Consider the following 232915-nt stretch of genomic DNA (forward strand, 5'->3'; position numbering starts at 1 on the left):
TCTAAACATAAGTAGTTTAACAGATTTTATTTATTTATTTGTTTATTTATTTGTAGAAATCTGAATTGGAAAAGAGAGCTTCTCTCAATTTCATTTTGGCCAGCACTCTACTGATTGTGTGCAAGCTATTTTACCTAAAATGTGACTCATTTTTCATCAGGACAGGAAAATATATTGATAAGACAGCAGAAGTAACAATAAAGATTGTGAACTTTCCTAAATTAAAGGTGAACATATAAATATTCAGATATTAAAGGAAGATGAAGTTCCAAACTTTTGGCACTAAGCTTCTTTATGTAATTTACCACATTAGATAGCTTAATGCCTGACTTGGAAATGGAATGTTTTTCTTGGAGACTTAGAAGTAGGAAGTACAGTAAAATCTTAAACCACGCAAACTCAGCAGAACTTGAAGTCCTCATTCTCCATTCTCACCAGTTCCCAGTCAGGGTACCATATTTTCTAGTAATTCAGAATCTGGCTGCTTAAAAGTATATAGTATCATACTTGGTTCTTTCTAAGTTTTCTAGGAATTGGGTGTGTTCCTAGCACTTGTGTTTCAAGAAGGAGGCAGGGAGGCACCTGAACCAAAGGTCTTTACCTTCTGAGTGGGTGAGCAGAGTCAGGAGCAAGGTGGTTCTTCCTGAGTGCCTCTCCTCATTCCCAGCCTCACATGAAATGTTCTGTTTAAAGGAGTCTTAGCTTAAGACAAACATTAGGTAGAAGGAAGGAGTACCAGTATCTGGGTCCTGGGCTGCTGTTTGACCTCCTTGAGAACACACTATCCTATAGCATTTGGCAGCTGGAAAACTGAACTGTATGGAGTAGCTTACATGTGTAATTCTGATTTGGACCTCACTGCATTTATCCATTTGAACACCCAAGAGGGTGTTGCTACCATTTATTTATGAAAATACCACACAATGTGATAAATGCTTCATTAGCAGTATTATGGAAAAGCAAAGACTGGTCAGAAAGTGGGGGATCTGGAAAGAAGACTAATAAATAAATACATACATAAAAAATAAAGAAATAAAAGCAAAAAAACAAATATTTAATCATATAATCATAGACTCTGGATGAATAGGCAGCAATAACAATCTCCATATTGAGATAAGCATTCTAGCAGAAAGATTCCTTGCACACTATTTTAGGAGCAAAATCTTTTTCTAAAAAGCATCTTACTGAAGGAGGGAAGATGATGGGGGAATATAAAAAAGATCAAATATGTTATATGCATGTACGAATATGCCAGGAAGAAACCCATTATTGTGAATAATTAATTAATTTACTAATATAAAAAATCCTGTCAAATATTGATATTTGTAACAACTTTCCGTTTCTTAAGAACTTAATTCTAATATCTATATAGGAGATACTTAAGCAATACAGATAGATGCAAGTAAAATTCATATTTATGTATAGATACGGCATTATATGAAATAAGAAATTAAAAGGGTGTCCCGCAGGGACTCAGACCCTGAGAAACAGATTCAGGATCCAGGAAGGTGAAAGAAGATGCAGGGCACAGTTGGAATAGTAGATATACTTTAATTCAGCGGTGAGAGCAGCCGTAACCCCCACCCCACCCAAATCTTTCCATGGGCCTTTTTTTATATGCAGGTCAGACAAAGAAGTTGCAGTACCAACACTTTACATAAATATGTACATGTTCGCAAACAGACGTTTATGACCTGGAGTCATAAACAATTAACTTGAATAAGAGTGTTTATGACCTTGACTATATACTAAAACATAAATGTTAGGAAGTCTCAGTGAGGGAGCCTAATTATAGCCATCTTGGGCCTGCCCTACAAAGGCCAATGAAATTTTGGGGGATATTAGGATGAAAGGAAGAAAAATGCTTGAATACTAAATTGATCTTTCAGCTTAAGAAACATAAAAACAAGCTATGACCCCATGCCAATGATAAGGGGGTTTTCTCATCTCATTAAATAATAAAATCTCAAATAACTTAAAGTATTTTCTATCATGATAAAATAAAAAGTATATAAAGTGGAAATGCAATTTACTTTCATAAACTTCAAAGTTACTTAAAAATAACAAGGGGGAAAAAATGGAAAAGATGTGCTGGGGATGTAGTTTGTTGGTAGAGCGCTTGCCTAGCATGCATGAGGTCCTGGGTTCAATCCCTACCACCTCAAAACAAACAAAAAAGGGAAAGATTTCAAATTGGGAGACATGGGTCAACATTCCTGATGTAGCATTTACTAGCCAAATGAACTGGAGTATGTTGCCCAAATAGCTAGAGAAGAGCTGGTTGATTTCCTCATCTGTAAAATGGCGAGCTGAAACTCATGTTCCAGAGGGATGAGGATAAATTGAGGCAATACATATCAAGTTACTCAGTTTTATTCCAAGCTGAGTCACATGCAAATGCCATCCCATAAGGAATTTCAATTTGGACATCAATTTCACTAAAAAGAGGCTGGGGATGTAGCTCAGTTGGTAGAGTGCGTGCCTCCTAAGCATAAGGCCCTGGGTTCAATCCCCAGCAAATTTTTCTAGTAACTTGCCCATTATTATATGTCCTGGATCTTTGGCAGTGGCTCCTGTACACCATCACAATAAATCCACATGTGCCAAGGTGCTTTTTTTTTTTACTAATTTGTCAAACAATTAACTTGAAGCCTAAAAAGAAACTATTATCTAGGTATTAACTCCAATTATAGTTTTGTTCTTTCAGTGAAATTCATGACCAGATATGGATAGATAAATGATCTCTGCATCATTTCCAGGCCATTGCCTTTTTGTCCAATTCCATTGCCACTTGCTAATCTATTTTTCTACATTACACTGGTCTAAATTTTATGTCACCCTGTAAGACAGGGTCATTTCCTTGCATGGAAGCAAAGATGGTAGTTTCAATGATTCATTAATTTTGTTTTGTCTGAAATGACTGAATTCACAAACACATTAAGTGCAACTCTGTCAGTGGTATTAACCATAGACATGTTTAATTGGCTAATATGAAGATCAGTGCAATTGATAACATTTAGTTTTTTTCTCCTCCAAGGAATTGTCTTTAACAGTTGATAGTGTATGTTCTGGGCAGGATAATACTTTTTATGCAGCAAAAAAGGAATTAGATTACTCTGTTTGTTATTGGAGGGTGGGGGGCAGCAGAAGACAGCAATACTGAGGTTTAAAATCACTGGGTGAAAACCCTTCTGTCTTAGCATAGAATTATTTTTTCTTTGTAACTTACATCATAACAAATGTGTCTTTACCTCTGCTTCCCTTTCTCCCTTTCTACAATAAGGGGTTTTGCAATTTGCCTGTTTCACATCTACTGTGTCAGAGCTACATTTCTAACTGGACCAATATCTGTGGTACACTATTATATATGGGAATTTCACATTCAAAACCTTTTGCTAATTTCTGGACAATCCTTTTTTGGGTGTAGTAGAAACTTATAAAATAAATAGATCATTTCAGTTTTATGTATCTTTGTGTTTGAGCAAAGCTGGGAGTATCTGACATTCAATAAACTGTGTGTTTAGCAAAAAGGATTTTATTTCAAAAGATAAATGTAAACTTTAGCCACCCACAATAGAAAGCCTTCATGAATATATATTTAGTTCAAGAGTAAACACAAGTGGTAGTAATATGTGATGATACCATAAGTGAATTATTGGATTAAACTTTTAAATCTATGTAATCACATTTTCACTAACTGCTCTTAATTATTTTATATATTTTGATGTTCCATAAAGATAACTAGTATGTGTCAATTATAGATAAATAAACTGTCCTTTATCCATTGAATGCTAACATTTTACTTTTTTCCTCTTCCTTTGGGGTTATTGATTTTTCACTAAAGAAACTGGCTTTCTAGGTGCTACTTATTTTCTAAATGTCATCATATAAATTGGGCTACAAATTATTTAATTGTTCTTTCAGAAAACTTTTATTCTTTTGAGATAACTTAAATAGGAGGAAAGAAAGGTGACATGATTTGAAACATCGAAGGGAAAATGAAAGTAATATTCAATCTAAATCTCTAATTACTAGCTAGAATCCTATATGTCAAAAACCAGTAGGAAAATCTACCTTGTGTGTCTACATGGACAGAAGAATTAATATATATTTTTCCTTTATATGTGTGTCAGAACAAGGAATCTGGGAGTGGGGCTCTGGGCTCCTGGTCTGCCCCCATCTCCTCATTATTCCCTGTGGTTTGATCTTTCTTTGAATCCATGCCCTCTCAGATATAAAGGGATAGCACTACTACCATGCAGTTGTTGTGAGGAACACATTCTTCTCAGATGCTCCTTATTCCCAACCCTAGAATAGCTTTTAGGTGATTTACATGTGTAGGTAAGAGGAAGGAGAGTTTTGAAGTTTGACGCTCATAGGCAAAACCAATGTTTTGCTCATTATCATTCTGCTGAGTTAACTAAGAGACTAAGGTTTCTGGGTTATAGATTCATGGTTTTTTGTGAGCAGAAAGCTATTAGCTCAGCAGCCCACCAAACCAGTACTTTAAATACTTGCTTACATTGACTTGAAGTTGGAGGAAATGACTTTGTATTAATAAAAATAATATGGAGTGAGATTGGTTTAGGTTTCATTTCTATTAACATGGTAAGATTTAGAGAAGTCTAACTGCTAAATACTAGGAAGTTAGAAAAAAGGAAGGAAAAAGACTACAGCAGACATCTAAAATTGTTAAAGATCTGATAAGATGTTAAAGAATTATGAGGTCAAAATCAAAGCAAGGGTGGTTTTATGGTTTGGATCTTAAATGTGCCCCCAAAATTCATGCATTAAAGACTCAGTCCCCAGCTGATAACACTAATTGGGAGGTGGGGTCTAGGTGGAGGAAGTAGATCCCAGGGGTGTTCCTGTGAAGAGTATATTGAGATCCTGTTTCTGTTCTGTCTCACTGCTTGGTTTCTTTGAGTTGAGTGACATGCATCATGGTGTCTGACCCTATAACAAGGCTCAATGACCATGGACTGAAACCTCTGAAACTGTGTGCCAAAATAAACATTTCCTCCTTTTAACTTATTTATCTCAAGTATTTTGTCACAGAGGCAGAAAGCTGAGTAACATTTGGGAACAAAGATGTAAGCAAAACACCAAAGCCATTGCTTTCCTGCAAGCATTTGCTGAACTTTGGGAATTTGAGCTTCAGTTTTCCCAACCTTGAAATAATCGAAGATGGAAGACAAATCCCAGCAGCTTGCAAACTCAAAGATGTAGATCTTCCGAGTAGCCTGGCGCACTAAAGCAATATAACTCAGTGTAAGATCTAGAAGTAAACCTGCCTACCTTCTACCAGGAACAGCAAAACCCTGAGAAAGTCATCTGTCTGGAATTGTAGCCCAAATTCATATCTATGTTATACATATATATTTTTTTTAAATCAAACTATTTTAAAAATTTTAACATATAAATTGTGCACATTAAGAGTTCAATGTGGTATTTCCATACATGCATATCTGATCAAATCTGACCTCCCTTTCCCCACTCCACCCCATTTTGCTACAAATGACAGGATTTCATTCTTTGTGGCTGAATTATACTCTATTATGTATATATACCACATTTCCTTTCTGTACTCATCTGTTGATGGACACCACCTGGGCTAGTTTCATATCTCAGCTAATGTGAATAGTGCTACACAGTTGGGCAGATTTGGTATGCTAATTTCATCTTCTTTGGATATATACACAGAAGCGGGATAACTAGCTCATGTATGGTGCACATAAACTTTTGCTTTTTGAGGAAACTGCATGCTGCTCTCCATAATTGCCTGTACTAATTTACATTCCCACCAACAGCATGTGAGAGATCATTTTCTCCACATCCTAGCATTTCTTTTTTTTTAAATTTTTTTGATAAAAGTCATAGCTGGGGTGAGATTTTATCTTGTAATTTTGATTTGCATTTCTGTGGTGATGAATGATAATAAACATTTTCATTTTTTCATCAATTTGTTGGACATTTGTATTTTTTTCTTTTGAGAGGAATCTATTCAGATCATTTGCTCATCTTTTCATTGGATTACCCGTCCTATTAAGCTTTCTGAATTCCTTATACATTCTGGGTATTAGATTTCTGTGAGATGAGTAGTTAGTAAATGTACTGTGCCATTCTCTATGTTGTCTTTGACTCTTATTTCCTTTGCTTGTTGAAATTTTTAGTTTCATATAATCCCATTTGCTATTTTTTTTCTTTGATCCAGAGAATCATTGCCCGTTCCAATGTCTTGAAGTCTTTCACCTATACTTTCTTGCAGTGGTTTCAGAATTTCAAATCTTATGCTTAGATCTTTGATCCACTCAAGTTGTTTTTTGTATAGAGCGAGAGACAAGTTTCACTCTTCTATGTGTGAATATCTTTATCACAGCACAATTTATTGAAGAGGCCATCTTTCTTCAATGTATATTTTTGGCACCTTTGTCAAGAATAAGTTAGTTGTAGAAGGGTAGTTTTATTTCTGTGATCTCTATTTTATTACTTTGGTCTCTGTGTCTGTTTTTAGGCAGTATTAGTTACCAGTGTTCTGCAATGTGTCTTAAAATCAGGAATCATGATGCTTCTAGTTTAGCTCTTTTTGCTCAAGACTACTTTGGCTATTTGGGATCTTTTGTGCTTTCATATAAATTTTAGAATTTTTTTTCCTAGTTCTGTGAAGAATGTCATTGGTATTTTTTTTAAATTTTTTATTTTTATAGACTGTTTTCCCTGATAAGTGGATGATGATATATAATGGGAGTGGGGGTGGGGGGCGAGAGAAGAATGGAGAACTTTAGATTATGTAGCGGGAAATGAGAGGGAGGGGGGGTTTGAAAAATGGTGGAATGAGACAGACATCATGACCCTATGTACATGTATGATTACACGAATGATATGACTCTACATCATGCACAACCATGGAAATGAAATGATGTACCCTATTTGTGTACAATGGATAAAAATGCAGTCTGTCATTGGTATTTTGATAGGTATTACAATAAACTATGGATTGCACTGGGTAATATACACAGTTTACCATTTTTTAAAAAAAATTAGAGCTTAATGGTTATACATAGTAGTTGAGTTCATCCTGAGAAATTCATTCATGCATGGAAATTGATTTCAGTTCATGATCCCCATTTTTCCCTTCCCCTTTTCCCTTCTGTCCTCTCCTTTCCTTCTCCTTCCTCTTCTAGACTTCCTTTTACTCATCTATTAATTTGTGTTTGATTGGTTCTCTATGTAACCTTCTCTCTCCCTTTCCTTTATTTTACTCTCGTTTCTGAATATGAGAGAAAACATTCGACATTTGAGTTTCCAAGTTTGGCTCATTTTACTTGGCATGACATTCTCCATTTCCATCCACTTACCAGCAAATGCCATAATTTGATTCTTCTTAATAACTGAGTAGAAATTGAATGTGTGTGTGTGTGTGTGTGTGTGTGTGTGTGTGTATCATAACTTTAATCCATCTATTGAAGGACATCTGGGTTGATTCCATAATTGAGCTACTGTGAATCATGCTGCTATAAACATTGATGTGGCTGTGTTGCTGTAGTATGCTGATTTTAGATCTTTTGGGAAAATACCCAAGAGTGGGACAGCTGGTTCATATGGTGGTTCCATCCCTAGCTTTCTGAGGAATCTCCAAACTGCTTTTCAGAGTGGTTGTACTAGTCTGCAATCCCACCAACAATGCACAAGTGTACCTTTTCCTTCACAACCTCACCAGTGTTTATTGTTGTTCATATTTTTGATCATTGCCATTCTGACTGAAGGGAGAGGGAATCAGTATAGTTTTGATTTGCATTTTCCTGATTGCTAGAGATGTTGAAAATGTTTTCATGTGTTTATTGACTTCTTGTGTTTCTTCTATTGAGAAGTTTCTGTTTAGTTCATTAGTTCATTTTGCCCATTTATTGACTGGGTTATTTGTATTTTATCTTACCCCATTGCTTTGGTTAAAACTTCCAGTACTGTGTCAAATAAAAGCTGTGAGACCAGACATTCTCATCTTGCTCCTAATTTTATGGAAATATTTTTAGCTTTTCCCCCTTCAGTATGATGTTAGCTGTGGGTTTGTCATAGACAGCCTTTATTGTGTTGACATCTTATCCTTCTATACCTAATTTGTTCACAGCTTTTATGATGAAGAGTTGTTGAATTTTATCAAATGCTTTTTCTGCATCTATTAAGATGATTATTTGTATATGTTGGACCAGATTTGCATTAGGATGAAACCAACTTGATCATGGTGAATGATCATTTAGGTTTGATATTGAATTTGATGCTAGTATTTCACTGAGAATTTTTGCATCTGTGTCCATTAAGAATATTGGCCCATAGTATTTTGTTAATGTATCCTTGGTCCTAGGGTAATGCGGGTTCCACAGGCTGAATTTGGAAGGGTTCCTTCAATTCAATTCTTCAGACAAGTTTGTAAATAATTAGAATTAGTTCTTTAAAAGTTTGGCTGAGGCAGGAAGCTTGCAAGTTCAAAGTCAACCTCAACAATTTAATGAGGTCCTAAGAAACTTAATGAGACCCTGCCTCAAAATAAAAAAAAATTAAAGGGCTGGGGGTGTGTCTCAGTGGTTAAGTGCCACTAGGCTCAATCCCTGGTCCACCCCCCACCAAAAAATTGTTAAAATTCAGCAATGAAACCATCTGGTCCTATTTTTCTTTATTGAAATAATTTATTACTGATTCAATTTCATTAATTGTTATTGGTCTATTCATGTTTTTAATGCACTCATAGTTCAATTTTGTTAGCTCATGTGTATTAAAAAATTTGTCCATTTCTTCTAGGTTTTCATATTTGTTATAATTTTTCATAATAATACCTAATGAATATTTGTATGGTTGTGATATCCATTGTAATGTCTCCTCTATCATGTCTGATTTTACTTGTCTTTTTTTTTTTTTTTTTTTTTTTTGGTTAGTATGGTTACGAAGGCTGGTCAATTTTGTTTATCTTCTCAAAAACCCAGCTCTTTGCCTCATTGATCTTTTGTATATATATTTTTTAGGTTTTGTTTTATTTCTGCTCTGTTCTTTGTTATTTCTGCTACTAGTTTTGGATTTGGTTTATTATAGCTTTTCTAAATTCTTCAGATGTGCCATTAGGTTGTTTATTTGAAAACTTTCTGTTTTTTTAATACAGGCATTTATTGCTAGAACCTTCCCTTAGATACTGCTTTGACTGTTTCCTATAAGTTTTGTATGTTGTGTTTAATTTTCACTTTTTTAAGAGCTTGTTTAATTTTCATTTTGATGGCTCATTGTTCATTCAAAACTGTGTTCATTCTCCATGCATTTGCATAATTTCCATTAATGTTAAATTCAACTTTTATTCCATTGTGATTATGAAAGGTACAGGATATAATTTCACTTCCAAAAAATTTGTTAAGACTTGTTTTATGCCCTAGTATAGGGTCTATTTTGGAGAAAGTTCCTTGGGCTGATGAAAAGAGTATATATCCTGTGGTTGTTGGGTGGAACAGTTTATAAGTATCTATGAAGTTCATTGGGTCAATAGTATAGTTTAACTATTGTTCATTCTTGAATTTTTTTTTTTTTTTTTTTTTTTTTTTGGTCTGGATGCTTTGTCCTTTGATAGAAGTAGGATGTTGAAATTCTCCACTATTATTGTATTAGATTCTATGTTTCCCTTTATAGAGTCTAATAATATTAAATCTAATAATGTTTGTTTTATAAAATTGGGTGTTCTGATATTAGGTGCACATAGATTTAAATGTTATGGTTGAATTCTGTAATCATTATGTAGTGACTTTATCTCCTGCAGTTTTAAAGTCCATTTTTTCCAGATGTAAGTGTTTGGTGCAGGTGATTATGTGATGTTTGATGTGTTCATTTAAGTGTCACATAAAACTTATTATAGATGGAAATGTTCCAAAGACTGTTTTCAAAATTGATCCCAAAACTCTTGCTCACTTCAGGATTCCATTTGCTTGAAATATCATTTTCCATCCTTTCACTTTCAGTCTGTGTATATTTTAACTACTGAGGTGAGTTTTTTGCAGATATCATATGGTTGGATTTTGTTTTTATGTCCATTCAGCCAGTCTGTATTTATTTTTTATTTTATTTTTATAGACTGCATTTTGATTCATTGTACATAAATGGGGTACAAATTTTCCTTTCTATAGTTGTGCACGATGTAGATTCACACCATGTATGTAATCGTACATGTACATAGGGTATAGATGTAGGTCTCATTCCGCTATATTTCCTTCTCCCTCCCCGTCCCCCCCTTATTTCCCTCTACACAATCCAAAATTTCTCCATTCTTCTCTTACCCCCCTACCCACCCTGTTATGTATCATCATCCACTTATCAGAGACAACATTTGGCCTTTGGTTTTGGGGGATTGGCTTATTTCACTTAGCATAATATTTTCCACTCCATCCATTTACCTGCAAATGCCATAATTTTATTTTTCTTTATGGCTGAATAATATTCTATTGCGTATATATACTACAGTTTCTTTATCCATTCATCTATTCAGAGCATCTAGGTCGTTTCCACAATCTAGTTATTGTGAATTGAGCTGCTATAAATATTGATGTGACTGCATTACTGTACTATGCTGATTTTAAGTACTTTGGGTATAAACTGAGGCATTGGATAACTGGGTCAAATTGTGGGTCCATTCCAAGTTTTCTGAGGAATCTCTATACTGCTTTCCAGAGTGGCTGCACCAATTTACAACTTCACAAGCAATGTACGAGTGTGACTTTTTCCCCACATCCTCGACAACACCTATTATTGCTTGTGTTCTTGATAATAACCATTGTAATTGGGGTGAGATGAAATCTTAGGGTAGTTTTGATTTATTTGCATTTCTCTAATTATTAGAGATTTTGGATTTTTTAATTGAAGAATTTAGTCCATTTTCTTTCATGGTTATTATTGCTAGTTACAATATTTGTTGATTTTATTTTAGTGTTCAATATTCCTTGTTATTTTTCTTTTGTTCATCTTTGTGGTTTGATGTGGTTTGTTGTAATGATGAAATTTTATTTTTATTTCTAATTTCCATATCTCCTCTTCTTGTGGAATTAATACTCTCATATGCTTTCAAGATGATAGTTATCTTTCATTTCTGAATATAGGACTGAATTAAGAAAATTTTGTAAGGCTGGTTTGATGGTCATGAATTCCCTCAGTTTTTGCTAGTTTTGGAAACACAAGCATTGTAGACACTGGTGCGGGAAAAATTAATGAACTAGAAGAAAAGTAAAAATAAAATTTTCTAGAATGCAGTATGAATAGAAAAAAATAAAAAAATAGAAACCAAGTAATCAAAAGTCATTTAGAATGAATTTAAGAAGGCTAACATGTCTGAGTGAAGTTCCAGAAGAAGAGGAAAGATAGCAAAGTATATTTGAAGAGATAATGGCGAAGATAAAGCTTCAACCTTTGAAAGATACTGATCTATATTCACAAAAGAAATCCTGAGACTCCAAATCTGGATAAATTAAAAGACATCTCCACATTAACACACCAAAGTAAAAATGCAGAACATCAAAGAGAAATAGACAAATGCCTCTCTCAAGCATAATATTGGATGAAAAATACAAGTGCCAAGAATTTACATAGTACAATTTCATTCACATAACATTGAAAATCAAAACAACTTGTTTACCAAGGTATATAGAGTAGGTAAGACTATAAAACAAATAAGGCAATAAGGATTTTAACCATCAAAATGGTGGTTCTCTATTCAAAAAGGATAAAGAAGCAAGCAAGTGGGGGATTTTGGCTTTCTGGAAAATGTTTGATGTCTTGACCTAGCTTGTGGTTACATGAATATTTGCAACATAAGAATTCCTCAAATTATGCATTTGTATTTTACATATTTATGTATATCTTGATTGAAAATTAAACGCACTAATTTTACTGAAATAAAATTGTCCTGAAAGCATTTAGTAAAACATTTCTAAGTTTTTATAGTTCTTTTCAGTTTTTGGTCTTTGATTTTCCTCAGCCTGCCAAGTAAGACGTATAGTTTAATATATATAAATGTTCATAGGTAAGAAAATAAGGCCCTTATTTCCAGTTAACATCACTACATCATGACTTAATAATCTTAATATCCCAATTAAGAATATCCATGCAAGATAATTCTAATTTTTTGAGCTTAAATTGTTGAGTATTGAGTATGAGAGGCAAAAACAGGGTAGTAGATTTGGTGCAGATAATTATTTCATGTTTGACATGTTAATTTAAGCTTATTGTAAAACACACAGATGGAAATGTTCCATAGGCAGTCTTGGATGATAATTCAAAACTAAAAAGAGATTGTAGGATCAGAGGTCAACTTGTAAGTTATGTTTTGAGAAGCCATCAGTATTGGTCTACTAGGACTGCCATAACCACAGATTGGATGACTTAAGCCAACAGAGATTTAGTTTCTCATGTTTCTGTAGTTGGAAGTCTGAGCTCAAGGTGTTTGGCACCATTAGTCCCTCTGAGGGCTATGAAGAAATGTTCTGTTCCCAGCCTGTTGCCCTGGCTTGTAGATGGCTTTCTTCTCCCTGTATCCATCCTCTTTTTATAATACACCAGTATTTTGAATGAGGACCCACCCTAATGGCCTTATCTTAATTCAATTACCTTTCAAACAATATTATCTCCAAAAAGGATTACATTCTGGGACATAGGGTTTGTAACTTTAACCTATGAATTTTGTTTTGTGGTCTGTGTCATTCTTAAAAAGAGGACAGTAAAACATCATGTCCTTAAAATGCACTTTTCTACTTCCAAGAACCTAGGTAAGAGAATAATGAAAATGTGCCTAGACAAAATGCCCGGATAAATACTACCTCAAAGGATACTTTTCTTTCTCACATGTATTGCAAAGAGGTCAACTAGTGTTATCTGCATGAACTGCTTTCTTGCGTGGAGGCCAGGATAGCTGCTCCTGAGTATACTGGTCATAGAAAGAACAAAACAAACTAAGAAAACTAGTGAATGTCCCTGCTCCTGTAGCCTAACTTATAAACCCTTTCCCCCTCTGATAACTGGCATAGAATTGGGGGCGCTGTGAAGAGAGTTAAGTGCCACCTGTCCAACTAGCTACCATGGGACAAAATGCCTGGAGAGATGGCAAGGCTGTTTGGTGAAGCACTATGAGGGATGGGGGTGCTATCTGTTCAGACAATTGTCAATGTCCCTTCTAATTTTTTTTCCAGTAAACCTTATATCTTTCACGCCATTTCTGGGTGTTTTCTTTGGTGTCTTGGTAACCTATTCCATTGCTCTAGGACAATTGGGCTGTAGTGCTGATGATACTGGTCTTGGAAATCCAGATAGGATCCTCACTGCAGAGAGAGAGAGAGAGAGAGAGAGAGAGAGAGAGAGAGAGAGAGAGAGAGAGAGAGAGAGAGGGAGAGGGAGAGAGAGAGAGAGAAGGCGAGGGAGAGAGAGAGAGGTAGATAGATAGTAATAGAAGATTCCTCTGGAGAGGAGCTAGGACCCAGATCTGGTGCCCATGGGAGTGTGGGTGTCTTCTTTTTTTATAGACCCCCACCTTCTTTCTTTCCTGCAGAAGTGCCTAAAGGCAGGAAAGAGTAGTCCTAGGGGATAATTGCTTGTATTGGAATCTGTGGTCCTTCCTCAGGTGTTCCTCAGGTGTTCCTCAGGTGTTAGCAACAGGTTCAGTGATGGGGAGGGAAGAATTGCTATCTGGGAGGTTAGCTCTTAGCAACCCTTTTCTTTGATACTTAGCCCTCATCTTTCTGACCCCATAATTTATTATCTATGCTGACTCCCTGTCCTTTGCCTCTGTCTCATTGACATGGGGGTACAATTCAGCTTATACCACTATAGTTTGACTCCTGATCAATGTATAAGACACAATGAGAAAAAAAAAAATCTCTGGAAAACATTCATATTCAGAAGAGGTAGAAGGGGACAGAAGGGGAAAAGAAGGTCTTTAAAGAAGGTGATCAGTGGGTTAAAAAAACGGTACAATATTCAATGAGAATCTTTCTGGATTAAGTGAAGCAAATGAATTTGATGATGAAATTATATATGAAGACCACTGATAGATTTTATAAAGTGGAGAGGATTGAAAGTGTGACTGCAACAGGTAAAGGAGTAAGTCTGATGAAGACACATAAAAATGGAAAGACAGCAATGAATATTAAGAAGTAGAAGGGGAGAGTTGTAAGAAGGAGTTGCTATAATAAATATGGGGGTAATTGTGTGAGATAAATGACAGAGTGACATTCTAAATGTGCCATAAGAGGGGGAATTAAAGAGGGCAGATTAGAGGAAGACTGCATTTTCAGTTGCTCTATGGCCTAGAATTTAAACAGCAGGAGTACTGCTTCTCAGCAAGATGGATGAAAGAGGAAATTCACTGAAATTCAATATTGGACAGTCTTTTAGAGACTCAGAAATCAGGGTGCATTGAACAAGAACAAAAAGAATACAATGGAGCCAAGCCAGTTGAGACAGTGGTAGAAGCGCTGGTTTGTCACAGGAAGGAGGGACACACAGAGGGAAATATAAAAGATGAATTTGGCATTGAAAAACCTGTAGAACACAAAAGTTAGCCTGAACTGAGCTGATCCAGAGGCTGTACAGTCAACTGGTGTTTGAAAAGTGCTGTTTCTTAACTGCTAAATAGAGAGCTAAGGCAGGGAGCCATCTTGAGGAAGCCATGTTGCAGCTTGCTGATTTGAGAGCCCAAGAGATCATAACAAATATTGACCATATTGTCCTGGAAAGTGCCTACTCTGTGGCCTTGCAAGTACCTAATAGAACATTAGTAAAACAGGCACAGAGAAGATTGTATCTGGGGGGATTTCAAGTCAGAAATGTGGAGGGGAGTGCAACTCACTTTCCCTTTGAGTCTGATGGCTTAAATGGATAGCTGAAGATGGTCAGGAAACTAAACAGTTGGTGTGAATACACTCAGACTAAGCCTGGTAAGACTGTTCATAGGCAGTGGAGTGTAGAATTCCTGGGAGGTTTTTGATATCTAGATTCCAAGAAGAAATCAGAAATCAGCATCTACTCAACACTAGGGGTGTGTTGATTTAGTATCTTCAGAGCACATATCACCCAACAGAGTCCCTAAAGTCTGTTTAGACCTAAGCCTCGGCTGCTAGAACACCCTACGAACTCTGTAACAGTTTCATCCTGGGAGCACATTAACCTGGTCTGTGGAGAAGAACTCCTATAGGCAGTACTTCCCATTTCATCCTATCTTATACTGGTAAGAAAGGAAGTTGAGAGATACTTCAACCAACTTCAATTTTAGGCCTCTCCAACTAGAAGACAACACAGAAAAGGGGAAGAGTTTAACAACCCCCAGTCCTTGTGTGCACTCTTTCTGTCCTTCCCCTACCTTTCTCTCAGTACATAGCCCAAGAAGAAAGGGAAAGAAGTACATTTCGGTATAGGCAGTGATCATTCATCTTTGTCGACATTTATGAATACCTCAATGTAGACAATTCTTTCATTTTTCATTATGAATTCTTTTATCTTTTTTTTTTTTGGTGTACTTGCTGCATCAATTGGTTCATGAGTATACACACCCATATACATGTATACATATATACATGTGTTTTCCTTTTTTCCTAATTTTAGCATTTTTTAAATAATTGTCATTTTTCCTTATCTTCTGAAGGTTAGGGTTTTATTTGTTTATTTTCACTTTTTTGTTTCTTTTATTTCTTTTTCTCTTTTTTCTCCCCCAGCCAAATTCTCTTATTCTCTATCTTATCACTTACTTTATTTATTTAAATTTATTTTTCTCCTCTTTCATTATAGCCATCACTTGCTAAATCCCTTCTGCTTTCTCTGTTCACATTTTGAACACTCTAAACTTTTCTCATAATAAATTGTATTTTTATGATCTTTTAGAACTATTTGATTTATATAACTCATGCCCCCACCATTCATTTTGTTGCAGATATTAGTATGGTGGATGGCATTGTTGATACCTGCTTTTTACTCTGATGCCAGATCTAGTTTACAGCTGTTTATTGTTTTGTCTTTGGGTAATGACTGACCACACCATTCCTGTTTTTGTGGTAATTAGTGTTGCAAATGTCATAGAAGGCAATGAGTATTAATTTCAATAGTGTATATTGTTTTCTTTTGTTGTTGTTGTTATTTGATTTCCCCTTTTCTGTGAAGTGCTGGGACTCTACTGGGACACTACCAGTTCACAGGGTAGAGACTCTACCACTGAGCTAAACACACTCACTTAAGCTTCAACAATATTTTAATATAAAGAATAGAAAAGGCAAAACTCCCAAACTAATCAGCTAGGCACCAAATAGGAATTGGCTGTAGTGCCCTCAGTTCCCACTAATGGACATCCACTTTTATGGCTAAAACAGAAAAAATTAACACAAAGGCTATGGACACCATACCTGTAAGGCATCTCTATCTGACTCACTAGAACACTTTGACAAGAAAAGGCCCACACATAAGAGTGGAAGAGAAATCAATCCCAACAGATGCATAAAACTCAACACAGAAATATAAGAAATTTGAAAAAATAAGGTAGCATACAGCTTCCTAAGTTGAAGTAATAAAATAGTAGACAATAAATTCAAAAGAATGATTATAGAGACAATCAATAAGTTCCAAGAGAACACAGATAAATAATAGAATGAATTAAGGAAATCAATACAGCAAATTAATGAGAAATTCAATAAGGAGATAGAAATATTAGAAAAGAACCAAACAAAATATATTGGAAATGAATGATACAATAAATCAAATAAAATGTTCAGTTGAAAACCTCTCGAATAGAGTAGACCGTACTGAAGACAGAATCTTAGCTGGAAGACAAAGTGGCTAGTCGTGAATATTTAGACATTGTTTAAGAGAGGAAAATAAATATCCATGACCAAAAAAAAAAAGTAAGAATTATGGAACAACATTAAGAGAACAAATTTAAGAATACTTGGAATCAAAGAGGGTTGTGAGATGCACACTAATATGGAAATAACAACATACAAATGTCCAAACCTTGAGAATGAGATGAATATCCAGATATATAAGACATTCAGAATCCCAGAAAGATAAGATCAAGAAAGAACCTCTCCATGACACATTATAGTTAAAATGCCTAAACATACAGAACAAGGATAGGATTTTAAAAAGCTCAAGATAAAAACATCAAGTCACATTTAGAGACAAGTCAATCAGAATTACCTTTGATTTTTCAGCACAAACTCTAAAAACTAGGAGGGCCCTTAAAGAAAATAAATGCCAACCAAGATTGTTGTATCCAGCAAATATATCCTTCAGAATTAAATAAGAAATTAAAATTTCCAAAATAAACAGAAATCAAAAGAACTTGTGACTAAGTTTGCCCTACAGAAAAGTACTTAAATATCAAACACAGAAGAAATAAAAAACAAACCCCAGTTTTACAAATGAACAAATCTCATTTGAAGAGTAGCTAAGCAAATGAGAAACAGGACCAAATTAAGCATTAGAAATAAATCAAAATGGCAGGAATTAATAAACATCTCTTTATAATAACATTTGAATGTAAATGTTCTCAATTCACTGATTAAAAGACACAGACTGGCAGAACGTATTAGAAAACATGGCTCACCTATGTGTTGTTTTCAAGAGACTCATCTTAAAGGCAAAGACAGCCACAGGCTGAAAGTAAAAGAATAAAAATTGATATACCATGCAAATGCAGCCCCCAAACAAGAAGGAGTAGCTACTCTAATACCTGACAAAGCATACTTCAAGCCAAAATTAGACAGAAAAGTCACACACATACAAAAGTCACTTTATGCTGGTAAGGAAAAAATTCAATAAAGTGATATAATGATAACATTTATGTTCCAAATGTTGATGCACCTGATTACATAAAACCAACACTACTTTAAAGACTCAGAACCCAGTACAATAATACTGGGTGATTTCAATACACCTGTCTCACCAGTAAATAGGTCGTCCATGAACTCAGTAAAGACTCTACATCTAAAACATATTTTAAATCAAATGGACATAACAAACATTTATATAATACCTCATCAACAAGAACTGAATATACTTTCTTCATAGTTGCTTATAAAACCTTTTCCAATATAGACCATATTTTAGGTCATAAAGCAACTCTTAGCTAATCAAAAATATGTATTTCCTTGCATCTTATCAGATCATAATAAAATGAAACTATAAACATAGGGATATTGAACAATACACTTTTGAATGAAAAATGGGTGATAGAAGAAATCAGGAGAAAATTTAAAAAATTTTTTACAATCAAATGAGAACAATGACACAACATACTAGAACTTTTGGGATATGAGGAGGGTGGCTCTAAGAGGACATTTATAGTTATGAATGCCTACATAACAAAATCAAAAAGATCCCAATTAAACAAAGTAGTGATAATTCCTTTGTAAGGCCCTTGAAAAACAGCAGCAAACCAATCCCAAAGAAAATAGAAGAAAGGAAGTAATTAAGTTTAGAGCATATGTCAATAAAATAGAGAATTAAAAAATAAAAAAAATCAATGAAACAGAGTTGGTTCTTTGAAAAGATAAATGAGATGGGTAAACCATTAGCAAAACTAATTACAAGAAAAAGAAGACCCAAATCAATAAAATTAGAGATGAAAAAAATGAGAAATCACCACAGACAGCACAGAAATCCAGAGAATCATTAGGGACTATTTTGAAGACATGTATTTCTATACACTGGAAAACCTAGAAGAAATGTATATATTTCTAGATACACATTACCTGACAAAATTGAATTGAGAGGACAGAAAATCTAATCAAACCAATAGCTATTAATGAGATAGAAGAAGAAATAAAAAACCTTCCAAAGAAAAGCCCAGGACCAAATGGATTATCAGGTGAATTCTACCAGACCTTTAAAGAAGAACTAATTTCAATGCTTCTCAAATTATTCCATGAAATACAAAGAGATGGAACATTTTCAAATTCATTCTATGAAGCCATTATCACCTTCATATCACAACCAGATAAGAACACATTAAGGATAGAAAACTATAGACCAATACCTCTGACAAACTTAGTGGTAAAAATCCTTAATAAAATGTCAGCAAATTGTATTCAACAACATATTAAGAAGATTGTATATCATGACAGAGTTGGTTTTATCCAAGTATTGCAAAGATGGTTTAACATGTGCAAATTAATAAATGTAATTCACCATATAAATAAAATTAGGACAAAAATCATAGTCATCTCAATAGAAAACATTTGTACAAAATCTGGCACCCATTCATGTTAAAAATACTGAAGAAACTAGAGATAGAACCTACCTCAACATCATAAAGGTTATGTGTGACAAACCCAAAGTTAACATTGTATTGAAGAGGGAAAAAAATCTATAAATATTTTCTTTAATGTATGGAAAAGACAAAGGTATCCACTCTCTCCATGCCTATTCAACATAATCCCTGAAACTCTAGCCAGGGCAATCAGACAAGAGAAGAAATTAAAGGGATACAAATAGGAAAAGAAGTCACTGAACTATTTGTTTGTGAATGACATGATCTTATAACTGGAAAACTCAAAACTCTCCCAGAAGAATTTTAGAGCTGATACATTCAGCAAAGTAGCTAGTTACAAAATCAGCATACAAAAACAATAGCTTTCCTATGCATCAACAATGGCTCTATGAAGAAAGAAACCACTCCTATTCATAATTGCCTCAAAACAAAATGAAACAAAACCAAACCCTGGTAATAACTCTAACCAAGGAGGTGAAAGAGCTTTACAATGAACACTATAGAATGCTGAAGAAAGAAATTGAAGAAGATATAAGAAGACAGAAAGACTTCCCATGTTCATGGATAGGCAGAATCAATATTGTTAAAATGGCCATATGACCATAAGCAATATACAGATTCAATGCAATCCCCATCAAAGACCAATTCTTCACAGAAATAGAAAAAAACAGTCCTAAAATCCATTTGGAAGAATAAAAGACCCAGAATAGTCAAAGCAAAATTCTAAGCCAAAAAAAGCAATGATGGAGGCATCATAATACCTGACTTCAAATTATACTACAAAGCTATGGTAACAAAAACTGCATGGTTCTGGCATAAAAAAAGACACAGACCGATGGTTCAATGGAATAGAAGACACAGAGACAAACCCAAACAAATAGGGTCATCTGATCCTTGATGAAGATGCCAAAAACACAGAGGAAAGACAGCCTTTTTAACAAATGGTGCTGGGAAAACTGGTTATCCCCATGTAGAATAACAGGACTAGATCCATATCTCTCACCCTGCACAAAAGTTAACTCAAAATGAATAAAAAACCTAGGAATTAGAACAGAAACTATGTATCTTCTTGATAAAATATAGCATCAACACTACAGCATAAGATCCCAAAAGCTCAGGAAATAATACCAAGAATTAATATATATGATGATCACATTATAAAGCTTATTCATAACAAAGGAAACAATTAAGAATGTGGAGAGACAACCTACAAAGTGGAATAAAAATCTTCACTAGCTACTCTTCTGACAGGGTGAGTGTGCAGAAAATAGACAGAACTCAAATAACATTTAATAAATGGGAAAAAGAACTAAACACACTTCTCAAACTAAACACACTTTTATTCTCAAAAGAAGAAATACAAATGGCAAGGAAGCATATGAAAAAATGTTGGAAAATAGAAATCAAAACTCCAATCAGAATGATAGTCATCAAGAACACAATAATAAATGCTGGAGAGGATGTGGAGAAAAAGGAACATGCATGGCATGATGGGATTATAAATTAGTTCAATCACTATGGAAATCATGGAGGTTCCTCAAAAGGCTAGGGATGGAACCCACTATATCACTTCTTGGTATTAATCCGAAATAATTAAAGTCAGCATACTATAGGGCTACATTTATACACGTTTGTAGCAGCACAATTCACAATAGCCAAACTATGGAATCAGACTAGGAGTCCATTGATGGATGAATGGATAAAGAAAATGTGGGGTACACACACACACACACACACACACACACACACACACACCATCGTGTCTTATTCAGCCATAAAGAATAATGAAATTATATAATTTGCAGGAAAATAGATGAAATTTATGGAAATTGAGAACGTTATGTTAAGTGAAATGAGAGACTCAGAAATGTGAGGGTCATATATTTTCCTCTCCTATGGATGTTAGAGAAGAAAAAGGAAAAGAAAGTTGGTGGTGGGGATCTCATAGAAATGGAAGAGAGATCAGTAGAGTACTGGAAAGGGACCAGGAGGAGGGAGGAGGGAAGGAAAAGGGGAAATACTGGGGAATGATAATAACCAATATTGTTACATTGGGTGCATGTATAGGTTTGTAACAATGAATCCCACCATGATGTACAATCATAATGCACTAGTAAAAAATGTGAAAAAAGCACAAGAAACCATTTCAATGAAACAAATGCAGAAAGAAGACAGATATGGAGATTTCATCAGGGATATGGCTTACTATGAACCTATTTATCAAGAGAAGGACAACATTCAAATTCCTCTCATAATTGTATTCAGGGAAGTTGATGACAGTTTTAAGTACAAATACCACTATATCCTGCTCAGAAACCTGACAAACTCTCACTTATTCTTTTATAAAATCACTACCTGGAAATCCATTCCAACTTCATCATTTTCCTCTGCTTATTAAACACTACTCAAAGAAAATTTTGAGAAGTTAAATTGGAAGTAGTACATTAATGTACAAAATTGCATAATCTCTATCTAATGTTAAATATTGTTTCAAATAATTTAATATTTCTTCAAAAATTTAACCATACTTTTGTTTCTTCTATAATGAAACTTATAACAAAAATTTTCTAATTTTCAGACACTCAATTTTCAAATTTTAGATCATAATATGTGTGAAAAATTAGAACTTCTTATTCCAATAATCCAAACAGATTCTGTTTAATATTTTCTTTATTTACTTCTGGTATGAATGTTATTACAAAAATAAACTCTTCTGCCCATACTGATGCTATTGTTCTTTCACTATTGACCTTTCCTCTGACAGTGTGTCATTAAGTGTACAGGCACTTAAGCCACATCCTTTTAAAGCAAGAAAGAGACATTGGACTATTGTTCTTTTTGATGGATATGCTTTTAACCTATGTGCAGCAACTGTGCAGTATGTTTTAATTATCCAATGGTTTTATCCAATTGACACACTATAACAAAAGAGCTAAAGGAAAATCCTTGTAAAGTAGGCTACCCAATGAGAAATTCCAGAAGAAAATGAGTCTACTTCCTAGGGAAAAAAAAAATGTTCTTTTCAGGAATTCTATTTATTTATTTTTTTTATTGTAAACAAATGGGATGCATGTTTCTCTATTTGTACATGGAGTAAAGGCATACCATTTGTGTAATTATAAATTTACATCAGGTATTGTTGATTCATTCTGTTATTTTTTCCCTTCCCTCCCACCCCTCCCACCCCTCTTTTCCCTCTATACAGTCCTTCATTCCTCCATTCTTGCCCCCCTCCCTAACCCTAACCCTAACCCCAACACTAACCCCTCCCACCCCCCATTATGTGTCATCATCCACTTATGCTTAATGCAGCAGGGTTAGTTTTGAGTTTTACTTTATTGTGTGTTTTCCTGTACCAATGATCATATGCAGTGAAATACAAATATCTTTTTTTTTTTTTTTTTTTTTTTTTGCGATACTGGGGATCGAACTCAGGGCCTTGTGCTTGCAAGGCAAGCACTCTACCAACTGAGCTATCTCCCCAGCCCACAGGAATTCAATTTAATATTTGCTAATTGATAATATTAACTTATACTCACACACCCACACACATACTTTTTCTCTAATAATGATATCAATCATAGATACTTTGAAATCTGAGAAGGCAAAACACTTTCATACATAATTATTTGTTCTTTATGAAAATGAGAAAAATTCCTAGAAAGGCAACAAATATAACGCATTAACATTTTATTAGACTTTTGACTTTTAGCTCCACTGTAAACCAGATTTTGTCTAGGATAATTAATATTACCATGAAAAAGTTCTAGGAAACATTATTAAAGCTTTGTTATTATTTTGTAGTACTAGTCAAGTTTGACCTGATAAAATAAAATATTGTTAACATGGCTAGAACGTTTTCCCTTTGCAATAATTCATTGAGGATTAAGTCAGTTTCAAATGGTGGGAACCAGTCCTTATCCAAGTGTTTCCCAGTTTTAGAAGTGTGTCTGTCAATGCATGTTTTGATATATTGAATTACTTCTCAATATAAATAGCTGCAGCAGTAAAACCTATTTATGGCTACTATTACTGACATCATGATTTAGTGCAATATATTTTTGAACTCAACAAAATTATTTACTAAATCATTCAATATTTATCGAACTTTTAGTACATGCCAAGTTCTTTTCTAGACACTGAGATTCAGTTGTGAAGCAAATATACAAATGTCTCTGCCTAATCAAACTTACATTCTAGTACTAAAGACAGAGAATAATTAAATGTATTAAGTAGATTAAATTAAAATGTATACATTATGAAGTGGCAAATACCACAGGGAAAAATAAAGCATAAAATGAGTATAGAGAAGGAGGGATGTGGGTTGAGGTTTATAATTTAAGGTAAGTTATTTAAGAAAAATCTCACTGAGAAGGCAGTATTTAAGCAAAAGAGGAGGGGGACTCATACCTAGGGGAGTTAGCAATTACATGAAAGCATATAATTTATTTGGAAGAAATATAAAGTACTTTCAAATTATTTTGAAGTTTGGCAGAAGATATTAATATTGCCAAAGATTGTCCATCTTTTTGGACATCTATTAAAAACGTATATAAATTATCCAGCGTTTAAACCCCTTTCATATAGGGAGGATTTGAGTCATTAAAGGAAAAAAACAGTAACTCTGAAAAAGTTATTTTGAAGGAAAAACTAATTATAGCATGTAGGAGTGCATAGTACCTTTTTGCAAAATATGTCACCAAATCTTGTATTGTAATGATGTTAGGGGGCACATGCTATGGATGTCTTAGCAGAGAGTATTCCAGGGAGCAGAAACAGCACAGCAAAGGAGGACTGTGGGTGGGATCCTGTGTGGAAATTGTGTCTGCACAGTCCCACAACCATAAGGAGGCTCCTGTGGTTAGAGAGGAGAAAGCTGATGCAAGTAGATAGATGAGCTTGAAGTTAGGGGCTGGTGGAGCAAGGCCTTTAGGCATGTTGAGGTTATCGGTTTATTTGAAGTGAAATGGAAATTTCTGTAGAGTTTTGAGTAGAAGGATGCATGATATGAGTCAGTTTACATAGAAACACTTGGACCAGGGCTTTGAGGTTAGTCTGTAGTGTTTATGTAGAGAGAGACCAACTGGAAGTCCACGGTGGTGATTTAGGTGAGAGTGATAGTGACATTGTTGAGGGGGATCGGGGTTGAAGGGTGGTTGTGGAGACACTGAGAAGAGGTAGAACTATATTGACTTATTTGAAGGGAGAGTTAATAGAATTCTCTAGTGGAATGAGAAGGGAGTGGATGAGAGAAAGAGTAGTGAAACAGGGCTTCAGTCTTTGGAGTGAGATAACTGCAAGGTCAGGGTTGTTAACTGACATGGGAATGACACAGGGAGAAGCGCATTGTGAAATGAGTTGGATGTATTGACTTTGAACTTTTCAGTGGGCATACAAGTGAAGATGTTTAGAATAAGCCTAGAGGTTGGGGAAAGCCCAGGCTGTACACACACTTGCAAGTCTGGAGTGCATAAATGATATTTAAATTAGTAGAATTTGAATATAATCCCACTGGAGTGAAGGAGTGAACATGTACAGAAAAAAAAGATCAAAATTTGAACCTCAGGGCTCTTGTTATTAAGTTATGGGTGTAACAGAGGTCCGCTTCACCTTTTGAATATAGTTCTGAGGTTTATTTTTAAGAGGGACATGTTTTCCTTTTCCTCTTCTCCCTCTCCAACACCCTAACCTGGAGGTGGGGAACAAGATTACCCTGAGCTATCTGAGCCCCACAGGAAGGAGATATCTATCAGAGGATCTAGGAAGGGAATATCTCTCAAATTAACAAGTGAATGTTAACACTCCATTAGGGGCCCTGGGACCCTGTCAGGGTACACCTGGAAGGTAGCCTTTGTAGAGCTCCTTTAAAATCCTGTTCCTCCTAATGGGCAGAATCACAGTCTCGGGACAGGAGTCCCCCGTGCTTCTCCTTTGCTAGCAAAACAATAAAACTTCTTTTTCCTTTTTCTCAAAACTGTGTCCCTGTTATTAAATTGACATCAGGGACAAGGACCAAGCTTTTGGTTCCATGGATCGAGAAGGAATCAAAGAATAAAAAGGAGCTGCAGATGAAATAGGGGAAAAAATAAACAGGAATTGCCTAAAACAAATAAAGTGTACAAAGAAGGAGGAATTAATCAACTGTCTTCGGTGCTTTTGAGATGTTTATGAACTGAAAACTGACCCTTGAATTCACAAAAGGAAATCCAGTGTCTTGGACATTTCTTTTTGGAGTGATGGAGTGAAAACTTGATGGAGTAGATTAAGTTCACAAGAGAATTAGAAATCAGGAGTTGGAGTCTGTGGTCACAAGTAAATGTTTCATTAAGTTTAACCATTGAAGGGAACAAAAAAAATGGGAAGAGAGTTGGAAGAAGGTTCAAAATTTTATTTTTTTTAAATAACAGCTTTATTGAGGTGTAATTCATACAGCATAACATTATTTCATTTATTTATTTTTAGATAGAAAAAGTAATAGCATGCATCTATACAGTTGAGAATAATGCAAAAGAGGAGGAAAATTCTGGAATAGGTATAGAGATGAATGAATTGCTAGTGTATCATCCTGGGGTGAAATATATTATATAGATGAAAGGGTCAATTTCATATGGTGACCCAGAGTTCATCTGTATTAATTAGAAGGTAAGGTAGAATTTGTGTACAAATATTAGTAGTGGGGCATATGTAGGGGAGGGAGCTCATAATTTTTCTTTTGACAATATTTATTTTCTCAGTAAAACTGGAAGAAATGTCACTAATAGGAAGGATGGGAAAGATGTGTTAGATATCAAAGAAGAGAGGGAATATGAAATAGAAGGGCATGAAGCAAAGGAAATACATTGCCTGCCTGTTTTATGAGTCATTACTTGAAGTAATGAATTTAAAAGAGATGAGTTCAAAAGACTATAAATTTTATCCAGTCATGTTCATCTGCATGGTATAGGCACGAAATAGGAAAATCAATTTAAACCATGGTTGGGGTTTTACCAACTCAGCATAGAAAAGGTCAAGGAAATTGAGGGTTCATGAAAGGGAATATGACAATGATTGACCACAGAAGTTAAGCCAGGCAAGAATGTAATTGAGTTGCTGAGAGATGCAAGAAAAATGAAAGTATGTAGATTATAGAAATAAAACTATTAGAAGTGACCTAGAATGTACAAAGTCATTGCAAGACTTAGTATTTAAAAGTGCATTTGATTTTGTCCCCAGTGTATTTTCTTCCTGGAATCCTTCCCTGATTCTGCATATCCAAATTTTATCTACTTTTCTTGGTCCAGTCAAAAAATCCTTCCCATGAAACTTTCCCTAATTCTCCCAAGCTAGAAGAAATCACACCTTGCTTGGAGCTTCCATAGCATTTTGCCTAAACCCTGCTTATTGAAATCCCCTATCTTGTACACATCCTTAATTCCTCTAACAGCCTCTAAGTACTTTATGGCTCATCCTGTTCTCCTATATATTTAAACTTACCGTGAATCACATAGCAGAATAATTATGTCATAATGAAAATCTGAAACAATGAACTCTCTGGGATCAAATCTCCTTCACAATGAAGTCAGTAATCCCAGACAGTCCCTGTAATCCCAGTGACTCCTGAGGCTGAGGAAGGAGGATAGCCAGTTCAAGGTCAGCCTCAGCAATTTAGCGAGGCCCTAAGCAACTTAGTGAGATCCTGCCTCAAAATAAAAACAAACAAGACTGGGGATGTGACTCAGTGGTTAAATGCTTCAGGGTTCAATTTCCTGAACCAAAAGAAAGACATAAATGGCAGTGTGAATGTGAGTCATATGTCTCAATGGTCAATGTGCACTCTTAAATGTACTTTTTTTCTGTGTTGGAGAAAAATTCTTAATGTACAGTCTTTATTCATTTTTGAATTATTGAAACAATCAGAGCAAAATTTCAGAAGGCAATAAAGCCAGTGTTTTACCACCCTTTCTTTTACTCTGATCTGAGAGTGAGCCTTCTGCTCTACACTGATGTGTCTGTGTTTGCCCATCCTCCAAATCCCTGCCCAGTAGGAAAATCTGATACTTACACTGGTGTCAGGTATAAATTTTCATGGCCTTCAGTAAGAGTACCTCCCTAAACAGCCAAATGTATTTAACATACTTAAATCTGTTAGACTCTGTTCTCTTTCAACATATTTGGTGGGGCAAGAGCATGTGTACAAAAGATTTCCATACATATTGGTTAAACCCTCTGTGAAGGCAGACACCATTTATTTCTTTTAGATTCATTGAGAAATTTGAGTACATAAAGGGAGAGAAAAGAGGTCCATATATTTTCCACCTTTCTCAGGATTTTTCTGCTTCTCTGGAAAGAATATACTAAGGCCTATTTTCCCTTGAACTACTGGTGTTTTCTTGGTAGCAGGTAGGAGCAGTTGAGAAGCAGATGGCCTCATCAAAACTATGGATTTGGCTTCTATTTATCATGCCTGTCTGATCAGTACCAGAGACACCTTTAATTCACTCTCTCAACCCTGCTCTGCACAAATCAGGTCTTCTCTTCTTACATCCTAAGTTGAACCTTCATTCTTCTTACACCCTAACTTTCTATGGATATATGACTTATGAATGACCTTTTCTAATTATATTTTTTGTCCTAAGACATTTTTTTTCAATATTCTCCTTTTCATGTATTTTCTGCTTATTTGTATGTTTGGGAAGTTTGTGGTAAAAAAAAAAAAATGTGTATCATTAAAATCTTTTGAATTCTTGTGAATAATAAAGCTGTTACCTAACTGTGGTACATTTACCTAAATATGATAGTTAAATATTTCTCTAAGAAGATGACTATCAACATAAAAAAGAGTTCTTTGTTTCAAGGTACATTAATGTTCAAAATACATTTTGTTGTTAAAGGAAAGACAATTACAATATTTAATCACAGTATTTGAGTTTCTTGAGGTATTAAGTCTTCTGCAATGATTAATAGAGCACATTGGCGTATATTTGGTTTTCAATCCTGAGCTGTTTAGTTCCTGCCTTTGCTGTTTGCACAGGGCGGCAAGATGGCATGGTCCGGATTTGGTATAAGCTGGACTTTGTCCAAGAGAGAAGATGTCACAGAAATAAGACACTAAAGTGACTTGAAGGAGAATTCATCTCTGGTGTGCTGTGATATTTACCTTTGTTCTTTCATCACCAAGATTGACACACCTAGCAATGAGGAGAGACAGTGGTATGAGGGGTATAAAATCTGTCGTGAGAGGTGCTCCAGTGGACCTGCCGCTCCACCATGACTAGCTTCTCTTTCTAGGTTCCAAATCACCATCATGAAGTTGATCTTTTTGTACTTGGTGGTAGCGCTTTGCATCTTCTGCAAGGGTAAGGAACTCAATTTAAAGAATCTTTTCAGTTTGATGGATCCATATTTATTTGCTTTAAAGTTGTGTTCTCTACTTCAAACACTTTTTTTTTTCTCCTTAGGATATCATTTTTTACACTTCAGAGTAGGATAATATGTAAGAAAATCTGTAGTTTCATGTTACTGTTACTTGTTTTAATAAGCTTGTCTGAAAGGTATGCATGCGTGCGTGCGTGCGTGCGTGCGTGTGTGACATACAAACCTTTTCCTCCCCGTTTGTTTTCATGGCTCTAACACATATTCCAGGTTAAGACTAAAAGCCCACACTGATTATGGCAGTTTTCATAAAGCATCAAAGCATGACTAATTAAATAGATCGGCCCATTACTAAGACAAAATTACATAGGAGAAAACGTTTTGTAAGCTTATACATTTAATGGATGTTTCAGACAGTCATTTAATTTGTGAAACTAACTGAAAGGCAAGACATCATTAATTTTGGCAAAATTAATAACTGAGCAAAATGAAAAAGTCTTCAGAAACAAATGCATTTCTTACCTTTTAGTTCTGTTTCTGAGAAGAGTAGAAACAGCATTATCCAAACCTCCCAGAAAAGTTTGTAAAAGGAAGGAGATGTATTTTCTATCTTAATGTCATTGTTTTCTCAATTTTGGGATGAGATACAGATACCCATTTTACTTTTCTCTGTGAAACCAGAATATAGAAGACTACAATTAAATGTTGTGAATAAGAGAAAACATTTCTATTCTTAATGTTACTAACTGGGAAATTGTCTGATGGACCATTAGAAAATGATTACTTCTAGTAATGGTGACTTTCATAATCATTGTAACTTTGCTATAGATTTTGCTTCTACTTTGCATAAAATATATTCTTTGTACTTTGTATAAATGTGTCATATTAAGTAACAAAGCACTTAATATTTTCAAAGCCTTTATTAGAAGATATTATAACAAAATAGACTTTAAAAGTATTTGTTAAAGTATATTAAATTTGCAGTACAATTGACTAATATTTTTAAAAGAAAATTCCCAGATATCCATGATAGTTCTGGGAAATTGTTGAGTTCTTTGATAGACTTTCCACAGATTTATCAAAAAATCCAAAAAATTTATTTATAAGACTTTGGTAGGAATTAAGGAACATATCTGGGAAAAAAACTCTTTGAAGAAATTCCAGATACTCAAAACAGACTGAATTTTTGTTGACCTTAGTCAGTGAGTGAATGTTTCAAACACAGTGGCTTTCATTTTTGGTAGGTAATAGATTTGTACAATCCTGGGGACTGGAATTTAGTGAGGCAGATATTTAAGCAGCATATTTATAATCAACCAGAAGAAAAGTCTGTATTGTTTAACTAACCATACTGTATAAGAAAAAAGGAAAAATTTAAAAACCAGTTTTCCTGGCTAAGTGGAAAAACTTCAGGTATAAAAAATATGGATCTGACAACACCCACATGCGCACATACACAATAAATGGTCATCTTTTTCTCAGGTCATTCTTTATTCTCATTGTGTAAAATTCATATAATTGACAGGTCAGAGATTATACTTCAGATCAATAGATGTAATTGTGAAAAAAAATATATATATACACTATTAACTAGCATTAATTGTTGAGTTTAATTTGTTTGGCCATGTATATTTCCAACACTGAATTGTCATTTTATAACGTGATTTTAAGTGTGTTGATAGAGAAATGCATTACCTGAATCATATAGATGACTTTTGTTAAATAAGAAAATTCCAAAATAATAAATTTATATTGAAATATGTTATCAGATATAAAAAGCAGATTATTTATACTGAATTTTAAGGGGTAATGGCAATAAGAATATCATTCTCATAGTCTTAAAAATGTAATATAGAGAATTATAAAATGATCTATTATTGTTCTTTTTAATTTTTTTTATAGATGGGGAAGCCCTATTTAGTAAACCAAAATCAGGTCAGTATCTTTTAGAAATTGGCTTTTACTTGGAGATATCATGGCATATTCTGAACCTACTTCTGGAACCAGAAAATGAATGCATTTTGTACCCACTGATTTTGTGACTAAGCTACTTTGTTTCCTCATTTATCCCACGTTTGCAAACTCTTCTAGGGAAGGGTTTTAATCCATGCTGTTTGCTCTGTATTCGTAAAGCTGGGATATTGGCTGCCACAAAGCATGTACTCAGCACGTATTTTTTAAAAAAATACATAATAAAATAACTTGAGATCATAGACACATGATTTCTTTTGCATACAAACATTTTCTGCATGAAAGTATCCAAATACTTCTCAAGGCAAACTTTCTGAAATAATTCACAGAATCTTTTTACCCAAGAAGGTAAACAGACTTCTGAACACAGCTTAATTTTTTTAAAGACATCAAAAAGAATGCCAGTTTTCATATTATATAATCATACAATGATGCTCTTTGTTTTTTTTTTTTAATAATTTATTTATTTTGATTGATTATACACAAATGGGGTAAAACTTATTTCTCTGGTTGTACATGAAGTGGAGGCATACCATTTGGGTATTCATACATGTATGTGGGGAAATGATGTTTGTCTCAATCTGTTATTTTTCCTTCCCCCACCCCTCCCACACCTCTTTCCTCTATACAATCCATCCTTCCTCTATTCTTGCCTCCCTCCCACCCTGAATTATGTATCATCATTCACTTATCAGAGAGATCATTCGTCCTTTGGTTTTTTGGGATTGGTTTATCTCACTTAGCATGATATTCTCCAACTTCATCCATTTGCCTACAAATGCCATAATTTTCTTCTTCTTTATGGCTGAGTAATATTCCACTGTGTATGTACACCACAGTTTCTTTATCCATTCATCAATTGAAGGACATCTAGTTTGGTTCCACAGTCTGTCTATTGTGAATTGAGCAGCTATAAACACTGATGTGGCTGTATCACTGTAGTATGCTGATTTTAAGACCTTAGGGTATAAGCCAAGGAGTGGGATAGCTGGATCAAATGGTGGTTCCATTCCAAATTTTCTAGGGAATCTCCACACTGCTTTCCAGAGTGACTGCACTAATTTGCAACCCCACCAGTAATGTATGAGTGCATCTTTTTCCCCACATCCTCACCAACACCTATTGTTGTTTGTATTCTTGAAAATTGCCATTCTAATTGGGGTGAGATAGAATCTTAGGGTAGTTTTGATTTGCATTTCTCTTATTACTAGAGATGTTGAACATTTTTTCATGTATCTGTTGATTGCTTGTAGATCTTCTTCTGTGAAGTCTGCTCATTTTCTTAGCCTATTTGGTGATTGGGTTATTGTATTCTTGGTGTAAAGTTTTTTGAGTTCTTTATAGATTCTGGAAATTAGTGCTCTATCAGAAGTATTTGTGGCAAAGATTTTCTGCCACTCTGTAGGCACTCTCTTCACATTGCTGATAGACAATGATGCTCTTTGTATCACTGACTTTAAGAAAGTTTGCCCCTTCTGTAGAGCTGGTTTCCAAGTTTCTGTGTCTGCTTTTGAGCAACCTTTCTGTTTCCTCACTACATTTAGGATTCTAGCACTACTTCTAGGATCATTGTGTCTGCTTTTTGTTCCCAGTTCTGAATGAGGCGCTGAGGTATTTTCTTGATGGGTAAAGTGAATAAGACAGTTCCAGTTTCCAAAATCATATCTTAGCATTGGATCATATGCCTGGAATTTTTATTTGAATAATGTGGTCAGTTAGGTTTTAGGAAATTTGTGAAATTAGAGAGAAGTATTAAAAACAGATTCAAACTAAATATGTTATCTAAGATGTTTTTGAGGTTTCTTGAATACAAAATCAACACACAACATGCTAAATTCTGTTGCTGTTTGTAAATATTTTATTTCACTTTGTTACTTAGTTATTTTGGAAATCAATGTTTTGATGCATTGGTTAAAAATATTTTTATCTCTTTGAATGTAATTTAAGTGTTTTTATGTGTAAATTATGCCTTTTTTGTAAAGGAGTTATTCTATAAAGTTTTTAATTTAACTATATTTCTAATAGCTTCATAAACTTGTAAATTTAAGTGCCATTTACTTAAATATAGAGAAAATTCACCTTGACTCTTAATAATGTTTAAATTGCTAGTAAGTTGTATATTTGTAAAATTGGTATTCAGTTATAAAATAGAAATTTTAGCCCTTTAAATCAGATTAAATAAATTCAGTTTACTTAGTATTTTTGTCATAGGAAAATGTCTGAACTAACCTTCTGTGTTTCACCAATATAATAATAATTAATGCTCTGAAGCATCTTCTAAGCCATTCAAGTATTTCTGTACTGTATTTTGCTGCATTCTAATTTGTGTACCTGGACTGTGTGTTAGATAGTCTGGAGAACTGGAGGAACCTTTCTCCTTTATCTGACTTCCTTCCAAGGTTAATGGCCAATTATATTACCTACCTCTAGATAATACTACATATTCTTGTCTGAATATTGACTTCAATGAGCATCTCTCTGTGGGAATACCTTCCAAGGGCAAGAAATGGTTCTAATCAATATGCACTTTCTATTGGCAAATCTGATTTTTAGGGGTACTGCTAATAACTGTAATTCTCTCTCTCTCTCTCTCTCTCTCTCTCTCTCTCTCTCTCTCTCTCTCTCTCTTTTTCCTCCAGTAAAAAGTAGATCAGGTAAGTTCTTTGTTATATTTTCTTACACTGTTTACATTAAAAATCAGTAGGGTGGCCATGCTTTTCTTCGGAGAGAAGGCGTATCTCTTCAGGAAAAATCCTTAAAACATTTAAAGCCTAATATTCCTCATTATACCAAACAAACATAATTTAGTGTGTTTCTGTATAATTGGGCCAAATCTTTTATCATTTAATCAGTACTTCAAAAAGGGTGAAACTGAAAATGGAAAACTACTCTGGTTATTTGCTTTTCCAAAATTTCTTAAATTTGTAAGAGACATGAGCATGTAGATATGAGGTTTCACTTGCCTCTATTTTTGTTGGCAGAACAGGCTTTTGTTTGTTTTTTTCCAAGATTAAGTCATAAATGATCCATTTTGATTAAAACTGATGCTATCCCAGTAGTTTTTCTGGAGCCCTTGGAATGATTGAACATTAGCACCAACTATTATCTGTGGCTGTTGATGTTATTATTTCCTTACCAATCACCTCAAAAAGTAAGCCTCGAGAAATCAATAGGAGCCGTATTCAGTGGCACATGCCTATAATCCCAACAACTTGGGAGACTGAGTCAGGAGGATGGGGAGTTCAAAGCCAGCCTCAGTAAAATAGAGTCTCTAAGCAATTCAGTGAGACCCTGCCTCTAAATAAAATACAAAATAGGGCTGGGGATATGACTCAGTAGTCGAGTGCCCCTGAGTTCAATCCCTGGTAAACACCCCCCGTCCCCCCAAAAAAAGAAATCAACAAGAGTGCTTTATAGAATTTTTCTTAAACCCATCAATAAGATTTTTGCTAATATCACCATAGATTCAGTTTCATTCTGGACTAATGTATACAGCAATCAAAATAGCTCAAGATGACTTTGGTATGATTTTCTTATAAGCCATTTTAGTTCCCTACGTCTCTTTTCAACTTAAGTGCAACAAAATGTAATTGGAAAACGTTTCCTTGGGGTTAAATATAAGCTGAAATTGAGCAGCAGAACGGTTGCCTCATGAAGACAGCTAAATTACCTTGTCACACTTATGGAGGGGACTCATGAAGTCCTATCCTGATGACGCAGCAGGATTTCTCTACCTCCAAGTATAAAAAGTTTAGTTTTGACTTTGAAAAGATGGACGCATATGGGTCTTCAATATTCTTCTAGAAGCTACATTCAGGAAATTGTAATTAGACAAAGGAACATTTGGAAATCTATTCTCTGAAAATCCTCTGAAATTCTGATGAAATAATTTATCCCTTAGTAGGAAGTAAATGGGAAAGTTTCCACCAGGTCAGAAGAACACAAGTTTCTAGTACATAGAGATTATTAAATCTTCACAGCTATTCTCTTCTTTCAGAGGTCTTGGAACCATTGCGAGAATACATGGATATAGTGATTCAGTCAGTCAGTGGTATATATTGTTCCAAGTGTGGCCAGAGTAACAGAACTTACACAAAAAATAAATGTGGCTTTTCATAAAGTCATAGAGTCCGTTCATATTCTGAGCTAGCAGTACTGTTTTTACCCAAAATCTGCTGTTCCCATTAGGTGATGGTTTACTTGGTAGCTCATCCTCTGGTGACTCAGGCAGCAAAAAGAAATCTGTTATTGACTCACTCCTTAACATTGAACTTAAAGTTCCTGGAAGAGTTGAATCCACACCTCGGAAGCTTCAGGAAACTGAGAATTCAGAGTCAGAACAGAACCCAAAAGGTACTGTTAGGGAAATAAAAGCTTTCATAGGAAACAAATGCCTGTTCTTTTCTTTCTTTCTTTTTCTTTTTCTTTTTTATTTCCAATTGCGATAACATTTATTTGCAGCATCTGGTCTTACTAGTAGTAGCAACTCTAAAGACACTAATCCCAGTATCAATGAGAGTCATGAATTCTGACATTGGAGAGTTTTGGCAACAATATTGACATAATATTTTTTTATTTAAAAAATTTTCTCAAGCTTTCTGCATGGTGTTATTATCATAAAGAGCCATTATTTTATGACATTTTTTTCACTGTATAAATTAATTATTTAAAATGTTTCCTGAACCCAAATTTAATATAAGATCTCTTCACTGAGGTTTCTGTATCCAGTCCCAACTCATTTTCTCTATCTGGTTCTCCTTTTAAATTGCATGCTCAATCTGCTGGATAATATTCTAAAGTAGGATCTCTAAATAGTTTATGGCCTTTGTTGCTTTTGGTCTTGAAAATCGTTACACTCTTTTAGGTGAGACATACTGTCTCTTGTTCAATCTGTTTCTCTCTATTCAACCTATCCACTTTCTCACTTACTGAGGGTTTCTCTTTTGTGATTCATACCTCTACAAAAATGGGACAGGAGTCTTCTGAGGATACCCACTTGATATTTTATATTAAAATTCAATATTTGAGTTCTGATGGTCATAAAAGGAGAAACAGCATCGATTATAGGGTTATGGTTGAAATATCTTCAGGAAGGACACAAAAATTTCTTCTCTCTAGTTACCTATTTTAGATTGATAAAGACAGTATGACCAATTACATAGAGGACCTTTATTTGCCCTCATTTTGTAATTCTCAGATATTTGTAATACTGAAATAATTGTTTTTTCATGTTCTAACACAGTGAAATTTTATCTTAAATGATCCCATTACTTCTTCATTCTTCTTATGGAAAGCCTCTCTTATGGTTGCCTTGTATACCTTTGATACTACTGTGTAGAATTATATGTTGAAAGATATATGAGGATAGGGAAAGAAATACACCAAAAACTGTAAGGTAGTTTATTTAATTGACTAATATTAATAGATGATTTTTTTCAGATGAATGAATGCAATCTGATAATGCCTGTATTTTTGTGTGGTAGATAAACCCAGTTCAGCAGGTGGTATTGTCAACAGTGACCCTGGTGGTAAAGAATTTCGTGGTACTGCTTCAAATAAAAATGAAATTGGTAGGGGTCCATCTGGCCAAAGTGGATTTGATGTGAACGCTGGTTATGGTTCTTCTGCCAGAGAAACAGGTATTCTAAGTTGTTTGTTTCTTGGTTTTGCTTTCTACAGGAGAGAGAGGGAAAAAAAAAAAGGTTTTGTGGTATTTGTGTTTGTTTTGACTATTTCAGATTTAGTGCTAATGGAATTCATGGGAAAGAGTTGTAAACTGTGTTTGGTTCTTAAAGGATCTATGTTATCTTTGGCAGAAATCAGCAATATTTAATTATTTAATTTAGTGAAGAAGCAAGAGGATTTAAGACTTTCATTGAAAGAACTTGGATCAGGGAAAAGAGACCTAATTTCTGTCCCCACTCGTTCCTACTAACCCACTGTGGGCTTTATGGAAGCTATTGAAACTTGTTCCCAAGTTTTCTGTAATGGAAGAATTTTCAATTCATGTTTCTGTGTATCATTTATTATAATGCTACTTTTTTGAGCTTTATTAGTCATATCAAACCACTCTTCTTGAAAACACAATGCCAGAATAAATTTGTAAAAGTATGCACACATAGCTTTTTATATTCAGAAATTAAAGCTAGTGAAGGAAACGAGGGTTAATAAAGTACTGTTACTCTATATGTTTTTGAGTCAGAGCAATTTATCTTGAAAGATTTAGACATTGGTAGAAAGGAGTTCATCCATGAGCCGTGGCTGTCATGGCAACAGCTCACGAATTCTGATCCATATTCATAATATAATAAATATAAAGAACTCTTACTTTTTGATTACTGCTCTTGAGGACATTTTAATTTTCCATTAGGTGGAGAGCATTTTGCATTTTGATTTTTGCCGTTGGTGGAGAAAAGAAAGGTGAATTGAGATTTGGTTCTGATAATTGTGGCTCATGTGGAGTTAACATTGATGGTCCTGAACTAAAAGACATTGGTGAAAATGAAATAGGAAATACAACTGTAAAATCAAATACCAGTTATCTAGATATTGCTACTTAGTTTTTGTGCATTAAAAGTAAAGAATTACAAGATGTTTAATTATTCCCTTGTGACAATGTTTTATTTCAACAGATAGCACCAGCACAAGAAGTGGGGCTAGACTTAGTAGTAGTGGCTGAAGAGATTTGGCAGTTGTTCTGGGGACATCTGTACAAAAGGGATTGGAAATTAGCTGCAGTAGATTTATCAGCACTAAAACTAATCTTTGAATCTGTGGCCAGTTGGTCAGGTAGTTCAATTAATACTCATTTTTGAAAACTTTAAATTAATTGGTTAAAATATTTTTCTTCTAATACCATTTAATAAATAATAATTAATTAAGATTAATTTTAATAACATTTTGATTTTTCTATGATTTGGAACCAGGTTTTCTAGTTTGGATCTTGGAACAGGGAAGGGTGATGCTGCACTTGGTTTTGGAGTTTCTGGTTTGAATTTATTTGGTGATAGTGGTATTATTAGCAAAACAGTTAAAGGAGATCAAATGGGTAGTTCTGGAGAATGTATTTCCAATAATGTAGGTATTGATTTCTAATATTTATGCATAAAAATTTCAGAATCTTAAAATGCTTTTAGTATCTATATGACAGTCCTCTTATGTTCTGCAGGTGATACCAGTTTGAGAAGTGAGAATCAATTTGGTGGTGGTAGCTCTGGAAATCTGCTATCCAATTTACTGACTTCTGTTGAGCAGGGATTTGGAATCAATAAAATTGGTTGGAGTGGACTGAGTGGCAGTGCGTCTGCTGGGGCCAAAGTCAAAGGCCTTGGACTTGATGCTAGTAGTGCAGGTATTCCTCCCAGCCTCTGTTACTAAGATACTCAACTGAATTTCAAATATCTATTGTTGTATGTAATAACATTTTGATTTTCCTGTTAGTAGGAAAGCAAAGCTCTCTTGATTTAAAACTTGGAGGAAATAAGGTTGGAGCTAAAATTGGTCTTGGATTATCTATTTCAAATAAATTTGGTGACGATGCCCTTAGTGATCATGGAATAAAAGGTACTGGAGAATATAGCCAGTGGTTTAGTTGTTGATATAAAATTTCTGTATGTAAAAGAAGGTTTAATCATGGACTTATTGAAATATGTTTTGATGACAATAATTTTACATTCTGCAGGTGTTACCAGTGCAAGAAATGGGAATAATATTTTTGGAATATTAGGAAACTTGGGCCTTGGTTCTAAGAAATCTGATCAAAAGGGATTTGGAAGCAGTGGATCTGATGCTAGTGGCTCAGGTAGTCTAATTTTAGATTGGGCTTCATAAAAATCTAAGTTGATTGCAACCTTTAATCCATCATTTTAGTAACATTTTATTTCTCTGCCCAGTGGAAAAGTCCTGGTTACTTGATTTTGGACCTGGAGGAAGGAAGGGTAGAGATGTTGGTCTTGGAGTTTCTGGTTCAAACACAGTTGCTGACAATGGCCTTAGTGAAAATGGAATAAAAGGTATTAGAGAATCTAGTTCTAGTGGTGTGGTTGCTGATAGCTAATGTCTATGTTTGAAAATTTCTAAATCATAAAACTTATTAAATATGTTCTGATAATAAGCTTAATATTCTGATAATAATATCAGTGTAAGAAGTGGGGTGAACATATTGGAAAATTTGAATTTGGTATTGGGACATTTGGCAAAAAGGAATTTGGAGGCAGGGGATTGATGGAATGGGGCACAGCATGTGTCAGTGGGAATTGGATCCACAAGTAACAGTTCAGATGCCCATTGGTGCAGGTATTTTACTAATCTGGATTCTTTCAGAGAAACTGAAATGGATTTCAATCTTTCATAATTAAAAAAAATAACATTCTATTTTTCCATCAGAGGAAAAGACCTCGTTTTCTGGCATTGCAAATGAAGATGAAAAGGATAGAGTTGGTTTGAGTGATTCTAGTTCAAATCAACTCCGTGACAATGGCCCTAGCAGTGTAGACCTTGATGGAGCTAAAGTAGATGGTTCGGAAGGCTCTAGATATTCCGGTATCTCCAGCACTCTAGGTACTTAAACTAATTTCTGTGCACAGAACAATTCTGAGTCATAGTATGCATTGAGAAAGTAATTCTTGCGACCATCATTTTGTGTTCAGCAGGTGGCTCAAGTGGAAAAAGTGGGGTTGAATATTCTGGTGTTGTCTCTGAAGATTCAGGAGTCAATCTGGGGTCATCTGATCAACAGGGATTTGGAATCAGTGGAATTGGTGGGAATGAAAAGAGTAGCGGTGCACCTTCCGGGGTTGGATACTTGAGTCCTGGATCTGATATCAGTGGCTCAGGTATCTTAACTTAGGCTGTATTCTCAAAAAATAACAACTAATTTCTTCCTTCCTTATCTTTTTAAATCACACTTTCATTTTCCATTAGGAGGCAACTCTTGGTCATCTGGTTCTGGAAGTGGTGGTGGAAGGAAGGGTGCAGCTGAATTTGGTGCTTCTGGAGTGAACGAATTTGGTGAAACTGGCCTTAGTGGTGCAGGTACTTGTGATACTGAAAAGGATGTTGCTGGATCTGGTTCCTTGGCTTAGGCATTAGGTTTTATTTCTGATGATTACAAAGTTGGGATTGTAAAACACATTTGAAAATAGCAATAAAAATTTTAAACATTATTAATAATACTTTAAAAAGCAAGCCAGAATCCAGAAATGTTAAAGTATATTTAGATATGAGGAGGCAAAAAACATGTGTTAGCATGGAAGTTAAATTGGTTTTGTGATTGTGAGCTTGTCAATTTTGAATTCCTTTTGTTGCATCCATGCAGAAGTGATTTGGAGTCAGCTGAAGAGGTGGGTAGAGTAGCAGCAGTTGTTTTGGGTTCAAAGTTAATATCCTGGATCTGGACTTGATGGTTTAAGTTTTCTTTGCAGTTTCATTTCTGAGATGTATAAACAAGCTTGATCCCTTTTGAAAATCTCATAAAGTTTAATTTTTAAGCTTAAGGGAAACATTAGGTTGACTTTTCTTGTTAAAATAATGTTTCTTACTGATAAGAGGTTTATTTTGATGCTGTTAGCATATGGGAATGTCTTAATGTGGTCACTAGAGGTGATGACCACATAACTGTGGATAATAGACCTTTCCTAATGAAATGAGTATTATGAAAAACATTCAGGATTAATCTTTAGAGGATTGATATCTGTTTTATGAAGTGAAATGTAATTGGCAAGAGTAGTTTAGTAATGATTGACCTAACTCAGGATTGACTATCAATGAGTCTTTTCAAAAAAAGTTTGCTCAGCTGGGCCCAGTGGCTCATATCTATAATCCCAAATGGCCTGGGAGACTGAGGCAGGAGGATTGCAAGTTTGAGATCAGATGCAGCAAATAAAGAGAGTCCTTATGCAACTTCGTGAGATCTTGTCTTAAAATAAAAAATGAAAAGGGTTGGGGATGAATCTCAGTGGTAAGTCACCTGGATTCAATCCCCAGTGCCTCCCTCACCAAAAGGAAATTTTGCTCATACAGGAATAATTATTTTATTTTTTGGTTGTTCTTAATCTTTGAAGTTAACTCTTCAGGAGAACTAATAAAATTAAAATCATTTATTATTTATGAATAAGTGATTTTGTTTAATTACAGTCAGTACAGGTGGTTAAAATGACACATTTTGAATCCCAGATTTACTGGTATTAACTCAGGTAGTCAAATTTATATTTGTTCCTGAGAAATGTATTTAGAATTAATTCTCTATTTTCTTTCTATTTTGAAGTGCTTACCAATTTGAGGTTTTTCTGCTACTTGGATGTCAAAATATGATTGCTTTGATTTTCCATATCAGGTCTATTTTTAATAAGTGGTGCTTTTTCTGGTAGTGTTTCCAATGGCAGTAAATCCAGTGGCTTAGCAATTGGAGTTCTGTATCTCTTGACATTCATGAAGGTGACAGTTCATGTAGATTAGTGATTTCATATTTCCAGTCTCTATGAATGAGAATCCTCTGTTCAAATGACATCTTGAAATGGAACCTAGATATCCCAAATGAAAACAATTCAAAATGGGAGCAAGTTGACTTGAAACTTGGATAGAATACCTTGAGTCCCATCTGCTCAATACTTTTCCTGGACAAGTTTTAAGACAACTGATTTGGAATAAATTAATCTGGTGTCACTTAATTTAGTGGTAAGTCATTTAATTTTGTTACTCCAGCAGGTGTTTGACAACAAATTTTTTTCTTATACAGCTTTATGTGGTCTAAGTCAGCTAGCATTAACATTGGTTAATGTGGATCCACGATTTATCCATTAGTTTGTTTACCAAGAAAAATTATATGAAGACAGTAGCCTAATCATTTTGTATTAAAATAGGTGTCACAAGCTCATCTGAATACAGCACATCTGGATCACTCAGTACTCCAGGTAATTTGACTTATGACTTTGGATGTTTAAACACACACGCAAATACACACACTCATACACCCATACACACACACATAATCATGAAATATTCTGTTGATTTTTGTTTTATTAGGACTTGATACTATTACATCTCTAATATTGAACTTCTGGGTACTGCTTCTCTTTGAGTACAAATATGGGTGACCAATGAGATATTTAAGGCAATTTCATGAATGAGAGGGAATAAATTATATTTTAAGGAAATTTTAATAAAACAAAACAAATTTTCCTTTGTCACTTCAGATATATTTTCTTAACAATGCCATTATAAATAAAATTTGAGGAAGTCTATTTCTATATTATCTGAGTGAAGATAACCTATGGTAAAGAGAAGTGCCTTAAAAATAGACAATAAATAGCATGTGTGAAAAATATTTTAAAATGCTATGGAAATATCTGCTTTTGTTATTGCTGTCCTCCTGTCTTAAGGTTTCAGATAAATTTACTTAGTTACAAAGAAGGGTCATTAGAAATGAAAGATTATGAGAAGCTTAATATTTCAAGGTATAGATTTGCCCTTTTGATACAGAAAAATGAAAGTTTCCACATATACACATAATTGAAATATTATTAGAAAATAGATTGAATAAAAACGTATCTTGAACTTGAGTTATTGCTTCTGATGAAAATGGGCTTGTAATTTTTGTTTTGAAGTAAAAAAAAAAAGTTCTGTAAGAAATGTAATATAATGTTAGTAACTGTACATGGTCCCAATTAAGTACGTTCTTAATTTTGAACATACTCTGGCTGATTGTTCCCAGAGAAAATATGAACAGCAGAGACAACCATGTGTGTGAATTCAGTAAATCCTAGCTCTTAAAGTCAAATTACTTATTTAGGATAAAGAAATTCATTGATGGCCTTCTATTTAAAATTCTAATTTCCCATGCAGAAGTCCTAGTATCCTGTGTATTTTGAATCCATATATGTCTTAAAGTGTAAATAATATATGCATTGTGTTGAATAGAAAAAGGATCCCATATTCCAGAAGCAACTCCGAAATACTCAGAAACAAATGCAGTTATTGGTAAGTAGGCATGGCTCTGATATCCATCTACATTTTTATAACCAAGCCAGTACCTAAATGAGGTCACAAAAAAACCAAACTTTGAAGCTAATTTTAGCATTTCCCCATCACCTTTCTGATCATTGCATCTTTGAATAAATATGACTTCATATTTATGCTGTTTATCTTAATACACACAAACATAAATACTTAGATATATAACATTCATATATATATATATTAATATGTATAAATACAAATAAAATATAAATAATATAATTCTTTACACTCATTCAATATAAATGAACTTCACCCATAAAAGCAAAACAAGCAAGGAAATAAATCACAACTTCCCTGCATATATCTCTCTCCATATTAGAAACAACTTCTCTTTTTCCATGGAAAATAAGATGTTTTTATTCTTATTTTGTTTTAACCTGAATAACCAACTTTGGTAGTCCAAGAAGTATTCAGTATGTTTTGCATTTTTGCAGTAGTGAGAGAAAGGAACAGAACCTTTCTGTGATTTTTTAAAATTAGTACATAAATGTGATAAGAAACAACTAGAAGATACTTCAATTGTCCTAAATAATTATGGATATTCCCCTTTGAATATTTTGTAGGTGAAGCTTCTACCTGGGGATTAGGAGCATATAAAGCTTTCAATGGCCGCATCTTTTCCTTGGTGTCTTCATGCACATTCACTTTCTGCCGTCACTGTGTTGAATCTGGAGGAGATTTCAATATTGAGATCAAAAGAAATAATGAGAGTGAGATTGAGAAGATAAAAGTTTTGATTGACAGTAATGACATCTCTATTTCGGGTGATACTATTTTAATTAATGAAGAAAGGTAAATAACAGAATTGTTGGATAAGTGTTATAGAATTATTCTGAATAACAGGAGGCAAAAAGAAAGAAAAGTCAAAGGCTGAATAGGGAAGAGATGGTACTTTTCCTATTTTGATACTTGTATATATATATGTGTGTGTGTGTGTGTGTGTGTGTGTGTGTGTGTACATATATATATATATATATATATATATATACACAATAAATTATTAGATGGAAGATGGGTATATTTGGGATTGTGAGATAATATATTAATTCCTATAACAGTTCCTCTGCTGCTTGGTTATTCTTGAGCATTCAGATTTCAGGGTAGCATGTATATTCAACAAAACTTTTAACAGAATATTTCAATTTTCATTAATGTGCTTAACATTAAATACAAAATTGCAGCTTCACCAATTAGAGATTGAAGAGATTGAAACTCTTAGACTACTATTTTAGAAAGTCATATTTGGAAGGGATAGTATCTATAAATACTTCCAGGATAAGAAAAGAAGACATGCTACCCTGCTTAGAATATTGCAAATATTGCAAAAAAATACTGAACCAAAAGTTTTACTTATTCATCTTTCAAAGCACCGGAACTTGTGCCTTGAAATTTCTCCTATCAGAAGATGCCATTGTGTGTCTTTTTATGAAATGTAGAAGAAAGAAAATTAAAATGTACTAGCCTGGATATTATGCTTATGACACTAAATATAGAAATATGAATTTTCAGAAAAATATCATACTGCCATTTTCACCTTTTATATACACCTGGATTTTACACTTTTCAGGGTAAATATACCATATGACAATAAGTTGATTCACATTAAAAAACATGGAGAGTATAATGTTCTGAATAGTCGGAGAGGAATCCTGTCTTTAATGTGGAATGGTAACGCATTCTCAGTAAGTTCACCCAGGATTTTATTATAACCTGATGCTTTTTGTTCTTTTGTTTCAGTTATAAAAATAACACTTTGTAATAATAAAAAAAAAAGAGCTAAGGATTGTTGAGAAGACTGTTTCAGTTCACTATTCTAAGCATTATCTTACTTAGTAATCAAAATGGCTTGAAATACACGTACTGTTATTAATCTAATTTAGCAGATGATGGAACTCAGAAAATGCAAGCTAAGAAAAGTTAAAGGATCTGCCAACAGACACATAGCAAGTGGTGGAGTCAGAACTCACTCCAAATTCCAGAGGCAGTTTCTTTAAAAAGGTCCAGTAGTGCATCTCTAAGTAACCAGCTTACGTAGAATTGAGGAGACCCTCTTCTTTGGGTAAATTTTGGCTTGAGATATTTTCACTATTTTATAAAAATATAAATGTAATTTTCTTTTAAAGCTTACTCTTCATAAGCAATATCCAACTTGTGGTCTTTGTGGCAACTTCAACAGTACTCCAGGTAAGATTTCAACTGGTAAAGTAATGCCTAAAGTAATTGCTTTCCAAAAGAAAATTATAAGGCAATTTTTTCATACTTGGATATATCCAGTAACAGTTTGCATTTACCTAAAGAAAGATTAATTGTTAAAATTAAATTTTATTTTTCTGTTGTTAAATTTGTATACATATTAAAATAAAATACATATACAGTAAATACCTTGAACTAAACAATGCTTTCATTTTAAGGTCAAGATATTAGTGAACACATTGCCAATAGTAAAATTCCTGGTGATTGTCCCAGCGCAGTTAGTAAAAGCTATGAAATTTGTGAAGATGGAGTACAGGTAAGAGATTGGTGTTTCATATTGTAACATATTTTAGCATTATTTCCCCTTGATTTCTTTTCTAAAAATGAATTGTAATGTGTTTTTAAGGTGTACCACATTGTTATGCAATACATGGAGAGAGTAAAAAGGTTACCATACTAAGATAAATTAACATGTCCAGTGTATCACATAGTTACCATTTTTTAATAATTTTGTGGCAAGAGCAACTAAAATCTATTAGTTTAGCATGAATTACATATGTAATACAACTTTACTACCTGTAGTTCTCATGATGTATATTGTTTTTCTAGACTTCTTTATCCTATGCATGTGCTACATTGTGCCTTCTGATTTAATATCACCTTATTTCCTTTTTGCCACTGCATAACCTCTGTTTCCATCCCTCTATATATTTGATTGAATTTTTAATTGCTCATGAGTGAGGTCATGTAGTATATTTTTATTATTTCATATAATGTAATGTCCTATAGGTTCATCCATGTGGTGGCAAAAGGCAAGATTTTGTTCTTTTTTAGAACTGAATGGGGCTCCATTTGTTTATGTGCACCATTTTCTCTATTCATTTTCTGTCATGGATGCTTACTTAGATTGTTTCCATATCTTGACTATTGTTAATAATGCTGTAATGGACATGGGAGTGCAGATATCTTTATTTGGTGGTGATTCATTTTTTTTGGATCATTGGGTCATAATCTAATCCTATGTTTATTTCTTCAGAAACTTCCTTAGTGTTTTCCATATGGTTTTACCAGTCTACATTCCTGCCAATGATGTATAAGTTTTTCTCCACACCTTTGCCCATATTTGTTATTTTTTGTTTTTTTAATAATAATCATCCTAATGTCTATGAGATTGTATCTCATAGTGAAAATAAGTCCCTTGGTGATTAATTATGTTAAGTGCTCTTTTATATACCTATTGGCTATTTTTGTGCCTTCTTTTGGAGAAATGTCTATTTAAGTTTTTTTTTTTGTAACCAGGGAATGAACTCAGGGGCACTCAACCACTGAGTCACATCCCCAGTCCTATTTTTTATTTTATTTAAAGACAGGGTCTCACTGAGTTGATTAGTGCCTCACTTTTGCTGAGGCTGGCTTTGAACTCAGGATCCTTCTGCCTTAGCCTCCCAAGCCTCTCGGACTATAGGCGTGCATCCCTGCACCTGGCCTATTCAAATTTTTGACAACTTTTTAATGGGATTGTTTTACTGTTATTGTCATATGAATTCTTTATAAATGTTGCCTATTAACTCATTATCATGTTATGATTTGCAAATATATTTTCTCAGTCTGTAAGCTGCCATTTCAATTTTTTGAATCTTTCCTTTGTCATACAGATACTTTTTAACTTGACATAGTCCCATTTATTTTTACTTTTGGGGCCTGAGCTTTTGGTGTGATACCTAAAATATTGCTGCCAAGACCAATGTCCAGGAATTTTTCCCTTATATTCTGCTCTAGAAGTTTTAATCTTTCAGGTCTTATATATGGATCTTTTATCCACTTTGAGTTGATTTTTGTGTAAAGTGCAAAATAAAGGTTCAATTTCATTCTTTGGCATGTGGAAATCCTGTTTTCCAAGCACTATTTTTTGAGATGACCATATTTTCCCTATTGTGTTTTCCTCATGCTCTTGTCAAAAATTAGCTATATATGTTTGGGTTTAATTCTGGGATATCTATGTTGTTCTACTGGTATGTACCCCAGGTTTGATTATTATCATTTGCCAATTTAGATGACTACCATCCTTTTATAAGCACTTGTATCGTAGTCTTATAATTTTGCAATTGCTTCGTCTTCAATGTCCCTGCAGTCTATTTTCCAGTTTTAGGCTTGCTGCAGATGATAAGATTTTTTTCAAAATATTATGATTTTTTTTTCATAAACTACTCCATTATTATCTCTTGATGGATGTTGGCTTGATACTCTTCTTACAGTTTGGAAATCCATGAACTCTGTCCTACTCCTTTACTTTTTGATCCTGACATCCAGTCTGAATCTTCCTTCTCCATATCCTTCACCTTTTTTTAAAAAAAAGTTATGCATAATGTTTTTGTCTACAACACTTAAAAATGCTTATAATTTGTTCTGTGAATTTTCTATACTGACATAATTCTGTTATGCTTAACTTCATAGACTGCAGACATTTCATGATTGAATAAATGTTCATATATTCCTATTTAAATCTAGAACAAAATTCTCAAGACTAAGAGATGTGTGGATGATATGGCAAGAAGATACTTTTGATTTACTGATAATGGGTGCTACACTGATAGTCATCTTGTTATCTTCTAGCAAAGAAAATTAAACCATGACACTATATGAGACCATCTGCTATCTTCCTTGTGAAGCCCTCCTTGATATTTGCAAACATAATTGCTTTCTCTTTCCTCTGTTACCCTATGCCACACATTGGTTCTTATAATCAGATTCTATGATTTTCTCACATGTTGTTTTATGTGTTGTGGTGGTTGTATTAAATAAGTGAGACATTAACTCCTAATAGCTTAATAATGGTAGCTTAATAATGATGAGTATATAAATTTATGATCAAAACAGAACATTTTCTAAGAACAACATATGAAAAAATTTTTGGTAATTCCAGGGCATATAAAGTTATATTTCTCACTCTAACAAACCTATGCTCCTTATTTTATACCTTACTTGGAGAATATTACCAGCCTTCCTCAGGCCTGTTTAGTGCAAATTACACATTTGTTGATAGGAACTTTTGTGTGTCTCTGAAAACATTGTTCCAATATAGCACAGTTATGTGGTAGGGAACATATGTTGAAATTTGAACTATTTTTTTTAGTACAATATTATATGTCTTCATTTCCTTTACTGACATAGAAACAAATGTTATTTTCAGAGAACTCCCATGGCTCCCATCAAGAAAGTCAGTATATTTTATAGTCTTCTATTTGCTCTTAAAATATAAGCAGATTAACAGTTAAAGGGACAATATCCTTTCTGAATATGGTGGTATTCTATCAGTTAACAGCCCACACTCTCTGGCACTCATCAATCTCTTTTCTATTGTTCCATTTACTCAAGTTCTAAGATTCATGTCCCTGTCAAAGACATTTAAATACATTTAAGTACAAATGAATTTAAAGTCATTATATAGTCATACAAAATGCCAGAGGTGAAGTCTTCTTTTAGGAGTCCTCTTACCTACTAAAATAAGTAAATATTTTATTTTAATCAATGTTCAACAACCTCCTGCCCCCATCAAAGCCATGGTATATTATTTAAAACAAGAATAGTAAACTTTCATATGTATATTTTCCTAAAAATTAATTTTATCTCCTGTTTTTCTTATGTTTTAACAAAACACCTTACTTTGTTTTGTAGTATTGTAACAAAATTATTGGAGCCTACTTTGAGAAATGTGAAAAGGTTGCCACTTTGTCCTATGGCTACAAGACAGTCTGCATTGATGATTACTGCCAAAATGGCGACAAAAATTCTACGTGTGACACTTACTCAGAATTGTCCCGCCTCTGTGCCTCAGATGGTCCTGGCATCTTTGAATATTGGAGAAATGATTCTGATGTGGTTTGTGGTAGGTTTTTCTAAAATTTATTGTAGATCATTAATAAATAAAGTTCCCACAGCACTTTAAAGTTAAGCTGTATTTCCAAGTATATTCTCAAGTGACTCTAAGCCCTAAAAGGGATCAGAGATACAGAAGTCCTGTCTCTAACATGTGTTCAATAGGAAACTCATTTTTGTGATGTGACCTGCCTCAAGACACAGTGCTTTGTGTTAAGAGCTTAATTTGGAACTTCATAGGTATTGGTGAAAAGTCGAGGGGAAATTGAGCAAATACACAGATAAGTGCTATAATTTTATTTCAAAAGACTAATAAAACATATTAATTTTATAAAATAAAGGTATACCTTACACTTTTGTTTAGATCAATCCTTATAATATAAGTAGACTATAAATTTCAACTTAAGATGAAATAAAATTATACACAATGTATATTACCTCTCAGTTAAATATCATATCAAAATAATGTATAAGAAATTGGTATATTTTAGTTGTATTATCTTAAAAGATTAATTTTTATCTTGAAAATTAGACTCAATCCCATTTAAAAATCTGCCCGTTAATATATAATTCATTTCCTTTAATTTACATGTACACTTTTTTCTACATATCTGCAGAAAATCAAATATGCCCAGAAAATCATATCTACAAAGAATGTGGACCTTCAAATCCTGCAACTTGTTCTAATGTGGCTCCTTTTCAAGACAGTGAATGTGTGAGCGGCTGCACCTGCCCAGAAGGTAATACACCCTTGAGAGTGTGTTCACCAAAACTGCTGAAAACAAAGTGACTCAGGATAGTGTTTTCTTGTTTGCAACGAGATACCCCCAAATTCAGCTTCTCCTAATATATCCTCCTAGCAAAGTACAGAGGATTAAAGAGACTTTTAAATTGAATGTATTTTCATTTTTATAGTACCCTAGGGCTCCCATATTTCACACAATATTCTCTAGTCCTATGTTGGACTCAATAGAACTGTGGTCTCTGAAGTAGTAATGCAAGCTCAGAAATTTGTGTCTATCTTCTTGCCAGCTGAGATAAGGAGTAATTGCTTAAACGAGAAATTACCATTTTCATTGCATGTTTACACTTGAAAGAATTAGTTCAGGAGTAGCTTTACAACACACTGCTGAACACTTTGCTGATGTTTATATAACTTTTAATTAACCTTATATAATGTATTCTAGGTTATCTATTGGATGATATTGGAGAGAAAGGAAAATGTGTACTGAAGGATAGTTGTCCCTGTGAATCTAATGGAAAAGTGTATCAACCAGGAGAAGTCCGAGAAGGTCCCTGTGGTTCTCAGTGGTATGTATGTGCTTTTTGTCTACATTTTTATTGATGGTAAAGTAATACCAATATTTTATCTAATTTGAAAAATATTCCAAAATGATCCTTAAAATAAACTTCAGAAAAAAACAGAAATCTCATGGCATTTTTTTTTGTATGTGTGTGTGTTTAGAAAGGCTTAGTATTTTTCTGTTATAAAATATAAAGCTGGCATGGTAGCACATGCCTGTGTTCCCAAGGCTCAAGAGACTGAGGCAGGATGATCACCAGTTGGCAGCCAGTCTCGTAAATTAGTAAGGCCCTGTCTCAAAATAAAAAATGAAAGAGGGCTATGGATGTGGCTCAATGGTTAACGGTAAAACATCCCTGAATTCAATCCCCAGTACCCCCTCTCTCTATATATACGTATATGTACACACACATACATATGCTTTCTGTGTATCTTTAAAATAATGTTATTCACTAACTGAAATAGTGTTTTGAATAGTAAATCACTTGATAGTCACAAATATAAAGCAAAGCATAAGAGTTCAATTATAATAAGGAAATAATACTAATTTTGTCAAGAATTTTTAATAAATTGTAAAACCATAAACAACTCAATGCTTTTCAAATAATTTTTATATAGACTACCTTGGTGAAGATAAATGGTATATTTAATCCAGTATGAATTTTAATTTGCCAAAAGTTAGTATAGATTATTTGTCTGTTAAATAAATAGTTTGAACCTTCTTTTTTCAGCCCAGCAGTAATACAATGACTGGTGAGGTTTTCCAATACCTCATTATGGTTTTTCTCTGCAAGACTGCAAAGGACTTTTCTAGAAATAAATTGTGTCCTTGCAGGGAAATAATCTGAGTTAATAAAAAATCAATTATTTAATACTATGATACTTTCTCTATACATAGGAAGTACTGTGTTACCATGGTAATATTAATAATTATGAATTGTGATAGCTTTGACTTATTGAGATACTAAAATAGTGCTCAGAAATCTATGTGAACCACAGACGTAGTCCACATATATAATTTAATATATTTTAATTGATACATTTTGAAAGTAAAAACAAGTTAGAATTAATTTTAATAATGTTTTATATAACCAAATATATCTAAAATGTTATTATTTAAATATGAAATTTAAATAAAATATAATAGTTTACAATTGTTTTTCACACTGAGTCCAAAATCTGTGTGCAATTTATATTAACAGTGGATCTCAATTTGGATTTGCTGCATTTAAAAAGTTCGATAGCTCTGTGTCTTTATTGGACTGTAGAGTTTTATACAGCTTGTAGACAGTGTTTTGATATTAACAATGAAATGTATTCCATGTGGACAAACCCCTGAAATCCAGTATACAAGTTTTTATATGTTTAATCCATGCGTAAGTTATTATTTTAGTCAAAAGATTAGAAGTAAATAAGTTTAACTTCTATTTAATTTATATTTATTTAATAAATAAAATTTCAGTATCCCTCCATAGATGAGACATTTTATGACAGCTGAGAGTTGGGTGGGAAATGATGATCTAATAAACCTTAATCAAATGTCTTAGCTTAAGAGGTGATATTTTAATGTTGTGATACTTCTCCATAGAGAATACACAATTGACGACCTTTAACATAACCCTTGCATTTTTAATAGCACATGCCAAGATGCAAAGTGGTCTTGCACTGAGTCCTTGTGTCCTGGAAGATGTAAGGTGGAAGGAAGTTTATTTACCACTTTTGATGGAAATATATACAACCATCCAGGAAACTGTCACTTCTTGGCCATCCACGTATGTAACAGTCTAGAACACTTGAAAGAACTGATGTAGACACCAAACTGTTTCTCAGTCAATTTAAAACACAATCTTCACATTGAATTACTGTATAAAGAAACAAGAAATAAACATTCCTCTAGTTACTGTTTACATATTTCAATATCTATTTTCTGTCACATATTGAAATTGGTAGTTTTACTTGTCATTATTGAATGATTATTCCCTGTGCTTCCTGAAAATTCCTTGCTAGGGAAAAAAAAAATGTAAAAACCTCTTCATTCAATTAAAATCTTCTAAGCACACTGGAGAATAACTTCACTTTTTTATTTTTCTTGGTGTATGTTCTCCAGTGTTTCAAATGAAACAACCTTTACATGTCATGAAGCATTCTTCCTCTCTCATCAATATTCCTTTAAATTTATTTTTATTTTTGATAATACAGTAGTACCAGTATGATAGAGGACTTTCCTTATGAAAAGTTTAAATAATCTCAATTCCAACAAATCGTTGATTCCATTTTTGCAGGTTATGCCTTTAGTTGATATGAGACTAGGTAATGGTATGTAATATTTCTGGTAAGAAATGAAGATCCTGAAGTGAAAGAAGTGCATGGATACCCAGTAATTTGAAAAATGTAGTTGCTGTTTAATCATAGTCTGTTTTTTAAAATAAAGCTCCCTGATTGTCTATCAGCATAATTTATTTTTCCTTCTTTTTATACCCTTCTTCTTTATATCCCTGAGGACTGGGGATGGGGAAAGTACAAGAGAAATATGCCAAAGCATATGAAGTATGTGCTTCTTTATATTAGAGGTGCCTAGACTTTGAAATGAGAACTGGAAGTCAATGTTCAAAACGACTTACATTTGGGTTTTAATAGTAAAATACTTCTCACTTGGATTCAGATATTGTGGACCATCAAAAGAATAAAAAGCTATGTTAATTCTAATTTCTAATAATTCCTATAAGGCACCACAATTCCCTTTGAAGAGAAGACAGAGTAAATTTGAAAGAAATAAACGCTGACTATGAAAACCCATCAGTTGTAGACTGTACAGACAAAGCTTATACAAGATACTTGGGCTATCTACAAAGCTCTTGGTCATTCCTGAGATAGTAGTGAAACTGAATTTCTATTTCCAGGGTAGACTGATTGTATGTAGAAACTGTGTATAGTGAAACCTCAAACTTGCATTAGGAATCAGTTGCATGGTATTAGCATACAATAAATAACATTTTAATAACTACTTTAATGAAAAAATTTTTTAACAGGATAAAGATTGGTCTGTTAGTGTTGAGCTTCGTCCATGTAAAAATGGTCAGACAGGAACATGCTTAACTGGAGTTACACTTGCCTTGAATTCTGTAAGTAATTGGTTTCCTAAGACTTAGAGTAAAATCAGATAAATTATTTCACAAATTAATATTTTTTAGTTTGAATAAGAAAGGCTTTACCATGTAAATTAAAATCATATATAAGATTTCATAGAAAACCAATTAAGTCTGTGAAAGAGCTGGATAGTTCCAAGGTTCTGAACTATATTAAAATTACCACAAACACACAATTATGTGCTAATTAAGGTGTCATTAGGTGTCTCTGGATTATTAGAATCTGTGGATCATTTAAGAAAAAAGACAATGGCATTTGTTTAGAACTTTGTATATCTAGAACCAATATTATGAGTGGAAAAAGACCTAAACTGGAAGGGAGGAAAATTAGCTCTTATTTGGCACTTACAAACTGTTGGACTTTGGACGTCCAAGTCACCTTCTTGGGGCTCAGTTTCCTCATCTACACATGGGGGAATGAAGATTCCTTTATAATCTCTATACAGAGTTGGTATGAGAAGTAATGAAGGAAAGTATGAGAAACTTTAAATAATTCTGTATTTTAGGTATATGTAATTTAATCCCATAAAGCTAAACATATTTTATAGCACAAAATGTCAAGTTTACATATTTAATTAAAATTAATATAATAAATTAATGTAAACTAACAAATTGTTTTAAACATTAGTCTGTTTCAGTTGACAAATTCACAATCAATAGTGATGGTACAGTGACAAATGACATGATTAGAAATCAAGGTTATTATTATTCAGGTAAGTTTCATAATAGCAGTTTAAAATAAGTGCAAGTTTCATTTATTTATTTAGTTTTTAAGATATTAAATAGTTCTGTTTTTTAAGAAGTCTTAAAGAATTCCAAGATATTTAAAACTATTTAATATGTTTATTATTATCAACAATTCTTTTAACAGATAAAGTACAGATCTTCAAAGAATCTACTTCATATATTCAAGTAGAAACACACTCTCATATAAAAATGCAAGTGCAAATTGTTCCGGTAATGCAATTATATATTTCCATGCCACCTAACCAGTTCACAGATACTGTAGGTAAGTCCTCTGAATATATTTGTATTTCCAGGGCTCTAATATGACCATTGTTTATTAATTTGAGGTTTTCTCTCAATGATTTTAAACCTAAAGCATTCCAACTGGCTTTTCATAGTAAAGACAACTTTATCACAAAATATATTCCTCAGAGTTTTTTTCAATAATTTAAACATTTTAAAGATTTCAAATTAAGGCTTATATTTAGGTGAGATTTGATAATGTTACATGCTACTTTACTAGTACTATGTATTACTAAGATTTTGACCTATATTTGAATAAACGAAAATATTATTGATATATATTTTTTGAAAATTTATTTTAAACACAAGTGACATTATTTGTCTTTCTGATAGATTATATGGTTATTACATTAGTCATCTTTTTTATCTCTGGTACAAAATACCTCAGAAAAGCAAGAAGAGATTTATTTTGAGAGATTTATTTTGATTCATGGGTTCAGTTCATGGTCCACTGGCTCCATTGTTTTGGGGCCTGAGAGGAGAGAGAACATCATGGCGGAAGGGCATGGTGGAAGAAAGTTGCTTAATTCATGGTAGCAAGAAAGCACAGAAAGGGAAAGAGAGACCATGAGGAAGGGGCTAGGGACAAGAAATACCCTCTGAGGGCATGCCCCCAGTGATGTACTTCCTCCAACTTGGCCTTACCGCCTACAGTTTCCATCACCTCCTACTAATGCCATCCAGTTGTGAATCTTAATCGATTAAATAAACTGTTCGTGCAGTCAGAGCCTCACTTCCCAAAATCCTCACCTCTAAACATTTCTGCATTGAGGACCAAGTCCTCAACATATGAGCCTTTGGGGCTCACTATAGATTCAAAACATAATAATCATTTATTTCACTGAGGTTTTCTATAATAAAAATCAGGTACTATATACAGCCATAAATATTTAACAGAACAAACAGAACCATGATGACAAGCCCCACAAAGAGCTATTAATTTATAAGTGGTAAAAATTTCTGAGATACACCATTACATGAGACACTAACTTATATACCTGTAGAAAAAAATGTAACAAATGGGTCAGAAGGATCTTGGTAAGACAGGCACATAGCCCTTGATGTGGATTATCTCTCTACACCAAAACCATGAAAATGTGCAGTCATAAGCTTTCCACTTGTAAGCATGCTTCCAACTATTTGTCAAAGGTGATAAAGCTTCAGTGACAAACAGGAAAAACACAGTTTACAAGGCAAATGGTATTTCAGTGCTTCAGAATTTGAAAGGGAATTTGAATGAAATCTAAGGTGTCATAATATTTTACTCATATTTATAAAGACTAAACAAACAAGTTTTCAGGTAGCTTGCATAGGTTTTGATATGTGCAAAGAAATGGAATGAGGATAGGCATCCAAAAACTTGAGTAGGGGAGATGTCGAACTTTGTTTCTGCTATGATTATAACAGGACTCTGTGGTTCCTACAACAACAAAGTTGAGGATGATTTCATGTCAAGTCAAAATATACTGGAGAAGACCTCTCAGGCATTTGCTAGTTCTTGGGAAATGATGCCCTGTCCTAAAGGAAACCCTACTTCATGTATCAGCATAGAAAAAGGTAATATTAAAACATCAAATCTGCAATTAAATATTTGGTTCTGGGATTATGTGTTTCCTGATGATAATAAATTTATCAGATAATTCTGGCTTTAGCTGCTGTTATGTTAGTTGATTTTTGGAGGAAAGAGCAGAACAGCAGTCTGACTGACTGAAATGCTCCTAGAAACTCATGTTTCTTTGGGGGTTCATCTCTCTTTTTCTTATATGTTTTTTATCATAGTTATAGAATAATAGGGTTAGAAGAGATTTTGAGGTAATTTAATTTTACTTTTCCTTCCTTTAATTTAATGATGGAAATGTCATTGGGTAAATGAATTAAAGCACCAAAAATGCTTTAGCCACTTGACAAAGCTGTGTCCTATCCCCTTCTGTCACTGGTGTCAGTAATACCAAACCCCAAATATGTCTTAATAAAACTTATCTTGTGTTTCAGTTTACCAAAATATTTTCATTTATATTAACTCAATTTATTCCAATAAAAACTTTATTATCCTCTATAATGTAGGTGTTAATAAGGGAGCTCAGACAGTATAATGATAAGGATTATAGATGAAGTTACAATGCAAATATTTTAAATTCGAGTCATGTTTTCTTTGATCCTGTAGTATTATTGGTACACATGAATGCTTTATGTTGCTCCTTTCATAAAAAAGAAATACAGTGGAAGCTGTTAAAATATATTGACATCTTAATTAGTGGTTTCTAAATCAATCTATGTATTTGAAACAAAGTTTAATCAGCTTATAATAATATTTTAAAATTACTAAAGCAACCTTTTGAAAATTTTATCTTCTAATTTTTATTTTAAAAATGAGTTGTTAGAAGCATTAATGTAAAGATGGTAATGCATATTCCAGGTTTTTGCCATGTTGTTTTGTTTTTTGAGGTATAACAATGAAACTAATTATAAAGAGAATAGACAAAGTGCATGTCTCATAATTTATGTTAAGCACACTGTCACCACTTTGAAGAGATGTGTAAGTTAATTTATATTTTAGTATTTTGTATTTGAATTAATAACATAAAACAGAAAATTAAACTGAACTTTAATAAACTGTTAGTAATATTTGAATAAAATCATGGTTACCAGTTTTTTAAAATTTGAGCAATTATTGGTTCCAATGTTTAATAGGTTCAATTTTATTTATTGCTGAAAATTCATTAAGTAAAGCATTTGTCACTGAGTTGCTATTTTTGTGATTTTTCTTTCTGTTAATTTAGCATTAGGCTTATTATTTATAAATCAATAAATATCAATTATGCATTTTTCAAAAAAATTCAATAGTGTATTTGAATTATTGATATTGGTTGCCTAAAAGTGTGATCTTCAGAAAAACTGATAAGGCATTCTGGGGTGACAGCTTAGGAGAAGGGGGTGTTGTGGTTCTTTCATTTTTTAACTTTCATAATTCAGTCATTTATATATATATATATTTTAATTAAAAGTCATCTAAACATAAAATCTAGTCTCCTTCTTACCATGTAGAATGGTAATTTAATGTAGAATTTTTGCATTTCAGAGAAATGTTAAATAAAACGATAAATAAAAATATCCAAAGTTAACAAAGATTTTGTCTTTTAGTGTGAGATGTTTCTAAACATATATCATGGTATTTTTGTATATAGTGACAACAAATTAAGTTTAGCATAGCAAAACACTTTAAAAACATAATTGTTTTAATAAAGGTAAAACTCTTAAAATTTATGTTTTTTCTTTCAGTTAAGGAAATTATGATGTTATTGATGATAATTTTGTGTGCATTAATTTCTTTTCAGAAAAGTTTGCTGAAAGTAACTGTGCAATTCTTCTTGATTCAAGTGGGCCTTTTGCTTCCTGCCATTCTATCGTGAACCCTAAATTCTATCATGAGGTACGAGGGTTAACATTAACAACCCTTCTTGAGAAATACTTTGTTGATACTAAGAAAAACACGTAGATCTTAAACTTTCTCTAATAATAGCTATTATCAATAGATTAAGTATATACTCAAATTCAAGTTATAGATTCCATTAATTTATTCAAGTTTTAGATATATCAACTTAGAAAAAAGTAGTACTGGAAAATAACCACAAATGAAAAAAATCTTGAATAATTTTTTCTTTTTGTCTTTTCTAAGTTCTTTGATAAGTGGGTTACTAATTAATTTGCTTTCTAGAATATTTTTTAAAATTCCAAATATTTCAAACTCAGTTGTTTTAGGGCAAAGAAATGGTTATGAAATGAATTTTTATGCCCAGTTTGCCTGTTCTTTTGAATAATTTTAAAATGCAATATAACTTCTTTTTTTAATTTTAAAGGAATGCAAAAAATACACTTGCTCTTGTGAAAAGAGTCAGGATTGTCTGTGTACAATTTTAGGCAACTATGTGAAAGCTTGTGCTGAGAAGGAAACATACTTAGTAGGCTGGAGAACGGGACTATGTGGTAAGTGGGATGGTGGCTTCAAATAATGATTTCCTTCTTAGTGTCACTGCAGTCTGTGTGGATGAGTGTGTAGGAGAGAGAGAGAGAGAGAGAGAGAGAGAGAGAGAGAGAGAGAGAGAGGGAGAGAGAGATGGGGGAATGGTTTAGGCACATGCAGTTTCTTTCTTTTTTTTTTCTTCTCTAAAAGGTGTTTATTATACAATGCATCATACATATCAATGATCTAAGGAGTGCATAGGGTTTACATGGTAATAATAAGGCATGCATTATGAGCTCAGCACCTGCTATTAAGAAATAGGATGTGCATTCTGTGTCCCTCCCTGGTTACCTCCCCCTTGGCTATTCCAGGGAGGTAAACTCCATACTGAATTCTGTGTAAATCACCCCAGGCTTTACTACTAATATGTATCTGAAATCAATATTCTGATCCTTTTGCCTTTCTTTGATGTTTACACTAATATAATGATATTTAATTGTTTAAAATTTTTTTTTCTGGATAATTTAGGATCATTTTTTTAATTGTAAACAAATGGGATACATGTTGTTTCTCTGTTTGTACATGGAGTCAAGGCATACCATTTGTGTAATCATAAATTTACATAGGGTAATGTTGTTTGACTTTCAAACCGTACCTGGTTCTTTCAAAAATGGATCCCTCTGTTTTAAATATCATTGAGCAATCCTTGAATTTTGATATCTTGATTTATCTTTATTTAATATATTTGTGCATAAACAAAATATAGATGCACTTTGTTCACCAGTATGCTAAAATTTAAGTCATGTGTTATTATTTTGAAATATTATAATATTAATAATTTATTTTGAAAAAAATTTGTAAGCCAGGGGTTCAGCTATCATATTTATAAAAATATACTTTGTTTTAAAATATTTTTTGTATCTATGATAATGACTTCACTATAATACTTGATTTACCAAAAGAATAAAACAAAAACAACAAACTACATAGAAACCTCTGTCTTATAGATTATACTTAACACTTCATATTCCATAGTCAGTTAATCAATAGGATTAGTTACCTACAAAATCTCATCACATCTTTTCATCTCTATTGCCACTGATTTAGTTCAAGAAACCACCATTTTTTCTTTTGGCTTATTGCAATGACCTCCTTTAGTATCTACCCTTGGCTTCTTCTAATTCATTTTCTATCTAGAAACCAGGGTAATCTTGAAAGTAAAACCAAATAAAACTAAATTATCATGGAACACCCAGTGAAAATCAAATCAATGACTTATCATAGCTCTAAGGCTAACCCTTTAAGAGGACCCTATGAGTTCTAAACATTGATTCTGTCCCTGGATTTAACATAGCTCTGTCTTTCTTTGTGCTCTTTGAAAGAATTATCCTCTTTTCCCACATAGGCTGTTCCCCATACATTCAGTTACCTTTCTCTGGGCTGCCTTCCTGCTATTCAGCTATCTGCTCTGTTCCCTGAGTGTAAATTCCCAGCTCTAAACACTTAGTGCTGCTCATCTCAATTCTTCATTGCACAAACATATTGTCTTTCCAGCAGGAATGTAAGCCACAGGACAGTAGTGTGTTTTCTATCCTGTTGGAGGGCTTTATCCCCAGCAGAGTTTAAATACAGTAGGAACTCAATATTGACTGAAAAAAAAGTGAGAAAAACCAACAAACAGGCACTTTTTTTATAACTCATAAACTCAATTATGCCTCATTCACTATACTGTCTATAAACATCAATTGAGGTAAAATCACTTTTTTTCTGGACATATGCATATTTATTATTTTTTTCTTTACCTACAGAACAATCTTGTCCAAGTGGTCTAGTTTTCAAATACAATGTAAAAGCCTGCAATATTTCTTGCCGATCATTGTCAGAGAGAGATAGAAGCTGTGATGTTGAAGATATTCCAGTTGATGGATGCACTTGCCCTGATGGAACATACCAGAATAATGAAGGAAACTGTGTTCAGAAATCTCAATGTGACTGCTACATAAACGATGAGGTTGTGCAACCAGACAAAGTCATCCACATTGATGACAATACATGGTATGGAGAGTGCATATATTCTCATGACATTGAGATCAAGGAACTGAGTTCTTTTCAGAGAGTCACTTGCTAGTATGAGGTCTTTAGGCTTGCCTCATTTTTCATTTCTTATCAAAGTTAGCCATTACCTGTTTTGTTCTGGAGGATTTACTGCATCATAGTGACCATACATAGTTTACCCTACTCTGGTTTGGTTTTAAACAGCAGTAGAAACATATCCTGGCAGTTCCTATAAATAAACAATGCAAAATGATTTCATATTCAGACAATGCTTTCTAGGGGTTTTTTAGCAGATGTCATCTATCAAACACTTAGTAAGTGATAACCTTATGCTGAGTGCTGGAATTACAAAAAATGAGTGGACACTGTCTTGGACTCACAAAGTCAGTAGGATGTTAAATGAAGTTTATGTACTGTAAACAGAAGTAGAAAGGACCAGCAACTACCTGAGGAGTTATAGGACAACCTCTCACAAAAAAACTGGCATTTGAGTTCTTGCAAAGGCTAAATCATTTTCCAGACAAAACCGAGATGTTGAGAATTATTTCCTGTGGAGTTAACAGAACACACTCATGTAAGAAGTATTTTACATGTGGGTTGTTGCATAGGATAGGGCTAGAAACATGGCCAGACCATACTCAGGAATATAGACTGAGTTCCTGAAGAACTCAGTTTTGACTATTTTGTAATGGTTGAGGAGACTGATTTCTGCTGTTTGAAACAAAGTAATTTAACCTTATTTCTTATTCCATATGATGAAGTAGGAATTCTTTTCACCATAACTTGCAAAAAATAAGTAGCCATTTCAAGCAACTTTGGACATGGCTTCTCTCTCTCTCTCTCTCTCTCTCTCTCTCTCTCTCTCTTAGTTTCACAAAGCTATCATTTAGCAACAAAAGATTTTTCTTGGCCATTCCAAAGGAAAGAATAGGAAAGAATAGGTATTCTTTCCATCAAAGTCCATAAACCTTTGGTTGGAGTTTTGTAATACTATTTTTTTCTTTCTATAGTTGTTAGGGGACTTGAGAGATTAACTATTTAAAAAAATTTAGAATAGCACCCCAAAACTATGGTTCCCGTCACCACTACCCTATTCAAGACCCCCATTGTGCACCTTATTTTTTAATCCAAACATGACTCATGATATTTATCTTGTTCTTTCTGTGTCACAGTTTTGCTTTTTGTCAGTAGTATCTGTTGACTTTTGTCCATCCAGCCAGCCTTTCCTCTGATGTCCATAGGAGTTTGCACATTCCTCTAGTACTTATAAGGGACTGTATTTCATTCATATAATCATCCTTGGAATTTAATGTTTAAATGTATAATTTTCTTTTATTTCCAGTGTCTGTCAGGAAGGAGTTCTTCTCTGCCAAACTCCCATTGATTTAACCCTACGTAAGTGTTGAAGCCATGGTACAAGCCTAAAATATCTACTGTGGCTAAAATAAACAGATCAGTGGGCCCTTGATTAATGATGACTTTCTTTATCTTGCAGAAAATTGTTCTGGAGGGGCTGAGTATGTAGACTGCAGTGATCCCAAGGCACAGGGAAGAAGTGATAAAACATGTACCACTTGGAACATACCTGCTTTTGATGTAAGTAATATGGCATTGCACATTAGCCTTTTAGAACTCTCAGTTGTTTTAGGGCAGAAGAAAACAAAATTTTTAAGAAAAAATAATTAAAAAGTTCAAGTTTTGTGTTTGTGTGTGTTGTGTGTGTGTGTGTGTGTGTGTATGTGTGTTATTTTGAATGGTAAAATGTTGACCTCAAATGTATATTTGGTATATTTATATATTTAAACTGATACTGATAATTTGATCTGATCATAGCACTGTCTCATAGTGTATTTATTTATTTCTGTAGGAGATCTTGCCTTGCAAACGTGGGTGCTACTGTCCCGTTGGAATGGTTAGAAATTCTAAAGGGAAATGTGTCTTTCCTGATGATTGCCCGTGCTCATTTGGTGAACAAGAATATGACCAAGGAAGTGTCACTTCGGTTGGCTGCAATGAATGGTGCATAATAAAGGATTACTATTTTATTTTAGATGATAGAATACATACAATGTGTTCTTAGTTTTCATGGGAGAGAAGTAGAAAAACCTTGGGCTATTTAAAAAAGCAATGTCCAAAGGAAGTTAGAAAAAGATGTTACTTTTTCTTAAAAAATAGAAACTTTACATAACACTACCTGTAATGAGTTTCAGATGATATAATAATAACTTTAAAACTTAAGTAAAAATGAAACATTAGTTGGTGCTTCTTTACAAAAACACTATAAGTCAATGAATCCTGGCATATTGTAATTACCACATTCATTTTTCTCCTCTTAGTACTTGTATAAAAGGGTCTTGGAACTGCACACAAAATGAATGTCAAACCACCTGCCACATCTATGGGGAAGGTCATATTAGAACTTTTGATGGGCAAAGTTATAGCTTCGATGGTCTCTGCCAGTATTCATTCCTTGAGGTAATCATGAGTGTGTTTTGTCACAATTTTTCTATACTTAACTATTATTATTTAGTAGATGAGTTCTGGAAGATTTTATTTTCAAAATGAGAAAAATGGAAAAAGGCCCCTCATATACTACTAGAAGCTAGTAAAATGTGACACAATGTAATGCTGATTCTGGAGGCTGGCCTAAGATTTCAGTACACTCTGCTATTATTCAAATGTGTAACGTTGGGCACATTCTTAACCTCAAATGTCTATAGTTTCATATCTGTAAAGTGTGCACAGAAATATCCTCTACTTGAAACCAAACCAGAGCACACATGTGAACGCTCAGAAAATTTTAGGCATTTTTATAAAGACAGTAGTAGAAGCAGTGACAACTACTATTTTATAAGTGCTTCTTTGCCAAGTGCATTTACATATTTTATTGCATAATAGTTATAATACTTAAGACTATTCCTATTCTTACGATGCAGATGAAAAAATCAAGTTTAAAGAGATTAAGTAACTTAAAGTACCAAGTAGAAAAAATCTGATTCCAGAGTTCATGCTTTTTACAATTAAACTGCTTCTTAAGTAACATCTAATGGGTGAAATTTGGATGATTTTATATTTATATATTAGTTTTGATTGAATACCAAGTTTTATGTAAGTCACTGAGGGGGAAAAAGTTACCTTTAGATATTTACAGAACCTAGAAATAAATCAATTATTATAAACACATGATTAAATACTTATATATCTATGATATAATTCTAATCCTTTGTGGAAGTAATGGAAAGCAGGCTGAGTCAGAGCAAGTTAACTGGACTGGACTTGGCCCAACCTGCGCACCCATAAATGCAGTTACATCATTGTGTTTTGGAAATTCCATAGTACGGTATATGGTGATTTATTGAGTTTAAGGAATTGCTCTTTAAGAAATATTTGTGTGACACTAATATTGCAGTTGAGTTCTTTGTCCCATAAAGTATTATGATAATTTCATTCTTACAGGATTACTGTGGTCAAGAAAATGGCACATTCCGTATTTTAACTGAGAGTGTCCCTTGCTGTGAAGATGGGCTTACCTGCTCAAGGAAAATCATAGTTGCCTTTAAGGTACAGAAAGATTTCTCTTCTTTTGCTTTTTCTCTTAGACTATGCATATCTAAATGAAATTGTTACTGTACATCTATATTTTCATTTACAGGATCAGAATATTGTCTTGCAAGATGGTAAAGTAACAACAGTCAAAACTACAGAAAATAAAGAATGTGAACTCAGTGAAAATGCCTACTCTGTACATACTGTGGGCTTGTATTTGATTCTGAAGCTTCAGAATGGAATGAGCCTGATTTGGGACAAAAACACAAGAATGTCTGTTATATTGGATCCACAGTGGCAAGTATGTATATTATTAACAAGTGATCAAGGGGGAATCAAGGTCATTTCTGTTACTAAAACTCACCAGAGGCAGGCATTCACAAGTGGGGAGTGGGAGAGGTAGGGTGTCTGTTATGTAGTAAGTCCTCCACACTTCTCAATCTTACATGAAATGAGAAACGCAATCAACGATGATGAAATCTGGTAACATAGTCAGTGCAATAAACCTGAAGCAATCCAGTTTAACCATATTTGGTTGCTTGAGAAAATCACATGATATGATTTTGAGGTAGGTGTGTATTTTGAGTGAAATGCATTCCTTGGAGCAAATATTCTAAGAACCTAAGAGTAGATGGATGAATAACTTGAAACTCACCAATATAATTGCTTTTATTCTTAATGCATTTATTCTACTTGATAATAGATCATTTTATAGTTTGATATACCTTAGATTAAATGGTAGCAAAATCTTATCCATAAATCCTGATGGTCTTCCAAAATTTGGAATTTAACATGGGTTTATGATACAGTGCATATCTCTACATCTTTATGTACCTAGTACAACTCATTTAAAAAAATTCCCTTTCTGCTTAACACAGGGCAAAGTATGTGGTCTTTGTGGAAACAACAATGGGGACCTCAAGGATGATTTCACAACAAGGTACTCATCAGTTGCCACTGGAGCACTGGAATTTGGAAATAGTTGGAAAACAAGTCAGGAATGTTCTGACACAGTAACTCAAAGTTTCCCATGTGACTCAAACCCATACTGCAAAGCCTGGGCTGTACGGAAATGTGAGATCATCAGGGACAGCACCTTCACAGACTGCCACAGCAAGGTAGCCCTGCTCTGAAAGCCATAACTTACACCGGTTTTCTTCTAGACACTCATGCTCTGTGCTCTGCCTAGGTTGACCCCAATGCTTACTATGATGCATGCATTGAAGAAGCCTGTACATGTGACATGGAGGGAAAGTACCAGGGCTTTTGCACTGCAGTGGCGATGTATGCAGAGGCGTGCAGTGCAGCTGGAGTCTGCATCTCCTGGAGAAAGCCTAACCTCTGTCGTAAGTGAAGTCCACGTGGTGGTTCTTTGAAAACGTAGCTAGATAAAACCATTTTGTTGAACAATCTATCTGCTTCTCATATTTTCTATGTTGAACCCAGAAATGCTTAAAAACATGTTAATACATTCATTTATGGTGGAAAAAATACCTAATGTTAAAAATACAGCAACTGACATAGAACTTCAATCCAATATTAGTTTCAAAAATTCTTGTGTTCACAGAGGAAAAAGTTGAATACTAATGGAAAATTCTTCATATTCATACTGAGATGAGCAATACACTGTTTACTTATCTTGTATACTTCTACAACCCTAAAAATTTCCCTCATATGCTAATTTTGGTTGAAATCCTCACACGTTTTGTTTCCTTGAAAACTTTCATAGAGCTAAGATGAACTATAAGTTGAATATAGACTGAATCTTGATATCTATGGAACTCAATAGTAGAAATTAGTCAACTCTTTTCACTCTAAGCAAGGCATTATGAGAGAAAACATGATAAAAGAGAAGCATCAAAAAAATCCTCATTTTATTCAGTTTACAATGTGCAGCATTATAGTATGTTGATGTCTTTAGTTACCTCACTTAGGAATTTTTACTCGCATATTTTAAAACCTTGATTTTCCCACAGATTTATTTTTTCAAACTTAAGCTTGAATATTAAAACCATAAATTTAAACTTATACCTAAAATATTTCCAAATGAGAAAATGAACAATTATGTTTGCTTTTCAAACCAATCTTGGTGTGATGCCAAAGGAAAGAAGTAGTTTGAGTCTATTAGCTCCTTTCTTTTCTTAATGAGCTGTTTGGGTTTATGTGGCAATTTAGGTAAAGCCAAAGGAACTTGGTTAGGCAGAGTAACACACCTAAGGTCTGTTTATTGTTAATATCATCTAAAAATCCCTTTAAAAATGCTTGGAAACTGAAATTGTCAGATGATGCAGAAAAGTAATTTGATATAATTAAATTATAGCTGTCTACTGTGACTACTACAATGCACCTGGGGAATGCAGCTGGCATTATGAACCTTGTGGTACAGTGACAGCAAAGACTTGCAAGGATCGGGTCATTGGCCAGAAGTTTTCTGCAGTTCTAGAAGGTAAGACAAAATTCCAATAATATCCACAAAGGAATAAAAGCTATATTGTTCTTCTGTAACTGAAAAATCTTATTAGTTTCTCTCAATTCAGTGTCTTACATTTTGTAATTTAATGCATAGTGATTGTTCTTTATTATGACCATGTTTCTCCATTAGAAACATTTTCTCAAGACACAAATTTTCTGTTTAGTGATGGGGATAAAGAGAAAGGGAGAGAGAACAGGGGTATGATCCTATAGTCAATCTTCATACTTTTCACTAGACAATATAATATGATGAGAATGCAGTTTCAGAATGTGATATATAATACAAACTTGCTTCAATAGAAGCCAGTTACCTGTATCTTACACTTAAGCAACATTTTATTCTTTCTTTTATTTTTAAATTTTATTTTTACAGACTGCATTTCAATTCATTGTACACAGATGGGGTACATCTTTTCATTTCTATGGTTGTACACAATGTAGATTCACACCATTTATGTAATCATACATGTACATAGTGGACTGAGACAGACATCATTACCCAATTTTTCTTTCTCTTGCCCCACTCCCACCTCATTTCCCTCTACACAATTCAAAGTTCCTCCATTCTTATATTTTTATATTCAAAAATTTCTTGTAATTTGCATTCTATTAACAGCATTTTAATCTTAACATTATACATCTTAGAAAGAAAGAGGCAAGAAAACAAGATAATACAAAAACTTTCCAAAGTAAGACCTGTGTTAAAAATTAGACTTTGATACATCTGCAGCTCATTGTAACTTCTGTATCTTCACCTACTCTTGTAAAAGTAGATATTTGGGGCATTTCCATTTCAAGATATGTATTTACCAAAGCCTGTTGTATGTTCAACACCATGTCTATCATTAAAGCAGCAAATCATTTAAAAATATTTTAGACAGCATTTTAGGAAAAAATTTGACCTGAATTTGTAAGTTTATAGGTTGATATTTCACTGCAAAAGGATCTAAATCCTATTTATTTATATTTTTTTATTATGCATGTGATGTTTTGCTATCATCTCCTTGAGCTCATGCAGTCATTCAATTAACATTACAAGTACATAATGCAGTCTGATGACTATCAGTAAATAAAGATGAACTTTGGGTCATTTTTACATGTAGGTTGTTATGCCAAATGCCCAGAAAACGCTCCCTATCTGGATGAGAACACCATGAAATGTGTCAGTTTATCCGAGTGCAGCTGCTTCTATAATGACATCATTCCAGCAGGGGGAGTCATTGAAGATAATTGTGGACGAACATGGTAAACTACTATGCTTATTTCAACAAGCTATTCTGTTTTTGTTTTTTTTTTTTTTTCCATTTAGGAAAGCAAGCAAACTAACAAATTTATGTGAGTGTGTGTGTGTGTGTGTGTGTGTGTGTGTGTGTGTGTGTGGGTTTGTTTGCATGCACACATGTAAATTTTAATTTTGTCATTTATAAACAAGAAGATTTTAGGCACAGTTTTATACCAGTTATGTTAGTTATTTTGTATTTTTTAGAAAATTAACAAATCAACAAGTGGTTTGTTAAATCTTATGCTTAACAATGCAAAAAGGATGGAAAATGCCACTTTGCAATTATAGGGAAAAGAAGTTGTACTTCTATAAATGTAAGCATGCTTATAGGCTTTCAGACATGGAAACATAAGGATGAGGTCATATGAGGGTAGCATGCCAATCAAATAATATGTGTTGGAAACATCACAGCTCGACTGTAAACCATTCCTTCAGGTCCTAAGAACTCTTCAGCAAAATCATTAGGGATAGCACTACATGAAAAGACAATCCATTTGAATTAATAATATGCCATTAGGGGGAAATAATTACTCTTCCCTTACTTGATTCTGTTTGATTTTCACCGGTAGACAATTTGTTGTCCTAAATTTGTGATCTGTATGTCATTAGGAATCAAAATTTCAAACTCATTCTTTTTTTTTTTTAATTTATATTTCAGTTACTGTATTGCTGGGGAGTTGGAATGCAGTGGTGAGTCATTACATTTTACTCAAATTGATTTAGGAAAGATGAGATAAGGGATTTGGGATTATTTTATACCATCAATATCAGAGAAGCAAGTACTTAATGCTTTTGACTGCTCCTCAGGGCATTGGCACAGTTCCATTTCCATGTGATAGTTCCTGGTGAGTCACTTTTCAAAACCAATGCTGCAAAGACATTTTGAATAGCTGTCAGATGGGACCTGACTGACACACATGAGTGGTTTTTACTGATGTGTGCCCCTGTCTCTCTGTAGTCCTAGAATCAAGGGAGTGAGGCATCAGTCAAAAGAGTCTAATGGAGGGACAGAGTGGAAAGAATTTTGTATTGAAGAAAAGGTTCTATATTGGAGAACCAGTATAGAAAGGATTGAATATAGAAATAATTGAAGATTGTTCATGAGCAAAGACTATCTTAAAAATCTCAATAAGCTTCAAAAGAATATTGGAGCTACACCTTTTTTGTATTAAGGATCAGAAAAAAGTAAATAACAAAAAAAGACAAATGACTTGTAGATAACTTGAGAGGTGTTTTTTCCCAAATTTTTCTATTTCTGTCAATAACAGTGAATTATGATTATTTCAGAAACTACTCCTACAAATTCAACATTCACAGGTAAAATCATCATTATATTTATAATGTGTATTTCTGATTTTTTGTGAATAATCCTATAGAGTTTCACATGAATCTGGCAATACAAATATTCAAGGTAAATCAGGTGATATGAAAACTTTAAACTAAAATTAACAGTAGAAAATGTCAATATTATTTTATTCTATTCCTATAAATTAAGTTAGAAAAAATGATTAGAACTTACAATAAGTATTCTATGCTAATTAGTTGAATATCATCATTCAAAGACTAACATTTTTAGATAATAAATAAATGATAAAATAGAAGTAATGTGATTTTATGTGAAGCAAATATTTTAAAATCATCATTACATTGGGAGGCGATTTAACAATACAAAAATAAAAAGTTAATTTCTTTTTCTTTACTTATGCGTTTGCATTAAGCCATAGAGGCATTTCATTATGTCGATTCAAGGTAATTCTGGGCAAAATATAGTCCAACTTTAGTTTTGGGACTTTTAACTTACTGGCAGTATAAATACTCCTAGAGTTGCTGTGATACACTTACAGATTCCTGCCTTGTGTAATTTATGGAGGGATTTTATTTGCTGTTAATATTTGGAGGGGGCATGAATCCAGAGCTTGAGAGCCTTAAGTTTTGCTAATTTAAAGTTTGGTGACCTTCTGTAAAATGCTTTATAAATTTTAGTTACTATTGATTACTTACTGGAGACTAGGTTATCACACATCAGAGTTCTGAACTGTATTTCTAAAACCACAAATAGACCTTGTATAGTTCCTGTGAGATTTCAATTAAGTGGTAATAACAAAGAATAATTAGTTATTTTTAGTGACTTTAAACAGTGTTACTTGTATTTATTTAAATGAAAATTCATTTTGTCATTTAATCTCTATATGCAATTTCAGAAATTTTAATTGTGCTTTATGGCAACTAAATTTTTTAATTAAATTTCCTACCAAAAATTATTCAACTGATCTATTTTTATAAATATTGTCTTTACACAGTTTCCACTACAACAGCTACCTCCATTTTAAGCTCTGAAACAGGTAATTAAAAACAAAAACGCCTATTAAATTTTTAAAAAGTGAGTTTGCAATTTAGCATTTTGCCCTTTTATCAAATTGGTGAGTCTCCATTTCTTCATTTCTTAAATGCTTATGTCAAGGAACAGTTCCACATCCAAATGTAATACAGCGAAGAATATCTTCCCTAGTGAAACATTACCCATCCTGAAAAGAATAGTCTGCATACTATTAGGTGAAAATGGTTCTGCTAAAAATACCATGTTACCTTTTTGACAATAATTTACAAGTTCACTTAGTAACACAAAGGAATTTTTACTTTGGATGGTTTATAATTAAAGTAGTGGTCATCAAAGTACAAAGGTATATGAAGTATGTAAACATCTGATACAAGAACTTAACTCTTACATTTAATCATTTATTCTAGAGATCTCTAAACATGGCTAGATAAATACTACTTTTTAGTTTTTTGGGTACAAGGGATTGAACTCAGAGCCACATCCTCATCCCTATTTTGTATTTTGTTTAGAGACAGGGTCTCCCTGAATTGCTTAGTGCCTCACTGTTCTGAGGTTGGCTTTGAACTGGTGGTTCTCTTGACTTAGTCTCCTGAGCCACTGGGATTGCAGGCACGTGCAGGCTAGATACATACTTCTTAACCTTGTTTTTCTGTACTGTTTTAACATACATTTACAAATATTTGTCTCCTCTTTTACATAGCAATTACATTGGTTACCAGTAGCTCAAGCCCAGGTAAGCTATGACTCCAACTCCAACTTCATTAGGAAATTTTTTTAAATATCAAATTTCCCTTTGTTGTACTGTCTTTCTAATGATGTTTTCATAGGAAGTAGATAAGTTTTCTTTCATTGAAAGAATATTTTAGAGAAAGCTTTTGGGGAGAAATTATACAAAATGATGTTTTTTTGACTTTTTACCTGAAATATGTTTATTTTAAAACCTTAATTTCACATGTTGACGTCTCTTCACCTATGTGATCATGTTCTCTAAAACTTTAATTCCAAGTAGATCCATTTTGTTTGTAACCACAGATGTTCTTGGAAGCATAATTTTGCTTCCAAAAAATTTATTTTTTCCATTGTTTTCTCAAATTCAGCATCATCCATTCTAGGGATTACAACATCAAGCAGTGAAACAATAAGTAGGTAAAACTAAAGCTTTATAAATGGCCAATATAGTTTTTTTTAACATATATCAAAATTATTTTTTTCATATACAAATCTAATAATCTTAGTATTAGAGTCAACAACAGTTTCATTACACTTTTGAAATACTCACATCTGAATTTTCCTTCAAGTCAACCAAACAGTTCTCCCTGAGTTTACCATGATATTCTGTCTTCTGACTTAACCTTTAAATTTCGGTTTTTAATGCCTTAAAATGAATGAACAAATGAAAAAACAAAACAAAACAAAACAGAATTTGAGAAGAATGGCTAACCAACAATTGAGCACTGTGACTCTACATCTTATTTTTGTTTTTGATGTAGCCACCTAATCTTAATTTTACAATGAAAAAAAGTCAGTAATCTATACATATAAACAGCTATATTTATATCTATGTATATTTGAAATATATATATACAACTTGAAGAAATTAATCAGTGGACATTACCCTCCTAAATCCTAGAACTATTTCCAACATACCCCCTTACCTAAAATTAGCCTCCACCATAGCGCTATTTCTCTTTCTTCTGTTATATATTAATTTATCTAGTCTTAAATGAATAAATTCCTTGAAGTCACAGACCGTAGCTTACCATCCTTGTATTCTCAGTTGCATCTGGTGTCAAGTTACAGAACAGTATTCAATAAATATTTTTACAATGTTGAAAATTTATAACTCAGGTTTTGTATTTTGGTTCAGAATTCCTGGTGAATTCTGGATTATTGGCTAGATATTAGTTATAGTGATAAATCTTTTAACTCATACATTTTATTAGTTGAAAATAATTTTTTATAGAACACAAAGATGTGTTGTAAAACTAGAATTACTTTTGAATTACAAATTAATATCAGAATTATGACTACTTTGTCATTCATAGTAATGTCTTATTAATTTTTTTTCTATTCCAAGGGAAGATATGTATCTTGACATATCAGCCATCATAGTGTACAATATTATTTTATTAAAAGTACCCAAAACAAAATGCTTATTCTTCTTAAACTTTCTCTTATATAGGATATCACTAAGTCAAACATTGTTGTCTCTTTCAATGTAGATCTTAGAAAGGCTGACACATTTCAAAAATGTTCTTTTGCATTCTATAATTGTAAATTCATTTCCCAAGGCCAAAAAAAGTTATCCTAATAGTTTATTTGAATTGTTTCATATACATTGCAGAGAATTTTTCTCTACTACCTATTACATCAGCTACAAACAATAGACTGAATTTCTAATTCCAAGCTTGATTTTGTTCCTAAGATGTGTAAGTTGGTTCAGTTTAGTTCTCCTTTAAAACATTCATTCAACTCTTAAAGGTATTGAATCTTAAAGCAATTAAAGTAATGAAATTTTCCTTGGTTGTTATTTGGTGATTCCAGAGGCACACATGAATCATGAGCAGCATGGACAACTAATTAATGTATTGTTCTAGTATGATGATGATAGCTATATCCTATATTGCAGTAGGCTATTAGTTTAATTTTTTTCAGTTTATACATGCAGTTCCTTTTATTCACTTTGTTTTTCTAACACTTGGTTTTGAAAATAAAATTCAAACACTCGCCATTGTAAAACAAACTTTTCTTAGAAGGTCATAGATTACTGAACAGGGTTTTTGTGTGCCTCTGATGAAATTTCAGAAGTCAAACATCTCACTAACTGTAAAACCATAGACATCATATTGATTATCTTCATGATAGCATTTTACAAATTATAGATCTAATGTAGAATTGACTTATAGGAGACATTCCCAGAGAGATTTCCTCCACTGAAGTCATTTATGGCTTTTTGTGTGTTGTTTTACTGAATCCTAATGTTTTTTCTAATTTCACTGGAATTTCTGTGGCTATTTCATACTCTATAATTACAATATCAATAATTAAATGCTCTATTAGTATAGAAGTGAAAGATATAGCTAATAATAACTTGTTTACTTCATTCTAGTCATGATACTAACTACTTTTCACGTGGTACCTCACAAATCTGAATGATCCTCTGAATAAGGATTGTTATTCTCCAGTCACCCTCGATTCATTATTTCATAGGCGAGGTGATGTAAAGAGCTTAAATAATATTTCCAGGTCTAAAAGGAGCAGAATGAAAAGTTTTTGGCATAATGGAGAAATCCAGGAATGTTTTTCTTTTCTTTACTATTTGTGAAAGCCAGAAATTGAAGTCAACATTATCTTAAAACCAGGAGATAAAAGTAATATAAAATTTTCATTTTTAATTGTGTGTGTTTTAAATAAATTCAAATAATTTTAGTGTATAGAAAAAATTATTTTCAATCAAATAATAATTTCCCAGCATTTATTAATAATGGGTATGTAGTTTATCTTATTGCTGGAATAAATTATTTGCTAAATAAACTGAAACATAAAATTTTGGTTATTTATTAAATTTTAGTTTTAAAGTAATGATTAATGGTAAGACTTGATTTAATTCTTAGCTCCTTATCTATAGCTCTACCTCTTTTCTGAGGCTTTTCTCATCTATTACTCAATAGATGGGAATTTGAAAATCATTCAAATAATAATTAGTTCCACCCTAACTCTGTGACTTGAGGCTTGGATCATACCATTTGATCATCTTCGTTGATTCAATTAATGACTAATCATAAATTGTCTACTTCAATTTGTGCTGTGGACTCTTAGACTGAGTACAAAATATTTAGAATAATAGGTGACAATTCTGAATTTTAACATCTGTGAGCAATGACATGCCAGTTTCCATCTGACTGAGGAATCCTAATAAGAAAAAATGAGGATGGTAATTAGAAGAAGGTATGTGATGTGTGTAACTGGTACTTTTATTTTGAAACACTAAAAGAAAAAAGACCAAACCTACTGTTTTATTATCTTTAATTTTTCAAGTAAAAATAAAACATTTCCTTCTCAGGCACACCAACATATTTTTAAAACTTTTCTGTAAATTTACCTAATAAGTACCTTGCCAAAGTGAAAATAAAATAGTTCAGATTTCTTGCTTTTAGAACACTTTTAAAGAAATGAAGATCCTTTTGTGGAGCAATTGTCTTGACAAATTGTAGGCTTGAAAGTTACATCCTGTTTCTTTTATTGACATCAAAGTTTTAAAAGCTGAATAGCTTTGGATGGAATGTGATGAACCTGTAACTGTGTAATGATTTTTGTTTTTAAATCTTTTTGTAAACCTCACTTGATCAGTGATGAGAAAAATGGATTGCATTTTCTAAACAAACGAATGTAGTTATCATTGCTGGCAATTTGTTTTGTAAATGTAGCATGTATCAACTAAAAATATTTAGATTGAAAAGTGAAAGACTAATGTTTCCAGATATAATATAGCTAGGAAGACATTGCATTTTGATTGTATTGCCTATCTGTGAACTATGACAGATTTGTTTCTTAGACATAGGAAGTCATTTCCATCACACACACACACACACACACACACACACACACACACATTTGTCTCATAAATATTTCTCCTAGGGAAGCAATAAAATATATATATAATATACATCTGGGAATATCTATATCTAATATATGTATCTGAGAATATACACACACATCCAGACACCTGGAAATGTGTATATATGTGTATATACACATGCTCTTTTCTGTTTCCCTATATAAACACTATATATACACATATATATTTTTTTCTTTATACTAATTGCTTTCAAAGGGCTAAAATGTCCTGAGAAATACCTAATAACCATTCCAATAAGTATGTTTATTTCAGAAGAAAAATTATGCAGTTACAGGTTTTTTTCTTATTTAAATTGACTAATTGTGACACAAAGCTAATATTTACAGTATTGGACAAATATTATCTCAAATGATACAGAAAATTCTGTGAAGCAGATATAATTATCTCCCCCTATTTAAAAATGACTAAATGGAAGCACAAAGAAATTATGTATCCTAGTTGATATTAAGTGGCAGAGAATTAAAATCCAGTATATATTTTTCTCGGGTTGGGGATGTTGCTCAGTGGTAGAGGGCTTGCCTGGCATGCCCCAAGACCCTGGATTCAATTGCCAGTACCAGGAAAAAAAAAAAAAAGAGGAATGAGGCTGAATTATTTTAAATCAGTTACTGAAGTAGCAACATATAATTGTAGATTATGATTTCAAATTGAGAATTGTATTAAAACATTTCTAGTGAATTTCTATTAAAATAAAAAAATCGAAAGCATGGGATGGGACACCATATATTTTAAAATAGTGTGTTTTTTATATAATAATGTATGATAAAATGTATTTTTTCTATACTCAATAATTATAAATCTCAGAATATTACAACTATAGATTACATACAAATTTTGTTTATATAATGAGTTTATTCTAAAATATTAGCAATCACATACATAAAATAATTGTATCAGGCTTTTTTGGAGAGGCAACTGAGTATAGTGAATGTGGAATCAGTAAGAATTTGAAACCCCTTTCTTCTCCTTCCAAGTTTAAGTCCCTTGGACATATAGAGAATTAATTTTCTCATTTGGTAAGTAATAAAAATAATGATGTTTACATTGCAATATTTGAGAAAAGTGAAAATGATAATTCAGTTTAACATAACACATAGGAATACTTGGTAGAGTCAACTTTATTAAAACTATTCACTAGGTAAATAAATTTAGAGTTTAGTAGAAAAGTTTAGTATTTTTTGGTGATTAATCTGAAACATACTGCTTCCTGAATCAAAGCCAATTATGTTTATTTTCCAGAAATAAGATATTCTACAAAGGCTATATGTTTTGCAGTACTAAGTATATTGTTTATAAGGGGAAATGTTATGGCTCCTCCCAAACCTTGTTTCCCAGACATTTATTTTAAATAAAATGTAATATACTGAATGAAAATGGCAAAATAATTTAGGCTTATCAGAATTAAAATGATCCATAGAAGAAATCAAAAAACTTAGGTGACGTGAAAAATAAATGGGTACAGTCACTTTGAAAAGCTCTCATGGTGGTATATACTACTACCTTATAATTTGTAGAACTATTGATATTTTGTCAAAGACTGCTCTATTACCATTTATTTCTTGGTGACAAGTTGATGTGGAATAATTCCAATCTTAAGTACTTCCAAACATGTTCATTTGCAAGTAATGGAAAAATCAGCTAAAATTGTAATGGTAATGGATGTCATATTTAGTGAGAATGCTAATGCTCAATCAGTTTTGGTAATAAAACCATGAAGAAAAGTAGATTCTCATATATTCCTGTTAGTAAAGGCTTATTCCTACTTTTATTGCTGTATCAACAATTTCAGACTTACATCTTCTGAAGTTCATTCGTGGGAAAAGGGATTATCATAGTAGCCCAAATGGTATGTACTCCAATCTGTGACTAGTTTAGATAACTCTTATGACCCTGATAAAAGATGGGTCTTTGAGATTGGCTTTGGAGCATGTTGCCATATTAACCATTCAATTACAAGGAAAGGCTTATATATATGTTCTCTCTCACGCAAATAGCAAAAACATTTGTGATCAGTGTGCTGCCATCTATGGTGTGCTACCATGATCCTCTTAAATTCATGTTGATTGGAGCATATTCAGATGTGGAAATGTTGTAGATGTGATTTTATTCCATATGATAATGCTGCTTTTAATGAAATGTAATTGACTTCAATTTGAAAGTGCTTGAATTGGAATCATTGGAATTCCTTACAGGTTTAATCAACACTGGGAAATGGAATCTGCATCAAAATCTTTGTAGTATCAGTGTTTATCCTGCTTCATTTTAATCTTGGTAGTCTCTGTGGACTGTAAAAGAGTTTTTCTATGCTATCCTTGCACACAAATCAGCAAGAGATTCAAATTCAGATATCACAAATATTGTGTACATTAGTAAAAAATGATACCAAGATCTGAATTGGTCTGTTGGTGAATTTTGCCTGATACTGATTTTGAGATTTCTTCTCAACTAAGCCTTGACACTGATTTTTGAGAACTCTCACATAAACATCTTCTCAAACTACTTATTTAAACATTCATTTTATAAAGTAATCAGGGGAAACAGCACATTTTGTTGTTCGATATTATATTCTCCAATTTGTGGTCTGATATTTAATATTTCCATCAATATTGCAAATGAATAATTAAGAAAAAATTATAAGAGGTGATGTATGCTACATAGAAGCACAATTATGTAGAAAGCAGTACAGATGGTAGGAGGGGAACAGGTTTTAGTTGCAACTTTGTCACTAATCAACAGTGACCTTGAACAAGTCACTTAAATTTTCTGAATCCAATTCCTTACATGATTGTTTTTGACACTTTGAATCCATTCACTTATTCATTCTGTGAACAAATGTTTGTCAAGCATTTACCATATGCTAGGTACTCTGATAGGCAATGAAGATAGAAAATTGAATTAAAATACACTGGTTCCCAATTTCACAGAATCTATAGTGGGGAAGATTGGTTTCAATCAAGTAATTACAAAAACAAATGAAAACTTTTATTCATAACAAGAGCAATGGAAGGTTAATGAGGCATGTAATGTATCAAGTCAGAGAAATCAGGAGACAGTGGAGAAAAGATGACTGAGTTGAGAACTTGATCAATAAAGGTTTAACTAGAAGAAGAGGAAAAGGAACATGTTCTTGGCCCAGGAAACTGCAAGTAGCAAGTATGAAAGACTGAAAGGCCACTGTAATTGGACAAAGAACGAGGATCCCATAGATTGTATGAGCAGCTGCTCCTCTCTCTCTTTTAAAGCTACAAAACACTGTAAAATTGTAGAGTGACATTATTACATTAGGTAAACAATGGATTCCCAAGGATTTTCAGTGGGTGTAAAGGCTGAAATAAAGAAAATAACTGATTCTTCATTATTTATCAAAAGAAGTATTATATAATGGCTTATTTTAAAGCACACGGACTGCTTAACAAACCTAGAGTGAATTCCCATCACCTTCCTGGCACTGGAGAGGCAATCAGAGCACAAAGATCAAACATGACCTCTTCCTTCAGGAGTTTACTAATAATTTGCAAGTATGGTTTATTGGTAACTTCAAATTTATTTCCCTGAGAGGGTTATAGAATGAAAACAAATCTTAAAAAATATTTCTCCTTTCCTCACAAACCCTTAAAGACTAAGTGCTAAATAAAAAAAAAAAAATCCAAGCTGCAGACATCAGAAAAATGGAGGGATTTTGAAGAATCATGGCAAAATTAGCCTCTGCCTAAGAGAGAATTCATTTTGTCATCATTATTAAGCATTTATTACATTTACTCTGCATTTAGTAGGTTCAGTATATGTGTAAGTTTCTATACAAACCACACACATGCATTGGGAAGTACATCATAATGCATATCACTGTTTTAAAAATGAAATAAAATACTGAAGTCTAAAGACATCACAAACTGTATTGAGAACTATATTACAGGTATATAATCATTCTAGTATGTTTCCCTTGAAGCTAGAAAAATTTACATTGTGTCTGTTTTTCTTATCAGGAACAACTCTAGGTCAATTCACTGAACCTTTTGTTACAGGTCAGTATATTAATTCCTGTTTTTAATAAGAGCTTTAAAAAACTAGCAATGTACATTATTAGTAACTTTGGGTTAATAAGAAAGAATTTATAACAGTTTGGCTTTTGAGAAAAAGTATTTCAAACAAAGAGTTTTCAAGGCTTTTCCCACTGACATTAACTGAATTTAACTTGTTTCTGATCAGTTTATGTTGACTGCATGTAATATGGTTTCCAGTTTTTTTCTTCTTTATCATTAACTTTCAATAGAGAATCTATACCAGTACTAAATTAGTCACATTTTTTAAAAAAGAATATAGGTTGAAAGAAAATATCTATATAAATATTAACATATTAACTACGTTAAGTATTTAAAAGTGGCAATTAGCCATTTCATTATAACATTTCATCATGGCTATTATCAGCCTTGAATAGCAGTGGTTAGGCAATAAAGTTCTGCTTATTTTAAAGCAAAGTTATTGAGATGAATGTATTGAGAATTAACAGTACCCAATGTAGGTTGCAGGAAGATAAAATTAATAAAATTAATAAAAGGCATTAATTAAGCCAAAATCTCTGAGAAAATAATATTAGAATATTAGAACAGGGCTGGGGAGATAGCTCAGCTGGTAGAGTGCTTGCCTCACAAGTACAAGGCCCTGAGTTCGATCCCCAGTACCACAAAAAAAAAAAAAAAGAATATTAGAACAAAATCATAGGGAATTCTGGGCAGAAAGTCATTGAATTCATTTGTTCTATGTACTGAAATATGAGTTTATTGAACAATTCGATCACCCATTGGTAATAATGTCCAAAGTAGACTTTAGGTGAGAAGTTCCTTTGATTTGTCTCAGGCTCTACTGGAACTTCAGTTCCCATCACCTCCACAGCTAGAAGTGAAGGCACCACAGCAGGACTGAGCACCAGCTTCACCAGTCCTGGGGTCACAGCAGGTAAGCCCAGTTCAGAGCAAAGAATACTGGCCCCAGAGGAGGAAATGGCTTGAGGCAATGCTGCTGAGACAGTATTTTTCCTAATCAAATATCAGACTTAGATGATGATTCCTTATATGTAATATCTTAGTGTTTTCATATTGCTTTTTATTTTATTTATGATTACTTATTTTAAAATCTGTATCTTGTTATAATTGTATGTTCCCATGACCTTGGTAATTGGTAACACCTGTAATTTTTTTAAAACTGGGTTTATTTATTCATCAATTATTAGGGTCACCAGGTGTAACCACAGCAGCTGACAATGGAAGTACAAGTGATACAGCCTTCACAACAGGTGAGATAAAGAAATGGACCAAATGTTCTATTACACAGTGTTTTTCCACAACTAGTCCTCTGCTGCTACTGAGCAACAACTCTACCCTGAGCAGAATCTTAGAAAATGGGTGAATAATATCTGAGCTAAGTCTATTGGAATACTTAGGGATCGACTTTTGGTTCTTATAGTGAAATACTTGAGAAAGGAGAATTTATGAAGAACACAGGTATATTTAGGTCACAGTTTTTGGAGGTTCAAAGATTCCGTGCCCACACAGGCTCAGTGAGGTCCCTCTCAGTTATGTCACTTCATGGTAGATGGCAATGGTGGAGTCCATGCAGGAGCAAGTGAACCTGTCTCCACAACAGACAAAGAGTGTGGGTGGGACAGGGTTCAGGATTCTATAACAAACTCTCAGGAGAACCACTTAAATCTCTTCCTAACAGCATCATCCTTTGTTGATCTAAGGACCTACCCCCAGACTCTGCCACTAACAGGGTCCATACCATCTCCCAGTACTGCCACCCTGGGGATCAGCATCTAACATGTACACCATTGGGAACATCGAAACCATGTTCAAACCATACCAATGATATATTTCTCTGGTTCACTAAAGTTTTTGAATTAAGCTTAAACATATAATAGGCAAATTAGACAACATCAGCACCCTGGTATATATGTGCCATTGATTTCATGGGCTGAGAAACTAACAACAGTACCCAACCTGGCAAAGGCCCACCATGCAGTGTGTTAATAAGTCCTTTGGGCAGTTCTTGCTCATGAAAGAACAGAACCACTGCTTTGTCATGTCCACTCTTTCCCAAATTCATTTACACTCTGCTGTAAATACCACAATAGAATAAAATTTGCAAAACTCAGGTATCACATTACTTAAGATTCTTTAATTGTTCTGGCTGCTTTGAAGATAAATCTTTTAAAACTCTTATACACATCATTGAAAGTCTTTCTTTAGTGTGTGCTTAAGACTTCTCTTTATGCATTTATTAAATAATCCCTGGCCTTATTTAATTATTCCACATGCATTTTCTAGTAGGAATTATCTTGACTTCAATTTATGACAAATGCATTTAAAATAAGATATAGTTCATGTTAAAAATAGTTAAAAAATATAATCTACATAGAGCAGCATAAAATAAGAAACTCATCATTAAACTATTGAAATTTTAGGATAAAGATCATTTAGTTTTTAGCCCCTAAAATCTGAATCAGAAACTCTTGGGTAAAAATGAAAAGTCTATCAGCTATGTATTTTTGTTTTCAGTCACCATGTACAATGTTTTGGAATAGTGGTCATTATTTTGTGCTCAGTGGGTGGCATCCCCAGGGATGAGTTTGTGGTGCTTGATGTAATGTGAACTAAAATAGAGAATAAGCATTTAGGGAAATAGAAATTTCACAAAATGATCTTATTTCAACAGAATAAAAGTATGTGTTTTGTGTGACTTGTTTTAATTTTTATTTCTTTGGGTACCAGGGATTGAACTCAGGGGCACTTGACTACTGAGTCACATCCCTAGCCCTATTTTGTATTTTATTTAGAGACAGGGTCTCACTGAGTTCCTTAGCACCTCACTTTTACTGAGGCTGGCTTTGAACTCGTGATCCTCTTGCCTCAACCTCCTGAGTTGCTGGGGTTTCAGATGTGTGCCACCACATCCAGCAATGGCTTATTTTTAATAATTTCATTTCTCTATTCTAATGCTATTTTCAAAATATCAAGATAGGACAGACTGGGAACTTTATATTTGTTTTGAGTCACAGATTAAGAAATAAAGGACAGAGGATGCAGTCTGGAGCATGCCTTCTGGGTCTGATGTCAACCAATTGGGTGCCCAGGACCAACACACTTATACTCACTTCATAATTGGGAAGAATAATGTTAACTGCCTCAGAGAATTCGTACGATGCTAAATGAATTGATGGATGTCTAGGGCATTGTTAAATGGTATATATATATATATATTTTTTATACATATGTATTTTTTTTTAATAAGGAGGAACTGGAAGCCCAACTGAACCAACTCTTACTGGGAAGGCAGGCAGCACACCTGGGGAACGTAGCACTGGAGGTACAAGCCCAGGAAACTCAGGTAAGAAAGGATGTGCAATTAGTGCCTATTAAAAATTTAAAAATATCAAAATACATAGACTGTTGGATAAATGATGAAAATGTGCAAAAAAGATTGAAATTTTGACTTTATTCTCCCACTCTCCTCCTTCGGAGGAAGTAGCATATGTTGAAGCACTTCTGCTGTGTTTATCAGGTACCACCAGAGTGTCCCTGGGAGCGACCTCAGGAGCAGACAGGGGCAGCACAACTGGACCATCAGGCACTGGGGCTGCCAGCACTGGAAGCCCAGCAGGTAAGATAGATCCTCCTTAGAGGATGTGGTGGGGTCCAACTCAAACTTTAGCAAGATTCTAGAATGTGATAATCAGATTCAGGAAAGGTAACAATGGACAACATTGAAATACTGCCAAGAATAAAACTAAAAAAAAGTCCTAAAAACCATTTTCCTCATCCCTATCCATATACTAAGGTACCATTCTTCTTCCTATTAGCAACAAGTGGAAGAGCAGATATGTCCACCACTGTCTCTGCTGGTGACAACACATCTGGAAGAACAGGTACTGAAGGAGTATAAGCAGAGTGAAAAACAGACAGTAAACATGTGAGCTTTGTGCTCAAATTTAGTCAGAGACAGGAGGATTTCCTGGGAATCCAGAAGATCAGAAAACAAACATTAGATATTTATTGTATACCTACCATTATGCTAGAAGCTTTGTGAAAAGTACAAAACGATTGGGAAGCGTATATTTTCTCACTTCTGTTTGCATAAAGGGAGAAATTAATACATGCAGATATAGAAGACAAAGGGTAAGCAAGACAGGACTCAAGTGGGGAAAAGATATGAACGGGATCATAAGGAATTCAAGTAGGAACAGACAAAATCATTCAATGTTTAACACTGAAGTAACTACTTGATTTCTATGGTTTCTTCTTTCTCTCTCTCTCTCTCTCTCTCTCTCTCTCTCTCTCTCTCTCTCTCTCTCTGATACCAGGGATTGAACCTAGGGGCACTTAACCACCGAGCCACATCCAGCCTTTTTTATATTTAATTTAGAGACAGGGTCTTGGTGAGTTGCTTAGGGCCTTGCCAAGTTGCTGAGACTGGCTTTAAACTTGAAATCCTTCTGCCTCAGCCTTCCCAGCTGCTGAGACTATAGGTGTACACCACTACACCTGGTTTGATTTCTATAAATTTTTAATACAGAATGCTTTATTAGGGGTTGAGGTTTCAACTCAATGGTAGCACACTAGCCTAGCACTTCTGAGGTACTGGGTTTGATCCTCAGCACCACTTAAAGATAAATAAATAAAACAAAGTTTAAAAAAGAATGCTTTATTAAAGTCAATACAATATCAGCATTACATGATTCTCCTAATTTAGCTCTAACAGGAACTTAAGATACAAATGAACTTTGTGGAATAGACACATCCACTTTAGTTATGGAAAATGCAATCATAAGTAGGTCACATTCCTAACAGAATCAAACTTTAGCTTTATTTAAACTGACATTTTTTTACCTAATAAATAGCAGGCACACCTGGGGCATCATCTGGAGCAACCCCTGAAGCTCGAGGTGGCAGCACCCCTGGAGAACCAGGAGCCGCAGGTTCTGGTAAGATCCACCAGTGTGGACATGAAGCCTCAATACCTCCCACCCATGCCATCCTGCACTTGGTGCTGCTTTGTGATGCTAAGATCTAAGTGGGGTTAGAATAGGCCTGAGGAGAGGTGCAGGGATAGTGTTTTTCGCTTTCTTTTCTTGCCAATCCCAAGTGCTCATGGTAATGTCGGAAGTTACATTTGTACTTTCCTGCCTCCCAACCTGTTATTGGTTCCAGGGACCACAGGAGTGTCTGCAGGCTCCACCACTGCCAGCCCTGGGACCTCAGCTACACGAACTACAGTCTCTGCTACCAGCAAATCAGGTAAATTAGAGGGAGAAGTTCCTGAGTTTGCAGGGGTAAAATGGACAGTGTAAGTGCATCCCTGTTTCTTTTCTCTGGAATATGGCAAAGAATAGAAGGAACTAGTATGAGACTGGATATAGGGAACCCAGTTCCTTACCAAAAGTATTGATAGCAATGCAATGTAGTATAGGTAGCAATGCAATGTCTGAATTAAATGATATTTCTAATATCTTGAGTAATCATGGGATCCCTGAGTATACTTTTAGAATATAATGATACCAGGACTCCAATCATGGAAACACTAATGCTATGAGTCTTGAGTGCAGTCATTGTTTGAAATCCTGGCTACAAATTAGAATAAAATGGAGAAAATTTTGAAATATATACCAAGTTCTTCAGATTCATTAAATCTTGATTGTTTTTCTGGCAGAGAGGCCCAAGTGTAAGTATTCATGAGAACTTTATAGTTGGTTCCAATAAACATCCTGAGTTATAAAGTACCAGGCTCCAGTATCTAACTATTAAATAAGTAAATATAAGCAAGTTTTTTTGGCATTCAACAAATAATTGGGCATACATAGGAATTCTAATGATCATATAATATTTTATGATCAATTTTTAGAAAGAGTGAATCAGAAATAGAGAAGTATAAATGAATAAAAAAAGATATTTTCAAAGTAGAGAGCAGCATATTTTGCTGTTCTATTTTATTAAAGATCCTAATGTATGTGTGCCATTTACTTTGAAAGGCACTACTGGATCATTAGTTGAAACATCCAGAGCCTCAGGCAGTGAACTGACATCAACTGGAGACAAGTCAGGTGAGTGGGGGAAAATGACTTTGTCAAGTGGAAGAGTCATTCATGGGAACTCTGCTTATTTTAAAGCAGAGTAGTTGAGTAAATGTATATAGATGCAGAATTAATCAATCAAAATGGAGAAAGGTGTCTTTGTAAGAAAAATCCCTCCCCCAAAGCAGTAAGTAAATCAAAATATTGGAGAAAATAATACGTCACAATCTTAGATATGTTTGGGCAGAAATTAAGCAGAATCATTTATTCTATTAGAATAAAATTTTTTAAAAATAAATAAATTATTCTAATGGAAGAACAAGAGATAAACTATAAAGAAGGTGAGACCAAAAATGAGTCAAATACTTTATTCCAAGTGTATGTTCACACTCATCTGTTTGTACTCAGCAACAAATTACCCTCAGTACAGTTTTAGGTAAGAGGGATCAGGTACCATAGATACCTATGGATGACTTTGGGAAAAATCAGTAATTAATATTTAGAGATGAATAAAATGATAAGATGTATTATGTCTCACTAAAATTTCTGAATTTCACAATATGTAAATTAATCAACCTTTATACCATGCTGGTTACATGTCATTATTTCTATGGGGTAAGAAAATAATAAAAACCTCTAAACTGGCATTGCAGGGTTAGAACAGATTGCTAAGTCTCATGGCATTTGCTGGCTCCCCAGTTCTGTGACCTGTGTATAAGAGCTCATGTCTGTCAAAAGCTAAGATGAACGTGCTTGTCCTCATACATCATTGTCTAAATTTTAAGTATTTTTAGTTTCATCAATAAAATATTGGTATTCTTTAACCACAGATAATTTGATTTAAAACAAATAAGCTGGTGTTTCCCCCTGTACTTAAGCAACTAGTCTCTAAAGAACTTCAAAAGTGTCTTCTCATTTGCATCAAATTGGTCTTGACTCTGGTTCAGGGTAAAACATTTTCAGCTGGTCCTTGTGATCCTTTACCTAGTAAACCTTCCATTTCCAAGTGTGGTTTTCCTGTGCCAGCATTAGCATCGCAGGGCAACTTGTTACAAGAGCACATTTCAGGGCCCCCATGCCTAGAAGCTGTTGGAATGGACCCCAAAAGACAGTATACTACCAAGTTCTTTAGACAATTTATTCTGATCTCAGTAGGGAACCACTTCGCTACCATTTCTATTCTTTTCCAACTTCCCTCCCACTCTACACTTCAATGGGTACCATTTGAGAATGAAGTTCCCCATTTTCAACTATCATCATGTCACTCCACTACATAAAATCCAATTATCCTGATTGCTAATAGATAAATGAAAACTTTTTTATATACCATTAAAAGTCATTTTATTGGTGTACAAATGGGACTTTTTCTTACATAATTATTATTTAGTCCATGACCTTATGTTATTTTTCCTGTACTTATTTCCCCATAACAATTTTCTCAACTTAAAATGTCTGACTTAAATACTTTTTTGGATAAGACATCTTTTACATAATACTATAATGGGGTGAAAGATAATCTACATCAGCAAATATCAAGAGACTTGTTAATTCTAATGAGATTTAAACTGATAGAAACTTTAGAGTGATAGCAACTGAGCTTATATTTCCTAAATTCTGTACCAGAAGTATTTTGGGTAATGACAATCAGCTGTCTGTTGGTTAGCAGGCAGTGTGCACTGTGGTTGTAAGTGGGCTGCTCAAACCTTGGTTCATAGATGGGTGCCATCAGAAGTGTCTGTTACTGGTTCATGATGTAGTAAGAACTAGAACAGACAACGAACATTTAGAAACAATGACCTTATCTTTTAGATATAATGCCTTATATCTGTTGAATTAAAGACTTGTGTTTTGTGAATTTTTAAATTATTATTCTAGATTTGTGATATTTTTTCAAAGAATTCATCTAGCACATTTTAGAAATCTTACAAAGCAGTCTTTTGCACAGAACTTAGAGAAGCAAGGGTTACAGTGTAGATTTTGGGGTTAGATTATTTGTGTTTGGCTCCTGGATCATCCATCCATCCAGTGTGACCAGATAATAACAGTTAAGAATGTTTCCTGTATCATAGAACTTTTAGTCCTCAATTATATCTAGGATATTTTATAAATGACACTGTTCTTCAAGTCCCAAAACACAAAAATCTGGTGGGGAGGAATACAGTATACCAAAGGAACTGAGAAATACAACTTGTAAGCCCAGGAAACTCAGGTAGTTGGGGCATACACTATGAATGTCAAAGCAAGTAGGTGGTTTGAAAATGATGAAAATGTATGAGATAATTGAAATTTTGTATTGAATCTCCCAATCTCCTCCTTCAGAGGAACTAGCATGTGTTGCAAGCACTGCTACTGTGTTTATCAGGTACAGCAGGAGAGTCCCTGGGAGCAACCTCAGGAGCAGGCAGGGGTAGCACACCTGGACCATCAGGTACTGGGGCCACTAGTGATGGGAGCCCAGCAGGTAAAGCATTCCTTAGGGAATGTGGTGGAATCCAATTCAAACTTTAGCAAGATCCTACAATGTGATAATCAGATTAAGGAAGGTAACAATAGACAACATTGAAGGAAATAATGTCAAGAATAAAACTAAAAGAAGTCCTAAAAAAATATTTTCCTTATCCTTATCCATATACTAAGGCACCATTCTTCTTTCCATTAGCAACAAGTAGAAGAGCAGATATGTCCACCACTGTCTCTGCTGGTGACAACACATCTGGAAGAACAGGTACTGAAGGAGTATAAGCAGAGTGAAAAACAGACAGTAAACATGTGAGCTTTGTGCTCAAACTTAGTCAGAGGCAAGGTTTTCTGGGGAATCTTACTATTATTATTTAGGTGATGCAAAATCTCCAGAAGATCAGAAATATATCTGCAAGTATATTTATAGTATTTAGTATATTTTTAGAGGAAATGTGGAATATGGTGAAAGAACTAACTAATCTCACCCAATGCCAATTGGGAAAGGGTGAAATTAACAATCACACAGAGAAGGCAATAGTAAGATGGCGATCAAGATGGGAAAATGTGTCAAGTGGATCATAAGACAATTCTAGTAAACTGGGACAAGGACATTAATGTTTAACCTTGAATTATCTACATGATTATTATATTTTATTAATAAATAATACCTAAATGGAATCAGTACATTATCACAGTTACCTCATTTACTTTGAGAAAAAAACTTTAGATTTCTTTGAAATCCACAGGGTAGATAAATGCATTATTTTAAATGAAGAGAAAAGCATATTTGAGGTCATATTCATAAGAAGATTTCCTTTAGCTTTTCTTAAGCTCGCATTTTTTCCCAATAAACATCAGATACACCTGGAATATCATCTGGAGCAACCCCTGAGGCTCGAGATGGTAGCACTCCTGGAGAAGCAGGCACTGGAGCTACAAGTTCAGGTGAGGTTCACCAGGTTGGATATGATGCATCAGGAGTCTTGATGTATACCCTCCTGCAGCAGATGCTGGGATTAGATTGTTTGCCTAGGAAAGTTTAAGGGATCATATTCTTCATTTTCTTTTATTCTAGAGAAACAGATACTCATAGGGTGGCAGTAATAACATGCACCCCCACATCCACATTTTTTCTTTCCAGGGATGACAGGAGTGTCTATAGGCTCCACCACTGCCAGCCCTGGAGACTCCACTAGACCTTCCTCAGCCTCTGTTAGCAGCACATTAGGTAAGTATGAGGGAGAAGTCTATGAGTTTTCAGGTATAAAATGGAGAGTAGAAGCACATCCCAATATCTATTCTCTGAAGTGTAGTAGTGTGGTGAAGAATAGAAAGAAGTGTAAGAGACTGGAGATAGGGAGGTGCCCAATTCCCAGCCAACACTTTAATAGGTAGCAGTTGTCCCACTGGATTAGGTGGTCTTTCAACAATCTTACGCAATTTTGTGGACCTCTGAATATGTTGTTGCAGAGACATGTTTAAGTGGCCCTAAGATGGCAACTGGCATTGAGCCAAGAGGTGGCACATAATTAGTGTTAACATGGTGTGATCTACTTTTGCCTGATTAGTTGATGTCTCCTCTGCGCTAGTGGTCAACAGATGTTCCTCATTCTTTCTTGATTGGTACCGTGGTGCATGCTCCAACCGAGCTACTTAATCCTAAGCTGATTGGCTGCCTTCGGGTATATAAGACATTCTCTTTGCCTGGGAGCAGATTGCAGAACGCAGATTGTAGATCATAGAATGCGAGGGTCCCAGGTTGCAGGTCGCAGATCGCACCACTAAGAAGCACCTCTGATAGAAAGCACCTCTGATAGCAGGCACCTGTAGCACGCACCTTTAGGACGCAGGATGCAGGACGCACCTCTAAGAAGAAGCAGCAGACCTCTAAGAAGAAGCAGCAGAACTCTAAGAAGTAGCACCTCTAAAATTAAGCAAAGTCTCTCTTCCTCTAAGCAAAGTCTTTCTTCCTCTTAAAGCCTCTCTTCCTCTAAAACTAAAAGTAAGCAAAGCCTCTCTTCCTCTATAAACTAATGAACAAGCAAACAAGAAAGAAAGCAGCCCACTAGATAAAGATAATAGAAGTAGTTCAGTTCCAGTGCACCTCCAATAAATTACTGAGAGATTGTTGCTGCGGTCGGCAACATGTTAGGACATAATATCTCCAGGACTCCTGATCTGAACCTTCTGAAACTATGAGTCTGTAGTGGGGTCATGATATGCTATGACAACTACAAATTAGAATTGACTATAGAAAAATTAAAAATTTTTCCTACACATACCCATTGAATGTGGAACCTTGGGAAAATAACCCATGCTTGCTTGTATTTTAAAGACTCAGTTGGTTCTACTATGCATCCTAAGTCAGAACTACTAGGTTCAAATATGTGAATATTAAAGAAGTAGATAATAAGGGATCTCATTTTATAAGCAAAATAATGAACTTCACCAAATGATGCTAAGTTGTATAAGATTATGTGATCAATGTTTGGAACCATGGAAACAGAAATGGAGAAGCATATACAAATAAATGAAGGATCTTTTGAAAATAGGGAGCAATATGACTTGTACCACTTCATCAAAAATCATGGTATTGTTTGTTGTTGGTTTTCAAAGGCACTACTGGATCAACAGGTGGAGAAACAACCAGAGCCCCAAGCACTGAAGTGACATCACCTAAATGGCACTCAGGTGAGCAGAGGATCGTGTTCAGTCCTGGTTCTAGTCAGAGTGAAGAGTTATACATGGGAACCCTGCTTATTTTAAAACAAAGTAGTAGAGATGAAAGTTTAAAGACCTTGTTGACCCAATTCAAGATGCAGAAAGATGTCTTTTTTTAAAAAGTAAAAGCCAATGCAATGTCAATCAAAATCTTCAAGAAATTAATATTAGAAAAACATCATAGGCAACTCTGGGTTGTATGTCACAGGATGCATTTATTCAATTTGTACCTTTTAGAGGTGAATGGACAGTTAGATCACCCATGGTAATAAAGTTGAAGTAGACTTCAGGTGAAAACTTCCTATGTTGCTTTTAGCAGGCACTGCTGGAACTTCAGTTCCCATCACCTCCACAGCTGAAACTGCAGGCACCACAGTAGGACTGAGCACCAGCTTAACTAATCCTGGGGTCACAGCAGGTAAGCCCAGTTCAGAGCAAATTATACTGTTGTGTAGCAAATACATTTAAAATTAAATGCCAGAGTTATTACTTTTTATATGTAATTAAAAGGTAATAGCTTTGTCAACAAGTTGCTTTTGTAAAATTTTCATGTTGTAATTATATGTTCCCACTGTCTGACACATGGTAGACTCTGTGCACTAGTTATAGCCAAGTGTTTAAATGTTTTTGTCCTTCATCAGGAAGAACTAGAATGTCACTAGATACAACAGCAAAAGCCAACAATAGAATAACAAGTGACAGAGTTTCAAGCAGCTTTCAAGCAGGAGTATAGATGAGTACAGATGATGCAGATCTATACTCCATATAGGCAGTCCTGAGTCTCACATCAACAAAAACTGTCCTCAGAGTACAGCCTTTACTAAAGGGGCCAAGTATAAGAGAAGTAGAGTCCTCTGCCTAGCGTACCTTCCTCCTCTAAAAACATGGTGCTCATAATGTGGTTCCTGGACCAGCAGCATTGAAATCCCGTGGGATCCTGTTAGATGGCCATACTTCTGGGTCCACCTGACTAGACTCAGAAAGTGTGGGGTGGAGCCCTGCAACTGAGTTAACAAGTGTTATAGGGAATCAATACTCAAGTTGGAGAAGAACCTCTTCAAAATTCTCACTCTTTTCCAACCTTTCTCTGACCTTACACTCTATGAGTATCAGATCAGAATAAATTTCCCAGGGCTCAATCCATTCTCTGTCCATACATATAAAGTACTTAAATAGTTCTATTGTTTTTAAGATAAATCAAACCTTTACATAGAATTAATAGGTATTTTTTATGTATGTACAGGATTTCTCTTCATGCTATTATCAACAAATCCCTGGCCTCGTTGTGTTTTTTTCCTACACTTATTTTGCTTAGTTATTGTTTTAATTTAAAACTTATTAATAGTGTTTTGAATAAACTATTACTCACATTCAAATTACTGCATTAAATGATATGGTTTATACCTAATAGGAAAAAGCAGGTGATTCCAATTAGACCAGTGAACATGTTGAAATTTTAGAGTGATGACCATTTGATTTCCAATCACAAAAATCTGTATCAGAATTACTTGGGTAATAATGACATGTCAAATGTGATCTCTTCAGGTGGCCAGGCATCAAATATGGTGATTTTAATAGGGCTACCTAAAGTTGGATCCAGAAATGTGTGACTCCCAGACTGTTGAAAGTCCATGATGTGGTAAAAAGTAAAGCACACAACAAGTACTTGGAAAAGTAGTATTTTAATGCAATAAATTCTTGTGTAGTATATGTTCTTTTAATTTCATATCTGAATTAATGTATGCCATTGTTCTGAGTATTCATCTACCATACAGTGGTATGTAAACACAGATGAGTTGGGAGTGCTGTTGGAACTGAATAGGGGTAGAATTCTTGAGTTTGGCTCCTTCACCTGTGATCACACAGTGGGATTATTTAATCACATCTGATAAATGGGGAGTAATATATAGACTACCTCAAAGATGTTTATGAGGAAAAAATTTAATTAATTCCCAAACTAATTTGAAATGCTGCTTTTTTTTAATACAAGGAAAATCAGAAGGCCAGACACCTAATAGGGAGGAGGTCAGCACACCTGGGAACCCAGCACTGGAGCTACAAGCCCAGGAAAGTTAGGATGTGCTCTTAATGCCTAAGAAATGGGTACAAATATGAAAGCATCTAGGCTGTTGGATAAATGTTGGAACAATACAAGAAGATTAAAATTTTGCCTTTAATTTCCCAATCTTCTCCTTCTGAGGAACTAGCATATGTTACAAGCACTGCTACTGTGTTTATCAGGTACAGCAGAGGCATCCCTGGGAGTGACCTCAGGAGCAGGCAGGGGCAGCACACCTGAACCATCAGGCACTGGGGCCACCAGTGCAGGAAGCCCAGCAGGTAGGGCACAACATCTTTACGGGGTGGTGGTAGGGCATAGTGATGGTTTTGTCAGGATCCATGAGTGTGAGAATGAGAAGGAGGACAGGTCACCATGGAGAACATCGAAGAATTAATGAATAAAACAAAAAACTGTCCCTGAAATCATCTTTATTTCAGAGCTCTCTGTACATTAAATACTGTTTTTCCTCTAATTAGGAACAAGTGGGAGATCTGACACAGCCACCACTGTCTCTGTTGGTGAAAACACATCTGGAAGGACAGGTACTGAAGGAGCATAAGCAGCATGAAATCCAGGCAATAGACATGAGAGGTGTTTGCCCAAAACCTAGTCAGAGTAAGGGTTTCCTGGGATATGTGAACATTGTTATTTAGGTGACACTAACTATGGAGAAGATGAGAAGTATATCAACAAGAATGTATGTGGTACTTCTTGTTTTGGAGTGAGTACATAATAGAGTGAAACAATGGGGACATATGACTGATCTCACCCAATGACAGTTGGGAAAAAATGAAATTAAAAACCACATAGATAGAGAGATAAAGAATAAGACAGCAATCAGGAAGAGAAAACTGGAAAATTGGAATAGAAGAACAATTTGGGAACCAGAGACAGTAACATTGATGTTTAACTATAAATTTTCTATGTGATTTTTTTTTATTTTAGTAAAGGCAATTATCTTAATGAATCAGTACATCACCAGCTATCTGATTTACCTCAATTTACCTTCAGGAAGAATTTAAGATATCATCAAAGTTTCTAGCATAGATACATTCATCATTTTAGGAAAAAGACAAAATATTTCATGACATATACATAAGAAGATTTTCTTTAGGTTTTCTAAGGTGATTTTTTCCCCAATAAATAATAGGCACACCTGGAGCATCATCTGGAGCAACCCCTGAAGCTCGAGGTGGCAGTACCACTAGAGAAGCAGGCACTGGATCCCCAGGTTCAGGTGAAGTCCACCAGGTTGGATGTGATGCAGGAGGAGCTCCCATCCATGCCCTCCAGCAGAGGATTCAGGTCTATAAAATCAGGCCCTAACTAGAATTAGATTACTATCCTACAAAAATTGAAGAGATCATATCCTCCATTTTCTTTCATTCTGGAGACACTTAAATACTCATGGGGTGGTAGTAATAACATACACCCTTCAAATACTTCTTTCTTATTTCTAGAGACCACAGGAGTGTCTGCAGGCTCCACCACTGCCAGCCCTGGAGAATCAGCTAACCCTACCTCAACCTCTGTTAGCAGCAAATCAGGTAATTAGAGGGACAAGTCCCTAAGTTTGCAGGTATAAAACGGAGAGTGTGAGCATGTCCCAATTTCTGTTCTCTGGAGTGCAGTGAAAAATAGAATGTAGTAGTTAGAGGATTGAGATAGTGAGCCCATTTCCTGACCAACATTTCAGAAGGTAGCACTGGGGTGACTGGAATGGATTAGATGGTCTTTCTCTAATCCTATGGAATTGTGAGAATCCATGAATGTACCTATGTGCCTTCATGGTTGTAGGCAGTTTGCCCTGGAATGTCTCAAGTTGTGAATGTGAAGTGGGCCATGGTTTACTATGCTGGCTATGATTGCAATTAGCTTCAAGAAAATTTTGGAATTTTTCCTTATAGAACCATTAAATTTAAAACCTTTGGAAAAGGCCTATGTTGGAATATAGTTTAAAGCCTCTGTTGGTTGCAATACGCAGCCTAAGTCAGAATCACCAGGTTCAAATATGAGAACACTAACAAAGTAGATGAGAAGCAATATTATTTGCAAGCAAAATTAATTAACTTCACTGAAGGATATTAAATTGTACAATATTTTATGTAAGATTTTGGCATAATTTAAAGAAATAGAGAAGTATAAAAAATAAATGAAAGATATATTGAAAGCACAGAGAGGCACTGCATCATTTGCCCAACTTCTTCAAGGTTCATGATATTATTTGATGTTTGTTTTGAAAGGCACTATTGGACCATCCGTTGGCACAACAACCAGAGCCCGAAGCAATGCAGTGACATCAAGTGAAGGGAACTCAGGTGAGTAGAGGATGGCCTTCAGTGTCCTGGCTTTGGTCAAAATGAAGAGTTATTCATGGGAACCCTGCTTATTTTAAAGCAAAGTAGTTGAGATAAATGTATGAATACCTAGTAGATCCAATCCAAAGAAAGATGTCCTGTTAAAGAGAAATGGAATAAGTAAATCAGAATCTTTAAGAAATTAATATTAGAACCAATATCATAGGTACTTTTGGGTAATAAAACACTGGATTCATTTCTTTTATTCTGTATATTAGAAGTGATTGAACAGTTAGGTCACCTGTTGGTAATAATGTCCACAGTAGACTTTAGGTGTGGAGTTCCTCTGATGTTCTTCTCAGGCTCTTCTGCAACTTTAGTTCCCATCACCTCCACAGCTGGAAGTGCAGGTACCACAGCAGGACTGAGCCCCAGCTCCACCAGGTCTGGAGACACATCAAGTGAGCCCAGTTCTGCAAATTATACTAGTGGCAGCCAACTAACTGGTTCACATGATGCTAGTTACACAATTAATTTTCAAACCAAATATGAGGCTTAGGTGATTATACATATATGTAATTAAAATGTAATATTTGCACCTTTTTCAGCATGTTGCCTCTTAAAGTATATCATGTAAATTTTATGCTATCACTACCTAATAGTTTGGAGGGCCCCATGAAATTCTTTATGCAGGCTTTTATATTTTTAATATACTTAATTTGGGATAATTAGAAAGTCACCAGGTATAACTTAAGGAACCAATAAGGGAATTACAAATGACACATCTTCCAATCAGGTGAAACTAAGTAATGAGGAATATCTGCTATTCTCTATAGTCAGTCCTATATTTCCCCACATTAATAACCTTAATAGGTAGAGCCTTAGGTAAAGAGGTCAACTGATGAATTACACAGATCAGTTGGATGATTGCACAATCAATATTGTGGTTACAAAAAAACATGAGTGATGTATTTTATGGCAATTTAAAATGTCTGATTTACTCTCAGATATTTTCACTGTAAGACATTGACTCTTACCACCACTGTGTTTGTGTGTCATTACTTCCCATGAGATAAGAAGTTCTCCAAGCTAGCAAGGCAGGGAGAGAGCAGAGTGGTGAGCCTGGTGGGCAATAGCAGGTGAACCTTGGTTTGTGACCTGTGTCTAGAGCTCACATCCAACAAAAGGGAAGGAGAATATACTTGACGTTATTCATCATTTACTCAATTAGATCAGTGTTAGATCCAGGAATAAAATAATATTGACAACATTTAAGCAGAGATAATGAGATTGAAATTGAGGAAGATGAAATTCATAACCACCCTCCTTGCCATCAGTTACAAATCATAAGGATCTCTGAAGCATCTTCTGCTTGCATTCCACTTCCCTGTGTTTTATTCTGGTATTAAACCCTTTTCCCCAGTCCCTGCAGCCCTCTGCCTAGCTTGTCTCCTTCCTTAACGCAGTGGTGCTCAGAGTGTGATTCCTGGGCCAGAGGCATTGGAAAACTGTGGGAACTTGTTACAATTGGTGACTTGGGGGTCCAGTTGTCTAGAATCAGAGGGTGTTGGAATGGAACCCAGCAGACTGTGTTAACAAGTGGGTTAGTGAATTGATGCTCAGTTAGAGAACAACTTCTTGACAATTCCCAGTCTTTTCCAACTACCCTCCCTGTTCACACTTGAGGCAATGCCATGTCATTGAGACATTCCCAAAGCTCAGCTATCATCCTGACTCTGCCCTACTTAAATTACTTTAACACTTTGGATTGTTTTGAACATACTTAAAATCTTTGTTCCCATTAAGAGGAACTTTGCTCATGAATTCACTGGATTTGTGTTTATGGATATATTAATGAATCTATTGTCTGATTTTGTTTTTCCTACACTTATTTTGGTTTAGCTGTTGGTATGATTAACTTTGTATACAAATAATGTCATATATATGCTATTCTTTGCATTAGTAATACTGAATTAGCTGATAAAATTTACATATCCTGAAAAATAAGAAAAAATTAATTCCAAGTAGATCAATAACTTATTGAAAATTTAAATAATGACTAGTTAGTTTATCTTCACAAAAATCTGAAATAGAAATACTTGGATAATAATGAATCTCAAGGAGTATTCTCTTTTAATTATGAGACAAAGATATTTGAAGAGACGACTCAAAACATGATGCAGGAATATGAGTCCCTGTTAAGGGGGGTGATGTGATAAGAAGCGAAACAGAGAGCAAGCATTTGTAAATGTAGCATTTGAACATCAGAATCCACAAACTGCTTAATAAAGTTTTACATATTATGTGGTCTTATTTAGTTAAATTTCAAATCTACATTTATGTTATGGTATTTTTAAAAGAATGTCTCTAGCATAGATTGGAAACATTACAAATTGATCCTATTACCACAAGTCACTTGAGAAGCACTGGTTGCAGTTAAAATAAAGGGTAGCAGATAGAATTTTGTGCCTTCATTTTCTGTGTACAAATTTGGCACACATCATTTAAGCACATTTGATAAATGTGAAGAACAGTGTTATCTGTTAAAGAGAATGTTTATGAGTTAAAAGATTTGATTATTTTTAAGGTCATTTTTAAAATGAATTTTTGTTTTTCATCATTAGGAACAGGAAGCCCTAGTACAGAGACACCTAGTGTGGAGGAGGGCAGCACTGCTGGGAAACCCAGCACTGGACCTACAAGCACGGGAAACTCAGGTGTGTTAATATGTGAACTTAGTACTTATTAAGTGGGTACAAATTTGAAAGCATGTAGGCTGTTGGCTAAATCATGAAAATGTACAAAAAGATTGAAATTGTGTCTTAATCTCTCAATGTCCTCTTTCAGAGGATCTAGCATATGTTGCAAGCATTGCTACTGTGTTTATCAGGTACTGCAGTAGTGTCCTCAGGAGCAGTCAGGACAGAACATCTGGATCATCAGACACTGGGTCCACCAGCACTAGAACCCCAGCAGATAAAACAGACCCTCTTTAGGGAGGAGGGCAGGTTTCTAATCCATGATTTGTCAAGTTCCCTGAGTGTGGGAATGACATCAACAAAAGGAACCAATGGAGAATATTGAAGGAACTGATGACTAGAATGACTGGGCAATGTCCTGGGAAGAGGGTTTTCTTCATAGTTCTCTTTGCACTAAGCACCATTTTTCTTCCCATTAGCATCAAGAGGAGGAACTGACACAGCAACCACTGTCTCTACTGGTGAAAACACATCTGGAAGGACAGGTACTGAGGGAACATAAGCAGCATGAGATCCAGGCTGTAGAGATGAGAGCTAATTACTCAGAACTAATCATGACAGGGTTTCCTGAGGAATCTGACCATTATGATCTAGGTGTTTTCAAATCTTCAGAAGTTCAGAAATATACCAACAAGTATATGTTGGGTATTGAATATATTTTGGAATAAAGAATAGTGAAATACATTTCACTATAATGAGTGATAGTGAAAGAATAGGGCATGTAATTGATATCACCAGTGTCAACTGGGAAAGTGTAGGATGAACAGCCATGTGCATGGAGAAGCACAGAATTAGCATGACAACAATTAAGAGGGCAAATGTTTTAATTTGTATCATAAGACAATTCTAGTAAACAGACACAAGGACATTGATGTGGGACTTTGAATATCTCAATGGAATGAACACATTGTAAGAGTTCCCTGTTTTTTATCAATTTACCTTCAGCAAGATCCTAAGATATGAGTACAATTACATGGTAAATAAATCCTTTTCTTTAAAGGTGAAGAGAGTATATTTCAGTTCATATTCACAAAGACACTCATTTTGAGTTTCTTGAGCTGGCCTTTTCTCCCTATCAATCTAGGCACACAGGAAGCATCATCTGGAGCAACCACTGAAGCTCAAGGTGGCAGCACCCCTGGAGCAGTGGGCACTGGAGCCACAGGTTCAGGTGAGGTGCTCCTGGTGCATCAGGATCCCCTATCTGAGCCCTCCTGCAGCAGATGCATGGCTGCAAAGTCAAGCACTAACTGGGATTACATTGCTGGACTAAAGAAAGATGAAAGGATCATATCCTTCATTTTCCTTATTCTGGAGACACCCAAATCCTCCTACAGAGGCCAGGAATATATTTATCTTTTATACCCTATGTCCCGATTGTGTTTTCAGGAACCAGTGGAGTGTCTGCAGCTGCCTCTACCACTGCCAGCCCTGGAGACTCAGCTAGAACTTCCTCAGCTTCTGCTGGCAGCAAATCAGGTAAGTATGAGGGAGAAGTCCATGAGTCCAATATAAATGAATGGTGTAAGCATGTCCCAAATTCTACTCTCTGGAGTGTGGTTAAGAACAGAAAACTCTAGGTGACTTGTGGTAGTGAGCCCAATTCCTGACTGACAGTTTATCAGGTAGCAGTGTGCCCACTGGATTAGATGTTCTCTCTACAATGTTATGCAGTTTTGAGGATGCCTGCATGTGCTTATGGGCCTTGATATTTACAGAACCCTTGCTCTGGAGTTTCTGAGATTGTGAGTCTGGAGTGGGACCATGATTTTGTATTCTGACTAAAAATTAGAATTAACTACATAAAATTTTGCAATTTTTCCTTCCCAGTTCCTTTGAATCTGTAATCCTGAAAAAAGACCCATGCATATTTTAAAGCCACAGTTGATTTCAACTGCCAATCAAGTTTAGAACTACTGAGGTTCCACATTGCAAACATTAAAGAAATAGACATTAAGCAGCATTATTTGTAAGAATCAGTAAAGATTCTAAGTCATACAAGACTGATGAACAATTTTTCTGAGTGAAATAGAAATCAAAAAGTATGCATGAAAAATTGATATATTTTGAAAGGAGAGATTAGCATGATATGAACCACTTAGTCAAAGATTATTATTATTTGTTTTTTGGTGTGAAAGGCACTACTAGACCAATAAGCAGTGCCCAAAGCAATTTGGTGACATCATCTGAAGAGATCTCAGGTGAGTAGAAGATGGCATTTGGAGCCTGACTTTGGTCAAAATAAAGAGACATTTTATGGGAACCCTACTTATTTTAAAGCAAAGTAGTTGTGGTGAAAGTATGAAGACCCAGTTGACCCAGATTAACCTGCAGAAAGATGTCTTTGTTAAAAAAAAATGCAAGTACACCAGTAAGTTAAATAATTAGCATTAGAACAAATATCATAAGCGACTCTTGGCACTAAGTCACTAGATTCATTTATTCAATATATAATTATTAGATGTGGTTGGATGGTTATATCACCCATTGACTTCAAAGTTCAAGTAGGTGTTCGGTGAGAATTTCCTCTGATATTTTTCTCAGCTGCTACTGGAAGATCAGTTCCCATCACCCCCCCAGCTGGAACTGCAGGCAGCACAGCAGGCCCGAGCCCCAGCTTCACCAGTCCTGGGGACACATCAAGTAAGCCCAGATCAGAGTGAAGCTCACTGACTGCCATCAAGCAACCCTTTTCTCAATGCTGCTCACATAGCATTTTTCCAAATTGAATATAAGCCTTAGGAGATAATTCTTCATATGCAATTAACATTTAGTGTCTTTAGATTTTTATCAAGTTTCTTTCTGCAATTTTGTTACAATTACCCATTCCCACTGTTGAATAGTTGGTAACCCCCATCCAGTTGTGTAGTATAGTTTTAAAGTAGTTTTGAACTTCATCAGAACTCCTAGAATGTTGCCTGGTGAAACAGCAGGGAGAAAGAATGGAATTGTTAGAGTCAGGGCTTCCAAGCAGGGAAACAAAGATATAAGGCATATCCTATAGGATATCCATACAGGCATATCCATACAGGGAGTCCTGTAATTGACCTCAGCAATAACTCCACTCTTAGTAGAGCCTTAGACAAAGGGGCTGAAGAATTTTACAGGTCAAATACATGACTTTCAGAAATAGTCACCAATTAATCTTTACTGTTTTATAATGCATTAATATTTTATTTGTAATTCAAATATTTTCTTTGAATCATATCAAACTTAACATCCTGTGTTTTTGAGTCATTCTTCCCATAATATAAGGAAATAATTAAAAGGTCTATGGTAGGAAGTCTAGTTTACAAGAAAGACTACTCCACCTCCAGGGTATTACCTGGCAACCCAGCAGTCCAACCTGTGTGCAAGAGCTCACATTCAACAAAAATCAAGAAGAATATGCTTGGGCTGGGTTTGTGGCTCAGTGGTAGAGCACTCAGTGAGCATTGTGAGACCCTGGGTTCAATTCTCAGGACCACATGTAGATAAATAAAAATACAGGCCTATCATTTACTAAAAATATTTTTAAAAAGAAGAATATGCTTGTACTTGTGCATCAGTTGCCAAATTATATCCAGTGATAAAATATTATTGATAATAATAAAGCATATGAGATTGAATAAAAACACAACTAAATTCACCACTGTCCTTCATGCTGTCAGTTAGTTACACATTTTAAAGACCTTGAATTGTCTTCTTCTTACATCCATTTTCAGGTTTAAGTCCTTTCTCTAATCTCTGCAATTCTCCATGTAGCTTACCTACTTCCTCTAAAACCAGGGTGCTCACACTGTGTTTTCTGGACCAGCAGCATTGGAATTGTGTGTGATCCTGTTAGAATAGTATATTTCTGGGTACACCAGCCTAGCATCAGAATGTGTGAGGGTGGAGCCCAACAGATTGTCTTAAGTATTTTTAGGGAATTGATGCTCACATGGAGAAGTCCCTCTCCACAATTCCTACTCTTCTCCAACCTTCTTCCCAGTTTACACTGCACCAATGTCATGTCAGAATGACCTTCTCACAGCTAAATTTCAACCAGTTTCTGCATTTCTGCATTTAAAATACTTAAATATTTCTGATTGTTTTTAAGATATATCAAAATGTTATATACCATTAAGAGGCATTTATCTCATGTATGCATAGGATGTCTCTCCATGAATTTATTATCAAATCCATGGGCCTATTTTGTTTCTGCCTACACTTATTTTTTAGCTGAATGTTTTGATTTAAAATTTATGACAAATTGTGTTTTGAAGAAAATAAACTTTTTTAATTGTAAACAAATGGGTTACAACTTGTTTCTCTGGTTGTACATAAAGTAGAGGCGTACCATTTGTGTAATCATACATTTACATAGGGTAATGGTGTTTGATTCATTCTGTTATTTTTTTCTATCCCCCACCCCTCCCACCCTTCTTTTCCCTCTATACAGTCCCTCCTTCCTCCATTCTTGCCTCCCTTCCACCCCCCATTATGTATCATCATCTGCTTATCAGCGAGATCATTCATCCTTTAGTTTTCTTGAGATTGGCTTATCTCACTTAGCATGACATTCTCCAATTTCATCTATTTGCCCTAAACTTTAAAAATACTCGGTTAAATGATGTAGTTTTCAGCTTGCAGAAAAATAAACTGGGTAATTCCTGTTTGATTAGTAAGTTTATTCAAATTTTAGAGTGATGATTACTAAGTATATTCACAAAAATCTGAATCATAATTGTATGGTAACAATGACATTTCAATAGGTGATCGCTTTTTGTCATCACACAGTAAGTCCCATGAGCTGAAATAGGATACTGAAAGGTTGGTGCCCAAATATGTGTTCCCAGACTTAGTGAAACAGAATAAAATTTGTAATGTAGTGTTTTAACACTATAATCTTTTAACTGCTAAATAAGGACTTATATATTATATGAGCTTCCTTATTTAGGAAAATGTGAATTTATGTAATTTTAAAAATTTTTTCTAGGTATACTAAATATTGTATAATTTTAAAAGAAAGTCTCTAGCACAGGTAGAAAACCGTGGAAATTTTTTTTTTTTTTATAATCAGTTGTGAAGCATAATTTAGAGTATCAGGAAGTTTATGAGGAAAAAAGATTTGATTTATGCAAAAGGCAATTTGAAATGCTGTTTTTCTTCAGTAGGAACTGGAGGACCAAGTGCAACAACACCTAGTGGTGAGGAGGGCAGCACACCCAGGGAACCCAGCACTGGAGCTACAAGCCCAGGAAGCTCAGGTAAGTTAGGATGTGCACTTAGTGATTATTATTGGTCCAAATATGAAAGCATCTAGGCTGTTGGTAAATGATGGAACTATACAAGAAGATTGAAATTTTGACTTTAATCTCCGAATCTCCTCTTTCAGAGGAACTAGCATATGTTAAAAGCACTACTGCTGTTTTTATCAGGTACAGCAGGAGCATCCCTGGGAGTGACCTCAGGAGCAGTCAGAGACAGAACATCTGGATCCTTAGGCACTGAGTCCACCAGCACTAGAACCCCAGCAAGTAAGAAAGAATGTCCTTAGTGACTGTGACAGGGACTAAGCCCTGTTTTGTCAAGTTTCCTGAGTGTTAGAATGATATCAATGAAAGGAACCAATGGAGAATATTGAAGGAACTGTTGACAAGAAAAATATAATGGAATGTCCCGGGAAGAGAGTTTTCTTCCTAGCTCTGTACACTAAGCACCATTTTTCTTCCCATTAGCATCGAGAGGAGGAGCTGACACAGCAACCCCTGTCTCTGCTGGTGAAAACACATCTGGAAGGACAGGTACTGAGGAGCACAAGCAGCAAGAAATCCAGGCAGTAGAGATGAGAGCTAATTACTCAGAACTAATCATGACAGGGTTTCCTAGAAATCTGACCATTATGATCTAGATGTTTTCAAATCTTCAGAAGCTCAGAAATATATCAACAAGTATATGTGAGGTATTGAATATATTTTGGAATAAAGAATAGTGAAATACATTTCACTATTATGAATTATGGTAAAAGAATGAGGCATGCAATTGATATCACCCAATGTCAACGAGAAAGTGTGAGATGAACAACTATGTGCATGGAGAAGTGAGGAATAAGCATGACAACAGTTAAGAGGGGAAACGTAATTTGTATTATAAGACATTCTAGTAAACAGACACAAGGACATTGATGTGGGAATTTCAATATCTCAATGGAATGAGCACATTGTAAGAGTTCCCTGTTTTATGTCAACTTACCTTCAGCAAGATCCTAAGATATGAGTACATTTACAGGGTAAATAAATCCTTTTCTTTAAAGGTTGAAGAGAGTATATTTCAGTTTATGTTCACAAAGATACTCATTTTGAGTTTCTTGAGCTGGCCTTTTCTCCCTATCAATATAGGCACACAGGAAGTATCATCTGGAGCAACCACTGAAGCTCAAGGTGGCAGCACCCCTGGAGCAGCGGGCACTGGAGTCACAGGTTCAGGTGAGGTGCTCCTGGTTGAATGTGATGCATCTGGAGCCCTATCTGAGCCCTCCTGCAGCAGATGCATGGCTGCAAAGTCAAGCACTAACTGGGATTACTTTGCTGGAATAAAGAAAGATGAAAGGATCATATCCTTCATTTTCCTTATTCTGGAGACACCCAAATCCTCATACAGAGGCCAGGAATATATTCATCTTTTATAGCCCATGCCCTGATTCTGATTCCAGGAACCAGTGGAGTGTCTGCAGCTGCCTCTACCACTGCCAGCCCTGGAGACTCAGCTAGAACTTCCTCAACTTCTCTTAGCAGCAAATCAGGTAAATATGAGGGAGAAGACCATGAGTCAAATATAAATGAATGGTGTAAGCATGTCCCAAATTCTATTCTCTGGAGTGTGGTGAAGAACAGATAAATCTCGTAAGTCACTTGTGGTAGTAATGACATTTTATTCTGACTGACAGTTTATCATGTAGTAGTGTGCCCACTGGATTATATATTCTCTCTATAATCTTATGCAATTTTGAGGATGCCTGCATGTGCTATGTACCTCAATATTTGCAGTACCCTTGCTCTGGAGTTTCTGAGACTGTGAGTCTGGAGCAGGACCATGATTTTGTATTCTGACTGAAATTTAGAATTAACTACAGAAAGCTTTTGTAATTTTTCCTTTCCAGTCTCATTGAATGTGTAACCATGAGAAAATACCATGCATGTGTATATGTAAAGTCACAGTGGGTTCCAATTGGTAACCTTGTTTAGAACCACTAAGGCTCCACATTGCAAACATTAAGGAAGTAGATATTAAATAGCATTATTTGGAAGAATTAGTAAAGATTCTAAGTCATACAGGACTGATGAACAATTTTTCTAATGAGTGAAATAGAAATCAAATGCATGCATGAGAAATTGAAATATTTGAAAGGAGCGATTAGCATGATGTGGAGTCCTTAAAGACTGTATCATCTGTTGTTTGTTTAAAAGGCACTGCAGGACCATCATCAGTTGGCACAACAACCAGTGCCCAAAGCAATGTGGGGACATCACCTGAAGAGATCTCAGGTGAGTGGAAGATGGAATTTAGAGTCATTTTGTGGGAACCCTGCTTAATTTAAAGTAAAGTAGTTGTGGTGAAAGTATAAAGACCCAGTTGACACAATTCAACCTGCAGAAAGATGTCTTTATTAAAAAATACATTCTTCTCTCTCTCCCCAAACCCTCACTCCCATTATATATGATCATCCACTTTCAGGGAAAACATTCAATTTGGATTTTTGGGGATTGGTTTATTTCACATAGCATGATATTCTCCAATAACATCCATTTTATCTGAAAATGCCATAATATTATTATTCTTTATGGTTGAATAATATTCCATTCTGTGTATATACCACAGTTTCTTTATCGATTCATCTGTTGAATGGCATCTAGATTGGTTCCACATCTAGCTATTGTGAATTGAGTTGCTATAAACATTGATGTGGCTGCTTTACTGGAGTATACTTATTTTAAGTCTTTTGTATATAAATGGAGGAGTGGTATATGTGCGTAGGGGTATGAAACATGGTGGAATGAGACAGGCATCATTACCCTATGTACATGTATGATTACGCGAATGGTATGAATCTACATCGTGCACAACCATAGAAATGAAAAGATGTACCCCAGTTGTGTACAATGAATCAAAATGCAGACTAAAAATTAAAAATAATAATTAAAAACTTTAAAAAATACATCTCATCTATATCTTAAATTATTAACATGACAATAAATATCATAAGCCAATCTTGGCACTCCTGGCACTCACTGAATTCATTTATTCCATATTTAATTATTAGATGTGCTTGGATGGTTATATGACCCATTGCCTTCAAAGATCAAGTAGACATTAGGTGAAAAGTTCCTTTGGTATTTTTCTCAGATGCTACTGGAAGATCAGTTCCCATCACCTCCACAGCTGGAACTGCAGGCTCCACAACAGGACTGAGCCCCAGCTTCACCAGTCCTGGGGACACATCAGGTAAGCCCAGGTCAGAGTGAAGTTCACTGGCTGCAGTCAAGCAACCTTTTTAGCAATGCAACTCACACAATATTTTTCCAAATCAAACATAATCCTTAGGAGATAATTCTTCTTATGCAAGTAACATTTAGTATCTTTAGACTTTTATCAAGTTTCTTTCTTCAGGTATGTTACAATTACCCATTCCCACTGTCTAATAATTTGGCAGCCCCCATCCAGTTGTGTAGTATAGTTTAAAAATAGGTTTGAACTTCATCAGGACTCCTAGAATGTTGCCTGGTGAAATACAAGGGAGAAAGAATGGAATTGTTAGAGTCATGGCTTCCAAGCAGGGAAACAATGATACAAGGCATGTCCTATAGGGCATCCATATAGGCATATTCATGCAGGCAGTCCTGTGCTCTCAGGAATAACTCCACTCTGGATAGAGTGTTATACAAAGGGACTGGTGGGAGGGGAAGGGAAAAAATAACAGAATGAATCAAACAACATTACCCTATGTAAATTTATGATTAAACAAATGGTGAGTCTTTACTCCATGTACAAACAGAGAAACAACATGTATCCCATTTGTTTACAAAAAAAAAAAGAGTTATACATTTTGATACCATGAGTTTGGGAAACAGTCAACAATTAATATTTGCAGTTTTATAACCCATTAATATTATATTTGTAAGACACATTAAATCGTGTGATTTTGTCCCATTTTTCTTTGTGTTGTATCAAACTTAGCACCCTTTTGTTTATAAGTCATTCATCTCATAATATGAGAAAATAATTAAAATGCCCATGTTGGCAAGTCTGGTTTACAAGAAAGACTACTCCACCTCTAGGGTATTACCTGGCAACCCAGCAGTCCAACCTGTGTGCAAGAGCTCACATTCAACAAAAATCAAAAAGCATGTGCTTGGGCTGCAGTTGTGGCCTAGTGGTTGAGCACTTGCCGAGCATTGTGAGGCAGTGGGTTTGATCTCAGCACCAAATATAAATAAAAAAAAAGTAAAGTTCCATTGAAAATGAAGAGAATATTTTCAAAATGAAGAATATGCTTGAACTTATGCATTAGTTGCTAAATTATATCCAGCAGTAAGATATTATTGGCAATATTGAAGCATACATGATTAGATTAAATACAAACACAACTAAATTAACTACTGTCCCTCATGCTGTCAGTTAGATATACATTTTAAAGAGGTTGAAGTATCTGCTCTTTCCATTCCATTTTCCTGTGTTTTATTCAGGTTAAAATCCTTTCCCTAGTCTCTGTACACCTCTGCCTAGCTTATCTACTTCCCCTAATACCAGGGTGCTCACACTGTGTTTTCTGGACCAGAAGCATTGGAATTGTGTGGGATCTTGTTAGAAGAGTATATTTCTGGGTACACCAGCCTAGCATCAGAATGTGTGAGGGTGGAGCCTATCAGATGGTCTTAACAAGTTTTTTTAGGAAATTGATGCTCACATGGAAAATTACCTCTCCACAGTTCCCAATCTTCTCCAGTTTTCTTCCCAGTTTACACTGCATCAATGTCATGTTATAATGACCTTCCCGTAGCTAAATTTCAACCAGTCTCTGAAGTATTGAAAATACTTAAGTTTTTCTGATTGTTTTTAAGATACATCAAAATGTTATATACCATTAAGAGTCATTTTTCTCATGTATGCATAGGATGTCTCTCCATGATTTTATTATCAAATCTATGCATCTATTTTAATTTTGCCTACACTTTTTGTTTAGTTGATGATTTGATTTAAAATTTATGACAAATTGTATTTTGAATAAAGTAAACTTTTTAAGACTTTAAAATACTGGATTGAATGAAGTAATTTACAGGTAGCAGGAAAAATAAACTGGGTAATTACCATTGTAGTAGTAAATTTATTCTAATATTAGAGTGATGACCAATTAGTATATTCAAAAAATCTGAAATATAATTGTATAATATCAATGACATCTCAATAGGTGATCTCTTTTGTGTCATCACACAGTAAGTCCCATGATCTGAAATAGATTACTGAAAGGTTGGTGCCCAAATGTGTGTTCCCAGACTGAGTGAAACAGTATAAACATTTTTACATGTAGTGTTTTAACACTATAATTTCTAACTTCTAAATAAAGACATATAATATGTGATCTTCTTTATTTAAGAAGATGTGAATTTATTTAATTTTTAAAATATTTTTCTATGTATACTGAATATTCGATGATTTTAAAATTAAGCCTCTGCAGAGGTGGAAAAGAGTTGAAATTGATTTTTAGCTTTATTTTCAGTTGCAAAGCATCAGTTAGAGTATTAGGAAGTTTATGAGGAAAAAATCTTTATTCATCAGGCAATTTGAAATGCTGCTTTTCTTCGTTAGGAACTGGAGGCCCAGGTGCAACAACGGTTAGTGGTGAGGAGGGCAGAACACCCAGGGAACCAAACACTGGAGCTACAAGCCCAGGAAGCTCAGGTAAGTTAGGATGTGCACTTGGGATGTGATTATTATTATCCAAATATGAAAGCATCTAGGCTGTTGGATAAATGATGGAATGATACAAGAAGATTGAAATTTTGACTTTAATCTCTCAATCTCCTCCTTCAGAGGAACTAGCATATGTTCTAAGCACTGCTACTGTGTTTATCAGGTACAGCAGGAGCATCCCTGGGAGTGACCTCAGGAGCAGGCAGGGGCAGCACACCTGAACCATCAGGCACTGGGGCCACCAGTGCAGGAAGCCCAGCAGGTAGGGCACAACATCTTTACGGGGTGGTGGTAGGGCACAGTGATGGTTTTGTCAAGATCCACGAGTGTGAGAATGAGGAGGAGGACAGGTCACCATGGAGAACATCGAAGAACTAATGACTAGAATAAAACAAAAAAACTGTCCCTGAAATCATCTTTATTTCAGAGCTCTCTGTACTTTAAATACTGTTTTTCCTCTAATTAGGAACAAGTGGAAGATCTGACACAGCCACCACTGTCTCTGCTGGTGAAAACACTTCTGGAAGGACAGGTACTGAAGGAGCATAAGCAGCATGAAATCCAGGCAGTAGACATGAGAGGTGTTTGCCCAAAACCTAGTCAGAGTCAGGGTTTCCTGGGGAATGTGAAGGTTATCATTTAGGTGATGCCAACTTTCCAGAAGATGAGAACTATATCAGCAAGAATATCTGTGGTACTTCTTGTTTTGGAGTGAGTACGTAATAGAGTGAAAAAAATGGGAGCATATGAGTGATCTCATCCAATGACATTTGGAAAAAGATGAAATTAACAAACTCATAGATAGAGAGGTAAAGAATAAGACAGCGATCAGGAAGAGAAAACTTGAAAATGGGAATATAAGACTGATCTAGGAAACAGAGACAATGACATTGATGATAACCAAAAATTTTCTGTGTGTTTTTTTTTACTTTAGTAAAGGCAGTTATCTTAATGAATCAGTGCATTACCAGTTATCTGATTTACCTCAGTTTACCTTCAGGAAGAATTTACGATATCATCAAAGTTTCCAGCATAGACACATTCCTTCATTCTAGGAAAAAGACAAAATATTTCATGACATATTCATAAGAAGATTTTCTTTAGGTTTTCTAAGGTGATTTTTTTCCCCAATAAATAATAGGCACACCTGGAGCATCATCTGGAGCAACCCCTGAAGCTCGAGGTGGCAGTACCACTAGAGAAGCAGGCACTGGATCCCCAGGATCAGGTGAGGTCCAAGAGGTTGGATATTATTCACGAGAAGCTCCCATTCATTACCTTCTGAAGCAGATGCAGGTCCATTAAATCAGGCCCTAACTAGGATTAGATTACTATTCTATAAAAATTGAAGAGATCATATCCTCCATTTTCTCTCATTCTGGAGACACTTAAATACTCATAGAGGTGACAGTAATAACATGCACCCTTCAAATACTTCTTTCTTATTTCTAGAGACCACAGGGGTGTCTGCAGGCTCCACCACTGCCAGCCCTGGAGAATCAGTTAACCCTGCCTCCACCTCTGCTAGCAGCAAATCAGGTAAATTAGAGGGACAAGTCCCTAAGTTTGCAAGTATATAATGGAGAGTGTGAGCATGTCCCGATTTCTGTTTTCTGGAGTGTAGTGAAGAGTAGAAAGAACTATTGAGAAACTTGAGATAATGAGCTCAATTCTTGACGAACATTTCAGCAGGTTCCAGTGGCGTGACTAGAATGAATTTCATGATCTTTCTCTAATGTTATGCAATTGTGAGAGTCCATGAATGTACCTATGTGCCTTCAAGTTTTAGGCACCCTGTCCTGGGGCTTTTGAGCTTGTGAATGTGAAGAGGGTCATGATTTGCTCTACTGGTTCTGAATCCCAATTAACTCCAAGAAAATTTTGGAATTTTTTTTCACAGATCCATTGAATTCATAACCCTTGAAAGAGTCCTATGGTGGTACATAGTTTAAATCCTCAGTAGGTTGCAATATGTAGCCCAAGTCAGAACCAGCAATTTCAAATATGAGTTCACTAACAAGGTAGATGAGAAGGAATATTATTTGCAAGCAAAATTAATTAACTTCACTGAAGGATATTAAATTGTACAATATTTTGTGTAAGATTTTGGCATAATTTAAAGAAATAGAGAAGTATAAAAAATAAATGAAAGATATATTGAAAGCATAGAGAGGCACTGCATTATTTGCCCAACTTCTTCAAGGTTCATGATATTATTTGATGTTTGTTTTGAAAGGCACTATTGGACCATCCGTTGGCACAACAACCAGAGCCCAAAGCAATGCAGTGACATCAAGTGAAGGGAACTCAGGTGAGTAGAGGATGACCTTCAGTGTCCTGGCTTTGGTCAAAATGAAGAGTTATTCATGGGAACCCAGCTTATTTTAAAGCAAAGTAGTTGAGATAAATATATGAATACCTAGTTGATCCCATTAAAAGGAAGATGTTTTAATATAAAAAAATGGAATAAGTAAATCAGAATCTTTAAGAAATAATTATTAGAACCAATATTATAGGTACTTGTGGTAATAAGACACTGGATTCATTTATTCAATTTCATATAATAGGAGTGATTGGACAGTTAGATCACCTGTTGGCAGTAATGCCCAAAGTAGACTTTAGGTGAGGAGTTCCTCTGATGTTCTTCTCAGGTTCTACTGCAACTTCAGTTCCCATTACCTCCATAGGTGGAAGTGCAGGCACCACAGCAGGACTGAGCCCCAGCTCCACCAGGTCTGGAGACACATCAGGTAATCCCAGTTTTCCAAATTATACAAGTGGCAGCCAACTAACTGGTTCACATAATGCTAGTTAAACAATTTATTTTCAAACCAATTATCAGGCTTAGTGATTATACATATATGTAATTAAAATGTAATATCTGTACCTTTTTCAGCATGTTGCCTCTTAGATTGTGTCATATAAAGTTTATGCTATCACTACCTGATAGTTTGGAGGTCCCCATAAAATTTTTTATGGAGGGTTTTATATTTTTTAAACTTAATTCAAGATAATTAGATAGTCACCAGGAATAAATTCAGGAACCAGTAAGGGAATTACAAATGACACATCTTCCAATCAGATGAAACCAGGTAATGAGGAATATCCAATATTTTCTGTAATGAGTTCTATATTTCCCCACACTAATAATCTTACTAGGTAGAGTCTTAGATAATGAGACCAACTGAAGAATTATACAGATTAGTTGGATGAAGTGGAAATAATCCAAAATCAATATTGTGGTTACAAAAACCTGAGTGATGTATTTTATGGCAATTTAAAATGTCTGATTTGCTCACAGATATTTTCACTGTAAGACATTGACTCTTACCGCCACTGTGTTTGTGTGTCATTACTCCCATGAGATAAGAAGGTCTCCAAGCTAGCAAGGCAGGGAGAGAGCAGAGTGGTGAGCCTGGTGGGCAATAGCAGGTGAACCTTGGTTTGTGACCTGTGTCTAGAGCTCACATCCAACAAAAGGGAAGGAGAATATACTTGAACTTATTCATCATTTACTCAATTAGATCAGTGTTAGATCCAGGAATAATAAAATATTGACAACAATTAAGCAGAGATAATGAGATTGAAATTGAGGAAGATGAAATTCATAACCACCCTCCTTGCCATCAGTTACAAATCATAAGGGTCTCTGAAGCATCTTCTGCTTGCATTCCACTTCCCTGTGTTTTATTCTGGTATTAAACCCTTTTCCCCAGTCCCTGCAGCCCTCTGCCTAGCTTGTCTCCTTCCTTCACACAGTGGTGCTCAGAGTGTGATTCCTGGGTCAGAGGCATTGGAAAACTGTGGGAACGTGTTACAATTGGTGACTTGGGGGTCCAGTAGTCTAGAATCAGAGGGTGTTGGAATGGAACCCAGCAGACTGTGTTAACAAGTGGGTTAGTGAATTGATGCTCAGTTAGAGAACAGCTTCTTGACAATTCCCAGTCTTTTCCAACTTCCCTCCGTTTTCACACTTGAGGCAATGCCATGTCATTGAGACATTCCCAAAGCTCAGCTATCATCCTGACTCTGCCCTACTTAAATTACTTTAACACTTTGGATTGTTTTGAACATACATCAGAACTTTAAAATTTTATTAATAGGAACTTTGCTCATGAATGCACTGGACTTGTGTTTAGGGATATATTAATGAATCCATGGCCTGTTATTTTTTATCCTACACTTATTTTGGCTTAGCTGTTGTTATGATGCATCTTATAAATGATATCATATATATTCTTTTATTTATATTAATATTACTGAATGAGGAGGTAAAATTTACATTTTGCTCAAAAATAAACAATATAAATTCCAGGTAGATCAATAACTTATTGAAACTTTATTAATGATTAGTTATTTTATCTTCACAAAAATCAGAGGTATAAATACTTGGGTAATAATAAGATCTCAACAAGTAATTTCTTATTATGAGACAATAATTTGTGAGGAGAGTACTCAAAACATGGTATGGGAATGTGAGTCTCCAGACTGCTGGGAATGGGGGTGATATGATAAGAAGTAAAACAGAGAGCAAGCATTTTAAGTGTAGCATTGTAACATTAAATCCATAAACTGCAAAATAAAGGTTTGCATATTATGTGATCAATTTATTTAAATTTCAAATCTGTATTTATGTTATGGATCTTTAAAAAGATGCCTTGAGCATAGATTGGAAACATTACAAACTGATCCTTTTACCAGAAGTCACTTTAGAAGCACTGGTTGCTGTATAAAATAAGAGGTAGCAGATGGAATATTGTGCCTTCATTTTCTGTGTGCACATGGGTGAGTCAGAGCACACCACTTAAGCACATTTGATAAATGTGAAGAATAGAGTTACCTGCTAAAGAGAATGGTTATGAGTTAAAAGATTTCATTATTTTTAAGGGCACTTTAAGTGATACTTTTTCATCATTAGGAACAGGAAACCCTAGTACACAGACCTCTAGTGGGGAAGAGGGCAGCTCCCCTGGAAAACCCAGCACTGGACCTACAAGCACAGGAATCTCAGGTATATTAGCAGGTGGACTTAGTGCTTATTAAGTGGGTACAAACTGGAAAGCATGTAGGCTGTTGGTAAATCAAGAAAATGTACATGAAGATTGAATTTGTGTCTTAATCTCACAATGTCCTCCTTCAGAGGAGCTAGCATATGTTGCAAGCACTGCTGTTTTTATCAGGTACAGCAGTAGCATCCCTGGGAGTGACCTCAGGAGCAGTCAGAGACAGAACATCTGGATCTTCAGGCACTGAGTCCACCAGCACTAGAACCCCAGCAGGTAAGAAAGAATGTCATTAATGACTGTGAGAGGGTCTAAGCCCTGTTTTGTCAAGTTCCCTGAGTGTTGGAATGATAGCAATGAAAGGAACCAATGGAGAATATTGAAGGAACCGATGACAAGAATAATATAGTGGAATGTCCTGGGAAGAGAGTTTTCTTCCTAGCTCTGTACACTAAGCACCATTTTTTCTTCCCATTAGCCTCGAGAGGAGGAGATGACAAGGCCACCACTGTTTCTGCTGGTGAAAACACATCTGGAAGAACAGGTACTGAGGAGCACAAGCAGCATGAAATCCAGGCAGTAGAGATGAGAGCTAATTACTCAGAACTAGTCTTGACAGGTTTTCCTGAGAAATCTGACCATTATGATCCAGGTGTTTTCAAATCTTCAGAAGTTCAGAAATATTCCAACAAGTATATGTGAGGTATTGAATATATTTTGGAATAAAAAATAGTAAAATACAATTCACTATTATGAATTATGGTAAAAGAATGGGGCATGCAATTGATATCACCCAATGTCAATGAGAAAGTGTGAGATGAACAACCATGTGCATGGAGAAGTGAGGAATAAGCATGACAACAGTTAAGAGGGGAAACGTAATTTGTATTATAAGACATTCTAGTAAACAGACACAAGGACATTGATGTGGGAATTTCAATATCTCAATGGAATGAGCACATTGTAAGAGTTCCCTGTTTTATGTCAATTTACCTTCAGCAAGATCCTAAGATATGAGTACATTTACAGGGTAAATAAATACTTTTCTTTAAAGGTTGAAGAGAGTATATTTCAGTTTATATTCACAAAGCTACTCATTTGGAGTTTCTTGAGCTGGCCTTTTCTCCCTATCAATATAGGCACACAGGAAGTATCATCTGGAGCAACCACTGAAGCTCAAGGTGGCAGCACCCCTGGAGCAGTGGGCACTGGAGCCACGGGTTCAGGTGAGGTGCTCCTGGTTGAATGTGATGCATCTGGAGCCCTATCTGAGACCTCCTGCAGCAGATGCATGGCTGTGAAGTCAAGCACTAACTGGGATTACATTGCTGGACTAAAGAAAGATGAAAGGATCATATCCTTCATTTTCTTTAATCTGGAGACACCCAAATCCTCGTACAGAGGCCAGGAATATATTCATCTTTTATAGCCCATGCCCTGATTGTGTTTCCAGGAACCAGTGGAGTGTCTGCAGCTGCCTCTACCACTGCCAGTCCTGGAGACTCAGCTAGAACTTCCTCAACTTCTGGTGGCAGCAAATCAGGTAAGTAAGAGGGAGAAGTCCATGAGTCAAATATAAATGAATGGTGTAAGCATGTCCCAAGTTCTATTCTCTGGAGTGTGGTGAAGAACAGATAAATCTCGTAGTCACTTGTGGTAGTAATGACATTTTATTCTGACTGACATTTTATCACATAGTAGTGTGCCCACTGGATTATATATTCTCTCTAATCTTATGCAATTTTGAGGATGCCTGCATGTGCTCTATACCTCAGTATTTGCAGTACCCTTGCTCTGGAGTTTCTGAGACTGTGAGTCTGGAGTGGGACCATGATTTTGTATTCTGACTAAAAATTAGGATTAACTACAGAAAGCTTTTGTAATTTTTCCTTTCCAGTCTCATTGAATGTGTAACCATGAGAAAATACCATGCATGTGTATATGTAAAGTCACAGTGGGTTCCAATTGGTAGCCTTGTTTAGAACCACTAAGGCTCCACATTGCAAACATTAAGGAAGTAGATATTAAATAGCATTATTTGGAAGAATCAGTAAAGATTCTAAGTCATACAAGGCTGATGAGCAATTTTTCTAATGAGTGAAATAGAAATCAAATGCATGCATGAGAAATTGAAATATTTGAAAGGAGCGATTAGCATGATGTGGAGTACTTAAAGACTGTATCATCTGTTGTTTGTTTGAAAGGCACTGCAGGACCATCATCAGTTGGCACAACAACCAGTGCCCAAAGCAATGTGGGGACATCACCTGAAGAGATCTCAGGTGAGTGGAAGATGGAATTTAGAGTCATTTTGTGGGAATCCTGCTTAATTTAAAGTGAAGTAGTTGTGGTGAAAGTATAAAGACCCAGTTGACACAATTCAACCTGCAGAAAGATGTCCTTATTAAAAAAATACATTCTTCTCTCTCCTCCCAAACCCTCACCCCCATTATATATGATCATCCACTTTCAGGGAAAACATTCACCTTTGGTTTTTCTGGGATTGACTTATTTCACATAGCATGATATTCTCCAATAACATCCATTTTATCTGAAAATGCCATAATATTATTATTCTTTATGGTTGAATAATATTCCATTCTGTGTATATACCACAGTTTCTTTATCCATTCATCTGTTGAATGGCATCTAGGTTGGTTCCACATCTAGCTATTGTGAATTGAGTTGCTATAAACATTGATGTGGCTGCTTTACTGGAGTATGCTTATTTTAAGTCTTTTGTATATAAATGGAGGAGTGGTATATGTGGGCAGGGGTATGAAACATGGTGGAATGAGACAGACATCATTACCCTATGTACATGTATGATTACGTGAGTGATATGAATCTGCATCATGCACAACCATAGAAAAGAAAAGATGTACCCAGTTGTGTACAATGAATCAAAATGCAGGCTAAAAATTAAAAAAATAATAATTAAAAACATTAAAAAGTACATCTCATCTATATCTTAAATTATTAACATTAGAACAAATATCATAAGCCAATCTTGGCACTCCTGGCACTCACTGAATTCATTTATTCCATATTTAATTATTAGATGTGGTAGGTTGGTTAGAGCACCCATTGCCTTCAACTGTCAGGTAGACATTAGGTGAGAAGTTCCTTTGGTATTTTTCTCAGATGCTACTGGAAGATCAGTTCCCATCACCTCCACAGCTGGAACTGCAGGCAGCACAGCAGGCCCGAGCCCCAGCTTCACCAGTCTTGGGTACACATCAGGTAAGCCCAGATCAGAGTGAAGTTCACTGGCTGCAGTCAAGCAACCTTTTTAGCAATGCAACTCACACAATATTTTTCCAAATCAAACATAATCCTTAGGAGATAGCTCTTCATATGCAATAACATTTAGTATCTTTAGACTTTTATCAAGTTTCTTTCTTCAGGTATGTTATAATTACCCATTTCCACTGTCTAATAATTTGGCAGCCCCCATCCAGTTGTGTAGTATAGTTTAAAAATAGGTTTGAACTTCATCAGGACTCCTAGAATGTTGCCTGGTGAAATACAAGGGAGAAAGAATGGAATTGTTAGAGTCATGGCTTCCAAGCAGGGAAACAATGATACAAGGCATGTCCTATAGGGCATCCATATAGGCATATTCATGCAGGCAGTCCTGTGCTGTCAGGAATAACTCCACTCTGGATAGAGCGTTATACAAAGGGGCTGGTGGGAGGGGAAGGGAAAAAATAACAGAATGAATCAAACAACATTACCCTATATAAATTTATGATTAAACAAATGGTAGGCCTTTACTCCATGTACAAACAGAGAAACAACATGTATCCCATTTGTTTACAATAAAAAAAAAAGAGTTATATATTTTGATACCATGAGTTTGGGAAACAGTCAACAATTAATATTTGCAGTTTTATAACCCATTAATATTATATTTGTAAGACACATTAAATTGTGTGATTTTGTCCCATTTTTCTTTGTATTGTATCAGACTTAACACCCTTTTGTTTATGAGTCATTCATCTCATAATATGAGAAAATAATTAAAATGCCCATGTTGGCAAGTCTGGTTTACAAGAAAGACTACTCCACCTCTAGGGTATTACCTGGCAATCCAGCAGTCCAACCTGCGTGCAAGAGCTCACATTCAACAAAAATCAAAAAGCATATGCTTGGGTTGCAGTTGTGGCCTAGTGGTTGAGCACTTGCCGAGCATTGTGAGGCAGTGGGTTTGATCTCAGCACCAAATATAAATAAAAAAAGTAAAGTTCCATTGAAAACAAAGAGAATATTTTCAAAAAGAAGAATATGCTTGTACTTATGCATTAGTTGCTAAATTATATCCAGCAGTAAGATATTATTGGCAATATTGAAGCATACATGATTAGATTGAATACAAACACAACTAAATTAACTACTGTCCCTCTTGCTCTCAGTTAGTTACACATTTTAAAGACCTTGAAGTATCTGCTCTTTCCATTCCATTTTCCTGTGTTTTATTCAGTTTAAAATCCTTTCCCTAGTCTCTGTACTCCTCTGCCTAGCTTACCTACTTCCTCTAATACCAGGGTGCTCACACTGTGTTTTCTGGACCAGAAGCATTGGAATTGTGTGGGATCTTGTTAGAATAGTATATTTCTGGGTACACCAGCCTAGCATCAGAATGTGTGAGGGTGGAGCCTATCAGATGGTCTTAACAAGTTTTTTTAGGAAATTGATGTCCACGTGGAAAATTACCTCTCCACAATTCCCAATATTCTCCAGCTTTCTTCCTAGTTTACACTGCATCAATGTCATGTTATAATGACCTTCCAGTAGCTAAATTTCAACCAGTCTCTGAAGTATTGAAAATACTTAAGTTTTTCTGATTGTTTTTAAGATACATCAAAATGTTATATACCATTAAGAGTCATTTTTCTCATGTATGCATAGGATGTCTCTCCATGATTTTATTATCAAATCCATGCATCTATTTTAATTTTGCCTACACTTTTTGTTTAGTTGATGATTTGATTTAAAATTTATGACAAATTGTATTTTGAATAAAGTAAACTTTTTAAGATTTTTAAAATACTGGATTAAATGATGTAATTTACAGGTAGCAGGAAAATAAACTGGGTAATTACCATTGTAGTAGTAAATTTATTCTAATATTAGAGTGATGACCAATTAGTATATTCAAAAAATCTGAAATATAATTGTATAATATCAATGACATCTCAATAGGTGATCTCTTTTGTGTCATCACACAGTAAGTCCCATGATCTGAAATAGATTACTGAAAGGTTGGTACCCAAATGTGTGTTCCCAGACTGAGTGAAACAGTATAAACTTTTTACATGTAGTGTTTTAACACTATAATTTTTAACTTCTAAATAAAGACATATAATATGTGATCTTCTTTATTTAAGAAGATGTGAATTTATTTAATTTTTAAAATATTTTTCTATGTATACTGAATATTCGATGATTTTAAAATTAAGCCTCTGCAGAGGTGGAAAAGAGTTGAAATTGATTTTTAGCTTTATTTTCAGTTGCAAAGCATCAGTTAGAGTATTAGGAAGTTTATGAGGAAAAAATCTTTATTCATCAGGCAATTTGAAATGCTGCTTTTCTTCGTTAGGAACTGGAGGCCCAGGTGCAACAACGGTTAGTGGTGAGGAGGGCAGAACACCCAGGGAACCAAACACTGGAGCTACAAGCCCAGGAAGCTCAGGTAAGTTAGGATGTGCACTTGGGATGTGATTATTATTGGTCCAAATATGAAAGCATCTAGGCTGTTGGATAAATGATGGAACGATACAAGAAGATTGAAATTTTGACTTTAATCTCTCAATCTCCTCCTTCAGAGGAACTAGCATATGTTCTAAGCACTGCTACTGTGTTTATCAGGTACAGCAGGAACATCCCTGGGAGTGACCTCAGGAGCAGGCAGGGGCAGCACACCTGAACCATCAGGCACTGGGGCCACCAGTGCAGGAAGCCCAGCAGGTAGGGCACAACATCTTTACGGGGTGGTGGTAGGGCACAGTGATGGTTTTGTCAAGATCCACGAGTGTGAGAATGAGGAGGAGGACAGGTCACCATGGAGAACATCGAAGAACTAATGACTAGAATAAAACAAAAAAACTGTCCCTGAAATCATCTTTATTTCAGAGCTCTCTGTACTTTAAATACTGTTTTTCCTCTAATTAGGAACAAGTGGAAGATCTGACACAGCCACCACTGTCTCTGCTGGTGAAAACACTTCTGGAAGGACAGGTACTGAAGGAGTTTAAGCAGCATGAAATCAAGGCAGTAGACATGAGAGGTGTATGACCAAAACCTAGTTAGAGGCAGGATTTCCTGGGGAATGTGAAGGTTATCATTTAGGCGATGCCAACTTTCCAGAAGATGAGAAGTATATCAGCAAAAATGTATGTGGTACTTCTTGTTTTGGAGTGAGTACGTAATAGAGTGATAAAATGGGAGCATATGAGTGATCTCACCCAATGACATTTGGAAAAGGATAAAATTAACAAATTCATAGATAGGTAAAGAATAAGAGAGTGATCAGGAAGAGAAAACTTGAAAATGGGAATATAAGACTGATCTAGGAAACAGACAATGAAATTGATGATAACCAAAAATTTTCTGTGTGATTTTTTTTATTTTAGTAAAGGCAATTCTCTTAATGAATCAGTGCATTACCAGTTATCTGATTTACCTCAGATTCTTCAGAAAGAATTAAATTAAATTCTTTAATTAAATTAAATTAAATTAAATTCTTCAGAAAGAATTTAAGATATCATCAAAGTTTCCAGCATAGACACATTCCTTCATTCTAGGAAAAAGACAAAATATTTCATGACATATTCATAAGAAGATTTTCTTTAGGTTTTCTAAGGTGATTTTTTTCCCCAATAAATAATAGGCACACCTGGAGCATCATCTGGAGCAACCCCTGAAGCTCGAGGTGGCAGTACCACTAGAGAAGCAGGCACTGGATCCCCAGGATCAGGTGAGGTCCAAGAGGTTGGATATTATTCACGAGAAGCTCCCATTCATTACCTTCTGAAGCAGATGCAGGTCCATTAAATCAGGCCCTAACTAGGATTAGATTACTATTCTATAAAAATTGAAGAGATCATATCCTCCATTTTCTCTCATTCTGGAGACACTTAAATACTCATAGAGGTGACAGTAATAACATGCACCCTTCAAATACTTCTTTCTTATTTCTAGAGACCACAGGGGTGTCTGCAGGCTCCACCACTGCCAGCCCTGGAGAATCAGTTAACCCTGCCTCCACCTCTGCTAGCAGCAAATCAGGTAAATTAGAGGGACAAGTCCCTAAGTTTGCAAGTATATAATGGAGAGTGTGAGCATGTCCCGATTTCTGTTTTCTGGAGTGTAGTGAAGAGTAGAAAGAACTATTGAGAAACTTGAGATAATGAGCTCAATTCTTGACGAACATTTCAGCAGGTTCCAGTGGCGTGACTAGAATGAATTTCATGATCTTTCTCTAATGTTATGCAATTGTGAGAGTCCATGAATGTACCTATGTGCCTTCAAGTTTTAGGCACCCTGTCCTGGGGCTTTTGAGCTTGTGAATGTGAAGAGGGTCATGATTTGCTCTACTGGTTCTGAATCCCAATTAACTCCAAGAAAATTTTGGAATTTTTTTTCACAGATCCATTGAATTCATAACCCTTGAAAGAGTCCTATGGTGGTACATAGTTTAAATCCTCAGTAGGTTGCAATATGTAGCCCAAGTCAGAACCAGCAATTTCAAATATGAGTTCACTAACAAGGTAGATGAGAAGGAATATTATTTGCAAGCAAAATTAATTAACTTCACTGAAGGATATTAAATTGTACAATATTTTGTGTAAGATTTTGGCATAATTTAAAGAAATAGAGAAGTATAAAAAATAAATGAAAGATATATTGAAAGCATAGAGAGGCACTGCATCATTTGCCCAACTTCTTCAAGGTTCATGATATTATTGATGTTTGTTTTGAAAGGCACTATTGGACCATCCGTTGGCACAACAACCAGAGCCCAAAGCAATGCAGTGACATCAAGTGAAGGGAACTCAGGTGAGTAGAGGATGACCTTCAGTGTCCTGGCTTTGGTCAAAATGAAGAGTTATTCATGGGAACCCTGCTAACTTTAAAGCAAAGTAGTTGAAATAAATATATGAATGCCTAGTTGATCCCATTAAAAGGAAGATGATTTGGTATAGAAAAATGGAATAAGTAAATCAGAATCTTTAAGAAATAATTATTAGAACCAATATTATAGGTACTTGTGGTAATAAGACACTGGATTCATTTATTCAATTTCATATAATAGGAGTGATTGGACAGTTAGATCACCTGTTGGCAGTAATGCCCAAAGTAGACTTTAGGTGAGGAGTTCCTCTGATGTTCTTCTCAGGTTCTACTGCAACTTCAGTTCCCATTACCTCCATAGGTGGAAGTGCAGGCACCACAGCAGGACTGAGCCCCAGCTCCACCAGGTCTGGAGACACATCAGGTAATCCCAGTTTTCCAAATTATACAAGTGGCAGCCAACTAACTGGTTCACATAATGCTAGTTAAACAATTTATTTTCAAACCAATTATCAGGCTTAGTGATTATACATATATGTAATTAAAATGTAATATCTGTACCTTTTTCAGCATGTTGCCTCTTAGATTGTGTCATATAAAGTTTATGCTATCACTACCTGATAGTTTGGAGGTCCCCATAAAATTTTTTATGGAGGGTTTTATATTTTTTAAACTTAATTCAAGATAATTAGATAGTCACCAGGAATAAATTCAGGAACCAGTAAGGGAATTACAAATGACACATCTTCCAATCAGATGAAACCAGGTAATGAGGAATATCCAATATTTTCTGTAATGAGTTCTATATTTCCCCACACTAATAATCTTACTAGGTAGAGTCTTAGATAATGAGACCAACTGAAGAATTATACAGATTAGTTGGATGAAGTGGAAATAATCCAAAATCAATATTGTGGTTACAAAAACCTGAGTGATGTATTTTATGGCAATTTAAAATGTCTGATTTGCTCACAGATATTTTCACTGTAAGACATTGACTCTTACCGCCACTGTGTTTGTGTGTCATTACTCCCATGAGATAAGAAGGTCTCCAAGCTAGCAAGGCAGGGAGAGAGCAGAGTGGTGAGCCTGGTGGGCAATAGCAGGTGAACCTTGGTTTGTGACCTGTGTCTAGAGCTCACATCCAACAAAAGGGAAGGAGAATATACTTGAACTTATTCATCATTTACTCAATTAGATCAGTGTTAGATCCAGGAATAATAAAATATTGACAACAATTAAGCAGAGATAATGAGATTGAAATTGAGGAAGATGAAATTCATAACCACCCTCCTTGCCATCAGTTACAAATCATAAGGGTCTCTGAAGCATCTTCTGCTTGCATTCCACTTCCCTGTGTTTTATTCTGGTATTAAACCCTTTTCCCCAGTCCCTGCAGCCCTCTGCCTAGCTTGTCTCCTTCCTTCACACAGTGGTGCTCAGAGTGTGATTCCTGGGTCAGAGGCATTGGAAAACTGTGGGAACGTGTTACAATTGGTGACTTGGGGGTCCAGTAGTCTAGAATCAGAGGGTGTTGGAATGGAACCCAGCAGACTGTGTTAACAAGTGGGTTAGTGAATTGATGCTCAGTTAGAGAACAGCTTCTTGACAATTCCCAGTCTTTTCCAACTTCCCTCCGTTTTCACACTTGAGGCAATGCCATGTCATTGAGACATTCCCAAAGCTCAGCTATCATCCTGACTCTGCCCTACTTAAATTACTTTAACACTTTGGATTGTTTTGAACATACATCAGAACTTTAAAATTTTATTAATAGGAACTTTGCTCATGAATGCACTGGACTTGTGTTTAGGGATATATTAATGAATCCATGGCCTGTTATTTTTTATCCTACACTTATTTTGGCTTAGCTGTTGTTATGATGCATCTTATAAATGATATCATATATATTCTTTTATTTATATTAATATTACTGAATGAGGAGGTAAAATTTACATTTTGCTCAAAAATAAACAATATAAATTCCAGGTAGATCAATAACTTATTGAAACTTTATTAATGATTAGTTATTTTATCTTCACAAAAATCAGAGGTATAAATACTTGGGTAATAATAAGATCTCAACAAGTAATTTCTTATTATGAGACAATAATTTGTGAGGAGAGTACTCAAAACATGGTATGGGAATGTGAGTCTCCAGACTGCTGGGAATGGGGGTGATATGATAAGAAGTAAAACAGAGAGCAAGCATTTTAAGTGTAGCATTGTAACATTAAATCCATAAACTGCAAAATAAAGGTTTGCATATTATGTGATCAATTTATTTAAATTTCAAATCTGTATTTATGTTATGGATCTTTAAAAAGATGCCTTGAGCATAGATTGGAAACATTACAAACTGATCCTTTTACCAGAAGTCACTTTAGAAGCACTGGTTGCTGTATAAAATAAGAGGTAGCAGATGGAATATTGTGCCTTCATTTTCTGTGTGCACATGGGTGAGTCAGAGCACACCACTTAAGCACATTTGATAAATGTGAAGAATAGAGTTACCTGCTAAAGAGAATGGTTATGAGTTAAAAGATTTCATTATTTTTAAGGGCACTTTAAGTGATACTTTTTCATCATTAGGAACAGGAAACCCTAGTACACAGACCTCTAGTGGGGAAGAGGGCAGCTCCCCTGGAAAACCCAGCACTGGACCTACAAGCACAGGAATCTCAGGTATATTAGCAGGTGGACTTAGTGCTTATTAAGTGGGTACAAACTGGAAAGCATGTAGGCTGTTGGTAAATCAAGAAAATGTACATGAAGATTGAATTTGTGTCTTAATCTCACAATGTCCTCCTTCAGAGGAGCTAGCATATGTTGCAAGCACTGCTGTTTTTATCAGGTACAGCAGTAGCATCCCTGGGAGTGACCTCAGGAGCAGTCAGAGACAGAACATCTGGATCTTCAGGCACTGAGTCCACCAGCACTAGAACCCCAGCAGGTAAGAAAGAATGTCATTAATGACTGTGAGAGGGTCTAAGCCCTGTTTTGTCAAGTTCCCTGAGTGTTGGAATGATAGCAATGAAAGGAACCAATGGAGAATATTGAAGGAACCGATGACAAGAATAATATAGTGGAATGTCCTGGGAAGAGAGTTTTCTTCCTAGCTCTGTACACTAAGCACCATTTTTTCTTCCCATTAGCCTCGAGAGGAGGAGATGACAAGGCCACCACTGTTTCTGCTGGTGAAAACACATCTGGAAGAACAGGTACTGAGGAGCACAAGCAGCATGAAATCCAGGCAGTAGAGATGAGAGCTAATTACTCAGAACTAGTCTTGACAGGTTTTCCTGAGAAATCTGACCATTATGATCCAGGTGTTTTCAAATCTTCAGAAGTTCAGAAATATTCCAACAAGTATATGTGAGGTATTGAATATATTTTGGAATAAAAAATAGTAAAATACAATTCACTATTATGAATTATGGTAAAAGAATGGGGCATGCAATTGATATCACCCAATGTCAATGAGAAAGTGTGAGATGAACAACCATGTGCATGGAGAAGTGAGGAATAAGCATGACAACAGTTAAGAGGGGAAACGTAATTTGTATTATAAGACATTCTAGTAAACAGACACAAGGACATTGATGTGGGAATTTCAATATCTCAATGGAATGAGCACATTGTAAGAGTTCCCTGTTTTATGTCAATTTACCTTCAGCAAGATCCTAAGATATGAGTACATTTACAGGGTAAATAAATACTTTTCTTTAAAGGTTGAAGAGAGTATATTTCAGTTTATATTCACAAAGCTACTCATTTGGAGTTTCTTGAGCTGGCCTTTTCTCCCTATCAATATAGGCACACAGGAAGTATCATCTGGAGCAACCACTGAAGCTCAAGGTGGCAGCACCCCTGGAGCAGTGGGCACTGGAGCCACGGGTTCAGGTGAGGTGCTCCTGGTTGAATGTGATGCATCTGGAGCCCTATCTGAGACCTCCTGCAGCAGATGCATGGCTGTGAAGTCAAGCACTAACTGGGATTACATTGCTGGACTAAAGAAAGATGAAAGGATCATATCCTTCATTTTCTTTAATCTGGAGACACCCAAATCCTCGTACAGAGGCCAGGAATATATTCATCTTTTATAGCCCATGCCCTGATTGTGTTTCCAGGAACCAGTGGAGTGTCTGCAGCTGCCTCTACCACTGCCAGTCCTGGAGACTCAGCTAGAACTTCCTCAACTTCTGGTGGCAGCAAATCAGGTAAGTAAGAGGGAGAAGTCCATGAGTCAAATATAAATGAATGGTGTAAGCATGTCCCAAGTTCTATTCTCTGGAGTGTGGTGAAGAACAGATAAATCTCGTAGTCACTTGTGGTAGTAATGACATTTTATTCTGACTGACATTTTATCACATAGTAGTGTGCCCACTGGATTATATATTCTCTCTAATCTTATGCAATTTTGAGGATGCCTGCATGTGCTCTATACCTCAGTATTTGCAGTACCCTTGCTCTGGAGTTTCTGAGACTGTGAGTCTGGAGTGGGACCATGATTTTGTATTCTGACTAAAAATTAGGATTAACTACAGAAAGCTTTTGTAATTTTTCCTTTCCAGTCTCATTGAATGTGTAACCATGAGAAAATACCATGCATGTGTATATGTAAAGTCACAGTGGGTTCCAATTGGTAGCCTTGTTTAGAACCACTAAGGCTCCACATTGCAAACATTAAGGAAGTAGATATTAAATAGCATTATTTGGAAGAATCAGTAAAGATTCTAAGTCATACAAGGCTGATGAGCAATTTTTCTAATGAGTGAAATAGAAATCAAATGCATGCATGAGAAATTGAAATATTTGAAAGGAGCGATTAGCATGATGTGGAGTACTTAAAGACTGTATCATCTGTTGTTTGTTTGAAAGGCACTGCAGGACCATCATCAGTTGGCACAACAACCAGTGCCCAAAGCAATGTGGGGACATCACCTGAAGAGATCTCAGGTGAGTGGAAGATGGAATTTAGAGTCATTTTGTGGGAATCCTGCTTAATTTAAAGTGAAGTAGTTGTGGTGAAAGTATAAAGACCCAGTTGACACAATTCAACCTGCAGAAAGATGTCCTTATTAAAAAAATACATTCTTCTCTCTCCTCCCAAACCCTCACCCCCATTATATATGATCATCCACTTTCAGGGAAAACATTCACCTTTGGTTTTTCTGGGATTGACTTATTTCACATAGCATGATATTCTCCAATAACATCCATTTTATCTGAAAATGCCATAATATTATTATTCTTTATGGTTGAATAATATTCCATTCTGTGTATATACCACAGTTTCTTTATCCATTCATCTGTTGAATGGCATCTAGGTTGGTTCCACATCTAGCTATTGTGAATTGAGTTGCTATAAACATTGATGTGGCTGCTTTACTGGAGTATGCTTATTTTAAGTCTTTTGTATATAAATGGAGGAGTGGTATATGTGGGCAGGGGTATGAAACATGGTGGAATGAGACAGACATCATTACCCTATGTACATGTATGATTACGTGAGTGATATGAATCTGCATCATGCACAACCATAGAAAAGAAAAGATGTACCCAGTTGTGTACAATGAATCAAAATGCAGGCTAAAAATTAAAAAAATAATAATTAAAAACATTAAAAAGTACATCTCATCTATATCTTAAATTATTAACATTAGAACAAATATCATAAGCCAATCTTGGCACTCCTGGCACTCACTGATTCATTTATTCCATATTTAATTATTAGATGTGGTAGGTTGGTTAGAGCACCCATTGCCTTCAACTGTCAGGTAGACATTAGGTGAGAAGTTCCTTTGGTATTTTTCTCAGATGCTACTGGAAGATCAGTTCCCATCACCTCCACAGCTGGAACTGCAGGCAGCACAGCAGGCCCGAGCCCCAGCTTCACCAGTCTTGGGTACACATCAGGTAAGCCCAGATCAGAGTGAAGTTCACTGGCTGCAGTCAAGCAACCTTTTTAGCAATGCAACTCACACAATATTTTTCCAAATCAAACATAATCCTTAGGAGATAGCTCTTCATATGCAATAACATTTAGTATCTTTAGACTTTTATCAAGTTTCTTTCTTCAGGTATGTTATAATTACCCATTTCCACTGTCTAATAATTTGGCAGCCCCCATCCAGTTGTGTAGTATAGTTTAAAAATAGGTTTGAACTTCATCAGGACTCCTAGAATGTTGCCTGGTGAAATACAAGGGAGAAAGAATGGAATTGTTAGAGTCATGGCTTCCAAGCAGGGAAACAATGATACAAGGCATGTCCTATAGGGCATCCATATAGGCATATTCATGCAGGCAGTCCTGTGCTGTCAGGAATAACTCCACTCTGGATAGAGCGTTATACAAAGGGGCTGGTGGGAGGGGAAGGGAAAAAATAACAGAATGAATCAAACAACATTACCCTATATAAATTTATGATTAAACAAATGGTAGGCCTTTACTCCATGTACAAACAGAGAAACAACATGTATCCCATTTGTTTACAATAAAAAAAAAAGAGTTATATATTTTGATACCATGAGTTTGGGAAACAGTCAACAATTAATATTTGCAGTTTTATAACCCATTAATATTATATTTGTAAGACACATTAAATTGTGTGATTTTGTCCCATTTTTCTTTGTATTGTATCAGACTTAACACCCTTTTGTTTATGAGTCATTCATCTCATAATATGAGAAAATAATTAAAATGCCCATGTTGGCAAGTCTGGTTTACAAGAAAGACTACTCCACCTCTAGGGTATTACCTGGCAATCCAGCAGTCCAACCTGCGTGCAAGAGCTCACATTCAACAAAAATCAAAAAGCATATGCTTGGGTTGCAGTTGTGGCCTAGTGGTTGAGCACTTGCCGAGCATTGTGAGGCAGTGGGTTTGATCTCAGCACCAAATATAAATAAAAAAAGTAAAGTTCCATTGAAAACAAAGAGAATATTTTCAAAAAGAAGAATATGCTTGTACTTATGCATTAGTTGCTAAATTATATCCAGCAGTAAGATATTATTGGCAATATTGAAGCATACATGATTAGATTGAATACAAACACAACTAAATTAACTACTGTCCCTCTTGCTCTCAGTTAGTTACACATTTTAAAGACCTTGAAGTATCTGCTCTTTCCATTCCATTTTCCTGTGTTTTATTCAGTTTAAAATCCTTTCCCTAGTCTCTGTACTCCTCTGCCTAGCTTACCTACTTCCTCTAATACCAGGGTGCTCACACTGTGTTTTCTGGACCAGAAGCATTGGAATTGTGTGGGATCTTGTTAGAATAGTATATTTCTGGGTACACCAGCCTAGCATCAGAATGTGTGAGGGTGGAGCCTATCAGATGGTCTTAACAAGTTTTTTTAGGAAATTGATGTCCACGTGGAAAATTACCTCTCCACAATTCCCAATATTCTCCAGCTTTCTTCCTAGTTTACACTGCATCAATGTCATGTTATAATGACCTTCCAGTAGCTAAATTTCAACCAGTCTCTGAAGTATTGAAAATACTTAAGTTTTTCTGATTGTTTTTAAGATACATCAAAATGTTATATACCATTAAGAGTCATTTTTCTCATGTATGCATAGGATGTCTCTCCATGATTTTATTATCAAATCCATGCATCTATTTTAATTTTGCCTACACTTTTTGTTTAGTTGATGATTTGATTTAAAATTTATGACAAATTGTATTTTGAATAAAGTAAACTTTTTAAGATTTTTAAAATACTGGATTAAATGATGTAATTTACAGGTAGCAGGAAAATAAACTGGGTAATTACCATTGTAGTAGTAAATTTATTCTAATATTAGAGTGATGACCAATTAGTATATTCAAAAAATCTGAAATATAATTGTATAATATCAATGACATCTCAATAGGTGATCTCTTTTGTGTCATCACACAGTAAGTCCCATGATCTGAAATAGATTACTGAAAGGTTGGTACCCAAATGTGTGTTCCCAGACTGAGTGAAACAGTATAAACTTTTTACATGTAGTGTTTTAACACTATAATTTTTAACTTCTAAATAAAGACATATAATATGTGATCTTCTTTATTTAAGAAGATGTGAATTTATTTAATTTTTAAAATATTTTTCTATGTATACTGAATATTCGATGATTTTAAAATTAAGCCTCTGCAGAGGTGGAAAAGAGTTGAAATTGATTTTTAGCTTTATTTTCAGTTGCAAAGCATCAGTTAGAGTATTAGGAAGTTTATGAGGAAAAAATCTTTATTCATCAGGCAATTTGAAATGCTGCTTTTCTTCGTTAGGAACTGGAGGCCCAGGTGCAACAACGGTTAGTGGTGAGGAGGGCAGAACACCCAGGGAACCAAACACTGGAGCTACAAGCCCAGGAAGCTCAGGTAAGTTAGGATGTGCACTTGGGATGTGATTATTATTGGTCCAAATATGAAAGCATCTAGGCTGTTGGATAAATGATGGAACGATACAAGAAGATTGAAATTTTGACTTTAATCTCTCAATCTCCTCCTTCAGAGGAACTAGCATATGTTCTAAGCACTGCTACTGTGTTTATCAGGTACAGCAGGAACATCCCTGGGAGTGACCTCAGGAGCAGGCAGGGGCAGCACACCTGAACCATCAGGCACTGGGGCCACCAGTGCAGGAAGCCCAGCAGGTAGGGCACAACATCTTTACGGGGTGGTGGTAGGGCACAGTGATGGTTTTGTCAAGATCCACGAGTGTGAGAATGAGGAGGAGGACAGGTCACCATGGAGAACATCGAAGAACTAATGACTAGAATAAAACAAAAAAACTGTCCCTGAAATCATCTTTATTTCAGAGCTCTCTGTACTTTAAATACTGTTTTTCCTCTAATTAGGAACAAGTGGAAGATCTGACACAGCCACCACTGTCTCTGCTGGTGAAAACACTTCTGGAAGGACAGGTACTGAAGGAGTTTAAGCAGCATGAAATCAAGGCAGTAGACATGAGAGGTGTATGACCAAAACCTAGTTAGAGGCAGGATTTCCTGGGGAATGTGAAGGTTATCATTTAGGCGATGCCAACTTTCCAGAAGATGAGAAGTATATCAGCAAAAATGTATGTGGTACTTCTTGTTTTGGAGTGAGTACGTAATAGAGTGATAAAATGGGAGCATATGAGTGATCTCACCCAATGACATTTGGAAAAGGATAAAATTAACAAATTCATAGATAGGTAAAGAATAAGAGAGTGATCAGGAAGAGAAAACTTGAAAATGGGAATATAAGACTGATCTAGGAAACAGACAATGAAATTGATGATAACCAAAAATTTTCTGTGTGATTTTTTTTATTTTAGTAAAGGCAATTCTCTTAATGAATCAGTGCATTACCAGTTATCTGATTTACCTCAGATTCTTCAGAAAGAATTAAATTAAATTCTTTAATTAAATTAAATTAAATTAAATTCTTCAGAAAGAATTTAAGATATCATCAAAGTTTCCAGCATAGACACATTCCTTCATTCTAGGAAAAAGACAAAATATTTCATGACATATTCATAAGAAGATTTTCTTTAGGTTTCTAAGGTGATTTTTTTCCCCAATAAATAATAGGCACACCTGGAGCATCATCTGGAGCAACCCCTGAAGCTCGAGGTGGCAGTACCACTAGAGAAGCAGGCACTGGATCCCCAGGATCAGGTGAGGTCCAAGAGGTTGGATATTATTCACGAGAAGCTCCCATTCATTACCTTCTGAAGCAGATGCAGGTCCATTAAATCAGGCCCTAACTAGGATTAGATTACTATTCTATAAAAATTGAAGAGATCATATCCTCCATTTTCTCTCATTCTGGAGACACTTAAATACTCATAGAGGTGACAGTAATAACATGCACCCTTCAAATACTTCTTTCTTATTTCTAGAGACCACAGGGGTGTCTGCAGGCTCCACCACTGCCAGCCCTGGAGAATCAGTTAACCCTGCCTCCACCTCTGCTAGCAGCAAATCAGGTAAATTAGAGGGACAAGTCCCTAAGTTTGCAAGTATATAATGGAGAGTGTGAGCATGTCCCGATTTCTGTTTTCTGGAGTGTAGTGAAGAGTAGAAAGAACTATTGAGAAACTTGAGATAATGAGCTCAATTCTTGACGAACATTTCAGCAGGTTCCAGTGGCGTGACTAGAATGAATTTCATGATCTTTCTCTAATGTTATGCAATTGTGAGAGTCCATGAATGTACCTATGTGCCTTCAAGTTTTAGGCACCCTGTCCTGGGGCTTTTGAGCTTGTGAATGTGAAGAGGGTCATGATTTGCTCTACTGGTTCTGAATCCCAATTAACTCCAAGAAAATTTTGGAATTTTTTTTCACAGATCCATTGAATTCATAACCCTTGAAAGAGTCCTATGGTGGTACATAGTTTAAATCCTCAGTAGGTTGCAATATGTAGCCCAAGTCAGAACCAGCAATTTCAAATATGAGTTCACTAACAAGGTAGATGAGAAGGAATATTATTTGCAAGCAAAATTAATTAACTTCACTGAAGGATATTAAATTGTACAATATTTTGTGTAAGATTTTGGCATAATTTAAAGAAATAGAGAAGTATAAAAAATAAATGAAAGATATATTGAAAGCATAGAGAGGCACTGCATCATTTGCCCAACTTCTTCAAGGTTCATGATATTATTGATGTTTGTTTTGAAAGGCACTATTGGACCATCCGTTGGCACAACAACCAGAGCCCAAAGCAATGCAGTGACATCAAGTGAAGGGAACTCAGGTGAGTAGAGGATGACCTTCAGTGTCCTGGCTTTGGTCAAAATGAAGAGTTATTCATGGGAACCCTGCTAACTTTAAAGCAAAGTAGTTGAAATAAATATATGAATGCCTAGTTGATCCCATTAAAAGGAAGATGATTTGGTATAGAAAAATGGAATAAGTAAATCAGAATCTTTAAGAAATAATTATTAGAACCAATATTATAGGTACTTGTGGTAATAAGACACTGGATTCATTTATTCAATTTCATATAATAGGAGTGATTGGACAGTTAGATCACCTGTTGGCAGTAATGCCCAAAGTAGACTTTAGGTGAGGAGTTCCTCTGATGTTCTTCTCAGGTTCTACTGCAACTTCAGTTCCCATTACCTCCATAGGTGGAAGTGCAGGCACCACAGCAGGACTGAGCCCCAGCTCCACCAGGTCTGGAGACACATCAGGTAATCCCAGTTTTCCAAATTATACAAGTGGCAGCCAACTAACTGGTTCACATAATGCTAGTTAAACAATTTATTTTCAAACCAATTATCAGGCTTAGTGATTATACATATATGTAATTAAAATGTAATATCTGTACCTTTTTCAGCATGTTGCCTCTTAGATTGTGTCATATAAAGTTTATGCTATCACTACCTGATAGTTTGGAGGTCCCCATAAAATTTTTTATGGAGGGTTTTATATTTTTAAACTTAATTCAAGATAATTAGATAGTCACCAGGAATAAATTCAGGAACCAGTAAGGGAATTACAAATGACACATCTTCCAATCAGATGAAACCAGGTAATGAGGAATATCCAATATTTTCTGTAATGAGTTCTATATTTCCCCACACTAATAATCTTACTAGGTAGAGTCTTAGATAATGAGACCAACTGAAGAATTATACAGATTAGTTGGATGAAGTGGAAATAATCCAAAATCAATATTGTGGTTACAAAAACCTGAGTGATGTATTTTATGGCAATTTAAAATGTCTGATTTGCTCACAGATATTTTCACTGTAAGACATTGACTCTTACCGCCACTGTGTTTGTGTGTCATTACTCCCATGAGATAAGAAGGTCTCCAAGCTAGCAAGGCAGGGAGAGAGCAGAGTGGTGAGCCTGGTGGGCAATAGCAGGTGAACCTTGGTTTGTGACCTGTGTCTAGAGCTCACATCCAACAAAAGGGAAGGAGAATATACTTGAACTTATTCATCATTTACTCAATTAGATCAGTGTTAGATCCAGGAATAATAAAATATTGACAACAATTAAGCAGAGATAATGAGATTGAAATTGAGGAAGATGAAATTCATAACCACCCTCCTTGCCATCAGTTACAAATCATAAGGGTCTCTGAAGCATCTTCTGCTTGCATTCCACTTCCCTGTGTTTTATTCTGGTATTAAACCCTTTTCCCCAGTCCCTGCAGCCCTCTGCCTAGCTTGTCTCCTTCCTTCACACAGTGGTGCTCAGAGTGTGATTCCTGGGTCAGAGGCATTGGAAAACTGTGGGAACGTGTTACAATTGGTGACTTGGGGGTCCAGTAGTCTAGAATCAGAGGGTGTTGGAATGGAACCCAGCAGACTGTGTTAACAAGTGGGTTAGTGAATTGATGCTCAGTTAGAGAACAGCTTCTTGACAATTCCCAGTCTTTTCCAACTTCCCTCCGTTTTCACACTTGAGGCAATGCCATGTCATTGAGACATTCCCAAAGCTCAGCTATCATCCTGACTCTGCCCTACTTAAATTACTTTAACACTTTGGATTGTTTTGAACATACATCAGAACTTTAAAATTTTATTAATAGGAACTTTGCTCATGAATGCACTGGACTTGTGTTTAGGGATATATTAATGAATCCATGGCCTGTTATTTTTTATCCTACACTTATTTTGGCTTAGCTGTTGTTATGATGCATCTTATAAATGATATCATATATATTCTTTTATTTATATTAATATTACTGAATGAGGAGGTAAAATTTACATTTTGCTCAAAAATAAACAATATAAATTCCAGGTAGATCAATAACTTATTGAAACTTTATTAATGATTAGTTATTTTATCTTCACAAAAATCAGAGGTATAAATACTTGGGTAATAATAAGATCTCAACAAGTAATTTCTTATTATGAGACAATAATTTGTGAGGAGAGTACTCAAAACATGGTATGGGAATGTGAGTCTCCAGACTGCTGGGAATGGGGGTGATGTGATAAGAAGTAAAACAGAGAGCAAGCATTTTAAGTGTAGCATTGTAACATTAAATCCATAAACTGCAAAATAAAGGTTTGCATATTATGTGATCAATTTATTTAAATTTCAAATCTGTATTTATGTTATGGATCTTTAAAAAGATGCCTTGAGCATAGATTGGAAACATTACAAACTGATCCTTTTACCAGAAGTCACTTTAGAAGCACTGGTTGCTGTATAAAATAAGAGGTAGCAGATGGAATATTGTGCCTTCATTTTCTGTGTGCACATGGGTGAGTCAGAGCACACCACTTAAGCACATTTGATAAATGTGAAGAATAGAGTTACCTGCTAAAGAGAATGGTTATGAGTTAAAAGATTTCATTATTTTTAAGGGCACTTTAAGTGATACTTTTTCATCATTAGGAACAGGAAACCCTAGTACACAGACCTCTAGTGGGGAAGAGGGCAGCTCCCCTGGAAAACCCAGCACTGGACCTACAAGCACAGGAATCTCAGGTATATTAGCAGGTGGACTTAGTGCTTATTAAGTGGGTACAAACTGGAAAGCATGTAGGCTGTTGGTAAATCAAGAAAATGTACATGAAGATTGAATTTGTGTCTTAATCTCACAATGTCCTCCTTCAGAGGAGCTAGCATATGTTGCAAGCACTGCTGTTTTTATCAGGTACAGCAGTAGCATCCCTGGGAGTGACCTCAGGAGCAGTCAGAGACAGAACATCTGGATCTTCAGGCTCTGAGTCCACCAGCTCTAGAACCCAAGCAGGTAAGAAAGAATGTCCTTAATGACTGTGAGAGGGTCTAAGCCCTGTTTTGTCAAGTTCCCTGAGTGTCAGAATGATAGCAATGAAAGGAACCAATGGAGAATATTGAAGGAACCGATGACAAGAATAATATAGTGGAATGTCCTGGGAAGAGAGTTTTCTTCCTAGCTCTGTACACTAAGCACCATTTTTTCTTCCCATTAGCCTCGAGAGGAGGAGATGACACAGCAACCACTGTCTCTGCTGGTGAAAACACATCTGGAAGGACAGGTACTGAGGAGCACAAGCAGCATGAAATCCAGGCAGTAGAAATGAGAGCTAATTACTCAGAACTAGTCATGACAGGGTTTCCTAGAAATCTGACCATTATGATCTAGGTGTTTTCAAATCTTCAGTAGTTCAGAAATATTCCAACAAGTATATGTGAGGTATCGAATATATTTTGGAATAAAAAATAGTAAAATACATTTCACTATTATAAATTATGGTAAAAGAATGGGGCATGCAATTGATATCACCCAATGTCAACGAGAAAGTGTGAGATGAACAACTATGTGCATGGAGAAGTGAGGAATAAGCATGACAACAGTTAAGAGGGGAAACGTAATTTGTATTATAAGACATTCTAGTAAACAGACACAAGGACATTGATGTGGGAATTTCAATATCTCTATGGAATGAGCACATTGTAAGAGTTCCCTGTTTTATGTCAATTTACCTTCAACAAGATCCTAAGATATGAGTACATTTACAGGGTAAATAAATCTCTTCCTTTAAAAGTTGAAGTGATTATATTTCAGTTTATATTCACAAACTGAATATGAGTTTATACTCATTTTGAGTTTCTTGAGCTGGCCTTTTCTCCATATCAATATAGGCACACAGGAAGTATCATCTGGAGCAACCACTGAAGCTCAAGGTGGCAGCACCCCTAGAACAGTGGGCACTGGAGTCACAGGTTCAGGTGAGGTGCTCCTGGTTGAATATGATGCATCAGGAGTCCCTATCTGAGCCCTCCTGCAGCAGATGCATGGCTGTGAAGTCAAGCACTAACTGGGATTACATTGCTGGACTAAAGAAAGATGAAAGGATCATATCCTTCATTTTCTTTATTCTGGAGACACCCAAATCCTCATACAGAGGCCAGGAATATATTCATCTTTTATAGCCCATGCCCTGATTCTGATTCCAGGAACCAGTGGAGTGTCTGCAGCTGCCTCTACCACTGCCAGTCCTAGAGACTCAACTAGACCTTTCTCAACTTCTGGTGGCAGCAAATCTGGTAATTATGAGGAGAAATTCATGAGTTTAATGTAAATGAAGAATGTAAGCATGTCCCAAATTCTATTCTCTGGAGTGTGGTTAAGAACAGAAAAATCTTGTAAGTCACTTGTGGTAGTTATGGCAGTTTATCCTGACTGACAGTTTATCAGGTAGGGGTGTCCACTGGATTTGATGCTCTTTCTATAATCATATGTGCTTTGAGAATGCCTGCATGCACTTATGGACCTTAATATTTGCAGGACCCCTGCTCTGGAGCTTCCAAGACTGTGAGTCCGGAGTGGGACCATGGTTTGCAATTCCATGTATAAATTAGAATTAACTATAGAAAGCTTTTGTAATTTTTCTTTCTCAGTCCCATTGAATGTGTAACCATGAAAAAAAAAAAAAGACCCATGCATATGTATATTGTAAAGTCACAGTGGGCTCCAATTGGCAGTCTCATTTAGAAGTACTAAGGTTCCACATTGCAAACATTAAGGAAGTAGATATTAAATAGCATTATTTGCAATAACCAGTAAAGATTCTAAGTCATACAAGAATGATGAGCAATTTTTCTAATGAGTGAAATAGAAATCAAATGTATGCATGAGAAATTGAAATATTTTGGAAGGAGAGATTAGCATGATGTAGAATACTTAAAGACTGTATCATCTGTTGTTTGATTGAAAGGCACTGCAGGACCATCATCAATTGGCACAACAACCGGTGCCCAAAGCAATGTGGGGACATCACCTGAAGAATTCTCAGGTGAGGAGAAGATGAAATTTGGAGCCTGACTTTGGTCAAAATGAAGAGTCATTTTGTGGGAACCATGCTTATTTTAAAGCAAAGTAGTTGTGGTGAAAGTATGAAGACCCAGTTGACCCAATTCAACCTGCAGAAATATTTCTTTGTTAAAAATAACTTCCTAAACCAATACTTTCAAATAATTAACATTAGAACAAATACCATAAGCGACTCTTGGCACTAAGTCACTGAATTCATTTATTCAATATTTAATTATTAGATGTGGTAGGTTGGTTAGAGCATCCATTGCCTTCAAATGTCAAGTAGACATTAGGTGAGAAGTTCCTTTGGTATTTTTCCTCAGATTCTACTGGAAGATCAGTTCCCATCACCTCCACAGCTGGAACTACAGGCTCCACAACAGGACTGAGCCCCAGCTTCACCAGTCCTGGGGACACATCAGGTAAGCCCAGATCAGAGTGAAGTTCACTGGCTGCAGTCAAGCAACCCTTTTAGCAATGCAACTCACATAGTATTTTTCAAATCAAACATAATCCTTAGGAGATAATTCTTCATAAGCAATTAACATTTAGTATCTTTAGATTTTTATCAAGTTTCTTTCTTCAGGTATGTTACAATTACCTATTACCACTGTCTAATAATTTGGCAGCCCCCATACAGTTGTGTAGTATGGTTTTAAAACAGATTTGAACTTCATCAGGACTCCTAGAATGTTGACTGGCGAAACAGCAGGGAGAAAGAATGGAATTGTTAGAGTCAGAGCTTCCAAGCAGGGAAACAATGATACAAGGCATATCCTATAGGATATCCATATAGGCATATTCATGCAGGCAGTCCTGTGCTCTGCGGAATAACTCAACTCTGGATAGAGTGTTATACAAAGGGGCTGGTGAAGAGTTATACAGTTTGATACCATGAGTTTGGGAAACAGTCAACAATCTTTGCAGTTTTATAACCCATTAATTTTATATTTGTAAGACACATTAAATTGTGTGATTTAGTCCCATTTTTCTTTTTATTGTATCAAACTTAACACCCTTTTGTTTATGAATCATTCATCTCATAATATGAGAAAATAATTAAAATGTCCATGTTGGCAAGTCTGGTTTACAAGAAAGACTGCTCCAACTCTAGGGCATTACCTGACTACCCAGTAGTCTGACTTGTGTGGAAAAGCTCACATCCAACAAAAATCAAGATTATGCTTGGGGTGGGGTTGTGGTTAAGTGGTAGAGCACTCGGCTAGCATTGTGAGGCAGTGGGTTCAATTCTCAGCACCACATATAAATAAATAAAAGTAAAGGTCCATCGACATCTAAAAGAATATTTAAAAAAATATGCTTGAACTTGTGTATCAGTTGCCAGTTTATGTCCAACAGTAAAATACTATTGACAATATTAATTTATATATGATTAGATTGAATCTAAATTAGAGCTAAATTAACTCCTGTCCTGCATGCAGTCAGTTACATATTTTAAAGACCTTGTAGTGTCTTCTCCTTGCATTCCATTTTCCTGTGTTTTATTAAGGTTAAAATTCTTTCCCTAGTCTTTGCACTTCTCCACCTAGCTTATCTACTTCCTCCAACACTAAGGTGCTCACACTGTTTTCTGGACCAGCAGCATATAATCCTGTGGGATCCCATTAAAAGAGTGTATTTCTGGGTACACCAACCTAGTATCAGAATGTGTGAGGGTGGAGCCCATCAGATGGTCTTAACAAGTTTTTTAGGGAATTGATGCTTACATGGCGAAGTATCTCTCCATAGTTCCCACTCTTCTTCTGCTTTCTTCCCAGTTTACATTGCATCAATGTCATGTCAGAATGACCTTCCCACAGCTAAATTTCAACCAGTTTCTGCAGCATTTAAAATACTTAAGTATTTATGATTGTTTTTAAGATACATCAAATTGTTATATACCATTAAGAGGCATTTTTCTCATGTATGCATAGGATGTCTCTCCATGATTCTATTATCAAATCCATGGGCCTTTTTGTTTTGCCTACACCTTTTGTTTAGCTGATGTTTTGATTTTAAAATTATGACAAATTGTGTTTTGAATAAAGTAAACTTTTTTAACTTTAAAAATACTAGGTTAAATGATGTAGTTTACACATGGCAGTAAAATAAACTGAGTAATTCCCATTGGATTAATGACTATTCAAATATTCGAGTGATGACCAATTAGTATATTCACAAAAATCTGAATATTTATGTCTTATCAGTGACATCTCAATAGGTGATCTCTTTGTGCCATCACACAGTAAGTCCCATGATCTGAAATAGGATACTGATATGTTGATGCCCAAATGTGTGTTCCCAGACTGAGTGAAACACAATAAACATTTGTACATGTAGTGTTTTAACTCTATAATCTTTTAACTGCTAAATAAAGACTTATATAATATATGATCTTCCTTATTTTAGAAGATATGAATTTATTTAATTTTTAAAATTTTTTGTAGGTATGCCAAATATTGTATAATTTTAAAAGAAAGCCTCTAGCATAGGTGGAAAACAGTGGAAATTTGTTTTTTGCATCATCAGTTGTGAAGCAGCAGTTAGTGTGTCAGGAAATTTATGAGGTTAAAAGATATGATTTATGCATCAGGCAATTTGAAATGCTGTTTTTCTTCAGTAGGAACTGGAGGCCCAGGTCCAACAACTGTTAGTGGTGAGGAGGGCAGCACAACTGAGGAACCCAGCACTGGAGCTACAAGCCCAGGGCACTCAGGTAAGTTAGGATGTACACTTAGTGCCTATGAAATGGGTTCAAATATGAAAGCATCTAGACTGTTGGACAAATGATGGAAATGTACGAGAAGGTTGAAAGTTTCACTTACACTCACAATCATCTCCTTCAGCGGAACTAGCATATGTTATAAGCAGTTCTACTGTGTTTATCAGGTACAGCAGGATCATCCCTGGGAGTGACCTCAGACGCAGGCATAGGCAGCACATCAGGACTATCAGGCACTGGGGCCACCAACACTGGAAGCCCTGCAGGTAATACAGAGCCTCCTTATGGATTGTGGTGGGGCTTAATGAAAGTTTTGTCAAGTTACCTGAATATGAAAATGAGATCAAGGAAAAAATGGAGAATATTGAAGGAACTAGTGACTAGAATACAATCATGGAATGTGCTGGCAAATGTTTTCCTTCCTAGCTTTTTGTACAATAAGCACTATTTTCTTCCCATTAGCAACAGGAGGGGCAACTAATACAGCCACCACTGTTTCTGCTGGTGAAAACACTTCTGGAAGGACAGGTACTGATTGAGCACAAGCCGTATGAAACGCAGGCTGTAGACATGTGAGCTTTTGCTCTAATAGACAGGGTTTACAGGGAATCTGATCATTGTTTTTATAGGGTTCCAAGTATCTAGAAGATCAGAAATACATTGTTAGATATTTGTTGTCTACCTACCATGCATTAGAAACTACCATGTGTTAGTAGGAAAAGCTTGGAAAGCATACATTTTCAAAGGATAAGGAGCACAGTAATGAGGGGAAAATCGAAAACTGGATCATAAGACAATTCTAATAATAAGAGAAAAGGACTTTGATGTTAAACCATAAATTGTCTTGATTCTTACATTTTATTCATAATGAGTTTCTTAATCCATTCAGTACATTATCAGTGTTAGCTGATTTACTTCATTTTCCTGAAGAAAACCTTAATATATCTGTAGAATTCATAATGTAGATACATCCATTCTTTTTAAGAAAAAGTTTATTTCAGATCATATCAAGAGGATACTTTTTAAAAGTTTTTTTAAGCTGACTTTTTTCTCTGATAAATATCAGGCACACCCAGGGCATCATCGGGAACAACTGCTGAAGGTCGAGGTGGTAGCACCCCTGGAGAAGCAGGGAGTAGAGCCACAGGTTCAGGTGAGTCCACCAGGTTGGATGTGATGCATCAGGAGCCTCTATCTGTGCCCTCCTGCAGCAGATGCAGGTCTGCAAAATCAACTCCTAACTGGATTATATTGCTGAACTAAAGAAAGATGAAAGGATCATATTCTTTTTTTTTCTTTTATTTTGGAGACACCCAAATACTCATACAGCATACAAATACCGAAGCATGTAGGCTGTTGTATAAATAAAGATATTAAAAGATTGAAATTTTGTTCTGAATCTCCCAAATTCTCCCTTCAGAGGAGCTAGCATATGTTGCAAGCACTGCTACTGTGTTTATCAGGTACAACAGGAGTGTCCCTGGGAGTGACCTCAGGAGTAGGCAGGGGGAGCACACCTGGACCATCAGGCACTGGGGCCACCAGTGCTGGAAGTCCAGCAGGTAAGTCAAAACCTCCCTTGGAGATTGTTTTGGGTGGGTTCCAAGCTTTGTTAAGATTCTTTATTGTGAAAATGAGAAGAAGGAAGGATAGACATGGGGAGCATTGAAGACCTAATGACTAGAATAAGAGTACAAAGTGTCCTTGCAAAAGTGCTTTTTTCCTATCTCTGTACTCTAAGCACCATTTTTCTTCCCCTTAGCAACCAGAGCAGGAGGTGATGCAGCCAGCACTGTCTCTGCTGGTGAAAACACATCTGGAAGAACAGGTACTGAGGGAGCATAAGCAGCAGGAGATCCAGGTAGTAAGCTTGAGAGTTTGCTCAAAACCTGGTCAAAACTCTCTTAAAAGATAGAAATCAATAAGAAAATCTGTGCTATTTAATGTATTTTGGGAATGACTGTGAAATATAATGAAAGAATTGGGGCATATAACTGATCTCACCCAATGTCATTTGGGAAAGTATAAAATGAACAATCTTGCAGATAATAAGACAAAGAATAAATAAGACAGCAATCAAGTGGGGAAAACTTGAAAATTGGAATCTAAGAAATCTAGGAAACAGACAAGGATCTAAATGTTTAACCATAAATTTTCTATGTGATTATTATATTTTAGTAAATGCAATTACCTTAGTTGATCAGCACATTATCAGTTACCTGATTTACCTCAATTTACCTTCAGAAAGAACTCAAGCTATCAGCAACATTTCCAGTACAAATATATTCATTAATTTTAAGAAAAGGCTTATTTCAGGACATATTCATAAGAAGACTTTAAATTTTTTTAAGTTGACATTTTTTTCCCTATTGAATATCAGGTATACCTGGAATGTCATCTGGCACAACCCTTGGAACTCAAGGTCGCAGTACCACTGAGGAAGCAGTCACTGGAACCACAGGCTCAGGTAGAGTACTTAGTTGGATGTGGTGAAGCAGGAGCTCCCATTCTTGCTCCCCTGAAGCAGATGCCTATAAAATCAGGCCCTTACTGGGATTAGATTTCTAACCTAGAAAAGATGAGGGATCATGTCCTTCATTTATTTTTGTTCTGGAGACACATAAATACTCATGGGGGTGGTAGTAATAACATGCACCCCCCACAAACCCATGATCCATTCTTGCTTCCAGGGACCACAGGAGTCTCTACAGGCTCCACCACTGCCAGCCTTGGGGATTCTGCTACATCTTCCTCAATCTCTCCTAGTAGCAAATCAAGTAAGTTAGAGAAGTGCACGAGCTTGCAGGTATAACGTGGAGAATGTGAGCATGTTCCCATTTCTATTCTCTGGAGTGTGGTGAAGAAAAGAAAAAAAAAAAAAAACTAGTAAGAGACTTGAGATAGTGAGCCCAATTCCTGACCAGTTCAGCAGGTAGCAGTGGTGTGATTGGAATCAATTATATGGTCTTTCTATGATCTTGTGCAATCATGATAGTCCATGCATATGCTTATGTGCCTTATTTGTCACAGGCACTCTGCCCTGGAACTTCTGAGATTGTGGATGTGGAATGGGCCATGATTGTTATGCTGGCTATAAACTAGAATTGACTATAGAAAATTTTGGAATTTTTATCCTCACAGACCTATTGAATGTGTAACCCTGATAAAAGACCCATGCTGAAATGCATGTTAAAGCCTCAGTTGGTTCCAATACGCAGGCTAAATTAGAACCACTGTGTTCAAAAAATGAACATTAAAGAAGTAGTTAAGAAACAATCTTATCTGCAAGCAAAATTAACTTCACTGAAGGATGCTGATTTGTACAAGATTTTATGTTCTATATTTGGAAAGATTATAACAGAAATGGAAAAGTATAAATAAATAAATAAAAGATGTTTTGAAAGTAGAGAGCAGCATTGCATCATCTGCACAACTTCTTCAAGGGTCATGATATTATTTGATGTTTGTTTGACAGGTACTACTGGACCATCTGTTGGCATAACAACCAGAGCTCGAAGCAATGCAGTGACATCACCTGAAGGGAACTCAGGTGAGTAGAGGATGGCCTTCAGTGTCCTGGCTTTGGTCAAAATGAAGAGTTATTCATGGGAACTCTGCTAACTTTAAAGCAAAGTAGTTGAGACACAAGCATGAAGACCCAGTTGACCCAAATCAAGATGCAAATAGATGTCTTTATAAAGAAAAATATAATAAGTAACCAACATATTTAACAAAATAATATATGAACAAAATCAAACATATGCAACTGTGGATAATAAATCACTGTATGCATTTATTCAACTTTTATGTATTAGAAGTGAAAGGACTGTTGGATCCCCTTGGTAATAAAGTTCAAGTAGACTGTGGGTGAGAAGTTTCTATGATGTTCTTTCAGGCTCTACTGTGACTTCAGTTCCCATCACCTCTGCAGCTGGAGGTTCAAGAACCACAGCAGGACTGAGCCTCAGCTTCACCAGTCCTGGGGACACATCAGGTAAGCCCAGTTGAGAGCAAATTGTACTAGTTGTAGCCAACTAACTGATCATGCAATGCTGGTTAGACAATATATTTTCAAATAAACTATCAGGATTAGGTGATTAGGGAAACTTTGTAATTTGGATTATAAGACAATTCTTGTAAACAGACACAAAGACATCAGTGATTTTGTGTCACTTTGCAATATCAACAGTATTATTATATTTTATTAGTTATAAATATCTTAATCAAATATGTTCACAAGTTATCTAATTTACATCATTTTAACTTTAGCAAGATCTTATGATATCAGTGAAGTTTACAGGATAGATACATTCATTCTTTTAAAGGTTAAAGAAAATATATTTCAGTTTATATTCACAAAGACATTCAGTTTGATTTTCTTTAGCAGACATTTTTCTTCTATAAATATCAGGCACACCTGGGGCAACATCTGGAGCAACCCCTGAAGCTCGAGGTGGCAGCACCCCTGGAGAAGCAGGCACTGGAGCTACAGGTTCAGGTGAGGTCCACCAGGTGGGATGTGATACCTCAGGAGCTCCCATTCATGCCCCTCTGCAGCAGATGCAGTTCTGTAAAACCAGGCACTAACTGGGATTACATTGTTGAACAGAGAAAAGATGAAAGGATAAGATCCTACATTTTCTTTATTCTGAGAAACCCAAATACCCATATGAAGGGCAGGAATAACGTGTACTCTACCCTACAATGCACTCATTTTTGTTCTAGGAGTGTCTGAAGCTGCCTCCACCACTGCCAGTCCTGGACACTCAACTAGACCTTCCTCAACTTCTGCTAGCAACAAATCAGGTAAGTATGAGGGAAAAGTCCATGAGTGAAATGTAAATGGAGAGTGTAAGCTTGTCTCAAATTCTATTCTCTGGTTAAGAACAGAAAAATTTAGTAAGTGACTCGAGGTAGTGAGCTCAATTTATGACCAACAGTTTATCAGGTAGCAGTGTGCCCACTGGATTAGATGGTCTTTCTATGATCTTATGCAATTCTGAGAATGCCTGCATGTGCTTATGGTTCTTTATAGTTGCAGGACCCCTGCTCTGGAGCTTCTGAGACTGTAAGTCTAGAGTGGGATGATGGTTTGCTATTCTGGCTACAAATTAGAATTAACTACCCAAAACTGCAATTTTTCCTTCCTAGTCCCATTGAATGTGTAAGCCTGGAAAAAGGCCCATGCATGCATATATTTTAAAGCCACAGTTGGTTCCAATGTGCGCCTAGTTTAGAATTACTAGGTTCAACATTGTGAGCATTAAAGAAGTAGATAATAAGCAGTGTTAGTTTCAAGAATCAATATGGATTCTAAGTCATGCAAGATTTATGATGAATTTTTCTAGTGATTGAAACAGAGATTGAAAAGGATGTATGAAAGATTGAGACAATTTGAAAGCAGAATTCAGTATGATCTGAATCACTTATTCAAAGATTATGATATTATTTTTTGTTGTTTGGCAGGTACTACTGGACCATCAGTTGGCGCAACAACCAGAGCCCAAAGCAATGAAGAGACATCACCTGAAGGGAAATCAGGTGAGTAAAGGATGAGTTCAGAGATCCCGACTTTGGTTAAAATGAAGAGTCATTTGTGGGAACCCTGCTTATTTTAAAGCAAAGTAGTTGAGATGAATGTATGAAGACCCAGCTGACCCAACTCAACCTACAGAAAGATGTCTTTTAAAAAAGCAAAATGTAGAAGAAAGCCTTCAAGAAATTAACTTTAAAACAAATATCATAGGCGACTCTGGGTACTAAGTGTCTGAATTCTTTTATTCAATTTTTATATATTAGTAGGGATTGGATAGTTAGATCACCCACTAGTAGCAAAGTTCAGATAGAGTTTAGGTGAGAAGTTTCTTTGACATTTTTCTCAGGTACTACTGGAACATTAGTTCCTGTCACCTCTACAGCTGGACATGCAGGTACCTCAGCAGAACAGAGCCCCAGCTTTACCAGTCCTGGGGACACATCAGGTGAGCCTAGTTCAGAGCTAATTTTACTAGCTGCAGCCAAGAAACTATTTTCAGCAATGTTGCTCAGTATTTTTCCAAATCAAGTATGATTCTTAGGAGATAGTTTTTCATATTTAATTACCATTTAACATTTTTAGCCTTTTAACAAGTTGCCTGTGTTTTATTCAGGTCTTAAACCCTTTCCCCAGTCCCTGCAGTCTCTGCTTAACTTACCTTCCTCTTCTAACACCATGGTGCTCACAGTGTGGTTTCTGTACTAGCAGCATTCAAATTTTGTTGGATCCTGTTAGAAGGGCACATTTCTGAGTCCACCTGCCTAGAAGCAGTCAGTGTTGGGGTGGAGCCCAGCAACTGAGTTAACAAGTGTTTTAGGGAATCAATACTCAAATTGGAGAAGCACTTCTCTACAATTCCCACTCTTTTCCAACCTTCTTCCCAGTTTACACTCAATCAATTGTCATGTCGGAATGACTTTCCCAACGCTCAGTTTTCAAATGTTTTCTGCACTATAAAATACTTAAATATTTCTGATTGTTTTTAAGATAAAACTTTACATACCATTAAGAGACATTTTTCTTATATATGCACAGGACCTCTTTTTCATGCTATTATTCACAAATTCTTTGCCTCACTCTTGTTTTAATTCAAAATGCATGATTTAAATAGTTTTTGAATAAACTTTTTAATTTAAAAATACTGGACTAAAAGGATATAATTTATTCATAGCAGAAAAATAAACTGGGTAATTCTCATTGATCAGTAAACATTTAAATTTTAGAATGTTTACCATTTAGTTTATATTCAAAAAATCCGAATCAGAATTACCTGGTAACAATGATATCTCAATAAGAGATCTCTTTTTGTTATCAGACAGTCTGGTGATCTGGAACAGTTTACTCAAAGTTTGGTGCCCAAATGTGTATTCCCAGACCAAGTGAAAATAGAGATCAATCATTTAGAAATGACTTACCATCATCTTTTAACTGCTCAACAAGGCTTGTATATTGTATGCTCTTCTTTATTTAAATTTGACACCAGGATTTATTTCATAGTACTTTTACATATTTATTAGTACATTGTAATTGTACATGATATTGGACATTTTTAAAAGAAAATCTCTAGCATAGATGGGAAATAATACAAATGGGTCTTTTGCCACATCTGTTGAGAAATATCAGTTTAAATATAAGGAAGTTTATGAAGTTAAAAGATTTGATTTATGCAGAAGACAATTTGAAATGCTGCTTTTTATCAGTTGGAACTAGAGGCCCAAGTGCAACAACACATAATGGAGAGGAGGGCAGCACTCCCAGGGAACCCAGCACTGGATCTACAAGCCCAGGGCACTCAGGTAAGTCAGGATGTGCACTTAGTGTCTATGAAATGGTTGCAAATATCAAAGAATTTAGGCTGTTGGATAAATCATTAAAATGTACAAAAAGATTGAAATTTTGTCTTGGGCCTTCCAATCTCCTCCTTCAGAGGAACTAGCATATGTTGCAAGCACCTCTACTGTGTTTATCAGGTACAACAGGAGAGTCCCTGAGAGTGACCTCAGGAGCAGGCCAGGGGAGCACAACTGGACCATCAAGTACTGGAGCCATCAGTGCCAGAAGCCCAGCAGGTAAGACGGAAACTACTTAGGAGTTTATGGTGGCTCTGTTGCACGTTTTGTCAGGATCCCTGAGTGAGAATGAGATGAAGGAAAGTTAGTGATAGAGAACAGTGAAGGAACTGATAAAACTGTGAAGTGTCCTTCAAAGTGTATTTTCTTCCTAGATTCTGTGTATACTAAGTACCATTCTTCCTATTAGCAACAAGTACAAGAACAGATACATCTGTCACTGTCTCTGCAGGTGAGAACATGTCTGCAAGAACAAGTAATCAAAGAGCAGAAGCCTTATGAAAGCCAGACAGTAGACACGAGAGCTGTTTGTTCAAAACCTAGTCAGAGACAGCGTTTCCTGGAGAGCTTATCTTTGTTATTTATATGATGCCAAGTATCCAGAAGATCAGAAATAGACTATTAGATATTTGTTGTGTACCTACCATTGTGTTAGAAACTTTGTGGAAAGTAGAATAAGACTGGGAAGCATGTTTTCAAAGAATAAGTAGCACAGCAATGAAGAGGGGGAAAATTGCAAATTGAATCATAATACTGGACAATTCTAATAATAAGAGATAAGGACTTGGATGTTTAACCATTAATTGTCTACATAAGTGTTGCATTTTATTGATAATGAGTAGCTTAACAAAGTTAGTGCATTATCAAAGTTAGCTGATTTACCTTATTTACACAGAGAAAGACTTAAGATATACATGAAATTAATAGGATACATACATCCATTCTTTTAAAAGAAATCAAAGGATACTTCAGTCCCTATTCATAAAGACCCTCCTTATTGTTTTCTTAAGCTGACTTTTTTCCTCCTGGTAAATATCAGGTACACCTGGAGCATCATCTGGAGAAACCCCAGAAGCTGGAGGAGGCAGCACCCCCGAAGAATCAGGCACTATAGCCACAGGTTCAGGTGAGGTCTACCAGGTTGGATGTGATGCATCTGGAGTTATCATCCATGCCCTCCTGCAGCAGATGCAGGTCTCCAAAATCAGGTCCTAATGGAATTATATGGCTGAACTAAGGAAAGATGAAAGGATCATATCCTTCATTGTCTTTATTCTGGGGGCTCCCAAATATCCATGCAAAGAGCAGAAATAACATGTTCCCCCTTCTCCCAATGCACTGGTTCTTCAGCTTCATCCACTGCTGCCAGTCCTGGAGACTCAACTAGACTTTCTGTAACTTCGGCTAGCAGCAAATCAGGTAAGAGATGAGAGTGAAGCCCATGAGTAAAATGTAAAATGGAGAGTGTAAGTACATCCCAATTTCTATTCTCTGGACTGCGGTGAAAAACAGAAAGTACAAATGTCAGGACATGTGGCTGCTGGATAAATGATGAAAATGTTCAGAAAGATTAAAATAAGGTCTGGGATATTCCAAATGTCCCCTTCAGAGGAACTAGCATATGTTGCAAACACTGCTATTGTGTTTATCAGGTACATCAGGAGTGCCCCTGGAAGTGACCTCAGGAGCAGGCAGGGGAAGCACATCAGGTACTGGGGTCACCAGTGCTGGAAGCCCAGCAGGTAAGACAGAGCCTACTTAGAGTGTTGTAGTGGGATCAATTTCAAAAGATAACCATGGAGAACATTGAAGGAACTAATGATTATAATACAACTACAAAGTGTCCTTCAAAGAGTATTTTCTTCCTAGATTCTCTGTACATTAATAAGCACCATTCTTCTTCTCATTAGCAACGAGAGAGGTAGCTGACACATCCACCACTGCCTCTGCTGTTGAGAATACATCTGGAAGAACAGGTACTGAAGGGAGATAACTAATGTGAAATACAGAGTAGACATATGAGCTTTGTGCTTCAAGTTAGTCAGAGACAAGGTTTCCAGGAGAATCAATTATCTTTTAGATAATGCCAAATCTCAGAAATACATTGATGAGGATGACTGTGGTATTTAATATATTTTGGAGTCACTGTGAAATTAATGAAATGTGGAATAAAACTGATCCCACACAAGTCAATTTGTGAGGGGTGAAATTAACAACTATGCAGACAATAGAAGACAAGAAATAAGTAAGACAACAATCAAGGGGGAAAGATGCACACTGAATCATAAGAAAATTCTAGAAAACAGAGACAAGATATCAATGTTTAATAATAATTTTTCTCCATGGTTATTATATTTGTTAATGACAAATAGGTTAATGGGTCAGTGCATTATTACCTGATTTATCTTGCCAAAAAATTTAAGAGATTAGTGAGAATTACAGGGTAGATGAATGTATTTGACAAGAAAGCCTATTTCAAGATATATTCATAAAAGACCTTCTATTAGTTTTTCTTAAGCTGACATTTTTTTCTCCCAATAAATATCAGGTACCCCTGGAGCATCATCTGGAGCAACCCTGAAAGCTCAAGGTGGCAGCACCCCTCATCAAGCAGTTACTGAAGTCACAGGTTCAGGTGAGGTCTACCAAATTGAATGTGATGTTATCAGCAGCTATGATTCATGACCTCCTGTAGTAGATGCAGGTCTGAAAATTAGGCTTGGAATTGGAATTATATTTCTGTCCTAGGAAGACTATGAGGATCTTTTCTTCATTTTCTTATTCTGGAGATTCTCCATTATTTATAGGGTTTTCAGGAATAATCTACTTTCCCCTCATTCACCTGGTCTTATTTCCAGGGACCACAGGAGTGTCTGATGGCTCCACCACTGCCAGCAATGAGGACTCAGCTAGACCATCCACAGCCTCTGTTAGCAGCAAATCAGGTAAGTTAGAGGGAGAAGTTCATGAATTTGCAGGTATAAAATGGAGTGTCTAAGTGTGTGCTAGTTCTTTTCTGTGGAGTGTGGTTGAGTAGAAAGAGGTAGTAGGAGAAAGAAGTATGGGAGGCCAATTCTTAACCTTTGTCTGATTGCAAGGTGCAGACTGGATTAGACGGTCTTCCTATACTGAATTACAATTGTGAGAATCACTACTTTTGCCTGTGTGTCATAATAGTTGTAGAATCCCTGATCTGGAGCTTCTGAGGCTGTGGTTTTTGAGTGGGGCCATGTTTTACTAGCTATAAATCAGAACTGACTACAGAAATTTTTAACACTTTTCCTTAGCAGGCCAATTGAATGTGGAACCCTGAAAAAAGGGAACAAGCATATATATATTATAAAACCTCAGTTGATACCAATATAGAGCCTAGGTCAGAACAACTGGGCTCAAATATGTGAACATTGAAGAAGCAGATACTAAGCAATATCATTTACAGGCAATGTGATTTACCTCATGTATGGATTCTATGTAATAAAATTTTCTATGATACATTTTTATAAAAATTAAAACATAAATGGAGAAACATATACAAATACATGAAAGATATTTTGAAAGTAGGGAGCAGCATGATCTATACCACTTTATCAAAGTTCATGATATTATTTATTATTTATTTTAAAGGCACTACTGGACCATCAGTTGGTACAACAACCAGAGCCCAAACCAATGAAGTGACATCACCTGAAGCACACTCAGGTGAGCAGAGGATGGTGTTAGAGATCTTGGCTTTGGTCAAAATGAAGAGTCATCAGTGAGAATCCTGCTTATTTTAAAGTAATTGAGATAAATGTATGAAAACCCATTTGACCCAATTCAAGAAGCAGAAAGATATCTTTGATTAAAAAATGGAATAAGTAAATCAAAATGTTCAAGAAAATAATAGTAGTTATATGCAATTGTGGGTAATAAGTTACAGAATTCATTTATTCCATTTTTGCATATTAGAAGTGAAAGGACTGTTGAATCACTCAATGATAATAAAATCCAAGTAGACTGTAGGTGAGAAGTTCCTTTGGTTTTTCTCAGGTACTACTGGAACTTCAGCTCCCATCAACTCCACAGCTGGAAGTGCAGGCACCACAGCCCAACTGAGCACCAGCTTCACCAGTCCTGGGGTCACACCAGGTAAGCCCAGTTCAGAGCAATTACACTGTCCCCAGCCAAGAAACTGGTTTCAGACAATGATGTTCAGATGTTTTGCCAAATCAATTACCAGACTTAGGTGATTGTTCTTTTTATATATAATTAAAATTTAATACCATTAACCTTTCAACAAGTTGTTTTCTTAAATAATATCATGTTACACTTCCATGTTCCTACTATCTGATAGCTGGCAGCTCCCATGCAGTTTTTTTAGACAGGTTTTTCAGTATTTTCCATCTTATCAGGAAAAAACTGGAAGGTCACCAGGTATAACTTTAGGAACCATCAGGAGACTTACAAATGGCACAGCTTCCAAGCAGGTGAAACAAAGCTGTGAGGCAGATCCTATATTCCATACAGTCATTTATGTTTCACCTCAGCAATAACTCTTCTCTGAAGAGAGCCTTAGATAAGTTGGCCAATTCTATGACTTTGGGAAATGTCCAACAGCTAGTATTTGCAGTTACATGAAGCATTAGTGATATAGTTTTATGGCCCATTAAATTGTCTGATTTACTTTCAAATATTTTCTTTTTAATTTAGTCAACCTTAACACCATTGATTTTATTTGTTGTTATTTTCATGAGATGAAAAAAATAACAAAAGTTCTCAAGTTTGTAAAGCCTGGTTCAAACATGGATTGGGAAGCCTCTTGGACATAAACTGGCTCCCCAGTTCTGTGACCTGTGTGTAAAAGAGCACACACCTAACAAAAACCAAGGAAAATATGCTTGTGCATCCTTGATTAAATCCTATCATTGTTAGGTTGAAGAATACAATATTACTAACAGTATTTAAGCATAGATATTTTAGATTGAAAACAGACACAACTAAATTTTACAAATGTCTCTAATGTTGGTAAAAACTTCTTAAAGACCTTCAAGTGTCTTTTCCTTGCATTCCATTTTCCTGTGTTTTAATCAAGTGTTAAACCCTTTCCACCAGGCCTTGCAGTCCCCCACCTAGCTTACCTTCTTTCTCTAACACCATGATACTTACTGTGTGGTTCCTGGTCCAGCAGCATTAGAATTCTGTGGAAACTTGTTAAAAGTGCAATTTATGGATCCACCAACCTAGAATTAGAAAGTATTGAGGTAGAGTTCAGCAGACTGTGTTAAAAAGTATTTTGGGTATCAATGTTCATTTGGAGAAGCACTTCTTTACAGTTTCTACTGTTTTCCAATTTCCTTCCCAGTTTCCACTCCCTTGTCAATGCCATGTCAGAATGACATTCCCAAATCTCAAGTATCAACTTCTGTCTACTCTATTTAAAATGCTTTAATAGTTCTTATGGCTTTTAAGGTAAATCAAACTGTTATTACCATTAAGAGGCACCTTTTTTTCATAGGTGCACCGGCATATTCCTTATGCATTTATTTACTAAACTACACCATTGTTTTGTTGTTCCTCTATGTATTTTTGCAAAGCTATTGTTTTGATTTAAATTTCATGAATTAAATTATGTTCTAAATACACTGCATTTTATATTGTTACTGGATTAAAATACATAATTTATATACTGCAGGGATGTTTTTAAAAAACTGGTTATGTCCAATTAGATCTGTAAAATTACTGAAATTTAGAGTGGACAAATTAGTTTACATTCACAAAAATTTGAATAAAAAATACTTGGGTAATAATGAGATCTCAAGGAGTAATCTCTAGGTTATCACACAGAAAGTACAATGATTTGCAAAAGGGCTACTCAAAGTTTGGTGCACAAAAGTGGGGCTCCAAGTGTTTGCTCAGGTTTTGTGATGTGATGAGAACTGAAACCAAGGGCAAACATTTGGAGATGTAGTATTGTGTCACAGTAATCATTTAGCTGTTGAATAAAGGCTTATATATTATATGACCTTGTAAATGTAAATTTTAATATTACAAAGTATTAAATTTTAATATTACTTGATATTAATATTATGGGATCTCAAAAAGAATGCCTCTAACACAGATTGAAAAACAACAAATCAGTCAATTACCACAGATTGCATAAAAACATTGGTTAGAGTAAAATCAGGAGTAAAGGGCTGGAGAATGATTCTTTGATTTTTTCAACCTACACCTGGGAGACTAGAGCACATTACTTAATCACATTGGATAAATGAGAAGAATAATGATGCCTCTTTCAGAGTATGTTTATGAGGTTAAAAGATTCGATTTATGCATAAGGAAATTTGAAATGCTTTTTTTAAAAGCAGGAGGAACAAGAAACCCTACTACACCAACACCTACTGGGGAGGAGGGCAGCACACCCAGCAAACCCAACCCTGGAGCTACAAGCCAAGGAACCTTAGGTAGGTCAGGATGTGCACTTTGTACCTATGAAGTGCATACAAATATCAAAGCTGTAGACTGTTGGACACATCCTGCAAATGTCCAGAAAGATCAAAATTTTGCCTTGATCTCCCAATGTCCTCCTTCAGAGGAGCTAGCATATGTTTCAAGCACTGCTACTGTGTTTTTCAGGTACATCAGGTACAGGCACGTCCCTGGGAGTGACCTCAGGATCAGGCAGGGGCAGTACATCTGGACCATCAGGCACTGGGTCCACCAGTGCTGGAAGCCCAGCAGGTATGAGGGACACTTCTTAGGGGCTCGTGCTGGGGTCCAATACAAGTGTGTAAGCTCCCCAAATGTGAGAATGAGATGAACAGAACCATGGAGAACATTGAGGGAAATAATGTCAAAACTAAAACTATGAAGTTTCCTTCAAAGAATGTTTTCTTCCTAGCTCTCTGTACACTAAGCACCATTCTTCTTCCCTTTAGCAACCAGAGGAGGAGCTGAGGCAGCCACCACTGTCTCTGCTGCCGAGAACACTTCTGGAAGAACAGGTACTGAGGGAACATAAGCAACATGAAATCCAGGCAGTAGACATGAGAGTTGTTTGACCAAAACGTAGTCAGAGGCAGGGTTTCCTGGGGAATCTGACCATTATGGTTGAGGTGATGCCAACTCTCCAGAAGAGCATGAATATATCAAGTAAGAGTTCTGTTCTTAATAAATTTTAGAGTCTCACTGTGGAATATGCTGAAATAATAGGGAAATATGACTTATCTCACCCAGTGCCAAGTGGGAAATGGTAAAATTATCTGCCATGTAGGTTTAGAAGACAAGGAATATGTAAGGTAGCAATTAAGAAATTTTAGATGCAAACTGGATCATTAAATAGTTCTAGTATACAAAGAAAAGGATATAAAATTTTAATCATTATTTTTTGGCATGATTATAATATTTTAAAAAATAAATGTCTTAATTGAATCAGTACATTTTCAGAATTATCTGATTTATCTTATTTACCCTGAGAAAGAATGTAAGATGCCAGTGAATTTTATAGGATAAATCTATCTGTTATTTTAAAGTATATTCCAGATCATTTGTATAAGAAGTTCCTCTTTTGGTTTTCTAAGGCTGACTTCTTTTCTTTTTTCCTGATAACCATCAGGTACACCTGGAGTATCATCTGGAGCAACCCCTGAAGCTCAAGGTGGCAGCACCTCTGGAGAAGCAGGCACTGGAGCCACAGATTCAGGTGGGTTCCACCAGGTCAGAGGTGAAGGATCAGCAGTTATGATCCATGTCCTCCCGCAGCAGATTCAGGTCTGTGGACTTAGGTCCTAACTTGAATTAGATTGCTCTCCTAGGAGAGTTTATGAGGATCTTTTCTTTCATTTTCTAAATCTGAAGACTCTAAATTATTTATAGGGTTTGCAGGAATAATATTCATTCTTCAAACTCCATATAATGTTTTTGGCTCTAGGGACCACAGGAGTGTCTGCAGGCTCCACCACTGCCATCCATGGAGACTCAGTTAGATCATCCACAGCCTCTGTTAGCAGCAAAGCAGGTAAGTTAGAGGGAGAAGTTCATGAATTTGCAGGTGTAAAATGGAGTGTGTAAGTGTGTGCTAGTTCTTTTCTATGGAATGTGGTGGAGGAGAAAGAGGTAGTAGGAGAAAGAAGAATGGGAGGCCAGTTCTTGACCAATAGTTTATCAGGTTGTTGTGAACAGGCTGGATTAAATGGTCTTTCTATACGGCCTTGAAATTGTGAGAATCCCTGCTTGTGCCTATAAGTCATAGTAGTTGCAGAACTCCTGATCTCACACTCCTGGTGAGTCTACAGTGAGAACATGGTTTAGTGTGTTGACTCACAATTAGAATGACCAATGACCACTGAAAATTTTAACATTTTTACTTCTAAACACATTGAATGTGGAAATTTGAAAAAAAGACCCACACATGTGTATATTTTAAGCCTCTATTGTTTCAATATACAGCTTAGTTCAGAACCACAAGGTTTAATTTGTGAACATTTAAAAAGTAGATAGAAAGAAAACTGATTTGCAAGAAATATGATTAGCTTTACTAAAGGATTCTAGCTGTAAAAGATTTTATGATGAATTTTTTGAGAGATTGAAAAGAAATGGGGAAGTATCCAAAAATAAATGAGATATTTTGAAAGCAGGGTGCACCATTATGTGTATGATCAATATATTATGAATTGTTTGTTTTGAAGGTACTCCTGGATCATCAATTGACACAACAACCAGAGCCTCAAGCAATGAAGTGACATCCCCTGAAGGGAACACACGTGAGTAGAGTATGAGTTCAGACGTTTTGACTTTTGTCCTGTTTTGAAGCAAAGAGGTTGAGGTGAATCTTCAAAGAACTAGCTGACACAATTTGAGATGAAGAAATATGTCTTTTTTTAAAAAAATGCAATAACTAATCCAAAACATTTGAGAAAACCTTAAAACACAAAACCATAGGCAATTCTGGGTACTATGTCACTGGATGCATTTGTTGAAATTTTAACTATTAGGTGTGAATGCACAGTTAGATCACCCATTGGTAATAAAGTCCAAGTAGATTTAAGGTGAGAAGTTCCTTCGATGTTTATCTCAGGTGCTACTGGAACTTCAGTTCTCACCACCTCCATGTCTGGAAGTGCAGGCACCACAGCAGGACTGAGTCCAAGCTCCCCCAGTCTTGGGGCCACATCAGGTAAGCCCAGTTCAGAGCAATTATACTGGTCCCAGCCATGAAACTGGTTTCAGGCCATGCTGCTCAGACAATATTTTTCCAAATCAAATACCAGACTTAGGTGATTGTTCTTCATATAAGATTAAAATTTAATATCATTAGCTTTTCAATAAGATGCTTCCTTGTACCATATCAACTCACATTTACTTGCTTCCACTGATTGTTGGCAGACCTCATGCAGGTTTTATTTTGTTTTTGTTTTTGATAGTTGTATCATTTTTTTTTCAACCGTCATCAGGGACAACTAGAAGTCACTAGGTATATCTTTAAGAACTTGTAGGGATGTCTAAGTGACACAGCTTCCAATCAGGTGAAACAAAGATATGAGTCAAACACAATATTGCAACAAACATCTGTTTCACTGCCATGCTAACTACTCTGAGTAGAGCCTCAAACAAAGGGGCCAATGTAAGAGGTATACAAGTCAGTTCCAAGACTTTGTGCAGTTCATGCACGTGATTAGTTGTTGTTTTGATTTAAAATTAATGACAGTCTTTTAAGTAAACTGTAGTTTACATTGAAATTACTGGTTTAAATGATGTGGTTTATACATAGAAGGAAAATACACAAACTGGGTAATGCTAACTGAATCAGTAAACTTAAGAGAAATTTAAAGTGTTGACCATTTTGTTTATATTCCTAAAGTCTGAATCTGAATTACTAGGGCAATAAGGATATCTCATTCAGTGATCTTTTCCAGTTATCAGACTGAACAGGGCTATTCAACGTTTTGTCTATGAGTGTGTGGCTCATGGAGTGTTTGTTAATAACACATATTGTGATAAGAAGAGAAACAGGGAGCAAGCATTTGGAAACAGAGCATTTAATGTAAAAGTCTTTAACTGTCGAATAAAGTTTGTATGTTACATGATCTTATTTACTTAGATTTTGTATCAGTGTTTATTTATAGCATTTTTAAACAATGCCTCTAGGATAGATTAGAATGATAAAAATTGACCTGTTTTCACAGATCTGTTGAGCAGCACAGGTTACAGGATAAAATTAGGGATAGGGGACTGAAGTTTGGCTCTCCTGATTTTCTGGTTCCCAACTGGACCACTAGAGCACATCACTTAACCATTGTTGATAAACTAGAAGAATAATGTAGTCACTTTCAGAGGATGTTTATGAGGTTAAAAGATTCGATTTATGCATAAAGAAATTTGAAATGCTTTTTTTTTTTTAAATCAGGAGGAACAAGAAACCCTACTACACCAACACCTACTGGGGAGGAGGGCAGCACACCCAGCAAACCCAACCCTGGAGCTACAAGCCAAGGAACCTTAGGTAGGTCAGGATGTGCACTTTGTACCTATGAAATGCATACAAATATCAAAGCACGTAGACTGTTGGACACATCCTGCAAATGTCCAGAAAGATCAAAATTTTGCTTTGATCTCCCAATGTCCTCCTTCAGAGGAGCTAGCATATGTTTCAAGCACTGCTACTGTGTTTATCAGGTACATCAGGTACAGGCACGTCCCTGGGAGTGACCTCAGGATCAGGCAGGGGCAGTACATCTGGACCATCAGGCACTGGGTCCACCAGTGCTGGAAGCCCAGCAGGTATGAGAGACACTTCTTAGGGGCTCGTGCTGGGGTCCAATACAAGTGTGTAAGCTCCCCAAATGTGAGAATGAGATGAACAGAACCATGGAGAACATTGAGGGAAATAATGTCAAAACTAAAACTATGAAGTTTCCTTCAAAGAATGTTTTCTTCCTAGCTCTCTGTACACTAAGCACCATTCTTCTTCCCTTTAGCAACCAGAGGAGGAGCTGAGGCAGCCACCACTGTCTCTGCTGCCGAGAACACTTCTGGAAGAACAGGTACTGAGGGAACATAAGCAACATGAAATCCAGGCAGTAGACATGAGAGTTGTTTGACCAAAACGTAGTCAGAGGCAGGGTTTCCTGAGGAATCTGACCATTATGGTTGAGGTGATGCCAACTCTCCAGAAGAGCATGAATATATCAAGTATGAGTTCTGTTCTTAATAAATTTTAGAGTCTCACTGTGGAATATGCTGAAATAATAGGGAAATATGACTTATCTCACCCAGTGCCAAGTGGGAAATGGTAAAATTATCTACCATGTAGGTGCAGAAGACAAGGAATAAGTAAGATAGCAATCAAGAGGGGAAAGGTCATATATCCCATTTGTTTACAATTAAAAAAAAAGAATATTTTACAAAAAAAAAAGAGGGGAAAGGAGACAAAACTGGATCATAAGGCAGTTCTAGTATATAAAGGAAAGGATATCAATGTTTAGTCATGGTTTTTTGGTACAATTACTATATTTTTAACAACAAATATCTTTATTGAATCAGTACAGTACCAGAATTATCTGATTTACCTTATTTACCCTGAGAAAGAATGTTAAGATGCCAGTGAATTTTCTAGGGTAAATCAGTTATTTTAAAGCATATTCCAGAAAATGTGTATAAGTCTCTCCTTTGAGTTTCTTAAGCTGACATCTTTTCTTTTTTCCTGATAACCATCAGGTACACCTAGAGCATCATCAGGAGTAACCCCTGAAGCTCCAGGTGGTAGCACCCCTGGAGAAGCAGGCACTGGAGCCACAGATTCAGGTAAGTTCCACCAGGTTGGATGTGAAGGATCAGCAGGTATGATCCATGCCCTCCTGCAGGAGATTCAGGTCTATAAAATCAGGCCCTAACTGGGATTACATTGTTGGACTAAGGAAATTATGAGGATCTTTTCCTTCATTTTCTAAGTAGGTTCAAATTCTGAATTACTGAAACAGAAATAGAAACATGTATATAAAGAAAAAGGAAAGATACTTTGAAAATTGATCAGCACGTTCTGTACTAGTTAAACAAAAGTCTTGATATTGTTTTCTAAATCTGGAGTGTCTCAGTTCTTCAAAGGGTTTGCAGAAATAATATGCATTCCCTAACCTCATGCACCTGTTTTTGGCTCTAGGAACCACAGGAGTTTCTACAGGCCCCACCAGTGCCAGCCATGGAGACTCAGTTAGAATAGCCACAACCTCTGCTAGCAGCAAGTCAGGTAAGGTAGAGGGAGTAGTTCATGCTTTTATGATAGTAAAATAGAGTGTGGAAGTGTGTCCCAGTTCTTTTCAATGCAATGTTGTGGAGAGTAGAAAGAGGAAGTAGAGAATGAAGAATGTGAAGTCAAAATACTTGACCAAGCATTTCTCATGTAGCAGTGTGTCATCTGGATTAGATGGTCTTTCTATAGTATCATACAATAGTGAGGTTCCCTACATGTAACTGTGGTCCATAATGGTTGTGGGATTCCTGACCTGGAGCTTCTATGCTTTGAGTCTATAGTGAAGATGTGGTTTGCTATGATGGCTAAAAATAAGATTTGACTTCAGAAAATTTTCCATCATAGACCCACTGAACATGGAACCTTGGGGGAAATTTCATATATACATATATTTTAACACCTCAATTGGTTCTAATGTTCAGCATTAGGTCAGAACCACTAGTTCAAATAAGTGAATATTAAAAAATTAGACAATAAGCTATCCTAATTGCAAGCAAATATAATTAATCTCACTAAAGGATTCTAAGTCGTACAGATTTTATGTTTGAATTTGGAATTATTGGAACAGAAATAGAGAAGTATATACAAAAAAAGAAAGCTTAAAAACAGATTAGCATGATATATATTAATTGACAAAGATTTTTATATTGTACTTGTTTCTTTTGAAAGGTACTACTGGAACCACAACTGGCAGAACAACCAGAGCCTCAAGCAATGAAGTGACATCACCCGAAGGGAACTTAAGTGAGTAGAGCATGAGTTCAGAGGTCCTGATTTTTGTCCTGTTTTGAAACAAAGTAGCCGAGATGAATCTATGAAGACCTAGTTGACCCCATCAGAAGAAGAAAGATGTCTTTCTAAAGAAAATGCAACTAATTTGAAACATTTAAGAAAACCTTAAAACACAAAACCATAGGCAATTCTGGGTACTATGTCACTGGATGCATTTGTTGAAATTTTAATTATTAGGTGTGAATGCACAGTTAGATCACCCATTGGTAATAAAGTCCAAGTAGATTTAAGGTGAGAAGCTCCTTCGATGTTTATCTCAGGTGCTACTGGAACTTCAGTTCTCACCACCTCCACATCTGGAAGTGCAGGCACCACAGCAGGACTGAGCCCCAGCTCCCCCAGTCTTGGGGCCACATCAGGTAAGCCCAGTTCAGAGCAATTATACTGGTCCCAGTCAAGAATCTGGTTTCAGGCCATGCTGCTCAGACAATATTTTTCCAAATCAAATACCAGACTTAGGTGATTATTCTTCACATATAATTAAAATTTAATTTTAACCTTTCAATAAGTTATTTCCTTAAATCATATCATGTTACAGTTACATGCTCCCACTCTCTGATAGTTGGCACCCCCCCCATGTAGTTTTTAGCCTGATGTTTCAATTTTTATCAACCTTCATCAAGGTCAATGAGAGTGCTACCTGGTAAAACTTTAGGAATCCATAGGGGATGTACAACTGACACAGCTTTAGAGCAGGTAAAACAAACATATGTGACAAATCTAATATTTATGCAGCCATTGATGTTCACCACAGTCATAACTCTCCTCTGAGTATAGCCTCAGATAAATTGCAAAATTTAAGAATTACACATGTCAATTCCATGACTTTGGGAAATATTCAACAGTATTTTCAGTTACATAAAACATTAATGATATAATTCTATGGCCCATTAAAATGTCTGATTTAAGCTCAAGTGTATTGTTTGTAATACAATTGATCTTTACAACATTATATATCATTATTTCCCCTCCCTCTCATTTCCTTCTACATAATATAAAGTTCCTCCATTCTTCTCTCACTCCTCACCCCCCACCCCCATTATATATAATCATCCACTTATCAGGAAAAACATTTGGCCTTTGGTTTTTTGGGATTGGCTTATTTCACTTAGCATGATATTCTCCAATTCCATCCATTTATTTGCAAATGCCATAATATTATTCTTCTTTATGGTTGAATAATATTCCTTAGTGTATATATAGAATAGTTTCTTTATCCATTCATCTGTTGAAGGGAATCTAGGTTTGTTCGACGATCTAGCTATTGTGAATTTTTTTAAAATTAATGTCTTAGATAAAACTTGATATAGCATTGAGACATTTGTCTTGTGTGTGTAGGACTTCTTATGAATTTATTGATGAATCTATGGCATGATTGTGTTTCTCCTATATTATTTTTGATTATTCATTGTTTTGATTTAAAATTTATGACACAAAGTGTTTTGAATAAGTTGTTGTTTACATTGAAATTACTGGGTTAAATGATATAGTTTATCCACAGCAGAAAAATAAAGAAACTTGGTAACTCCAATTGGATCAGTAAGCTTATTGAAATTTAAAGTGTTGACCATTTTGTTTATATTCAGAAAATTTGGACTCAGAATTACTTGGGTAATAAGGACATCTTATTTAGTGATCTCTTTTTGTTATCAAACAGTAAGGTATTTGAAAACAGGGCTACTCAAAGTTTGGTGCACAGATGTTTGTTTAGGTCCCAGACTGTTTATTAATGGTCCTTGATGTGGTAAGAAGTGAAACAGAGAGTAAGCATTTGGAACATAGTGTTTTAACATAATCATCTTTTATTGTTGAATAAAGTCTTATATATTGTCTGATCTTTTTTTTTAAATCTGAATTTACATATTGCATTTTTCAAAGCATTCATCTACCATAGATTAGAAATGATACAAATTGGTCTGTTTCCACAGATCATTTGAGAAGCGCCACGTAGAATGTAAAGTTGGAATAGAGTGCTTGAATGTGCCTCCTTGATTGGTGTTAATCATCTGGTGACTTGGGTCCCAACACTTATCCAAATCAATAAATGGGAAGAATAATGTTACTTGACCGAAGGATTTTCATGAAGTCAAACCATTTTTGAAATGCTATTTTTTATCAGTAGGAACAGGAGGCCCTACTACACCCATACCTGGAGGGGAAGAAGACAGCACACTTAAGGAACCCAACACTGGAACTGCAGGTCAAAAGAACTCAGGTAAGTCAGATGTGCACTTTAGTGCCTATTAGATGGTACAAATATCTAAATAGATAGGCTATTAGATAAATGGTGAAACTATACAAAAAGACTGATACATTTTTTGAATCTCAAATCTTTCCCTCCAGAAGAACTAGCATATATTGCAATTGCTGCTACTCTTTTTATCAGGTACAACAGGAGAGTCTGTTAGCACAACTTCAGGAGCTGCCAGGGAGAGCACACCTGGAGCATCAGGCCCTGGGTCCACTAGCTCTGGAAGCCCGGCAGGTAAGGCGGAGTCTCCTCTGGGATTGTGATGGATCCAATTCAAGGTCTGTAAACCCCAGAGTGTGAAAATGAGGTTAAGGAAAGATAACCAGGGACAATGTTGTAGAATTAGTGACAAATGAAACTATGGAATGTTCAGCTCAAAGCTCTAGAAAATGAAGAACAGATTAACACCAAAAGCAGTAGAATACAGTAAATAGTTAAAATCAGAGCTGAAATCACGGAAATTTAAACAAAAGAAACAATAAAAAAATTGACAAAATAAAAGTTGGTTCTTTGAAAAAATAATCAAAATTGATAAACCCTTAGCCACACTAACAAAGAGAAGGAGAGAGAAAACTCAAATTACTAAAATTCAGAATGAACAAGGAAATATCACGACAGACACGATTGAAATACAAAACATAATTAGAAGTTATTTTGAAAATCTATACTCCAACAAAATAGAAAATCTCGAAGACATCAATAGATTTCTAGAGACATATGAATTACCTAAACTGAACCAGGAGGACATACACAATTTAAATAGATCAATTTCAAGTAAAGAAATAGAAGAAGTGATCAAAAGCCTACCAACAAAGAAAGTCTGGGACCAGATGGGTTCTCAGCCGAGTTCTACAAAACCTTTAAAGAAGAGCTCATTCCAATACTCCTCAAAGTATTCCATGAAATAGAAGAGGAGAGAACCCTCCCAAACTCATTCTATGAAGCCAATATCACCCTGATACCTAAACCAGACAGAGACACATTGAGGAAAGAAAATTTCAGACCAATATCCTTAATGAACATCGACGCAAAAATTCTCAACAAAATTTTAGCAAATCGCATACAAAAATATATTAAAAAGATAGTGCACCACATCAGTCAAGTGAGTTTTATCCCAGGGATGCAAGGTTGGTTCAACATATGAAAATCAATAAGTGTAATTCACCGTATCAACAGACTTAAAGTCAAGAATCACATGATTATTTCGATAGATGCAGAAAAAGCATTTGATAAAATACAGCATCCCTTCATGCTGAAAACACTTGAAAAAATAGGGATAGTGGGAACATTCCTTAACATTGTAAAGGCTATCTATGTTAAGCCCACAGCCAATATCATTCTAAATGGTGAAAAACTGAAAGCATTCCCCCTAAAAACTGGAACAAGGCAGGGATGCCCTCTTTCACCACTATTCAACATTGTCCTTGAAACTCTAGCCAAAGCAATTAGACAGACCAAAGAAATTAAAGGGATATGAATAGGAAAAGAAGAACTCAAACTATCCCTATTTGCTGACAACATGATTATGTATTTAGAGGAACTGGAAAATTCCACCAGAAAACTTTTAGAACTCATAAGTGAATTCAGTAAAGTAGCAGGATATAAGATCAATGCTCATAAATCTAATGCATTTTCATACATAAGTGATGAATCCTCAGAAAGAGAAGTTAGGGAAACTGAAAGTGTTTTCTTCACAACTACTCATGCATTAAACTCCATCTTTCTTCCTATTAGGAACAAGTGCAGAAGCAAATGCAGCCACCACTGTCTCTGCTGGTGAAAACACATCTGGAAGAACAGGTACTAATGGAGCTTAACCAGTGCAAAATCCAGGCCATAGACATGAGAGATATTTGCTCAAAATTTAGTAAGGGATAGGCTTTCCTGGGGAATAGGACCATTTTTATGTGTGATGCCAGGAGTCCAAAAGATCAGAAATATGGCCACAAATATTTGTTGTTTAGCCAATATTGTGTTTTATCCTTTATGGAATATAGTCAATTAATAGGCTAGGGTATCTGTTCTCACTCCAATTCATTCTAGTCAGTCATGGATTAATATTCATGTATAGATAGTTAACAAGAGAATAAGCAGAAATCAAGGGGAGAGAAGGTGTACACTGTAGCATAAGGTTATGCTAAAAACAAGACAAACTCATTTACTGTTCAACCTTTAATTATCTGCATGATTACTATGTTTATTAGGAAAGAATTTCTTAAGGATATCAGTACATTGTACTTTATTAGGATTACATGATTCACCTGATTTTACTTGAAAAGGAACTTAGGAAACCACTAAAGTTTATGGGGTAGGTACATCCACTTTTTTGAAACAGGAAAAAGGAAGCATGTTTTGGATTCTATTGTATGCTAATGTTAGGTTAACTTAAGATGATATTTTTTTCCTCCTGATAAATGTCAGGCACACCTGGACTATTGTCTGGAGCAACTTCTGGAACCATTGGTGGCAGTACCCTTGGAGAAGCAGGAACTGGAGCCACAAGTTCTGGTAAGATCCACCATCCTGGATGTGAACCCTCTGCAGGTTCTCATTCCCTCTTTCTGTAATCCATTGTCAATAAAATTAGACTATAACTGGGTTTAGAATGCAAGGCTGAGGAGATTGGAGAAATAGTGTCTTTGTTTTTCTGGAAACTTCCAAGTAATCATTGTAATGCCAGGAATGATGTACATGCCCTCCTCTCTTCTGCATGTGCTCTTGGTTCCAGGGACCATAGGACTGTCAGCAGACTCTGCTGCTGCCAGCCCTGGAGTCTCAGCTAGACCATCTCCCACCTCTGTTAGCAGCAAGTCACATGAGTAAAACGGAGGAATCCACAAATCACAGGGGTCTAATGGAATGTGTGGTCTCTTTGTACATGGAGCATTGTGAAGACTGGAAAGAGACTAGAGTTAGCTCAGATTGTGACCAGTACTTTAGCAGGTGGCAGTCACACTTCTGAATGGGATGGTATTGCTCTCATTTTGTAGAATTAGTAGGATCCCTGAGTGTGCTTATGGATCATAATTGTAGAACTACTACCTTGGAGCTTCTGAGTTTTTAGGTTTGGAGTGGGGTTGTGCTTTGCATCCTAGCTACAAAGTAAAAGCTATCAGGAAGAAATTTTTGAAAATACATACTGTCAGTTACTTCACTGAGTCTTTGAATCTGGAACACTGGAAGAAGGTCATAGCAGAAGTATATTTTATGACTTCCTGGTTGGTTCCAATGTGCAGCCTGGGTTAAGAAGTAATGGGATTGAATATCTGAGCAGAAACATAAAATAATAAGTAATCTATTTATAAGCAGCAAATAAATTAACACATGCATATTAATGATTTGACAAGATTTTTTTTTACTTTTTCCATTTTAAATTTATATTTGTGATTTTTAAAATGGAGACATGAAAACTGTACACAAATATAAGGTACCATGTGTTGTTTGTATAATGTTCAAATCAGAGTAATTGTATCAATTCATGAATAATCTTTCATTCAAAATACTTCATCTAGCTTTTTGAAACTTGCAATACAGTATCTTTATCTAAAGGCACCCTACTTACAGCAGAATCTCAGAACTCATCTTACGTATTCCTACTTGAACTTAATGATGGTTGAACAACTTTTCACCATGCTCCATTCCCCATGCTGTCCCCAGCTCCAGTGAACTACTATTCTTCTCACAACTTATATGAGATAATCTAGCTATTTTACATTCCACATAAGAGTTGAGATTTGGGTATATTTGTCTTTCTCTGCCTGTTTTATTTCACTTATAATAAGGACTTTGAATCTTATTCATGATGTTTCTAATGACAGGACTTTGCCCTTTATAGGGTCAAAGTAATAGTCCATTGTGTATATATACTGTTTTTTTTTTTACCACTTCATTGGTTGATGGATAATTAGGTTGTTTCCATTTATTAACTATTGTGAATAGTGCTACAAAAATATGGGGGTGCAGATATCTCTTTGACAAAGAGATTTCATTTACTTAGACTATGTATCCAGTAGTGGGAATTCTAGGTCAAATGGTATTCTACTTTTAATTTTTTGAGGAATCATTGTGCTCTATTTCATAGCAGCTGTACCTATTTACATTCCCACTAATAGTATTTATAGGTGCCCCATTCTGCACATCCTTTACCAGGACTTCTTAATTTTTGTATTTTTGATCATAGTTCTTACTGAAGAGAGTTAATATCTCATTGTGGTTCTGATTTACTTTCCCCGATGATTATTGATGTTTATTGTTATTCTATTTATTCCATTCTATTTATTCTATTCCCTATAGTAGGAATAATTGGAGAGTTAGAGCACTCATTGATAATAAAGTCCAAGTAGGTGAGAAGTTCTTTTGATGCTTTTATCAGAATCTACTGGAAATTCAGTTCCCATCACCTCCACAGCCGGAAGTGCAGGCACCACAGGACTGAGCCCCAGCTTCACCAGTCCTGGGGACACACCAGGTAAGCCCCGTTCAGAGCAAGGAACACTGGCCTCAGATTAGCAAATGATTTGAAGCAATGTTACTCAGACAGTTGTTTTCCAAATCAAATATTGGACCTAAGTGATTATTCCTCATATGTGATTAAATGTAACATCCTAATCCTTCAAAGGTTGTTTTCTCAGCATAGATCATGTTGCAGTCATAAGCTCCCACTTCCTAAGTAGTTCAAAGTGCTCAGGCACTTCTTTAGGCAGGTATTTCTTCCTTCTGTACCTTATCAGTGACAACTAGAGTGTCACAAGGTATGATCACCACAGCTGGCAATGATAAGTGACAAAGACTTTAAAGGAGGTAAGACCAATAGGAGTCAAATGCTCCACTTATACAGGGTGTTTCTACAGGACATCTCAGTTTCCTATCGCAACAATTTTACTCTGCGTGGTGTAGCCTATGATAAAGGAGACAGGTGTCAGGGATACTAAGTGAGTTGGAAGATTTTCAGGAAAATACTATAATGAATATGTTATTAAATGTTAGTGATGGAGCTATTTGGCACCCTACAATTTTTTAATTATGGTAAAAATGCATACCCTGTCAGCTAGTGAATATTACCACCATGGTAGTTATGGACTCCTGAGCCTCATGGGCAATAACTATCTTCCCAGTTTGGTGATCTGTGTGTAAGAGCTCACATCCAACAAAAACCAAGGAGAATATGCCTGTTCTTGACTAAATTTAGCAACTATGAATGTCATGAATAAAATATTCATATTCTTTAATCCTAGATAGTTTGATTAAAAGCAAAGGAGCCTGAGTTTAACCCTGACACTCATCCAATCAGTTAGTAAGTTTAAGGACCTCTGAACTGTCTTCTCCTTTGAGGCCCACTTGCCTGAGCTTTGGTTGGGGTATTAAACATATTCTATCCAGTCTGGGCAGTCCTCTCCCTAGATCACCTTTCAGTGACACAGTGGTACGCAAAGTATGATTTATGAACCAGCAGCATCAGCTCTCCTGGGAACTTTTAGACTTGCACGTTTAGTGGCCTGTTTCCCTAGCATCATCAGCCATTGGAGGAAGTCCACCGACACATGTAAACAAGGTGTTTAGGCAGTGATGCTCTTTAGAGTAGAGAAGCATTGCTCTATCATTTCCACTCTTTCTGCACTTCACTCCTAACTTGCACTCTAAGGTAAATACTATGGCACAATAGATTTCTCAAAACTTGTAACAAGGATCTTACAGCATTGAATACAAACTTGAGTTTTGTAAAGTTTCTTTTTAAGTTTCATTTCTCCATTTACTTTAATGACATTGTTCAAAGCATCCATCGAGGAAAGATTGCATATTTGACAGAATTGGTATTTTACCACAGATCATTGGAAAAGCACAGGTTAAAGTGTGAATTCTGGGGCTAGGTTGCTTGAATTGGTTCCTGAAACTGCTGTTGATCCATGGGATGACCTATATAGCAGGGAATTTTACCAATATCTCATAATTAGGAAGAATAATATTTCAGATTAGAGTATTTGTATAAGGTTAAATGAGTAGATTATATTTAGGGCACATTTAAAATGCTACTTTTTCATCAATAGGAAGAGGAGTCTCAATTGCACCTACATCTAGTGGGGAAGAAAGCAGCATACCCAGGGAACCCAGTACTGGAACTGTAAGCCCAGGAAGTTCAGGTAAGTCAGGATGTGAACTTAGTGCCTATTAAATGGGTGCAAATATCAAAGCATGTAGGTTATTGGATAAATAATGAAAATACAAAAATATTGAAATTTTGTCTTAGCTTCCAATCATGCTTCAGAGAACTAGCATATGTTGCAAGCATCACTACTCTTTATCAGGTACAACAGGAGAGTACCTGGGAGTGACCTCAGGAACAGGCAGGAGGAGCACACCTGGACCATCAGGCACTAGATCCACCAGCATGGCAAACCCAGCAGGTAAGACAGAACCTCCTTTGGGAACTGTGGTGGGGTCCAACACAGTTTTGGTGAAATACCTGGCTGTGATACTGAGATTAAAGGAAGGTAACCACAACATTATAGGAACCAATGCTATGAATTAAACAGTGAATCGTCCTGAATGAGTGTTTTCTTCATAACTATCAATATGCCTTAAGCATAGTCTTCTTCTAATCAGGAACAAGTGGAGGATCTGATATAGCCACCACTGGAGCTGCTGTTGAGCACACATCTGGAACAGCAGGTACTAAAAGAGCCTAAGCAGTATGAATTCCAGGCAGTAGACATGAGAGCTTTTTGCTAAATACCTAATCAGAGACAGGTTTTTGTGGGTTATCCTAATGTTATTATTTATGTTGTGCTAAGAGTCCATAAGATCAGTAATACACCACAAAGCATTTGTTATGTATCTAATATCATGTTAAGTGCTTTGTGAGATATAGGAAAAGAATAGGACAGTATGTATTTCCTCACTTCACTTTGGAAAGGTTGGAATTTTATTCACATGGGATGTAAATGACAAATAGCAAAGAAATATAGTAATGAAGTAGGGAAGATTGTGACCTGCACCACACAGTAACAGGAAGAAGATGAGTGTGGAATGTTGAATGTTCAATTATCTACATACTTTCTATATTTTAAGAATAAGGATACCTTAACAGAATCAAGAACATTAAATTACAGTGATGTTTAAAGGTACATACATCTATTTTCTTAAAGGAAAAAGCAAGCACACTTAAGACCACTTTCATATAAGAGTCGACTTTTGTCTTTTCTTAAAAGGATATTTGTTTTTTCTTGATAAATGGCAGGCACATCTGGACTGTCATCCAGAACTACCATTGGAGTTCAGGGTGGTAGTACCCCTAGTGAAGTAGGCACTGGATCCACAGGTTCTGGTAAGATTCACCAGGCTGGACATAAAACCTCAGCACCTTCCACCCATGGCAACCTGCAGCAGATGCTGGTCTATAAATCAAACTCTAAGTGGGGTTAGGATTCAGGACTGAGGAGAGGTGGAGGGATAGTCTTTCACTTTTTTCCCCCTGACACTTCCAAGTCCTAATTATGGCAGGAGTGATGTGTACTGCCCTGCCTTTCAACTCGTTCTTGGTTCCAGGGACCACAGGAGAGTCTGCAGGCTCCACCACTGCCAGTCCTGGAGCCTCAGTTACAGAAACTACAACCTCTGCTAGCAGCAAATCAGGTATGAAAGGGGAGAAATCCAATGGAGTGTCTTTATCTTTTTCTAATATTTATCTTTAAATATCTTTGTCTAATATTTATCTTTATCTAATATTTGGTGTAACATGGAGAGAATTAAGAGATTGGAGTTAGGGAGTCCAACTCGTTACCAACAGTGTTGCAGGTAGCAGTGGGACATCCAGACTAGATATTATTTCTGTAATTTTGCACAAAGATTAGAATCTCTGCGTGTACTCATACCATAATGATTTCAGGACTCCTGTCAGAACTTCAGATGCCACAGATTTGGAGTAGACTCATGATTTGCAATCCTTGTGCAGAGTGGAATCTACTAAAGATATTTTTGGAATAAAGAGTCTCTAACAGGCTATGGAATCTGGGTCACTTGCAGAAGGGGCCAAGCATAAATATTTTATAATGGGTCACAGTTATTTCCAATGTGAACCTGGGTCAAGAAGCAGTAGCTCAAATTTCAGAATATTGAAAAGTAAATGATAATCAAGGTTATTAGTATTTAAGAATAAATATGCAGATACAGAAATTCTAAGGATTGGACAAAATTTTCTGATCAAATTTCAGAAGCACTAAGTTGAAAAAGGAGAGGTGTCAGTGAAAGTCTGAAAAATATCTAGAAACAGGGTAGTATGATATATTCAATTTTATCAAAGATCCTGATGCATATTTATCCTTTACTTTGAAAGAAACTACTGGGCAAACAACCAGAGCCTCAAGCAGTGAAGTGACATCACCTAAAGGGCACTCAGGTGAGTAATGATGTTTTGTAGAGGCCCTGGTTTTTATTTAAATGGAGAGTCATTCATCAGGACCCTGCTTATTTTAAAGCAAAATAGTGGGTACAAATATATGAAGACCTTTTGTGGTGTAAGGTGAAGAAAAATGTCTTTTAAAAAAAATGTGCAATAACTAAACCAAAATCTTCAAGGAAATAACATTAGGACTAATTTAATAAAATCTGGGCAGAAAACCCTGGATTAACTTATTCTATTCCCTATACTAGGAGTGATTGGACAATTAGATCACTCATTGATAATAAAGTCCAGGTAGACTTTAGGTGAGAAGTTCCTCTGATGTTCTTCTCAGGCCCCACTGGAACTTCAGTTCCCATCACCTCCACAGCTGGAAGTGCAGGCACCACTGCAGGACTGAGCCTCAGTTCTAGCAGTTCTGGGGACACATCAAGTAAGCCCAGTTTAGAATAAGAAATACTGGCCTTGAATTAGCAATTGGTTTGATCTGTTAATCAGACAACACTTACCAAATCAAGTATCAGACTTGGGTGATTATTACCCATGTGTAATTAAATATAACATCTTTAATCTTTCAATGGTTGTTTTCTCAGTGTAGATCATGTTACAATCATAAGCTTCCAGTACTTTGGTGATTGGGCATGCCCATGCATTTTTTAAAGCAGTTTTCATTCTTACTCTACCTTATCAGTGACAATTAGAATGTCAGCAGGTGTGAACATCACAGCTGACAATGAAATTTCAAGTGACACAGCCTTTCAAGGAGTTAAGTCCAAGACAAGTCAAATGCTCCACTCCACAGGGCATTTCTATAGGCCATCTCTGTGTCATATCAGCAATAACTTTACTCTGCATGGTACTGCCTCTGATAAAAGGGGCAGTGTCAGGAACACTAAGTGAACTGGAAGACTTTCAGAAAAATATAATAATGAATATATTAATAAAATAAAATGATAGTTATTTTAGACTTCTATTTCTGAGTTATATTCACATATTTAAATTCACATTTTTGCTTACATTAGTCAACATTAACACCTTGGTGTTTGCCTTCCAATGAGATAAGAAAATAATGTCTCAAAGCTGACAATGGTAGGTTTAGAACATAGAGTCCTGAGCCTTATGGGCACCAGCCGACCTCCCAGTTCAGTGCTCTGTGTGTAAGAGCTCTCATCCAACAAAACCCAAGGAGAGTATGTTTGTCCTTATGCATCATTGTACAAATTTTAACTCTTTGTAGATTTATAAAAAATATTTTTGACATTCTTAAAGCCTAGATGATTTTTAATACAAGCCTCTGTCCCTCATACTATCAGTTAATAATGTTAAGAACCTCAGTTTCTTCTCCAGTGTATCCCATTGCCTCTTCTTCAACTCATGTGTTAAACACTTTCTACCCAGTCTGTGCAGCTCTTCCCCTGTCCATCTTCCAACAACACAGTGTTACACAAAGTAAGGTCCCTGGTTTGGCAATGTCAGAATCTCCTGACAACTTGTTAGAATTGCCATTTCTGGGCCCTACTTCCTAGAATTAGGAGTCATTGGAGTGGAGCAGATAGTGTGCTTTCAAGGTCTTTTGGGCAATGGATGGTGATTAATCTTGAAAATCATTGTTCCAACATGTCCTCTCTTCCAATCTCTGTCTCTCACCTTCAATCAAAAACATCTAGAATGCACTTCCAAAAATTCAACTTATCATCATCTCACTACATTTCTTAAAATCTAATACCTCTGATTGCCATTAGAAAACATCAAAACTTGACTTTATATGCCATTTAAAGCCATTTCATTATTGTATACATGGAACTTCCCTTTGTGCATTTATTAGTTAATCCATGGACTGATTTATTTTTCTTATTTTCTTTTACTCTGTTTTTTATTGGTTCTTTTTAGTTATACATGACTGTAGAGTCCATTTTGATAAAATTATACATGCATGGAATACATCTTATTCTAATTAGGGCCCCGGTGGATGTACATGATGGTGGTATTTACTGTGGTGTATTCATATATGCACATAGGAAAGTTATCTCAGAGTCTTTCCAGTCTTTCCTATTCCTACCCCTCCTTCCCTTCATTCCCCTTTGTACTTAAAACACATGACTTAAATTCTTTTTGTAATATCTTTTACATAAGATAATGGATGAAATATATAATCTATACAAATTAAGAGACTAGTTAATTACACTGTGATATTTAAACTGATTAAAATTTTAGAGTGATAACCACCGAGCTTATATTTCCCAACTTATGTATCACAATAATGTGGATAATAATGACAACTCAGTCATCTGTGTCATTTGCTCATCAGGCAGTATGGACAGGTGATGTCTGGGTTACTCAGAGTCTGTCCACACCATCCACAAGTGTTTGTTACTGGTTCATGGTGTGATATGAACTGAAATAAGTCTCTCAAAATGATAAATTGACACAATGATATTATATTTGTTGAATAAAGGCTTATGTTTTATATGATTTTACTTTTTAACCTTTCAATTCTCTAATTTGTTTATGGCATTTTCAAAATATAAATGTAGGACAAAAAGGAAATGTTACAAAATTGATCTTTCTCACAGATATTTGGGAAGCACATATTAAAGATAGACAAGCACATATCTAGAGATAGACTTCTTGAGTTTAGCTCTTGAATATGCTGTTTATCAACTTGGGGTGAGGACCTGGAATCTGTCTTAAATGTGTACAATTATGAAAACATGTAGGCCACTGTATACATGATGGGAATGTGCAAGACCATTGATATTTTGACTTGGATCTCTTAAACTTTCCCTTCAAAAGAACTAGTAGATGTTTCAACCACAAACTGCTACTGTGTTTATCAGGTACAACAGGAAGGTCCCTGGGAGTGACCTTAAGAGCAGGCAGAAGGAGAACAGCTGGATCATCAGGCATTGGGGCCACAAGTGCTGGAAGTTCAACAGGATGATGATGTTGAACTTCCAGCACTGGTGGGCCACTGGAAGAGCGTGGCAGAGGGAAGCAGCTTGCATCATCAGGAAGCAGAGAGAGTCTCCACTCTCCAGATACAAAATATATATACCCCAAAGCCACGCCCCAATTCCCACCTCCCCCAGTCACACCCTACCACTTCAATTAAATCCATCAGGTATTAGTTCACTGATTTGGTTAAGACTCTTACAACCCAATCATTTCTTCCCTGAACCTTCCTGCATTGTCTCACATGTGAGCTTTTGGGAGACACCTCACATACAAATCATAAACACCCTAATTTTCCTTCATATTTCAGTTGGATCATGACTTTTTCAAGGAAACTCTTACCAGTTTTTAATTTTTTTAAAACTAATTCAATTTCCTTCTTATATGCTTTTACAGTGTCATGTACTTTTCACAGTTGTAATTTTAAATTTGTATTTGGCATTATTTGATTAATAACTATGATTCCCACTAGATTGAAGAGCTCCAAGAGGGTTAGGACTATGGTTGCTTTTGCTCACCATTTTATTTCTGAATACTTATAAAACAGGCCTCATTAAATATTTGTCAAATTGGAGAAATAATAATGCAAATAAAACTATAAAATATTCTTAAAGTGTGTTCACCATAACTATCCATATGCCTTAAACACGATTCTTCCTCTAATCAGGGACAAGTGGAGGAGCTGATGCAGCCACCACTGGAGCTGGTGGTGAATACACATCTGGACAAGCAGGTACTGAAGGCGCATAAGCAGAGTGAAGTTCAGGCATTAGACATGAGAACTTTTTTTGTTTTTTATTTTGTATTTATTTTGTTTAGTTATTTTCCAAGTTTTCTGGAGAATTTTAACCTTGTTATTTGCATGATGCCAAGTGTCCAAAAGATCAATAATATACCACAAAATACTTAGGTTGTCTAATATTGGGTTAGTTTTCTGTATAATATAGGATAATAGTTAAGTAGACATGTTCTCAGTCAGGTTTGCTTTGGAAAGGGAGGAAGTAATATTCATACAGATGTAGAGGACAAGGAGTAACCAAGACAGAAAAAATGTGGGGCAATGGTGTGATGTGCATGGCTCATAAGACTATTCTTGTTTGAAGGGATGCATCATTCATAGTTGACCCTTGAATTATGTGAATGATAACTATTTTATTAAAAAGGAAAGCTTCAATAAAATCAATACATTTCTAGGAGTACATGATTTACCTCATTTACCTTGAAAATAAACCAGTGAAATCAATAGGTAGATACATCCCCTTTTTTTTTAAGGAAAAAAAAAAGCATATTCCAGGTCAATTTTATTAGACAAATTATCTTTGTGTTTTCTTAACCTGACATTTTTCATCCTGATAAATATTAGGCACACCTGGACCATCATCTGTAGCAACTACTGGGGCTGAGGGTGGAAATACTCCTGGAGAAGCAGGCACTGGAGCCACGGGTTCTGGTAAGGTGCCCCAGGTTGGGATGATGCCTCAGTTGCTCCTATCCAGGCCTTCCCACAGTAGTGGCTGAGCTAGAATAGAATGTAGGTCTGAAGAAAGCAGGAGGGATATTTCTTTCATGTTTGTTTATGTTTTTTGGAAACTCCCAAGTACTTGTAGTAATGGCAGGGATAACATGCACGTTGCACCCCTTCCCACATATTCTCATTTTTAGGGACAATAGAAGTGTCTACAGGTTCAACCACTCCTAACCCTGGAGCCTCAGGTAGACCACATTCAACCTCTGCCATTGGCAAAGCAGGTAAGTAAAGGGAGAAGCTCACGAGTCTGCAGGGGTCAATGAAGTGTGTGGGTCTGTCCCCATTTCCTGTGTTTAGAGCATGGAGTAAAAGAATAGAACTAGTGAGCCCCATTCCTGACCATGGTATTGCAGGTAACAATGTGATGTACAGATTAGATGTTATTTCTTTAATCTTACACTGAGTGTAATCTTCCCTGAATGTGCTTATGGGTCACAATGTTTTCAGGACTCTTGCTTTGGAGTTTCTGTGGATTCGAGTACAGCGTGGGTTTGGGTTTGCAATCCTGGCTATAAAGTAGAATTAACTAGAGATAATTTTTGAAAATACATATTGAAAACTCCTATAGAAACTAATGAAATATGGACCCCTGGAAGAAGGACCCAAGCATAACTATTGTTTAAAGTTTCACAGTTGATTCTAATGTGCAACCTGGTTGAGAAACACTAGGTTCAGATGTCTGAATAATAAATAAGAAGATAATAAGCAAGCTTATTCACAAATAACAAGTAAATAAATATACCCTGAAATTCTAATGATTATAGAAAGTTCTTATGATTAATTTTTAAGTGAAGCAGAAGTGGAGAAGTGTGAACAAACATATGAAAGATATTTTTAAAGCAGAGAGTAGCTGATTTATTCCACTTAGTCATGATATATGTTTATTATTTTCTTTGAAAGGCACTACTGGACCATCAGTGAGTAAAACAACCAGAGCCTCAAGCAGTGAAGTGACATCACCTGAAGGACCCTCAGGTGAGTAGAGAATGATGTTTAGAGGTCCTGGCTTTTGTCAAAAGGGTGAGTCATTTATGAGAACCATGCTTATTTAAAGCAAAGTAGTTGACACAAATGTATGAAGACCCACTGTGGCACAAGGTGAAGAAAGATATATTTGTAAAACAATTATGCAATGACCAAACCAAAATCTTCAAGAAAATAACATTAGAACAAATATTAATGAAATCTGGCCAAAATGTCATGTATTCCTTTATTCTATTCCCTGTAGTAGGAGTGATTGGACAGTTAGGTCACTCACTGATAATAAAGTCCAGGTAGACTTTAGGTGAGAAGTTCCTTTGGTTTTTCTCAGGCACTGCTGGAACTTCAGCTCCCATCACCTCCACAGCTGGAAGTGCAGGCACCACAGCAGGACTGAGCACCAGCTCCACCAGTCCTGGGGACACATCAGGTGAGCCCAATTCTGAACAAAGAATACCGCTCTAGTCAAGCAGTTCTTTCAGGCAATGCTGCTCAGACAATATTTTTCCAAATAAAATGAGATTTAGATGATTATTTCTTATATGTAATTAAAATGTAATGTCTTTAGCCTTCTCACAAGTTACTTTCTTGTTGCATCTTGTTATTTGTTTCCACTGCCATCATAACTGGTAGTACACATGCGTGTTTTTTTAACCAGGCATTCTTTTCTTTTTTAAACCTTTGACAGAGACAGCTGGACTGTCACCACATGTGACCACCACAGCTGACAATGGGAACACAAGTGACACTGTCTTCCGAGGAGGTAAGGCAAAGCAAGGAGTCAAAGTTTTTCTCTTCTGCATATTTCCACAAACATCTTCTGTTTCAGCTCTGCCATAACTTTACCCTGACTATAGCATGAGAGAATAGGGTCTGAGGGTCAGAATTCTCTAAGCCAACTGGATGAACTTAAATGAAATTCAAATTTAATTTTGTTTTAGTCAGCTTTTCTTCTGCTGTGACTAAAGGACACAACCAGTACAATTGTATGGGGAAGAAAAGTTTATTTTAGGGCTCATAGTTTTAGAAGTCTTAGTTCTTAGAAGGTTGGCCCCAATCCTTGGGGCTCGAGGTAAGGCTGAACATCATGGTGGCGTACGTGGCAGAGGGAAGCAGCTCATATGAGATCAGGAAGCAGAAAAAGACTCCCCTTGCCGGATACATATGTATACCCCCAAGCCAGGTCTCAATTCCCACCTTCTCCAGCTACATCCTGCCACTTCAGTTACCACTCTGTTAATCTCTATTAGGAGATTAATTCAGTGATTGGGTTAAGACTCTTTTACAACCTAATCATTTTTCCTCTGACCCTTCTTGCACTGCTCACATGTCATGTGTGATTTTGGGGGACATCACATCTAAACTGTAACATTAACATATTAATAAAAATATTGTGTATTTACATGGCATACTAACATTTCTAAATAATGTCCACATATGTACTTTGTAATTTAGTCAACATTAATACCATGGTGGTTATGTGTCATTCCCATGAGATGAGAAAATTATTAAAGTCTCCAAGCTGGAAAAAACAGTAGAACTTCAAACTCCTAAGCCTCATGGGCAATTGCTGGCTTCCCTGTTGTAGTTGAGATGTGTGTAGAACTCACGTCCAATAAAAGTCAAGGAGATTGTTCTTGTCCTTGCACATCATTGACTAAATTTTTTCTATTTAATTAAAAAAACTTATTGGTGCATATTATACAGTTTTTCATTTCATTGTGGCATATTCTTACATGCATGTAACATAATTCAATCAGTTTTCCTTCCTTTCTCCTGCTTGTCCCCTTCCTCTACACTTGTACTTTCATGATATCCTCTTTTTCTTCTTTTCTTATCCCCCCTCTAGCTTCTACATATAAGAGAAAACATATGAATCCATCTTTCCAAGTCTGGATTATTTTGTTTAACATCATATTCTCCAAATAACATCCATCATTGACTAAATTTTAACTATTGTTAGTTTCATGAAATAAAATTATTGACATTCTTTATTTTTTTAAATATATTTTTTAGCTGTAATTGAACACAATGCCTTTATTTTATTTTTATGTGGTTCTGAGGATGGAGCCCAGGACTTACGTATGCTAGGTGAGCACGCTACCACTGAGTCACAACCCCAGCCCTATTATTAACATTCTTAAGCATAGATAATTTGATTGAAAAAAAATACTGGAGTTCAACTCTGCCACTTATGTAAACTTTATTTTTAATGACCTCTGGACTGTCTTCTCAAATGCATCTTCTTTGTCTCAAGTGTTAAACATTTTCTACCTAGTCTCTACAGTCCTCTCCCACGATCACCTTCCACTGATGTAATGATGCTCAAAGTGTGGTTCCTGGACCAGCTGCATCTGCATTTCCTGGGAACTTGTTAGAACTGCACATTTTTAAACCCACCTTCCTAGTGGGGAAAGTTGTTGGAGTGAAGCCCTGCAGTTAGTGTGCTAATAAGATTTTTAGGCAATTGGTGCTCATTAAAGTAGAGAACCACTTCTCTACTATTTTTTCTCTTTCCCAACTTCCCTCCATTATACTCTAGTTAATACATGCCAGAACAACAACAGCATGAACAAGCAAACAAACAAAACCCCAAAACAGTCATCCTGTCTCTACTTAAAAATTTTCTGTAGCTTGATTATTTAATATAGGTAGAAATTCCTTTATATACCATTAAAGCCATTTCTTTAGTATAAGCATCAGCTTCTCTTCATACATTTATTAAGTATTCCATGAACTAATTGCTATTTTCCTATACTTATTTTTATTTGGTAATTTTCTTTTTTTTTTTTTTTTGTATTCTGGGGGCTGAACCAAAGGCCTTGCTCATGTTAAGCACACATCTACCACTGAGCTATACCTTCAAACCCAGCAATTTTCTTAATTTAATATTTATGACATATCTTTTTTGGAATAAGCTATTATTTACATTAAAATTACCATGTGAAAAGATAATCTACATGAAGCAGCAAAATTAAGAAACTAATTAATTTTAATGAGATCATTAAACTGACACAAATCTTAGGGTGATGATAATCTAGTGTGAATTTATTACTGAATCAGAAGTACTTAGGAGATAATGATAAGTAAATCAGTTGTCGTTTGATTTTCAGTCACTGTGTACAGTAGTTTGAAAGAAGTCTACTCAAAATTTGATTCATAAATGGGTACCCTCCTGAACTACTTGTTACTTCTCCATGATATGATGAGAAGTGAAATAGAATAGCCAGACAAGGTGACACGTACCTGTACTCCCAGCCTCAGGAAGCGGATGTAGGAGGATTGCAAGTTAGTTTCAGCAATTTAGCAAGACCTCCACCAATTTAGTAAGAACCTGTCTAAAAATAAAAAAGAGATCTGGGATGTTGCTCAGTGGTAATGTGCTCCTGAAATCCCCTGCAAAAGAAGGGAAATAGAGATCTAGCATTTCTAAACATAACATTTTGGCACAGTGACTTGTGTCTGTTGAATAAAGGTTTGTGTTTTATATCGTGCTATTTTTGAAAAATTTATAACTCAATTAATTTAATGGCGTTTTTCAAAGCATCCACTAGGACAGACTGGAAATTTTTCAAATTAGTCTTTGTCACAGATTATTTAAGAAGCAGAGAATATATTCTGGCACTAGACTATGTGAGTTTGGTTCCTGGATTGTTGTCAGCCATTGTATGGAGCTGGAGCAAATCGCTAAACCTTGTCTGATACATAAGAAGAATAATATTACCTGTCTTAGAGGGTTTTTATAAAGTAAAATAAATTGATGTATGTCTAGGGCAATTTGAAAAAAAAAGTTACTTTTTCATCAGTAAGAACAGGAGGCCCTACTGCACCAACACCTAGTGGCGAGGAGGGCAGCACAACCAGTGAACCCAGCACTGGAGCTACAAGCCCAGGGAGTTCAGGTGAGTCAGGATGTGCACTTAGTGCTTATTATTGGGTCCAAATATCAAAACAGTAGGCTTGGAAAATGTACAAGAAAATTGAAATTTTGTCTTGAATCTTCTAATCTCCTCCTTCAGAGGAAATAGCATATGTTGCAAGCACTGCCACTGTGTTTATCAGGTACAACAGGAACGTCCCTGGAAGTGACCTCAGGAGCAGGCACGGGGCACACACCTGGACCATCAGGCACTGGGGCCACCAGCACTGGAAGCCCAGCAAGTAAGACAGAGCTTCCTTAGGGATCATGGTGGGGTTCAATACAAATTTGGCAGTTCTAGGGCATGATACTGAGATTAAGAAATGGTAATCAAGTACAATGTTGTAGGACCCAATGGCATGAATAAAATCATAAAATGTGAAGGAATGTTCTCTTCATAATTATCCATATGTCTGAAGTGCCTTTCTTCTTCTTAGCAACAACGGGAGGAGCTGATGCAGCCACTACTGTCTCTGCTGGTGAAAACACCTCTGGAAGAACAGGTACTGAAGAATTATAAGCAGATGAAATACAGGCAATAGATGTAAAAGCTGTTTGCTCACAACCTAGTCAGAGACAGGGTTTTCTGGGGAATCTAAACATTGTTATTTATGTGATGCCCAGGGTCCAAAAGATCAATAATATACCGAACAAATATTTGTATATACCCATTATTTTACTTACTGCTTTGTAGAATACAGAACAAGAACAAAGCAATATACATTTTCACCCTCAATTTCATTTAGAAAAAGGAGAAATTAATATTTAAATGAATTTAATAAATAAATAATAAGACAAAAATAGAATGGGAGAAATGTGTAAACTGAATCATAAGTGAATGGTACTAAGAGGCAAGATCATTAAATGTTGAATCCTGAATTTTGTACATGATAACTGCATTTTATTAAAAAATGGAGTCAGTATACCTGATTTAACTCATTTACCATGACCAAGGATTTATTTACCATGACCAAGGATTTAACAGGTCAGTGAAATTTAAAGCTTAGGTACATCCACTTTTTTGAAGGAAAATGGCAAGTGGAAGTCAGAACACTCTCAAAAGAGTATTCTGGGTTTTATATTTTCTTAAGCTGATAGCTTTTTATCCCTGATAAATATCAGGTATCAATAGGGTATCATCTGGAGCAACCCCTGGGGCATCGTCTGGAGCAACCCCCGGCAATACCCCTAGAGAAACAAGCCCTGGAGCTACAGGTTTTGGTAAGATAAACCAGACTGTACATGATGCCTTAGCAGATCCAATATTTGCCTGCTTTACAACCCTAGCACATGCTGGTCTAAAATATCAGACTCAAAATGCAATTAGAAGCCAGGTGTGGTGGTGCATGCCTATAATCCCACCAGCTTGGGAGGCTTAGGCAGGAAAATCACAACAGCCTCAGCAACTTAGTGAGACTATAAGCAACCTCGTAAGATCCTGTCTATAAATAAAAAATAAAAAGGGCTGGGGATGTGGCTTAGTGGTTGAGTGCCCTTGGGTTCAATCCCTGGTACCAAACAAACACACATTAAAAAAAAAATGCAATTATATTGTTGGCCTAAGGAAAGTTGGAGGGTAAGTGTCCTTCACTTTCTTTGTTTGGAAATCCCAAGATACTCATAGTAATAGTAGGAGTAACAGTCATGCCCAATATACCCTCTCCAAATCTATTTTTGGTTTTAGGAACCACAGTAGTATCTACAGTTTCCATCACTTCAGGCCCTGGAGCATCTGTTGGACCAGTCACAACATCTGCTAGCAGCAAATCAGGTAAGGTAGACAAGGAATCCATGAGTGTGAAAGGACAAATGGAATATTTTTGTCTGTTCCCTTTATTTGGAGTGTGCTAAAGAAATGTTGGACTAGTATAAGACAGGAGTAGGGAACTCCAATTCTTGACTATTAGTATTACAGGTAGCAATGGGAAAGCAGGATTAGAATGTATTTCTATAATCTTGTACAATTCATAGTAGCTCCTTCAGTATATTTATGGCTATAATGATTCCAGCAATTCCCTTTAGCTTCTTTTTATCAATTAATAGTTATTGCATTGTAATTACACATGACAGTGGGATAAGTTATGACAGACTTGTACATGACATAACAATTTGGTCAGTTTCACTCCCCAGTTCCTTCCTCTCCTCCTCCCTCCTGGTCCCTTTCCTCTACTCTTCTGGTCTCCTTTCTAACTTCACAACTTTTCCCCACCTTTTCTTCTCCTTTTTTTTTCTCTCTAGCTTCCACAGATGAGAGAAAACATACAACCCTGACATTTCAAGTCTAGCTTATTTCACTTAACATATGCTCTCAAGTTCTATCTATTTCCCTGAAAATGGCATCTCATTCTTCTTTATAACTGAAAGAAAGTTCACTGTGTATATAAACCACATTTTCTTCATTCTTTCATCTGTTACTGGACACCTATAGTGGTTCCATAATTTCTGTATTTTAACTTCTGAGGCTGTGAGTCTAACATGTGGTTTTGGTTTTCAATCCTAGCTGCAAAGAAGTGAGAGAATTTTTAAATATAACTGCTGGAACAGATTTGATGGGTCTGTGAAAGATCCATCAAATCTGATTCCTGAAAGAAGTTCCCAAACACATAATTTTTTAAGCCTCACCATTGATCTGGTACATGCAGTCTGGATTGAGAGTTGCTTTACTCTTAGCTGGGTTAGCCTGGCTTCAAATATCTGAATATTATACAAGAAGATAAAAGCAATCCTATTACTGAACAAAAATAAATATTCTGAGGGATTCTAAGAATCATAGAGGATTCTTATTGTCAGCATTTATAAAGACTGAATTTGAAATGACAAAGTCTAAACAAATATATGGTAAGATATTTTGAAAGCAGAAAATAGCACCATCAATTCCCCTTAATCAAAGAGCATGGTACATTCATTTTTCATTTTGAAAGGGAGCACTGGCTCTTTAGTGGTTAAAACAACCAGAGCCCCAGAGATGCTACCTGCAGGTAACTCAGGGGAGTAGAGGATATGATTCAGAGGCCATAGCTTTTGTGGAAAAAAAATAGTCTTTCAATAGAAACCTGTTGATTTCACTTGATATTTATTATCAAATGAGAGCTAATCAAAGATGTAGAATGGTATACAGGTGACTAATATTGTCATGAAATTTTCTGTTTTTCTGATTCTTACACACCCCTTCAAATAAGCTACAGTACTAAGTAATCTCAATAATGTGTGTGCTATTCCACCAGTGTGATTATCAGGTGTCAACCACGAGTCTTTTGGAAATGCCACTGGAACCTGCAGTGGCCTCAATGCTGGAGCATCTTTCCCTGGTTCTAACTCACCTTGGAAATCAGCAGCCAATCCGGGGCTCCCCTGTCACTTTAGTCATGGTACATTGTGAGCTTAGTTGGGACCTCATATACTGAAGTGAATTTAACCATGTCTGTAATTCAGGACAGATGACCAAAGATAGTTTAAATCCTGGAGTCCCCCTTAGAATAAAAACTCCTGAAATTTCTTCCAAGAGAAATTTCATCAAAAACAGCTATGTAGATTAGGGTTGCCAGAAAAAAATATAGGGCGAGCATGTGGTTCAGCAGTAAAGTGTGTGCTTAGCATGCTGGATGCCCTAGTTTTGATTCCCAGTGCTTAACAAAACAACAAAACAAAACAGGATATCAGTTAAATTTGAATTTCACCTAAATAAGGAATAATTTTTCAATATAAATGTGTTCTATGCAATATCTGGAACATGGGGGTTTGTTGTTTATCTGGTGTTTGCATTTAACTGGGTGGTCTGTATTTTTATTTGCTAATTCTAGAAAGTCCATGGAGACTAAGCACCATGTTTTCTTTTCTAATAGTAACAACAGGAGGGAAAAATATAACCCCCACTGGTGCTGCTGCTGCTGAAAACACTTCTGGAACATCAGGTAGGCAAAGAATAAATCCAGACAGGGGAAATATGGTTTCTTAATATTTTGTCAAAGATAAGTTTCTGGGGAGTTTAGTCATTATAATTTGTGCAATGTCAAAACTGTAGAATATCAGAACTACATCAAGACATATTAGTTGTGTGGTTACTGGCTGCTACGGAGGAGAATAGTCCAAGGCACTTGATCTCACAGAACTTTATTTCTGAGTAGGAGGAATTGATATTTATAATATACAAAAGATGAAAACCAGGCAAAGGAGAAGATACTCAAAGTTGAGGAATTATTCAATGACAAGGGTTGGAGAAGGAACTGAGTTCTAATAAGGGACCTGTTTAGTTTGGGTTCAAATAAGAGAATTTTATTCTGAAAATTATCTACTATCATCAGTGCATTATGAGTCAAAATGCCTTAACTTGAACAAAACCTCACAACTCAGGAAAGCAGGGTGAACTTTTAGGGATATATTCAATTTCTATGGAATAAGGGACAGTCAGTATTTCAGTTCTTGGGGAGTAGAATTTAAAAAAAAAATCTCCAAATCCAGAAAACCTCTCCAGAAAGACAGAAATTTAAAAATGGACTTCTTATTGGGTAAGCATAAACCAGAAAGTGCTATGTATCACAATCTGATAAGGGATTGCAAAAACAGAGAGGATCGCTCCAGGTTCTCGGAACGGAACTGGCCCGCTAGTGAGAGCCTGTCTGAACAGAGCACGCTCCGAGTCCCGGAGCCCCTGCAGTGCAGTGTACTCCTGCAAAGAACCAGCGGAGAGCCTCGATCTGCAGTCAGCCTCAGGGATAAGTGCAGGGCAGCCGGAGACCTCTTCAGGCGGCTCTGCCCACTCCGGCTGCGGGCTCTCTTCACGGGGCGATCCAAGATGGCGGCCTAGAGGGAGACTGCACCCCCGGTCACTCCAGAACCCAGGAGTTAAGAAGGGGAGGCATTGAGAGACTCGGACTGAAGTGGAGCCACGGGTGAGTCTGCCCACTGGGTAAAGCTCGGCCCGGGTGGCAGGCCCAGATAGAGGTGGCTTATCGGAGCCGGGCAGGGCAGCTAGAGTCATCCACAGGCAGTCCTGCGCACTCCGGCGGTGGGCCCCGCCCACACAGCCAGCTTCTCCAGGTTCTCGGATCGGAACTGGCCCGCTAGTGAGAGCCTGTCTGAACAGAGCACGCTCCGAGTCCCGGAGCTGCTGCAGTGCAGTGTACTCCTGCAAAGAACCAGCGGAGAGCCTCGATCTGCAATCAGCCTCAGGGATAAGGACAGGGCAGCCGGAGACCTCTTCAGGCGGCTCTGCCCACTCCGGCTGCGGGCTCTCTTCACGGGGCGATCCAAGATGGCGGCCTAGAGGGAGACTGCACCCCCGGTCGCTCCAGAACCCAGGAGTTAAGAAGGGGAGGCATTGAGACTCGGTCTGAAGTGGAGCCACGGGTGAGTCTGCCCACTGGGTAAAGCCCAGCCCGGGTGGCAGGCCCAGATAGAGGTGGCTTAGCAGAGCCGGGCAGGGCAGCTTGAGTCTTCCCAAGGTAGTCTTCCACACTCCGGCAGTGGGCTCTTCCCACACGGCCAGCTGCACGGTGCAGGCCCACAGTGAGAGCATTTCCGCACAGAGCCAGTTCCAAAACGTGGAACCAGTAGGGGGCTAGGGGCAGTATTCTTCGAATGAGCTGCTTTATCAGATTCCTCCAAGACATCAGGCTACTGAAGGCTGGGAGGTGATACACTGGAAATCTACTGGGACACTATAAGCCAATAGTGGAAAACTGCAATATCTCAGGGTCCCACTGACAACTGACCATTATGAGAAAACAAGGGAAGAAAATGTCCCAAACAAACCTAGATACTACATCAATAAAACCCAATGACAGCAGAGCAGAAGAAATGTCAGAAAGGGAGTTCAGAATGTACGTAATTAAAACGATCAGGGAAGCTAATGAGGAGATGAAAGAGCAAATGCAGGCATTGAAGGAGGAGATGAAAGAGCAAATGCAGGCATTAAATGATCGCACCAATCAACAGTTAAAAGACCAAATACGGGAAGCAAGAGATCATTTCAATAAAGAGTTAGAGATACTGAAAAAAAACCAAACTGAAATCCTTGAAATGAAGGAAACAATAAACCAAGTTAAAAACTCCATAGAAAGCATAACCAATAGGATAGAACACCTGGAAGACAGAACCTCAGACATTGAAGACAAAATATTTAACCTTGAAAACAAAGTTGAACAAACAGAGAAGATGGTAAGAAATCATGAACAGAATCTCCAAGAACTATGGGATATCATGAAAAGGCCAAATTTGAGAATTATTGGGATTGAGGAAGGCTTAGAGAAACAAACCAAAGGAATGAACAATCTATTCAATGAAATAATAACAGAAAATTTCCCAAATCTGAAGAACGAAATGGAAAACCAAGTACAAGAGGCTTATAGGACTCCAAACATACAAAATTACAACAGACCCACACCAAGGCACATTATTATGAAAATACCTAACATACAAAATAAAGACAGAATTTTAAAGGCCGCGAGAGAAAAGAATCAAATTACATTCAGAGGGAAACCAATAAGAATATCAGCAGATTTTTCAATCCAGACCCTAAAAGCTAGAAGGGCCTGGAACAACATATACCAAGCCCTGAAAGAAAATGGATGCCAACCAAGAATCTTATACCCAGCAAAACTTACCTTCAAATTTGACGATGAAATAAGATCCTTCCATGATAAACAAAAGCTAAAGGAATTTACAAAAAGAAAGCCAGCATTACAGAACATTCTCAGCAAAATATTCCATGAGGAAGAGATGAAAAACAACGATGCAAATCAGCAACAGGAGGCGCTAGCCTAAAGGAATAGCCAAATAAAGGAGAAACCAAATCATGTCAAAAACAAATATGAGTCAATTGACTGGGAATACAAATCATATCACAATAATAACCCTAAATGTTAATGGCCTGAATTCATCAATCAAAAGACACAGACTGGCAGATTGGATTAAAAAGAAAAATCCAACAATATGCTGCCTGCAAGAGACACATCTCATAGAAAGAGACACCCATAGACTAAAGGTGAAAGGATGGGGAAAAACATACCATGCACACGGACACAGCAAAAAAGCTGGAGTATCCATCCTCATCTCAGATAATGTGGACTTCAAACCAAAACTAGTCAGAAGGGATAAAGAAGGACATTACATGCTGCTTAAGGGAAGCATAAATCAGCAAGACATAACAATCATAATATCTATGCCCTGAACATTGGCTCATCCACGTACGTCAAACAAATCCTTCTCAATTCCAGAAATCAAATAGACCACAACACAATAATACTAGGCGATTTTAACACACCTCTCTCACCACTGGATAGATCGTCCAAACAAAAATTGAATAAAGAAACTATAGATCTCAACAACACAATCAGCAATTTAGACTTAACGGACATATATAGAATATACCATCCAACAAAGAATGAATACACTTTCTTCTCAGCAGCACATGGATCCTTCTCTAAAATAGACCATATTTTATGCCACAAAGCTACTGTTAGTAAATACAAGAAGATAGAGATACTACCTTGTACTCTATCAGATCATAATGGATTGAAATTAGAAATAAATGACAGAATAAAAAACAGAAACTTCTCCAATACCTGGAGACTAAATAATACACTATTATATGATGAATGGATAACAGAAGACATCAGGAGGGAAATAAAAAAATTCTTAGAAGTAAACGAGAACAAAGACACATCATATCAAAATCTCTGGGACACTATGAAAGCAGTACTTAGAGGAAGATTTATTTCATGGGGTGCATTCAAAAAAAGAAGTAGAAATCAACAAATAAACGAGTTAACACTACAGCTCAAAGCACTAGAAAAAGAAGAGCAGACCAATACCAAAAGTAGTAGAAGACAGGAAATAGTTAAAATCAGAGCCGAAATCAACGAAATCGAAACAAAAGAAACAATCGGAAAAATTAATAAAATAAATAGTTGGTTCTTTGAAAAAATAAATAAAATTGATAAACCCTTAGCCACACTAACAAAGAGAAAGAGGGAGAAAACTCAAATTACTAAAATTCGGAATGAACAAGGAAACATCACAACAGACACGAGTGAAATACAAAACATAATTAGAAGCTATTTTGAAAATCTATACTCCAACAAAACAGAAAACCTTGAAGACATCAACAAATTTCTAGAGACATATGAACTACCTAAACTGAACGAGGAGGACATACACAACTTAAATAAACCAATTTCAAGCAATGAAATAGAAGAGGTCATCAAAAGCCTACCAACAAAGAAAAGTCCAGGACCAGATGGGTTCTCAGCCGAGTTCTACAAAACCTTTAAAGAAGAGCTCATTCCAATACTCCTCAAACTATTCCATGAAATAGAAGAGGAGGGAACCCTACCAAACTCGTTCTATGAAGCCAATATCACCCTGATACCTAAACCAGACAGAGACACATCAAGGAAAGAAAATTTCAGACCAATATCCTTAATGAACATCGATGCAAAAATTCTCAACAAAATTTTAGCAAATCGCATACAAATATATATTAAAAAGATAGTGCACCACGATCAAGTGGGTTTTATCCCAGGGATGCAAGGTTGGTTCAACATTTGGAAATCAATAAATGTCATTCACCATATCAACAGACTTAAATTCAAGAATCACATGATTATTTCAATAGATGCAGAAAAAGCATTTGATAAAATACAGCATCCCTTCATGCTCAAAACACTAGAAAAAATTGGGGTAATGGGAACATTCCTAAACATTATAAAGGCCATCTACGCTAAGCCCATGGCTAATATCATTCTAAATGGTGAAAAACTGAAAGCGTTCCCCCTAAAAACTGGAACAAGGCAGGGATGCCCTCTTTCACCGCTTCTATTCAACATCGTCCTTGAGACTCTAGCCAGAGCAATCAGACAAACCAAAGAAATTAAAGGGATACGAATAGGAAAAGAAGAACTCAAACTATCCCTGTTCGCTGATGACATGATTATATATTTAGAGGAACCTGGAAATTCCACCAGAAAACTTTTAGAACTCATAAGTGAATTCAGTAAAGTAGCAGGTTACAAGATCAATGCTCATAAATCCAATGCATTTTTATACATAAGTGATGAATCTTCAGAAAGAGAAATTAGGAAAACTACTCCATTCACAATAGCATCGAAAAAAATAAAATACTTGGGAATCAATCTCACAAAAGAGGTGAAAGACCTCTACAATGAGAACTACAGAACACTAAAGAAAGAAATTCAAGAAAACCTTAGAAGATGGAAAGATCTCCCATGTTCCTGGATAGGCAGAATTAATATCGTCAAAATGGCTATACTACCTAAAGTTCTATACAGATTCAATGCAATTCCAATTAAAATCCCAATGATGTACCTCGCAGAAATAGAGCAAGCAATTATGAAATTCATCTGGAAGAATAAAAAACCTAGAATAGCTAAAGCAATCCTCAGTAGCAAGAGCGAAGCAGGGGGTATTGCAATACCAGATCTTCAACTCTACTACAAAGCAATAGTAACAAAAACGGCATGGTATTGGTACCAAAATAGACAGGTAGATCAATGGTACAGAATAGAGGACATGGACACAAACCCAAATAAATACAATTTTCTCATACTAGACAAAGGTTCCAACAATATGCAATGGAGAAAAGATAGCCTCTTCAACAAATGGTGCTGGGAAAACTGGAAAACTATTTGCAATAGAATGAAACTAAACCCCTATCTCTCACCCTACACAAAACTCAACTCAAAATGGATCAAGGACCTCGGAATCAGACCAGAGACCCTGCATCTTATAGAAGAAAAGTAGGTCCAAATCTTCAACTTGTTGGCTCAGGATCAGATTTCCTTAACAGGACTCCCATAGCACAAGAAATAAAAGCAAGAATAAACAACTGGGATAGATTCAAACTAAAAAGCTTTCTCTCAGCAAAGGAAACTATCAGAAATGTGAAGAGAGAGCCTACAGAGTGGGAGAATATCTTTGCCAACCATACCTCAGATAGAGCGCTAATTTCCAGAATCTATAAAGAACTCAAAAAACTCTACACAAAGAATACAAATAATCCAATCAACAAATGGGCTAAGGAAATGAACAGACACTTCACAGAAGAAGATGTACAAGTAATCACCAGATATATGAAAAAATGTTCAACATCCCTAGTAATAAGGGAAATGCAAATCAAAACCACCCTAAGATTTCATCTCACCCCAATTAGAATGGCGATTATCAAGAATACAAGCAACAATAGGTGTTGGCGAGGATGTGGTGAAAAAGGAACACTCATACATTGCTGGTGGGGTTGCAAATTAGTGCAACCACTCTGGAAAGCAGTGTGGAGATTCCTCAGAAAGCTTGGAATGGAAACACCATTTGACCCAGCTATCCCACTCCTTGGCCTATACCCAAAGGACTTAAAATCAGCATACTACAGAGATACAGCCACATCAATGTTCATTGCTGCTCAATTCACCATAGCCAGATTGTGGAACCAACCTAGATGCCCTTCAGTTGATGAATGGATAAAGAAACTGTGGCATATTTATACAATGGAATATTACTCCGCAATGAAGAATGATAAAATTATGGCATTTGTAGGCAAATGGTCGAAATTGGAGAATATCATGCTAAGTGAGATAAGCCAATCTCAAAAAACTAAAGGACAAATGATCTCGCTGATAAGCGGATGAGGACATATAATGGGGGGTGGGAGGGGCTAGCATTAGGTTTAGGGTCAGGTTTAGAGTTAGGCTAAGGAGAGCAGTAAGAATGAAGGAAAGAAGGACTGTGTAGAGGGAAAAGAGGGGTGGGAGGGGTGGGAGGGGGTGGGAGGGGTGGGAGGGGGGGGGGGGGAGGGGAAAAATATAATAAACATCATTACCCTATGTAAACGTAAAAAAAATAAATAAATTAAAAAAAAAAAAACTGAAAAAAAAAAAAAAAAAAAAAACAGAGAGGATCTCACTCTTATAGAGCCAAGTTGATACAGCCTTTTATGTTCATGTTTTCAATGCAACTAATAAAAGTTCTTAAATAAGAGGACTTCACAACATCACTTGATGCACATATTAAAATTCACCTCTGGGAATGATACAGTTGGGTAAAGTGCATTTGTATTTGTGGAGAACTTTTCTTAATCCCAGCTCTTAAATGTATCCTATTGTAATTATCTGAGGACCTGATTAAATATTCAAATACACAAAAAATTCTCTATCACAAGTATAATGTAATTTAATTACTCATGGTATCAATTTGATCCTTAATTTGCACATATGCTCACAGAAATTAGTAGTATTTAAGCACAAGGAACCCACAGAAAAGAAAAAAAAAATTTTAAGGCAGGAATATGGTGGCTGCATAAGTTAGAATGTACAGATACTGTCTTCCTACAAACCCTAAAAATCAACATCGAGCTGCCACCTGGAGGGTTTAGAGTGGGCAGAGAAAACCAAGGCTCCAAAGACTGGAAACAATAGAACTAGAGCTCAGAGTCAGATTCAGGCAAGGGCCTCTCAGAAGAGAAGGTAGTATAGAGAGATCCTAATGGCTGTAGAACACACAGCTAGGATTTGACTCCAGAAGGAAAGATCCCACCCTGAATTGAAAATACCAAGAAAAGACCCAAAACTTGGCAGGTCAGAGCACTCATGAATGTGTAGCTGCAGGAAAGTACTGGAGGGTGCATGGAATGAGAACTGAAAATCTTTGAAAAGGACAGTCTACTTCTAGAGGAGAGAGAGGTGTTTTGGAAGATAGAAGAATTCTTGGTGTCAGAGGGGGGATAATGAAGAATATAAAGACAAGGGTTGTAATAAAATAGGATGATAATGAAGAATCAGACAAAGAAAAGGTGCCAGTTATAAAGAAGCTCCGTTTCACTGTAAGAACATAAGAGGAAGCCCCTGATCTAGGAACTATGGGGAGCCATACAAAGGGTCTGCTGTCATTCACTGCATAGACCATTAACTATTGCTGGAGCAGGAAAAATCAGTACAAAAAAAGAAAAGAGAAAGAAAAAATTCTAATATCTCACTGTTGATCTATAGCTTATACCTTTGTCTAAGTTTTCAAAAGAATTTCAACAATAGCAAACGAATTCTAAATACCTAGTCATGAAGCACAATAATACTAGAATATAACATTAGCATGCATTTAAAATAAAGGCACGTAGACATAAAGAGATATCAAAAATATAAATTAGAAAATTCAGAGTAAAAGTAGATAGAAACAGGAATATGTTAAATGGGAATTGATAAGAACTGAGAAGAGAAATTAAAGGAAATATAAAATTTATGTCAAAAGTAAAGAACAACTATCAAGATGCCCAAAAAAAGAATAAATAAAGCTAAAAGTACAGTAAGAGTCTTGGAGGATAGAACTGGAAAGAGGCCACCTACCTCCAAAATGTTAAAGGTACTTTACTTTAAACAAAGATAAAATGGGCTAAATATGGATATAATTACAAGAAACAGAAAAAAACTCCAACATGTGTATTATTGCATTTCTAGAGAAAAAAATCAATGAGATAGAATGTTCAAACTTGCAAATTAGAAAAAATTTTCTGAAATAAAAACGATCCAACTCTATATATTGAAAGATCACTTCCTTGTATCTGGATGAGTTGATCCTGGATAGTCACTACTGTAACTTGAAAGATAAAGAAATAAACTATATGGACCTCAAAGCAAAAGGAACATCATTCAAAGAAATAAAGTCAGATTAGTATCAGATCTGTCAAAAGCACAATAGCATCTGTAAGATACTAGAGGAAAGAAAATGTGGGCATGGGTTTTAATATTCTCTTAAACACAATTCAGTGGTTATCAACAACAACAACAACAACAACAAAATAGCAAATTATGGCAAGGATATGGGAAAGGAGGGACTATTATACACTGTTGATGGGAATGTAAATTAGTACAGCCTTTATGGAAAACAGTATGGGGATTCTTCAAAAACTAGAAATAAAATTGCCATATGAAACAGCAATTTCATTTCTTGCTATATATTTAAAGAACATGAAATCATTGTACTAAAAGATATTTGCAATCCCATGATTATTGTAGTACTATTCACAATAGCTAAAATATGGATTCAATCCAGCTGCCCATCAGTAAATGAATGGATAAAGAAAATGTGTCCTTCCCCCTACACAAAGTTTCATTCAGCCCCAGCAAGAATGAAATACTGTCATTTGCAGCAACATGGATGTAACTGAGGATTGCTATGTTAAATGGCATAAGCTAGACATGGAAAGACAGATACATGTTCTCCCATTTGTGGAAACTAATAGGTCAGTCTTATAAAATAAATAAATGAAGTAGTGGCTACTAGAGACTGGGGGAGAGAGGAGGGAAAGAAATTCAATAAGGGCCCCCAAAACACAGTGAGGAATCTCTTCTGGTTCTTTAGTACAGTGGGGGAGGTATAGGTTAGAACAATCTATGATATATTTCAAAATGAATGAAAATAGAGTATAAAATTCCCAGTACATAAAGATGATTAATGTTTGAAGAGATGGGAATTCTAGTACCCTGATGTGATTATTACACATTGTGTATATGTATTGAACTACCATAGTACACCCATGAAGATGTGCAAACATTAGGACTCAATAGAAAACACATTGTAATTATCAATAGGAACACAGTTTAAAATATTAAAGAATTTGGAGAATTGTGTACCTATGAGATCCTCCTAATAAATTCACTGGAGGATGAGTGTTAAACAGTTGAAAGATGCTTCAAAACCTTTAATTTTTTTTTTTAGTTGTAGATGGACACAATGCCTTAATTTTGTTTATTTCTTTTCATGTTGTGCAGGGAGTCAAACCCAGTGCCCCACACATGCTAGGCAAGTGCTCTACCACTGAGCCACAACCCCAGCCCCTTCAAAAACTTTTAACAAAAATATTATAGCACTTTTTTTCACTGTAGCTCTGAAGTTAGAACAAGAGTAAGAATGATGCACCAATGAATAGATAACTAGAGAGCTAGGTACTTAGAAATAAGAAGGAGGAAGTTGAGATATACTATGAATTTACTTATAGGCAGAAGGTATTCAAATTAATTATTCAAGGCTCACAAATAAGAGAAACTTGCTTATTAAATGAAAAAAATGAACAAACAGGGGGGAATAATGTTTAATTGTAATTTCTAATAATAATTTTCATGGAGGTTTTTTAAAATTGGGATATTTATTAATGTGGTTCATATTAATAGTATTGTAATATTGTAGTTCATATTCATATTAAGAGAAATGAAAAAAATCTACACAGAGGCTAGAAAGGCACTTGGAAAACATTCAGTAACCATTCTTATGATAAAAACCACTTAAAATAATTGGAATGATTGAAGGTACCTCATTAAGATAATACCTATACTTCAGCAACAAACATAGTGATTTACTGAGGAATTACTAGACCCATTCCAATAGATACTATCGTTTATTGTTCAACATTTTTTAATTTATTAAGAAGCTGGATTAGATATTTATTATAAGTACAGAATTCGAAATAGATGACTAACTTTTACATAAATACAAAATGCAAATTTAAACTATACCAAGAAATCATTTCTCACTTTTTTAGATTGGCAGAAATCCAAAAGTTTGAGAACAGTCCTATTGACAGGTCTGAAAAGAAACAGGTGGTGCTCTGTAAGCTGCAGGTGGGAGCACAAAATGTTATAACCCCATGGAGGGACGATTGGCAAAACCTAACAGAATTACAGATCCATTTACCCTTTGACCCAGAAAATGCACTTCTAGTGCTCTACACAAAATGACACATGTACTAGCTATTTATACTGGCATTGTTTTTTAATAGAAAAAGATTAGAAACAACATTTCCAATCAAAGAATAAAATGTTATAAAGTTACACTAGCCATCCTAAGAGTGAGAAATACACACACACACACACACACACACACACACACACACACACATAATGATCTGTTTCTAAAATTTATGAAGTGACAAGCAACTGTCATGCATATAATTTGTAGCCTTTGAAAAGAAGGGGTATGTGTACATATATGTTTTAGAAGGGTACACATTATATGCATATATGTGCAAATATATGTGCAAAAGACAACATTGTTGAGTGGAAACTATAGTCAGAACTTTGATGAGGAATACTGACCTAGTACTTGGGCAAAATGAGAAAATAAATTTTGGTGTCTCAGAAAAAGTAATGTTACACATCTCTCATAATTGTTCTGATGATAGAATGGGGCATATTTCTAAGTCTCCAAGAATTTCTTTGATATACATTAGATATTGAATAAATTATTCTTAAAGGAATAACCATACAGGAAGATGTTAAGTGTAGTAAAATGAAAAATATGAAAGGAGGTAGTGGCTATGGAGATGAAGTATGAAAGAAACAGTGGAGAAAGAAAGCAACATGGATCCTTAAGATTAACCAAAGACCAAGTCAGCTGTTCACATCATTTTACTTTCACTACCTGTTTACAGGGACAATTGGAACATCAACTAAAGTGACAGGAACTTCTGGACAATCATCAGGTGTGACAGAGACAACTCGACCATCAGCTGGAGAGACAGGGACTACTCAATCATCTGCTACAGGATTAGAGACAATAAGACCATCACCTAAAGTGACAGGGATTTCCGCACAATCATCTGGAGTTATAGGAACAACAGGATCATCAGCTGAAGTTTCAGAAGAAACAGGGATATCAGCTAGAGTGACAGAGACTTCTGGACTATCATCAAGAGTGACAAGGACAACTGAACTATCAGTTAGAGAATCAGAAACATCTGGGCCATCCACTATAGGATCAGAAACAACTGTGTTATCAACTGGAGTGACAGGAACAACTGCACCATCAGTTAGAGGGACAGGGACAACTGAACCATTGGCTAAAGTAACAGGGACTTCTGGACAATCATCAGGAATGACAGGGACAAATGATCCATCTGTTGAAGAATCAGGAATAACTAGGACATCTCGACCATCAGCTGGAATGACAGGGACAACTGGATCATCAGCTGAAGTGACAGGGAGTACTGGAAAATCATCTGGAGTAAGAGGGACAATGAGATCATCAGTTGGAGAATCAGGTACAACAAGATCATTGGTTGAAGGTTCAGTAACAACTGGCCCATCTGTCAGAGAAACAGGGACAACCAGACTTTCAGCTGGAGTAACATCATCTGGAGGATCACAGACAACTGGACCATATATTGTAAGGTCAGGGACAACTGAACCATCATCAGGAGTGACAGGGACAACTGGAACATCAGTTAAAGTGATACCAACATCTGGACAACCACTTGGGGTGACTGGGACAAGAGGACCATCAGTTACAGGATCAGGAACAACTGGACCATCAGAGACAATTGAACCATCTAATATAGAATCAGAAACAACTAAACCATCATTTACAGGATCAGGGGCAACTGGACCTTCATCTAGAGGATCGGTCATAAGTAGCCCATCAGTTACAGCATCTGGGAAAACAGTACAGTCTGTTGGAGTGACAGAGACAACTGGTCCATCAGCTCAAGGATCAGTGACAACTGGACAATCTTTGAGAGTATCAGGAACATCTGGTCCGTCAGGGACAACTTCACTATTAGCTGGAGTTACTGAAAGAATCAGACTGTCAACTGCAGTGACAGAGCAAACTGGTGCATCATCCGAAGGAATAGGGACAACTGTATCATCAGCTGGTACCACCTATGGGGTAAGAAGAACTACAAGAGAACCAGAAAGTGAGGCTACAGCACAAGAAGGCAAGTTTAATTGGATTGTATAATTTAATATGTGGTCAGAATCCCAGTATTTGACTGTATAAATATTGATCACAATTTAAAAAGATATTAAGAACTGAAACTGATGAATATTGATGGGAACTTTCTAGAACATTATGATTTTAAATTGATTTCTCAATCTTCTTGAGAAGTTTATTTTCATCCTTCTCCTTTAAAACAAAAGGTATAACCAGAAGATGGGGGCAGGGTAATGTTACCACAGATCCAGTCCCAAGAAACAGAGTTGGAGCACCAGGCTCTGGGGCCACTACTGAAGGAACAAAGCATATAAGTCTCACTTGGGGGTCTGATGGTGGCCCAACACAAGCATGGTTGAGATCTAAACTGTGATAATAAGCATTTTAATCAAGGACCTAAATTTTAGGCAAAATGATCGAGAGATGATCTAGATTCATCAACTTTGAATTTACAATTAAATGTCAGAAAGTTTTATTATTTTTATGAAAGTTAACCATGTAAAAACCATAATCAATTACTTCCTTAACCAGGCACATCTGAAGAGCCATATGGATCCACCATGGGAACAGAAAGCAGAACCAAAGTAACCACACCTGGAAAATCAGGCAAGCTAGAAGGGAAGCTATTGACTCAGACTGTAGTGCAATATGAGGTTTTCTGATAATTATGGTAATGGTAATGGATGTTCTGTAAATAAGGAAATCAGAAAATTAGATCCTAATCATCTAGTTCTTAGACTTTACCTTTTTATGTGATTTAGGACTATAATAGAAAAATAGGAATTGTCTTCACAATGTTGATTCCATCAGGAGACAAATCTTAAATGAAATTTAAAACTAAGCAAGGAAAACAATATTGAGTACTTTTGGACAGTCTGGCACTATTCTAAGTAATAGAGTGTGTAATTAATTTTCACAGCAACCAGTAAGATAAGTGTTTTTGTCAACATTTTCAAATAAGGAAGTCAAGGAGTAGTTTAGCCAGCAGGTGCAAGTGAGGCATTAAATTAGGAAGTCTGGCACCAGAACTTCTTTCTTACCTACTACACCATCCTCCCTCCTGTGGTGATGGATGCCAATAGGGCAGAAGGGAAATATGTTCCCTGAAGAATGACCCACAGGTTCTGATACACCAAATTCAAACTCTAAGAGAAAATTTGGTGAGTAAAAAACCATTCCAGAACTACACATAAGGACAAAGTTTGAAATTTTTCATGATAATAGTATTCTTTCAGATTTTCCCATTTTAGCATATTTTTTCACTTAATTATTTTTATTACTTGCCAGGTACTATGATAGGTGGGTGGGTACACAGGCGAACAAGTTTGATAAGGTCCCTTCTCTTGAGAAAGGTTAGCAATAAGAAGTACATCAGCAATAGGATTAGAATTATGTTAATTGCTGAGGATAAGGTGAGGGTGTTCGTGACATTCCATCTGGTGTCCCAAAGAATGACTAGGCCCTAGTCTAATAAAGAGGTAAGGCAGAGATGGTAATACAGCTCCAGGTGGAAACCACAGGCTGTTGGAGAGTTTAAGGCAGGAGGCCAGGATGTGAGGTGCCTCCTGGTGACCAGCTGGGAAGCAGGAGAAAGACAGACCATGGAAGAAGGAAAGAATTTGACCATGAAAGCCTTGCAGCCCTGATGAAGGATCTTAGACTTGTTCCTAAGAGCTAAGGGAGACCACCAAAAGGTCTGAGAGGGAAGGAACACTATTTAAAAAAAGAACACCAGGAACACTTTAAAAAACAAATCAGACTGCATTGTGAAGAAGGATGGCATGAGGTAAGAATGGAAGCAGAGATTTATTAGGAGGGTACTGTTGAGTCACTGCAGAGGCAGTAGTTTCAAATAAATTATGATGACTGGTGGAAGGAAATGGAGACCAAAAACAAATCTGGGGGGAGCCTTAAAGAAGATTTGGTAATGATTTGAATGGGGATCTGGTTAAGAGTAATTTTCAAGCTGACCCATTCAGTTTTTGGGATGATGACATCATTTATTGAAATAGGGAGTGTTCAAGGAACAGCAGTTTATGGTAGGAAAGTCCCAGGTTCAGGGGTGAATAAATTAAATTTGAGATATCAAGGAGAAGTTCAAATGTAAATTATCTGGGCTATTAAAATTCTTTTTCATTTGTTTTAATTTTAGCTACAACTGGAGTGTTGGCTACAACTTCTACAGGTGTGCAGGGTAGAAGTACTGCTTTCACATCAGGTACTGGAACCACAGCACCTCCATGGGGGTGGTTTTGTTGCTAAACATCTGGGTGGTGTTGCAGTAAAATAAGAGTGCTGCTCACCTCTTCCCACTCTTCGTGTCAGGTTCCACAGGAAACTCCCCTCATTCAACCTTTGCACCAGGAAGTACCCCTGTTGGTAAGTAAGTAGGGGATGTCAGATGTATTTTTTGACTTGTTTTCCTGCTCATTGGCTAATTAAAATTGGTAAAACGCCTATGGCCTTGATGACATTACCTCATTTAACTATTTGAATACTGATTCGACCTAATTTTTCTCATGAGGAACTTCCAAAGACATTGCCTAACTTGGTCTAGGTTCTACAGCAGGTAAAATAGTGGAACAATAGAATCACTCCTGTGCTGACTCCAAAGACTCTGCTTTTCAGTGTGATACCATCATCCTCTAAAGCAAAATGCACAATGATCTTTAATAATCCATCAGTAAAGCTTGCTTTTAAAATATCCAGGCTTAAATGTTTCCCATTTCTAACTACTAGAACTACAGAAGCAGGTAATAAAAAGAAATAAAAAGAAATTTAAGTTTTAAATACGCTGACAAATTATGGCATTTGTAATTCTGAAACAAGATTTGGAGCATTATATTTGGAAAAAACTGAAATACTATTGTTTTATAAATCAAAAATGTATAAATATCTTTTTACATTACTCCAACCTGACATAAAAATTACAGATACTCAGAGGACAATTTGTTTCTCCTAACACTAAATAAAGGGACTAAATTGTTTTTGTAAGTCTTCAGTACATTATTATTTAAACTTCTAGGCTAGTAATATACTCAGAATCAGTCATTTCTCAATTTTTATCAAATAGAAGTTAAGCTTTAGCGACTAACTTTTTCATTATTAGTTTAAGGAATAGATTGCTCACATATTTTTCTATTCAAGATCTATGCTATATTTATTATAACTACTTTAAAAAGTCCACTTAGTTAAGTTGATCTTACTACTAACTGATCTCTAGAAAATAATTTGATCATTTAATTCAAACTAATTTATAATTATTCCTTATTCAAGTCATATTTTTATCAATGTCAATGAATTGGCATGATTCATATTATATATTGGCATCTTAATTTAATGCCATAGCTACAAGTGAGTGACTATTGGCAAACAGTCTGTATTTCATCACTTTTAGCATTTTCTAAGTTCAAGACTTAATGTTTAGTTAAATGGAACCAAGTAAGAATTAAATGTGTGCAAACGTTTTACCTGGAAAAAAGGCAATGATTTATTTTTAGTTCAGTAATTTCTAATTCATAGATGATTCTTTAAACACTTTATAACTTATCTCCCCAAAACATCTCTCTTGCTTCACCTTAAATTTCTAAGATAATCTACCGGAGGAGTAATGTTTATATGTTTTCAACATAAATTTTACATAGTAGTTAAACACTGAAGTGAATTTTTTAAAATGAAATTCAAGAATATTTTCTAGTCAAAATATAAATCTAATCTTTTCTTTATTAGACTCTCATGATATTCCAGATATATTCTTTGAAGGTAAATATAAGTGAAAATTACATAAAAATAGGTTTCTGCCAATTGAAATATTGAAAAATATTTAAGGGAATGTGGTATTCTTACCAGACTATAACCTCATACATAAATTGATCATTTTCAATTGAAATAAATAAAAATGGACATTTATAAGTATATTTTTGTTTTTAAATTTTAGTGCCATCGAATCAGCCTAAAGGAGAAGGTGAGATAATATGAGTTTATAAATACTTTCAGAAAAGAAATGGTTACACTAACTAGAATAGAAAACATAGTAACAGAAATCTGAATTTATCATATTAACAAAACATGAATACCAACTTAGATTTTGGTAGCATTGGGCTTTTGTTTTTTATATTCCTGTGTTATAAAAAATAATAAATGTGTGTTGATTCCTTTACATAATAGTTAAATTTCATACTTATTGTACATAAATATAAAGCTCAAACAAAAATAATACCAAGACTGTCCCCCTAACTTAAAAGCAGCAGTATTAGAGTTCTTGGCATATTAGTTTCATTCATCACCTACCATTTTCATGAAAATCATTTACCTTTACTGTATCCTGATGTCTCTTTTTAAACTTAATAGTTTTAAAAGATAAACTATAGAAGTTATTCTTCAGAACATCTCACTTTTTCTTAACTGTTATTCCTTCCTATTCCTTTCAGCATTTACATTAGAATATAATCTCCCTGAAAGTGGAGAGTTTTGTCTCATCTTATTTACTGTTATAATCCTTATCTGATGAGGTGTTTAGCCATCATACTTGTCCACTTGGTCCACTGGATACTGCATTTGTTGAAAGAAGACTATGCTTCGTTCATCATGTATTACTCAAGTGAGCTCTGTAGACCAAAAGCACACAATACAACTGAATTTCTCTTGGGTGAAATCCGATAACTTGTTTGAATAATGTGGGCATTATCTTTCCTAATATGGGGTGATGAAACTGAGGTTCAGAGATTTTAACCTGTTTAAAAGTAGTGAAGTCTGCTTGATTTCAAATTTGAGTTCTTTCTACTCTGCTGCCTCCTTAGTTGGAGGTTACTACAGTCATACCCACATTAAACTTTAGCCTGGAGTATTGAGGAAAGTTTTCTCCTTTCAGTTTTCTCTATTCTCGCGTGCGTTTTATACAAAGTAGGGTCAGTGTTTCTACATTATTATCTCTTCTTAAATCATTTCAGACATCAGTGTATTTTAGCCACCCACTGATCTTCAAATAAATTCTAAATTCCTTGGTCCATCATTTGAGTATTAATCTACTTTCCAAACTTATTCCTCATTATGTTCCTTCACATACCCATACCAATATTGGGCCTTAATGAATTATTTGTTAATAGTGTTATAAAGTTTCTTTATACGAATGTATTTTACAACTAGTCACTTAAAATTTATTTTCTCAAATTTAACTTCTAATTTTACAGCTGTCTTTTACTCTATATTTATGCAACATTTTTCTATATTTCCCCAAACTCTGTTTCTCCTTGATGTGACTCTTTCTGGATTTCAAACACAAATCCTAACAAATGGTAATGATCCAGTTTAGTTTCCTTGATCCCACTAACCAGGGGTAATGCTCAATAGTTTCCCATTATCTCTGGTACTCAGCACAAGCAAATTGTCTTTTGAAGGAGAAAGCTAAGGAATTAAGAATAAGCCTGATAATCAGCCTGGTGAACATGAGAAAAATTTACCTTTAAGCTTTGTCAGGGATACAGAAAAGGACACCCCAACTGGAGGACACTGTTACTCTATGTTTTGGAGACGGAACAGTTCAAGGGGAAAAACTGAGAGGATTATGAATCACCAAGTCCCTCCAAAAGGCTACCTGTTGTAGCAAAGGAGCACATACATGGCATGTAGATGGAGGTCTTCTTGTGGCAAGTTGAGTCACTGAAGTGACCACTGGGCTCTTGTTTCAGGTGTCACCGGCACAACTCTTGCCCCTGGCAGTTTCAACACAGGTGAGGATGAGCTGGGTGGAATTTTCCCTTTGGAACTTCTCTGAAGGAGATACTTCCTCAGGTCTTATTTCTAGATAAGATCATACCTATACTAATCCAAAATACTTCATATTCTTCCAATCACGTCTTTCTTCTACTCTGTCTCAGATGCTTCCACATCCCTCCAAGGAAATGGAATAGTCGCAGCTGAGGCTGTTAAGTCATTAACTGCACTTTTCCCCAGTAAACAGTGTTTTCTAGAACGTAATCACATTGTCTTATTCCTCCATATTAAGTATTTTTGTAAATGACAAACAGCTACTGAATAATATTTAAGATTTAGGACCCTGAAATTTTGTTCTACCCCAAAGGAACCATCAAGCCACCAGGCAGTGATGTGTTTAGCAGGCAGATAGATGTGAAAAGGAAAAGTTCTTAGACCAAATAAACTTGTTTATTTGAGCAAAACAAACAAAACAAAGACATGATTAGTCAATCAGTTCTCAGATCTAGAGCAGACTCTAAGAACTCCAACTAACAACATAATCAGATAGCATTTATGGAAAAATTGATGTGAAAAATAGTCAACAACTGTCTCAAGCAGTCAATTGTTTCACAACTTAGTTACTTTTTTTTTGTTTGTTTGTTTGTTTAATCAGTTACTGACTACTGGGCTTCTGGAACCAACCAAAAGTCCATTACTGATTACTGTGATTAAACTCTTCCTTGGTTTAGTCTGTTGGACCCAGTATTCAATCAAAAAGTCATGGCCTTCTACAAAGTATTATTTAACAATACTGAGAAAACTTGTTTCCTGGAACTAAACCTTATTGAAAGATACTCGAGAGTCTAGAATTTTGTTAGAAATTTTGCTATGGGAAGGAAATGCTACATAGGAAACATATGCATTAATTCCTGATATTAGAAAGCGCAAAAGAATGTCTTAATACAGGTAGGAAATATAGAATTTTAAATAGCAATTCTCAAGCCTGGCATGACTCCCATTTCTTCATTATTTCAGGAACTTCTGGTAGTGTCTCAGGCAAAACCCTGGAACCTGGACGTTACATCACAGATAAATCACCACGTACTAGGGAATCCTAGAGGGGGTGCATTTAGATGATCCAGTAGCTCAGTCATGTTAGTTCTTAACTCCTTTCCTTCCTTTATCTCTCAGGGGCCACAACTGGTATAGGGACCACTACAACAGGACTGTCAGGAGGTGAGCATTGTTCTGAGACTATGGGTTCCATTGTTTGGGATTACAGAAAGAGAACAGAACAATACGAAGGCTGATAACATTTTCCCAAGGATATCCCATGCAAGGCCAAACCCAAGTGTTAATCACTCTGGATCTGCCTGCATTTGGATGTTTCAGCCCAGAGTTCCTGGGTCCTGATTCTAGAAGCCAGAGATGAATCTCTTACTGTCCCTAGTTCATGAAATTTTTTTCACAGGTACCACCATTGTGTTTCCTGAAGTCAGTAGCAGTTCAGAAGTTTCCAACACAGGTAATATGAGTGAAGTCTAATTTGGATTTTATTCTTATATGAATGTTTTGGGCATGTTGTGTGTGTACATGCTGCAAGAACCCCAGAAATATGTCATGATAAATAACCATCAAAGTATCACAGGAAGTGATATTTAGAAAAAAAAAAAACCTTTATCTTTGATTTTCCTCCCTTTATAGGCACTATGGATACGCCACAGAGACATAAAACAAGAAGTAAAAAATGAATAACTAGTCTAGAGTGCAGAGATGTTCATTTGCAAGGCAGCCATGAATTATTGGGCTGAGGAGATGACATGAGAGAGTAACACTCTTGATTTGTCATTTGGAACATTAAATCCTCATGGAGGATCTTGCATTGTAAGACCATTGTGCTTCCATGATGAATTGGGACAGATTGCTATATTTACTTTGTCTTATTTTTAAATATCACTGGAGTAGGCTCTGAGACATCTGTTCAAATAGAAATGTCTAACAGAGTTGAAATATCAAGAAAACCATCTCTATAGATATTCACAGGAAATGACGTATTTTTGTAGGGTTACCCTAATAAAAAATGATACATAATACCTCCTACCATTATCCCAAATCCTCAAAACTTAGTGTTGTCCCACTTCCTTCCTCAGAAGCCACAACTTCCACAGAAGGTATTGGCACCACCAGAGTTGGATTCAAAACAGGTGAGGAGCTGAAGTTCATGTCTTTGTTATTACCATGAATTATAGCCATCCTAGGAGAACATGCAGAGAGAAGTTTCTGGAGATCAGTTTGTATTTATTAATGCTGAAGATTTTGGTCAACTAATTATTTCAATTTGGAATTTTTTCCTGAAAAGCTTCCAATATGAGTCCAGAATCACAGCTATAATTCTTATAATCAGATATGATGGTCACTTTAATTGTTCTGAGTAATTTATGTTGTGAAATTACAAATATCACAACCTTTTGAAAGGCAAAGAGTGATGAAACTTCCTATCCCTGAGAAATATAGAGGAGCTACAAGAAACCAAGAAACATAACTGCACTGTACAAATGTTTTATTTTCATAAATGAAACTTTCCTTTGTGTTCTCGCTACAGCAGGTACCTCTGTGGCATCAGGGTGCCAAGTCACTGGGAATAAAACAGGGGCACATGAAAGAAACCTGCCTCGTCTCTCTGGAAGGTTGTCTCAGGCCAAGAACACTGTCACTTTCCTTGTTTTCTTAATATAATAGTTAATGAGAAAATACACAGAGGTCCTTATCAGGAAAGAACCCAGGAATGGGCCAGCTAGCCATTGATGAAGATAGGCTTAACCTCTTAGTAGAGGCAGGACTTTAGGAACAAAACATTGAGGGCCATGGTAACCACAGTCCTCTTTGTGTTTCAGCCACAACGGGGGTGGTTCCTGGCACAACTGTTGCCCCTGGAAGTTCTAGAACAGGTGAGTCTGAGGTTGTCAGGGAGCTCTTCAGTGGTCTTCCAATAATTAGATGTCTCCCCTGATGTTCTTCTTCTTCTTCTTCTTCTTTTTTTTTAAAGTACTAGGGATTAAACCCAGGGGCACTTAACAACTGAGCCATATCTCCAGCCCTTCTTAAGAATATTTTATTTAGAGACAGGGTTTCACTGAGTTAATTAGGGCCTTGCTAAATTGCCGAGACTGGCTTTGAATTTTCGATCCTCTGGCCTCACCCTCCCAAGTCACTGGGATTACAGGCGTGCATGACCCCACCCGGCTCCCCTGGTGTTATTCTTTATAGGAATGTTTTTTCATGGACTTTAAATACTTTCCAAATGTTTTCCCTGTGTTCTGACTCTCAGAAGCCACAACTTCTCTAGGAGAAAGTGGAACAACAAGAGGAGGAACAGTCACAGGTGAGTATTGGTAGGCCATTACATTCACTTCTAATAATATTCAAAAGCCGGTGACTTGAAATGTGTTTAATCACTCACTTCTCCCCTATGCAGCCTTATTATGAAACTGTTACCACTGTTCATTGACTAAAGTTCAGAAACTAAAAATTTTATTATTTCTGATGTTTTAGAAGACTCTCCTTCCACCCCGCCCCAAGCAATCATGCAACTATTTGACAGTTATACAGATGATCTAGAGAGTCTCTCTTCCTATTTGTTACTGAACTCTACAGAAATGAATCCAATAATTAAAAGTAACTTTGGTAGATTTTTGGTGGGAAGAATAGTATGTGAGGAACATACAGATCATCTTTCGTCATTTAAAGCCAAGTTTACTGAAAGTGAATAAGTACATAGATTTTTTAATCCATTTATTTGCTTGCTACCTTATGCCCACCTCATCATGAGAAGGAAATGAACCATGACTACTTTTCTGTAATAGCTACTACTAGTGTAGTCTCTGGAAAGATTCTGGAACCTGGGAATCATAACACAAGTGAGTCAAAAAGCACTTGGGGAACCTACACAATTGCTTAACAGGTAATATGTTCCTAAGGTAATATAATCATGTACTTCCCCATATTCCAGACTTTAAACATGCTTCTTTTCTTTCAGAGGTCACAAGTTCCACAGGAACGGGTGGGACCAGCCAAACTGAAGTACCAGGAGGTAAGCTTTATTAATGTGAGACCTCAGAGTTCATATCATTTCTCTGTTTTGGTGTGCTTAATAAATAAATAAACGTGGAGGTCAAAGAAAGAGGGTTACATCTGATCTGAAAGCACAGACACAATATCTACATCTGACAACTCAGTTCTAAGGAATTTGAGAAACATGGTTATCCGAGTCAGCATTTCTTCTTTGTCCTATTTGAGCTAGTTTTTTGGACCCCTGACTGAGGCTAACCAACCTATGGAAGCCTGCTCACTACTCTCCATTATCTTCACTCTGCTCATTATGATTCATGTGCTACCCTATCTAATATATTTATGCTTCTTGTTTATTTTCTATGTTCCCTCCTCTACAAATGCAAATCACGTGAAACAGAGATCTTTGTTTTCTTAAAGAAAGAAGACACTAAGGAAATGCTTTAAAAAATGAGTGAGAATATCATGCTAAGTGAAATAAGTCAATCCCAAAAAACCAAAGGCCAAATGTTTTTCCTGATAAGTGGATGATGATATATAATGGGGGTGGGAGTTGGGGGGTAAGACAAGAATGGAGGAATTTTAGATGACATAGAGGGAAATGAGAGGGAGGGGGGTATGAAAAATGGTGGAATGAGACAGGCATCATTACCCTATGTACATGTATGATTACACAAATGATATGAATCTACATCATCTGCAACCATAGAAACAAAATGATGTACCCCATTTGTGTACAATGAATCAAAATGCAGTCTGTAAAAAATAAAATAAATAAAAATATGAATGAGAGGTATATCCTTTAGTTTGAGTGCCACACTGTTTCTTCAACAGTACTACCATGGTTTCACTTGGGGTCAGTAGCAGTGTCCTTATCCATCTGGATTTCCAGGGACCAAAGGTTGCAGAGCTAATTGCTTGATAGCAGAGAAGAGAGCAACCTGCTAGTCATCCCTTGGCTATCAGGACCACCATCTTTACTGCGGTTTGCCCTTTTTTTCCCCACAGAATTTACTAACACCTAATACATTTTTGTTCTTTGCTGTGTCCAGTTGACAAAATGTGAACTGCATTAGGAGAGAGATATTTGAATACTTTGCTCAATGATACATCCCAAGTGCCTAAAACAATATTACACAGAAAACATGGTTAAAAGTATTAGTGGAATGATAAAATGTACTATTTTGAAGTTTTTCTATTTAATGGGTGCCACTATGGTTTCACCTGGAGTCAGCAGCAGTACACAGAGTTCCAAGTTAGGCAGGATAGACCAAATAAAATCATCATTTGAGAGTTTTAGAATCCAGGAGTTCTCTCTGAAACACAAGAATATCAAAATACTTCAAGTAATGAATGAGTAAAAATAAGAAAGATGAATCTGTCATCTACTATTTTTCTTATTTTAAGGTACCTCTGTCACACCAGGGAACCCTGGGTCTGGAAGTGAAACAGGTAAGCGGGAGATTAGATACTCTTCCAAGTTCAGTGGACTTTATGAAAAGAACCTGGGTAGCAACAGTGACTGATGGGCAGATCGGGAAATAAAATGGTAGTTATTCATGTGATCCTTCCCTCCAAGGCAGACCTTCTGAGAAAAGGTCTTCCAGTGGTGCAAGCCCATGTGGCTGCTTCCAATACTGATCAAGAATCTAATGCTATAGTGACCCATTTATTTTTCTCATGTTGGGTACTATAGTGTACTATATACCTTTATATCTGTAAGTCTCTACACAAGTAGGTTAATGAGAAGGACATCATCTTTATTTAACCTCATAACATAGGTAGTAGAGCTGCTCAAATGAAATATCAGCATAATCCTTACCTCAGTTTTCCAAAGACCCAAACGTTACCATTTTCATCATTTTCTCCCTCAGAAGCCACAACTTCAACAGAAGGCAGCAGCACTTCTGGAAGTGGACCTAGAGCAGGTAAAGCTGAACAGCTCGCCATGTGGGGTTTAGCATGAATTATGACTCTCCCTAGGCACATTTATTTGGAGATATGTTTTCCTGCAGAGTGGTTTTCAGTTACTTTAGGTATTTTCTTATGTAGAACATATTCTGGAAAAGGTCTTAATACCAGCATCTTGCCCCACGGCTGTAACTTTCTCAAGATTGGCTGGTTGTATAGTTGGTATGAGGGGTGTCTCCCATGATATCATACATATTACTAAGGTATTAGGGGAGCTAAAGTATATTCCTAGGAAGAAGACTTGATTGCTTTAATGATATGGGTCATAGGAAATGTACAGGATTCTCATCAGACTGAGAAGCAAGGAAAGGGCTCTTTGAAAATGCTACATCCAGCTTCCTTCTAGAGACAGGTCTTAAGGAGATGAACACAGTGAACCACTGTGATGATTTCAGACCCTTTGTTTTTCAGTCACCACTGGGGTAACTTCTGTTACAACTGTAGCCCCTAGCAGTTCCAACACAGGTAAGTCAGTAAGGTGCCAGAGAGTCTTCCACAAGTCCCTCTTCTATGAGTTTTCTCCTCCCATGTTATCCTGTGTGTAAGAACTACCATGGTTTCCCAATCATCTATCTCTTGTTTTACCCCTTCTTAGAAGCTACAACTTCTGTAGGAGAAGGTGGAACACCAAGAGTGGGACTAATCACAGGTGAGCTCTGTTGAGGCACAAACTATACTTTCTAATGATGTCCCAAGTCTTGCCTGAAACATACAAATACCTTCGAATTTCCCCTATTTTCCATATTAAAAATATTAGCCAACATTTGATATCAATCAATACAGATCAGACATGTTAACATTTCCTCCTCATGTCTTCATGGGGGACACTTCATAGGACCCATTTCCTGACATGTATGTAAATGATTGGGGTCCAAATTCACCTCCCTATAACTAAACTCAACAAAAGGAACTAGTAGTGGAGGCTTTCTCTGTAAACTTGGAGTATAGATAAAATCTTAAAATTATAAAACTCAGAGATAAAAATGTATTCCTATATTGAAGAAACAAAGTACTTTTTTATTTCAAGAATTTATACCCATTTTGTGAAGGATAGTGAATCAACCAACTACCCACAATACTCTTCTTATTTTAGTCACTACAAAGGGCATCTCTGGCAAAACTCTGGAATCTGGAAGTGCCAACACAGGTCAGGAATTCTGAACATGGTCTTTTGGTCAATGTTTTCTATGGGAACCCCACTATATCCTGTTCAGTCTTTATACCTTCCAGTTTTTTTTCTCTCAGAGGCCACAACTTCCCCAGGAGGTAGCAGGACCACTCAAGCAGGACTGTCGGGTAAGCTTTCTAGGCGGAAGTCTGGGTCTCTCCTCATTTTTGTGTTTGGTCGTTGTAGTGAATGAATGGTATGCCAGAGGAGTCAGCATTTTCTCTGGGGCCTTATTGTATCCTTTCAGTCTGAGCAGTTATTCTGCTTGGGAATTCCATGGCCTCAGGTGTGTCAATCAGACTGTCCTCAGGATCCTGGTTTAGAGACTTTTTCTTTTGAAAAAAAGTATGAGAGCATGTTGCAGATATTCTTTTGACTTCCAGTTCTCCTCACCTGTTTAACTTTTCTTCCATAGTTTTCCACACTCTATTATTTTTCTCATTTATTTGATATTTATTTTCTATTTTCTCTTACTAACAAGCTTCACAAAGGCAACTGATTATTAAAATGGATCAAAGAGTCCTCTCACAAATATTAAAACCATACTTTATTTTCTCCCTCTAGTATTCCAGTGGTATACATCCCTGGAAGTGAAACAGTTATTTAAAGTCCTGTTCTTCCCCCTGCTGCATAGTAAAAGGGAAACTGTGTAGCAATACATCTACACTCAGATGGTGTGAGGAATGAAACACTAGGCATTTGTTTATTTTCCATTCTCTTCTGAGAGAAAGTATTCTCAGGAAAGGGTTTCTGGTGAAGGCCACACAGATACTACCAAGATAAATTGGAAGCATTAGGGTTCATTTACTTTTTTTGCATTTTAGGTATTACTGGAGAATTTTCTGGAACAATAATTATATCTGGAAGTTTTATCACAGATTAACAAGAAGAAAATGCCTTTTATTTAATCTCAGATGTCATGATACCTGCTTTAGAGCTGCTATGATAAAATGGCACTAGATCCTCCTAGTGTTCCACGTTCCCAGACTTATTCTTTTTATTTCTTCCCTCAGAGTCTACATCCACAGAAGGGACTAGAACTAGTGGAACTGAGTTCAAAACCGGTGAGAATAAATGGCTCGTGATTTGAGATCACTGGGATTAGGACTCTAAACTTCCCTTGAGAGGGTTTGTGTTATATTTAGGGCTGCTGTAAGTGAATCAAAATAAGTTTGTTATTAGAAATAATTATGAAAATTTAAGAATTAAGCTTGACTGCTCCAAATCTGAGGATGGGATAGTATTCCACTGCAGGTGCTATAACTATCAGCAGCTTTTAGATGAAGTCTACAGTTTTCAGTGTGTGTGTGTGTGTGTGTGTGTGTGTGTGTATAAATTTACTCACTCTGACATTCAAAGTTTTCAGCTCATTTATTAAACTTTTCTCTGTACTTTTCTATTATAGCAAGGATCATTGACCAACAGGGAGTCAATTGGGGAAACATGGATAATCGTTTAGTCTTCCTTCTATCAAATCCTAGGCAGAAATACGTCAAGTTGGAAAAATTATCTATTTGCTTTGGTTATGATTTGTCAAAAGCAGGAAATACATCTAATTCTCCAAGTGCTGACAAAAAGATTTCTGTTATGATCAAAGACTGCATGTATTATTTATATATATTTATACACGTGTATGTGTGTGTGTTTGTGTGTATACCATCCCTTTTAGAATCAGGTCCTCCTTTGACTTATAAATCACCATGACCACCTCAGTTCCCTTGTATTTCAGGTACCTCTCAAGTAGAAACTGGCTTCACGATTTTACCTAGAAGTTCCAGCACAGGTGAGTTCTAGTTTGGCAGAGAATCCCTTCTGAGTACTTCCTGCAGTGATGCATCTTCACTTTTGTGGAGAAGCACCACAATTCCATTCCATGCTCCCTGAGTGTTGTCCTTTCATATTTTTTGTTCTTCAGCAGCCACAACTTCCCCTGGAGGAAGTGGAGTGACTGAAATTGGAAGTACTGCAGGTAAACACTGACAGCCTGCTCCCTACTTCCCAGTAGACTACTGCTACCTCCTGTGAAGAGCATTCTGAATGAAAATTGCTAGGCAGCTAGGATTTAATGACTAAAGATCAATCATTCAAACTTTCTTCTTCCTTTCCTCTGCTTCAAGAAGACTTCATTATGGAGCGAAGGCACTGAAACTCTGTTAGACTATTGGAAGAATACTGTTTTCTCTCATTGCTATCTAAAGAAAGTAACTGAGTTGTTGAAACTCTTGTCATTAAATTTTATGTAGAATGGAAATAGTGCATGGAAAATATATAAAGATTAACTCCCATTCTGGAAATCCCTGAAAAGAACTTGTTGGCATATTGAGAAAACTTAAGAGTTCCCTCACCCCTGTCTGAGACCATTTTCTTTCCATTATGAGTAAAGATTTGATTCTGATTCCTTTCACATTCTCATTCAAGTTCCAATATGGTAACCACTGGAAAATTCTTGCACTTGAAAAATTTAATTCTTAAAGCAATAAGAAAGGATAATATTAATATTATTTGTAAGTTCTATCTTATGTGCATTTTTATTAAGTTTATATATCTTATACCAAGTGAGGACTACCTAAGTCACAGTTAAGAACCATGAGTTAAAAATATTTTATCCTGAATCTTTAGACGATTAAACTTGTGCATTGAATGTTGACGTCACTTTTATAGTCAGAAGAGTTTCTTTTCTGACTTCATATTATGTGATGAGGAATTTTTGATGGTGCTCATCACTTTTGGTAGGTTCACCTTAGCTCATTCCTCTTCCCTAATACTAGTTCATTTGGCTTTCTCTCCTTTTTAAGAGGTCACAACTTTCTCTGCAAGAAATGACACCAATGGAACAGAAATAAAGTCAGGTGAAGATGTTGGTGTTTTCATCAATTTTTGGTGTAATGTGATACCAGGTTAATAGGTTTATTAGAGAAAACTGGTATTCTTAAATGATTATTTTTAATTTTTGAAATAATTTTAAATTTCAACAATTTACAGAAATAGTACAGACAATATATTTGGAGAGGAGTTTTTTATTTGCTTTTAAGGCAGTTATATTTCAAGGGAACCGGGATTTCTCTTTGAATTTTGACCCACTTGGGCACAGATAACCAAAAGTCTTTACGCTTCTTGCAGATTAACCTCAGCAGAGTTCTAGATCACTGGAGAGAAGATTTACAATAGTCCTGGCTCTGAAATGGTCTTAACTTTGAAGAGAATTTTATCTCTATCTCTATATTATTATTGACTTCAGCATAAAAATCATTAGGATATCATATTGTAAAAATAAAAATTCAGCTAGGGTTGTAACTTGCTCACACAAGGCTCAGGGTTTTATCCCCAGCACTGAAAAAAAAAATTAAAAATGGCATTCATACTATGCTTACAAAGAAAAAGACATAAAGTTAAAATTCAAAATTCCTGGTGCTTCACCACCGAAGCACCAGGAAGTAAGACAGGTAAACATGGGAAATGCCTTTGATATAATCTTCAATGTTGGGCAAAAAGAAATAATCAGTAGAGACGTTAGTTACTACATTATCCTTGCTCTTGAAAAAGCACCTGGTGAACATGGAAGATGTCTCCCATATCAGTTATGGTTGCAGAAAGTGTCTTTTGCTCTTCCAAGTCTCAAAAGAATGTGTCCAACAACATGCCTAAGAGTTACAAGAATGTCACCATGTTCTCTTTTTTCCCTACATAGGCACTGATTTAGTACCCTCTGCTACAACAGTTGTTCATGAGAGCTCCAACTCAGGTAAGTCAACAAGCTGGGAAGGACTACTGTTCGGGAAGCGCTTCTCTGTAAGTTGTCTTGCCAGTTGATCCTACCATACTTTTATCAGATACTTCAAATCTTTCTCCTCACTACTATTTCCCCACCTTTTTCAGAGGTCAGAACTATCTTAGGAATTAGTGAAGCATTAACAGTCCCAGGTAAAAAAGGCAGTCAGTAAATTTCTTCTAACAGTTTTAATAGGCTGAAATAAATACAGAATGATTTCTGTCTAAGGGAATTTTTATCTCAGTACCCAAATTCCAGAATATCAGTGCTGTATCCAAATCCTTACATTTACATTCAGCATATTCTCTTTTCTTCAATAACCAAAACTATTGTACCAGGGGATTAAGTTTCTGATAATGAAACAGGAAAGCATGAAAAATTACAAATAGTTCCCTGATATTTCCCAAACTTCAGGAGACATCTCTTGTGAGAGCTTAGACTGCACTCCTATCTTTGTAAAAGAAAAAAAAAAAAAAAAAATTTGTTGGAAATTGTGTAAGGAATCCTAGAATAGGCCTCATAAGAAGTATATAATACTTTTCTTCTTTGTCTTTATTTTAATATACAATATTTGTGATTCCAGGTACCAGTGGTGTAGTCTCTGGTACAACTGTTGCACCTGGGAGTTCCATTACAGGTAAGTGAATATTTTCAAAATCAGTAAGGCTTGTTTAACCTCGAGAGAAATATGCATCCCCAAATGTGCTTTCTGCTTTTTTCATTTCCTCTTCCATAGGCCAGAACTTACTCAGACACCATTAGAGCCACTGGGACTAGGGGTCCCAGATGTTAGCACTATCATTGAGTACATTCAGGAATTTCCCTCTGAATGTAAAAGATGATAGTACAGGGAGGGCAGATGCTCCAGCCCATACCCAAGCCAATGGTGCTGCTGACACATACCCCTAAGATAGTTTCTGTACCAGGCATTTCCAGTGCCTGGCCTTATGGTAAAGTTTTCTAGAGAGGGTGATTTGCTAGACAGTTAATCCATTGGAAATTATAGGTATTAATGCAGTATCAAGAGGAGTAAACACTAGCCCAGAAGGTCCAGACTCAGGTTAACAGAAGACTTAAAATGAAATAAAAAAAATGATTGCCTCCCTTTTGACTCCTTACCTTAAACAATAAGTATGTCGCTCAAGGGTCAGTTCACTGATGAAAGGTCAAAACATACTTGAGTCGTTTTCTTTCAATCAGCAGAAACCACCCCTGGAGCATCAGACAAACAACTCACTGAAAGTCAAAGAGGTAAATTTGTTAAACAAATTCTTCTGTCTCCCATTTGAACATTTTATGTTATATATGCTAAGCAAGCCTACTCTAAGATGGTATTCTTGAGAAAACAAAAGTCTTTTATTTTGTTCACTGATCCCTAGTACTAAAAAAGACTCAATAAATTTTACTGGAAAAATTAAATTGATATGCAGGCAAAATACATTATTCAATCCAGGAACAGAAAGGTCTGAAAGGACATGCCCATAGAATAGCCACATAGACAAAGTATTCTACAGGAATGGTGCCTCCCAGAGTTGTCAGTACAGAACTGTCAGATGATGTGGCCCAGGAGACAAACATTTATTAAAAGGTTACCTGAATGCAAATGATTTTTATGTTGATTTTATGGCCTTCTTGTTTCAGGTACCACTGGTGTGGCCTTAAGCACAACTGTTGCATCTGGAAATTCCAGTACAGGTAGGTTAATAAGCCTAGAAGAAATTTCCCTTTCTGGAAATAAAGTCACAAAAATACCTTTTGCATTGCTTTTTCTCATGTAAGAGTATCAAAAAGTGTGACTTTTGGGTGAAGATAAATTAGAATTATTCTTTACTTCTTAGAATGATTTCATAGGGAACAGTTATTTTTAGGAACTCTCATCTAAAATCAACAATGTTTTCTTTAGTTACCCTCTGTAGATTTGAGGGGAAAAAATGCATGGCGTTTGCTTCTCTTGCATTAAGAGGCAGCTTGCTTTTCTCCTTGTAAATGGAGTCAATTTGGGCAGATGTTTTGAAGTCTTCTCAAAAATGACCCAACCTGACATAGGTAGATCTCTGAAAATTAGAGTGGAAGTGACAAATTATGTGGAAATTTTTCTTTTTTCATTTTGTTCTTTCGGGTATCACCACAGTATCAGCTGAAGGAAATACAGGCTCAAAGATTTCTATTTCAGGTAAACAGAAAACCAAGTTGAACACAGAAAACTTATCTCATTATGGTAGATTCTTCACTAAGCACAAAGTGACTGAAATGTATGGAGGTTATTCCAATAACTCAAGCCTACTTTTATATTCACAAGTTTTCTCACATTCATCTTTTCAGGGGCTACCACAGAAACAGTAGTAAACCAAGAAACTGGAAGCACAGTAGGTAAGTATGGCAGGAAAAGGAGCCACTTGTCTTACTGCCATTGAGTTTCAGAAAAGGTGGGTCCCTGTGTTAAAAAATTTGTATATTTCTTTGGTTTGTTAAAAAACTACGCATGAACTGGGCGTGGTGGCACAGGTCTAAAATCTCAGCGGTTCCGAAGGCTGAGGCAGGAGGATTTCGAGTTCAAAGCCAGCATCAGCAACAGTGAGGTGCTAAATAAACAACTCAATGAGACCCTGCCTCTAAATAAAATACAAATTAGGACTGGGGATGTGGCTCAGTGGTTGAGTTCAATCCCTGGTATCAAAAACAAAAACAAAAACAAAAAAAGTATGCATGAGTAAACAATTCACAACCAGTTGAAAAAACTTGAACAGATTAACCAGTTCTTTCCCACATTAGTCCTTCTCCAACTTGAGGAAAACTTGCAACTTTCTTCCTTGTTGCAGGTCCCACAAGGACAGCTTCTGGCACCACTCTTGCGCCAGGAAGTTCAACTACTGGTGAGCCAACCAATTAGCAAGAATCTCCCCTAGGATGACCTGTGTCTCTCCTAGTACAGCTCTCAAGAAAAATATATGTTCTTTCCTCACGTTTTTCTTTTTTTTTTGTGTGTGTGTGTGTGTGTGTGGTGCTGAGGATTGAACCCAGGGCCTTGAGCTTTTGAGGCAAGCACTCTACCAACTGAGCTAACAGTCCCATGTTTTTCTACCTTTCTTCTCTCTTAGAAGTTACAACATCCTTAGGAGTCAGTAGAACCACAGGAAGTGGAAGGAATTCAGGTGAGTGTAAGAGCTTCTTAACCTCTCCACTTTTCACTTACACAATATCTGACACTCACTGACAAACTATATGCAAGGTGCTATTCTACACCATTGTTACTTCTTTAGCCCAGACTGAGATAAGTATGATCATTGTCACAGATTTTACAGATGAGAAAACCTATGGCTCAGAGATATTAACTAACTTTTTGTTTAATATTTCTTATCTCAACTTTTCTATAATGCTAAAATTTCTATAACAGCAATATTTTACCCAAATAAAAACCCAGTAGGTAATCAACTCCTGCATTGCTGCTGCTCCTACTAAAAGTAGTTTCGGTAGTCAAGGCACTGATAAGGAAAGACAGATATCTTTATTTCCCTAACATTGAGACCATCACCACCCCTACTATACCCTTCCACCCACCAAGTTCATTTTGATAATGAAGCATTAGACAAAAACTCAAAATAACTTTGGAACAAGCATTCCCTGTAAATGATCTTTCCATATAATAAAAGCTTCTGTACTTCCTCCCTCTTATTCTAGCATACGTTCTTCTGATAGGAATGAAATTGACATAATGATACCCTTCTGTTTTACATTTAGGTACTACTGGACTGGTCCCTGGCAGCAACACCTCACCTGGAAATTCCAATACAGGTTAGTCAATGAGGAACAGGTACCATTATTTCTTCTGTGGGACTAGCTCTGGAGCAGTATTGCACTATAGCTTTTTATCACTTTCCATAAGTCCTCACTACATTCTTCCTGTTGACTCTCATGAAGGTACAATCCCCAGTAGAAGGAAGCATAATCAATGAAAACGGAATTGGCAACTCTTGAGTTCCCACTAATTTATATTTGACTTTAGCATTTTCATGGATACATTTGTTAGATGAAGCTTATGTTTTTGAAAATCATATCATTTCTTCTGGGAACAGAAGAAATCATATACTATAATTTTAAAGAGGTTCAGAGTTCAGAAAGATTATTACCCAAGTCCAAAGTATCATATATAGAGGCAATCCATATCCATCTAGATCTATTAGAGGAGCAGAGGTGATGGAAATAACTCTTAGTGTCATAAGTTTATTCATTGAATATTGCTGAATGCATTGACACAGATATTATTTTTATCTCTTGTCATTAGAAGCCACCACTGGCAACTCTGAGACACCAAACTCTGAAAGCAAAACAGGTAAATGTGGGAAAGACCCTGAGACCTCTGCCATTTAATTCCAGGGAAGTAAACTGTTAAGACTGAACCATGTTTTAATGTGTTCATTGTGACTTTGAATTTAACAGTGCAGAAAGCACTTTGCATCATGAGAGAGCCCAAGGAGGGCCTTCCATTGCTTTTGAGTCAGTCATTGTTGGACATACTCCCAGGATGGTAAATGTAAACCACATTGGTTTTCCTTCTCTCCCTCTCTTTTACTTCAGGCACCACTGGGGTCGTCTCTGGCACAACAGTTCCATCTGAACATTCCAACACAGGTAAATCAGTAACCTAACAAGGAATATAAGGAGCTTCAATAACGTGATACCCTCTCCTAATGGCCCTTTCCTCAAACATATACATTCCTAGCTGGAGATACCAAACTCTTCTGAGTTCTATGAGTTTTCTGAATTTTCTTTTCCTTTTTCTTCTCTCACTTAGAGACCACAACTTCAAGACATGTCAAAACCACAGAAGCTGAAGTTAGCATAGGTAAGCACTAGCCATCAAGTATTTTCTTCATCTTGAATTATATTGGCTATAATAAATATAGTAGAAATTTTACTCAAAATATCTTTGAGTACAAATGATCAGAATGTTAAGACATTACCCCCAGGTGAATTGGTCTTTCTCTGTAGAATAAAATGGCATAATTGAGACCACACATGATGTATCACTTAAGAAAGTTTGTTTTAGTTCACTCAAGAAACCCATAAATTTATTCTGAACCAAATTCTAATTTTAGGTAAATGGGAATTCATAAGTTGATTTTCTTCTTTTGTGATTTCAGTTACCACTGGGATAACTACTGGCACAACCATTGCCTCTGGGAGTTCCAACACATGTGAGTCATGAAAGAATTAGTTTGCCTCTCTGAATTTCAGAGGACCAAATAGCTCACCCATAGGGGTATTACATAAAGTAACAGTTACAGATTTCTCAAAATGCCCACATTCCATACCACTTTCTTCTCAGGGGCTACAACCTCTACAGAAGTCATCGTTACTACTGGAGAAAGATTGGCAACTGGTGAGTAGTTTGCTCTTTCTGCCTTTTGTGTTCTGAGTTTTTGGAAGAAGATGGATGAGTGAAAGATGGGCTAGAACAGGGTTTTGTAGTTCACTTGAAAACATGGTCTGTCAAGTCAATCACGCTTGGGTTTTTGCTCTCTATACTGATTTTCACCATAGACCAGCCTTTTGGATGTGATTTTATAAAGCTAACAATGACGTTACTCTTAATCCTTCTAAATTCATCTTGCTTTTGTAGGTATTACTTTGGGTTCAACTACAGTTTTCAGGGGCCCAGAAAATTCCAGTCCTGGTTAGTAGAGATGTTTAATTCACCTATTTGGGCTTCTCTTGAGTATAAAACCCATTTTTATGGGTTTGTCCTCATGACTACGGTACAACAAATTTAATTTTTTTTTTGTAAACAAGTGGGATACATGTTGTTTCTCTGTTTGTACATGGAGTAAAGGCATACCATTTGTGTAGTCATAAATTTACATAGGGTAATGTTGTTTGCTTCATTCTGTTATTTTTCCCCTTCCCCCCACCCCTCCCACCCCTCTTTTCCCTCTATACAATCCTTCCTTCCTCCATTCTTGCCCCCCTCCCTAACCCTAACCCTAACCCTAACCCTAACCCTAACCCTAACCCCAACCCCTCCTGGGAACAAATTTAATTTTTAAAAAAAATTTACCTTACCCCAATCCAAGGAATTTCCACAGAAGTACCAGGGAAGCAAGTCACAGGAAGTAATAAAGCTGGTGAGCACTTCTTTTCAAAGTATTGAACTATAACAAATGGCTCCAAATGAGAATTTTGCCATCTATTGACTTGAGAGGAAAAACACACAGTGTTTGCTTCTCTTGCATTGAGACTGTTTTTCCACTTGTAAAAACAATGTTAATTTGTTCAAGTCCATGCTATTCTCAAGGCAGATCAATCACTACTGTGATTTCTTGATCTCTTTCTTTCTCTTTCTCTCCCTCCATTTCACTTTATGACAGGAAATAACTTTTCACTGGAAGACTTATTTGAGTCAATTGAAGTTGGTCATACTAATGCTGTGGAATTTCCTGGACTATAGATAATATTAGCTGCATCTTTACATAGCTTCCTAGAAGTAAATACTCAAGGGGGACAGGAATCAAATGATATTTGAAATGATGGGTGCTGATGACTTTGTTTTAAATAATCACATAGAATGAGAAAACAGTTCCTTGAGTTCACCAGTACCTAAAGGCTGGCAAAGGCAAAGGTACCTGAGAGAGGGAGGTCTTTCTGCTTAGCAGTTGCCAGTGTGCTTGCCATTACCTAACAGTATTGGAGTGCTGGCATGTATACACTATACCTGGAGATTATGCTGCCTCTAATTTGGAGGTTCAGAATCTCAGATTCAATAGGGTCAATATGAATTTTCTATGGACACATTTTTGTTTTAAAAAGTAAGATTCATTTTTTAGAGAACCTAACCTCATGGCAAAAAAAAAAAAATCAAAAGTAAAAAAGAGAAACTGTCTTGAAAGAATTAACATCAAAATTTTTAGTCCTTCCCACTATTTGGTTTTCATGAGTCACCAATATGATTCCAGGAAGCCACGATTCATAAGTGAATCAGGCCAACAAGGGGGATTGAAAAAGGTGAGGTTGGGGAAGACCCGCATCTCCAGGGCAGTAACTCTAAAAGAGAAGCATCCCAGAGAACTAAAGTTTACCACAAAGAATATCACCAAACAGGGAAGACATGTCATTTCACTGCTTGGGACAAAGAATCCTGGAGAAGGAATACATTGTTTTACAGAAATACATGGATTTGTCCTAAACTATAGTCTCTGTCCAAGGCAGGGAAAAAAGACTTTGCTCATATTGCCTCCTCTTCCGGGTCTAGAGCCTGCTGCTAGGAAGAAATATACCTAATGTTTAGTCAGGCTGAGAGGAACATGAGGTCATCTTGGTCTACCAAGATGTTTTCTCATTTTCTCTCACTCTTTTATATCTTCTCCCCGAGTCCCAAACTATTATAGGAGATCCAGGAAACCAAGTTACATGAAATAATAGTTAAGTGTGAGAAAAGCTTTTGTCATGTAGAGATGGGGGACCTAAAAGTACAAAATGTATAGGGATCAAAATAATATTCAGTCCACCTCTGTGAGCAATTAAGAGGGAGACTACTTAACATTTTCATGGCAGAGCATGAACTAATATTAGGTGCATTAGTGCACTCTAGCAGCTTGGAGATTCTCCCTGCATGTGGAGGTGTCTTAGGAACTTGGTCTTTGGAGATCAAAAAACCTGAATGTTCTTCCCTTGCTTATTTTAGGTACCTCCAAGGCAGTATCTGAAACAACCACTGCTCTCGGAACTACTACCACAGGTAAGTAAAACAGATAGAAATGGACTTTTCTTGGAGGCATCTTGATGACAAGATAGATTATCTAAAGTCAACCCATTTCTTCATTCCTCTGCACTCACTTTTGTTCCTCTATTAGCAGTCACTGCTTCTACTGGAGTCAAAGAAACTTCTGGAACCACAGTGCAAGCAGGTGAATGTTGGCAGTGTAACCTCTTCATTGATCAGGATGGTTTTAATTACATTTTAGGAGTTGAGTGTGGGGACAGAGGAGCCAGGAATATGAAGTTAAACTTCCCATTAGAACATGACTTTGAAGTTCAACTAGGGCTGCCATTTTTCTCTGGGATGTTTTGGTTTCTGTGTCCATCAAGGGTCCTGTCCTAAAGACATTCATGAAGCTTTAGATTTCTGAGAAAGGGATTATGAAGGGTGCTAGTCCTGAAATTTTCTGTTTATTTTCTTTGGCAGGTTCTACTTCAGTCACAGCTGGAGTCACAACACGCCCACAAGTATCCCAGCCAGGTAAAATGAACTGACCCAAATGGACTAGAAGGAATTATCTATTCCACATCAAGCATCGTGACTTGTATTATGAATTTGTGCCATCAGACATGCACACATAGACTTCATGTGTATACTTATTCTAATTTTAAAAAATCACAATACCAACCTTTTATACCCCTTCAGACACCACTGTAGAAGCAACAGGGAATCAAGAAGCTGAAAATAAAACAGGTCAGTATGGGAAAAGACCTAATTACTATGTTATTAATCCAGATACCATTTATTTATTACCTCCTATGTGCTATACTTCGTAGCAGACTTAAAAGCAAAACCATCTGTAAGATTATAGTACTTGCTGTTTTATGATCTTTCATGTGTCAGGGAAGAGAGATTATTATATGCAAAGATATTCTCATTAGTCTATTTAATGGTAACCTAAAATATGTATAAAATATGGTTCCAGAAAGTGGGGTGAGAATAGAGTGTTCATGTCTGCTTATTAGTTGTAGTTGTGAGTGAAGGTATCAGAAAGGAGATGATTGTTCACTGAGTGGTTAGGGAGAGAATTCCTGTCTAATAGACTATGTAAACAGACATGATACCACACACATAAGTTAAGGAATCAACTAGATGTTGGCAATGATGGCGGGAGGCTTAAGGAAGAAATGAGATTAGAAAGTAAAGTTTGTGAAAGATTTTATTTCCAATCTTAAATAAGATTCTATCCTTGTAGTAATAAGATCCTCTTCCAAATTTTATCAAGAGAATGATACAATCAGATGGTTTTAGAGAAATGAGAGGATTGTTCTTTATGTCCTCTTGCAAATACATTTAATGAACTCTTACTGTTCTGATCAGAGAAGATTTTCAGCTGTATTTATGCCTAATTGTTGATCTCTCTCTTTTATCATTGGTTTCTGTTAATCTGCTCATCAAGGACCTAGAGACATTTACTCCCCAAAAGTACCACATCTTTTACATATATATGTATATATGTAAGATATATACATATATGTACCTATTAGTTATTGGAGTTGCTTGACCTGAAAATGTAGAATTTTTAAGTTCTGAAGTATTCTGTTGTTTCTGTCCATCCTTTTTTATTGTGCCTAATTAAAAAAAATTGGTGATTTTGAAATGTAATTTGAAATTTATGTGTGGATTGTTGGGTTAACCTAAATAAGTGATTCATGGAGGCTCCAGAGGATACATACATATGACCAGTTTAAAGCATTTGATGGGGGAAAAGAATTAAAGAATTTGATGGGAAGAGAGAAGATACAGGAAAATTTCTAAAGGATTAAAATTAGTAATGATTAGGTTTTCCTATACATGAATTATTCTTTTCCTTGTTTGTTTTACTCTCTTATTCATTGGAACTGTTTTCCAAGAAAATTTTGAAGTGAATTTTATCTTGCTTATTTCTCCTTTGTATTCTCATATTTCTTTTCCATTAAAATTTAGGGTGCAAAGGAAACACTTTGTAAAGGTAGACTCTCAAACACCATGAGAGGCAGAAAGTGGCGATGGATAGGATAGATGAGAATATATCTGTAAAACTGGCTATATAGCCATTTTTTCCACAGCAGGAGAATAATGAATTAAATAACTAGCCCCAACACTATTCCTGAACTTCAGAACTTCAGACACTAATGAGTTTTCTACTTTTGCATAGGATGCCCAGGAACACTTCCACCAGCCCCAGGTAAGAATGCCTCCATTGCAGAATCATTCTGCAGTAATGGCTCTTGTGAATCACATTTCAAAGCTATTGCCAACAAAAGTCACTGACCATGAAAATGTAAGTAAACTTGAAGTGGATGAGTTAGTTTTAATTCACCAAATGAACAATGAATAATAGTTTTTTCCCTCATTCTTAATGCTGCCAAACAAAAGAAATATACATTGTTACTTACATTAAAAGTTTATTTAGTTATTTTAGGTAATTCTATATTATGATCAAAATATACTTTGATCACTTGATAATGAGCATTTTAAATGCTCAGTAATTTCAACTTTTGGGGTTTATCTTAAATCTTAAATTACACAATAATTTTAAAGGACTTTGTTGAGTTCCCACTATTCTTGAGATAACGCAATATGCTTTGCAGTAAATAGGAAAAAAATTCCTAAAAAAAAAAAAAAATTCTTTACAATAAAGTGGGAAAAGAAAGATCTTTAACCAAACATGGGCAATTTTCATAAGGCAGTTGTTTTACCTATGGTATAAAGAACTGGAGGTTTACCTATGGTATAGGATCAGGAGGATATCTAGGCTACTCAAGTGTGCAAGATCAAAAATAGTAAGGTATAGGGGTGAAGTCTTAGGTTAGAGCAGCAGTCAGTAGGACTTGCAGTAGCTTGGATGACAGGTGGAAAGAAAGGAATCAAAATGGCTCCTAAGTTTTAAGCTTGAATGATCGAAAGAATAGTTTGGTCCTTAATAGGAAAAACCCAATCCAGAAGAGAAAATTGGTTTTAGGGACAAGATGATATAATCTGTTTTGTACACATTGAGTTTGAGGTTCCTCTAGGTCAACTGGGATGCTATTAGGTGGTGTGAGAACTAGGGCCACAGGAGAGGCCTGAACTGCAGCTGGACGTCAGAGGGCCAGGTATCCCCTTGATGTTATAGTAGACATGGTGGAGACAAAGTCCCAGGGGACAGAGTAGAGACAAAATGAGAATGAATAACTTCTAGTAAAGGTAGGAGTTTCCAAGCATTAAATTTGAAGACAGGAGAACATTTTCATGAAAGTGAAAGATATTAAAGTCAACTATGTCAGGGAACTTTAACTGAGAAAAAAACCTTTGCATCTGGTGGTTATGAGGTCTTGGTGACTAAAAGGATTGTGGAGGCAGAAGTCATACTATAAAACAGTAAGTCAAACAGTAGCCATCAGATTTATTGACTACTGACAGGAAAATAAAAATCAAGATTTTTTACTGAGGATTATAAAAATAGGATATATATGCTTTTTTAGGGACTGTTTGCTTAAAGTAGGTAGATGCAATTTATCTACCTTAAGGCACCATATAATCCTGTGACTCTGAAATCCTAGTGCCAATTACAGTATTGGCCACCTGCTGGTTATCTATAAATAACAGATGGTTGTATTTTGCCAAATTTAATTAACATTTATCATTTCATGTTAACAGTGTGTCATGGTCCACTGGGAGAAGAGAAATCTGTAAGTGCACAGTTTTGCTCTACTTTCATCCAAATTGGCTTTCATTCCTGTGTTTGAATAGGAGTCTAAACTTGGTTTGTACCTGCAGCCTGGAGACACATGGACTTCTAATTGCCACAAGTGTACCTGTACTGATGCAAAGACTGTAGACTGTGAACCTCAGGAGTGCCCTTCTCCACCTGTATGCAGAACTGGAGAGAAGCTTGTAAAGTTTAATGATACCTGCTGTGAAATCGGACACTGTGGTGTGTATTCATAATGCATTAAGTTCATTGAATTTGTTCACATGATAGACAAATAATTGTTTCAGAACAGTACTTCCCTTCTTAAAACTTAGCATTTTCCAAATGACGGAAACCCAGAATTAATAGTTTATTCATATAATCGGTAGATGGATGGATAGTTTGGTATTATGAGAATAAACATAATTGTTTGATAAATATGATCTCATCTACAATTTGCCTTGTAAGAAAATAATTTATTGTTTGCTTTAGAATGAAATAACTTGTCTCTTTTTCAGAGCCCCAAACATGTTTATTTAACAATACTGATTATGAGGTAAGGCCTTTTCTTCTCTAAAATATTTTTATTAAAACAGTTACATAACTAAATGCAATGCTAAATTACACCAAGGGTCTTTCAGTTTATAATATGAAAAAAAAAATTGGTAATGATGGAGTGGAATTCTTTTTCCCCCTTATTAATTTCAGAACATCAAATGTAACACTCACCATGGTTCTTATCAAAGGGGGAAAATACACTTCATCATTAACTACCCAGCAGTGGAGCTTCTGAACAAAATTTCCCATGGGTCTTGCCAGATGGAAAAGACACACTTTGTAACATTCAAATCAATGAGCAGAGTTAAACTGTAATTATAACCAGAAAGATCAGATGGCCACACTGTCAGAGATCAAATAAGAAAACCCAGAGGACTAGAACCCCACAATATGGACTTAGTAACACACTATATTCAGAGCTGGTGGGTTTTGACAACTGATTTGACATTTCGGACAGTATTAAACTTTTGAAAAATGGTATAAAAAAGACATAAAAATTGGATGATTCTCAAATTGATATTAATACACTTGACCTGGTAATATCAAATATTTTAAAAATCTAAAAATAAAGGTGGTGTAGTAGAAAATATATAAAACAACTTGTGAGAGCTTTACTTTCATAACCTGTTTACTATACTCGAATCATTAGTTTTCAGAGTTGATCTGACTTTAGAACCTATAATAGTTTTTAGACAAAATATGATGACATTTAAGGATCAAAAGGAACATTTCCAATCATGTATATGCATAACAGTTTAAATAGTAAAATTTCAGTTTATCAAAGTTCTTATGGTCTAAAGCCCTAAAATAAAGTTTCTCATAATGTGGTTGGAATGTTGAAAATAGATTCTTTATAGAACAATCTAGAGGACTTTAAAAATATAGGAATACAGTCAAGATATAAGAAATCTTATGAGATTTGTCATCAGTTATAATGTGATAAATTGATTTTGTGACATTTTTCTCTTACTCGGATATCTTTATTTTCCCTCAAACTGAGAGTATAACAATTGTGGTGAACTGCTTACTTACCATACAATAACCTTTCTTGAAAAATTCTTGAAAATATAATAGAATTACTGAATTTTGTCTTAAAGATTGAGAATCTTGACACATCTTTTGCTCTCAATGAAGAATTTCGATTTATTCGCAAAAGTAGAAGACACTCACTCAAACCACTGTTTCTTTACTATTAACCTAGTGGCTAAAAAGTGCCTCTGGACAATCACTAAACATTGAAGTTTTTGTTTTTCTTTTTTATTGGCTCAGTTTTCAACTTCAAAAAGAATTCTCCCCCTCCTTTCCTTCCAGATTGGTACTTCATTCGATGACCCTAGCAACCCATGTGTCTCCTACTCCTGCAACAGCACTGGCTTCGTTGCAGTAGTCAAAGACTGCCCCAAGCAGAGCTGGTGTGCAGAAGTAAGTCCTATTCTTAACTGGTAGACAGCAAGATCACTTCTCATGTTAAACACTAACCTGACCTGTCTTCTTTATGATAAATTTGGAAACATTAGTATCTGGCCAACAGACCTATCTCTCTCATCGATTTCATAGAACTTTAAACAAATTTGTGGAATCAAGAGTAAAATGATTCCAAATATAAAAAAGTCCTTCACAAAGATGGTTGTATCAAGGAAGGTCCTCATCTTTTACAGGCTCTATAAAATTTAATTGAGAGCTATTTTAGAAAAAGTAGGTCATAAACAGGGCATGGTGGTGCATGCCTGTTATCCCAGTGACTTGGAAGCTGAGACAGGAGAATAGTAAGTTGGAGGTCAGACTCAGCAACTTAGCAAGACCCTGTCTCAAAAAGTAAACACAGAGCTGAGGATGAAGCACAGTGGTAAAGTGCCCCTGGAGTCAATTCCCAGGACTGTCCCCCCCAGAAAGTTATTATAGAAAATGTTAGTTTTTAAATATTTTCTATAAAATTTTTCTGTAATTACATATGTGTATTTATATCCTTGTACCACAATATCTTCATTTCTATGGCCTGAAAATGAGGGTTTTCTATTAATGAATGCCTAATCATTTTTCTTTCTGAAGTTATAGTTTTTAATAAGTTTAGAATTTTATAACACTGTTTTTCAATATTTCAACTGAAACTTTACCAGGAGACATTTGTAACTTTGTAATTATAACAAAGCATCAGGTACAGATCCTGACTGTGACAAGCTTAATGTCTGGGGTTAAAATATTTTTCATTTAAAATGAGAAATAATTTTGTGCATGTTGTTATCTTTTAAAATGATTCAGTTAAAGCTTTGAATTCTAAGAATTTTTCTACCTCTTGTTGAAAAATTTTTGTCGAATTACTGTCTCGTTTTTATTCCCAAACTCACCTCCCTCCTTCTTTGCCCCTGTTCCAGATCTGACATCAGCATTTTCTGTTCCCCGCTTTCTGATGCCATCTTAATTAAAAGTTATATATTATTTATAGAAAAAAGTTTTCAATCTATTTTATTTTCTCTCACCTCTACAGGAGGACAGAATCTATGATTCAAAAAAATGTTGCTATACATGTAAGTTAACCTCAATTCAAAGTATAAGCTATTGATAGGTTTTTAAAAATACAATGAAGGATCATTAATAGAAAGTTTCCTGTATTTTAATAACACGTAATCCAATCTAAAGTATCCATCAATATTTATACTTAATGTATTATATTTACTCATTTTTCTTGGTAGTAACCGTCTTCCCTGCAAAAACCAGTTGTTTACAGTGTAAGAAATTTTAAATAGGAGATTAGCTTTCTTAACATCAGCAAGCTGTGTTGTAAATTGGTGTATTAGAGCACACAGATGGATGATCTACAATGAAACAATGGCTGTCAAAAATAATCAATCCCTGTATTTCTTCCCCCATAGTCCCTTTCTCTTTCACCTGTGATAGTAATAAGAGCAATGATGAGATAACATTTATCTGAGTACTAACCAGTTGCATTGCATTGTACTGGGGACTGAAATAGTTAATTCCCTTAGTAATCATTATTTTTGAGGTCATATTCCCTATTGTTAAGAAAACGGAGGCTTAGCAATTTTTAAAATGTTAAATCTCACTCCTGCCTGTTATCTGCTTTGTTTTAGGTAAAAATGCTTGTAGAACTTCTCCTGTGAATGTGACTGTTAAGTACAATGGTTGCAAGAAAAGAATCCAGATGGCAAAATGCATAGGGGAATGCAAAAGGACTCTCAAGTGAGTTTTTCTTTGTGTACTACACATTGACTTTGTAACCTTGTTGAAGACATTACGATTTTAAAACCCTATGTGGAGAATTTTTTTTTTTACATGAGAGGAATGTTGTTTGATGATCAGGATCCAGTCAACATATTTAGGATCCGATAATTAAGATAAACATTTTTAAATAGTAATAAAGTTATTCTGAAGTTTTCTAAATAGACTCAACACATTTGTGGCAAATGTCTTCATCTTCCTGTAGTGATTACAGCCAGTACTTAAGCAATGAATTGCATTCCTTTATGTGCAGTTTTATATCTAGATTTATATAGAATAATGTGGTACTAAATAGATTATTTAAAAATCTGTTTTGTTTACTTCTTTTTTACACCTTAATATTATGATTACAAATCTTCTCTAAACTCTTTTCTTTTGTTCTTAAGTACCAATTATCACTGATCTGAAGTTACAGCAAGGAGGAATGCAAGGTCTAGGAGAAAAGTACTTTGGTTGGAAGTCTTGTTAAGTCACTTAGACCATTAATTAGAATTTAAACATTGAAGTCAGATTTATGTCAAATACTGTCTTCCAAAAATATTTATTATTGAATTTTCTTTTCTTTTAGGTACAATTATGATCTCTTTCAGTTGGAAAATTCATGCCTCTGCTGCCGAGAAGAAAACTATGAGTTCAGAGACATAGCTCTCGACTGTTCTGATGGCAGCACGCTATCTTACAGATACAGGCACATCACAACCTGCTCTTGTTTAGACATGTGTGAACCGGCCACGACTGCTCAGCCCACCACCTAATGACCAGACAGTTATGACAGTTGTAAAGGGCTATTTATTTTCTAAGAAAAATAATTGCTACATAGAACAACTAAACACTTGTATCTTACTCAAAGTGAATACTCATAATGAGGAATTATTTTTTTCTTATTGACTGGGTCTGAAAAATAAATATAACTTTGCAAGCAATTAGTGAGCATGTGCATTTGTTTTATAGCATAAGAATTCTGCAAGTCAAGTGGAAACAGCCCTATCATGATTCTCTAATGAACTTTTCTTCTATCCTTATCTCTTTAGGTCATTCTCCTTAATTCCCTCTTCTCACTATTACTGAAAATGTAGTTTTTGTTCTCTTTTCCCACTTTTCTATGTCAGTGGCTGCTCACCTCTCCTCTCTGCTGGCTCCCTCTCCTAGGACACCATACCTCCTTAAAGTTCATTCTGTTGTGTCTGAAATTTCTATGCTTCCTTTTTTGAAAGGTTTCTCTAGCTGTCCCTATGACATTTTAAAGTAATGCTCCCCTTTTGTGGACAGCTTTGCTTCACCAATCCTTTTGGGTTTCCAATTGCATTCTATTTCTCTCTCATTTTACTCAGGCTCTGACAGATTTTATCAGTACAAGTACAGGTGTTTGCACACTGAGGATTTCTAGTCTATCACCAACACCACACACACACACACACACACACACACACACACACACACACACACACAGATGTTTGAATTTAACATCTGCTGGAAACCAAAACTGAACTATTATTTTCTGCGACCTACTCCTCTTTATTTTGCATACCAGTGATGTCATGCTAAAAGAAGTTGAGGTTGACTAACGTGACAGTCTCCTTCAACACATTCTACCCCTTTACTGCCTCACACACATATCCTCCTTTCTGCACATATATACCCAAATGTACCTTATAACAGTTTTTACATACATAGAACATGTGCAACTAACACACTTATCCCCTTCCCAACATACAAAGACAAATCCAATTTATAATTTAGAACCCACTTATGTACTATCTTTCTGTGTCATTTTCTCTAATGGTAAATATATACATCATCAAACATTGTATATCCAATGTTGGGGATAATATTTGTTAGTGTATCCACCAAAGGTGAATAATAACTCCATAAAAGTGGCTATTCCAGATCTTCTATAGTCAGTCCCAAGGTCTTTGATGTGCCCCCATTTATCACTAATTCTAGATTTTTCTTTCAGTACATACCAGAGTTGGTCAGTTGGCAAAATTATGAGGGATTTCAGTCCTTTAATATTAAAATTGGTGAGTTTGTAGTTTTTTAATACATTTTACCTCAGGAAATGGTAGAACATGGGGTCACCAAAATGCTTACATTTCAGTCTTTACTGTAGTAGCTATTTTCTCTTGATAGTCAGAATTGATCATCACCAATACTATAATGACTGCCTCTCCTGCTTAGGAAGTTTGATTTAGAATTATGAGAAATCCAAAGTGGCTAGCTGGGAATTAGAACATGGAAGATAATGTAATGTTAATTTCTGGGCATACTAATATGTCACCTTCTACCAAACTCACTAGGTATCCCTCAGCTAGTACCAGAGTAGAATGGGGAGCCGTATTTAAACCACAGCATCTTCTCCAAGCAAAAGACAAAAATTCAGAGAAAGGTGGCCACCACATAAGCAGTGGCATGTTGTATCATTTGGACTAATGGCTCTGTCTTATTGATGTGTCTTATTGAATATTGTAGGCAATTGTAGGCAATAAGAAACCATCTCATGGATCCAACTTTTATCTTTGAGACCTGAATGGGCCCCATGCTAAATATATACCTCTGATTGATGGTTGCTCCTCCAAATGTTTAACTTCACAGCTATGTAGATAAGCTAGTGCCCAGTATAGGAGGATGTACTTTGTTTTATGGTGCTCTGTCATTGCAATATTGCCAGAAAGCTAGTGTTTTTGGAAATACAATAGCTGCTCCAGAGAGTGGCATGGTTTTGCTCCAAAACCTATAAAGCCTTTATTGCTGTGATCATATTAAAACTTGTCATTATCTCCATTATTTTTTTCTCCTGCAGATTCTTTCAGAACAATTGGATTAGCATAGATTATGACTTGAAAGTAAAATCAGCTTTTAATAAAATCTTGAATGTCTGAGCAGGTTTTGTTTTGGTCAAAGTCTTTCTAAAATGATCAGCCATCAAGTGAATAGACTTAAGAAAGATATGCATATAGTTTTCTTGATATTTCCAAAATCCAATCCAGTGTAGATGAATGTAGGACAACAGTCTGTCCTTTACTTGGGATAGGATAGCCCACTATCTCTGAACTATTATGATTTAAACTGATTACAGAAAACCTGAAATAACTGACTCTAAGAGATGAACGTTTGTCTTCCAGACATATGAATGGTTAGGTGATTTAGAACAGGTATGGCTTTACCTAGCATCTTCTTTTTATTCTACTATTCTCAACACAAATCTCCCATATTCCATATTAATGGCCTTTCATGGTTCTCTCTAGCCCTACCATCTCATTCTTATTTAAGTCAGCAGGAAAGAAGAATGAGAGAAGGGGAGTGTATGCTCCTTCCCTTCAAGGGAAAACCACCCAAAATTTACACACACTTCCACTAACATTTCACTGGCCAGAATTAGAGTCATAACTGCCTATGGAACCATACCTAAGATTCTAAAATATAGGTCTATGGATGGTCTATAATAATTGGTGTTCTTTGTAAAACTACAGATTTATGAACTTCAAGCTTAGAGTCAAGTTCAGTGGATTAGAAATTGGGTAACCAAATCGATATTTGCAAACCAAGTTCTAGGGGCCATATTGTTTCATTTAGTAACAGAAACATCCAGAAAAGCATCTGCAATTTAAGTCATCACCAAACTAGATTATTAGGAGGGATACTAATGCATTACCTAGATTTCCCTTCAGAAATAACATTTCTCAGCTGTTGAGAGTACTACAAGACACTTTAGCTCTCAGGTTACTTAGGGAATTGCCTCAGCTAAAGAGGGCCATATCCTCTGATGTTAGGTCCCCCTTCATGGGGAAAAGAGGAGCACCTAGTGATTGATGTGGGTCAGTAGAAAGGCTCATCCTCCTCACCCCAATTTGAATCTAAGAACTCTCTACAAGTTTGGCAGAGACTTCCATAAAAGATACAAAATGCCTTGCTTTCTCCTAGCCAGTCCTGCTTCCTTCCATAAATTTGGATTATAAGAACATTCCATAACAAACTTGCTACCTGTAAGTCTCCATTTCAGAGTCTGCTCCAAGGAAACCTAATATGCGTTGTTGTTGGGGATTTAGCATCATTCTCTAGAACCCATCAATGGTCTATAGCATTTGAATCTAAGAATTGAATGGGGAAGGATGTAGAAATTAGCCTACTTATGTCTTTCAAGTCTTTGATGGTGGCTTTGAAATGAGCTTTATGAATAAACCCTCCTCTTCTGTCATCTCTGATTCTCATTCCTTCACTTCCTATATATAATAAAGATAGTTCCTATATGTCAAGGATACCATTTTGGTAGTTTCAGACAAGTGATCCCACCATAAAGTTAATGAGGGGAAGGAAGATTAATACTCAAATTCTAGTATTTGTCAGAATAACTTTAAAACTCAATATTACTGACCAAACCAAATTTTTTTTTTATCCACATAAAATCCATTCCCTCCCATATATTAATAATTGTTTCTCATTATGTGCATCTGAATACTTGGTAGCCCTACATATGACTTTAATTATGGCTATCTCTCCTTATTCTAACACATAAGTTTTTGAAGGCAGTAAGTTTTTATCTCTATTCAACAGATCTATCCCCAATAGTAATAGAGGGCCTAGCATATAGTAGGTAATCAATAAGCATTTGTTGAGCAT

The 232915-nt window shown here is 35.9% G+C and overlaps 2 protein-coding genes across 2 annotated transcripts; both read left to right on the top strand.

Moving 5' to 3' along the window:
• Positions 1-34074: 34074 nt before the first annotated feature.
• Muc19 (mucin 19, oligomeric) lies at positions 34075-183122 on the top strand. Its single transcript, XM_047549752.1, has 172 exons — positions 34075-34111; positions 34587-34640; positions 34778-34942; positions 36073-36228; positions 37758-37940; positions 38033-38152; positions 38271-38390; positions 38482-38601; positions 38975-39148; positions 39241-39423; positions 39512-39622; positions 43168-43396; positions 44172-44286; positions 44728-44788; positions 45016-45113; positions 48473-48683; positions 49291-49413; positions 49861-49984; positions 51613-51748; positions 53006-53098; positions 53751-53835; positions 53994-54131; positions 55559-55708; positions 57487-57581; positions 58009-58135; positions 59921-60167; positions 61510-61562; positions 61663-61763; positions 62035-62186; positions 62504-62642; positions 63624-63728; positions 63820-64014; positions 64592-64831; positions 64903-65059; positions 66034-66159; positions 67289-67430; positions 68126-68157; positions 69768-69809; positions 79299-79397; positions 79672-79734; positions 81732-81827; positions 82002-82100; positions 82300-82365; positions 83338-83421; positions 83648-83734; positions 84466-84537; positions 86870-86968; positions 87167-87232; positions 87826-87912; positions 88109-88195; positions 90005-90106; positions 91930-92028; positions 92227-92292; positions 92901-92987; positions 93211-93297; positions 93994-94068; positions 94410-94508; positions 96672-96764; positions 97226-97291; positions 97891-97977; positions 98196-98285; positions 98945-99007; positions 99351-99449; positions 101945-102037; positions 102209-102307; positions 102509-102574; positions 103169-103255; positions 103483-103572; positions 104237-104314; positions 105174-105272; positions 107634-107726; positions 107902-108000; positions 108205-108270; positions 108880-108966; positions 109191-109277; positions 109975-110049; positions 110390-110488; positions 112657-112749; positions 112919-113017; positions 113220-113393; positions 113881-113967; positions 114195-114284; positions 114946-115023; positions 115886-115984; positions 118344-118436; positions 118613-118711; positions 118916-118981; positions 119634-119720; positions 119945-120031; positions 120728-120802; positions 121143-121241; positions 123410-123502; positions 123672-123770; positions 123973-124146; positions 124634-124720; positions 124948-125037; positions 125699-125776; positions 126638-126736; positions 129096-129188; positions 129365-129463; positions 129668-129733; positions 130385-130471; positions 130696-130782; positions 131479-131553; positions 131894-131992; positions 134160-134252; positions 134422-134520; positions 134723-134788; positions 135396-135482; positions 135711-135800; positions 136472-136549; positions 136893-136991; positions 139193-139285; positions 139459-139557; positions 140358-140444; positions 140755-140853; positions 141054-141119; positions 141672-141758; positions 141982-142068; positions 142767-142841; positions 143187-143285; positions 143703-143789; positions 144017-144097; positions 144758-144832; positions 145174-145272; positions 146528-146623; positions 146798-146896; positions 147717-147803; positions 148028-148096; positions 148330-148419; positions 148588-148653; positions 149226-149312; positions 149536-149622; positions 150302-150376; positions 150707-150805; positions 153022-153117; positions 153290-153394; positions 153592-153657; positions 154269-154355; positions 154584-154670; positions 155341-155415; positions 155730-155828; positions 157059-157154; positions 157328-157432; positions 157630-157695; positions 158369-158455; positions 158811-158897; positions 159570-159644; positions 159953-160051; positions 161815-161907; positions 162079-162177; positions 163678-163743; positions 164365-164451; positions 166316-166411; positions 167988-168080; positions 168246-168431; positions 168544-168609; positions 169178-169264; positions 169486-169572; positions 170673-170771; positions 173958-174023; positions 174654-174740; positions 174953-175039; positions 175719-175793; positions 176131-176229; positions 176488-176562; positions 179606-179701; positions 179862-179960; positions 180156-180221; positions 180841-180939; positions 181403-181494; positions 182943-183122. Exons 1-172 carry the CDS (start codon positions 34075-34077, stop codon positions 183120-183122), a joined length of 16938 nt encoding a protein of 5645 aa, XP_047405708.1.
• Positions 183123-196985: 13863 nt separating this feature from the next.
• On the top strand, positions 196986-229053 carry LOC124982856 (apomucin-like). The gene is made up of 38 exons (XM_047549753.1): positions 196986-197031; positions 198578-198643; positions 198751-198804; positions 200363-200389; positions 203155-203220; positions 203591-203644; positions 205014-205067; positions 205448-205501; positions 206156-206209; positions 207595-207639; positions 208062-208115; positions 208570-208623; positions 208754-208807; positions 210340-210390; positions 211056-211109; positions 211242-211295; positions 213015-213068; positions 213679-213732; positions 214299-214346; positions 214737-214790; positions 215418-215465; positions 215915-215968; positions 216194-216247; positions 216834-216887; positions 217378-217425; positions 217671-217724; positions 217888-217938; positions 218237-218290; positions 218422-218475; positions 220774-220827; positions 220943-221121; positions 221275-221328; positions 222986-223111; positions 224563-224706; positions 226373-226483; positions 227547-227586; positions 228151-228259; positions 228867-229053. The coding sequence occupies exons 1-38, from the start codon at positions 196986-196988 to the stop codon at positions 229051-229053; spliced, it is 2526 nt and encodes an 841-aa protein (XP_047405709.1).
• Positions 229054-232915: the final 3862 nt, after the last annotated feature.

The sequence above is a fragment of the Sciurus carolinensis genome, chromosome 4 (genome assembly GCF_902686445.1).
Source record: "Sciurus carolinensis chromosome 4, mSciCar1.2, whole genome shotgun sequence".
Taxonomy (NCBI): Eukaryota; Metazoa; Chordata; class Mammalia; order Rodentia; family Sciuridae; genus Sciurus; species Sciurus carolinensis.

Excerpts from the sequence above, each read along its gene's own strand:
- Muc19 (XM_047549752.1), top strand. The coding sequence starts at position 34,075 with ATGTATACAGCAATCAAAATAGCTCAAGATGACTTTG. Across the intron at positions 109,278-109,974 it reads CTCTGCTAGCAGCAAATCAG|GCACTATTGGACCATCCGTT; the intron begins GTAAATTAGAGG and ends TTGTTTTGAAAG. Across the intron at positions 124,721-124,947 it reads CACTGGAGCCACGGGTTCAG|GAACCAGTGGAGTGTCTGCA; the intron begins GTGAGGTGCTCC and ends TTGTGTTTCCAG.
- LOC124982856 (XM_047549753.1), top strand. The coding sequence starts at position 196,986 with ATGGGAACAGAAAGCAGAACCAAAGTAACCACACCTGGAAAATCAG. Across the intron at positions 205,068-205,447 it reads CCCTGGAAGTTCTAGAACAG|AAGCCACAACTTCTCTAGGA; the intron begins GTGAGTCTGAGG and ends TCTGACTCTCAG. Across the intron at positions 226,484-227,546 it reads AGCAGAGCTGGTGTGCAGAA|GAGGACAGAATCTATGATTC; the intron begins GTAAGTCCTATT and ends TCACCTCTACAG.